The sequence below is a fragment of the Manis pentadactyla genome, chromosome 5 (assembly GCF_030020395.1).
Source record: "Manis pentadactyla isolate mManPen7 chromosome 5, mManPen7.hap1, whole genome shotgun sequence".
NCBI lineage: Eukaryota > Metazoa > Chordata > Mammalia > Pholidota > Manidae > Manis > Manis pentadactyla.
Genome location: NC_080023.1, coordinates 65,735,212 through 66,023,569, shown reverse-complemented (window position 1 = coordinate 66,023,569; position 288,358 = coordinate 65,735,212). Strand labels below are relative to the sequence as shown.

General features: G+C 36.3%; 1 protein-coding gene across 3 annotated transcripts; it reads left to right on the top strand.

Annotated features, from left to right (window-relative positions):
• Positions 1-112,662: 112,662 nt before the first annotated feature.
• Positions 112,663-256,741, top strand: ANTXR2 (ANTXR cell adhesion molecule 2). Of its 3 annotated transcripts, none has more exons than XM_057502365.1 (17): positions 112,663-113,554; positions 114,173-114,244; positions 116,293-116,364; positions 129,327-129,408; positions 129,868-129,972; positions 130,119-130,187; positions 130,966-131,046; positions 147,628-147,688; positions 149,654-149,752; positions 151,489-151,558; positions 162,669-162,747; positions 172,702-172,797; positions 190,930-190,974; positions 191,839-191,934; positions 196,784-196,951; positions 197,251-197,331; positions 200,783-203,410. In XM_057502365.1, exons 1-17 carry the CDS (start codon positions 113,403-113,405, stop codon positions 200,837-200,839), a joined length of 1,485 nt encoding a protein of 494 aa, XP_057358348.1. In that variant the 5' UTR covers positions 112,663-113,402; the 3' UTR covers positions 200,840-203,410. The 3 variants fall into 3 exon arrangements, with proteins under 3 accessions (XP_057358348.1, XP_057358349.1, XP_036762333.2); XM_057502366.1 differs by having other exon boundaries at positions 112,667-113,554; positions 191,842-191,934; XM_036906438.2 differs by lacking the exon at positions 200,783-203,410 and adding an exon at positions 254,761-256,741 and having other exon boundaries at positions 112,670-113,554.
• The last annotated feature ends 31,617 nt before the right edge of the window (positions 256,742-288,358 follow it).

Below are 288,358 nucleotides of genomic sequence, written 5' to 3'. Positions count from 1 at the left end.
CTAGAATAGCATAATTTGTGCACATAAGTTACAAAGGAAAAACTGATAAAAGGCTAATATCCAAAAGGAGCAGTTGACAGCCCCATGCACTTCCTCCCTATGGGCAAAACTTTCATATTCTTCCAGCTATTTCTTATGATTATGATATTACCTCCATGTTTTTATGGTAATATGTTTATGCTGCTATTTTTGGTTTCCAAATCTAGGACATAATATATTGACTTCTTCTTATGGAAGATAAGAATTTAGCTCTCTTCTGCTGCCTCCACTTACTTGTCCCAATCTTGCTTTTCCAAAATTCAATTAAATCTATAGTTAATGCTTAAATCTCCAGGAACACATACATATGTTCATGGGTGAGCCACAATGGCTGCATTGGCACTATGATTACCTTTTTTTTTTCCTTCTCTTTCTTGAGTTACTACTAGGCTTATTTTTTAATTGGCAATAGTTTCCTATGAATCCATTCTTATGTTTTTCAAATGTTCCATCATATCTGTTTTAAAACAACAAATACTAGTTTTCAAATGATCAAATATATTAGATGTGCTATGAATTCCATTTTTTTGAGAGAATTCTTTCCTAAAGATTTTAATCAAATAATTTTCTATAATGCTTGGAATTTTTTATCATGTGCTTATATTACATTAAAAATACTAAATAAGGGTTTAAAGCAATTTTGTTAAGTATAATTTAAATAAAATAAACAATATATTTAAAGCATACAATTTGATACATTTGGTCTATATATACATCTGTGAAACAATCACCACAACCAGAATATCCATCACCCCAAAAAGTTTCCTTGGGCTCCTTTGTAATGTGCATCCACCTTGCCTCTCTCCGCAGCCCACATCCCCAAGCAACCACTTATCTATTTTCTACAGATTAGTTCATATTTTCTACAGTCTATATAAATGGAAACATACAGTATGCAGTCGGTTTTGGCTTCTTTCATTTAGCATAATTATTTTGAAATTCAAGTTATTGCAGATATCAATTATTAATTCTTTTTATTACTTAGCAGTTTTCTATTGTATCTATATACCACAATTTGTTTACCTATTCATCTGCTGATGGACACTTCAGTTATTTTCAGTTTTGGGCTATTACAAATAAAGCTTATTATGAACATTTACATATAATGGACACATACTTCCTTTCCTCTGGGCTAAATATCTGGAATAGCTAGGTCATATGCTAGGTGCATGTTTGATTTTTTAAATAACTGCGAACTGTTTTCCAAAATAGCTGTACTGTCTTACATTCCCATAAGGAGAATATGAGAGTTCCATTTCCTCCATGTCTTCACCAACTGCAATGTTTAATTTTACATGTCAGCTTGACTGGGCACAGGGATGTCCAGATAGCTGGCAAAACATCATTTCTGGGTATGTCTGTGAAGGTGTTTCCAGAAGAGATTAGCATTTGATTCAGTACACTGAGTGGAGAGATCTGCTCTTACCATGTGGACAGGCATCATCTAACTCACTGAGGGTGGGGATAGAACAAAGAAGGTAGAAAAAAGGTAAATTATTGAGTTGGGACATCTATCTTCTCCTGCCCTCAGACATTAGAGCTCCTGGTTCTCAGGCCTTTGGACCTGTACTGAAGCAGAGAACCAACTTCTCTGGTTCTCCAGCTTGCTGGCAGCAGATTGTGGGACTGCTCAGCCTCAATAACAGCCTCAATAACAGCAGGAGCCCATTCCTATAACAAATAAATACATGATAAGTAACCTATTGACCTTGTTTCTTTGGAAAGACCTGACCAATACACCAACATACTTATTATGGTCACTCACTAATTTTAGTCATTTTAATAGGTATATAATGAATGATATTTCACTGTGGTTTAGTTTGCATTTCCTTAATGACTAATAATAATATTGTATCCATTTATGTGCTTGTTTCTTATCCAGAGACCTTTGGTGAAGAGTCTGTTCAAACTTTTGTACGTTTTTAAATTGAGTGTTTTCTTTACTCATTGTTAGGTTTTGAGGGTATTTTATATATACATACATTTATTTTGGTATCATTAATCTGCAATTACCTGAGCAACATTATGGTTACTAGACTCCCCCCATTATCAAGTCCCCACCACATACCCCATTACAGTCACTGTCCATCAGCATAGTAAGATGCTATAGAATCACTACTTGTCTTCTCTGTGTTGTACACCTTCCCCGTGCCCCCCTCGACATTTTGTCTGCTAATAGTAATGCCACATTTTCCCCCTTATCCCTCCCTTCCCACCCATCCTCCACAGTCCCTTTCTGTTTGGTAACTGTTAGTCCATTCTTGGGTTCTGTGATTCTGCTGCTGTTTTGTTCCTGCAGTTTTTCCTTTGTTCTTATACTCCACAGATGAGTGAAATCATTTGATACTTTTCTTTCTCCACCTGGCTTATTTCACTGATCATAATACCTCTAGCTCCATCCATATTGTTGCAAATGGTAGGATTTATTTTCTTCTTAGGGCTGAATAATATTCCATTGTATATATGAACCACATCTTCTTTATCCATTCATCTAATGATGGACACTTACATTGCTTCCATTTATTGGCTATTGTAAACAGTGCTGTGATAAACATAGGGATGCATATGTATTTTTCAAACTGGGCTGCTGCATTCTTAGGGTAAATTCCTAGGAGAGGAATTCCTGGGTCAAATGGTATTTCTATTTTTAGTTTTTTGAGGAACCTCCATACTGCTTTCCTCAATCATTGAACTAATTTACATTCCCACCAGCAGTGTAGGAGGGTTCCCCTTTCTCCACATTCTTGCCAACATTTGTTGTTGTTTGTCTTTTGGATGGTGGCCATCCTGACTTGTGTCAGGTGATATCTCATTGTGGTTTTAATTTGCATTTCTCTGATGATTAGCGATGTGGAGCACCTTTTCATGTGCCTGTTGGCCGTCTGAATTTCTTCTTTGGAGAACTGTCTGTTCAGATCCTCTGCCCTTTTTAAAATTGGATTATTTGCTTTTTGTTTGTTGAGGTGTGTGAGCTCTTTGTATATCTTGGATGTCAACCCTTTATCAGATATGTCATTTATGAATATATTCTCCCATACTGTAGGATGTCTTTTTGTTCTATTGATGGTGTCCTTTGTTGTAAAGAAGCTTTTCAGCTTGGTATAGTCCCACTTGTTCTTTTTTGCTTTTGTTTTCCTTGCCCAGGGAGATATGTTCATGAAGAAGTTGCTCATGTTTATGTCCAAGAGATTTTTGCCTCTGTTTTTTTCTAAGAGTTTTATGGTTTCATGACTTACATTCAGGTCTTTGATCCATTTCGAATTTACTTGTGTGTATGGGGTTAGACAATAATCCAGTTTCATTTTCTTACATGTAGCTGTCCAGTTTTGCCAACACCATTTGTTGAAGAGGCTGTCATTTCCCCATTGTATGTCCATGGCTCCTTTATTTTATATTAATTGACCATATATGTTTGGGTTAAAATCTGGACTTTCTATTCTGTTCCACTGGTCTGTGGGTCTGTTCTTGTGCCTGTACCAAATTGTCTTGATTACTGTGGCTTTGTAGTAGAGCTTGAAGTTGGGAAGCGAGATCTGCCTTGCTTTATTCTTCCTTCTCAGGATTGCTTTGGCTATCAGGGTCTTTTGTGGTTCCATATGAATTTTAGAACTATTTGTTCCAGTTCATTGAAGAATGCTGTTGGTATTTTGACAGAGATTGCATTGAATCTGTAGATTGCTTTAGGCAGGATGGCCATTTTGACAATATTAATTCTTCCCAGCCAAGCGCATGAGGTAAGTTTCCAATTGTTAGTGTCCTCTTTAATTTCTCTTAAGAGTGTCTTGTAGTTTTCAGGGTAGAGGTCTTTCACTTTCTTGGTTAGGTTTATTCCTAGGTATTTTATTCTTTTTGATGCAATTGTGAATGGAATTGTTTTCCTGATTTCTCTTTCAGCTAGTTCATCATTAGTGTATAGTAAAGCAACAAATTTCTGTATATTAATTTTGTATCCTGCAACTTTGCTGAATTTAGAGGGTTCTTTATATTTTATTACTACAAATCCTTTATCAAACATGCAGTTTGCAAATATTTTTCTCTCAGATGTTGCTTCTTTCTTCATTCTTTTAAGGGTTAAAAAAGGGAAAAACAATAAAGAGAGATCATTTGGTCATCTCAGAAGCAAAGATAGCATTTGGAACAATACAATATCAATTACTGGTAAAAACCCTTAAAAATTTTGAAATATAAAGGGTTTCTTTAACCTGATAGAAAGCATCTCAGAAAATTCTAAATTAAATATCATATTTAATGCTAAATGTCTGAATGCTTTCCTACTAACATAAGGAATAAGGCAAGTGTGTCTGTCCTCACCACTTCTATCCAATGCTCTATTAGAAATTCTAGCCATTTACTAAAGCAAGAAGAAAAATAAAAGGAATCTCATTTGGAAAGGGGAAAGTAATACTCTCTTTATTCACAAACAATATGGTCAGAGCAAATCCAATGGTAACTACACAAATATTACTAGAACTAAAACATGAATTTGGCAAGGGTGCAGAATACAAGATGAACATGCCAGTAAATTTCTATATGCTACTCATAATCCATTAATCAGTAATTTTAACAGTAAGTAATTCTTTTGAAATTATACAACAGGCAATAGCACATAAGTATCAAATTCATACAGCTATAAGTCTTAAAGGAGTTGTATGAAACAGACTAAAAGCTATAAAATGTTATTAAGAGAATTAAGACCTAAGTAAGTAGAGAGGTATGCAATGGCCATGACTCAGAAAAACTCAGTTATTATTTCTTCATAAATTCTTAAATTTGATCTATATATTTAGTACAGTCTCAATCAAAATTTATTAGCTGTTTCTAAAACTTATACAGAAATGTAAAGGACCTAGAATAGCCAAAAGGACTTGAAAAGAAAAACAGAATTGGAGGACTTACATACTACCTGACTTTGTCACATTCTAAAGTTACAGTAACCAAGACATTGCAGTATTTGCAAATTAGCAAAGTGCTTGGTCAGATTTCTTGCTCATTTTATTATTGAGTTTTGAGAGTCCTTTATATACTCTGGACACAAGTCCTTTATCAGAGATGTGATGCCCAAACATGTTTTTCCTAGTATATAACTTATCTTTTCATTCTTTTGAGAGTGTCTTTTGATGAACACAATTTTGATGAAGACAAATTTATTATTTTTCTTTTATAGACAGTGCTTTTGGTGTCATACCTAAAAAGTGTTTGTGAAACCCAAGGTCACAAAGATTGTGATCTATGTTTTTTTCTAGAAGTCTCCTAGCTTTAAGATTTTGAATTAAAGACTGTAATCCTTTTGGAGAAATTGAGAAGGCTAAATTCCTTTCAAAGGATCCTGATCTCACACTCAAAGGAATTTTTAAGGTGAATGAACTTGAGTGATTGTCGATAGTGGGCACAGACTACACTCTTCTTAGTTGCAAGTATCAGAACACCCATCTTAAACTGGTTTAGACAATAAGGGGAATAATAGCCCATCAACTGCAAGTTTGAAGTAAGGGTGAGCTACAGTTTAGTTTAGTTCAACAGCTCAGTGTTGCCACTAAAGTTCAGTTCCTCTACTGTCAGTTAAATACTGATTTAGATCCACCCTGGGTCATGGAAGGTTGCGTACACTTCCTCACAGCTCAGAGAGAGGGAGAGACTCATGGCTGGAAGCCCCCATCCCATCATAAATTAAACTACATATCTGAATGTGTGGCTGTGGCCAGAAGTAGGGATAGGATTATTGTGATTATTCTAGATATGAATCAAATGCCCCACCACCACAGACAACAGCAAGAGACAATAGCTTTCCTAAAAGCACATAAACTGTGCTGGCAAGATGGAGTGGTGAAATTTAAATTGAGGTAACACTTAGAAGAGAGGATAGATGTTGAAGAAGCAGCCTCAATATCCATTACAGGTGGATTTGGGGGCAGGAGAAAGGACAGTTTTAGTGATGCTTTATATCTGAAACAATTAAAATTTTCCATAGAAATTACTCTTATTTATAGATTCATTTTTATATACCTGGAAGACTCAAAAGAATAAAATGAAATAATAAAAACATTAAGAAAATTCAGTAAGGAGGCGGTTAGCAAAGTCAACATGCAACCATAGGTTTCCTTATATAAACAACCATAAACTAGAAAATATAATAAATATAATATAAGAAAATAGCTCATTCATACTGCAAATGATGAGATGAAATACCTAGGAAAAAATGTAAAAAAAAGAATGCTAATGTTGTATGAAGAACACTTTGAAATTTTACTGACGTACATTTTTAAGAGACTTGAATAAGTGCCTTGGATAAAAGTCAATGTGATAGTAATGCCAGTTGTCCCTAAATGCATCTATAAATCTAAGGCAAGCTCAATAAAATTACTAACAGGACTTTTTTAAGAGCAGGGAATTAGAAAAATTCCTTCAAAGTTTATGTATAAAATAAACATTCAAAAATAGCCAGCATAGTACAGCATGGGGAAGACAAGGAATGACTCCACGGCATCTTACTACACTGATAGACAGTGACTGCAATGGGTGGGTGAGGACTTGATAATATGGGTGAATGTTGAAAACAATGTTGTTCATGTGAAACTTTCATAAGATTGTATATCAATGATACTTTAATTAAAAAATAGTCAGAAAAGTGAAAATTAAGAGTTATGAGGGAGGAAAAATCTTACCAGATATCTCAAAGAATTATGTAGGTGCAGTATTTGAGTTTGTCCTGTCTACTTATGACTAGGCAATAGCAATGAAAGAGAAGAGAGAGTCCACAAATATTGGAAATACATATTGAAATTCAGGGTACAAAAAGGAGTCCATCTCACTAGAAAAGACAAGATGGACTATTTGACAAATTATGGTGAGACAACTGGTTAGCAATTTCTTACTAAAAATTAAATACTGATGAATCAGTGATATAAGTGTAAAAAATTAACAAAACTGACAGTAACAGAAGGGAGTGATCTGTTTTAATATAAACTTAACATTTTTGCAGTCGGGAATAAGTTCCCAAGGCAAACTAAAACATAGGAGCTATAAGTTTGATCACATAAAAGTTATAATTAGGTATAAGGGGAGAAAATACTGTAAGAAAGTCTTTCATTATAAAAGGCTAAGCCAAGAAAAATATTTAAAACACATTTCCCAAAGGGCTACTTACTTGAATATATAAAGAGTCTTCAAAAAAATAAGTAAATAATGCTAATAGAAGAATGGTCAAATCACATGAACCAGCAGTTTATATTGAAAATTAGTCATAAAGAAATGATAATGCAACTCATATTTCTATGTTTTTAATGTCAGATTGGAAAGTACAGTAAAGCCCTGCTGTAGTCCAGTGTTTTTGAAATATTGACCAATGTTATTTCCTTTCTTGCTAGATCTTTTTCTTTTCTTTCTTTTCCTTTTTCTCTCCTCTGCCCCTGGCCATTAATGTGAGCCTAAAGGCCCAGGCTTGTTAGAGATGCTTGTACTGCTTCAGGGTAGTGATGGTGCAGATAGCCTACAGCAAAGTCATTTCTCAGCTTTGACATCTGGACCTTTTAAGGTTCAGAGTGAAGCCATGATCTTGAAAGTCAATCATTTCCTGAAATAGAAAAGGGACTTATAACTCTGAGGGGAGAATATTTTCCCAGCCTGGGGCAAATTACCTTTGAAACTGAAATCAGTCAAAGGGAGAAATAAAGTGGGAGAAATCAGTTTATTGCCTATAAGCAGTTGTCCACTTCTGCTTGCTTGTGTCTCTCATGACCAGGCTGCAAAAAAGGACCCAACCAACCTCTCTGGTCCAGATATGCTCTTGCTCCCCCATGTAATCACCTATTGATATGAGGATGGAATACTTCTCTCCACCCCTTGGAAACACCTATTGATATGGAGATGCATTAAGGCCAGGCAAGACATTCTGGAAATATTGCAATTTTACCCACAGCCCACCCCTCCAGAAATTTCACCTCATAATCTACTTGTTCCTCATCTTCTGCAATGGCCCCTTTGCAAGAAAACTGAAGCACTATAACTAGACTAATAACATACAATAGCAGCAGTAATAAAATCATGATAATCCTTAAGCCAGAGGATTCAAATTCCTTAAGCAAGGTTCAAAGTCCTATGCAAGTTAAGACCATAGCTTGCTCATTCCACAGTTTCCAGTAGCTGAATGGGCAGGAAGTTCAGAGCAATCTTCGTGTGACAGCTGCAGCCAAGGGGTAGGTCCAGGCCACAGGGAATGTAAAAGAAAATAACCTTAAGGGTGATAAGATCTATGTTTTAATAACACCAGTATAGGCAAATCTTGTCTATCAGGTAGGATGCATGCAAGAGAGTGATCCTGTGACAGGACAGTGGCTGGAATGGGATCTCATCTTGGTCTAGTATACCAGATCTTCACACCCCTTCCTTTGGGAGTTACAGATGGGTCAATATATAGGGCTACAGGAGGTACATGCACTGGCCATGAAGATAAAATAAAACTTTCCCAGAAGATGCTCTTACCTCCTGTAAGTTTTAGGTACAATACTGTGATTTTTGGGATTCACTCTGCTGTTACTCTAGGAACACACAGGAGGCCTTTTCCCCACGGTGCCAGAAGGGGCAGCCATCCCTGGACAATGTATCAAAATGTCCAGGGGCACATCCACTCAACAGAGTCCCCAGGGTTTAACACAGCTGGGGCTGGCAGCATGATATTGCTCTGCTGGCCATATCCTGGCTTCAGTAACTCTTTGGTTTGCACATATAGTTGTCTAGGAGAGACAGCAATGTGTGTTAGCATGTCCACAGGGCTCAAAGCTCCTTTTTGGGGCTCTTCATTCAAACGCGGTAGCACTGTCCATAAGCAAACTGACCAGCCCCATAGACTTTTGGTGTCTGACTTCAGGCCATATTTCAATGACCCATTGTACCTCTCTATCATTCCTGTCCCAGTAGGGTTATATGGTACATGAAACTTCTACTTTATTCCTAATTGCTGCACCCATTTTTGTAACACATGTCCAGTAAAGTGGGTGCCTTGATTGCCCTCAATCACCTGCAGCCAGACATAGGCTGCAACGAGATGCTCTAGGCCCCTTTTGGTCATTTGCTGATCTGTATGACATGCAGGAAAAGCAACCAACAGTCTAGTAACTGTGTCCACATAAGTCATAGCATACTGATATCCTTCTGATATGGGCAGAGGCCCAATATAGGCTGTCTGCCACCTGACAAGGGTTATGGGTCCCTTTACTATTGTCCCATGTAGCTGTTGACTTGGTGTAAGTCCCTCTTAGAGTGCACAAGGCACTCCTTCCAGGCCCTGCTGACTTCTTCAAAGGTTTACAGCCCACACTGTTTTTTTGCCCCGCATGCAACAAATGCTGATGTAACCATTGGTCCACATCAGAGGCAGGCTCTCCTTCTAGCCAATGCACCTGGGCCAATGTGTCTGCTTCATCATTCCTTGGGGATGCCAAAGGCAAATGGCCAGTCACATGATATACAGTAACAGTCTTAGATGAGCCAGAGGCCCATAATTCTTGCCACAACTCTTGCCCCCAAAGGGACTGGTGACCAACCACACAGTTGGCATGGTACCATGTTGGTAGCTACAGGGTCAAGCCCTGATAGATGGCCCAGATGTCAGTGCAGACAATTATAGGGGAGGCTCCTGGGTGATCATGAACCATACTGCCCACAACTCAGCCCATTGGCTGCCCTTCTCCTCCTCATCCTCCATCTCTATTGTCTCAGTTTTAGAATAGAAAGCCACAGCTCTTCACTTCTGGAACTGCCCATGACTGGAGCTATCTGTATACCAAGCATCTTCAGGTATAGAGAGGCCTTTCCTTCCTGATAAGGGGTCTTGGCTACCAATGGCTCAACAGCAAGTTCTTCCTGATATCCACTGGTATATGTCACTGGCCCCAAAAAGTGTTGGAGCTCTCCACGTAAGGGGCTCATGGAAAGGGTGATACACTGCTGCAAGTATGCGCCCTCCCCCCATTTGGCCAGTGTAGGTGTCTGTGCCATGCCACTCCACGGCCTTTGAGTCCAGTCTCACACCCACCCCCTGATGGGATGGGTGATTATTACCTTGGTTGGAGCTGTTTCAGTGATGGGCTCCATAGCAAGCAAAGCATGGTACACAGCAGCCAGCTGCTTCTCTATCAAGGTGTACTGAACCTCTAGTCTTTTCCATAGTTGTGACCAGAATCCAATAATTTGGCACATCTGTTTCAAGCTGCCAAAGGCCCCATCCATAACCATCTTTGATTACATGAACATCTAACTCACAGGACCTTGAAGAGTGCCTTACACTCAAGGCCTATTCAGCCTTGACTGCTCACTTAGCAGCAGTAAAAGCAGCTGCACATGTCTCATCTCAGTCCCACCTGATGTCCTTTCATACCAACTGGTATAGGGCTTCAGAATTGTGCCAAGTGTGGGATAAACAATCTCCAGTAGGCCAAAACACCCAAAACTCTTGTAAGACTCCACAGTGGTAGGGCTGGGGAAAGCCTGGACCTTGTTTATGACTGCTTCTTGGATAACTTTAGTTTTACCTGATCAGACAACCCCCAAGTAGTTTACTGACAAACCAGATATCTGAAACTTGGTGCTTTTCACAGACCATCCTTTCTCCTGTCGATGTTGCAGCAGTCTAGGAACTGCCCATTCTAAATCTGTGAGAGAATAAGATGTGAGCATAATATTATCAGTGCAGTGATACAGCTGCACCGTTTTTGGTTTCTTCCATGTGGCTAAGTCCTGGCCTACAAGTCTGTGACAAATGGTTGGTCTGTGGAGGTATCCCTGTGGAAGGACAGTGAATGTCCACTGCCAGCCTTCCCACATGAAAGCAAACTCTTCCTGACTTTCCTGTACTACGTCAGTAGAGAAGAAAGCATTAGGAAGGTCCACAATATAACGATACATCCCTCTTTCATGACTGAGGGTGTCCATAATGGCTGCTATAGAGGGGACAGCAGCATGCAAAGGGGGTGTGACTTTGTTTAATTCCCTGTAATCCATGGTCATATGCCAGGAACTGTCTGGATTTTTCACTGGCCACACTAGAGAATTAAAAGGACTGAGTGAACTTTAAGATGCCCACCTTCTCCAACTCCTATAGAGTTTCTTCAGTTTCCTTGTATCCCCCAGGAAATTTATACTGCTTAGTATTTGTCACCCACTGAAGTACAGGCAGAGCTACAGGTGGGTGCTTAGCATGTCCCCTCAGAACTGCCTTTACCACATTACCCTCAGTCTGAACTCGCCTGCAGTGGTCTGTAACCACAGGCCCTGCAGGATATCCACCCCCAAAATATATTCAGGGATGGGAAAAATGTACAAAGTATACTCCTTTGGGGTAAACACCCTATCCCCAGTGGGATTTGGGCTTTCTTCACTCTAATTGCCTTACCCCCATAGCCATCTTCCACAGCAGGGGTCTCAGGAAAACACTCAGCATTGCCATAAATCAGAGAACATTCAGCTCCTGTGTCTACCAGTGCCAGGACACATTGTACATTCACAGGGGACCAATGAATTGCTGATTCTCCATGTGGCCTCCAGTCCCCACCACATCCCTCAAGGTGGGGGCCTTGACCCCCTCCCCCCAGTTAAACCACAATGTCCAATTGTTCTCCTGTGGGGGGTGAGGGCCCAGGCAGAACCTGAGTACTGTGCCCCAGGAAGTCTTGCAGGGACAAAGGCTGGACATGAAGCTTTGCCTCTAGCTTGTGTGTCCTGGACCCCAGCAGCTGGAACTGCTGCTCTGCCTTTAACTGGTGCCACAGTTCAAAAGATCCTATTGGTCTGTCCATCAAGTTTTTCTTTCACGACCCCCACCTTTATCAAATAAACCCACATCTGTGTCCTTAAGACCTTCATGGGGCCCTTTCACCTCTCCTTTCAGTCATAGCTCATACTTCCTTCCATACTCTTACTGTTTCCACTTCCCCCAGATCTGCTAAAGTACAGGTAGCTTCGCTTATGAGTTGCCCTATGTGGGAGGCAAGAATGGTCATTAGGGACCCAAAGAGAGATGGGGGAACTGTATGCAGCACCAGATTTTTCATTCCTATGTTGAACAACTCCTCATTGGAGCCATGGGGGTCCATATTATAGATATTTTTCATGTCCAACTCTTGTAACACCTACTGGAGCTCTGTATACATTTTACAGCTAGTGGGAAAGTATGGTAAATCACCCTTATTAGGCAAGACTGCCCTGATGGCTGCTGTCAGCCAATCCAGAAGCATCTGATTCTATGAGGTGTGACAGGCACTTTGCCATTGCTGGTGGAGGGAAGAGTGAGTCACCAGGGAAGCCAGGCTACCCATTTCAGAACCCAGTATAATAAGGTTTTCCATCTCCATATCCCAAATCTGCAAAAGCCATGTAGGCAGAAGTTCCAATAGCTCCTGCTGAAACTGGATGCTCCTGTCCACCAGCTCATCCTGGGTATAGGGGTGGAGCATGGTGTGCTCCACATACTGGGGAGGGAGCTGCTTCTCCCGGAGGAGCCTGCGGTTGTTGCGTTTTTATTTTCTTAATTACAACTGGGTGGGCCTTTAATACAGGAAGTGTTGGTGCCTTGGGCTGTGGTCTAGGCAACAGTTCCACCCTCGGCCCCACCCCCTAGTCCTCCCCTGATATCTCCTCTACCATCTCGGGGGCTGAAGGCACTGCTTCTTCCTCCCCTCCCCACTGGCCTCCTACAGTGTGGATCCTCCTGCTGCCTCCTCCCTTGCTGCTAATGTATCTTTCAGGAGCTTGACCCATCTTCTCAATAACTGTCTCTCTTCCTTAAGGGCACCCCATAGTTCATTGCCCAGCTTCTCCAAGTGATTCTGAAATGTGTCTTTCTTCTTGATAGCCCTTTCCACTATCTGGAGAAACAAGCATCGCCTCCACCTCCCCCACAATCCTGGCTGCTACACAGCCACTCAGGGCCTCTTAGCAATCTTCTGTCTCATGGAGGGCTAATTCCACAGCTTAAGGTGTCTCCACCCTTCCCCAGTTCTGGCAAAGGGCCCACCCATCTAGGAGGTGCTTTACCCTAGACCAATTTCGAACTCAGGGCTCCCCAAGTGGAAGCCCCCCAGAAAGGGTTCCTGGATGAAGCCACACCCTCCACCACTGCTGGAGGTAAGGGTGAGTTGTCACCCCCCCCCCACTGCAGCAGCCACTGGGGCCTCCCCACCATCTGCAGGGGGGCTTCTGGGTATCTCCCCACCATCTCTAGGGGTAGCCCACCCAAGCATCGCACCCATGAAGACAGATTTCATGTTCAGAAGCCTGCCAACTACTTCCAGGTGCAACTCCAGGGGGGAAATATGTTCCCAGCCTGTTTCAAAATTACCTTTGAAACCATAATCAGTCACAGGGAGAAATAAAGTGGGTGAAACCTGTTTACTGCTTACAAGCAATTACCCACTTCTGCTTACCCATGTCTCTTACAACCTGGCTGCAAAAAAGGGAAACCACCAAACCTCTCCAGTCCAGATATACCCTCTCTCCCTGCACCCTTGTAATCGCCTGTGAATATGGAAATGGACTACTTCTTTCCACCCCTTGGAAAGACCTATTTATATGGAGATGCACTAAGGCCAGGTGATAGATTCTGGAAATACTGCAATTTTATCCACAGAAGTGTTCTCCCTTAGAGCCTTCAGGGAGAGCAAACAACTTGATTTTGGGCCTCTGGAACTATGATAGAACTCATTTATGTTGTTGTGAGGTACAGAGTTTGTAGTGATTTGTATGGAAGCCCTAGGTACAAACATACTTTACTATGTTTTCAGATTTAGAACTCTGTCAAGGAAGGATTACATTAGCATTATAGAAGACCCCTCATATACATTTGGTTTCTTTGTATAAGCTTGGGAGCCTGTGATTCTTGGTTCTGGAATGATTAGGACATGGAAAATGTAGCCCTAAGTTTACACAGACCTCTTCATAGGCCCTATGCAGAGTAAACTCTTAGGAAAAACTTAGGATTCCATGTAACATACAAATTTGCATCTTATTGGGCAATATGCAGTTCCTATGTAAAAGGTATCTTGTTTTCAATCTCCTTCCAGTTGTGGTAGGACTGTTAGGCTAGAAGACAGATATGAGCCACATGAAAAGAGGGTGGGGCCCACCAAGAAGTCAGGTAATCAAATAAAGCCAGAGAGCCAGCAAGGCCTTATAAGAGTTAATGTTCTTTGCAATGTATGTGAGTTCATTCCTCATGCTCTGAATCTGGGCTGACCTTGGGATTTGCTCTAACTAATGCAGGTGAGATAGGGCAGAGACATGGGATAAGCATCATGATGAACTTTCCTAAAAATGCCAAGATATGAACAGCATAGTACAAACAGGAAGGACTTATCTTGAGGCTAAGATTCCATTTTTAAAAGCAGAGAGTTGGGAAGTTAGAATCCTAACATATTCTTTGGCAATCAGCTGACAACCTATCTTAAGGCAAGTCAGGCAGTCTTAACTGCTATGTTCCCAGTGCTTGGGGGTAGCCAGGATCTTGGAGAACAGGAGTTTATCCTACAGAATTATCTGGAAGACTGACTATGAATAATGACATTGTTTCTCACTAGAGATAGACATCATGAAACTGCATGACAATCCTACTCCCCTCCCTGTCCCCACTGTATAGCCCTTTACCTTAATCCAATTCTTGAAAGCCTTAAAAGACAGAATCCTAAGCCCTTAAGTGTGCGTCGTCTCTGAGGTTGCCTGCACTCCCCTTCCTTGGAATGTTTATTTTTAAAAGACTTCTTACTGCTCAACTTACTATATTTTGTTTCTGTGCTCTTCCAGTGGTGTCTTTGTAACTTTGCCATTTCATTCTATTTTCCGGATTTTAAGCACAACTCTTCATTCTTTCTATTCTACTTCAGGTAAGTTGGGAGGGGCTACTGAGAGCTCTGATTTGAAGTTGAAAGTTCCCATTATTAGGCTGGAGAAAGGAAAAACAAGGACATGCAAACAGAACAGAGAGATGCCATAGGGGGAGAACAGACCAGACCCCAAAGTCCGTGCTGTATATGGAAAGGGGACAGCTCTCCCTGAATTCCATCCTGATGTGCCAACTAAGACCCGGATGTCAGCCTCCTCCCTCTTGGAAAGAAAAAAGTTTCTAGTTGACTACTATGTCACCTTTAGCCAATCATACCTCTCAACAGCCCTTAGGATAGCTTGCCCACTCCTCCCCCTCCTAATCCCTTATAAGTGCCCCACCTCCCTAACCGTGTGTGACTTCTCCAGCTTGTAGTACCCAGGCCACGAGAACATCACCCGGGGGTATTTAAATAAATTACCTGGCCCTTTGTTGCCTCTCTGCCTGCTTATTCCAGCTAGAATTTATCTTACACCCATCAATGAGCTTCCCCTTCCTCTCTGCTTTATTCAAGTAAATGTGCCTTTGTCTACCTTGACTCTAGCCAATTCCTCCCTTAGAGTATATTCAAGTAAAACTTCTGTTCCGCTTCACTACTGTGTTTCTCTCTGCCCTTCAATTCTTTGTTGCAGTGGGGGCAAGAACCAAGGAGAATGAACTCAACCCCCTAACAGGATTACTTCTAGAATAGTATGCAATTTCAATACATAGTTAAGACATAAGGACAAGAGGACATTTTTTTGCATAGAGAATATGAATGTGCTTTTAAAGCTATAAAGCAGCACTTGGGAATGTTAACTTTATGTGTCAAATTGACTGGGCCATAGGGTGTCCAGATCAAACACTATTTCTGGGTGCATCTGTGAGGATGTTTCTGGATGAGATTAGCATTTGAATTTGTGGGCACAGTAAAGTAGATTGCCCTGCCCAATGTGAGTGGGCAGCATCCAATCTGTTAAGGTTCTGAATGGAACAAAAGCAGAGGAAGGGAGGATTCATTCCATTCCTACCTGCTTACTTCTGCTGAGACATTGGTCATCTCCTGCCCTTAGAGTAGGATTTATACCATTGGCTCCTCTGGTTCTTAGGCCTTCAGACTAGGACTGGATTTACATCACCAATTTTCCTGATCTCCAGCTTACAGATGGCAGACTGTGGGACTTCTCAACTTCCATAATCGTGTGAGCCAATTCCTCATAATAAATCTATCTTACCTATCTATCCATCCATTATCTATTTTTTTTACCCATTTAGGTTCTAAACACTTCTGTGTTTGTTCTGTTTCTCTGGGGAACCCTAACTAATTGCTACACAAATCTACTTTAAAGCTATTAATATTATTAGATGACTGTAAGCCAAAATATTATAACTTTTTTTTTTGAGAGGGCATCTCTCATATTTATTGATCAAATGATTGTTACCAACAATAAAATTTTGTATAGGGGACTCAATGTACAATCATTAATCAACCCCAAGCCTAATTCTCAATAGTCTCCAATCTTCTGAAGCATAATGAACAAGTTCTTACATGGTGAACAAGTTCTTACATGGTGAACAGTGCAAGGGCAGTCATATCACAGAAACTTTCGGTTTTGATCACACATCATGAACTATAAACAATCAAGTCAGATATGATTATTCATTTGATTTTTATACTTGATTTATATGTGAATCCCACATTTCTCCCTTATTATTATTTTTTTTAATAAAATGCTGAAGTGGTAGGTAGATGCAAGATAAAGGTAGAAAACATAATTTAGTGCTGTAAGAGGGCAAATGTAGATGATCAGGTCTGTGCCTATAGACTAAGTATTAATCCAAGCTAGACAAGGGCAACAAAACATACACGGATGCAGAAGATTTCTCTCAGAATAGGGGGGGTGAGGTTCTAAGCCTCACCTCTGTTGATCCCCAATTTCTCACCTGATGGCCCCCCTGCAACTGTGCCTGTCTTAGGTTGTTCCTCCCTTGAGGAATCTTGCCCGTCTCTGGCTAACCAGCCATCTTCTGGGGCAATACAGGGAAATGTAAAGTTGGTAAGTGAGAGAGAAGCAATATTGTTTGAAAAGGTTAGCTTTTTACTTCTTTGCAGATTTATGCCCTGTGGCTTCTATGCCCAGCATTTGTCTTGAGGTATCTTTACCACTTGGAAGAATTAAGATTCTTGGTAATTTTCAATATGAGGCACGAATTCTACTAAAGGTTTGTAATTAGGAAGAAAGAAGAAAAGCTTTAGAAGTAGCAGATGGAAGAAAACATGGGAAGATTGATTATTTCTTTGACATAACTTCTTGTAGAGTAACATAAGCATGTATAGGTTTTAACAAACTACTAATTAAATTGCGTACACACATTAACAGAATAGGAATACAGATACATAACAAAAGCAGACCTACAATTACCAGCCATCTCCAGTGAAACCAAGAAAACCAGTTAGGTACCCTAGGCCTTTGTGCAAACTTATCAATGATATGATGGATATTGTCTAACTGAATTTGAATAGTTTGAGAAAAATCAGACAAATTAAAACAACACATTCCTGGGAACTGTTCACATCCCATAAGTTCTTTTAACAGTAGATAGTCTATAGTTGCACGATTTTGAAGCACTGCAACTTGCACTTCTCCTAATTCTTGGTTGAGTTCTGACAATATAGATCCAGTCAAATTTGTTGTTTTACTGTATGCACAGGCCAGCTTAGATATCTCCTTCTTCATTCCAATGGCAAGTCCAGGAACCAGCGGGATGAATACAGCTACAACTGCAACAGCGCCAGGATCTTTGTTGAAGTCAAAATATTATAACTTTTATGCTTTACATTGTCAAGTTTTGTTTGTTTTTCCTCATTCCTTTCTCCACTAAGCTCACTTATTCAGCCACTGAGTCAGGTAGCCTAACTTCTTATCAGTTCCCACAATTTTGGATGACTTTTCTATTCCAGGTCAAATTCCTACTAAGAATTCTGTGCCCAGTTTTGAGATTAGTAAAAATATATAAATTGCCTTCCAATAATTGTGAAAAAGCAGTTTTCTCCGGGGATTAATGTATTAATCAAGTCATTCCCTATGTCCTATCACTTCCCTGTTATATATTAGAGCTATCCAATTACTGGAATGTTTTCTTTTTAGGTAAATGTTGGCCTGTTAGATTCCTGGACCCATTTCCAACATAGACTTCCCACACCAACAAGCAGTTCTTGGACACCAGTAGGGTGTCTGAGAAGTCAGCTCAATTCTGAGACTCTTCTACCTGGAGATAGCATCAGATTCCACAAGTAAAGGGCTCAGTCCCACAAGAACATCCTCTGTTTCAGATGCCAGTTGCAAGCCCAGGCCAGCACCTGTATTTCTGACTGACTGACTGTAAATCAGAGGTTCCTGTAACCCCACCCCAGAGTTTGATAGTTTGCTAGAATGGCCCACAGAAGTCAGAGAAACGTTTTACTTACTAGGTTACTGATTTATTACAAAGGATATTAAAGGATCCAATTCACAGCCAGATGAAGAGATACATATGGCGAGGTACTAAATGAAGGAGCTTCGATCCTCATGGAGCTTTGGCACCTAGCACAGTGGCATGTGGAAGTGTTCTGGATCCCCAGCCTGGAAGCTCTTTGAACCCCCTCCTTTTGGGTTTTTATGGAGGCATCATTGCATAGGCATGATTGATTAACTCATTGGCCATTGGTGACTGATTCAACCTCCAACCCCTCTCCCTTCCCTGGAAATCAGAAGGTGAGACTCAGTTCCAATTCTCTATTCATGATTGGTTCCTTTGGCAACCAGTCTCCATCCTTAGGGTCTTTCCAAAAGTTGTCATCAGGAACATAAACCCAGTTATGGTAAAAAAGTGCTTATGATGAATAATAAGACACTCAGATCACCTTTTTTTATTTTTCTCAGGGAGGCAATACCCATGAGTCCCTTTTAGTGCCCTGGACTAAGACTGGTCTGAGGTGGTTTGAGGCTTTTAGTGGGTTAGGGTGCCAAACTCAAGAGGCATGAGACTTAGTTTATAGGTGCCATGTTGCCATCTGTGGCTTTAACCCTGTCGTTTCACCTCTTTGGGCTTTAGTTTCTCATCTGTAAAATGGAGACCAGACTACCTTATTTCCCAAAGGACTGGAGGATTTCTGAAACCCCTTTATTGTAGATCTAATGTGACTAACAGATAAAGTGACCTAAAGTGGCTGCCAGAAGTGGGGTTTTGGGCATCAATCAATTGTGAGTTTAAATCCCGACACAGCCACATCCTAGCTGGGTGGGTTTGGGAATATTAAATAACCTCTCTGAGCTTCAGTTTTCTCATCTACAACACATGGTTAAGAACAATGGTACCTACTTCAGGGGGTTGTTATGCATATAAATGACCTTGTGCCATACAGTGTTGGGTAAATGCTTGATATATGGGAGGTTGTTATTTGTTTTTACTTCAAGAAAAATGCATTGACCTGACAAAGATCACATTAGAGGTAAGTTTGGGGGCATATGTACTTATCTATTTTGTGATGTACTGGAAAAAGAACGGGTTTTGGATTTCAACAGTCTTGAGTGTGTGTCTAGGCTGCACAGTTTGCTGTGTGACCCTGGGCAAGCTCCTTTACCTTTTTTTTTATTAAGGTACCATTGATATACAATCTTATGAAGGTTTCACAAGAAAAACAATGTGGTTATTACATTCATCCATATTATCAAGTCCCTCCTCATACCCCATTGCAGTCACTGTCCATCAGTGTAGTAAGATGCCTCAGAGTCACTACTTGTCTTCTCTGTGCTACACTGTCTTCCCCGTGACCCCACACACAGCATGTGCACTAATCATTATACCCCTCAATCCCCTTCTCCCTCCCTCCCCACCTGCCCTCCCACACCCCTCCCCTTTGATAACCACTAGTCCCTTCTTGGAGTCTGTGAGTCTGCTGCTGTTTTGTTCATTCAGTTTTGCTTTGTTGAAATACTCCACAAATGAAGGAAGTCTTTCTCTGCCCGGCTTATTTCACTGAGCATAATATCCTGTACCTCCATCCATGTTGTTGCAAATGGTAAGATTTGTTTCTTTCTTCTGGCTGAATAGTATTCCGTTGTGTATATGTACCGCACCTTCTTTATCCATTCATCTACTGATGGACCCTTAGGTTGCTTCCATATCTTGGCTATTGTAAATTGCACTGCAATAAACATAGCGGTATATATGTCTTTTTGAATCTGAGAACTTGTTTTCTTTGTGTTAATTCCTAGGAGTGGAATTCCCAGGTCAAATGGTATTTCTAATTTCAGCTTTTTGAGGAACCTCCATATTACTTTCCACAATGGTTGAACTAGTTTACATTCCCACCAGCAGTGTAGGAGGGTTCCCCTTTCTCCGCATCTTTGCCAGCATTTGTTGTTCCTAGTCTTTTCGATGTTGGCCTTCCTAACTGGTGTGAGGTGATATCTCATTGTGGTTTTAATTTGCAATTCCCTAATAATTAGCGATGTGGAGCACCTTTTCATGTGCCTGTTGGTGGTATGAATTTCTTCTTTGGAGAATTGTCTGTTCATATCCTCCGCCCTTTTTTAATTGGGTTATTTGCTTTTTGGGTGTTGAGGCGTGTGAGTTCTTTATATATTTTGGATGTTAACCCCTTGTCGGATATGTCATTTACAAATATATTCTCCCATACTGTAGGATGCCTTTTTGTTCTACTGATGGTGTCCTTTGCTGTACAGAAGCTTTTTAGCTTGATTTGTTCATTTTTGCTTTTGTTTCCCTTGGCTGAGGAGGTGCGTTCAGGAAATGTTGCTGATGTTTATATCTAAGAGATTTTTGCCTATGTTGTCCTCTAAGAGTTTTATGGTTTCATGACTTACATTCAGGTCTTTGATCCATTTCGAGTTTATTTCTGTGTATGGGGTTAGACAATGATCCAGTTTCATTCTCTTACATGTAGCTGCTCAGTTTGCCAACACCAGCTGTTGAAGAGGCTGTCATTTCCCCATTGTATATCCATGGCTCCTTTATCATGTATTAATTGACCATATATGTTTGGGTTCCACTGGTCTGTGAGTCTGTTCTTGTGCCAGTACCAAATTGTCTTGATTACTGTGACTTTGTAGTAGAGCTTGAAGTTGGGAAGTGAGATCCGCCTTGCTTTATTCTTCCTTCTCAGGATTGCTTTGGCTATTCGGGGTCTTTTGTGGTTTCATATGGGCATTCAGTTCGCCTGTGTGTGTTTGAAGTATTTTCAGGAATTGAGGACAAGAGACCAAATATTATAACATTATTTAAGAGCTCCCATTGCCCTTATCACACAGGAAATTCCAAGGGATTTTGAAACTGTGAACTGGAAACTATAGATGAAGAACAAGTGTGTATGATCAATATATTTTGGTAATCTAAATGGCCAAAAATATGTATTTCTTAAAAATCACCATATTGCAGGTGGTCATGAGATTTTTGCTTGTTTCTGTGTTTTAAGAGAGCTCAGTATTCAATTATGTTTATTTTAACTTTAGAGCCTTCCTGTGTCTAAGAACAAAAATTTAAAAACATAGATGCTAGCTGAAAAATCTCAAAAATCTAAATAAATTATTGCAAAATAATTCTTAATATTTGAATTTTTGTTTTAACTTGGATTTTAAAAGCCACTGACTATATAGCCTTCATGTTGATTAACTTTGATCAAATGAAACTATGATTTTAGCAAGAAATGTCAGAAAGCATAAGATAAGAAAAATATGTCAACCCTCACTCTGCGTGTTGTAGCCTTTACTTCCAAAATAATAGAATGAAAGGCTCTCTAAATTTATTCATGCAAAACAATTACTTCCCATATCTGATTCATTACTATTGAGCCATGTTAACTCATGCTAGATTCATTTCCTTTATTTGCTTTCTCTGAAGGCATTTTTTTCACTTCACTGTTTACTGCTTGTCCAATATTTTGTTTTTTCTACTATTCTTTGTTCAAACTGCAAAAATCTGAAATAAAAATATAATATAGAAGTATAGGCATCAGCTAACATTTTCTATGGCATATGGTACTTCAGATGCCATATGTACCAGTGTTTAGTGATTCTGGCAAAGAGGCATAGAATGGTGAAATCCAACTGCCAGGATTGCTGAAAACAAATATGTAAATGCTCCAGGGCTTTTGTTATTCATAACATACCTCTAACACAGCACATACAATATGCTGTTCATTCTGTAACTAGTATAACTAATAAACCACATTTTTCTCTCTTATTTTTTTAAGGCTTCTCCAAGTTTGTGTGGTCTTCTGCCTCTAACCTTGAATCTCACTATTGAACTCTGCATTTCATGAAGCTCATTTTAATGAAAGTGGCCTAGGGGAATATAGTCACCCTCTTTCAAGGGCATTTATTTATTTTTCAAATTAAAATCCAAAGTCTTCTGCAGGCCTCTTCTGTGAAACAAAGAAAATGCACTGGGCATGTTCTCTAGATAGCACAAAGCCATTAGGGAAAAGCAGCTAACATCATGAAAGGCAAATCTGGGCAGAAGAACAGAAGTTTCTTTACTGTAAGGCTGTTCAGTGGTCTATCCAATAGTGAAGTTCTTTAGGATGTAATGTGAGAGGAAGTCTGTAGATACAATTACCTTGAAAAATGGAAATGCTGATAATTTTAATAACTTTCAAGATGCTGCAGCATTCAGACCCACATAAAATGATCACAGTTTAGAGAATAAAAGTTGACCTTGTCTTGTTTTGTTGTTTTTCTGCTGATTTAGATATAACTAGTAGGGAGGCCTACCTAATCTCCTCCTTTCTGTTTCATAGATAGGCAATCCACCCAAAGTGGAAAGAATAGCCGACTGTCAGCTAGAGTATTTGGAGGTCGTTACTTTTTCCATTTGTTATCACACAAGCCATTTAACCTTTCTGACCCTGTTTCCATATGTACCATGAGGATATTATATTCCCTGGGGATATTACTGTGAGAATAATATGATATAATCTTTGTGGAAGTGTACTTATCTAGCATTATTATTATTAAAAAGAAGGCATCTGTACATGTGCTGGTAGTTTAAAGACCTAAGGAGGCTTGCACTACTTACTACTGAGTATTTTTTTCATACACACACAAACCTAGAAGGAATGTTGGAAAAAGGAACTTGTGAATGTGCCAATAAAATGGGCAGCAATAAAAGTGATTCCTTCTGGGTTTAATTCTTTTGGGTTGAATCAATTGAATTGCTATTTTTACGGGTCAAAAATGGTCTAATGTAAGATATTTCATTTGGTTCTCCTTAGCTGTTTTGATGGATTCCCCATAACACACACACACACACACACACACTTTCCTTTCAAGCAGTAGCTAGTACCTAGCAGTCTGAGTTCCATTTCTGCTTAATAGGTTCTTCACTTTCTGTCACCCCCCGAATTATTTTGATTGCAATACTGAAGTGCCTTTCAAATATGAACCTCTCATTTCCACTACTATGCCCCTGCCCAGGTCTTCATTTCTTGTTTAGGTTATTGAAATATTCTTCAGTCTAATATCAACCTAATGACTGTGTGGCAGCAAAAATGATAATTAGAGGCCATTGAGAGGGGAGTGGAAGTGTAGTCTGCTTGATCAGGAAGCTTTCTCCAGGCTTAGTCTGAGGTCTAACATATAATTAAGAAGAGATGTTAAGGACTTTAACAGAAGATTGGGAGGGGCAACCTAATGTTTAGGTGTAAAAGCTATTCCGAGGAGGAAGATAAGATGTAGAATGAGGAAGCTCTAGGATAAGGTAACAGACCCTGCATCAGAACAGTTACTAACACTGCCCATCCCGGGGAATATAGTCAATAATGTTGTGATTTTGTATGGGGGCAGTTGGTAGCTACATTTACTGTGGTGAGCAAAAATGTATGCATACATTTTATAATATATAAAATTGTTCAATCACTGTGTTGTACACCAGAAACTGGCATAATATATGTTAAATATACTTTAATTAGAAAAGAAGAATCCTCTAAAAAAAGTTGCCCATCCTGTGGTCTCATCCTCAACCATTGTGACTGGGGGATAAACCTTTTCTTACCTATAGGTGAAAATTGTCTGGAAGGAGTGTTTCATTGAGAAACTCAAGACCTTAACCTTGTTGCAGAAAAAGTTGATGGAATTATGTTACAGGGGATCATATAGAAAAATTCCCAAGTGGGGTCTGAGGTCCATGGAATGCTACCATGTAATAACTGTCCTTCGCATGGGTACAGAGAAGGCTGGTAAATTCTATTTTTCTTAAACAAGGTAGCTCAAGTTTGCTGAGTCCTCCTCTGAGAAATTGCATCATTGAATTAAAAAAAAGAAAGAATAAATTCCATTTTTGAAAGCTCCTTTTGTTTGGGAATTATATTTGATTACCATTTTGATATGTATATATCCACATATAAAATAGGGAAAGTTCTGTCTCTGATTTTGAAGAAAGACAGAGGGAAGTTATAATTGAGTTTCACCACAGGTGAAATGGTTCCAAATTTCTGCCTGGAAAAAATAATTAAAAATGCTAAGTGTAAGGACACCATCTCTCCTTCCAGGTATGGAATATTAGACAAACATGCAGAAAATCAGCCATTAGGAACAAGTAATCCTCTGTCATTGGGCTTTAGTTAATGAGGAAATAATGCCAATATAATGGGGTCATGAACCATGAAAATTTTTATTCTTCAGGCAGAGATGTCTGGCTGAGAGAAAATCATCCTCAAACTCAGCAGACACTGTGACAAATTGTTATCCTGATTTTACCATTGACCTAGGGCTTGTTGGATAGATCTGCTCTATTCGAGAAGTCCTTTAATCAGAAAGAAAAGGTAATAGTGGTGATGAAAGCTTTCAGAATAACTTGTCTCAGATCACTAGAAGGAACTAAAGTAATGCAGGTAGACTCCAGAGAACGGTACCATCCACCATCAGGGATAGGAACTCTCAAGTAAGACTAGATCATGATGCTTGCTTAGATCTTAGGTAAAGAAGACAGACTTCAAAAGAAGTATGAACTACCCTCATTAACTTTTAATAAATACATTGGAAAACTCAGAAAGGACAGAGAAAACTGGGGCTCGCAAGAACAGTAGAAAACTCAGGACAGACATGTTAATCAATGGATCAAACAGTTATCAAATCAATGCCCTAGAACCATATTCTTTAAGAGTCACTAAGATAGAATATAAATGCAAAACAGTTTCAACTCCTAAGGAGCTTATAGTTGAATATAAGAGGAAGAAGAGAAAGAGCAAAAGACTTATGCATGACTTGTTATAGCCATGTGATGAGGCAGGGAGTGATTTATTTTGCTTGGGGATCAGAGAAGGATTCACAGGAGAATTATCTGAACTTGATCTTGAGAGATGATTAGTGACCTGCCAGAGAGGGAGGAAAGACCTTACAGTCAGAGGGAACAGCATGTAGTAGACTTGGAAGGCTTGAGAGAGTTATATTAGAAAGAGTGGGAAATAAAGATCGGGATTTGCGGAAAATAATGGGTTACAGAAGAGATGAACTAAAGAGATGAAGGGGAAAAAAAGATTTGGGAACTTGGAAAATGCAGTAACTAGATTTTATTAGTAATTTAGAGAATAAGAAAATGATTGATGATCTAGGTATTGTGCTCAACCAGCAAGTAGGTACATAAATTGGCTTAAAATGGGCATAAAGTGGGCACTCGTGAATAATAACAGTAGTCATATGTTATTAACTCCAGATTTCCCCCACCTTCTTATCCCTTTATTCCATTCAAACTCCCCATCCCCCTACCCCCCGACCAATGCTTACTTCACTACATTTCTCTGTAGGTGATCTGCATGGCACTGTGGCATCGTCAAATAGCTGGAGGTTTGAGAGCAACTGATTTTATCACAGATTGCTGTGCATGACTCCAGAGGTTACACCAGGAATATTCTTTGGATGCCTGTAAGTTGCTGGTCATGGTTTTACTTCAGCTTGATTTTGCCCAGTTTTGAACTGACCAAGGTTAGCAAATGTGCAGGTGAATTCTGGTCAAGAAAATTTGAGAAGGGCAATGGTGTCTTTTCTCCTTCAGATGTAAAGATAGAAATGAATTGATTAAACCTTTTGTTCATCTACTTGAACAATAGATGCTTATTAATATTCTTGTAGTACACATTTTCTGTTTATACTATAACTGTATATTTTTGTGGATCTCCTTCTTCTAAGACATGCAAAGTAGATGCTGTAAAGTGCATGTTAATTAAAGATAATTATGATAGTGAGAAGTTAGAATCTCAGCATTATTCCATCAACATGATGCATTTTCTAAGTAAATAATTATTTATCATCATAATGACACTGTAAAAACTCAGGCACAAAATGTTGCCATTAAAGAACTAAGAAAATTATCCATTTTTCTCTATGTATTTTATAAAATATACATACATATATGTGCACATGCATGCTCCCACAGACACAACACAATGTACTTTAAAAAGAGCCAAACCCCTTTATGACAAATTTGCCAACAGAATAAACAATCTTGAATATAATGCAAAGCTTGCCAAGTCCTGTCAGAAAACTCTTGTGGCTCAGTGCAATTCTCTGATGGCGAAGGACCACGAAAATAACCCCTTCACTCAGATGCCTGTAATTCCTTGCAGGGAGCTTTCATTGCAGTTGTCACTGTGAAAAAGCAATCAAATTTAACATGTAGATGCAGGGAGGAAAGGAATGTGAGAATGCATGTATGTGTGTGCTCTCGTGCATATTTGTATGTGTTTATACATAGAAGGACAGCTGAGGTTTTTGCTCTAATGTGTATGAATAATTGGGGAAAGGGTCTGTTAGGATTTTAATGTCTTTTTTTCATTCAGTAGAATTCAAACTTTATTAGAGCTATTGGAGTTTTTCATTCAGGTTATATTAATGGATTTTTCAAGCCCATACCTCATAGGACAAAATAGTCACATAGCACAGTATTTTTCAAATGATAGATTTTGAACCATTAGGAGGTTATGAAATCAATTAAGAGGTTGTGACCAGCATTTTACAAAATGATGTTGAATAGAACAGAAAACCACAAGAGAGTACATATATCATATAGTAAGTGTTAGTGTTGTTTTTTGTGAAACGTGTGTGTGTATGTGTGTGTGTGTGTGTGTGTGTGTGTGTGTGTGTGTGTGTGTGTGTGTACGTATGCTAGGTTATAATCTCCACCTTAAAATGTGGGTTATAATAAAAATGATTGAAACTTGCTAACTGTAATAGTCTTCCCACACTACCATAACTAAATACATTGACTGGGTGGCTTAAACAACAGAAATTTATTGTCTCAGTCCTGGAAACTGTTAGCTCAAGACCACAATGCCAGCACGGTTGTGTTCCGGTGAGAGCTCCCTTCTTGGCTTGAAGTCAGTTGTCTTCCTCACATGGAGACAGAGAGAGAGAGAGAGAGCAAACAAGCAAACTTTCTGATGTTTTTTTTAAAGGTATGAATCCTGTCATGAGAGCCCTACCCACATGACCTCATCTAAACCTAATTATCCTCCCAAAGGCCTCATCTCCAAATACCATCATATTGTGGGTTAGGGCTTCAACATGTGAATTTTGAGGGGGGCACAGTACATATAGCTCTGACATGGAGTTCATATCTTAATTTTATGTTCAGTTTATAATATTCTCATGCTGGAGACTGTGAACTCCCTATGGGCCAAGTGTCAGATATATTTCATCTTTATACCCTCCACAGCCCCAGGAGTGTAATGAATTTACTGGAAGATCACAAAATAGTTACCAAAAACATGTTGAGAGCTCCAGATGCTCATATTTAAAAGGATAATAAAGATAAGGGTTTGCATTGATATGACACTGCTTTCAGAGTGCTTTCCATCAATGATCTCATTGATAATTCAGAAGTATTCTGTTAGAAGGAAGCACACAGAATATTGTATTAATAAGTTTAATTATCTCCTAGTGTACTCCACATTACAGTGGTATACAATAAGACATTATTTAAGAAGGTCCTAAAATTTGTGTTAAGGAAGCACCCAGGTTTTATAGGGCCTGAAACTTGCACAATTTTGGAGAACTTAATTAAAAACAATAATACAAAATGATGAATAAAAAATTAGGTACAATAGTGAATATTTATTTAGAAAGAAAAAGAAATTGTAAAAATTATGAAAGTTGAAAAATACCACAAATATCCCAAATTCAGAAAAGATAATGTGAGATTTTATCAATGGCTGACATCTCTATTCTTTCTTCCTACTTTTTTTGTTGCATACACTGTAGTTGCCTCTCATGATATAAAGAGACTAGAATATTTTCTCTAGCATAACTAATTGAAATTTCTTCTTCATTATTGACAATTTCTTTTTTATTATTGCAAAAAATGTTTGATTTCACACACTGTCGTACTATTTGAAGTACTGCTACAGATTTCTGCCCTTCACATACATAGTCTTTCATGTTTTATGAAGAATAATTCCATTAAAAAAGACAAGAAGAGTTGTGGTATGTTTATAATTGTATAAATAGTCCTAGTGAATATATATTTCTGAATGGAGATAACTTCTATTTTGATTAAGTATTGATAAGAACTAAATCCTTTGTTTACCATTTTACATGTTTGATGTTTAGTAGAGTTTTCTATAGACTAGTGTCTTGCTCAACACATTTTAAACTTGATTTGTTTTACATTATCCTCTTACTCATGATACCAAATACCATAGTACATTCTCATTTCATGCTACAAACTCTGGCTGTGTGCTTTCATGTCACAACTCAGGTAAGTCAGCACATTGATCAATTGTATTATGAGAAGATACTCCTACAATGGGATGTCTAGTAACAAGTTAAACTAAATATAGAAGTCACTGTGAACATAAATACATTTCACTGAAGTCCAACTAAATGTGCCCCTACTCACCTTTCTTTTAACCATACCCCAAAAATATCGTAGCCAATATCAACCAGGAAAGTGTGATCGAAAGGAAGGGAGAAAGGAAGGAAAGGATGGAAAGAAAGTGGAAAGATGCAGAAATTGCAATCAATTGCATTAAAAAATCTTTTTGTCTACTGACATTAAGGAAGACAAATAGACAGATGGAACAGAATAGGGAGACCAGAAATAAACTCAAGCATATACAATCAAATGATCTTTGACAAGGGTGCCAAGAATACACAATAGGGAAAGAATAGTCTCTTCAACAAATTATGTTGGGGAAACTGGATATCCACATGCAAAAGAATAAAATTGGATCCTTATCTTACACTGTAAACTAAAATCAACTCAAAATGGATTAAGAACTTAAATGTAAACCCTGAAGCCATAAAGCACCTAGAAGAAAAGAGAGAAAACTTCTTGACTGTGTCCTCAGCAGTGATTTCTTGGATATGATGCCAAAAACACAGGTGACAAAAGAAAAAAATAGATAAGTGGAAATCTGTCCAGCTAAAAGCTTCTGCAGAGCAAAGCAAACAATGGAATGAAAGGCAACATTGGAAGTGAGAGAAAATATTTGCAAACTATCAGCTAAGAGGTTGATATCGAAAATAAATAAGGGACTTCTATAATTCAACAGCAAAAAACCCAACTAACCTGATTACAAATGGTCACGGGATTTGAATATAAATTTCTTCAGAGAAGACATACCAATGGTCAACAGGTATGTGAAAAAGTACTTAAAATCACTAATCATCAGGGAAATGCAAATCAAAACCACAATGTGATATCAGCTCACATCTGTTAAGATGCCTATTATCAAGAAAAACAAAAGATAAGTGTTGGTGAGGATGTGGAGAAATTGAAATTCTTGTACATTGTTGGTGCAAATGTACAATGGTGTAGGTGTTATGCAAAAATGCATGGAGGTTCCTCAGGAATTAAAAACAAAAGTACTGTATGATCCAGCCATCCTACTTCTGGATATATATCCAAAAGAACTGAAATCAGGATCTCGAAAAAATATCAGCACTCCCACGTTCACTACAATATTATTGACATTAGCCAAGCTATGGAAGCAACCTACATGTCCATTGACAAAAGAATGGATGGGAAATGTGGTATATGCATACAATGGGATATCATTCAGCCTTAAAAAGGAAGAAAATCCTGCCATATGTGACAAAATCGATGAACCTGCTTGAGGACTCTATGCTAAGTGATGTAAGCCAGTCACTGAAGGACAATTGGCTGCATGATTCCACTTATAAAAGGTATCTAAATTAGTCAAATAAGAGAAACAGAGTAGATAGTCATTGTCAGGGGATAAAGGGGGGGGGGAAATTGGTAGTTGAAGGAAGGAAATGAGTAAGAAGTTATTTGATTCTAGAGATCTACTGTACAGTTAGTTAACAATTCAGTATTGTACACTCACTTTCTTAAGATGGTAGATCTCATGTTATTACTATGAAACAGACAGATAAACAAAAAATAAAGAGACAGGAGGAAACTGTTGGAGGTGATGTTTATTTGTTACCTTGATTGTAGTGATGGTTTCTTAAATGTCTGCATATCTCCAAACTCATCAAATTGTATCCAGTTTTTTATATATTAATTATATCTCAATAAATCTGTTTTAAAAATATTTCACAAATTTTACAAAAATATGCAACCATATGAATATATTTGTAAAGCTCTTCCCAGGATGTTGTAAAGGGCTCATGCCAATGAAGATTCTTGAAGCTTAAAATTCATTAGCTTTAAGGTAAATCCACTTCAGCTTTTGTTAGACTTTGAAAAGGACCATTCACTCTTTTAATGTATTTGGTGTAATTTGTTATGAGACAGTTCAAGTGTGTTATCCTTTTCTTATTATAGCAGCATAGAGTCTCTGTTCACTAAGATCTACATAATCATCTATTTTATTTATCTTATATAAGACGTGGCTGAGATGGCTAACTGTCCACCAAAGATCCACGCTCCCTTTAGTGCCAATCATTTGCCTGTTTGTTGTTCCATGCTCTGGTCTATAATGTGTGTGGGGGTCTATTCCTTACCAACTAAGAAATGCACACTTTATAACATCTCATTTTAGTCCTCTCAACTGCTCTGTAACATAAATGTCATCATATTTCCCATTTTACATAAGAGGAAACAAAGTATGTTAGTGAGTAACTTGACAAAAGTAAAGATAATTTGTCCTGGTAAATAATGCAATTCAAATTTAATCACAGAAAATTTCACTCTAGAGCTTGTTCTTTAAACTGTAATGCTCTGTACTAAATATTAATTCTCTTGTAATAAAATATCATTTAAAAATTATATGTAAATGTCAAGATTATGTTTGCCCCTCTGACAGAATGCACAAACTGAGCATTAGTTTCAAGTCTTGACATTTCTAATAAAGCCAGTGTCAGTGATCAGCTGTGCATTTTTTGGAGTTGGATGCCTTATGATGACTAACCACTGAAAAGAACTCAGACATTTTCAGAAGATTCCTACACAGGTTCTTACCAAATCTTACGGACACACTTTCTCTCTGCTATGGAGATATTTTCAAAATTGTTTTGAAAATATTTGAAATTATCCTAGTTCCTTTGCATGAACACATAAATTCTATTAGAATTAGAAATTGTCAATTTAACTAGAGAAGACTGCTAAGATATTAATTGGGATTCAGTTGAATATTTAGATCAATTTTAGTAAAATTAACATCTGAACAATATCAAATCTTCAAGTCTATGAATATGGTATATCTTTCTAATTGTTTGGGTTTTAAAAAAATTATCTCAGCAGTGTTCTATAGTTTTCTGTGTACTAGCCTAGCACATTTTTTTTTGTCAGATATATTCCTAAGTATTTCCTATTTCTGGATACTATTGTAAGTGTATTATTTTCCTGATTTCAATTTCCAAATGTGTCCTGCTAGAATATAGAAACAAAATTGATATTTGTAGATTGACTTTGTATCCTGTTACTTTGTAGAGCTCTCTTATTATAACTAAGTTTTTTGAATATTCCTTAGGATTTTCTACATAGACTGTGTGTTTTCAATGAAAAAATAAACTTTTTAAAATTTCTTCTTTCCAACATGGGTGACTTTTATTTATTTTTAACTGCCTATTTCACTGGCCAGGATCTAAAAGGCAATATTGAATAAAAATGCCAAGAACAATCATTCTTGCCTTATTCCAAATCTTACAGGGAAGTAACCAGTCATTCACCACTAACTATGATACTGGTAATAGATTTTTCATAGATATCTTTTAGGTGAGGAAGTTCCTTTCTATCTATAGTTTATGGAGAGTTTTATCATAAATGGGGGATAAATTTAGTCAACCATTTTTTTTACATCTATTGAAATGATTGTTTCAGTAATTTGATTGTTTTGGCATGTTTTTCTTCAAGTTTGTCCTACTTAGGGTTCATTGGCTTTGTTAAATTTGTGGGTTCAGTATTTTCACCAAATTTGAAAAGTTTTCATCTATCATTTTTCGAATACTGTTTTCTGTCTCCATTTCTTTCTCTCCTTGTGCGGCTCTAATCACTTGTGTGTTTGATCAGATTACTAATACTTTGCCCACTTCTTTTGGTACTTTTTTCCTTTTCTCTTTCATTTTGGAAAGTTAATGTTACGTCTTCAAATTCACTGATATTTCCTTCTCCAGTGTCTAGTCAGCTGTTGATCTCATTCTGTGTATTTCTATTTTTTCAAATATTGTATTTTTACACCTCTAGAAGTACAATATTTTAAATATGTGCCTTCCATTTTTTTCCTCATCATGACCATGTTTTCCTTTACCTACTTAAATATATGAAGCTTATTCTTATTAACTGTTTCAATATTCCTGTCTGTTCATTCCATCATTTATATCATTTCTGTGTGTTTCTATAGTTTGGTTTTTATTCTGGTTATATGTCATATTTTCTTGTTTATGTATATGTCTTGTAAATTTTGATTAGATACCAGACATTGTAATTTTATGTTGTTGGTTGGTGGATTTTGATTTATTCTTTTAAGTAATGTTTAGATATTTTAATTGAAATATAATTGATGTACAATATTATACTGGTCTCAGATATACAACATAGTAATTTGACACATACATTAGTGAATACTTCCCACGATAAGTGTGGTTACCATCTGTCAGCATTTAAAGAAATTAGAAGATCGTTGGCTATATTCCCTATTCTGTACTCCCATCCCCATGACTAATTTATTTTATAATTTAAAGTTTCTACTTTTTTATCCCCTTCATACTATTTCACCCATGCCTCCAATCTCCTCCCTTATGGCAATCATCAGTCCTAACCAAGTTGATGAAAGACCTGTACTCTGAAAACTGTAAGGCATTGATGAAAGAAATTGAAGGTGACAAAAATAAATAGTCCATGCTCACAGATAGGAAGAATTAATTTTGTTAAAATGACCATACTACCAAAAGCGATCTGCAGATTCGGGGCAATCCCTATCAAAATACCAATGGTATTTTTCAATGAACTAGAGAAAATAATCCTAACATTTGTATGGAACCACAAAAGATCCCACATAGCCAAAGCATTAAGAAAGAAGAAAAAAGCTGCAACTCTCATGCTCCCTGATTTCAAGCTTTACTATAAAGCTATACTAATCAAAGCAGTAGAGTGCTGGGACAAAACAGACATTCAGATCAGTGGGACAGAATAGAGAGCCCAACAGTAAGCCCATGTTTATTTGGTCAATTCATATATGACAAAGGGGGCAAAAATATACAATGGGAAAGGTAGACTCTTCAATAAATTGTGTTGGTAGAACAACAGCTACAGGCAAAAGAAATCTAACTGGATCATTGTTTTACATCATATACAAAAATAAACTCAAAATGGATTAAAGACCTGAATATAAGACTTGAAACCATAAATAATTAGTTCACTTGTTAGACTTTGTCCAGGTGCAGTGTTAGTCAGTTGTATCTTCTCAAGTTTTAATCTATCTAAGTACAAAGAACACTTTAGTCTAGGATTAATTTCACCCCACTAAGGTGATGCCCTTCCGAAGATTTCATCTGATGACCATGTCTTATGAGATCTTTCCACTATGACGAGTGAGAAGACAAACTATTTCTAGCTTTCTGTAAGCTCTAGAATTGTTTTGCTATTCCTCTTCAGTATTTTTCCCCCTGACATTGTGTAGTTTCCTCTTAAACATGTGTAAGTCAGTACTCAGTCAGAGGCTCTGTGCGATCCATCTGCAGATCTCTGTAACTCTTCTGTATGTAGGTCCCTCCTCTTCATTACTTTACCCTGAAAATTAACAAGTACCTTGAATTTTATCTCTGTCTCCTCAGTGAGGCAATGCCAATAATCTTTGTTTGGGTTCTGCTTTTTTGTTCTGTGGACTAGAAACTGTTTCTAAGCTGTAAGCTGGTGAAAATGTAGGTCTCGACTTATTTACTTCCCATCTCTCAGTCCTGTGATGCTTTCCCCATGTCTAAAAATTTTTTCTTTATGTACTTGTCCATATTTTTAGTTGTTTAAAGTGGAAGAGTAAATCTTGTCTCTCTTATTTTATCTGGTCAGAATTTGAAGTCTACAATTTTTGATGTCTTCAAAATTTTCTGTTTTATGGATGTACCACAGTTTAGTTACTTGCTACTGGGTATTTACATTTTTCCAATCATTAAAAGTCTTATACATACATATAAAAATCATGATGCACACATATTTATGTACTTGTTTATAAATTTTTTAGATAAAATTTCTGGGTCAAAGAATGTAAAAACCATGACTTTTTTAGTAAGTTATATGCATTTACTTATCCCATTGATTGTATATTACTCATCTCATTTAAAATAAGTACTGGGATTCCTTAGGAACTCACTAAATAGCAGTCCTGTGCACTACCCTATTTTTGAACAAACACGTAGTACCAAGGATTGCAGGTGTAGGCCACAGTAATGCCTTTGTTCCTAGAGAAGATAACTTTGATCAGGTGAAGGCTAAATAAGCCTGCTTAATGAGCCCAGGCTGAGTAGAATTGCCAGAGTATGATAATGGTGGACCATGGGAGCTTCACTATATGGACAGAGTTTGTCTCTTGGGGAGTCATGAAAAGAGTGTTCCCAGCAGAAGGCCACCAGCAACAGGATTCCAGGAGGAAACAGGAAGGAACTGAACCAAAAACACTCCAGTTTATTCTTCCAAATCCACCAATCAGGTAAGTCATTCCACTTCTCAGGATAGAAGGAATGACGTTGTGTAAAAGAAACCAGCAGTTACACTAATTCAGGTCTCTCAATACACAGAAAATGTCAGGAGGGAGTCAGAAATATTTCTCTGTTAATAACTAGTGATAGTTATTAATAATTTATTATACACCAAGTAGCAAGTCTTATTTTATTAAATCCTTACCTTAACTGCATGAAGTAGGTATTATTTTACAGGAGAACTGAAGCTCTGTACTGAGGAAGACCTAGAATTCCTCAGTACAGTTCACAGTATTTCTCAGAGTTGTGGTTTGTAGGTTTCTCGCATCAAAAGTACATAGTGGCTTTTTAAACTGTAATAGGTAGTAAAATTTTCAAAGTGTATGGAAAAGTATAACTTGTATAAAATTCTTGTATAACTGAATTTAATTTCTGCTTAGGATCACTATTAGGGCCCGATTGACAGAAATACTCACCTACTGCCATTCAGTTAAATCCAGTAATTCATGGATTATTCTGTCATGGTAGGTTTAAATTTACTCACATTCAGAGTTCTGCTTTACCCTTTTCCAGAGGTGGGAGCAAAATTATTTTTAATGATTCCATGGCATCAGAGGTTTGGTCTTAACTGTACTCTGAGTTTCTTGATCTTTTCTGCCAGGAATTTCATGTTCACACTTTTCTATTTGCCCTGCAAGATTCCTTTTTCTCTAATTGAGCAAGGTCTATCTATTCTTGGGCTGAGGATAAGTGGTGAATTGGAATGTTATCTGACTCTTCCCCTAACCCTTGGATTTTGCTGTTCAAAATAAGCCTTTTTTTTCCCTTTTAAAGTTGGGAGCTCTGTGGAATTAATATTTCTATTGAAAACTAATAATTAGGTTCTTGTTATTTTTTTTTGTCCCAAGATAATGCTGCTTTGACTGAATATGACAAGAACAAAAAGAAAATTTAGTAATGGTGATAAATGGGGAAAGAAACCTCAGATGTTAATCCAAAACATTAGCATCTTCTGTGAAAATGCCGAAGGATATTTTGAATCAGAACTCTGGGCAGAAGCCTGGGAATCCCCACTTTTGTAGGCTCCCCAGTATGTACGCTGATCTCAGATGGACTCCAGAGATGTAGAGGAGGTTGGAAATGACTTAGTATGTGTTATAATGATGTCAATATTTGGCTGCTCAGACTAGGCATAAAAATTTACTCAGATTTATCAGAATACATGTGCTAGAAAATCAAGGAGCTTTCACTAAAGTACCTCATCTTTCACTCCTCTTTCTACACTTTCCCCCAGATCTCTGCTTTCTTCCTGTGTATATTCAGTGTTATTTATCCAAGATTGCACTTCTTCACTCTCCTATATGTAGGGAGTGGGTTTGAATGGGGTGGAAGATTAATAATATTGGGCATCTATGTTCCTGAAACTCTGTATGATCTCAGTTAATCTGCACAAAATTCAGTTAATTCTCCAAAAGGTTAAATAATTGCTCAAGATTGCACAGGTAGCAGGTGGCAGAGCTGGGATTAAAATCCAAGCCCATCTGGTGTCCAAGCTGAGCTTTAATTACTTTACATTGCTGCTTTCCTCTACAGAGGCTATATTGTTACCCCTGTTTCTCTCATCGTCAACATTTTCCATACTTTCCGGCCATATGGAAGGCCAAACCCTCACTTTTCCTTTTTCCCCACACTGATTATCAGATTGAATGTGTAAAAAATTTTATATATTGTATTGTCTTTTATGTTGCACATTTCCAATAATAGTGCTCTTGCTTATATGCCACTTTACAAAGTACTCCGTAGAGTTGTGATTTAAGGCATCTCGTTTAATACTGACATGGGTTGGAAGCTCAGGCTAATAGCTGTGTGGACAAATTAACTTCTAAGATTCTCATATTTCTCTTTTTTGGATTTCCCTATTAGGATTCATTTCATAGAGTGTATATATATATATATATACATATATATAAATTCTATACATCTATCTGTCTGCTTCTTCCTCTGAATGAGCTTCTTCAGAAATTAAGTATCTAAAGATTCCCTTTGTGTGGGGTTATCCTTCTCAATAGTATTTTGGTATAGAGTGGTTGAATTATGGATTGTTAAGAGAGACATAGGGCAGCTACAGGGCTGTAGGAGGATCAGAGTTTCCAGTGAGAGGGACAGAAACAGGGACAGTTGTGCTTTTCGGCCTCTTGGCCCTCTCAGGTTCCCTGAGGTCTAGCATCTTCCTGTGCACAGCCTCATTTGTTGCCTGGCTGCCGGTGGCTGGGGCTGCTGCCTCCACGGCCTCCCCCGTCTGTGCATCCTGCTGTGCTGGGGCAGTTGTCTTTCTCTTTCTCTGCATCTCTGGAAACTGTAAGCATATTCATATACTTTCTGATATATTCCAAGGCTGAATATATTTAAAATTACATATCAAAAGCACTTTTCCTTAAAAAATGAGGGAAAATGGATTCAGTTTCTCTTCAAAGGCATTAAATCTATATATAGTGTGGGTGACATTAACATAAAAGTCTTCCTCTTGAGCTCCCCATTGCTGGATAGTGTGGGTGGTGCCATGGCAGAATTTAAACCAGACACTAGGTTATCTCAGTCTCTTGGTTTAAAACAGTCTCATTTTATATAAATATTCAGACATTCTGAAGTTTGGCTTTCTAGGAGGACTTCTCCTCTCTTCTCCTACAGGAAATATGATGTCTGGATTCGAGAGTGATTTTGTGTTTTCATGGTCATGGGAAAAGAGGTGATCGATCGGTGTGGGGCTTTGGGTTTTCCTTGGGTTCTGGGCAATGCCCTTTATCTCTCTTCATCAAGGCACCCTCATGGAATCACCTGCAGAAGTCTGAGGCTATTAAAATTTGTGGTCTGCTCCTTTGCTATTCCCAGGGCACAGTGGGCTACACATACAGAAGTGGCATTGCTTAACTCTTGGTGGAATTGCTGATCCTCAGAAGTTTCAACAATGGTGCTGCCTCATTTCTCATCTATCCCAGTAGCCTTTCTGGCTCTCAAATTACTTCCCATTGGAGTTCCTAAATCTCTTACAAACCTCACAGAAAAAGACTCAGAATGAGTTATTCCTTGCCCTTTTTTTTTGTGCCTAAGTATTGCACCACAGTTTCTAGACCCCCTTCAGATACCCTGTGTTGATGATGGGCAATTTGGGTGATGAGCTGCTAGAATTCCAAATGAGAGAGAGGAGGAAACATTTTAACTTCCCATTCTGCTTATTTGTATATCTTAACATGCATTCCTCCCCAGAAGCAACCCCAGAAACAAATATTTGAGTTCATGTATTTGGGAGAGGATCTGTGGAAACACCAGTAGGGGAATGGGGAAGTGAGACTGGGAAGGGGGGAAAGTCATTGAAGAGTGCATTACCCAGCAACTTACAATGTGGTTTGAATCAGAATAGAACATAAGCTTCAGAGTTACTCCTCCCAAGGTAGTGAGAGTTGAGGTATTTATAAACTTGTCCACCAGTCATTGGTTGAGAGTTGATCTTGTGGGACATGTATTTTCAAGAACTCTCTGTTTGCTGGTATATGGAGAAAAAGCAGGCTTTGATGGCTAAAGAAAGCCATCAGGCAAAGGGATGTACGTGTAAGCAATAAATGGGTTTCTCCCATTTTATTTCTTCCTTAGACTGATTTTAGCTTCAAAGGTAATTTGTCCCTGTCTGGAAACATATTTCCCCTACCACAGTGACACTTTGATATTGGATATGTTATTGAACTGGTTATTGCTATGGGTGACTGTTTATTTTTCACAACAATAGTAGTACAACTCCTTTCTGGTTCCTGGACGCAATTCCAATGTGTGTGTGTGTGTGTGTGTGTGTGTGTGTGTGTGTGTGTGTGTGTGTGTGGTGGGAGAGGAGAAAGTCTTCCCTCACACAACACCAAGCAGTTCTTGAACACCAGCGGGATGTCCAAGAACTCAATTCTGATGCTCTCTGCCTGCAGACAGCACCAGGTTCTCCAAGTCAAGGGCACCTTCCAAATGACTGCCCTCTAACCTCCACCTCCAGATGACAGTCACAAGCCCCAGGTAGTTACTTGTGCTTCTGACCAACTGGTTACAGATTGGAAGTTCCCATGACCCCCTCCATAGGTTCTATTAATTTGCTAGAGCTGCTCACAGAACTCAAGAAAACACTTAATGTTTACCAGTTTAATAAAGAATACCATAAAGGATACAAATTAACAGGTAGATGAAGAGATACATAGGGCAAGGTCCCAAATACAGGAGCTTCTATCTTTGTGGAGCTTGGGGCCCAGCTGGGTGGCACATGGAAGCTTTCTGGTTCCCCAAGCATGGAAGTTCTCTCCCACAAACAAGCTGGATCCAGCCCATATGTACTTCTTGTGGATTTTTGGGAAGGCTTCATTTCATAGTCGTGATTGACTATATCATTGGCCATTGGCAGATTCAACCTCCGGCCCCTGCCCTTGGGTGGGGTCTAAAGGTTTCTAATTAACATGACAAGACACCCATTTCAGCTTTAAGGCTCTGAGGTGTTTTCAGGAACTGTAGATGAAGGCCAGATATACCTGGGAAATATATATTTGATCATCTATATGACCAAACATGTATTTCTTATAACTCATATCACAGCAACTAAAACCCAGTTCTACTGGAGAGCATCTAAAGAATCATGTAGCATATACAAACTATCCTCTGCAAAGAACAGGAAGCCAAGGTTTTTAATCCAATGACTGTCCCCATTTTGCTGAGGGAAACCCTTGAGCTCTGGGTGCTCAGGAACTCCAATTCAAATGAATTCAAGGAACTCTAATTCATAATAACTCATTCTTGAGTGATTTTTTAGGTAAATAATCATGGCCTGTATTTACTTTGTAATCTCTCATGTTATATTCAAATTCATTTTAACAAGTAAATCCTTTTTTTTCTCATGGAATATAGAACTGACAGTAACAAAGAGATTGTGTGAGATTGTAGGAGACTGTGTGATATTTTAGATAGTGACATCCAATGGAGCTTTTTCCTAATCTGTTGGTGGTGTATATTTTTCATTTTCCCCATTCCTTAAGTCTCATTCTACATGGAAGGTGTTTAATTAGTGTGGCATTTATGGCCCCTGCCCATGCCTTTATTCCTCTCTTGAAAAGGAAAGAGTGGCTTATCTGATAGTTGAGTTTGAAAGGATAACCTTGGCAAGCACAGTTTATTCCTCTCACCTCCCATTTCTCCTGGGGGATCCAACTGTGCAAAGAAAACACATACACAGTTTGATATCCCATGCCTTAAGTTTTATAGGGGCAGACCCCTCCACTGAGGATGCCTATGGTGGTGAACTGTTTCCTGTGATTGAATGAGTTCCCTGTGATTGATGGAGGAAAGTCTCTGGCCTGTAAGCTGGTCTAAGTAATAAAAGTGATATTTTGATTTCTGTCTGCTTGTTTTCTCTTAATTAGTCCAAAATATGTTATGAAAAGAAGGGTGTCATCTACCCTAATTTTCCTACCTTCATAGAAACGTAGTTTGAAATTTCTTGACAGACTTTCCCTTTTTATATACATGTACAAATGACAACAATTTTGATGCTATGTAATGAATGTAGTTCTTCCTCCTCAAATCCTACGTCTACAGTCAGATATGCATTTTTTCCCCAAATCAGGCATATATATCTGTGGTAGATATATAGAATTTTGGTATAACTGAAATACACTTTCAGTCATTCTTTTATGATTGTACTTCTTCATAAAATCATTCTTACTATATGAAAGTTATTTTGCTTTTATTTGTTCATAACATTTGTTCTGCCTACAGTTAACATTGCTAACTGTCATTACGACAAATTGCCTTTTGTTTCAGGTATTAAAATGGACTGTTCAATGACAAGTGTGTTGATAAATCTGTTATACAGATACTATGCTATTTTGGTTCCCTTAAAGCAGAGACAGAGACAAGCCGTTGGGTGTCCCCAGTTTATTTGGTTTGTGGGAGGGAGGGAGTTGTGGTTAGATTTAGGAGAGTAAGGCAGGGAAGAAGTCTTATTGAGTCAGTTTCTGCTGTGTGCAACTGGAGCTCAGACCTACTGGGGATCCTCTGAGGAATCATGTAGAATACACTCAAAATTGTCCCTCCAGGCCAAGACATTTTCTATTGAAATCTCCTCCTCAATTTACTAAAGGTTGCCCTTGGGAGAATTAATTTCCCCCAACTTCTGGGCTGCCCCTTGTGCAAGCAGAATAAAGAAACCTAGGGAGGCACAGCGAAGATTAGAGGGAGGTATACTGGCATACTGTCAGCCTGCACTGGATCTGCCGATCACAGCCACAGCTGAAGCCCAGGATGAATTGAGAGGATGCAGCACAGGACTCTAAAAACTTCTGCTTCAGGTATTGTTCAGAAACTACTTGAAAGAGAGTTATCAATTCTTACATTTATCCCATCAATAACTATCTTAACTGTTGACTGTGTATGGCTAAACAATTGTTTGCTTTTTCACTAATTAAAGTTAAGTTGCTTGAGTCCTTCCAAATTACAGAACAGTCAAATCTACCAGTATTTTTATTTATATATCTATCTCTCTACTGATCCAGACAAGGTTTCCTTTATGTCTTATTGACCTGGAGTTAATGTATACTACCTGATAATAACTGTGTATTGATATTAATTCTTAAATGACATTAATTGACAGTTAATTAATTGATCCTTATAAGGAAATTGTTCCTCCTCAGTCTTGCATGTGTGTATCTCTGGTGCAAAAGTAGGGATTGCATTGTGATTCATGATGATGATTATCCTGTTGTGACTTACTTTACAAGAATGAAGTCAGGGTTTCACAGGTCACAAAGTACACTGTCTCTTGAATAACGCTATTGACAGAAAAATAGGGCAGTCCTCAGGAAGGGCACTGAACTTGAAAGCTTAGGTTATAGTGGTGGGTGCTGAAGAGAATCTTTCTCTTGGAAGCCAGCCAGAATCTGGATGGATGAGCAACTTAAGCTCCAGGAAAAGAAAATCATAACTTAATAGTCCAGATTCTCTAGATTTAAGTTCTTTCTGTGCATATTTTTCCTTTGTTGTTCTCTGACATTAAATAAAATCTTGTTGAAATGAGTTAGTCCATTCTCCATCATGGTCATGAATGTTCAATAAAAGATATGGTGTCCACAATTGACCTTAGTGTTCAGGGACAAAAACATCCATATCTTGTATACTGGTGGTGGTTTTTGAAAAAGGTAATGTCCAAGAGGAATCTCCAGTCCATCCCCACACTGTGGGGATGTTCACTTCTTTGTCTTTTGTTGAAGAAGGTAGTAGTTTTCTATGGGGTCTCATTATGAACAGTTGATCTCCTTTACTTTTGTTTTAACTTATGCACTGAAAGAACAAATGTAGGATTTAATCCTCCATAAATTGTCTTGGTTTAGTGATCTATTCAACTACTTCATGTTAGGGATTGGTTCAGAGTCTGGTCTTATTAACATCTTTATAAAAGATATGGAAAAGGAAGTTTTCACAATGAAATTTCCAAGTTTGCCAATGACCCTAAACTCTTCTGGTTAATGAAATGCCAAGTTGATGGGGACAAACTGCAGGGATATCTTATGAAGCTGTAGCAGTGGACAGAAAATGGACATTCGAACCTGAGAGAGGACAAAGATAAGATAATGAGCCAATGCATTTAGGAAGAAAATAATCCAAACTATACTTGCAGAGTAATGGGCTTAGAGCTATCTATTACAATTCAGGGATCATTGTAGACTCTTCTCTGAAAACAGTGATGAGTCTACTAAAGTCTTACATCCTAACAATCACCAGGAAGGGAGCAGAAAACATAAAACATAGTATCCTCCTTGTACAGAGAACCATGGCGCAATGTGCCTGTTATTTACAGTTCTGATCACTATAGTCAAAATATGAGAACAAAGCACTAAAGGATAAGAAGCTGAAACAACCCAGAAGCACGGCAGTGCTGAAAAGATGCAAACTCCAACAGGATGGCACAGCTTGAGAGGAAGAGCCAGAACTTCAGAATGCTTATGGATTCTGTTTTGTATGTGAAAATGAGGTAATTTCCTTAAATAAAGGAAAACAAGGACAAAAATTAAGGAATTTTTAATCAATAGATTCAGCAGACAGTAGATTTATGAAACTCACTTCCTGGAGAAATAGTTCCTGATGAAAGCAGATTTCCAAAAATAATCTTAAAACCTCTTGTAGTATGCATTTTAAGTTCTGATTTAAGGGAGGAATAATAATTGTAGATTTACTTCTAGCTTTTTATGCTGAATATCAGTATACACCCACACATTCCTATTACCTATATCCTTTGGTGTCCAACAAAGACAGAAAAAAAAAACCCCAGCTCCTATGGATCAAGAGTTTCATGAGTTGAGAAGTTAAAAATGGAGATGTATAATTAGTACATGAGTTTCTCAAACATCTGTCACATCGTATTGTTTAGTTACTACTGAGACAAAGCAGTGAACATCTAACAGATTTAATCTTTGTGAAACAAACATTTCTCAACATTTTTCTTTCTTAAACAAATCAGTGAATGATCATCTGGGGGAGACAATCCAATATTAAGCAAAGTTCCTGCTGGAACAACTTGAAAACTCAGTTTTTCTTTATGATATGAGTTTATGTGTTTAAAATAACTGGACCACAACTTTAGTTGTTTTGGTAGCATTGATTTTCAATATCTAATTAAGAATACCCTGGGGAAGATGCATTCAACTATAGTGTGATTGGCACTTGATGTTGTTTTTTTTTGGTATCATTAATTTACAGTTACATGAACAACATTATGGTTGCTAGACTCCCCTCATTATCAAGTCTGCACCACATACCCCATTACAGTCAGTGTCCATCAGCATAGTAAGATGCTGTAGAATCACTACTTGTCTTCTCTGTGTTGTACAGCCTTCCCCGTGCCTCCCCTCTACATTATGTCGCTAATAGTAATGCCCCTTTTTCCCCCTTATCCCTCCCTTCCCACACATCCTCCCCAGTCCCATTCCCTTTGGTAACTGTTAGTCCATTCTTGGGTTCTATGAGTCTGCTGTTTTTTTTGTTTCTTCAGTTTTTCCTTTGTTCTTATACTCCACAGATGAGTGAGGTCATTTGATACCCGTCTTTCTCCACCTGGCTTATTTCACTGAGCGTAATACCTTCTAGCTCCATCCATGTTGTTGCAAATGATATGATTTGTTTTCTTCTTATGGCTGAATAATATTCCATTGTGTATATGTACCATATCTTCTTTATCCATTCATCTACTGATGAACACTTAGGTTGATTCCATTTCTTGGCTATTGTAAATAGTGCTACGATAAACATAGGGGTGCATATGTCTTTTTCAAACTGGGCTGCTGCATTCTTAGGGTAAATTCCAAGGAGTGGAATTCCTGGGTCAAATGGTATTACTATTTCTAGTTTTTTGAGGAACCTCCATACTGCTTTCCTCAATGGTTGAACTAATTTACATTTCCACCAGCAGTGTAGGAGGGTTCCCCTTTCTCCACATTCTTGCCAACATTTGTTGTTGTTGTCTTTTGGGTGATGGCCATCCCGACTGGTGTCAGATGATATCTCATTGTGGTTTTAATTTGCATTTCTCTGATGATTAGTGAAGTGGACCATCTTTTCATGTGCCTGTTGGCCATCTGAATTTCTTCTTTGGAGAACTGTCTGTTCAGCTCCTCTGCCCATTTTTTAATTGGATTATTTGCTTTTTGTTTGTTGAGGTTCATGAGCTCTTTATATATTTTGGATGCCAACACTTTATTGTATATCTCATTTATGAATATATTCTCCTATACTGTAACATGCCTTTTTGTTCTATTGATGGTGTCCTTTGCTGTACAGAAGCTTTTCAGCATGATGTAGTCCCACTTGTTCATTTTTGCTTTTGTTTCCCTTGCTCAGGGAGATGTGTTCATGAAGAATTTGCTCATATTTATGTCCAGGAGATTTTTGCCCATGTTTTTTTCTAAGAGTTTTATGGTTTCATGACTTACATTCAAGTCTTTGATCCATTTAGAATTTACTTTTGTGTGTAGGGTTAGACAATGATCCAGTTTCTTTCTCTTATATGTAGTGTACAGTTTTGTCAACACCATTTGTTGAAGAGGCTGTCATTTCCCCATTGTATATCCATGGCTCCTTTATCATGTATTAATTGACCATATATGCTTGGGTTAATATCTGGACTCTCTATTCTGTTACACTGCTCTGTGGGTCTGTTCTTGTGCCAGTACCAAATTGTCTTGATTACTGTGGCTTTGTAGTAGAGCTTGAAGTTGGGAAGCGAGATGCCCCCTGCTTTATTTTTCCTTCTCAGGATTGCTTTGGCTATTCAGGGTTTTTTGTGGTTCCATATGAATTTTAGAACTATTTGTTCCAGTTCATTGAAGAATGCTGTTGGTATTTCGATAGTGATTGCATTGAATCTGTAGATTGCTTTAGGCAGGATGGTCATTTTGGCAATATTAATTCTTCCTAGCCAAGAGCATGGGTTGAATTTCCATTTATCAGTGTCCTCTTTAATTTCTCTTAAGAGTGTCTTGTAGTTTTCAGGGTATAGGTCTTTCACTTCCTTGGTTAGGTTTATTCCTAGGTATTTTATTCTTTTTGATGCAATTGTTAATGGAATTGTTTTCGTGATTTCTCTTTCTGCCAGTTCATTGTTAGTGTATAGGAATGCAACAGATTTCTGTGTATTGATTTTGTATCCTGCAACCTTGCTGAATTCTGATATTAGTTCTATTAGTTTTGGAGTGGATTCTTTAGGGTTTTTGTATACAATATCATGTCATCTGCAAATAGTGACAGTTTAACTTCTTCTTTACCAATCTGGATTCCTTGTATTTCTTTGTTTTGTCTGATTGCCATGGCTAGGACCTCCAGTACTATGTTAAATAAAAGCAGGGAAAGTGGGCATCCCTGTCTTGTTCCTGATCATAGGTGAAGAGCTTTCAGCTTCTTGCTGTTAAGTATGATATTGGCTGTGGGTTTGTCATATATGGCCTTTATTATGTTGAGCTACTTGCCCTCTATACCCATTTTGTTGAGAGTTTTTATCATGAATGGATGTTGAATTTTGTCAAATGCTTTTCCAGCATCTATGGAGATGATCATGTGGTTTTTGTCCTTCTATTTGTTGATGTGGTGGATGATGTTGATGGATTTTCGAATGTTGTACCATCTTTGTATCCCTGAGATGAATCCCATTTGTGCATGTCTTTGGGTTAGAGGTGAGTCTCTTGTAAGAGCAGCATATGGATGGGTCTTGCTTTTTTATCCATTCTATTACTCTGTGTCTTTTGATTGGTGCATTCAGTCCATTTACATTTAGGGTGATTATTGAAAGGTATGAATTTATTGCCAGTGCAGGCTTTAAGTTTGTGGTTACCAAAGGTTCAAGGTTAGCTTCTTTACTATCTTATGGTCTAACTTAACTTGCTTATTGAGCTATTATAAACACTGTCTGATGATTCTTTATTTCTCTCCCTTCTTATTCCTCCTCCTCCCTTCTTCATATGTTGGGTGTTTTGTTCTGTGCTCTTTTTAGGAGTGCTCCCATCTAGAGCAGTCCCTGTAAGTTGCCCTGTAGAGGTGGTTTGTGGGAGGCAAATTCCCTCAACTTTTGCTTGTCTGGGAATTGTTTAATCCCTCTTTCATATTTAAATGATAATCGTGCTGGACACAGTATTCTTGGTTCGAGGCCCTTCTGTTTCATTGCATTAAGTATATCATGCCATTCTCTTCTGGCCTGTAAGGTTTCTGTTGAGAAGTCTGATTAGAGCCTGATGAGTTTTCCTTTGTAGGTGACCTTTTTTTCTCTCTGGCTGCCTTTAATACTCTGTTCTTGTCTTTGATCTTTGCCATTTTAATTATTATGTGTCTTGGTGTTGCCCTCCTTGGATCCCTTGTCATGGGAGTTCTGTATACTTCTGTGGTCTGAGAGGGCATTTCCTCCCCTAGTTTGGGGAAGTTTTCAGCAATTATTTCTTCAAAGACACTTTCCCTCCCTTTTTCTCTCTCTTCTTCCTCTGGTACCCCTATAATGCAGATATTGTTCTGTTTCATTGGTCACACAGTTCTCTTAATATTCTTTCATTCCTGGAGATCCTTTTATCTCTCTCTGCATCAGCTTCTCTGCGTTCCTGTTCTCTGTTTTCTAGTCCATTAATGGTCTCTTGCATCTCATCCATTCTGCTTTGAAGTTCTTCCAGAGATTGTTTTATTTCTGTATTCTCCCTCCTTAGTTCTTGCATATTTCTCTGCAAGTCCGTCAGCATGGTTATGACTTTTGTTTTGAATTCTTTTTCAGGAAATTGGTTAAATCTATGTCCCCAGGTTCCTTCTCAGGGAAAGATGTAGAAGATGTCGAAGACGTCTGGGTTAGTCTTGTCTGGATCAAATTTTTTTGCCTTTTCATGTTGATAGGTGCAGTGGTATGCTATTGACTCGTCTGTCAGCTGGGAGAGTCAAGACTCTTTCCACTTGCTCCTGGCCTTTCTTTACTGGGACAACTGCGACCCCTATTGGCTTGTGTTGGGCAATTGCATGTAGACTGGGTCTCTGTATCTTGTCTGGCGGGTATGGAGGAAGCTCCCTTGCTGTGGGTGTGGCCAGCCTCAGGCTGCTGCTCTGCTATGGTGGTGCCCCAGAGGGGTAATGGACATAGGGCTGTTTGGCTGTTTACCTCCATGAGGGGTCTCAGAGCTGTTGCCCAGAGGGTTAGTGTGCCTGGAGTTCCCTGGAATTTCCAGTTGCTGGACTGTGACCTGGGATGCTTCCATCCAGCTGTGGGGTCCCTGTCCCTTTAAGACTTTCAAAAAGCACTCACTTTTCTTTGTCCCAGAGGTGCCAGTTTTGGGACCCACTCACAGGTCTTACTGTCCTGCTTCCCTAGTTTCCAGCACCCCACACATGCACTGTGTGTCTGCGCTCTGGTGCGGATGGCTAGGGCTGGGTGTTTAGCAGTCCTGGGCTCCCTCTCCCTCCCCACTCTGACTCCTCTCCTCCTGCTGGGAGCTGGGGTGAGGGGCCTCAGTTCCTGCTGGGCTGCAGCTTGTATCTTACCCCTTTCTTCAGGCGCTGGGTTCTCGCAGGTGTGGATGTAGTCTAGCTGTTGTCCTGTGTCTTCTGGTCTCTCTTTAGGGATAGTTGTATTTGTTGTATTTTCAAAAATATATATGTTTTTGGGAGGAGATTCCCACTGTGCTACTCACGCTGCCATCTTGGCTCCGCCTCCCCAAGATGAATCCCATTTGATCATGTTGTATGATCCTCTTGATGTTTTTCTGAATTCAGTTTGCTAACATTTTTTGAGTATTTTTGCATGTATGTTCATCAGGGATATTGGTCTGTAATTTTCTTTTTTGGTGGGGTATTTGCCTGGTTTTGGTAATAGAGTGATGCTGGCTTCATAGAATGAATTTGGAAGTATTCCCTCCTCTTCTAGTTTTCTGGAAAACTTTAAGGAGAATGGATATTATGTCTTCTCTATATGTCTGATAAAATTCAGCAGTGAATCCATCTAGACTGGAGGTTTATTCTTGGGTAGTTTTTCAGTTACTGATTCAATTTTGTTGCTGGTAATTGGTCTGTTTCGATTTTCTGTTTCTTCCTTGGTCAGTCTTGGAAGGTTGTATTTTTCTAGAAAGTTGTCCATTTCTTCTAGGTTATCCAGCTTGTTAGCATATAGATTTTTGTAGTATTCTCTAATAATTCTTTGCTTTTCTGTGGTGTCCATAGTGATTTTTCCTTTCTCATTTCTCATTCTGTTTATGTGTGTATATTCTCTTTTTCTTTTAATAAATCTTGCTATGGGTTTATCTATTTTGTTTATTTTCTCAAAGAACCAGCTCTTGGTTTCACTGATTTTTTTCTATTGTTTTATTCTTCTCAATTTTATTTATTTCTTCTCTGATCTTTATTATGTCCCTCCTTCTGCTGACCTTAGGCCTCATTTGTTCTTCTTTTTCCAATTTCGATAATTGTAACATTAGACTATTCATTTGGGATTGTTCTTCCTTCTTTAAATATGCCTAGATTGCTATATACTTTCCTCTTAACACTGCTTTTGCTGCGTCCCACAGAATTTGGGGCATTGTGCTGTTGTTATCATTTTTATCCATATATTGCTTCATCTTTTTATTTGGTCATAGATCCATTGATTATTTAAGACCATGTTATTAAGCCTCCATGTGTTTATTAGCCTTTTTTTTATTTGTATAATTTATTTCTAGTTTTATACCTTTGTGATCTGAGAAGTTGGTTGGTACAATTTCAATCTTTTTAAATTTACTGAGGCTCTTTTTGTGGCCTAGTTTGTGGTCTATTCTGGAAAATGTTCCATTTGCAGTTGAGAAGAATGTGTATCCTGCTGCTTTTGGGTGTAGAGTTCTGTAGATGTCTGTTAGGTCCATCTGTTAAAGTGTGTTGTTCAGTGCATCTGTCCTTACTTATTTTCTGTCTGGTTGATCTGCCCTTTGGAGTGGGTGGTGTGCTGAAGTCTCCTCAGATGAATGCATTGATTGTATTTCCTCCTTTAATTGTGTTACTATTTGTTTCACATATGTCAGTGCTCCCGTGTTGGGTGCATAGATATTTATAATGGTTATATGCTCTTGTTGGACCGACCCCTTTATCGTTATGTAATGTCCTTCTTTGTCTCCTGTTACTTTCTTTGTTTTGAAGTCTATTTTGTCTGATACAAGTACTGTAATACCAGCTTTTTTCTCCCTATTGTTTGCATGAAATATCTTTTTCCATCCCTTCACTTTTAGTCTGTGTATGTCTTTGGGTTTGAGATGAGTCTCTTGTAAGCAGCATATAGATGGGTCATGCTTTTTTATCCATTCTATCACTCTGTGTCTTTTGATTGGTGCATTCAGTCCATTCACATTTAGGGTGATTTTCAATTGATATGTACTTATTGCCATTGCAGGCTTTGGATTCGTAGTTACCAAAGGTTCAAGGGAGCTTCTTTACTATCTAATCATCTAACTTTAACTCTCTTATTATGCTATTATAAACACAGTCTGATGATTCTTTTTTTCTCTCCCTTCTTATTCTTCCTCCTCCATTCTTTATATATTAGGTGTTTTGTTCTGTACTCTTTTGTGTTTCCTTTGACTGCTTTTGTGGATAGTTGATTTTATTTTTTGCCTTTAGTTAGTATTTGGTTTGTCTGCTTCCTTTGCTGTTATTTTATTTTTTCTGGTGACATCCATTTAGACTTAGGAGTACTTCATCTAAAGCAGTCCCTTTAAAATATCCTTTAGAGGTAGTTTGTGGGAGGCAAATTCCCTCAACTTTTGCTTATCTGGAAATTTTTAAATCCCTCCTTCAAATTTAAATGATAATCATGCTGGATACAGTATTATTGGTTCAAGGCCCTTGTGTTTCATTGCATTAAATATATCATGCCATTCTCTTCTGGCCTGTAAGGTTTCTGTTGAGAAATCTTATGATAGCCTGATGGGTTTTCCTTTGTAGGTGATCTGTTTCCTCTCTCTAGCTGCCTTTAAAACTCTGTCCTTGTCCTTGATCTTTGCCATTTTAATTATTATGTGTCTTGGTGTTGTCTGCCTTGGGTCCCTTCTGTTGGGAGATCTGTGGGCTTCCATGGTCTGGGAGACTATTTCCCTCCCCAGACTGGGGAAGTTTTCACCAATTATTTCTTCAAAGACACTTTCTATCCCTTTTTCTCTCTCTTCTGGTATGTCTATCATGTGAATATTGTTCCATTTGCATTGGTCCCACAGTTCTCTCAATATTCTTTCATTCCTAGAGATCTTTTAATCTCTCTCTGCCTCAGTATACCTGTTCTCTGGTTTCTATTCCATTAACAGTCTCTTGTAACTCATCCCATCTCCTCTTAAATCCTTCTATTGATTGTTTCATTTCTGTTATCTTAAACATATAAGCCTTCATCCCTTAGCTCTTGCATATTTCTCTGCAGGTCCATCAGCATGGTTATGACTTGTATTTTGAATTCTTTTTCAGGAATATTGGTTATATCTATCTCACCAAGCCCTCTCTTTGGGGTTGTCTGATTGACTTCTGACTCTACTAGATTCTTCTGCCTTTTCATGGCAATAGAAGTGGTCACTGGCAGGTAGCATGTGTGTCAACTGGGAGAACAAAGTCCCTTCCTGCTTGCTGGTCGCTTTGCCCTTCTCCACTGTCTGTGCCAGTTACCTGCAGACTGGGACCAGTCTCTGGGATAATTTCCTGAGCTCCCATGATGGGGCAGCCCTCAGCATTGCCTAGAGCATTGTGGGGCATCACAGACATACCTGGTATGTTCTCCTGTGAGAACAGTGCCCCGTCGTGTCTTCTGGACCTTGCTCCAGCTTCCTCTGTGTGTGCTGAGCAGCTACTCACTGGCAGCAGCCTCTGGGTCTGTCCCAGTTAGTTGCATGCTGGGAGAAGACTCTGTGTGGTTGCTGTGGGCGGGGCTGCTCCCCGGCTGCTCCACAGCTGTGGTTGTTCAGCTGGTTTGCTTGTGGTGCCAGCTGGGGGGATTGAATGGCAGGCTGCTTATTGCTGTGAGGGGCTTTGGAGCTGCATTGCCACCCAAAGGATTAGGGTGCTTGAAGTTCCTTAAGATTCCCAGCCTGCTGCGCTGAGTGTGCCAGGACGATTTTGTCCAGCTGTTAAGCCCTTGTCTCTTTAAGACTTTTAAAAGTTCCCACTTTTCTTTTGTCCCAGGGCAGCCAGCTGTGGGGACCTGCTCGCAGTCTCCATCTCAGATTTTACTTTTCTGTTTCTCTAATATCCAGTACACCATGCAATGTGTGTCTGTGCTCCCAGGGCAGATTACTATGGCTGGTTATTTAGCAGTCCTTTGCTTCCACTCCCTCCCCACTCTGATTCTTTTCCTCCCACCAGTGAGCTGGGTAGGGGGAGTGCTCGGGTCCCACTGGGTCACGGCTTTGTATCTTACCCTTTTTGTGAGATGCTGAGTTCTCACAAATGTAGATATAGCCTGGCTGTTGTACTGTATCTTCTGGTCTCTCTTTTAGGAATAGTTGTATTTGTTGTATTTTCAAAAATATGTATGGTTATGGGAGAAGATTTCTGCAGCCTACTTATGCTGCCATCTAGAGCCATATCCACAATTGATGTTATTAAAAAACAATCTGAGAGTAATTAGTTTGATGACCATGCATAGGCATTGTCTACTTCTAAGGAAATTATGCTTTGCTGACTATGATCTATTCTCATTTGTCTACTAGATTTTTTTAAGCAATATTGTCTTTATTTGAATATATGATTTTTTTGGTATCATTAATATAAATCACATGAGGAACACTTTGATAACTAGTTTCCCCCCATTATCAAGTCCCCACCACACACCCCATTACAGTCACTGTCCATCAACGTAGTAAGATGCTATAGAGTCACTACTTGTCTTCTCTGTGTTATACTGCCTTCCCCGTCTCCCCCCCATGTTATGTATGCTAATCGTAATGCCTTTTACTCCCCTTCTCCCTCCCTTCCCATCCACCCTGCCCAGTCCCTTTCCCTTTGGTAACTGTTAGTACATTCTTGGGTTCTGTGAGTCTGCTGCTGTTTTGTTCCTTCAATTTTTCCTTTGTTCTTATGCTCCACAGATGAGTGAAATCATTTGGTACTTGTCTTTCTCTGCCTGGCTTATTTCACTGAGCATAATACCCTCTAGCTCCATCCATGTTGTTGCAAATGGTAGAATTTGTTTTCTTCTTATGGCTGAATAATATTCCATTGTGTCTATGTACCACATCTTCTTTATCCATTCATCTACTGATGGACACTTAGGTTGCTTCCATATCTTGGCTATTGTAAATAGTGGTGCGATAAACATAGGGGTGCATGTCTTTTTTAAACTGGAATCCTACATTCTTAGGTTAAATTCCTAGCAGTGGAATTCCTGGGTCAAATGGTATTTCTATTTTTAGTTTTTTGAGGAAACTCCATACTGTTTTCCACAAATGTCTACTAGATTTTTAAGGATGAAGAATAATAAAAAAATGTATCTAAGTCAGGGATCAACAAACATTCTTTGAAAAGTCCAGGTAATAAACATTTTAGCCTTTCTGATCCATATGGACCCTTTTGCAGTTATTCAACTCTGCTGTGGTAGTGTAAAGACAACACTAGACAATACATAGACTTGTTTCAATAAAACTTTCTTACCAAAAACAGATAATAGGCCTGATTTGACTTGTTGATCAGCTGACATCTAAATTAAAGGAAAGCTGATGTTATTAAAACTTAATTATGTAAGATTTTCAAAGGAAAGACACTAAATTAAAGGATATATTTCATAGAAGTCTCCATTAGCTTAACTTGTTAATAGGGAAGGCCTTTACGTTTAAGACCTGTTCTGCTCTGCCCAGGGTTTTATGTAAGAGAGTGTGGGATTTTCAGACATACAGACTGGGCTCAGGTCCTGTTCTACTTGTTATTCATGTGACTTTGAACAATGGGTTTACCTTTTCTAAGTCTTGGGTCTTTATTCAAAAAATGGACTATAATAATGCTTGGTTGTGAGAATCAAATAAGGCAATATTAATGAGAAGGATTTTTAAAAAATCACCTATACATACCTAAATACAGTAACAGATAGTTACCTCTATCACCATCCTGAGTTGTTGGTTAACAAGAGCCACCTTCCTCTTTGTGAATGCCTTCATAGGCTAATCAACTGCATGTACTATGGTACATGCTAGGCTAAGCCAAGGAGGTTCTTGAAATATAATATACTTCACTAAAATAATTAAATTACCAATTAGTTATAAGGTTTTTAAGAAATACACATTTGTAGAGAAGAAGAAACCCTAGTTTGTAAAATGAAAAAAATAAGAGATGTTGTACTAGCTGACATAAATGATAATAGGAATTTAAGAAAAGAAAGTTAAAAAAAAGAATGTTAGAGGGTAAGAAATTAGAGAAAATAAGCAAAGTGGAAGATGAAAGATAAGTCAAGGGGCACAATCAAAATAGGGCCAACAATGGGAGTTTAAGAGGGAATAAGAATTAAAAAGGCAAAGTTAATGAAAGTAAGTCTTTCTAGTTTGAGGTATGTATTAGAGTCTTCCAGTGAAGCCCTGAATAGGAAGTCTGCAGCTCCAGGTTTATCTGCCGCATTACCAGTGTGACCATTTTACCTCTACACTTTGCTTTGGTTATTACTCTTCAGACTTCCCTTTTGTATCGGTATGTTGACAGGCATCCAAAGATAAGGACCAGGAAATCATTTAACATAATAGCCCACAGTTCTATTGGCTCTGCATTTCTAATCAGACAAAGCTTCCTTGAGAAAATTGACGCCCATGTGCCCTGACTACAAAATGAGTTAAGATAAATGAAGATTAAATAACAGACTTGTTAATCAGGATTTGGGATAGACTTAAATTTTCACAGTCCATTTTCTCACTCTCACTTTCTCGCTCTCTCAAGCCTGTATTCCTGCTTATATATTCTCACAACACACATCCACACCCACGCACGCCTGTCATGCTTTCTCTACCCATATGGATAAAATGGACTGAAGTTGGGTGCACCAAAGTGTCTCTTATAATCAGTATTCACTGTCTCAGAGTCAGACAAATGAGGAGAAAATAAAAAGCATACTTTTTTTGAAAACAGAGAGAAATGGCATTCCTATTTTTCCTTCTGTTATGTCTCAAAGTAACTTAATGTAGGTACCATGTTCATGTGAAGTAGATATTCAGTTCCATCATCTGGTAAACAGAAGGTTAAAAGTATGACTGTTTAAGGGGAAACAAACATTCAGAGGGGTTTATTTCATTTCAAAAAAGAAACACTTGAAATATGTCTCCTCCTCATAGTTATTTTCAGTCACTGGATTATATGTGGAATTGACTATACCAGCAAAAATATAAAAGCATACTGAAGAATTGCATCTTTTGCTAATTTGGAGTTTTAGTGGATTTGGAAGTTTGAGTTTGCTGGGAAAGGAGTAATTAGATTATTGAGAACAAGAAAAATGGTGGTGGTTTGATATGTGAGAGAAAGGAACTGATTGCTTTGAGGAGAGACACTGAAAATTCTATGAAATACTACTTAGGGTTTCGAAAGATAGAAAAGCTCAGAAAAAAATTTAAGATAAAAATATTAATGAAATTTTCATATTTTTTTCTGAGTTTAAGATTGGAAGATAATGTATCTTGGATACTTCCTAAAAATCCATGGGAATAATATCCATGTTCTCTCTTTTTCTGTTTTCAGCAGTTTGGGTATTATATTCTATATGAAAAGGAAAATTTAATAGGACTTTCCTCCAGGCCCCAAATCACTACTAAGTTGTATCATTCTTCTTTTACAAAACTTCCTTTTTCTGATTCCAAACTTATTTATGCCCCTTCCAGGAAAAGGAAATAAGATTCAAAGGATTATGCTTTTGGTATATGTTTTTCCAAGGAGACTGAAATGGTCCATCTGAATTTATTTTATTTTTAATCCATATGACAGAGAAAGCAAGAAGACAACTGTTACAGGTTTCCCCCAGAACTCCATGTACTCCAGACCAGTTGTAGTTACTACCACCAAAAAGAAGTGGATAACACAGGCAGGTACTCTGATTTTTAACTTTATTTTTACCATAGGTTTTCATCTTATCTTTATCATACCAACTCACTCACAGGACAGTAGTTCCTAAACAAAACAACACCATTATTTTAAGCAGTAACTAAAGGCATGAAGACTTGAAGGAACCATCTGAATTGGACTGAAGCTCCTTATTTTTAGATTGCTTTACAGGTAACTATAGATACCTGAAGTAATAACATCATGCATTTAAGCTTTGCAGAGCAGCTTGAAAAAGTCTGTTTGCTTATGAATACCCTGCTTTTGCTCTTTTTTTAATGGATTACAGAAGAAACACTCCACTATGGTAACATATGATTAAAGTGACACTGATTTGAAATGTAAATGTATGCAGGGTGTTTTAAACCAACAGCATTTTGTATGTAAAAATACTTTAAGGATATATGCTATATTTGAAATTCAGTTAACAGAAAATGAAACAATAATGATCATTCTATTCTAATTTTTAAAGTGTACTTTAGAAAAGGATATTCAGTCAAGGATAAAATATTTTATTGTGCAAGAAAAGAGTGAATATGTAGTTACTTTTAAATATTTGGCTGTGAAGTGGAGCTGGTTGAAAAACTGGTTTTCCATTAGGTAGTATCATATGAAATTCCTGACACTCAAATTTTTTAAAACCTATGCAGAGGGTAATTTCACATGGCTCAGCTTAAAATATAGGGCTTTCTCAAAGGAACAGTATCTCTTCAAAAAAAGGGATACTTCTTAAAACAACTCTTTTATGCTTTTTATATTTTGAGTAACACCCTAAGTTTTATAGTTATTCCACTTGTAATATATCATTTAAATATTTGTCCCTGTCATTTCCCAGGTTAATTTTCTGGAAATCAAGGGGAGACATTTAGAATCCACATGGATTTAAGGCTCTAATACATACTCCATGCTTTTAAAGTCTTGAATATAGCCATTGGTTTGCCAGGACAATTTAATGAGTTTTGTTATGTTTACACACCTGAGTATCTACCATCCCAATCAAAATATAAAACATTTCCTTCAACCCATTTTATGCTCCTTTACAGGCAGAGCCCCCACATGCCTAGGCAACCACTGATCTGATTTCTATCATAACAGATTAGCTTTATCTTTATAGAATTTATAAAAGTAGAATTATTTGGTATGCAGTTTTTCATTCCTGATGTCTGCTAGAATAACGTTTTAGAGATTCATCCATACTGTGTATCTGTACTTCATTTCTTTTTATTGCTGTATCATAGTATTCTATTGTATGACTATATCACAATATCATTTACACACTCATCCATTAATTGGCTGCTATGGGTTTTTGGCTATTATGAATGAAGATGCTATGTGTACCAGTGTACAAGACTATATATTTTCATTACTTTTGGGCAAGTACTTAGGAGTGGACTTGTTGGGTCCTATAATAAATGTATGTTTAATATTAATAAATTATCAAATTGGTAATACCTTGATTTTTGTTTCATAGCCTGTTCATTAATTTTCTTGTTGCTGCTACAATAATTTATGTAGATTAAAACAACACATACCTGTTATCTTACAGTCCTGGAGTCAGAAGTACACAGAAGTAAAGAATGGGTTTTCTGGAGCTAAAGTCAAGGTGTTGGTAGGGCCGATTCCTGATGGAAGCTCCCAGAAGAGAATCCCATGTTTACCTGAATAATCCAGGATAATTTCTTTAATCAAGATCCTTAACTTAATCATATATGCAAGATCTCTTTTGATGTATAAGGTAACAGTCACAGGTTCTGGAGATTAGGGCTGGGACATATTGGTGGGCCATTATAACCTACCACACTCTCTAACCTTCTGATCAAGTAATTTCAACTAAAATTATTCATTTAGTCAAAACTCAGATGCATAAAATTTTTTTGCATAGCTTCCTTAGGTTTAGGAGTTCTTTGAAGTTCATTTCCTTTTCTAGAATTTCATATATATTGTCTTCCATTCCCTGTGTTTTCCTTCCCTGCCCTTAGTACTGTACGACAGTATCACATGATGGTGAAAAGGAAAGTGCTCAATTCCTTCAGTCTTCAAGTCACACAAAGCAAGACAGCATCAGGTGTCTGGCTAGTTGTTAAAAGCTTGAGAGTGTGTCACTGGGCTGTGTGTATATTCTGAAGTTCACCATTTTGGCGACTTAATATTTTATTTTATAGCGGAGGGACACGTCGGAGAAAATGCAAATTTAGCTTCCATTTCCTGTTGATTATAATCCTGTTTGTCACTCACCTGCTCGAACTGCTAAAACTCTTTAAGAGCCTGACTGCAGAAACCTCCTGTTATGTGGGAAAAAGTCTCCCTTCCTCTTAGCAAATCATGGTAAACATGTCAACACATTATGGGATTTGGTAAACTTTTGAATATGTGAACATCTAATGAGGAGATCTTTTTGATCAGAACTTTTATGTTGGTTCAATAGGCAGGACTAGTTATCCACTTTGTTTATTTTCAGGTATCTGAGACAGCTTTTACACACATGCTGGACTTTGGGGTCAGCTCTCTGTGAAATGTACAGAAACACATTTCACACATGGGCTTTTGACTTTTCCTCCACCTCTCTGAGTATTTTAAAATGGGAGGGCCTGCCTCTAGGATAGTGCCTAGATATTCTAAAATAGACACACTAAATACAGTGTAAAAGGCAGTCAGGTTTTTTTTTTCTGGGTGTTTGCAGCACATTTGTACAAGTTGCTAAAAGACTTGTTTTGCTGAATTTTCATTCGCACATTCTTAGTGAGATAGTAACATTCAATATCACTGACAAATATATTGGGCATCTCTAGTACCAGTTTTTCTAATTATTGGATTTGTAGATATTCAGGAGTTGGCAGAAATTCTAAATACTAATAATTTAAGGAATCCAGCAATTACTCTGATGACCCTAATATTCCAATTAATAAAACCACAGCTACACTTATTGAACACTTATTATGTTGCAGGCATTGTTCACAGTGTTTTCCATATGTTACCTCATTAATTTTAACAACCATATGAGGTAGGTACTACTATTATTCCCATTTTAGAGATGAGAAAACAGAAGCACTTAGGGGTTAACTACTTTGCTCTATGTTACACAGCTGTAATGTGAATGGAGTAGGTCCAGCTCTATGACCAGTATTCTTAATGATCATGCTAATTATATTCCACTTTCCTTAGTCTTCTATTTTGTACATTTTATTATTTATTTATAGACAAGTTTACAGCAAAATTGAACGGAAGGTGCAGAAGTTTCCCAAATAACCCTGCTCCTATGTATGCATAGCCTCCTGCCTTATCAGTATTCCTCACCAGAGTGGTACATTTGTTAGAATTGATGGACCTACATGACATATCATAATCACACAAAGCCTCTGATTTATATTAGGGCTCACTCTTGATATTGTACATTCTGTGGGTTTGGACAAATGTATAATGACAGTATCCATCATAATGGTATCATTTAGAGTATGATCCCCTAGAAATCCTCTGTAATCCACCTATTCATCCTTTTCCTTCCATTTCCTGGTAATCACTGATCTTATTATTATCTCTGTAGTTTTGCTTTCTCCAAAATTCATTTGTTAAAAATCATACATTATGTAGTCTTTCTAGACTGGCCTCTTTCACTTAGTAATATGCATTTAAGGTTCCTATTGATGCACCTCTTTTCATGGTGGGATCACTCATTTCTCTTTAGTGCTGAATAATATTCTATCATCTGGATGTACCACACTTTATTTGCCCATTTACCTACCAAAGGAAAACTTGGTTGCTTCCAAGTTTTGGCAATTATGAATAAAGCCCCTTTAAACACCCATGTGAAGATTTTTATGTGGACATAGTTTTCTACTCCCTTAAGTAAATTCCAAGAAGCACTATTGCTGAATTTTATAATAACACAGTGTTTAGTTTTGTAAAAAATCACCAAACTGTCTTCCAAAGTGGCTGTACCATTTTCCATTCCCACCATGAATGATTTCCTTTTGCTCCACATCCTTGTCAACATTTGGTATTCTCAGTGTTCTGGAATTTGGCCATTTTGATAGGTGTATAGTGGTATCTTGTCATTTTAATTTGCATTTCCCTGATGACATATGATGTGGGGCATTTTTTTGTATGCTTCTTTGCCATCTGTATGTCTTCACTGGTGAGGTGTCTGTTAAGATCTTTGGCCCATGATTTAAGTAGGTTTGTTTCCTTATTTTTGAATTTTAAGGGTCCTTTGTATATTTTGGATAAGAGTCCTTTACCATATGTGTCTTTTGAAATTATTTCTCTCACTCAGTGGCTTGCCATCTCATTCCCTTGACATTGTCTTTTGCAGAGCAGAAGTTTTTAATTTTGATGAAGTCCAGCTTATCAATTATTTCTTTCATGAATGATGCCTTTGGTGTTATATCTAAAAAGTCTGTGCCATACCCAAAGTCGTCTAGATTTTTCCCTATGTTGTCTTCCAGGATTTTTACATTTTGCATTTTAATTTTACATTTAGGTCCATGATTCATTTTGAGTTAATTTTTGTGAAGGGTGTAAGTGCTGTGCCTAATTTTTTTTTCACCTGAATGTTCAGTTGTTTCAGCAGCATTTGTTGAAGAGACTGTCTTTCATACATTGTATTGTACTTTTTCCTTTTTTAAAGATAAGTTGACTCTTTTTATATGGGTCTACTTCTGGGTTCTGGGTTCTGTCCCATTGATCTACTTATCTATTCTTTCACTAGCACCACAGTCTTGATTATTGGGTTTATACTAAGTCATTTCCCCACCTCTATAGTGCTATAATAACGGGAAATTTGAGCTTGAGAAAGGTTGGAATGTGAAACTAATATGGCACTCCTTCTTTCTTCCTTTTTTTAATTTTTAAAATTTTTTTGCTGTATCCCTAAGTCTTCTGCTTGAAGGGTCTTTAGAACACTCTGGATATCTAATGAGAAAACTATCTCAGGCTTTCCTATTGAAAACTGTCTTGAGGCTACTTTGCCAAATTGGCCCACATCCTTGGTAAGTAGTTTCTTTGCCAGTGTCTTCCCTTTAGGTTGTGAATCCCAGTCAGTGGCTGGTCCATTGATGTCCCAGAGATCCAACCAGTCTTTCCATGAAATGTAAACAGAGTTGAATATGGGATTAATCTTCATTCGGTTTTTACCACCTCATATAAAATTAACATCTTGGTGATACTCTGGTTTTCACCTGATGCTGAGAACTGATGTTATCTAGAATTTATATGTGTCCAAATAGCTTATGAATTTTCTTATCTCAGTACCTAACATTCATTTTACTTGCTTATCTCTTCATCTTAGCTCTGAGTTCTTTGAGGACATAAGTAGTGTCTTCTTTATTATTATGGCTAGAGGACATAGTAGTATTGGTTGACTAAATGAAAGCCTGTATCAGGTAAGATCCTTTCAGTTGCTAATGACAGAAAACCTAACTCAAACTAGCTTAAGCAAAAAACAAAACACAAACAAATGAACCCCAGCACAGTAATTCATGTAACTACAAAGTCCAAAGCTCAAACAATATTATAAGGAGCTTGTCTTTTTCCATTTTTTGCTCTCCTCTCTACTGTGTTTGGTTCCACTCTTAGGCAGGCCTTCTTTGGTAGGGCAAATGTTGAGAGATTACAGAGAATGAGTATCATTTTTCCTTACAGACCCAATAGAAGTCCCGCAGTGTAAGTCCTCCAATTTTGTCCTTCTCTTTCAAAATTGTGTTAGTTTTTCTGGGACTTTTCCCTCTCATATAAACTTTAGAATTAGTTTGTTGATGTATTCAAAATAACTTTCTGGGATTTTGTTTGGGATTTTATTAAGTATGGATTAAATTGGGAAGAACTGAATCTTGAAAATATTGAGACTTCCTATCCTTTAACATGGAATAGTTCTCCATTTGTTTAGTTCTTTCATGTCATTCATCAGAGTTTCCTATTTTCTTCATATTGATTTTGTGTATATTTTATAAGAGGAGCACCATAATTTCATGTTTTGGGGTGCTAATGTAAATGTTTCTGGGTTTCTAATTTCAAATTCCACTTGTTTATTGCTGGCATATAGGAAAGCAATTTACTTTAACCTTATATTCTGCAACCTTGCTATAATCATGTATTAGTTCCAGCAGGGTTCTTTTTCTTTTTTGTAGTTGATTTGTTCACGTTATCTATATAGACCACCATGTCATTTGTGAACAAAGACAGTTTTGTCTTCCTTCTCAGTCTGTACTCCTTTTCTTTTCTTTCTTGTCTTTTTGCATTAGCTGACACTTCCAGTATGATATTGAAAAGAGTGGTGAGAAGTGACATCCTTGCCTTGAACCTAATCTTAGTGGGAAAGCTTCAAGTTTCTCACCATTAAGTATGTTGTTAGCTGTAGGTTTTGTAGATGTTCTTTAGCAAGTTGAGAAAGTTTCCCTCCATTCCTAGTTTACTGAGAGTTCTTAATCATGATTCAGTGCTGGACTTTGTTAAATGCTTTTTCTGCACCTATTATCATGTGATTTTTCTCTTTTAGCCTGTTGAAGTGATGTATTACATATATTGATTTTAGAATGTAGAACCAGTCTTGCAAACCTTGGATGAATCCTACTTGGTCATACTGTATAATTCTTTATATACATTGTTGTATTTGATTGGCTAATATTTTGTTGAGGATTTTTCTATTTATGTTCATGAGAGATATTAGCCTAGTTTCCTGGTCATGTCTTTGCCTAGTTTTAGTATTAGGGTAATCCTGGCTTTATAGAATGAATTAGGAAGTATTCCCTCTGTTTCTATCCTTTGAAAGAGATAATAGAGAATTGGTATCATTTCTTGCTTATAGGTTTGGTAGAATTTACCAGGGAGCCCATCTGGACCTGGTTCTTTTGTTTTTTAAGGCTAAGGTTATTAATTATTATTTATTTAATAGATATAGGTCTGTTCATATTGTCTATTTCTTCTTGTGTCAGTTTTGGCAAATTATGTCTTCAAAAAGTAGTCTGTTTCAACTAGTTTATCAAATTTATGGGCCACAGTATTCCTTTATTATCCTTTGTCCACAGGATGTGTAGTGGTATCCCCTCTTTCATTTTAGATATTAATAATTTCTGTCTGCTCTCTTTTTTTTGCTTAATTAGTCTTGCTGGAGGCTTCTTGATTTTACTGATCTTTTCATAGAACCAGCTTTTGGTTTTGTTGATTTTCTCTATTGATTTATGTTAATCAGTAACATTAATTTCTGCTGTAATTCTTATATTTCTTTTCTTCTGCTTACTTTGGATTTAACTTGCTCATCTTTTTCTAGTTTCCTAGGTGGAAATTTAGATGATTGATTTTAGGTTTTTCTTCTTTTTAATACATTAATTCAATGCCATACATTTTCATCTAAGCATTGGTTTTATTGCATACAATTTTTTCCCTTTTTAATTAATGTTTCATTTATATACAATCTTGTATTGGTTTCAAGTATAAAGAACAGTGGTTCAAAAGTTACCCATATTATTAAATCCTCACCCTCACTAATGCAGTTACTTCTGTCAACATAGGAAGAGGTTACAGAATCATTGGTTATACTCTCCATGCTGTACTACCATTCCTGTGACCAACTTATATTATGACTGAGAATTTTTGTGCCCTTGTATCCCCATCACCCTCTCCACACACCCACCCTAACCCTTTCCAATGGTAACCACCAGTCACTTCTCAATGTCTGTGAGTCTACCACTGTTTTGTTCAGTCTGTTTTGCTTTGTTTTTATATTCCACAAATAAATGAAATCACATGGTATTTTTCTTTCTCTGCTTAGCTTGTTTTACTTAGCGTAATACTCTCTATATCCATCCATGTTGTTGCATATGGCAGGATTTCTTTCTTTTTCATGGCCAATTAATATTCCATTATGTATATGTACCACCTCTTCTTTATCCATTCATCTATCGATGGGCACTTTGGTTCCTTCCATAGCTTGCCTATTGTAAATGATGTGGTAATAAACATAGGGATGCATATATCTTTGCAGACCATGGATTTTGTTTTCTTTGGATAAATTCCTAGAAGTAGGATTACTGGGTCATACAGTTATTTCTATATTGAGTTTGTTTATTTGTTTTTTTTTTTAGCTCTCAGCCCTGTAGATTTTTTTTTTTAAGAATACAGCTTTTTTAATGCAGTTTTTTTAAACAAGTTACAAAGGAAACACATACAGTTTAAGAGGCTGAGATTTGAAATAATGTTTTTGCAATAAAGTTTTATAGATTTTTCTCATAAAGGTCTGGTTCATTTCTGTTGGTTCTACTTCTAGAATATGTATGGATCGATTATGAAAATTTTATTTTTTTAATTGTATTTTCTAGTTAGCTATTGCTGGTATGTAGAGAAGGTATTGGTTTTAGTGTTAACCTTGTGTGTTTAATCACCATGCTGAACTCTCAAATTGGTTCAAATAGCACCAGTCGATTCTCTTGGACTTTCTAGTCATATACATTTCCCAGAGAAATTTCCTCTGTGTTCAGTTTACTAAGAATGTGTATACATGTTGTATGTGTATGTTTTAAAGTCAAGAATAGGAGTTGAAAATTTATTAAATGCTTTCTGTGCACAATAAAACCACATGCTTTTATTCTTTGTTAATAAAATATTGCTAGATTTTCCTAATGTTGAAGCTTCTCCCTTTCCTGGTATAACTTCATCTTGATCATGAGGTATTGCTTTTTTAAAAATCATACTTAAGATTTTTGCTTCCTTGATTATAGTGATACTGAATTACAGCTATTTTTCTTTGTGCTTTCCTTAGATAATGTTGGTATCAGCCTTGTGATAGCCTCATAAAATGACCTGCCATCTTTTTTTTTGTTCCCATTGAACGGTAGATGGGAATTATCTATTCTTTGATAGTTTAATTGAATACTAGTACAACTTTTTGATCCTCGTATATCTTTGAAGGGTGGGGTTGACCTTTGATTACTCTTTCAATATTTTGTATGATTATTAGTTTTTTCAGGTTTCCTATTTTTTTGTCCACCAATTTTGGTAATTTACAACTTTATAGGGAGTTATTTATGTCTCCACGCATACTGGTATAAAATCTTGGTGACAGTGTGAAGCAACTAGAACTTTCATATATTACTGGTGCGATAATTGCATGACAGTGTCTTACAAAGTTAAACATATACATATCATAGGACCAAAAATTCCACTCATTTAGGATAAATGGAAATATATACCTACACAGATATTTACATGAATTTTCATAGCAGCTCTATTTATGTTCATTAACAGATGAATTGATAACCAAATTGTGGTATATCCATAGTAGGTAGAGTGGTACACAGGAATGAAATGAAATGAACCATTGATATTCACCATGAATGGATTTCAAGATAACTTTGTGGGTGAAAAAAGGCATACATACTATATGATTCGAATTATTCAAAAGTCAAGAAAAAGTAAAAGTTTCATTATAGAGTTCACATCAGCCATGACTGGGGGGCCAAGAGCTAGGGGGAAGAGACTGAGAACTAACATAGGGAATCTTCCTGGTTGGCAGAAATATTCTCTACCTTGACTGTGGTCGTGGTGCCATATCTCTAGGTTTCTTATTTTTCCTTTTTCTGGTTTAGTTGTATTAGTATTTTCTGCCTTTTTTCATCCGATTGTTTCAAATTATGTTCTATTTTGCTTCATTCTGTGGCTTCCCAAAGTTTTTTCACCATCTCCTTGGGCTGCTTGAAATTGCCCACAGTTCATTGATGCTCTGTTCATTTTTTCCTTCAGTCTTTTTCGTTTTACAGTTTCATTTTGCAGTTCCTATTGCTGTTTCTTCATGTTTACCACTCTTCTGTAATGTCTAATCTGCTATTAGTCCTGTTCTCAGCACTTACGGACCCCTGTCCTCCACAGGGGGGACTCATCCACGTGAGCAATGGGGCCAGTCCCCGGGAGGGCGCCCTGCACGCCGCCAAGTGTGGGCCTGCACGCGTACGCCTGTTGCCAGGGGCGGGCAGCGACCAGCGGGGCACCTAGGAGCGCCGCGTCCGTTACTTCAGTCCAGCCCCACGCATTCCCCGCTCGGAGGGCTGGGTGTCCTCTTTCTGCCTTGGAACGTTTCCACCTGAGGAAGTTGGGACGCGGGACTCCGGCCGCCTCCCCAGGTCCGCGGGCCCGCGGCTCGCGCGCCGTCAGGAAGGAACCCAGACGGAGGGGCGGGGGCGCTGCCCGAGCAGAGGCACTGCCCGCGGGGGTTATATTGAGTTTTTTGAGGAATATCCATACTGCTTTCCACAGTGGCCACACCAATTGACATTCCCACCAACAGTGTAGGAGGGTTCCCTTTTCTCCACATCCTCACTAAAACTTGTTTCTTCTTTTTTGGATAGTGGCCATTCTATCTGGTGTGGAGTGATATCTCACTGTGGTTTTGATTAGCATTTTGCTGATGATTAACAATATGGAGCATCTTTTCATGTGCCTGCTGGCTATCTGTATTTCTTCTTTGGAAAAATATCTGTTCAGGTCCTCTGCCCATTTTTTAATTGTTTTTCTTTTGGTGTTGAAGCATATGTTATTTTTATATTTTGGATGTTAACCTCTTATCAGATAAATCATTTATGAATATATCCCGCAATATTGTTGGTTGCCTTTTTGTTCTGTAAATGTTATCCTTTGCTGTTCAGAAGCTTTTTAGTTTGATGTAGCCACTTATTCATTTTTTATTTTATTTCCCTTGCCAAAGGAGATGTGTCCAGGGAAAAACTGCTCATGCTCATTTTCAAAAGACTTTTGCCTAAGTTTTCTTCCAAGAGTTTTATGGTTTCATATATTACATTTAGTTCTTTGATCCAGTTCAAGTTTACTTTTGTATATGGAGTTAGACAGTAATCCAATTTCATATTCTTGTATGTAGTGGTCCAGTTTTTCCAAAAACCAGTTACTGAAGAGGCTATCTTTTCCCCATTGTATATTCATGGCTCCTTTGTTGTATACAAATTGACGATATACATGTGGGTTTATATCTGGTCTCTCGAATCTGTTCCACTGGTCTATGGATCTGATCTTGTGCCAGTACCAAACTGTTTTGATTTGTAGCTTTGTAGCTAGCTTGAAGTCAGGGAGTAATACCCTCAGCTTTGTTCTTCTTTCTCAGGATTGCTTTGGCTATTTGAGGTCTTTTGTGGTTCCATATGAATTTTAGGATTATTTGATCTAGTTCATTGAAAAATGCTGTTGGTATTTTGATAGGGATTGCATTGAATCTGTAAATTGCTTTGGGCAGGATGGCCATTTTGACAATATTAATTCTTCCTATCCATGAGGATGGGATAGATTTCTATTTATTAGTGTCTTCTTTAATTTCTCTCATGAGTGTCTTACAGTTTCCAGAGTACAGGTCTTTCACCTGTTGGTTAGATTTATTCCTAGGTATTCTATTCTTTTTGATGCAGTTGTAAATGGAATTGTTTTCCTGATTTCTCTTTCTGCTAGTTCATTGTTAGTATATAGGAATGCAACAGAATTTCTATGTATTAATTTTGTATCCTACAATTTTGCTGAATTCAGTTATTCTAATAGTTTTTTGATGGAGTCTTTAGGGTTTTCTATGTATAATATCATGACATCTGCAAATAATGAGAGTTTTTTTCCTTGCCAATTTGGATAGCATTTATCTCTTTGTATTCTCTGATTGCCATGGCTAGGACCTCCAGTACTATGTTGAATTAAAGTGGCAAGAGTGGACATCCTTGTTCCTGTACTTATTCCTGATTTTAAAGGAAAAGCAGTCAGCTTTTCTTGATGTTAGCTGTGGGCTTATATATGGTCTTTATTATGTTGATGTATATACCTTCTATACTCATTTTGTTGAGAGTTTTTATCATGAGTGGATGTTGAATTTTGTCAGATGCTTTTTCTGCATATATTGAGATGATCATGTGGTTTTTATCCTTTTTGTTAATGTGGTGTATGACATTGATTTATGGCTATTGTACCATCCATGAATCCCTGGAATAAATCCCACTTGGTGGTGATATATGATCCTTCCGATGTATTTTTGAATTCAATTTTCTAATATTTTGTTGAATATTTTTGCATCTCTGTTCAGGTATATTGGTCTAAAATTTCCTTGTTTTGTACTGTGTTTGTTTTGTTACTAGAGGATCCTGGCCTCATAGAATGAATTTGTAAGTATTCTTTCCTCTTCTACTTTTTGGAATGCTTTAAGAAGGATGGATACTAACTCTTCTTTCTATGTTTGGGAAAATTCAGCTGTGAGGCCATCTGGTTCTGGTTTTTGTTTGTTGGGAGTTTTTTATTACCAATTCAGTTTTGTTGCTGGTAATTGTTCTGTTCAGATTCTTCCTGGGTCAGTATTGGAAGTTTGTATTTTTCTAGGATTTTTCCATTTCTTCTAGGTTGTCCAATTTATTGGCATATAATTTTTCATAGAATTCTCTAATAATTCTTTGTATTTCTGTGGTAGCCATTGTAACTATTCCTTTTCACTTCTGATTTTGTTTATTTGTGTACTCTCTCTTTTTTTCTTGATAAGTCTGCTAGGGTTTGTCTATTTTGTTTATTTTCCAAAGAACCGGATCTTGGCTTCATTGATCTTTTTTAAATTGTTTTATTCCTCTCTATTTTATTTATTTATGCTCTGATCTTTATTATGTCCTTACTTCTACTAATTTTGGGTTTCATTTGTTCTCTCTTTTCTAGTTTCTTTAATTGTGATTTTAGACTGTTCAGTTGGGATTGTTCTTATTTCTTGAGATAGGCCTATATTTCTATGTACTTCTCTCTTAGAACTGCCTTTGTAGTGTCCCACAAATACTGGACTGTTGTATTTTTGTTTTCATTTGTCTCCATGTATTGCATAATTTCTGTTTTAATTTGTTCATTGATCCATTAATTGTTTAGAAGCATATAGTTTATTCTCCATGTGTTTGTCAACTTTTTAATTTTCTTTGTGTATTTCTAGTTTTAACCTCTGTGGTCTGAGAAGGTGCTTGATAAAATTTCAATCTTTTTGAATTTACTGAGGCTCTTTTTGTGGCTTATTATATGATCTATTCTGGAGAAATGTTACATATGCACTTGAAAAAAATGTGTATCCTGCTGCTTTCGAGTGGAGTGTTCTGTAGATGTCTGTTAGGTACATCTCATCTAATGTGTTGTTCAGTGCCTCCATTTCCTTTATTTTCTGTCTGGTTCATCTGTCTCTTGATGTGAGTGGTGTGTTAATGTATCGTAAAATGAATGAGCTCCAATCTATTTCCCCCTTTAAATCTGTTAGTGTCTGTTTTACATATTTAGGTGGTCCTATGTTGGGTGCATAGATATTTTTAATGGTTATATCATCTTGTTGGACTGATCCCTTTATTATCAATATCCTTTGTCTCTTGTTACTTTCTTTGTTTTGAAGTCTATTTTGTCTAATATTAGTACTGGTACTCCTGCTTTTTTCTTCCTATTATTTGCATGAAATATCTTTTTCCATTCCTTCACTTTCAATGTGTGTATGTCTTTAGGTTTGAATTGAGTCTCTTTCGGGCAGCATATAGTTGGGTCTTATTTTTTTATCCATTCAGCCACTCTATGTCTTTTAATTGGTGCATTCATTCCATTTACATTTAAGGTAATTATTGATAGGTATATATTTATTGCCATTTATTAATTGTTTTCTGGTTGTTTTTGTAGCTCTTCTTTGTTCCTTTCTTCCTCTCTTATACTGTTCTCTTGTTGTTTGATGTTTTTCTTTGGTGTTATGATTGGATTTTTCTTCTTTAATTCTTTGTGTTTCTGTTATAGGCTTTTGGCTTGTGGTTAACCTAAGATTCATGGGTAGCTTCCTAAGTATATAATTGTCTATATTAAGTTGATGAGCCCTCTATTTAAAACATAATCTAAAAGTACTTCTTTCTTATTCTTCCTCTTCCACACTTTATGTATTAGATGTCGGTGAGCATATTTGTGACTGTTACTTTGAAATCTCTATCAAGAAAATTGATGATCTCTGTTTCATTTAGCCCTCTTTCTAGTGTCTTACCCTGTACATTTGTTTGGAGCATATTCCTCTGCTTCTTCATTTTGTCAGGGTTTCTGTATTTCTTCCTTTATGTTAGATAGATATGTTATGCTTCTTGGTCTAGAGAGTAATGGCTTTATGAAGATGGTGTCCTGTGGTACCCAGAAGCTCCAGACTTTTTACTCTCCGGTTCCTGGTTTTCCTTTGCAATGGAGTCCCGGTTACTGTTGGTGGGCTATGGACAGGGTCACCTTTCTGTCTGCTAGCAGTGGTCTATCTCAGTCCCCCACTGATGGCAATTAGCCTCAGCTGGCCCTTTGTGCATAGCAGCAGCATTTCTGGGATTGTTGTGGGCAGGCTACCCTCTTGTCTTCCCTGCAGCTATGGCAGCACTGCTGGGCTAATGTGGTAGGCAGGGCCACCATTCAGCTGTGCAGAGGTTAGTCACATGTGCAGCAGGGTGGGGCTGAGGGTGGCAAAGTGCACAGGCATAGCTGCAGCAAGTCAGTGTTGGGTGCTCAGGTGCACAGTATGTGGCCCCAGAGGGGTGTATGGATCAGAGTGGGCCGCCTGTAAGGAGAAAGGAGTGCCTTGGAGCTGGCTCCTTCAGGCACTTCCCCAGTTAGTCTGAGACAGGGCCAAGAAAGCTGGGAAAGCCTCCCTCTGTCCACCAGGTAGCTAAGCTTCCCTCTGACCACTGGCAGCAAAGTCTCCTTCCTCCTGCCAGGCAACAAAGTACCCCTCCACCTGCCATAGGATGAAGTCTGATACTGCTGGGCTGTGCAGGAGGGTACACAGGGAAGCACCTCAGGGGGATGGTATGTTTGGGGTCCCCATGACTGCCAGACTTCTTTGGCTGAGGGAGGGCTAGGAAAATATTGTCACCTGCCCTTTCTGCCCTTTCTGCAGAGGGAGCTCTGTCCTACCCTTGCTCCTCTGGCACTCCTCACATTGCTGGCAAATCTTTTAAACTGCTACCTCTGTTTTGGGTCTCAGCAGAACCACTGGGGTGTACCTGTCCTCCATAAGAGACTTGAGTCTCCACCTCCTGGAGAGTTCCAACTTGTACTGGTGTCCAGCCCCATTAATCACCAGAACCCAGTACAATGTGGATTTGTAATCACAGAGGAGATCTCCAGGGCCAGGTGTGCAGAGTTCCTGCATGCTTATCCTCTCCTGGTTCCATTCTTCTTCCTCCCATCTGTGAGCTGGAATGGGGGAAGGGCTTGGGTCCTGCTCGATTGCAGCTCTGCCACTTTGCTTTTCTCTGTGTGGGCTTCTCTTTTTCACCAGGTGTAGGTGGTCTGTTCTGCAGTCTTCAGGTCGGTTTCAGGGTTAGCTGTATTTGCAGCAGTTGTTCCCTTGTGTATGTGTGGGAGGAAGTTTCCACTTTTCTTTCCTATTCTGCTACTTTTTTTTCAAGAATCCTGCATACCACAAATTTTAAGTTCTTTTTCATTTTCCTTTAGTTCAAAATATAATAATTTTCTTGACATTTCTTCTTTGACCCATGTGCTATTTAGAAGTGTGCTGTTTAATTTCCATGTATTTTGGATTTTCCAGTTATCTTTATGTTATTGATTTCTAGCTTAATTTCACTGTAGGCTGAGAGGAGACATTATATTATTTCTATTGTTTAAAATGTTTTAAGTTTACTTTGTCACCCAGAATGGGCTCTATCTTGATGACTATTCCATGTAAGCTTGAAAACAATGTGTATTTAGCTGTTGCTGGTTGAACTAGTCTGTAGATGTCTATTGATGGATGGTATTGTAGAGATCAGCTATGTCCTTACTAATTTTCTGCCTGAGGGATCTATTTCTGATAGAAGAATGTTGAAATTTCTCTTCTCTTTCTCTGTCAGTTTTTGCCTCACATAGTTTGATGCTCTGCTGTTGGGTACTTACATGTTATGGAATGGTATGTTTTGGAGAACTGTCTCTCTTATCACTATGTAGTGCCCTTCTATATCCCTGATAGCTTTCCTCAGTTTGACATCTGCTATGTCTGAAATTAATATAGCTACTCCTGCTTTCTTTTGATTAGTGTTAGTATGGCAGATTTTTGTCCATCCATTTACTTTTAATCTATGTCTTTATATCTAAAGTAGGCTTCTTGTAGACAACATATAGTCACGTTGTATTTTTTTTAATCTAATCTGACAATCCCTGTCTTTTAATTGAGTCATTTAGACCATTGATGTTCAAAGTGATTATGGGTATAATTGAATTAATAACTACCTTGTTTGTTATAGTTTTATTTTTGTTACTCTTGTTCTCTTTTCTTGTTTTTGTCTTCCACCTCTTTTCTACCTTTTGGTGTCTTAATTGAACATTTTGTATGATTGAATTTCTCTCCCTTCTCAGCATATTAATTATACTTCTTTTACTACTTTTCTTTTTAAAGGTTGCTAATCCAAGTCCACTTTCAAGTAACACTATACCTCTTCACAGGCAGTATGAATACCTTATAATAACAAAATAATCCTCATTCATCCTTTGTATTATTGCTGTCATTTATTTCATTCATATGTAAGTATCTATAAGTATAAGGTACATACACAGGGTATACATATAAGCATACATAACCAAATACATTGTTGGTATCATTTTGAACAGACTGTTATCTGTTAGATCAATTAAGATTAAGAAAAATCAAAGTTTTTATTTTACTTTCACTTATCCCTTCTTTTATGCTTTTTCTTACTTTATGTAGATCTGGGTTTCTGATTTATGTTATTATTTTTTCTTTCTAAAGGACTTCTTTTAATATTTCTTACAAGACAAGTCTACTGGCAACAGATTCCCTCAATTTTTGTCTGAGAATGTCTGTGTTTTTCATTTACTTTTGAAGAATAATTTCACAAGGTATTGAATTCTAAATGCTTATTTTTTTTTCTCTATCAACACTTTAAATATTTTGTGCCACTCTCCTTGCTTTCATGGTTTCTGAGAAGTTTGCTATAGCTTTTATCTTTGCTTCTCTATAGGTAGGGTGTTTTTTTCCTCTGGCTTTTTCAGAATTTCTTCTTTATCTTTGATTTTCATTTTTTTTTTTTAATATTTTTTATTAAAGGGGAGTTGACACACAGTATTACATTACATTAGTTTCAAGTGTACAACACAGTGATAAAACATTTATATACATAATTCTAGGTTCCAGCTATCACCCTACCAAGCTGTTACAATATCTTGACTATATTCCTTATGCTATACATTACATCCCGGTTACTTATTTATTTTACCATTGGAAGTCTGTCCTTTTTTTTTTTTTTTTTTTGTGAGGGCATCTCTCATATTTATTGATCAAATGGTTGTTAACGACAATAAAATTCTGTATAGGGGAGTCAATGCTCAATGCACAATCATTAATCCACCCCAAGCCTAATTTTCGTCAGTCTCCAATCTTCTGAGGCATAACAAACAAGTTCTTACATGGAGAACAAATTTTTACATAATGAATAAGTTACATAGTGAACAGTACAAGGGCAGTCATCACAGAAACTTTCGGTTTTGCTCATGCATTATGAACTATAAACAGTCAGTTCAAATATGGATACTCATTTGGTTTTTATACTTGATTTATATGTGGATACCACATTTCTCTCTTTATTATTATTATTTTTAATAAAATGCTGAAGTGGTAGGTAGATACAAGATAAAGGTAGAAAACATAGTTTAGTGTTGTAAGAGAGCAAATGTAGATGATCAGGTGTGTGCCCGCAGACCATGTGTTAATCCAAGCTAGACAAGGGCAATAAAACATCTACGGATGCAGAAGATTTCTCTCAGAACGGGGGGGGTGAGGTTCTAAGCCTCGCCTCTGCTGATCCCCAATCTCTCACCTGATGGCCCCCCTGCGACTGTGCCTGTCTTAGGTTGTTCCTCCCTTGAGGAATCTTACCCGTCTCTGGCTAACCAGTCATCTTCCGGGGCCATACAGGGAAATGTGAAGTTGGTAAGTGAGAGGAAAGCCTTATTGTTTGAAAAGGTTAGCTTTTTACTTCTTTGCATATTTATGCCCTGTGGCTTCTATGCCCAGCATTTGTCTTGAGGTATCTTTACAACTTGGAAGAATTATGATACTCGATAAATTTGATATGAGGCACGAATTCTATTTAAGGGTTGTAATTAGGAAGGAAGAAGAAAAGCTATAGAAGTAGCAGGCGGAAGAAAACATGGGAAGATTAATTATTTCTTTGACATATCTTCTTGTAGAGTACTTCAGCATGAATAGGTTTTAAGCTACTACTTAAATTGCGCACACACATTAACATAATAGGAGTATAGTTACATAACCAAAGCATATCTGTAATTACCAGCTATCTCCAGTGAAACCAAGAAAACCAGTTAGGCACCTTAGGCATTTGTGAAAACTTATCTATGATATGGTGGATATTGTCCAACTGAACTTGAACAGTCTGAGAGAAATCAGACAAATTAAAACAACCCATTCCTGGGGACTGTTCACATGCCATATGTTCTTTTAACAGTAAATAGTCTGTAGTTGTAAGACTTTGGAGCGCTACAATTTGCACTTCTCCAAATTCTTGGTTGAGTTCCAACAGTATAGATCCAGTCAAATTTGTTGTTTTACTGTATGCACAGGCCAGCTTAGATATCTCCTTCCTCATTCCCATGGCAAGTCCAGGAACTGGTGGGATGAGTGCATCTACAGCTGTAGCAGTGCGTGGATCTTTGTTGGGGTTTTTTGATGATCATCTTCTGGCATGAGTCTTCCAGAGAGTGCAGATGTTGGAAGTTCTTTTTCATATCGTATCTTAGTTCATTTTCGGGGTAGTCCAATTAGGCTTTGATCCTCTGTATAAACACAAACAGACCCTTTGCCTACACTTTTATATGCCCTTTATACCCTTGTGTAGAACTCGTTGGAGGTTACCACACAGGAACTGCCCTTTTTTTTTTTTTGCTTTGTTTTTGGTATCACTAATCTACACTTACATGACGAATATTATGTTTACTAGGCTCTCCCCTATAAACCCCTTTACAGTCACTGTCCATCAGCATAGCAAAATGTTGTAGAGTCACTACTTGCCTTCTCTGTGTTGTACAGCCCTCCCTTTTCTCCTACTCCCCATGCATGTTAATCTTAATACCCCCCTACTTCTCCCCCCCTTATCCCTCCCTACCCACCCATCCTCCCCAGTCCCTTTCCCTTTGGTACCTGTTAGTCCATTCTTGAGTTCTGTGATTCTGCTGCTGTTTTGTTCCTTCAGTTTTTCCTTTGTTCTTATATTCGACAGATAAGTGAAATCATTTGGTATTTCTCTTTCTCCGCTTGGCTTGTTTCACTGAGCATAATACCCTCCAGCTCCATCCATGTTGCTGCCAATGATTGGATTTGCCCTTTTCTTATGGCTGAGTAGTATTCCATTGTGTATATGTACCTCATCTTCTTTATCCATTCATCTATCGATGGACATTTAGGTTGCTTCCAATTCTTGGCTATTGTAAATAGTGCTGCAATAAACATAGGGGTGCATCTGTCTTTCTCAAACTTGATTGCTGCGTTCTTAGGGTAAATACCTAGGAGTGGAATTCCTGGGTAAAATGGTAAGTCTGTTTTGAGCATTTTGATGTACCTCCATACTGCTTTCCACAATGGTTGAACTAACTTACATTCCCACCAGCAATGTAGGAGGGTTCCCCTTTCTCCACAGCCTCGCCAACATTTGTTGTTGTTTGTCTTTTGGATGGCAGCCATCCTTACTGGTGTGAGGTGATACCTCATTGTAGTTTTAATTTGCATTTCTCTGATAATTAGTGATGTGGAGCATCTTTTCATGTGTCTGTTGGCCACCTGTATTTCTTTTTTGGAGAACTGTCTGTTCAGTTCCTCTGCCCATTTTTTAATTGGGTTATTTGTTTTTTGTTTGTTGAGGCGTGTGAGCTCTTTATGTATTCTAGACGTCAAGCCTTTATCGGATCTGTCATTTTCAAATATATTCTCCCATACTGTAGGGTTCCGTTTTGTTCTATTGATGGTGTATTTTGCTGTAAAGAAGCTATTCAGCTTAATATAGTCCCACTTGTTCATTTTTGCTGTTGTTTTCCTTGCCCAGGGAGATATGTTCAAGAAGAGGTCACTCATGTTTATGTCTAAGAGGTTTTTGCCTATGTGTTCTTCCAAGAGTTTAATGGTTTCATGACTTACATTCAGGCCTTTGATCCATTTGGAGTTTACTTTTGTATATGGGGTTAGACAATGGTCCAGTTTCATTCTCCTACATGTAGCTGTCCAGTTTTGCCAGCACCATCTGTTGAAGAGACTGTCATTTCGCCATTGTATGTCCATGGCTCCTTTATCAAATATTAATTGACCATATATGTCTGGGTTAATGTCTGGATTCTCTAGTCTGTTCCATTGGTCTGTGGCTCTGCTCTTGTGCCAGTACCAAATTGTCTTGGTTACTACGGCTTTATAGTAGAGCTTGAAACTGGGGAGTGAGATCCCCCCTACTTTATTGTTCTTTCTCAGGATTGCTTTGGCTATTCAAGGTCTTTATTACGTTGAGGTACTTGCCCTCTATTCCCATTTTGCTGAGAGTTTTTAACATGAATGGATGTTGAACTTTGTCAAATGCTTTTTCAGCATCTATGGAGATGATCGTGTGGTTTTTGTCTTTCATTTTGTTGATGTGGTGGATGATGTTGATTGACTTTCGAATGTTGTACCATCCTAGCATCCCTTGGATGAATCCCACTTGGTCATGGTGTATGATCCTTTTGATGTATTTTTGAATTCGTTTTGCTAATATTTTGTTGAGTATTTTTGCATCTACGTTCATCAGGGATATTGGTCTGTAGTTTTCTTTTTTGGTGGGGTCTTTTCCTGGTTTTGGTATTAGGGTGATGTTAGCTTCATAGAATGAGTTTGGGAGTATTCCCTCCTCCTCTATTTTTTGGAAAACTTTAAGGAGAATGGGTATTATGTCTTCCCTGTATGTCTGATAAAATTCCGAGGTAAATCCATCTGGCCCGGGGGTTTTGTTCTTTGGCAGTTTTTTGATTACCGCTTCAATTTCGTTGCTGGTAATTGGTCTGTTTAGATTTTCAGTTTCTTTCTGGGTCAATCTTGGAAGGTTGTATTTTTCTAGGCAGTTGTCCATTTTTCCTAGGTTTCCCAGCGTGTTAGCATAAAGGTTTTCATAGTATTCTCCAATAATTCTTTGTATTTCTGTGTGGTCCGTCGTGATTTTTCCTTTCTCGTTTCTGATACTGTTGAGTTGTGTTGACTCTCTTTTCTTCTTAATAAGTCTGGCTAGAGGCTTATCTATTTTGTTTATTTTCTCGAAGAACCAGCTCTTGGTTTCATTGATTTTTGCTATTGTTTTATTCTTCTCAATTTTATTTATTTCTTCTCTGTTCTTTATTATGTCCCTCCTTCTGCTGACCTTAGGCCTCATCTGTTCTTCTTTTTCCAATTTCGATAATTGTGACATTAGACCATTCATTTGGGTTTGCTCTTCCTTTTTTAAATATGCTTGGATTGCTATATACTTTCCTCTTAAGACTGCTTTTGCTGTGTCTCACAGAAGTTGGGGCTTAGTGTTGTTGTCATTTGTTTCCATATATTGCTGGATGTCCATTTTGATTTGGTCATTGATCCATTGATTATTTAGGAGCGTGTTGTTAAGCCTCCATGTGTTTGTGAGCCTCTTTGCTTTCTTTGTACAGTTTATTTCTAGTTTTATGCTTTTGTGGTCTGAAAAGTTGGTTGGTAGGATTTCAATCTTTTGGAATTTTCTGAGGCTCTTTTTGTGGCCTAGTATGTGGTCTATTCTGGAGAATGTTTCATGTGCACTTGAGAAGAATGTATATCCTATTGCTTTTGGATGTAGAGTTCTATAGATGTCTATCAGGTCCATCTGCTCTACTGTGTTGTTCAGTGCTTCCGTGTCCTTACTTATTTTCTGCCCGGTGGATCTATCCTTTGGGGTGAGTGGTGTGTTGAAGTCTCCTAGAATGAATGCATTGCAGTCTATATCCCCCTTTAGTTCTGTTAGTATTTGTTTCACATATGCTGGTGCTCCTGTGTTGGGTGCATATACATTTAGAATGGTTATATCCTCTTGTTTGACTGAGCCCTTTATCATTATGCAGTGTCCTTCTTTATCTCTTGTTACTTTCTTTGTTTTGAAGTCTATTTTGTCTGATATTAGTACTGCAACCCCTGATTTCTTCTCACTGTTGTTTGCTTGAAATATGTTTTTCCATCCCTTGACTTTTAGTCTGTACATGTCTTTGGGTTTGAGGTGAGTTTCTTTTAAGCAGCATATAGATGGGTCTTGCTTTTTTATCCATTCTGTTACTCTGTGTCTTTTGATTGGTGCATTCAACCCATTAACATTTAGGGTGACTATTGAAAGATATGTACTTATTGCCATTGCAGGCTTTAAATTCGTGGTTACCAAAGGTTCAAGGTTAGCCTCTTTAGTATCTTACTGCCTAACTTAGCTCGCTTATTGAGCTGTTATATACACTGTCTGGAGTTTCTTTTCTTCTCTCCCTTCTTGTTCCTCCTCCTCCATTCTTCATATTTTGGGTGTTTTGTGCTGTGCTCTTTCTAGGAGTGCTCCCATCTAGAGCAGTCCCTGTAAGATGTTCTGTAGAGGTGGTTTGTGGAAAGCAAATTCCCTCAGCTTTTGTTTGTCTGGGAATTGTTTAATCCCACTGTCATATTTGAATGATAGTCATTCTGGATACAGTATCCTTGGTTCAAGGCCCTTCTGTTTCATTGTATTAAATATATCATGCCATTCTCTTCTGGTCTGTAGGGTTTCTGTTGAGAAATCTGATGTTAGCCTGATGGGTTTCCCTTTATAGGTGACCTTTTTCTCTCTAGCTGCCTTAAAACTCTTTCCTTGTCCTTGATCTTTGCCATTTTTATTATTATGTGTCTTGGTGTTGTCCTTCTTGGATCCTTTCTGTTGGGGGTTCTGTGTATTTCCGTGGTCTGTTCGATTATTTCCTCCCCCAGTTTGGGGAAGTTTTCAGCAATTATTTCTTCTAAGATACTTTCCATCTCTTTTCTTCTCTCTTCTTCTTCTGGGACCCCTGTAATACAGATATTGTTCCTTTAGGATTGGTCATACAGTTCTCTTAATATTGTTTCATTCCTGGCGATCCTTTTTTCTCTCTCTATGTCAGCTTCTATGCGTTCCTGTTCTCTGGTTTCAATTCCATCAATGGCCTCTTGCATCCTATCCATTCTGCTTATAAACCCTTCCAGAGTTTGCTTCATTTCTGTGATCTCCTTTCTGGCATCTGTGATCTCCCTCCGGACTTCATCCCATTTCTCTTGCGTATTTCTCTGCATCTCCATCAGCATGTTTATGATTCTTATTTTGAATTCTTTGTCAGGAAGACTGGTTAGGTCTGTCTCCTTCTCTGGTGTTGTCTCTGTGATCTTTGTCTGCCTGTAGCTTTGCCTTTTCATGGTGATAGGAATAGTCTGCAGAGCTGGGACGAGTGATGGCTGGAAGGACTTCCTTTCTTGTTGGTTTGTGGCCCTCCTCTCCTGGGAGAACAGCGACCTCTAGTGGCTTGTGCTGGGCAGCTGCGCGCAGACAGGGTTTCTGCTTCCTGCCCGGCTGCTATGGAGTTAATCTCCGCTGTTGCTGTGGGCGTGGCCTGGCTCGGGCCTCTGCTCCAAAGTGGTGGAGTCGCGTTGGAGCAGGAGCTGCTGGGAGGCTATTTATCTCCGTAAGGGGCCTCCCTGCTCCCTGCAGCCCAGGGGTTAGGGTGCCCAGAGATCCCCGGATTCCCTACCTGTGGATTAAGTGTCCCACCCTGCCCCTTTAAGACTTTGAAAAAGCACCCGCCAAAACAAAACAACCACCACCAAAAAAAAAAATTTTAAATAAAAAAAAAAAAAATTTTTTTAAATTTAAAATAAAGGTGGTCGCTCGTTTTTCTTTATTCTCTGGTGCCAGCCTCAGGCCTCTGCTCACCGGTCTTGCTGCCCTGTTTCCCTAGTATTAGGGTCCCTATCCCTTTAAGACTACCAAAAAGCGCTTGCCAAAACAAAACAGCAAAAAAAAAAAAAAAAAAATGGTCGCTCGCTTTTCTGCTGTCCTCCTGTGCCAGGCCACCAGTTCCCGCTCACTGTTCTTGCTACCCTGTTTCCCTAGTATTGGGTTCCCTATCCCTTTAAGACTTCCAAAAAGCGCTGGCCAAAACAAAACAGCAAAAATGCAAAAAAAAAAATGGTCGCGTTTTTTTTATGTCCTCCTGCACCCAGCCTCCAGTGCCCGCTCACTGTTCTTGCTGCCCTGTTTCCCTAGCATCCAGGGCCCCCTGGGCACGTACTGTGTCTGCGCTCTGGCCCGGATGGCGTGGGCTGGGTGTTCGGCAACCCTGTGCCCCGTCTCCCTCCCGCTCTGCCTATTCTTCTCCCGCCGGGAGCTGGGGGGAGGGGTGCTCGGCTCCCGCCTGGCCGGGGCTTGTATCTTACCCCCTTCTTGAGGCGCTGGGTTCTCGCAGGTGTGGATGTGGTCTGGATGTTGTCCTGTGTCCTCTGGTCTTTATTCTAGGAAGGGTTGTCTTTGTTATATTTTCATAGATATATGTGGTTTTGGGAGGAGATTTCCGCTGCTCTACTCACGCCGCCATCTTTCGCCCCTCCCCTATAGTCTTATAATTAGGTCTCAGTCTTTTGGTGAGCTTATGCCTCTGGTCTCTGAAGTTTACAAGTGTTTCTCAAATGTTTTTCCCCCATTGTTTCTCCAGGATGACTAGAGTGGACTGGGTATTTCCCTCTTTGCATGTGGAATGCTAGAGCTGGCTGGAGTTGGGTATTTCCCTTCCCCAGTCACGTAAGATTTTGATAATACCCCAACAGGTTAGGCTCTGTTTAGTTAGTTCCCCTTGAATGAACAGAGTGCTCTGGTGTATTTCAAAGTGGTTATTTTCACCCCCTTTTCCAGAAGAGGCTTTTTCTTCCATATTTGCTATGAGAACCTGGCCAAGTTTCTATAGGTAAATCTCACAATATTTTGGGGGCTCTCCCTAGGACTGGGTCCCCTTAGAGGTTTTTAACTCTCAGACTGGTTCTCACTGAGGCTTCAGCAATTCATCAATTATGTGTTCAGGATTTCCTACCCCCATGCTTATTCCCATGATGGTTTCTGCTTATGAATTTCTGCTCTGGTAAGTCATGATTCCCTGTATTCACCTGTCTGCTTATCTGGTCTGGGGTGCAGTGGTTTTCCCTGCTGTTCAGCTTTTTACTTGTTAAACAGTGTGGTAATTTCCAATCTCTTTATATATGGAACCAGAAACCAGAGGTCTTGTCTTTAATTTTGTTTTCATTTTTTCACTAATCTCCCCTAGTTATCTTTCTTCCTCTCTCTTTGCCTATGCTCTCACATCCTCTTTCCTCCTTTTTATTGTTCCCTTCCTTTTCATCCTCCTTTTCTCTTTCTTTCTTCTTTCTCTTCACCTTACCTGAAAATGTCCAAGTTTACATTTTCCAAAGTGTTCTTGATGTAGAAAATGTACCACTAAACAGACATAAATGTTTGTACCCAAGGTTTTAATTAGAGACTTTGAAGAAGAGAGCAGGTTGGATGTGAATTATAACATTGGGAGAAGTGAATGAGGAGATATTTTACAATTTGAGTTAAGGTTTCATTCAAAGGTATTTAAGGCTTTGTATTTTTATGGGCACATGACATTCTGGTTCCACATGTCTTTTCTATTTATTTTGTTTCTTTAGGGGAATTATGAGGGAAAAAGGCAAACAATAAGGCAAGATACAGAGATGATTCATTAGCCATAGGCTGGTTTCAAATGTGAACAAGACTGGGAGTGGAAAATGACTCACTGAGACGCAGCTCAGGGAAAATCTCCCATGAGAGAAGGAAAAAATTAGTCGAAATATAGGTGGCCTTTGGGAAATTTGTTAAAATAAGGTCTTCTATAGACAGAATACCTGGGAGGTTTGATTAATAGCTCTCTTGTTCATACCTGAGTTTCTTTACTAGTAATTCTCTTCCCTATTGCAAAATACAAAAGTAAAGTATAAGAAATGAACATGTAATACTCATCCAGAATGTCTCATGTACTTTCTATGAATTATTTTACCTTCATAGTAACCCCCTGAATGAGACACAAATATCTGCATTTTCAGATAAGAAATTTAGGAAGTTAAATATCTTGTCCAAGAACATACAGTAAAGATGTGACACAGCCAACATTAATCATCTTTTGGGGTCTGTTATTACTGACAGTTTAATAATTATAGTCTAAATGATCTGTTATTGAGAATCATGAGGTCAAGCATATATTAGGAAGCCAATACAGAGACAGCTATATTAAAATTTTAACAGTGGGTGTGAATTTGTAATATTTTGATAGCCTTAATGACCATTATCCTTTCACCCTGGCCCATAAACATGTAGTTATAAGTGAATAAATGAGGACTGTGATGTCAAAATTCAGGGGGAATGCTTACTGGAGAGTAGACTTATGACCCAGTATAACAATAGAAGGACTTTTTAGAAACAAGAGATGATGGAAACGTAAAGTTTTCAAAGCCTAGAGAGAGGAAAACCTGGACTTTAGGGGCAGGAAACAGCAGCTTTTAGTGGAGGTAGTTATGGCATCACTGTAGCCTCTACCTCAACCAGCTCCATAGTTTTATATAGTGCCAAAGATGAGAGCATCTTGCTCTTCCAAAGACCCAGAGAACTAGAGGCCAAAAACAATGTGTTAAAACTGAGCTGGAAGTGGAAACAAAATGTGTCAGAGCATTAGAGTCTGAGATCAAACTTCAGGGTCTATAATAAGGCCTATGTGTTGAATAGAACAGTAACCTCTGGTGGGAACTGCAGAATTCTCTGAATCCTTGAAGAAGTGTGGGTCATGTGAAATAATTAAATACTCAGGATCCCAATTACAAATACACTCAGGAGAAGTTACTCTCATGTCAGCAAGTTTAATTTGTTTGCTCAGCAAACATTTGTATTATCACACTGGCAATAAGTAGATGGAGAGATAAAGTAAAGGAGTTTAGACAAGAAGCAAGATGACCAAATAATCAAGATTAAAAATGTGATAATAGAGATCTTTGTTTTTGTTATCATTGTAAGTCATCCAAACATAAGCATTTATCCCCAATTTCTAACTTTTGCTGTTTGCCAAATGTGGGCCTTATTTTGAAAAAATCAACTTTGGACTTTGCTGATCCTCTTAATTGTATGTTTGTTTTTACTTCATTAATTTTTTTCTTATGTTTCCTTCCTCTTTTTTTCTTTCTTTAAGGCTGTTCTTTTTTTATATTGAAATGGAAAGGGATACTTACATAATTGAATTTCAGTCTTGCTTTCCTTTGTATTTTCATCTAAGGTCATAATCTCAGCTTTAGCTCCATCCCACAAATTATGATCAGTAGTATTTCCACTATTATTCATTGAAATTATTTTCTAACTTCTAGACTGTGATTTCTTCTTTTGGCCCTCTGATTATTTAGAAGTTTATTTGTTAACTTTCAGAATTAATCTTAATCTTTTTTATTAGTGGTTTTAGGTGATTTCTGCTGTGGTCATACTTTGTGCATACTTTGTATAGTTTCAGTTTTTTGGCCCAGCATATGGTCAGCTTTTCTCAGGGTTGTGTGGCACCCAAAAAAAATGTGTATTTGCAATGTTGGATGCAATGTCTGTTACATGACAATAGATTACATTTTTTAACCATGTTGGTAAAATCTTCCATACCTTTGCTCATTTTTTGTCAGCTTATTCTATCAGTTTCCCAGACAAAAATGTTATAATATCATACCATGGCTGTAGACTTATTTATTTCTTCTTTTGGTTCTGTTTTTGTGTTTCATGTTTAGGATTATATTTTCCTGGGCACTGAGTCTTTTATCATTATGAAATATCCTCTTGAGCGCTACTAATGCTTTTTGCCTTAAAGTCTACTTGGTTTCATATTAATATGACTCTACCAGCTTTCTTTCAGTTAATATTTATGTATATGTCATTTTTATTTTATCCATTTACTTTCAAACTTTTTGTATTCTTATATTTGTTTGTTACTCACAGGCAGCAAATAGTGGAGTTTTGTTTTTGTACTTCCACTCTGACAATCTTTTAATTGGGACATTTAAGTCAATTGCATTTAATGCATTTACTGATATATTTGGATTTAAATCTACCATATTTCTGTGTGCTTTTAACTTATCCCAACTCACCTACTTTTTTTCTTTTCATATCTTCTTTCTTTCTTTGTATTAATTCAGCATTTTTTCTATTTTTCTAATTTCCCTTTCCATTGTCTTAGTAGTCATATATTCTTTTACTATTCTTTTAGTGGTAGGTTACACTAGAGATTAAGGCATACATCCTTAAATTATCAAAGTTATGTAAATGGATGCTTATTTTTCTTTTTTCTGAATAAGACAAGGTCCTTAGAACACTTTAACTCCATTTTTATTTCCCTCATGATTTGTGTACTATTGTTGCCTCATATTGTAATTCTTGAAAAATTTTTGAATTCATAAAATAATATTGTTATGTTTAAACAGTTAATATTTATTTAGACTTACCCACATAATTACCTATTTTTTTCTTTTATTTCCTTCTTGAATCTGAAATTCTATCCGGGGCAATATTGCTGTAGCTTTTAGAATACTCTTTAGGATGTCCTTCAGTGTGGGTCTGAAATCAATAATTCTTTGTTTATAGTTCTCTTAAAATAATTTATTTTGTCGTAGTTTTTGGAAGATGATTTTCCTCAGTGGCAAATTTCAAATTGGCAGTTACTTTCCTTCAGCAGTTTGAAGCTATTCCATGGTCTTCTGGCTTCCATAATTTCTATTCATCCTTCCCAATTTTCTGTGTTCTTGCCTTCTTGTTTTTTCAGTTATTGTACATAAGTTAGTTTTCTTCAGTAACTCTTTTATGTCTGTAACATGTTTTTCTTTATTTTCCGTACTTTAATATCTCTATTCTTTGAATATTTTTCTCTAATTTACTTTCAAGTTCATTAATTATCTCTTTACCTTACCTAATCTTCTCATAAACCTCTACATTGAGTTTCTAATTTTGGTTATTGCATTTTTCCTTTTTAAAATATAGTTTATTTAATTCTCTGCTTTTAAAATGTCCTTTAACATATCACACATAGTATTTCTAAAGTTAATGTGACATGTCTGACATTGTATATAGATTATTGTAGAAATAATTTGATTCCTAAGAGATAGTGTGTTTCTTCAGAGAGATTTCATATTGTCTTGTTGGTTTTATTTATTTATTTATTTATTATTTTGGTATCATTAATATACAATTACATGAGCAACATTATGGTTACTAGACTCCCCCCATTATCAAGTTTCCACCACATACCCCGTTGTAATACAGTCACTGTACATCCATGTAGTAAGACACTATAGAATCACTACTTGTCTTCTCTGCGTTATTCTACCTTCCCTGTATCCTCGCCCTGCTACACTATGTGTGCTTATCATAATGCCCCTTTTTCCCCTTATCCTTCCCTTCCCACCCATCCTACCCAGTTCCTTTCCCTTTGGTAACTGTTACTCCATTCTTGGGTTCTGTGAGTCTGCTGCTGTTTTGTTTCTTCAGTTTTTTCTTTATTCTTATACTCCATAGATGAGTGAAGTCATTTGATACTTGTCTTTCTCTGCCTGGCTTATTTTCACTGAGCATAATACCCTCTAGCTCCATCCATATTGTTGCAAATGGTAGGATTTGTTTTCTTCTTATGGCTGAATAATATTCCATTGTGTCTATGTAACACATCCTCCTTATCCATTCATCTACTGATGGACACTTAGGTTGCTTCCATTTCTTGGCTATTATAAATAGTGCTGTGATAAACATAGGGGTGCATATGTCTCTTTCAAACAGGGCTCCTGTGTTCTTAGGGTAAATTCCTAGGAGTGGAATTCCTGGATCAAATGGTATTTCTAGTTTGAGTTTTTTGAGGAATCTCCATACTGCTTTCCACAATAGTTGAACTAATTTACATTCCCACCAGCAGTGTAGGAGGGTTCCCCTTTCGCCACATCCTCACCAATATTTGTTGTTGTTTGTCTTTTGGATGGTGGCCATCCTAACTGGTATGAGGTAATATCTCATTGTGGTTTTAATTTTTATTTCTCTGATGACTAGCAGTGTGGAGCATCTTTTCATGTGCCTGTTGGCCATCTGAATTTCTTCTTTGGAGAAGTGTCTGTTCAGATCCTCTGCCCATATTTTAAATGGATTATGTGCTTTTTGTTTGGTGAGGTGCATGAGCTCTTTATATATTTTGGATGTCAACCCCTTAACAGATATGTCATTTATGAATATATTCTCCCATACTGTAGGATGCCTTTTTGTTCTGTTGATGGTGTCCTTTGCTGTACAGAAGTTTTTACTTTGATATCGTCTCACTTGTTCATTTTTGTTTTTGTTTCCCTTGCCCAGGGAGATAAGTTCATGAAGAAGTTGCTCATGTTTATGTCCAAGAGATTTTTGCCTATATTTTTTTCTAAGATTTTTATGGTTTCATAACTTACATTCAGGTTTTTTATCCATTTTGAGCTTACCTTTGTGTATGGGGTTAGACAGTAATCCAGTTTCATTCACTTACATGTAGGTGTCCAGTTTTGCCAACACCAGCTGTTGAAGAGGCTGTCATTTCCCCCATCGTATAACCATGGCTCCTTTATCATATATTAATTGACCATATATGCTTGGGTTAATATCTGGATTCTCTATTCTGTTCCACTGGTTGTGGGTCTGTTGTTGTGCCAATAGCAAATTGTCTTGATTACTGTGGCTTTGTAGTAGAACTTGGAGTTGGAAAGCGAGATGCCCCCTGCTTTATTTTTCCTCCTCAGGATTGCTTTGGCTATTTGAGGTCTTTTGTGGTTCCATATGCATTTTAGAACTATCTGGTCCAGTTCGTTGAAGAATACTGTCAGTATATTGATAGGGATTTCATAGAATCTGTAGATTGCTTTAGGAAGGATGGCCATTTTAACAATATTAATTCTACCTATCCAAGAGCATGGGATGAATTTCCATTTATTAGTGTCCTCTCTAGTTTCTCTCATGAGTGTCTTATAGTTTTCAGGGCATAGGTCTTTCACTTCCTTGGTTAGGTTTATTCCTAGGTATTTTACTCTTTTTGATGCAATTGTGAATGGAATTGTTTTCCTGATTTCTCATTCTGCTAGTTCATCATTAGTGTGTAGGAATGCAACAGATTTCTGTGTATTAATTTTGTATCCTGCAACTTTGCTGAATTCAGATATTAGTTCTAGTAGTTTTGGAGTGGATTCTTTAGGGTTGTTTATATACAATATCATGTCATCCGCAAATAGTGACAGTTTGGCTTCTTCCTTACCAATCTGGATGCCTTTTATTTCTTTGTGTTGTCTGATTGCCGTGGCCAGGACCTTCCGTTCTATGTTGAGTAAAAGTGGGGAGAGTGGGCATCCTTATCTTGGTCCTGATCTTAGAGGAAAATCTTTCAGCTTCTTGCTGTTAAGTATGATATTGGCTGTGGGTTTGTCATATATGGCCTTTATTATGTTGAGGTACTTGCCCTCTATATCCATTTTGTTGAGAGTTTTTATCATGATTGGATGATGAATTTTGTCAAATGCTTTTTCAGCATCTATAGAGATGATCATGTGACTTTTTGTGTGTCATTTTGTTGATGCAGTGGATGATATTGATGGATTTTCAAATATTGTACCATCCTTGCATCCCTGGGATGAATCCCACTTGATCATGGTGTATGATCCTCTTGATGTATTTTTGAATTCAGTTTGTTAATATTTTGTTGACTATTTTTACATCTATGTTCATCAACAATGTTGGTCTGTAGTTTTCTTTTTTTCATGGTGTCTTTGCCTGGTTTTGATATTAGACTGATGCTGGCTTCATAGAATGATTTTGAAGTATTTTCCGCTCTTTTATTTTTTGGAAAACTTTAAAGAGAATGGCTATTGTCTTCTCTAAATGTCTGATAAAATTCAGTGGTGAATCCATCTTGTCTGGGGGTTTTGTTCTTGGGTAGTTTTTTTGTTACTGATTCAATTTCATTGCTGGTAATTGGTCTATTTAAATTTTCTGTTTCTTCCTTCGTCAGCCTTGGAAGGTTGTATTTTTCTAGCAAGTTGCCCATTTCTTCTAGGTTATCCAGTTTGTTTGCTTATTGATTTTCATAGTATTCTCTAATAATTCTTTGTATTTTTGTGGTGTCAGTTGTGATTTTTCCTTTCTCATTTCTGATTTTGTTTATGTGTATAGATTCTCTTTTTCTTTTAATAAGTTTGGCTAGGGGTTTATCTATTTTGTTTATTTTCTCAAAGAACCAGCTCTTGGTTTCATTGATTTTTTCTATTGTTTTATTCTTCTCAATTTTATGTATTTCTTCTCTGATCTTTATTATGTCCCTCCTCCTGCTGACTTTGGGCCTCCTTTGTTCTTCTTTTTCCAGTTTTCAATAGTTGTGAATTTAGACTATTCATTTAGGATTTTTCTTCCTTCTTTAAATAGGCCTGGATTGCTATATATTTTCCTCTTAGAACTGCCTTCACTGTGTCCCACAGAAGTTTGGGCATTGTGCTGTTGTTGTCATTTGTCTCCATATATTGCTTGATCTCTGTTTTAACTTGGTCATTGGTCCATTGATTATTTAGGAGCATATTGTTAAGCCTCCATGTGTTTGTAGACTTTTTATTTTCTTTATGTAATTTATTTCTAGTTTCATATGCTTGTGGTACAATTTCAATCTTTTTAAATTTACTGAGGCTCTTTTTGTGGACTAGTATGTGGTCTATTCTGGAAAATGTTCCATGTGCACATGAGAAGAACATGTATTCTGCTGCTTTTGGGTGTAGAGTTCTGTAGATGTCTGTTAGGTCCATCTGTCCAAATGTGTTGTTCAGTGCCTCTGTGTCCTTACTTATATTCTGTCTGGTTGATCTGTTCTTCAGAGTGAGTGGAGTGTTGAAGTCTCCTAGAATGAATACATTATGTTCTATTTCCCCTTTTAATTCTGTTAGTATTTGTTTCACATATGTAGGTGCTCCTGTGTTGGGTGCCTAAATATTTATAATGGTTATATCTTCTTGTTGGATTGACCCCTTTATTATTGTGTAATGTCCTTCTTTATCTCTTATGACTTTCTTTGTTTTGAAGTCTATTTTGTCTGATACAAGTACTTTTTTGTCTGATACAACTCCTGCTTTTTTCTTCCTACTAGTTGCATGAAATATCTTTTCCCCTCCCTTCACTTTCTGCCTGTGTATGTCTTTGGGTTTGAAGTGAGTCTCTTATAGACAGCATATAGTTGTGTCTAGTGTTTTTATCCACTCAGTGACTCTATGTCTTTTTATTGGTGCATACAGACCATTTACATTTAAGATGATTATCGATAGGTATGTACTTATTGCCATTGCAGGCTTTAGATTCGTGGTTACCAAAGGTTCAACATTAACTTTCTTACTATCTAAGAGTCTAACTTAACTCACTTAGTATGCTATTATAAACACAATTTAAAGGTTCTTTTTTCTCCTCCTCCATTCTTTATATATTAGGTATCATATTCTGTACTCTGTCTATCCCTTGACTGACTTTGGGCGTAGTTGATTTAATTTTGCATTTGCTTAGTAATTAACTGTTCTACTTTCGTTACTGTGGTTTTATTACTTCTGTTGCCAGCTATTAATCCTTAGGAACACTTCCATCTATAGCAGTCCCTCGAAAATAGACTGTAGAGGTGGTTTGTGGGATGTAAATTCTCTCAGTTTTTGCTTATCTGGTAATTGTTTAATCCCTCCTTCAAATTTAAATGATATCTTGCCGGATAAAGTATTCCTGCTTTGAGGCCCTTCTGCTTCATTGCATCAAATATATCATGCCACTCCCTTCTGGCCTGTAAGGTTTCTGCTGAGAAGTCTGATGATAGCCTGGTGGGCTTTCCTTTGTATGTGATCTTATTTCTCTCTCTGGCTGTTTTTAATAGTCTGTCCTTATCCTTGATCTTTTCCATTTTAATTACTATATGTTCTTGTGTCACTTGTGTTGGGAGATCTGTGCACTTCCATGGCCGGAGAGACTATCTCCTTCCACAGATTGGGGAAGTTTTCAGCAGTTACCTCTTCAAAGACACTTTCTATCTCTTTTTCTCTTTCTTCTTCTTCTTCTGGTACTCCTATAATAAGAATATTGTTCCGTTTGGATTGGTCACACAGTTCTCTCAGTATTCTTTGATTCTTAGAGATCCTTTTTTCTCTGCACCTCAGTTTCTTTGTATTCCTCTTCTCTAATTTGTGTTTCATTCATTGTCCCCTCCACCATATCTAATTTGCTTTTAAAACCTTCCATTGTATGTTTAATTTCTGATACTGTATTCCATAATGGTTGGATCTTCAACCAGAATTCATTCCTGAGTTCTTGTATATTTTTCTGTACCTCCATGAGCATGTTTATGATTTTTATTTTGAAATTTTTTTCAGGAAGATTCATGAGATTGTTTTTATTTTTGACTCTTTTTCTGGTGTATGTATGATTTTGCTTTGAACCAGGTTCCTTTGATGTTTCATATTCATATGTGGTGCCCTCCAGTGCCCAGAAGCTCTAATCTCTGGAGCTGCTCATCCCCTGGAGCAACCCCCTGGGGTTGCAGGGGACCCGTGTTGGTGCCTGGGAGGATGAAAGAGCTGTTTCCTGCTTCCCGGCTGCTTTGCCTGTCTCCATTGCCAGAACCAGTGGGTTGAGCACACAGGTATAAGCCTGTATGCTTTATGTTTGTAGTTTCTGTAGGTGGGGCTTCCCTCTGGCTGGCCTGACACCAGGGCAGGGATTGCCTGTTTGTGAGCCAGATGTAGCCTGGCCAGGAGGAAGATGCAGCAGGCTGCGTATCACAGTGGAGGGCCGTGAAGCTGTGTAGCCAGCCAGGGGGCTGGAGTGCCTGAAGATTTTGAAAGTTCCCAGCCTCCTGGAGAGAGTGTACCCAGAAAATTTTGTCTACCTATACCTTCTCCTGAGCAGTAAGCTCTGTGCAATCCTTGCCCCTTTATCAGCCCTTTTGCTGATAAGAAGTCTTTCAGACTGCCTGCCTCTCTTTTGTCCCAGAGGAGCCGATATGGATCCCTGTTTTCCAGAAGCAGCTGGAATCTCAGTCTCTCCATGTATTCTGCCTGTCTTAGTTTTCCAACCCCCCAATCATCAGAGCACCATGCAATGTAGATTTGTGCTCCCAGAGCAGATCTCCAGAGCTAGGTGTTCAGTAGTCCCAAGCCTCCACTCCCTCCCTGCTCTGTTTCTTTTCCTCACACCAGTGAGCTGGGGTGTGGGAAGTGCTTGGGTCCTGTCAGGTTGCAGCTTTGGTACATTACTCTGTTCCATGAGTTCTGTTCTTTTCTCCAGGTGCATGCAATTTGGTGCAGTCTTCTTTCCTGTTGCTCTTTCAGGATTAGTTGTATTAATTATATTTTCATATTATATGTGGTTCTTGGAGGAGACCTCTGTCTCACTTCTCACGCTGCTCTCTTTAATCCTATGTGTATGTCAATATAAATGTATTTTTAAGGCTGAATGATTTTCTTTATATCTGGTAGAGCCTTTGGTCCTGGGTGTATATTACAGCTTGATTCAACGTCTCCTAAGAGTAATGTGATGATTCTCTCTAATATGGCTCTTATGGACCCTGAAAGAAGAGTTAAATTATTTTATTATAATGATTCTTAACTAATATGTTGGGAATAAATTGTCTATGCTTATGGCTCATATTAATAAAATAAATGTTTTTCATATAATATGAACAAAATGAGAAAACCAATAATATTAACAGATGAGGTTGTTTTGCTAACACTGAATCACTCTGTGGTACTGATTTCTGAGGATCAAGTTTTTCAGAGCTCAAAATGCTTATACTACAGCATATCTGGGATGCTAAATTTCCTACCACTTTTCTCTATTCAAACACCACAGGCACTTTGGAGCATACCATGACATAATATAACTCACTTGTCAAAAATACTAAGATGCACTGTTTTCTTTTCCTTTTAGCCTAATACTTAATCATTCAACTAGGATTCATGCAAAGTCAGTTTTAAATATGAAAAGAAATTGTGTTTTGGACACTTCTATCATAAAGTGGTCATCAGGATGATCTAGAATTTACTTTATATATATTATGCATATGTGTGATTGTGTATATATATATATATTTATAACCTGTGAATTCCCAAAAAGCATGTAATCAGACTTTGAAAAGGTAAGTCTACAGATTCAGCCTGAGAAACACTTGGTTACTTACTCCTTTAGTATCAAAATGTCACACATTCTCAGTCCTTCATAAAAAGCTCTGCCTGATCACATACCCACAAAGACTATGTCAGAATTCCAGACATTCTTTTGGTTTCATTCTGGAAAAGCAGAATGAAGAAGACAAAAAAAGTCTCTCTTCATCGAATCTATATTTCAGTGTAAATCACAGTCAAGTCCTCTAAGTGTTTCCATAGTGAGTGAATCTGGATTAGACTTGTAAAGAGACAAAATAGGTATGAGTTGGGAGATGACTGGAGAGAAAGATCCAGAACCTGAGGTAGAGGAGCTATTGTTGGTTTCTCATAACAGAGAGAAGCAGGAAGCCACTAGATTCCTAGAGGGCAAGAGACAGTTAAAATTTGTTGAAAGTTTTTAGATGAGAAGGGGCCAAACTGAAGCTTTGTGGCTGTCACTATTTTTCATGAGGATCAAGCTTAGTTAGTAAATAGGCACTTAATAAATAATTGTTGACGTATGTTCAAATTGGAGTTCAATTCTTGGTTCTACTGCTTATTTTGAACATGTAATTTAACTTCTCTGTACTTATTTCTATATCTATCAATTAGAATAATAACACTATTGACCTCATCGGATTGTTGTGCAATGTAGATAAAGGATTACAAGTGAAAAGCACATTTTAGATTGTCAAGCAAATATGAATATCAGCTGTGGTGTCAGAAGGGCAAAGAATGAATTTATAAAAGTCAACTTAGCAAATGTTCCTTTAGGTGTGCCAGAGAAATTCGAGGCATATATGGAAGGTTCTATGACTTGTAAATCAGTCATAGTCTACTTTTTCTCCTCCAGCTGTCATACAGTTAGGTTTAAGCACAATAGTGGTCAAGCTATTTGTGAATTTTGACATCTGATGTAGGTATTATCAGTTTTCTGTGACTTATCATCCATTCCTAATCATAAATGGTGTTGAGTTTTTGTTGATAATGACACTGTAAGTGTAAACATAAGTAAAACAAGAAAACTGCCCTTTCAAGAACAACTGTCTAACAGTGTTCTTTTCATTTGTGGACCGCAGCAGAAGAGTCTTAGCCTCACCAATGTTAAGCAGCATGGCTCTAAGACTGTGCCTTTTTTTTCTTTTATGCCCCCTGTGCTTGAGAATGCTAAATTAAAGAAGAAAACAGCATCCATGTGAGCCATTGTCCTCACAACGATTAGGCAAATCAATGAGTATTTCATAGACTTAACGTGCAATGAATTACACCTCCAAAACAGGTTGTGTGTGTGGTTTAGCAAAACAAAATTAAGAGTCATTCTAGGGAAGGACATTGCCACAGCTTTGGCATAATTAGGAATCATCATAATCAAATACAGGAAATTGGCACATCTGCTTTTCAGGCTGTTGATCCAACTGCGAGGCTGCCTGTGTGCACTGGCACAAGCGGTTCCATGCATCTCGATGTGTTCTGCAAAGCTGTCTTTGCATAAATATTTACATAATTTTCCCCAAACACCACTATAAGCAGTTGTTTTTTATCACTTATTCTCCCTTGGGTTATTATTTCTTCCCATCCCTACTCCTGGTGAAGGAGAGATCACTTTAGGATGTTACCAAATATCTGTTGCAATTTAGGTGGTATTAATAAAACTTACAACAACAAAAATAGGATACTTGTGCATACTGGTAAGCAAAAACAAAAAAATGCTTGGAAAATAGAGAAGATGGTAGATTTTTTAAATTGGATTTTGAAAAGTATAAAATATATGTCATTATAAAATATATGTCATTTCACAATGTATAAAAAAAAAGTTCTAAGGATTTCTCCTTCAAGATAAGTTTAGAGGAGAATCTTAGAACTTGAATTTTATAAAATGACAGTGAGATGGGAGTATGTTTAACTTGGTATACTTTTCTGAGAACATAAAAAGAAACATGATAAAACTCAGATGCAGAGAATATAAAGCAGAGAGAGAGGAGAGAACTTGGAGAGAGAATCCACTTGGAGTTTGAGATGGACAAAGAACAGAAAGTCAATTAGGTGAGGTGGAATAGCATGGTTTAAAGAAGTGATAGGTGCAACCCTCTTCTCCTGTCATTATTGAAGGTTAAAATACTCTTCCACAGGAACTTTAGTTGAGGAATTCTTGAACTTTTAGTCACTTAATAATTCTTATACTTTCCTTTTTCTTAAAATGAGCTAAAGGATCTGTCTCCTCTAGTTTTGATATTCTGTTTTACATTGTGAAACTACATATATTCTAGAATGACACATATTTTATACTTTTCAAAATCCAATTTAAAACATCTACCATCTTCTCTATTTTCGAGGCATTTTTTTTGCTTACCAGTATGCACAAATACCCTATTTTTGTTGTTGAAAGTTTTAATAAACCACCTAAATTACAACAGATATTTGGTAGCATCCTAAATATTTATAAGGAATATCCATTGTGAAAGCCGTATTTGTTCTGTGTTACTATGAACCCTTTGCCTTTGATGCAGACTTTTGCTGACATAGCCTAGTGAGCATGGAATTTGTACATTTGGTGGTAGTGTAGGACACATTTTCATAATAAAATAATGGGAAGCTTTACAAGGGGAAAGTATGTTCATTTTTCCTTCCAAAAGCATTAAAAAGAGCTAACTTTTCAATAACTTGTGATTAAGAAAAGAGAGTAGATTCTAAATAGAAAAAGGCTAGAAATCTCCCTGAATCATATCCCCCTCTCTGACTTGCATTAATACACAAATTTGGAGTATAGTCAGTTATCAGTTATCTGGTTAGTTATGTATATATATATGAATACTAGACTGTGAGTGAGGTGTTTATGTGAGGCCTTTTAAAAAAACTTTCAGTGAGCTTGGCATAGATTGATCACAAAGTTTGAATCCCTTTTTTTCAATCAATTCTTCTATTACATTAAACCATATCAAACCATAAGAATCTCTTCAGTGATATTAATAAGGCTTTTCCTCTTTTCAATCTATCATCCTTTGAACATTATTTTTCGTTTAATGCTGCTTCCTCGTGGACATCAAGTAACTGCAGCAGCATCAAAAAATGCAAGTTACATACATACATAAAGGATGACAGGAGGACTCTTTGATGGCCTTCTGCTTCTGACTATTTCTGCTCTTTTACTCATTCTTTTCCTGGTGTCTGTCTTGAAGGTCTTACCCCCCCAATCCTAGATTTCTCCCTTCAGTTTTCCAGATGAGCTGATGACAGCTCCATGTCAATGAGACCGCTGGGTGCTTTCATTTTGCCGTGGAAGACTCTGGGAGCACAAGTATTCAAAATGATCCAGTGAGTCAGTCAGGAATAAAATCATGTGTCCAATGTTTGATTTAGTCATCTGGTCTGATAACTTATTCAATCTTTTGTAACTTAGAATTTATCTAGACAGAATGTTCTTGTATGATGCACATGTACACCTATAGATATTTTAAAAATCATAAAATTATTGCATACGTTTGGCAGTGGTGGTGGTGATTGTATTTACAAATCATTCTTGTCCATCTAGTAATGAGATATTACAAACTCAAACTTTCTCTTTCCTTCTAAGTCTGATAACTTCCTGGATTTTTCCTCATTTCTTTTTTTGCCAGGTACTGAGAATCAACACTTACATCTTTAACTGTCATGGTTGTGATCTGACTTAAAAGCTGAGAAATTGTCAGAAACTTATTTCATTGTATCTGTATCTCACAATCAGCTAGAAGTTTAAAATTTTTCTGCTTGTATTTATGTAGGGCAAGATTTTTTTAACTCCACATATGTCTTAGCATATTTACATTTTACAACATAGTGATTATCATTCCTATCTCTACTTACAGTTACCCTGAAAATATACAATACACACTACAGAGTTTGAGAGAGAGCTGTGTGGTGTAAAGAGCTCTCTGCTGAGAGTTTGGAGATTTTGTTCAGAGCTCCAGTTTCTCATCTGTAAAGAGAAAACTTCAGTCAACGTTTATAGAGCAACTACCATGTGCCAGCAACTGTTGTAGGTGCTGGTGAGAATGAGAGACAGTTTCTCAGTTGGAGCTTATAATATTGGGCATGATCTGTAATGATAGATCCTTAATGATTTTTAATTTCTTGTTATATTTTTCTTCTTTAAGAGCTCTCTCTGGACCTGCTAGTTTAGAAGAGGAATACTTGTAACTTGAGCTACATAACTGAAATAATAGAATGTTCAAGCTGGAAAGAACCTGCAGGGTTATTCAGGCCATCCATCTGACTTTGTGAAATGTTTCTTTAAGGCATGTAGCTGAAGCAACGTGGCCACTAAGTTCTCACAGCTGGTTAGTGGTTGGGTTTGCACTAACTGTAGTTTCTGATTCCTGGTTTAGTGATGTTTCAGCTATCCCAAGCTGTCTCTTCATAACACGAGGAGAAATAAATGTATATTTCTATAGTATTTTATATCCAGGTACCAGGAGGGGAGATTTATAAAAAGGAACAGAGGGAGAAATGGAATGGGATATTTGTTTATTTGTTCTGTTCTGTTTTTTGTTCTCTGGTTACTGGTTTCACTATTGTATAGCTGTGAATGTATTTCTGAAATTTTTAAAAGTGGACCTATTTACTATTTCTTTCTTTAGAATACATGTTGGTGTTAAATTTGTTAATACTGTGCTGGTATTTAAGTGAGAAATAAATAAGTGTTTAAACCTAGAACAGCTAATCTGAGCCTGAATTTTTCTTTTTCCTAATGACATCTAATTTTCTGATACTGTCTTTTAAGTTACAGATTCCTTTATAAATTCCTATATCAATTTGGCTGGCCAAATATGTTAGTGGTAGAGTTCAGGTTCTGGTATAATTCTTGATTAATTCTGGACTCAGTATTTACAAGTTTGTGACTTTAGGCATGTAATATAACTACTCTCTATGATCCTATTTCTTTGTCTGCAAAATGGAGATGAGATTGTGATGAGAATTTAGTGAGATTGTTTATGCAAAACATTTAGCTGAAGCCTAGGAAAGGGTTTACTGTATGTCAGTTGTTATTATTGTTATGATTCATGAACATCAAATTTTCAGTAAAAATAATGGGTGGAGGTGGTCTCCAGAAACAGTGCTTGCAGGAATATTTGTCAAAGCAAATAAATTTTTTATATTTGTGGAATGGACCAAACCAGTTTTGATATTGATGTGACCCCTGCTATTGCTGGAAACCAGATTTAGTTTATGGGTCTTGGCTGCCAAATGAATGAAGCAGCGAGCCAGTTTTGTATAAGTGGGCTCTGCATGATTCCTGGGAGTGTCCGGACTGTGAGGAAGGCACAAATGTATTTTACTGTTGCAGGCCTCTCTTCCTGCCATGAGTGACATTATCTAGATAGCTTGGCTAAGCCCAGACATTTCACCCGACTGGCAGCAGGACAACTGTGAAACAGAAATAGACAGCCTCAGTCAGGTGAAATAAACCACTAGGGAATGAGGGAAGGGGGTGCAAGAGCTTGTAGAAACACAATAATCAAGGAGAAGTTTGGGCAAGGTTGTGATAAAATAAAAACTTAAGTATATAAACCCCATAGCATTACAATTAGAAAGGGTAGGATAATATTTTTGAGATCATCATCAAGTTTTTCTTGGCATTTTCCATTCCCACTGTCCCTTCTGCTAAGCTCATCCTCCACTCCCTTTCCCTTTGCAGACTGAAGCAGATTGGCACCTGCCATGTGGACAGATGACACTGAGGACCAGGTTCAACCTGTCCTTCCTCCACTCGTTCTGCATATATAAATGCCATGGTACTGATGGAACCCCTCTACTTGTAGATGTATCCTGAACAAGAGAGTGGAGAGTCACTGGGATTAACTGAGATTGTCTAATTACTTCAAGAACTTTCTATCCCAGTAAAAATTTAGTAGTTAAAACAAAGGAAATAATGTTAAATTCTTGAATATCTGGGTTTAAAGATGAGGATCAAATTCATTATATATTTTTTCCCCTTCAATTTCTAGTTTCGATGCAATAACATTTTAAGAAAGATTCATATTCTTGTAATACATGTGAAAAAGGAAGTATGAGGAAATTTCTCATGAAGATTTCACTGATGTTTTCTATAATCATGAAGCCAATATATCAATGCAGTATAGCTCCATTTGTAGGCAACAATGACAATAACCCTAAAGCTTTCTTGGTGAATTGAAATAAACCTCTACCTGAAGGATAGGTCTTTGTGTTCATTATTTTCACAAACATTTATTGAGCACCAATTATAGGTCACACAGCATGCTTAGCACCGTGGGTATACTGATAACAAGTGTGTATGGTCCATGGAGAGGGATGGTTGGCAAGCGGACAAGCTAAGAGTCTATGTGAAATCGTAGGGATGGGAGTATAGATCTTAAAGTAATTTTCACATAAGATTATGTAATCATAGACATAAATGGAAATTGGATAATCTGTAATTTGCCCTCTCATCTAACATTCTCATGCCCTAAATAGCTTTGGAGAAGGTCAGGATACTGGGAACACTGTGGGCTAGTGTGTTCTCATTGGTTGACTTGGCTTGCTAATTCAAAGTATAGGATTTTACCTCTCAATTACTCATTTTAACATTCCAGTGCATTTTTAGAACAACATAATTTTGGAAGCTGCCAAGAAGATGAGTGAATGTTAACTGACTTAGCAGATCTACGAAAGCTGAAACCAAAGACCATCAATATGCTAGTTGAAATTGCTGAGGCTGGAAATATTCCCAAATAGAAACCACCAGGTGCTTCTGAAGGGCAGAATGTAGGTTGGGGCTGAAAGCAGGAAATAGGTGAGCAGTGTTGTAATGAAGAGTTCCCATTCCTCCTTATTCCTCCTTATTCCTCCTCCTTCCCACGTAGAAGCCTGGAGGTTAACCAGGTGAACCAAAGGTGTTCTGCTCTTGAAGATGCCAGATACTGTTAAGAGTGGATATATTGGGGAAATACCATAATAAAAGTGAGGAAAATGTGAAAATCTACATTCTGAAAAATAAGACCTCAGAACCCCTCTTCATGGGTGTGGATAAAATGAAAGTTCCTGTGGCCAGGATTCTCACCTGGCCATGGTTGACTAGCTCACTGCACACCTGTGGGCAATACATGGCTGTTGACTCTATAAAAAGAGCTCCACCCAGTACTCTGGGAGCAACATGGTGGCGGGGCTGCAAGGCTTCAGGAGAGCAGAGCAGAGGCTGGAGTGGTGGCAGCGCTGAGGACAGAGGGGCTTGGAGGATGGCTGTGCGGACGGAGGGGCCCAGAGGCAGAGACTGGCTTGCTGCCTGCAGACTCGCTCTGAGTGAATGGGATTTTAGTGACTGACCTGCCACTCAGAAATAAAGTTGGGTATAACCCTTTCACACTGAGAACGTTCTGCTGTCATTTTCTTTGGCCACATTGAATACATAGCGAACTTGCCCAGGGCTGAAACCCAGTGGCAAGACAACAGGATTCTTAACTTCCAGAATGCTGAAGGTCAAATGTACATTTCCTTAGGCAGGCAAGTGTAGGATTCTTCTCTGGGAAAACAGCCCATGCAGAGAGACCCACAGATATTGTCGGTAATACAGCTTTTCTGGAAAGATGGGGAAAGTGAAATGTCTGGTATAAGGGAGTTAAATCCTACCTTTTATAGCTTGTAGTCCTTAGTGAAAAATCAGGATATGTCACAATAAGCATGTTATTTGTTTTTATATAACATTGGAAATGCAATATCAAAAAATGCTGCAGAAGTATTTGAAAATGGATCTATTCATTTTCCTCCTCCTATCAAGGATTCGGAGTGGGGTAAGAAAATGAGAAATGTGTTACTTTATAAAAAATAAAAATATAAAGACAATCAGTAGAGGGTCATGGAGTCAAATATATCTGGATTCAAATTTCACCTTCTCCACCTATGAACTCTGTGACCTTGATCATATTACTTAAATTTTCTGAACATGAGTTCTCACCTTGGTATATGGAAAAATAGGATCAACTGCACAGTAAGCATTCAATAAGTATTAAATGAGATAATGTACTGAAATGCTTAGTATAGTACTCAATAAGGCTTAACTAATACTATTACGAAAATGCTTTGTGAAAGATAGGAAGAAAAGTAAACTCAGAATAAGGAAAGGAATAAATATTTGACACACACACACACTCACAGTAAATACAGAGAAGGGGAGCTAGTAAGGGGTGCATGTAGTAAAATTTATAAATTTATAAGGGACAGTTACATTGGTCCTTTATGTTTCCATTAAAAGAACCAGATTAAAAGAAACAATGCAATTCTGGTAAGAAAGAAGAAGAGAGGAATTTCCTAAATAATCTTTTGTTGACTCATCTAACTCCTCTGTGGAACAAGGTGGTATATAAATAAATTTAAAGGATTTACTGAGTACCTACAATAAACAAGGCACCGATTTCAAGGAAAAGGTTACATAGTTGTTATATTTAATAAAAGTACTTTCACTTATATTGTTTCCCTTTATTTTCATAATTGCCTTGTAAAATAGGTAGGATAACACTTCACAGTTGGTTTTGTTAGGGGTAGAAATGAGAAAGGGTGGTAAAAAGAAAAAGAAACTATAGAAGTTGCCTGAACATTAGCATAGCTGTGGAAACAAGATACAGATAATAATTTTGTTATAGGTACCTTTTTTTTATAACTTAGTGTGACAACTTGTGTATTAGGTTTGAGTATGAAATACAACTGCCAAATGAACTAGAATACTGATGTTACCTCGTTTACACTATCTCTCCCCAGTAAAAAAATGTTTCCATGAGAATTCAAATTGATTGACAGGAAAGCCATCAGAGCACAGTTATGGGATGCTCTTGATGACTGATATCATCAAATTAGGACACATGATGCCCCCCAACATGCCCTAAGACTGTATTTGCCAAGCAACCAGAATGTCCATGTCAGCTGGCCAAGTCACCGTCATATCTGGGTGGTGGCAAAATTACATTGACAGAACTGCATTCATTGACTTCATGTAGACCATCTGTTGACACTTATTCTTCATCTGTATTTCAGTACAGTAGGTTAGGTTAAAACCTTCTCTTACATCGAATCAAGTTCTAGGCATGCCTTTTTGATGAGTATTACATATTATTTTAAGTGATAATTGAAGAACTCAGTTTCTGCAGAGATTCAAGATGAGTAATACATCCATATGATTTTCCAGTACATTAAAAGGAAACCCAATTAACTAAAATGAACTTGAGTTCATTTTGATAAGAATGAAGCAAAGATGATTAATCTATTGGATTAAACAAATATGGCATTAGAAGCATTTGTGCTAGTGTCAGAATATAGACTGCACAGTCTGTTATACTCTTTATATTGTGTGTACATTTAAGATACTATCAAACTCTTAATCACTACCCTTATGTTGAAGCTTTGTTTGTCTTAGCTAGTGAAATGTCACTTCAACAAAACCAAAAGAATTTTTAAAAATACCCACATGCTTAGAAAGCAGAAAATAGCAAAATGTGGGAAAGAAGTCATCTTTGCAAGGAAAGGTCGTCAGAAACATATGGATCCCAAGTGAAATTAAAATAAGGTTTCTGTACAGACCAGATACTGTGGTAGATAACGATGCCACAGGCCAGACAGAAGGTTCCCAAGGCCCCAGGCTGCTTTCTTACTTCTGCTCGGCTGAAGATTTTATCCAACATTACTTTGGTGATGACACTTGTTATACATCCTCTGGATCTTCAGATGCTAAATCATCCTGTAATAGACTTTATCCAGGAAACCTAAAGGCCAGCCATATTTCATCATTTCTTAAGTTTCAGTGATTATAAAACAGCCATCTGTACATGTCTGGAAGCATATTTGTATTTGGGCTATTACTTCATAATGTACTAACAATCCAATCTCCAATAATCTCTAATTCTCTATTTAAAAAACAAGTCCATAGAAAATTTTTAAATGGTTATATTTTTTTAATTCATATTTTATTTAGTTGAAATGCATGTAAGACTTCTTTCATCCATACTAAATAGGAAGAGAATAAGTAATTACATGGAATAACAAGGAATATGTTCATTGAAAACTTTTTGACTTTATCTCATTGAGGTTTTTTTTCTAATTAAGCAAACTGCCCATGTGCTTAGAGTTGGAGACCATACATCCCATATAGAAAGCCCACCTGGAATTTTCCATCAAAAATAAACTCTTCTACTCTGGTTTAGTGTTAATGTATTACCTTTCAATTTTGATTTATTAGATGCTTTTATTACCAACCAGATTCAAAGTAGGGAGAGGGTGAGTTGCATGCTATAAAAGTAGCTTTGAAATTCAGCCCTAGCAAACAACTCTCCCTTTAAGACCTTTGAGCCTATGTGGTCAAAAACATCTGACACTAATCCACGCACAACTGATGTCTGGCATTCTGCCATCAGATGTTTATTCTTTGAGGTTAAAGCAAATATACAGATCTTGTTGATCAGTTGGAGATGGGCTGGAGAGGTAATAATATATTACGTATTTATTAGTGATGCATATATTAGTGTGAATGTGGCTTTTTTTAAAATAGGATTGTTTTCTCTTATGAGGAAAGCTTGAAGAGCTTGTTTGTCTAGAGCAGAAAGTGCAGGATTGGGTGCTTTAATGAGTGCAAGAGAGAAAGGAGTAGAGATGGAACATGGTAGAAATGGAAAGTGGAATAGTAGAGAGTTGGAAAAGCTGGTTAGGGGTGGGCCATACCAATCAGGTTCCCAGCAGAAAACATAGAGTATTCAAATTGGATAATATAATAGGTGATTTATAAAGGATGGGGTAGGAATACATCAGGATGGAGGAGTAGATTCTAGAAGCAGAAAGCTGTGCAGATAAGGCTGCCTGATAAAAGTTGTACCCTTTGGTGGGAAGATCCTGTGGAGCAAGTATCAAGGTACAGTGGGAAGATAGCCACATACAGCATCCATCAAAAGACTTGAACTTCAGTCTCTGCTCTGCCGGGTACATAGGTAAGTCTTGATTCTCTGTGCCTCAGTTTTCTCATTCAAAAAAGATAATTTCTTTCAGAAAGTAATTTTGAGGGTTAGATGACCTCATTTATATAAAAGTTCCAAATACAGATCCCTACAGAGAAGGAAGATTGGAAGAAATGAATGTTTAATCTCAAAAGTTTAGAGGCACATGTGAAAGGAGAAGAAAACCTCCTTTAGCTGAAGGCTAATACATGGGGGGTAATCTACATAAATGTGTTCACAGACTTATGTTTCAAAGACATGTGTATATAAACATGGCATCAATTAGCAAATTTAGGAAGAGAGGAGGACAGAGAGGGAGAGGAAAAATATATATTAAAACCCAAACTTTTTCCCAAGTTATTAGGATAAAGAATATTAAATACCTGTTTTGCTACTGGAGGTCTGACTAAACAATGCATACATAATCACAGGGCCTGTGCCCCTACACAGTGGAAACGGAATTGCTCATAGTCTTTAGCAAAGGGTTGGTTGCAAACATTTTTTCATATTTCTTCATAAATGTATGCCTTAGTCACATACATATTTTTAGTCTGCATTATTAAATTTCTCAGTAAGCCACTGGAGGAGACTTGAAAACTTTTTTTTCTCTGTTTCCCTTTGGAGCTAGCTTTCACTACATCTCAGCATATAGTAATGTAGGATGAATGTCAATGCACTTTATTGCCCATGAGATACTCTCGTAAGAAAAATTACTAGTTCAAAGGGATGATACACTTCTTAAGTCTGCATCAGGGAAAAGAGAAATTACCTGTTTAATCTTCTGAATTTGGTACTGTGCTGTGATATCATCTAACATGAATTCAGTTTAAAATTCTATGTGAAGTCCCTCTGTTTTGACTGTCAATTCAAGGCGGAAAACTATTTTGTTAAAAGTGTCAAGGATATGATGAATGGTGAAGATATCAAGTAGGTTAGCTTATTTTTTTGACTGCCACATGATTCTTCTTGTACTGTATCATGTATGAACAAAAAAGGCATTAATTTAAAGACTGGAAATTCAATGAGTTTTAATCTAATCACCTCAAGGTGCAGCAATATCCTTAACATATTGATGTTTGTGCCTACTTAGCGCCTTTGGTTTATATTCATTATTTGTACCACAGAAGGGGAATCACTAATGAATGCTTTTAAAATGCAAATTTTTCAAGGTCAGAGTTTCAAAAACAGAAGCTTGTTGGCTGAACAATGCACAGCATTTTATTTCTCTATAATAGTTGATTAATCAATCAAAAGGTTGACGAAAATTATTGAAAATTAACTTATAAAAGTAGTTTTTCAGATTCTTCTTTATCTAATTGAGCTTCATATGAGAGAAAGATCTTCCAGAGAGAGAGGAGATGGGAATAGGATAGGTATAAATAATACAGATATTGTACTGTATGGAACGATGTACCCCAAGTAACTTGGCTACATTACAAAAAGCAGAGTTTTTGTAATGCAAATATTACCTCCTCAATGACTCCTTTTAGATAAAAGGTGCTAAACTTGTGGAAGACACTTTTTGAAGTATTCTCCTAGTCTCCATCTCTAGGAAATGTCCTCTTACAGGGAGCCCTGCCTGCCATGTTTAGGTTACATGTCCACACCTGTGCACTTGAGCTGCAACAAGGTGGACACCTGATCCAAACTACATCAGTACAATTAAACCTCTTGCCTGGAAATTTGAAACTGGGACCAGGATTTTCCAGCTAGACTGTAGTCCCATACCAAAGTGCCATTACAGTCCTCCCCTTAGTTTCCACAAGGCACCCTGTAGTTTGATAATGTTTCCTTTTTTCTTTACCTAGTTCACATTGATATCTGGTACTATAACCAAATTTACTTCTTCCGTGGGGTGAACCCTATGGATTGAATTGAAGACTTTGGTTTAGGAATGGCAGGTGTATTATTTACTGTCAAGACATTCTGGGACCCTGTTTCAACAATGAGATCTCCCATGTGCTGTTTCCTCTGAGCCTTCCCACCACAGCTGCTCAGTCTCCAGCTGTTCTCCAGACATATCTTACCTCCAGAATACAGGGATTTCTCTGAGGTATAGAAATCCCCTCACCTTCTCTTAAGAGTGTCATTCTTCTGATCTTAGTGTTAAATCAACAATTTTGAATCAATCTGGGCTTTAGTGTTTCCTTGGACACAAGGTAAAAGCAATAAAATAATACTAAACTTCTATTTTGAAAACAGTTTTAAGTGTTCTTAGCTCCTCAGTGTCTTTCCTCTAATGGGTCTTGCTAAGCAAGCTGATTATCCTTCTAAAAGCACGTTTCTGTTCAAACTCCTCTGGTGTTTAAAACCTATTATTATCTTTGCTTTGTCTACATGAAAATTTACACACACACTAAAATACACTTTTTTATCTAAGAGGTTGGCAAACTTTTTGATTAAAGGACACAGAATATATTTTAGGTCTGTGAGACATAGGGTTTTTGTCTCAACTCTCAGCTCTGCTCTTGCAGCACAGCAGTAGCCATGAACAATATGTAAGCAAATGAGCATTGCTGTCTCTAATAAAACTTTATTTACAAAACAAGTGGTAGGTACGATTGATCTAAACCCAATTCTGTCAGCTTTACTTTCTAACCTATCTCTTCACACACTCAGGGCTCTACTGAAATTAAATTTCTTTCTGTGCCCGTTAGGTACTCTTTACATTCACAGCTCAATGACTCTGTTCCCTAGCTGAGTTGGGGCACAGGGACACTTTCATTTCTCCAAGCACATTTTCCAGAAGAGGTGCTCTCCACATCAATTTTAAGGTAATATGTAGTCATACTGCTCGTTAAGAGTATGATGGCAACATTTCAGAGAAAGCACAAAGAAATACATGATTAAAACACAATGCTAATTCTATGATACAGGTCATTCTATGAAACAGGTAAAGAAAGTGGTGTAAGAGTTATGTCTATTTTTAAAACTATGCTTGCTCCCCTACCCATCTCAGTCAATGATGCTTTCCTTCCACCAACCCCATCCTCCAACAGTCTGGTTATTTCTTTTCTTTCTGCAGAGTTTTCTTTCCTTCATCTGTACTAATCTTAAAAGTACTACCCATCTCTCAAGTTGCAGATTAAATGTTCTATCCTTTATCAATCCTGATCTCTCCAGTTCAGAGTAATTTTGCATTCTTTGGAATTCCTATTGCATTCCATCACATCATATGATCTTGGCATTATGGTTATTTGCTTGTGTTTAGTTCAATAACTAGAATATATAACCAGAGTATCTCTCTTAATATACTGTGTAAATCCCAAAGATCAGTGCTTTGCAGAGAATAGGCATCAAATAGTTATTTGGTTAATACATTTTTAAAATATGTAAAAAATGGATTCCTTCAACTGGTGCTCCCTGTATTTGATGAAGAAGTGTTAACTCTGTATGAAGATCAGTGTCAAAAGCAACCTCTGGTTTACTTATCTTTAAAAAATATCCTCAGGCACCAGTAACCCAGTGTTATTGAACTTAAGTTGGTATTTTTGCTAGCCAAATTTGCTACATATGAAACCCATTGGCCATTTGGGGATTGACAACTTTCCTACTGCTCCTTTCAAAGAACTTCCCAAGAAAACTGGGATGGATAATCTATGTGCCATATGTGCTGTTAAAATAAAGTTGGATATGCACTAATCAAGCGGTTTCCATGAGAAACACAAGGATTCAAAAATATGAAAAATCTTTTTAATTGTAGTTCTTATGGTAGACACTCCAAATAGCAAAATTACATTTCAAACTTTTTTATCTAAAAAAAATATAGTTTATACCAAAGCTTAAATATCTTGGAGCAGAAGCACTGTGGCTGTTTAAAATGTTATATGAAAAAGTTTGAAAAAACAAAGTTTTCTCTTTCATGTTGCCTACAAAGTCTCTAAATTAGTCCTTAGTTTAAAAGAGAGATTTTTTTTTTCTTTTTGAAAGTGGTGGAGACATACGTATAAGGTGCCCCTTTCCCATAGCAGGCTGCATGCAGGTAAGAGAACACGACAGCCAAACTTGAATTCTCTCAGCCGAATGGATTGGCTAAGAACATCCTCATTTTGGTATCATCCCTAGGTACCATCCCCAGGATAATCTAATCTTTTTTATTTCTTTGTTTCTTCAGAAGGAAGGTGAAAGATAAGGAAGAAGTAAGATTGGATACACTTATTTTTAGTGTAGCTAGTGTCAAAAGCCAGCTGGTCTAGCTGATTGTCTTTTTGATAAACATTTCTAATTTTCAATGTAGATGGAAACACCTTAAAATAAACTGTTAAAAAAACTATAAATTGTTATCCAAAGGTGTTTCTATTATTCTTTTCCAAGTTTTATATTAGTATTACAACATGTAGTAAAATAAATTTTACAATGATAATTGAAATTCTTGTAAGTTATTCTATCTTGTAACTTCTTGGAAGTAGATAAACATGTAATTTGTTTGCTTCAAGCATTCTGGAAGAAGCAGATTGAAAGAATACTATGTCCCTTGCAATTCGAATAATTCTTAGTTGTAACTTGTTTCATCTCCCTTCTGAGTTGTCTGTTTCTATCTACAATCACTGTCATTCTTTGAATTTTCTTGTTCAAAATTCCTACCTCTATATCCACAAGTAGCTAAAAAATTTGTACTTATCTTGCAATATTCCTAAAGAAGTTGATTTGATCTTCTTTTTTATGAAATCTAATTTCTCTTTTTCTTCCAGGGTATCTCAGTTTACCAAGGAGAGGAATAATATCAAATGAGAGCAATAGACAATTTAAAAATTCATGATTTCTTAGTTCTTTTCTTCCATTTATAGCCTTTTAACATAGTTATACATGCCAGCAAGATGATTAGTTTAGGGTTCACAAAGATTATAGAATGTTAGGACTTGTCAATGTCTTTGAAAATGGAAACTGCTCTAGCTACTTTAAATGAAGCGATTTATTAAGGAGCATAAATAGCTCACAGAGTCATGTGGATTGCTGAGGTAGGAGAGTGCAGGCTGAACACTGAGGAACAACTCCCGAAGTACCCTCCAGCTCCGGGCTGTTCTGCCCAAGTCAGGGATAAGGCGGCCCCCCGAGCCACGGAATGAGCCCCAGAGGCTGCCTCCTGCACAGCCTCTGTCCTGACCTGCACCAGCAGAAGGGCACTCCTCGCCCTGTCTCTCTCCTCGTGTGACTGGGTCTGACTCAAAGTCCAGCATGATCAGGTAAGGGTAGATTCTAAACCATGAGGAACCTACCTGTGGGGAAGTTTAGGAAATGTCCATTTTTTTTCTTTTATGCAGAAAAACACGGTAGAGGGAGACTGGATCAGAATGGAGTTCATTCATTCATGGTGTCCACCATTTCAGGAACTTTTATTTTCTATGTTCTTTGATTTCCACCTCTCCTTCAGCTGGGATGCTGATACACAGCAAAATGACCAGAATTTAAAAATTGACATATGAATCAGGTTGTGCCAAGATTGATTAAGAACTTATGAGAATAACTTTTTTCCCATTTTTCCCTTCTCTGGTGGGGGAGAAAACATGGCTCCTGTTACCGCATTTACTTAGTCTGTCGGTCTCTCTGTATGTAACCACTTTCCCACCACCACTGTCACCCTCCACCCAGCGCTGCTTCCCTCCTCCTGCAGGAGCTCTGACACTATCACCACCCCGCAGCCCCACTCAGACCGATGCTCTGCACTTGGCTGACACCCTGTTGGGATGCTTTTTACCACCCATCTGAGCTATGACATCCAATAGGGATGGTACCCCTTTAAAAACAGCCCTCCATACATTGCTTGGTTCTCAATAGCCCATGCCAAGTTGCTCCCTGCTCTGAAGCTCTCCTTACCCTGCGTGGGTGCAGCCCCACGCCAGGCCAGCTGCCCTGTGCAGACTTCCTCCTCCTCCTGCTCAGGCTGCCATACCCTGCACTGTGCTACCAGCCTGCTACTCACCCCACTCCTGCTCCCACATTCTGAACAGCTTGTCTTCCAGTGCAGATTCTCTTCTCTTCCTGTTCTGCTCTGACATCCTGCACCGCAGTGACGCCCCTGCATGTAAGTCCACACCTGGGTTCAACTACTCCACAAGCCTCACATTGGACACTGCCACCTACACACACACACACACACACACACACACACACACACACACACACACACAGGTAACCTCCAAACCTGCCTTGTTCTTTGACTCTTCGTGCTGGTTCACTGCCCTCTGCTGTGGACGTCTCCCTTCTCCTTGGGCTCCAGCACCCCATGCCAGCCTGCCCCTCCCTGCATGAGGAAGACACTCTTCAGTCCACTTGGTCTCGGCGACACCCTGATCTGGACTATTATAACACCTCTTTCCCTGACATGGCTTTTGGCCTGAATTCAGTAAGAGAATGAAAAGGAAGTAAAAAAGAGAATTTAAGACCTGGAACATGGTCAGGGAAATGGGGGTCTGCAGTGTGGTAAGATCCAAAGTTATGATTGTGTATGAGTGACATCTCATTGGTAGTTATTACGTAGGTGATTAATGGGACTGGCTTTACATTCCAGAAAATAAGTCACAATTAAGTGTGTAGAGGGGGGCAAAGACAAGATACTAGTAGAATAATTCCTCTGAGAAATGAGAAACTGACCTGGACAAGATCTGTGATAGAGGCCCTGAGAGGCAGGGATGCAGTTACTTGACATTATCATTCCAGAATGCCAGTCCCAGCCTGACCTGCTTTGTGAAGATGCAATATTAAAAGGAAGACAAAACTTTTATCAAACAAGCTGCCAGGTGTCTTAGCTTTTTGTAGATGACATTCTGGATGCTTTTGGTTGCATCACCTACATTCCTGCTGCAAGACTGGGGCACTCATTCCACACAGCCAGGCATTTAGTTAGCTTGCAGCTGAGTTCCTCCTTATAACTGCCCTAAGCTGAAGGAAGCTGCCTTGCTCAACAACGTTATGCTCCCTGTAAAGGTGCAACTCACATTTAATGACTGGCTCATGAGGGAACACAAAACCCTGGTCCCACTGCCTCCTGAGTGAGAAACCAGTCCAGCTCCAGAGCTACCACGTGGGTCAGCTGAGGCCTCCTTGGCAATTGTATTCAACTTTTCCTCTGACCAGTGTTGCTTCCCTTACCCCTTGCAGGTTTTGCTTCTGAGAGCATCTCCAATATACCTCCTGCATGCCAATCTCAGAGTCTCAGGTCTGTTTCTGGGAAACTGGATTTAAAATATTCTCAGTCCCGAGCAGATGTTGGTAATCATTCTCTGTCATTGGTTGACATCCCCTGAAGTCATACCTAGAGATGCTAATTTAGAAGCAATTGTACCTTCCAAAAGCATTTCATTCCTTCTCAGGAACTAGTTCAGACATTAGAGAAATCTAGTTCTTCAATGACTATACCTGATAAAAGTTTAAATAAGCTTCGTCACCTATAGGTATTGAAGATTTATTTTCCTCCTCTGAGTCACTGTAGGTATCATATAATGAATCACTCCACATGCAATATGGATATGAATCATTTCCACATAGTGTTTAACTTCCCAAGAGCCATATTTGTCATTGTGGCTGTCATACAAAGGTATCTACTTGTAAATACTACAGATCATATGGTTTATACACATAAAGGATACATTTATTTCATTTTATTTTTCTATGTTTATTGTTGTTGCTTATTTGCCCCTCTGTTTGTTGTTTGTTGGGGTGGGAGGAGATTGAAATTAATTAGTGATAGGATATTAGAAAGGTGAACTCCTAAGAGCAGGGGGATAAGATTTGTATTTAGAACATTAATAGACACATAGTAGGTATCAATAAACGTTTGTTAAGTACAAGTCTATAAAAAATAACTAAATCCAATGTAACATGAAGCCCATAGTCTCTGTGCCAGTAGAAAAGACAGAGAATGAGAGGGGCCTGTCAAGCACTTTCAGGCATCAGGTGCGACCTCAAGCTGCTTGAACAATGCTAGACGGAGTTTAAGATGGCTTTGGATTTATTAGCATATTTTATGTGATGTTAGATTCTATGCAGTGATAAATTCTAACACTGAATTAGAACTTTGGTTTGATACAAAGAATAATTTTCAGAAGAGTAGAGGCTTGCGTGGATTGTGAACCAAAATACTAGAACAGAAATCTAGCCAATTTGATAAAAGAGAGATATTTTAGATTTATTTATCTCAATAATTCAGTCTAATTTCTGTCTCTCTTTCTCTCTCTCTCCCCTTAAAAATCTGCATTCCCTATCCCATTTCCAATTTAAAATTCAAAGCTAAACATGCATGGTTCCAGCATATCTGTCATGGAGCAAAAGTCCGTTTGAAATCTTACCTGGCTAGTGTCCTGCTGACACAATGCCCAGGTGCTCTCACCTCTTAAGGAGAGACTTAGGAGGCCAAGGGTGTGACAATGCCCTAAGCAGTCGCTACTATTTAAGTGTTTAGCACTTAGCATTTTGCATAAGCTCTGACCTGCTTTAGTTCATATAATGCTTGTGACTCCCCTACAAGGTATAGGATATTATTTTTTATTATCCCTGTGGCACCCCGGGCAGGGAAAGAGCAGGGCAAACCCCAGAGGGGAGCTGGGGTGGGGAGGAGGATGGCACAGTAAGTGGTGCATGCAAAGAGGTCAGCAGAGCCAGGCCAGGGGTTTATAGGAGGAGGCGGGAAGGAGCCAAGGTCCTTATTGGAGGGGCAGAAGGGACACAAAAGCAGACCAGCTACGTACATCCACAAACAGCAGTCCCACAAATTTTTAGCACGGGGCACTTGTGTTCCTTGGGAGAGAAAGTGTTGCTGATGTTACCTCTTCTTGTTCATTGCTTGGTGAGATTCCCAAGCCTGCCCTTGCTTTCACCACCTGTCATTATTGCTTAGGAATAGGGGGACAACAGTTTCATTTGCCAGGGACCATCCCAGGAAATGCCCTAGTTTTAGCACTGAAAGTCCTGTGTTCCTAAATACCTCTCAGTCTGGAGGAAATCTAGACAGTAGGTTGGCCTAGTAATTAATGATCCTCCCATTGAATTTTATTAGATAAAAATGATTTGATTAGTTATTGGTCTGTGCTTGGAGAGGCCACTTCCCTGCATTTTTGCAGATCTTACATGAGCAAATGAATAAAGGAAAAAAAGTTTCAGAACTGGACTGAATTTATTACCGAAACAAATAAATAAAAGAATGGTAATATGCTTCAGTATGGCCATCACCTCTGCTGGACTTACAGTCAGGAAAGAACTGAGTGGGGGAGTGTGAGGAGGGCCTGGGGATTTTGAGGAAGAACAAGTTTTAAGTTCAAGGTATTTAGTTTTAGTTTGGGCCTAGGACAAGATGGATTCTTTGCTCAGTTTGTGGGGTTCGAAAAGATGAGCTGGCAATGGGTCAAGAACCTAGGGGAAAAGGAAGTCAATAAATGTGAGTTTAAAACACTTCCTCATGAGAGTGAAGTACAAGGTTAGCATCATGTCTCATATTTCCTGACCTCTGTCCCCTTCAAACTTGAAACCAGTTGTCATTACTTCTTGGCAAGTTTCTTTCCCCCAGATTTCATTCGTCATATACTGATGTGGTACTAGTTGCTAAAGGTATATGTACCTTTGATTCTGCCTTTTCTTGGCTTGGTGAGATGAAACTACAAAGTAGGTTTATAAAAAAAAGGAACTTTTGCCTTCCTTAGGTAGCAGGCAGGGCAGCTAGTGAAAAAGTGTGTGCTGTGTTAGTGGGGGTGGGGAGGGTGCGGAGTGAGGAGGCCGCCACCTCTCTCGGAATTGCTAGTATTTGGTCTCCCAGCCACCCTGAGGTCTGTTCTGCGCAGCTGCTGAAATAGGCCAGGCCTGCAGGATATATGCGTATGTTTGGTTTCTAGAGGACACTTGTTTTTCTAAACTCCTTTTCCCCTTTCCAAAATCTGGCAGCCGTTAGTCATCTGTACTGAGCACGAACCCACAAGTGTGCGTGTGTGGCTCCGCGGCCTCACATCAGGCCCCGCCCTCGCCCTCGCCCTCAGACACACACTGACACACGGAGGCAAGACCTGGCCTCGGCTGGAGAGGCTCCGCTCCAGCCACTAGCCCCAGGGCCCGTTTAGCCTCCTCCCCTAAAGGGGGCCCCCCGGCTGCGCCGTGCCAGCGCCGAGAGTCGGGAAGAAAGTTCGCAGCGCCTGGGGAGTCGGGCCGCCGCGGAAGGGGGCCAGAAGGGAGGGATCTCCCCGCCAAGCTGGTGCGGAGCGCCGCGTCCCAGGGGCTCTCGCGCCGCAGCCGGACCTCAGCCCTCCGGGCCGAATGGGACTCCCGATCTGTGTCCGAGGCGGGCGCTAGGAGCCCGGCCCGAGGCGGGGAGGAACTTCTGCGAGCTGTCGCCGCGGGCCCTCGTCGTCTGCAGGAACTCTCCGGAATCCTCGGGGAGGACTGGATCGCGCTTCCACTAGGATTCGTCAGGAGTTCCGGCGGCCGCTGCGGCGGGTGCAGAGTCTCCCTTTGTCCTCCTAGGACCTCCCTCCCTCTGTCAGTTAGTGGGTCCCGCGGCCCCAGGCGCCGGCGCCCTAATTGTCGGCAGTCCCCCACTCCAGGGTGCGTCCCTGGTATCTGCTACCACCTTAGCGTCCCCACCAAGTGGAGCCGAGGGGGCTGCGAGCAGAAGGGCGTTACAGGCCCTTGGCCGCGCGATGGTGGCGGGGCTGTCCCTGGCCCGCAGCCCCGGGAGCTGGCTGGTCCCCGGGCTGTGGCTGCTGGCGCTCATCGGTCCTGGGGGGCTGGTGGGCGCCCAGGAAGAGCGTTCCTGCAAAGGAGCCTTTGATCTCTACTTCGTCCTGGACAAGTGAGTGCCGGAGGGAGATCCAGGGGTGCTGGTGAGAGTGGCACTGGATGATCTGCTGATCTGTGGCTGGGGAGGCTGAGATGTGTGGCCCTGGGAGGGGTGTAAGAAACCCCGTGACGGGTGCTCCTTTGCTCTCTCTTTCTGGAGGGCAGGCTCTTTCGGATGTGTGCGGGTCGGGGGGTGATCGGAGGAGCCCTGAACTGCCTGCCAGTCTTGGGCCTCTTGGGAAATGGGAATGGGGGCGCTTGGGGTGGCCTTTGGCGCTCTGGAGCCCAGAAAGGGTTCTTTCTCTGCCCCTCTGTCCTTACCCGCTCAACGCTTGCTGAAGTTTGCCTGTTTTTATCATGATCACAGCACTTTCCTTGTAGCCAGGAATAGCCTAGGGTGAACATACCCAGTGTGTTTTGCATTTCCTGAGAAAGAAGTCTGTGTTTATTTTGAAGAGCCAGGGTTCTACCCAAACAATTAGCAGGCAGGTGATCTCCGAAGATGAGTTGACTTCCTTGATTCTTGCAGCAACTAAATTACAGATACTGATACTGTTACTTTGCTTGAAGAGGCAGGGTTACCCCCATGTAAATGTTTTGTTTCTCTGATTAGTTCAATTTCATTTCTCAGGTCTGGGAGTGTGGCGAATAATTGGATTGAAATTTACAATTTCGTCCAGCAACTTACGGAGAGATTTGTGAGGTATTTATTCCACTTCACTTTTCTATGCCAGGAGCACCAGGTGGAGGGAACTAGAGTAAACCATAGGGTATCCCTTTTTTTGGAAGTCTTTAGCAGGGAAAGCCTTTATTGAAATGTTGATTTTTAAGTGCCTGAAGGTCGTTATCACACGCAAGCTGTTATCAGGACAGCCTTTCAGCTGTTGAGGGCTTATTTCACCTGAAGCCCAACAACTTGGCCCAGATTCTGGGGAAACATCTTCAAATATGATTCCAAATGTCTTTTCATTTCTGAATTTTCATCCGTTTTGAATTTCAGTTATGCTTTCTCATAATTTATCACATTAAAGAAATTTTGTGCTAATAGTATCCATAATATATTTTCCTTTCCACACAATTGTAGAGGTTCTCATTAAAAAAAAAAAGTGTCGGTAAACTTCAAATGAACATGTGTTAATAATCCACTACCAGAAAAGCCACTTGTGTGTGTTTAAAGAAATGACTTGTGTTTCAGTGTGTGGGTGTGTGACTGGTTTAAAATTTAACTGTTCTATATATGCAATAGGACTTACTAGCAAAGGCTGGTTTTCTCTCCTATAAAAAGCATAACTGCTATGAAATCCAGCTTACTCTCTACTTAGAGGTAACCAGGAATTAGTGGCATCCTTATTTAAAAATAACCCAGGACACCAGCCTTTTGAACCTTTTTTCCTCCTTTTTTTTTAAAAAAAAAAGAAAAAGAAAAATATGCAATGAGCAAATGCAAGTTTATCAAGATAATGGAAAGGACACAAAAAGGAGCTGTATCATTAAATATTGCTTCTTTCAGTCTTGTTAGCCCAAATGTTTTCTGTAAAACAGGCTTGGATGATCAAAACATTTTGAAAGTCATGTTGCAAGTAACTTCAAACAATCTGTAGAGGCCTAGGCAATCCTTGCTTTCAGTTATTGGCAGCGGTAAACTTATTCCTATAAAAATGTATGCTTGTCCATGTTCAATCATCAGGCTCCTGCTTAAGAAGCCAAGTATGACACTCTCATTTCTGGACGGGGTCTGAAGTAAAACTGTCTAAGAGAGAAAAATAAACAAGGTCCTATATCCTTAAATGTCAAAGGCAGGAGACAGTTGTTTATAAATTTTCTGATTTAATCCAAGAGTGTACAGAGATTATCACATAGATTTTGATTGAAAGCAACAGATCATTTCAATACAACCTTTTCAAAGTGGGCTCTTATTTATCTGGTCTGGTTTGCAAGTTGGAATTCGGTAATACACAGTTGTCTGACTTCAGTGTAGTTGCTCAGTTACTAACAATGTATTGTGGGAATTGACTACTTAAGAGGATGACTTTTAAAATATGTACAAGCCTTTGAGATCATTCTGATTGTCAGTTTCTAGATCTTAGTTTTGTATCTTCAGTTGCACAGAGTATCTTAGAAACAAGAACCATTCTGTGAGATAAATGCCTAAAGCTTGAAAGATGTTGCTAACTGGGGCACTTGTTGCCCCTGCTAACTGGGGCACTTGTTGCCCGTTGAAAGTATGATGTTACTTGGAAAATTGAAACTGTCTTGTCGAATGTGATTTGTTATTCTCTTTCACACTGCCTGTGACACTCCTTCAGGATTCTTACTTCAGGAGAACTTTTGTATGATTCCTGTCACATTTTTTGTATGATTAAATCAAACTGGCAGCTCTTAAGCCCTAAATATTGCTAACAATACCACTCCGAAGGTCTTGGCCTCCTTTAAGCATATGAGGGAGGACACCAAGGGAAGGAATGTTTTCTACAAAAGAATTTTACATTGACCTAGAATTTATCTTTCTAGTTAAGCGCCTTCCTAAATGGCCCTGTGGGTCATGGAGGAGTACTGAGAAGCACTGACTAAATCCAAAATGACTTACGCAGTAATGTTAAGCAGAGTTAGTGTATCTGCTTGGGAGTTCCATTTAAAAGAAGCCTGCACTCACTCAGTGAAACCACTTTTAAATGAGACTCCCTAGTAATATATCTGTATTTTATCAATATTTCTTTTAGTGTTTTAACTGCCTCTTTTCTTATTTTGCAGCCCTCAAATGAGATTATCTTTCATTGTGTTTTCTTCTCAAGCAACCATTATTTTGCCATTAACTGGAGACAGGTTAGTGCATTATCATTTCATTGCAGGCTTTTAGCAGGGACTAATCTTAAAGGAATGATTGATATTTTCAAGTGGTGATTCAGGCCTCTCAGTGGAATCAAGCAAATGCAGACAATTCAGTTCTCTTCACTAATAGAGAGGAAAGGAGGTAATCTGAAAATCAATACCATTCATATTGGCTGTGGAATGTGCAGTGAAATCCAGATCTCTGATGTAGTTATATATTTACTACCTCCCTCCTTTCCCCTTGTCTGTTACTGTAAGAAGTTCCACATCATTCTTGTTTAGATGTAATATATTAAGCAACTAGGGATCTGAAGAATATGAAAGGGGCAAAAGATAAGAATCTGTCTGGCTGATTTACTAGATTCAGCAGACATCCTGCACCTCCAGTCTTAATCTGAAATCCACTGATGCTAAACATATTTACCTTTACAAAGAAACTTACTTTCTATTATATGTACAAACTTCTAACTTATTTGTGTTTTAAGTTTTGCTTTTTCTGGAGAGTATTTCTTCGTAGGTGGAGAGTCCATCTTATAATCTCAGTCTTTTCACTGATACTTCCCTTCCATACTTGTGCGCTTTTGGGTCTTATTAAGGGCCAGCGCAGTAGTAGTCCCTTACAACACACCTGCAACAGCTTTCTATACCCAGTGACACAACAGGCCTGTCTTTATGAAAATAAATTGTCTTCATTGCCTAGATTACTTTCCAAACAGCTTTGGATACAATCTCTCCATTATGAGAAAAAAAGAGCAATGCTACCATTTATGGAGTACACATATAGAGAAAGCACTTAGCATAATGCCAGACACATGATAGGCTCTCTGTAATTGTTACCTGCATACATGTGCCAGGTTCTCTATTTGCCATTCTACATGTGGTTCCTCCAGCACTTCAAAGATGAAGTATTTTCACTGGTCAGCAAGACTGATATTGCTTAAACTTGCATGAAGAGCACTTAAATCATTAACCTAAACTTAGAGATTCTTCCCTTATTGGTTAAACCTTACAGAGGAGAAGATGGAGTGGAATAAAGAGGCTTCTATTTCAAGAGGCTGCATAATGTTGCAGTGAAGAGTCACTGAACCAATTTACTAGCTAAATGGTCAGGGACAAGTTACTCAACCTCTTTATGCCTCAGTTTTTTCCTCCTGTGTAATCATGACAACAATGATGATGATAACAGTAACTCCTTCATAAGACCGTTATGAGAAGTGAAGGCAGGAAATGTGGAGAATGGACGTCAGAGTCCCATATGTGTGTATTCAAGAGATGAAAGCTTTGTTGTTGTGTGGATCTAGGGAATATACTTATATATAAAAGGAGTATCTTCCTGCTTGAAAGGGCTTGTGCTATTCTAGAGGCATCTGAATAATGCTACTTACAACTTATTTTGTATATAGGTGGCTCCTCTGTCTCTTTTTAAATAGAAATGCTTCCATTTTTAACAATTGCATTATTTGTGACATGTTGAATTAGTTTGGGGTGGCCAAAAGTACACTATGAAGGCCTAGGTTAGATTTCCAGTTTTGCCATTTATTGATTTAGAGACTTGGGACAAATCATCTACTCAGTATGTCAGTTTTTACATCTATAAACTGCAGACATAATCTGCCATGTTTTTGAGAGAGAGTTGTCATGAAGATCAAAATAAGGCAATGCATAGAAAAATGCTTTTGTATATCATGAACATTTTCCACTAAGGGATATTATTTTCTACTCCTAGTTGTTCTTTAACTAATTTTATTTAATTAAATAGGATCTCAAATAGGATTCTCAAATAGGATCATTTTTTCATCCATTACACACTTTCAAGTATGTAGGAACAATTCACATATATTTACGCAAGATCACTGAACAAGTGTTTCCATAAATACTGTGGGTCTTTGTTTCAAAGCTTAGAAATTTGAATTATACACACAAACTTGCTTGATGTCATTTGTCACACTCAAATAGATCTGAGTGCATGAGAGATGTGAAGGTTAAGTCAGTAGGTTTCATAATTTTGGTTCTCTTACTCATAATTCTTCAGTACCTTGGTTAACATGAGAAGTGCTTCTTTCATGTTTCTCTGAGTGTTGCTAAATATTTGCAGTAGAGATGAAGCAAGATTGGAAGTTAGTAAGTCCTTGTGATAGAGCTGTGTCTTCTGTTAGGGTTCCAGCATGCTGTCTGGTTACTATGTAAATGCAAACAGAATAGTAAACATGATCCGTTATACATTTTACATTGTCATCATTTAGACACTTTATTCTTTTAAATATTTCACATTGAAACACTACCTTCTTTTCTCTTGCCCCCATGATTTTTATCCTCCATTTATCTGTTAGTCTATCTATCCATCCACTTAGCTATCTGCTTGCCTGCCTTCTGTGCAATATATTGAGCATTGTGGGCTCTGGTAGTAACACAAGGATGAATAATCTAGTGTGTGTGAGAATAGGGGCATGCACATACACATAAATAGCTCAGGACTGTGTTACAGGATCAGATAAGAGGAAAGTGCCAGTGTGGATTCAACACAGAAATATCCAGCCTCTCAATATTAGGGAATTTGAATCTGGACTAATTTTAAAAGATATTTTTAGTTACTATGTTCCATAATTGGGAATAGTGAATATGCTCAGTTCTATTCAATATGATCTTAATGAGGTAAAAGTGATTTAGTTGAAAACATTTAATGAACAATTATTATGTGCTTGCAGTGTGCAAAATCTTTTCCATTCATTACCTCATTTAGTCCTCATATTACCTCCATGTAATACATACTATTATTATCTCTATATAACTTTACAATGAGGAAACAGGCTAAGAAAAGTACTGTAGCTTGTCCAGGGACACAGAGTTAATCAGATTATTAACCAGAATGGTCTCTTAAAGTGTAAAGTAGATCATGCCACTCTCATGCTTAAGATATTCTAATGGCTGAGAAAAGAAAGCCCATGTCCCCCAGAGACCTAAAGCCCTACCTAGCTGCCTCCTCTGATCCTCTCCTACAACATCGTGTGCCTCAGTCTAGCCCACTGAGGGGTTATTTCCATTCTCCGAACAGACCAATCTTGTTTCCACACTTGAAATTCTGCTTTTTCTCTGCCCCAGGACTTCCCCTGGCTGGCTCATTTGTCATTTAGGCCTCAACCTAAGTGTCACCTCCTCTGAGAGGCCTTGCCTGGCCATCAAGTCTAGAGTAATCCTGCCCCTCTTTACAGTAATTTCTGTGAAATTGTTCTGTTTTTTGAGATTGTTATTAATTAATAAATTTATTTTTATCTCCACAACCATAATGTAAAGTGCATGAGATCAGAAGGGTCTTCTTTGTCTGTTCACCCATATACACAATACCTATAACAGAGCTTAGCACATTTACAGGGAAATGTGTTCATTCATTTACAGGGAAATCTGGCAGTATCTTTAAACTTTAGAATGTTCCTATCAGCAATTCTACTTTTTAAAACTATGTCCTTTTGAAATATTAGTACCCATGTGCAAAATCAGACATTGCAGCATTGTTCATAATAGTGAAAACTGTATTCAACTTAAATACTCAATTGATACTATAATTGAATTAGAGTATATACATAATTTTATGTACTATGTAGTCATTAAAATAATTGGAAAATCCATATATATCTACATGAAAATATATCTAAGATATAGTGAGAAAAGCAAGTTGCAGAACACTCTGTTAAGTATAATTTTATTTTTGTAAAATAAAAAATCTTTCACTGTTTTTACGATGTGTGTGTGTAGATAAAATGTGTCAACTATACTTAAAAACAAATTGAAAAAAAAAGAAATTTGCTCAAAGTGGCACAGCTAAGCAGTTAGAACCAGGATTCACACCCAGGTCTGACTCCTGAGCATGTGCACTTAACTATGGTGCTGCCTCAGACTATGTTCCTCCTTCTGCAGTTTTCACAATTAGTCAGAATTCATCATAATTCAAAGACATAACATCCTCTAAATTTATTCTATTCTCTTACAAACCAGTGACGTATAAGAGGAAGTGAGTATTTTTTTTTCAACTCTATTAGGGAAGTAATTACCCCTGTTTAGAAAAGTCAGTTTTGGTCCCATTAATCCTAAGAGGTGTGGGCATGGCATTAGCTCAGATTCTAGTCATGGATATATTAATAGTTACTTTCAGTGAATTCCCCCATCTGCTTTATGAGTATGTTCTAGAAAATTAAGTTACTCATGCCTAAGAGACAGTCCTGGCACACTGAAGTGGTAAAAGGCAGAGGTCGATTTCTCATGGCTCAGTAAGGCATTGAATGGGGAAATGGAGTAACGATATATAAAATGCAGTAGGGATGGACTTCAGGTATGATCCATGTGCCACACAAAGTGTAGACTAAATTGGAAAAATTTTTTGCACAAAACCCAGATTGTGTGGAGCATTTTATATGCAGGTACTTTTGAATCTAGGACCTGTACCTTGGATTCATTAGTCTGAACTCTGAACCACAGAGACCTTGGCATATGTTGGCCTTAGAGTAACATGTTATATAAACAATACATATGATTTCATGGAAAGTATAATAAGAGATAGCTGAGTCTGTTGTTTGTAAGGTAATAGAATGTATTAGCAATGTTTTTGTCTAGAAAATAATCTTCCACTCTTTGAAACCTTTAAATAATGTTTAGATTGGGGATCTAGTAGAAGACAGTTACTTTTTTGCAATTTATCCTTCATGCAGTATTAGTATAGCAGTATATATAGTACCACAATTAAATAGATAGAGTGAATATATTTGATGAATGGATTTCTGCTCGTACTTTTTTCTGATTTTGTCAGTCTGGTTAGTATTGTGGTTTATTAATAGGAGACAAGAAAAGTAGTAGATAAAGTTTATTGTACACTTAGTGTGTATCAAACATTTTGCTAAGTGCTCTTACATGAAGTGGCTCAGGTAAAGTACTAAAATGCTAAGTGTACTATATAAATCATTAGTAATGTTGTACAGATATGAATAGCATCTTGAAAACAGTGGTTTGTTTCATATTCTTCTCAATCTACTAAATTTTCCTTCTGAAAGAAACATTTATTTATCTTATATAACTGGCTAATCATTATAAAATTCTTACATATTGCTACATTTTGTCTGAAGTTACTGTTTATTTCAAGGACTAAATGTCCCTGGCTAATAATCTGTTGAGAGTAAAGAACAGAATTGACCTATGATAGAAACACCTATAACATTTATGCTTATGTAGTCATCTAAATTCGACTCTCATAGCATGGATGTATGAAGCCTTTAGCTTTTGTGGTAGATTGTTTTTCTGTGGCCTCCTGTGACCTGCAGAATACATATGTACAGACATATATGCATACATATGTATGTATAATTATATACATGTAATATGTGTAACAAAGTATATGAATATGTAAGGTAAATGTATTTATTTAATATATAATTTTAAAATCTGGGCTGGACCTATGGCTTACTTTAACCAACAGAATACAGCAGATATAAATGTGAAACTCTACCAGTTCTGGGCCTAAGCCTTAATAAGGCATGAGAGTTTCTTTTTTTAGTGCTCTCTGTGGCCAGTTGCCATATGAAAACTTTGACTACCCTGAGAGCACCATAATAGGAGGAGACCCAACGTAGCCACATAGAGAAGGCACATGGAGAAGAATGAAGATGCTGCTCAACTGTCCCGGCTGAGCTCCTGGGCGATAGCCAGCACCAGCGCAAGCTCCAGTGCCAATTTAAGAAATGGCCTCAGGTTAATGATGAAACCCATATTACTGCCTGCAGAATGTGGCATCAGAAGATAAATAAGGTTAAGGGTGCAGTTGAAAAGCTGAACTTGATAAAGATTTATGATGAGTCTGGTAGACCCCCTCATTGAGACAAAAATTCTTATAAAAATCTAAAAAGTGTGTCTTACAGACACTCTAGGTAAACACAGGGCTTCTTAGAATATTTGGGGTGTGTTTCATCTAATTTACTGCCTAAAGTAGAGAGGAGTCTCTTTTAAAGAAATTTGTGCATGTAGCTTTTGTCTAATTGAGTAGATCATGGGAATGATAGAGTTGATGTCATAGAGTTGATACATAGGACCACAGTATCATAGAGTAAATAAATAGGAGTTTTATCAACTTGGATTAAAAGAGATAGACATATTTCAAGATGAAAAAGACTTCTGGGCCTTCAGCTTCCTATGGGCAGAGGAATCACACATAGGGCTATTGCTTGGGAAAAAAAAAGGATGCCTCAGAAAGTGGAGCCAAAGGCCAGACAGTGGAGCCAAGTGCCATAAAGATAGGTTCCCAGGAAGCAATACTGAGCCCTAATCAAAGAATTGGGACCATAGGCAGCAATGAAATATTAGATACATTTTGGTTATTCAGTGATACATGAGAAAGCACCCCAAAACTTAGTGCTTGACAAGTTTTCTCTCTCATAAGCCTGTAGGTTGATGGCTCGAATGGGAAGTTTCTATCCCTCATGTGATGTTACCTAGAAGTATAGTCATGGTGGCAGGTTACTGATTCTGGAGTTCAGCTAGAGCTGTTTACTGGAACAGCGTGGTTCTCCTCCATGTGACCTCTGCACGTGGCATAGGCTTCTCACAGCATGATGACTGGGTTCCAAGGGGGCGCTTTCCAAGAGCAAGTTTTGTGAGATGAAGGAAGCAAGCAAGCTCCAGGTCTCATGGTTGGATTCAGATGTCCAAGAAGGTCTCTCCTACCTTATTCTATTGCCAAGCAGTAGTAGGGCTAAGCCAGATTCAAGGGGAGAAGGGATAAATTCCACCTCTTGAGAGGGTGGGCACATAATGAGTAGGAAGGAATTGATAGAAGTTATATTTAGAGGTTATCTACCAACATTTATATGTTAAGTAATAATGAATTCCAAGATTTGAAGCCCTTTCTTAAATATATCAGCTTTGAGAAAAAAATATAAACCTGTGTATAACCAAAATAACAAATTAGATTGATAATTTTGGTCCTACTCTTTAGATTCTAGGGCAACCCTTTATCTATCTCAGTAAATTTTGAATTACGAGTGTCCTTTATGATTTATTATTAACTTTTCCCTCTCATTACTCTTATTATTTTGTGTTAATTAAAAGTATTTGTTTATTATCAGCATTAATATATTCTTTACTTTTATTATTTTAATATTACCAATTCTTTCTTGTGTTAGGTGAAAATAGATTGGGACATTTTCCATTACTTCCATGATTTTGAATAGTATTATTAAATTCAAACCCTCAAGGAATTAAGAATGAACAATATTTAGGAATATTTTGCTAGTACACTATGAGGCTGGCAGTTTTATTAGAAAGTAGTATATTTTGAGACTGTTGGTATTGAACTGTTCAAAAGCAACTGTTCAGTTGGTATTCAACTGAATGCTAACTCATAAGATTTGTAGTTTGACTTAATATAGTTGTAAAATTCTGTGCATTTTATGAAGGACTAGGAAAGAGTTTTCAAATGAGGCATACAAAATATGACAACAAAGCTAATAATTTATGCTTAAGTTCTCTTCTGTGGATAAGGAGACAGAGTACAATGGATATAAAGAGTTGGTATTGATTACTGAATGCTTATGTTCCATGCAGTATGCCAAGTGTTTTACATTAATAGTCCCCTTAATTTTTATGTCAAATCCACTATGTAAGTATTATCATTATTTCCATTTTTGAGATGGGAGAAACGGAGGACCAGAGAAGCTATGTAATTTACCCAAGGTCACAAGACTAGAAAGTGGTAGAGGTGGGAACTGAGATTGATCTATATGTTGCATTCATTAGTTGGTACAACGGGACATAATGACAGAATTGAGGGTTGGCTGGCACATGATCTTACTCAATGTGACACGTCAGGTGATAAAAGAATAACAACAACTATCTGTGTTGTACTATCACTTTGTACCAAACACTTTGTATGTATCAACTCATTTGATTTTTCACAGAAGCCCTGTGGAGTTTGTATTAGGGTCGCCTCTATTTATGCACAAAGTAACTGAAGGATGCAAAGGTTAAATAACTTGCCCAGGCTCACATGCTCAGAAGGTGGAGGAGCGTCTGGCTCCAGAGTTTGGCATCTTATCCATTATGCTGTCTCACCTCAAATCCAGTCTGCCACCATTTATAGGTTTTCTACAAGAGCAACATAGTGAGGAGGAGAAGCTATAATGAAAATTTTTGTGTTAGGTGCTACTCACTTCCTTTTCCTGTTTCTCCTAATATCCCTTCTGTCCAGGTGCCCACTACCTTCTGAACTCTCAAAGCTGCCCAATAACATTACATTATAAATATAGTAATGGGTACTTAATAAATATCTGTAGAACAAATGAGTAAAAACCCCATTGGGATGAGCATTATTATATTTACATTTTATGGATACAGAAACTGAACTCCAGGAAATGAAATAATTGCTGGCTCTTACTCAGTTCATCACTTGCAGAACCAGAGTTTCAGTTCATCTCTAATTTACTCCAATTTTTGAGTCTTCCCACCTTATTATTATAAATTTCCATATAATTCCTTCCCAGGACCTTCTCCTCATCAAAGCTTCAATTTAACACTTTCTTTCTTCTCTTCTCTTTCCTTTTCCCATCTCCTTTCTGATCCCTGTATCAAAATTTTCAACCCTCAGCTTGCTGAATGAGCTCTTCTTGGAATCAAGGAGAAAGTAAACTGGGTGAACAACATCCTAAGAGGGGAATGACTAATATCAACGACAACAACAGCAGTCGTACACCTTACTCGGTACTTATGTACCATTGGATCCTCAAGGGGGTTCTCACGGGCTAGGTCTTCTCACCCTACTGTATAGATGAGGAAACAAGATAGGTCTTGGATAGTCCTTGTTCTCTCTGGCTATAAGCCATACCATCCCAGAAACTGTTGTTTTACAGTTTAAAATGTTATCCTAGTCACCTAAAAACCCCTTCAATAGGAAAGACTGGAAAAATGAGTGAGGAAAAGAGCATTCTGACAACATGGAAAGGTTTTTAAATTAGATCAGAGTTTCTTGATTCTGGCTGCACATAAGAATACTCTGGAGAGTTTTCAAGAAGTATCTTAACCTCATCACAAACCAAGCAAATTAAAATCTCTTCAGTTAGAGCCCATAAGTGATTTTTTTAAAAAGCCCTCCAGGTGATTCCAGTGTACAGCCAGGGTGGAGAACTACTCTACATCTGAAAAGATGTGTGTGAGAGGAGCCGTGTTCCACGTGTGAGTCATTCTCATGTCACCATATAGAATCATGGTGTTCACATGTGGGTGCTCAACACATGTGTAGATTGACTGACAGATCTTTGTTATCTGGAAAGATAAGATGTACATTGGAAAGCACAAGTACTATATAGGTATATTATATGAAAAGACATCCTTAGTAGTAGTCCCAAGTAGGAGGTACTTGAAATTATGCCTTAATTGTGTAAGTTGGGCAAGTCAGAATTCTCTGCTAACCATTTTATTGTTCCATTATTTATAAAATATATCTTTAGTTATGTTATCATGCACACCTTCTACATTCAAAAATGTTCTATGGTTGGAGAAAAGCCACTGGTGTGGCATAGTGCATAGCATTTGTAGTTGTTATGTTTCCCCCCACTCCCCTTCTCTTCTCTAACCTTCTTATACTTTCCCTGCCCTTTTTATCTCTTCCTTTCCCTACTCAACAGAAATCTGAGAAATACTAATAGAGCTGAAAGTGTTAATTTTATAGCCTGAAAAAAATTGAGAGTGTGTTTTTACTTTTTCTGTTTCTCTGTCTCTCTGCTTTCTCTTCAATCAATAAAATTGTAAAGTAAGGAAGAAAGCATTGTTTAAGAGTTTGGTCCCCTGATTCTCAGAAAGTAAAAATCAGAAGTTTATTATCCCATTTTATGTGTTTACATTTGACCTCTTTTCAAAAAGTGTTTTAAGTTGCACTGAATATAACAACATTGCAAAAAATTAATAATATATAAAAAGCAAAGTTAAAATCTTGGAAAAGAGGATGTAGCAATATAACTATAGAAGCTTAGAAGAATTTTGTGAACGAGTAAGAAATTTCCTGTGGGCTTCCCAATAATGAAGGCAAGAAATACATGGTTGCAGGTAGCAGAAAGGAGGAAGTCTATAGCGATTACTCAGGGATAACAAGAAACTTCTGCTGTGAGACCTTATAGGGGACATTGTGTGTCATGACAGCAGCATCCTTGACTACAGTTTCACAACAAATACCAGAGTAGTTTCAGTATTTCTGTTCCTTGTAGTTGAAGACGTAGCATTAAAACCAAACTCAGGGAGGCGATCTTCAAAGCTGATACAGGATTTGAGCTGATCTTTATTACATATACATTGTTTCTTCTTTTATTTTTGTCATTTTCCCCCTTGCTTTTCTGTAGAATTTTCTTTAAGTCACAAAATAAATGAATGGGCTTTGTTTTTAACCTTACTACATGATTTTGTTTCCCCCCAGTTAACTACTTACTGATAGAGAAATTTAGAACTTATTTTTAGTTGCTTAGGGTCCTTCAGAGGCCTGAGGTCTGCCCTGTCTAGTTTGGCTTCTAGTTTTCCTTAATTGACACTTATTGATGGAGGAGAGGCTGACAGACTGTGTAGTTGTGCTGGAAGGAGGTAAGACCAAGACTCCCGTGTGTTGATGTTACTGGCCATGGGCAAGGCACACTTTTCCTCCTGTGATTGTGCAGCTGCAAAAGTAATGGTGGAGTTCAGTGCAGCTTAGAATATTAAAGTGGCAGGTATGGGTATGATAGAAAAACAATAGGTGCTCTGCTTCGTCCGGTGAAATAAGCTAGCAGAGACTCACATTCTGAAAAGCCTGCTGCCTGCATTTGGCAAGTTGTTTTAGCTGCATGTTCTGCTGCTTTTGCCTCATCCTCCACACACCAGTTGGGTTCTGAATCTGGACTGAAAGTAGAAGGCGATTTTTACTATGCAAAATCAGCTTGTGTAAACTTGGATTTCAGTTGTCTTTCTCATTTCCCTTTTGGCAGCAAACATTAATGCTTGAGGACACGCTGCCACTCATTTCTGGAAAACACCAAATATTTGGTTTTATCTGCATTCAGACAGAATCGGTTTCAAGTTGTTTCTGTAGATACTAAACATAAATATTTAGATAAAACAAGCTTCTAAATTGTGTAATTTACTCCATCATCTGGAATTATGATTTTCTCCCTATGGGAGTCTGAAAAATTTATTGAACACCTACTTTTTAAAAGGCATTATAATAAATAGTAAGTGCAGAGTAGGGGGATACATTATAAATAATACACATGGTGGTAGCCCACTGTAAACTTCCAGTAGAGTTGAGAAGTGAAAATATTAAATTAAATCAGTTAAATTATTTTAAAATAGAATGTTTTTAAAAGGCAAAATTATTCATTGTAATAAAAGTTGGACATGGATATTTTGGGGGTACCATAGAAAAAGAGTGTAATCAAGTTAAAGCAGATATTAAAAGAGATAATATGGATTGGTAGAAATGACTCAAGCAGGAAGGAGATAAGTTAGAATCATGCTTTGAAAGTTGTCTTGCGTTTTCTGGAAACCTCTTTAGATGAAGAACTTAGGAGATAATTTTCATTACAATATTAAACAATCAGTAAGTTAGTTTTAAAACATGAAACTCTAGCAAATGACTCATTTACTTCAAATATTTGAAGCATGGCAAAATGATTTTTTTGCTATTTTTGACTAAAACTATTTTTTACTGTTTCAAACATGTTTTAATAGTGTATGATATATACCTATGTACATATGCATAATGTCTATAAAAATATAAAATTTTGTTTATGACCCCAGTAAGTTTTTTGATGTTCACATAATGCACTTTTTAATAATTAATCTCCTTTCAACTACCATCCTCAAAAGTGTGGGTGCTCTTCATGTTTTATTTAAAGCATTATATTTCAACTTTACATTGTCAGACTTTTTTTATTTAGAAAAGGATTTTTGTCTATTTAAAAACTAAAATTCTGAAAGCAATGTATTAAGAAAATCTCTCTTCTGATCTTTTATGTTTAAACATTTAAAAAGAAATTTTGAGTTTATTTTGGATTGTCTTTCCAACACTATTGTATTTATCTCTTAAGGCTTATGGTTTATTTTTAAAGGGATCTCTGGAACCTATATAAAAAAAACTTGAAAAATGAGTCATCTCTTGTGCACACAAAATAGCTCTTAATATTGTTGTCATACTTCATTGAGATGTACTTCATGTTTAGATGAATGAGACATTGTGTGAGAATATTCTCTTATGATTTTTCATCTTTTTCATTCATATCACTTCTCTCAAGAATTCATTTGTCATCCGTCTGTCCGTCCAACCAATCATTCTTTCTTCTTTCTTTTTTTCAAGTATGTATTAGACACCCACAGTATTAAAGAGAGTAAGGTGGTGTCTGGGTGGGTGAAAAGGTGCTCCACAAGTGAACAGGTCATGAGACATGACTCTGGGAGACAAAAAGTAGGAAATGTTAATGTTAATTTCCATAAGGGTAAAGTAATGCACTTTAGGGATTTGCAGATAACAAAGAAAATTTCCAGCCTGTAGGAGGTGGAATGAATGCTTCAGAAATACTTTTTTCATTTAAGCTTTCCCATTCAATCCTGTTTGTTTGTTTTTTGTTTGTTTTGACGAAGGAAAATGTTTTACTCCTTCACATTTAGTAAAATGTGATAGAAGGTGTCTGTTCTCAGCTCAAAATGCCTAGGATATGCTTAGGTTTTTCAAGACATTTCACATTGTTAATACTTTTCTTTTGTGTAGTTAAAATATACATGTTGTTAAATACTCATTAAAATGACAAAAAGTTTGAGAAACTGTCTGCCCTCAAAGCCCATGTTCTTTCCTTTCCTTCTTAGTGAAGAAACCCTATTAGTTGTAATACTGTCATGTTTTTTAAAAAGTGTTTATTGTGATCTTAGCTCATTTTCTTTCACTTAATTTTATAACACATTATTTTCAGAGCCAAAATCAGTAAAGGCTTGGAGGATTTAAAACGTGTTACTCCAGTAGGAGAGACATACATCCATGAAGGACTAAAGCAAGTAAGTTCTTTTATGAGTATGGGAGAGAATATCTTGTAATGAAATAAATTATAACTCTAGTTAAGCTCAAAGACTCCATTACTTATTTATCTTAAAAAGCATTAACAAAAATGCTTTTAGTTGTTCTAAGGATGAGACTGATAGAAAACATTATTCACTGTGGAGATAAGAAAAGTTTGGATGGCATTTTGCCTTTTAAGGAATTTTCCATTTTTGTCTGTGGTTACGTTCAGATTAGCCAACCAAAGCTAAAAATCTTTATCATTTAAACCCAATAGTAACTACTCTTAATGTGAATATATGCATATTCAAATAACATAGTTAATACAAAATAATCCTTTTTTAAAAGCCAGTCCATAATATTTTGATTTTGTCAGACTTAAAAATTCAGCTTGATGGAACATACTGATTAAAAGTTAAGATTAAATTGTGAACTGGATAATTATTCTTCATTTTCAGGCAAATGAACAAATTCAGAAAGCAGGCTTAAAAACCTCCAGTATTATAATTGCTCTGACAGATGGTAAGTTGGACGGTCTGGTGCCATCATATGCAGAGAAAGAGGTGAGTATTGAACTGAAACTGTTCTTTACACCCCAGTGTGCTTTGCTATGTGTCTCTGCATGTATAGCTTGATATCTGAATAATTCATCTTTCTCCCTCTCTCCTTCTCCACTGCCCCTAACCCCACCCCCACCCCGCCACCATAGGCTAAGATATCCAGGTCACTTGGGGCTAGAGTTTATTGTGTTGGTGTCCTTGACTTTGAACAAACTCAGGTGAGTACAGCAGATCTGCAAACTATAATCTAAATCGCTTAATTGTCTTAAGGATAGTTTATCAATTTTTTTTCACAGATGACTTACTATAACAGTAATCAATTGTTAAAGATTTTCTGTAAAAATGGCTGTATGTTTTGATCTCTGTTTTAATAATGCCTGGTGTTGGTAGATTTCCTTACTGAAAAATGAAACTGTCAATTTCTTGAACACTTATTTGGTTTGGAGGAACTAATATAGGACAAACATTTGGATTAAAGTAATATGAATACTCCTTTAATTCAATTGACAAGACTATTATGACAATCTTATTTAGGTGTTTTAATTCCATTTAAAACTAGACTCAGGAGTACAGGGATTTGGGAGTCTTTTTAGGAGGACTAACAATTTTCCTTACAAAAAACAATTTTTTCATGAGGTTTTGAACGTATAGGTATGAATTATTTTTTCCACTCATAAAATGATTTTACATTTAAATTTTGGGTTGAATATGATTATGATTCCTGTGTCTCCTGACATTTTTAACTAGTAGAGCTTTGTACTGTTTTGGAATTGAAACTTGAGTCCAGTGTACAGGGGCTGAGGCTGATCTCAGCTCATTTCATTGTGCTTCATTTAGGGTAACACTAGTACTGTCACCTCCAGTTACTTTCAAGCTACACTGGTGAATTAATCCTGTGGTATAATTTTTCAGCTGAACATAACTGAAATGTAGTGAAGTGTATAAAGTGTCTTATGTCTCAAGCCCCCTTAATTAAATTTCCTCCTTTTTCTAAAGCTTGAAAAAATTGCTGATTCCAAGGAACAAGTATTCCCTGTCACAGGTGGATTTCAAGCTCTTAAAGGAATAATTAATTCTGTGAGTATTTATTTTTTTGGGGGGTGGGAAAGGCTCATAATTTTAGATGTATTTTAAAATGTAAGCAGTTAATCTTGATATCCTGTTTAGGTGGTCCTTATCTTGAAGAAAGAGATTAAGAAGGAAATTTGTGTGTTATTACAAGCACAGTGTAGTTCTAAAGACCTGGATTTTGGTATTGATTCTTACAAATTGAATGCTGTGAGCCTGGGTTTGTGATTTCAAGTTTAAGATTTTCATAAACAGTCTTAGACACTTCTACCCTTTGAGTGTGGAGTTCCTCACTCTCTTGATATCTTGAAAGTTTTATAGGCTTCATAGAAGTGTAAAATAAAAATTTGGATTGCAATGTATGATTGCTCCCTCTAAATACGGTATTTCTTAGCTATCCGTGAGGCAACTTGATCCGGAGGCTGAGGAGTTGACTGCTCTTGTTGTTCTTTCCATTTTAATGATTAATAGTTTCACTGAAGCTCATAACATTTCTGTTTGGAATTCAGTTGAGTTGTCTCTGGTGATCGTTAGAATCCGGGCTATCCTAAACAGGGTATGGGGAAGTGGAGTGATGAAATGCAAAGCAGAACCCCTGGGCTTTCACAGCTGAGGTTTATGTTTCATTTTACTGCCTTTTGCTAGAAGCACTAGGAACAGTTGCTATTAAGTATTTATGATATTTTGGTAAACACCATCCTAAAATGGAAGTGAATAATATATATTCTCTAAGCCAAAGCTTTTCCTTTAATCTTTAGGTATTTATTGAAGAAAAAAAATCTCTCAGGTTCTGACATTTGGTTCTTGCATTTAAAATTTCTCTTTAAAGATCATGTTTTTTAGAGACACAGAATGAGAGTTACTGAATTTGTTTTTAGTAACAGGCAAGCCTTCCCAACCCCAGTTAATGGAGCTTTTCAGAGAAAAATGTACATTTTGTTTCTATCACGTATCAGTACTTTTGAGTGGACAGGTCAAATGTAAATGCAGAACGGAGATTCAATTATTTTAGAGGTTTACATATATTACTGTGTTTAGTTTTTAGGAAAAAAATTACAATACAAAAAATTATATACATTTTTATATCAGAATTCAAGATAAATACTCCATAACTGTGATTTGTTTTAAAATATAGGAAAATGGATGGATAGAGCAAAACGGATGAAAATTTGACCCTATGAGGAACAAATCAGTGGGGTTGTATTTTAAATAGAATTTTATTGTGCTTGGGAATTTGTGATTATTTTTATAATTATACTGGGAAAGAGAAAAGACTTCTCTAGGTTATTACCTTCGAAAAATTTTTTTTTGTATATATAAAAGGTTTAAATCAAAGTTCTCCATATGACTAATCAGGTTTTCAGAAGTCTCTTTTTATGAGTTGTGATCACAGATTTCTCATTTAAAAACTTAGTAGGTGACCAGAGGAGGTGAGGTTATTGTTTTATTTTGTTTATTTCTTAAATTTTACTTACTTTACTTATATTAGGGAAATTTTAGATTAAAATTTCTAACTAGTCTTTCTTACCTGAAATTCCTGATGGGCTTAAGTTTGAGTAAGTTACGTTGAAAGAGCGTGAAATTAAATTTCTGTTAACAGCCACAGATTGCAAATGCAGCCTCTTGCGTTTCATCTTGAGTACTGATGGGTGTAGCTTTCATCTCAATATAGTTAAACTTCAGCTAATTTGTCACAAAAGGAGGAGTAAGTAATCTTCAGGGAAGCCCACCTCTGGGAAGACTCAGCCAGTAACATGGCAGAGTTGACAGGCAGACCATGGAGCCGTTACAACCACAGTTGATCTGACTGATGTTTGAGAATTTTATCAACATGATGATAGCTTGGGATTTTTTGCCCACTTTGTAGAAATCAAGGCAATTCAAGGAGTTTATTTCTCTTTTAAGCAGAGATTGCTCCATCCCAGAAAATATACAAAAGCTATAATTCTGCCTCAAATTTGAAATGTACTTACAAAATAAATACCATCTTTATCTTAAAAAATTATATTTGGTATTTAAAATTAGCACAGTGTATCTATTTCAGGGTAGGGGCAGAGAGAAGAGAATATCCCTCTATCCTTTATGATTTACCAAACTAATGATAAATTTACTGTGATAAATGAAATGATAAATGAAAAATTACACTGTGGAATGTATGTACAAAAAGCTAAGCAAATGGAAGAAATCAGAAAATTGAAGTCTTTCATATGTTTGGTATTTTGAAGACAAAATTTTGCTAAATTGATAGATAATTTATTTTTCCCTCTAGAAGTTATTTAAATACATCTGTGCTTATTAATTATCAGTATATTAATTTATCTGAAGTTAATCTTTAATTGAGAAAACTTGATAGCATAGTTTTATTGTTTTCTTTGTCCTTCCTCCTTTACCTACTAAAATCTAGTGACCTAGATGGTCTGGTCCCTTTAATTATATAAGATTTCACATTTTGTTAAGACATTGTTTGTCTAGAATCAATGTCTTAATCAGTAAGGATTTAGCAATGTCATTGTAGTTAAAGAAACTGTAGTAAGGGACTGAAAAAGGCCTTTGTTATGAACATTTTGCATGTTAAACTTAATACTTTTTCTAAAATTGATATAAGAAAATAATTTTAATGTTCTATTTTAATTTGGAGAGAAATTATCAAAATTTTAAAATTTTTATTCAGGCAAACATGTTATGTAACCATTTTTGCAATACTGGTTTACTCTCCAGTATTAATTAGCATATATGAAGGTTCAGAATGCATTATTATCTGAAGTATGTACTTGTGAAAAGCATTACCTCTTTTTCACCCTCTTTTCCCATTCCTTAATTTATTCTTTCACTTATTTGTTGAGCTTAGGGCATTTGTTAAACTTGGGAGATGGGATACAAACTTAAATTAGACAAATTTCCTTTTCTGAGGATTCTTGCAAATATTGATGATTCAAGGTTTGGAATATGATGGTCCCCTGCAAGAATTACAAAGTGTGGGGATTTAGAGGAGGGAAATTTCAGTGAGTCACTCTATGTGTAAAAAGGAATCCTATAATACAATTTGTGTTAAAATGACAATATGGCTATAGTTTTAAGTTGCAGATGGATGGGATAAATAAATTTGTTTACGTGAAGTCGTGGAAGGCTTTTTGTGGTGGAATTTGAATTATTTTCTGGCAACTGGAGTAGATTTCATTAAAAACAAGGGACACAGAACTTCAGAAACATCCTGACTGTGTGCCTGAGTGCCTCAGGCACAATAGCTTGGCTTGGATTATTGAAGGATATGGGGATAAACATTGACAGGTAGACTGGATCCAGATTATGGAGATACTCAAATGTTTGGATGGGGAATTGGCATTTATTTCATAAATAATCAGGGAACAATGGAAGGTTAATTTAGAGTTTGAGATATGTAAGATGACAGTGAATGTTTAGGAAGAATACCCTTATGGTAATATGTAGGATGATTTGGAAGATGGGAAGTTGTGTTATAAATCTCTTCTAATGGACCTTGTGAGGCATGGTAAAAGGAAACCTAATATAGTGGAGACAATATGAGATTGGGAATAGGAAGACCTGAGTGTAAATTCCCACTCTACCACTGCCTAGCCATGTCATTTTGTGTATGTCCTATAGTGTAATCCCCCTGAGTTTTAAAATTCTTATGAGTCAAATGAGGATAATGATATCTTTCACCTGGTTGTTTTGTGAATTAATGAGATAATGATTAAGAATGATCTAAGTCAGAAAAGCTGGGCTTTAAAATGTTTGGTAGGAAGCTAGGACCATGTAGGATGGGGTCATTGATCTGTATGTAGGGCAATCCACCGAAAGAGATGGCTAACATCCTAAACGATATATGACTTAGACCTAAAAGTGCATGGCATTGATACGTGAGAGGATCAGTCTATCAAATGGGTCATAACAAGGATTTGTGGATGGTTTAGCTACCCTAAGTCAAATATTTGGCTGTGCGCGAGTTCCAAATCCTCAGGACACTGGACTAGGGCCCAGCCAACAACTGGGAAAGGAGACTCAATATTCTTATGACAAAGCTAAGTATAATTTTAGGATACTGCGTTCAGAAAAGAGCCACAGTTCCTGTGGGGGAACCAGTAGTGCTAATTTGTAATCCAGAGTAGAACCCTAGTTGTTAAGGTGGAAACAGCATCCCCAGTAAACCATAGTTTCTTCAGGCTTCTTTCAGCTGCTGGGATTCTAGGTATTCCACAATCTAACTAGGTCAAGAGCCATGAGGAAAGGACCTAATAAACTCTCTGCCCTGGTCAGAATCACGTCAGGAGCAGGGTGGGGCTGAACCTCCAGGTCTAAAACTCTTCTCTTGCTGAGCCGGCCTCTGAAGGCCCTGGCAAATATTAGCTAGAAAGCACTAGTTGCTGTTATGATTGTGATGGCAGTGAAACTCAAAATGAAAGGTGAATTGGGAAGCCTTAAAAAGTTAGTAGAATCTGAGCGCTGCTGAATATGGGATGAAAAGGACAGAGAGGGGAGTCACGTGTAACCTGGGCGTTCAGTCCTGACTAATATGAAGAATGGGACGAAGGGATAATGAGAGCCGTTTTTACGGAGGGGCCCGGGGTGTCAGAGGACAAAGTGGAATCGGGCAGAAGTACAGAGAGAGAAGATGACTTCAGCATGGGAAGGAATCCCGGTGGGGGCGCCCCTCAGGGAAGAGGATGTCCAGTAAGTGTTCGATTCAGGGAACTTGAGAATTGAGTCATTGTTCCTCTTGGTTTTCTTTTTTCCCTCCTGTCGCCCACAAGCACAAGGATATATTTCATCTATTTTCCACTTTAGATCATCTTTAATCTTTTAGAATGTTAAACAACTATTTTTGGTTTCTGCAAAAGGTGATTGCAGGACTATTATTTAAAAATGAAATTTTATTTGTACTGATATCAGACTGACATGTGAGTACCATGTGGGTTCCAGGTCAATGTTTTATAATGCAGTGCTATGCAAGAAAACATTAAAAATAAAACAAAACTACAGACTGGTGAATAATATGGAAAGAATAAAAATAAAAATGCTCTGTGGGAAACCCCCACTCCCTCCTTTTATTCTAAAAATTAAAACATGGGATGTTTTACTCCTTGCATTTATTTCCAAAGTTTTATTTTTTGATAGAGTACCTCAGAAAGTATTAAGCAGAAGAGATGAATCAGTTGTGAATCTGGCTTTATAAATAACTGATTCAAAGGAATTTAGAACACTACTTCCAAGGTGTCGGCAGCTAACGTCGGAGGTCCTAAGTACCTAATGGGGAAGTATAGGAGCATAAATAGGAAAGGAGAGATAACCTGTATGTGTAAGACATTTAAATAAAACTAATAGATTGTTTATGAAGGGAAAAATTGTAATCTACATTTCAAAAAGTAACTTCATTCATAGTGCTGGGCTTAGAAACTTCATTTGACCTTTGGAGCCAAACTGTTTTTCTCAGTAATGTCTATTATTATTATGGTTTTTTTTGAAACGTATCTAAGGAAAGTGTCTAAACGATGTTTTAATGGAATGAGAGGACACTGTAAAATCATTTTCTTCGTAGGCAAATCATTTTCATAGAAGAGGGTATCTAATAAACGTTCTGATAAGACCTTAACTTAAGTGATGTTTGCAGGTTCTTCTATGAATGTTGACTGCTTAGTTGTAGAAATCTCTATTTATAAACTCATAGTTTAATGAAAAACCTTAAGTCTGAGCTAACTATAAAGATATATTCACAGTAAAAAAACCCAAACTGCTCAGGCTTACTCAAAATTGGAAATCAGTTTCTAGGACTCCTTTTTTAAAAAGGACTGGCTATAATGTGAGGCTCACAATAACTCAGATTCTTCTGGGCTTCTATTTATCTAAGGATCTTTAGTGCTGAATGTACATGATGTATCTCATTAGAACATCTTACACATTAATGGTAGAAAGGGTGGGTCTGTATTTCCCCTATCCTTTTTTTGCCTTGTTTCTAATATAATGTCAGGTAAGTAGTCATTGCTTAATTCATATTTATCAATGAATGAATAAGTAAAATCCATGCTTCTTGAAAATACTGTATTTTTAAAATATAGTTATGGTATATTTAAGCATGAAAATGATCATCTCCCCCTTTTTTTGGCCAGAAACACTTTATATTTTGAATTGACTTCTGATTCCATATAACTTTGATTTCATCCTCTTATTTATATCCTACTATATTAAGACTTGGGTACAAGTGACAAAAACCAAATTCACATTAGCTTAAGAAAAAAGAAAAAGAAATTTACTGGCTTATGTAACTGAGTGGTCCAGAGGAGGAAATGGCCTCAGATAAGTTGAATCCTGGGAATCAATCCATGTTTTTAGGAACTTCTCTCTTCAAATTTTGCCTATGATTCTGTTTATCTGACTGTCTGCTTGTTAAGATGAGTGTCAGATGAAGGTGACTGCCAAAGGTTTCAGGCTTACCTGGGTCTCAATGAACAAGCCCATTGGAAAGAGTGGGTTATTGTTTCTAGGCATCAGGGTACTTAGCTCCGGATAAGGACTCTGATTCAGTTGGGTCAAGTGTTCATTCCTGTGACAACTATGTTGTCAACATATTTGGACCACCTGATAACATGTCCATTACAAGAGGCTGGAGCAAGATGGAAGGAAGAAGGCATTGTGATCAATAGCCTTGCTAGGACCACATGGAATGGAGAACAATTTTCCCAATAGAAAAGGAAAAATGTTCATATACATGTAAATGTGAAAAAGTGCTCTGGATAGGAAAAAATCAATAACTATTACAATCCACTATATTCAAATGCATTTAAAATATTTTGACATATATTTTAATAAGGCACTGGAGCATTCCAATTAACTCAAAAATACAAATAGAAAATTTGCTTTAAATTATTCTTTTTGTTTACTGAAATTTTATTATCTTATCTTGACACCTGTTGTCCAATACTCTATTTGCATTTGCTTGATAATTTTACTTCCTAATAACATTATTCTTTTCTTTTTTCTAGTTTAAGGAAATCAAATCTGCTTTGAATAAATAATTATGGCTTTGTGATATTTTGTGAGAAAACTACACTAGTCGCATTGGGTTATATAGCCAAAATTAAGTGCCATATATTTATTTCATTAATCTCTTGAGCTATAAAAGGAGATGACCTGTAGAGGCTTACCTGTTTTTGAAAACAAATTCAATTGATTAGAAGGATATTGAAAAGGAGGATAAAATGGTTATTATGGCTAAATGTAGCATTAGTGTAAATTATAATGGGTAAATGCATGATTTCTCATTTATATCTCATTTTCCCCCCAAATATAATAATTTCTCATTAATTAGGGAACCTTTTTTAAAATACGTACTGTGTTCAAGAGAATTTTCTGGTTTTGGGTTACAAGATGGATATGACCCTTCTGAGCATCAGAGTGAAAACATGTTGGCACTCGATTTCTTTAGCTTCTGAAGTGTGTTTATTATTACTTTATTCCATAATTTCAATGTACTTTTCATGGAAAGTCTATTTGTCCTGTAAGAAAACATTAAATGACTATTCTGAATTTGCTCTGACCAAAGAAAAGAAAGGCAGATAAATGTTTATTTCAAATAACAGTCCATTTTTGGTATGTTTCTAAGTTGCAGTGAGAAAAAGAAGACCTGCTAATTTAATTTGCTATGAAAATTGAATTGTGAGATGTGGAGGAACTTCAACATCATTTGTTTTTTGTTTTTTTTTTCTTGATTTGTGGTATGGGCATATTTTCATCAACAGTATCAATCAGAATTATTTATCTGCTATGTTTGGATTTGACAAGAGTAAAAGGCAATGATTATAACTTACATTTTTCCCTAGATTTGTTAGATTAAGAGTTTGTTTGGAAATGTGTCATTTGTGCTTACACTGCTCGCTTACTTCCAAAGGAAGAGAGAATCCATATTTAGAAATGGGTCAGTACAGCACACACTGTATTGAGCAACTGATATCTTGACGCTCCAAACATTTTTAATGAACTCAACCAAACCACATAGTTAGAAATTACAATTGTTTTTCATTGAAGTATTACCTCTTAAAGAAAAATATATTTGATAGGGATGTTAGCCAAGCGAGAAAGAAAATAAAAACTATGTATCTGAATATTGAAAGGTAAAAAGCAAATGAGATAGTGAGAAACACCTTTCTAATTGTTTTAACTTATTTTATTTACATGTATGGCTAATTAAAGGTTTTGTTGAGACCTTTAGAACTAATGCTATTCAGTGATTTTCCTTATGAGATTTAAACTTGGAATCCTTCATATTTGGGATGAACTCCTGTAGTGCTTAAATCTGCTCAGTGAGTCAGAAAAAAAAAAGCTTGCTTTTTTAGATTTTATTATTACCTTTATGATATTTTCTGACATGCTATATGTCATAGAAATTAGAAGTTTCTGTTAAGGATACACAGGTGCTTGTAAATTATCTTGTAATATTCTGTTGTAGGTGATGTTATATACCTAAAATCAGTATTAAAAATCATCACTAGAATGAATGTTTTGAATTTTTAATTAAGTTTTAAAAAGTATTCAAGGAGTTTGGGTAGCATATTGAATTTAAGTATAAGCAAATAATCTATTTTGGGAGAAAATCTTTATTATTTAGAACTGACCTTTAAAATGAGATCACAAAGGAAACCATTCAATGGGATTCAATGCATTTAAAATATTTTTGTATTTAAAATATCAATGCATTTGAAATATCCTTTTTCTCTTTTCATATATCCTGTCTAAAATTAACCCTCTTTTAAAAAAGATGCATATCTTAACTTTTAGTTTCTTTTTGTATTTTTTAAATTGTTATTTTCTTTAAAAGAAATTTTTTTTTTTTGCATCTGGTTCAATGCCTTATGGGTGCCATTGATTATTAAAATTTGAACTGTGCAAATAAGTTTACCTTTCATTGTGTGTGACTGAAGATGTCATTTGATTAACTCAAACAGCCTCTCATCAAGCTCTATTTTTATATACGATTAACTTTTGTTATCCCATTTATTTGTCATATAGTCAAAATGCTCATGCTTTTCATTAGAAAGTTTTACATTTACTTTTTAACTAATTCAATAATTAATTGAGCAGTTAATATTATATCTTATTGTGCTCTATACTTTTGATAAAAGATATATGTGATATTACTATTCATTAAAAAGTATTTATCTAAGTTTCTTCTGAATGGGCTGTATTCTATTTTCCAAATAATGTCATTCCTATTGTCATTTAGAAAAAAGTAACGGGTTTTAAAATCTGTGTTGGTGTAGATTAGTTGTAGGGAGTTTTTGTTGTCGTTAAACTGGATGCTTGATCTTCAAATTATAAGACCTAGATATTTTTCTCAAACTCAACATTAACTTCAAAGACACTGTAGGTCCTAAGTAATATTTTGACTTCATCTCCCTATCTTAACTAATTCCATGCTAAATCTTATCTTGGATATATACCAACTACAATTCTCTGCTAATTAATCCCATTTTATCTTATTTCCCAGAAGAAAAAAGCCACAGCTTTATCCATTGTATGCATTTTTAAGACCATAATGTGGCTTCTGCTATTTCATGCATGTCCCATATTTGTTTTATAACATGTGTCCAATAAGTAATCATGTTCAGGAACTCATAAAATCCCAATCAAAATGTGGTTTCATATGTATCTTAAAATACAAGAAAGAAGAAATCAAGTCTCATGCTGGTTATTCTGCTCTAGATGGTTCCTTGATAATATTGGCACCTTACCTGGTTATTATTTAATAATGATAAAGATCTGATTATAACCCTATTGACAAGCAAGATAAGAAATTGCTTTTTACTCAAAGGGATTTTTGCAAGAGTTGTGTGTCTGACTTGGCTTCTCCACAGACCTTAAGAGCTGCAGCTGCAGCATAAGCATCTGCTACTTGCCACCTTGTTGGCAGATTTGGCCCATAGTGAAGTCCTGCAACCTGACGACATTAAACTGTACATATACTCAATCCAAATTAATTTGGAACAAGCCTGGAGTATCTGAGGTGAAACACTGTTCTGATACTTCATTCAAATTGGACTTCAAAGAAGGGACAGCACAGTGGGGCCGACTGTCATCTCCTGCCAGACATCTGTATCTCAGAGAGAGGCCAGCAGCAGTAGGGTCAAAGCTCACTCCTGAGGATGCAGCCCATCTTACTGCTAAACAAACGCTAACCCAGAGAGAGACAAACAACTTTGTCATTTCCTATCTCTCCTCCCTTGCCAACAGAGAAATCCCACGAAATTAGTGTTTGCAGTGTTCACCAAACTAATGAGGGTATTCTGATTATCTGAATTATACAGATAATTTGTCAAAATTTTATACACCAGTTAGAAGCAACAGAAAATAAGTAATTATAATTTGTAAGGGTGAAAGTTATTGTTTTGTCTGTAGTTTTATCCTAAACTCTCAAGATGGAAAAACTTGGATTTTTTATTTTCATATGATAACATAGCAGGCTTATCATACATTTTAAAGGAAGAAAGTGACTGTTATCATAGAGATTAAATATATAAAATTATCTTTAGGAATTTAATTTATGGTTTGGGACAACATGGTGGAATATAGATTTTTTTACACAAAGTACTAGAATTTAGAATTGTATGTATTTGAACCTCTTTTTTAGTTTGATTTTTACTGGTTTACAAACATAACTCTCACAGATGGTCTTGTGTATATACGAGCTACTCTGCCTTCTGAAAGTTCACACCATATCTCCTGCTGTCCTGTGCCCTGTGGTTGCAACTGTCGGTTAAAAAAGTTGTAATGGCCCATGGTTCACGAATACAGCTGGGAAAGAAACTAAGAGAAAGAACAGCAGAGGAACAGACCCCCCTCAGGCAGACACGCAGGCAGGCCTCGTTTTCCATATTGTATCCCATTGTGGAAAACATTTTTCGTCATGCTGCTTGCATTTCTTGCTTTACTAATGGTTATGCTGCCTGCATTTCCATGTAGAGGGATTTTTATGGCCTAAAGAAGTATCTGCTTGAGGTGCTAATCCTATCTAGGCTGTTGGAAGGGTCCTCAATTCACATACTTACATTCACACATTAGTATGAATGAGTTCATTAAAGGAGAACAACTACACTGAAGTGTAATGTTTTTGGGAGGTAGGGCAAACCTGGGTAGTGGTTGTGTTTAGAAAAGGAATATCTGTGTGTGTCTAGCAACCTAGGTGAGATAAAAAGGGCAGGGCAGGGGCAAAGACTAACTTATTCTATGTAACACATTTACCTAAAGTCAGCTTCACATCCAGAAAAAATAGAGAAAAACAACAAAATCCCCTAAACAAAATCTCCTGGCTCTGAAAGTCTTTCTGTTGTAAGGACTGACAGAAGTTCCAGGGTTTCTGAATTATGGAAATGAAATGTCATTGACATGATTACTTTTATGAAAAAAATGTGTTCTGAAGTTGAATAACAAATTAATTTTTCAGTACACAGTTTGATTTTTAGTTTTCCAAGTGCTTGCTGTGTCCCCAAGCCAGAGTTAGGATCTCTGGTAGCTTGTTTCTAGTAGGGTCTCCCTTGTCTTTTAGGTTCTGGATTATGCTGAGAAGTAAAAACTACAAGTGTTTTATCTGTACAAAACAAATTTGATATAGAAAGCAGTAATTGAGACAACAGAGAATAAAAATAAGTAAAAAGAGGGCCATAAGCATTTGGGTATCCTGTGTATTACTAATTCATGGAAGGAGCTAAAATTTTAATTTATTTAAAGTCAGTGGTGTTGGGAATTTTAAAAGAAACCTATGAAAACTTTAACAACAGTGAAAGTTTGGTGACATACTTTTGAAGATATAGAACTAAGCAGGGATTTAGATTGTTTTTGAGAATATAAAAGGAATACAGGCAAAACAGTCAGGTAAATTTCACTAGTTTGTTAGATGTTAGGTTTTATAATGTTGAGACTGTCTATCACAAGCCTGGAGGATTGCAGTGTGCACTGGTTAGAAGATCCAGCTTTGGACTCAGTCATACCTGGGTAGATCTGGCTCTCCTACTTAAGCACTAGTTCTAGTGTTGGCTGGCAGTCCCATCTGGGGAGGTCTCACTGCTCTTTAAGTAAGACTTCAACCCTGGAGAAGGTTCTTGACCTTGATTGAGAAAGAATTCTTGAGCAGGTGGAGCAGGTACAAGCAAAGGGTAGTTTATTAAAGTGAAAGTATACATTCAAGGAGGGAGTCTAGGCATGCTCTGGAGGGGAGTAGTGCTGGGGTGTCTCTTCTTAAACTCTTATAAAAGGGTTAGCTCACTGTTGGGCAGAGGTTCAGTGGAATATGCATCAGGGTAAGGGGGTTTTCTCGGAATGGGTAGGCTTGGGGCAATCTTTTTGCCCTGATACTCTCAGCCTGGGAACTGTCAGGGCACCAAGGGGTGTGATTTTTGACATGTTAGTGAGTGTATCATGAACTTTGAGGTAACTGGGTTACCTTTGTTGCCCATGTAGAATCTAGCTGGTTTGTTTTCGCTTAATCTGTTTTACTAACTGGCCTCAGGACCTGGCCACGAGCTACTAATATGTGGTTTCTTGACTCTCCCAGGGCCTGGCTCTCTTCCTGAACTGTACTGCCTATATCACTAGGACAACCTTTAAAAATCTTTCTAAGTCCCATTTTCCTCATCTAAAAAATGGGGATAAAAATAGTATGTAATCATAAGGTTGGGAAAATTAACTGAAGAAATTCAGATAAAGTGCTTAGTACACAGTTTCTGGATTTTTTTAAGGTCCCAACAAATGATAGTTATTATTACCATTGTTAGAAATTCCTTTGATTTTTCTGACTACTAATACTTGAATTAAATTTAGAAAGTTTGGCTTTTGTCATCTATATTAATATTTGAGGATTTAAAATGTAATATACATGTTACTTTCATTTGTAAATGCACCTAATGCAAATATTGCTTTTTGACCAAACAGATGCTTCAGTAGTGTACTTTTTTCATGGTGAGCATCAAAATCTTTGCCTATATGTGTATATATATATATATATACATATATATATATATATATGTATATATATACATATATATATATATATATGTATATATATATATATAATTGGACTCCAAAATCTCAAATGACATAATTTTGCATCTAGTGTGTGCGTGACTTAAAGTGCCCTGGTTTTATTAATAGCATTTGGCTTGTCTTTAAATTTGGTCTATGAAGCTATTATCTCTCTCTGATATTAACTAAGGCCAACCTTTAGTGGAAACTATTTTCTATTTCTATTGAGATATAGTGAAGACAGATGGCAACACAAATTTGAAGAAACATCCTTACAAGAGTCTCTGTTGTATAAATGATGGAAGTGCAGAGTATGAAAGATAATGTATCAATTAACATAGATGGGACACCTGATCCAATGTTGAGTCAATCAATAACAGTTTTTAATTTGGTAAAATTAACTAGAGTGTTCAAAATAGTTGTCCTCTCCATCAGTTGTCATTTAGTGATGACAGTTTTAATATAATAGATTCATTTTGATATCTTGAGCATTTGAGCTTGTGCATTTACTTGGTAAGAATAGATTATGAACTGATTTGTATTTATGAACTAATTGTTTTAAAAATATAATAATGTAAACTATTTGCATACAAAGTATTTTGACTTCTAGTTTTCTTAATATTGAAATATGGTAAACTCTAGATGGAAAAACAAATTTAGAACAAATTTTATTTTTTAAGAATGCATACATTTTCTTCTCTGTCTTCTCTCACCACCACATTCTCTTTCTCTGAGATCATTTTCATTTGGAAATGGTTTTGGTGAATTTAGTTTCAAATTACAGGTTTCTAGAACATTCAAAATTTGAGGGGCTACATGCTTTTTCACTAAATTAACTTTATTCTGCCTTATCTTAGTCCTAATATGATTGTTGATTTGCTTTCTGGATAGGTATTTTAAACAGTCTCATTAATTCATACATTCAGTCTTTATTCTTTAAGCTTTTATTGGTTGTACTGCATGTACAAAACAATGTGCTAGCCTGGAAAGGGTTGTATAGTATAATATCCTATTTCTGTGCTCAAAGAGTTTGTCTTTTATCAAAGGAGGTGATTCATACACTCAGATAATACAATAAAAGTCCAAACAAGTTTTTTACAAATCAAAGTGAAACTTTAGAGAATGGCAGGTAATTTTCTGTGGGGAATTCAACTGAATCATATCAGATGGTGATGCCAGTTTTATGACTCAGGGACTGAACTTCTTGCCTTTTAATAAGTGTGTTACCTGAGTCAATTATCCATCCAATGATATTTCTATAAAATTCACCTTACTCAATAATTAAGTACAAATGTTAAACTAATATAATTATATTCGTATATATAAATGTATATTATTCAGTTTATTGCAAGATATAAACAGCCTTTAGCTATTCTATATAAACAGCCTTTAGCTATTCTTAATTTCTGCTTCATGTAATTTGATTTATTTAGTCTCAGACTTGAACAAAACATAAATTTCTAAATCATCCTGAACCTTTTCTTTAAAATCAAAATACCTTACCAGGGTTAAATAGGGTCTGGCTTCAGGGATGTAGATTGTCAGTGGTCGTTGAAGGTATTTATTCTCCAGTCTTAAGAATTGATCATTTGATCTTACTATTAGGACTATCACTTTAAAAATGTTTTGATAGATTATATCAAATTAAATGTACACACATTTGTCTTAAATATTTTGAGATCTGATTTAATTGTGGTCAGTATCTGTAGGAGAGGAAAACTAACATAATTTCAGAAGTTCTCACAGGTCATTCTGGGTTGCATATCCTTTGACATGGCCTGTGGAAATCTCTTTTGTAAGTTCTTGATTTACCTCCTTCTAAGGAATTTTTTTTAATGGTTTTGATCTCCAATAAATTCTGTCTTTACAACTCATAATTTTTCTTGATGCTTGAAACATTTTTTCAGTAATATTGATAGAGGTGTGCCTAAAATAACTAATAAAGAGATGGTAAACTGAAAAATGTACTCAGTCTCCTTAATGGGATCTGTTTTAAAGCAAATTCCTTCAGAATTGCTGGCAGGTACAACAGATTTGGGGACTTTGTGTTATCCTGTGGCCTTCCATTTTCCTGGTCACCGACCTGTTCTAGTTTATTTCATATCAGCTAAAGTGATAATACCTTTTTGTTAGTTGGAAACTTTTTATCTCTTTATGCCTTTAAGCAGAACTTTTCTGTTCCTTCAGAGTCTTATTATCTAAATTATGTTAAAATATTTGAAGTTGTTAGTGATCTGAGATTCCTCCCCTCCAAGAGGGCACATAAACCTTTGACAATGTGAATTCTTAATTTTTATCTCAATCCTTAATTGAACACTGATTCACACTCCTAAGAGAAATGAGTGTTGATTACAGAAGATAAAATAGCAGGCCAATAGGAGGTATTTGGGTGCTGAAAGATCTTTGGGTGACTATGGAGGCTCTTTGGACATTTCTGAGTTTGAATAGACTTCATCTGAAGTTGGTCAGGCATTAAATTTTACTATATTTGTGTCCTACTAACCACAAATGCCTCCATTGTTGCATGAAAGTGGATTCATTGGAAAATGGTCTTAAAACATAGAGACGATGCTCCCTTTCAGAGAAGCATATTCAGCAAGAAAAATTCCATGATTGACTCAGCTAATTTTTAGAGTCTGAAAATTTATATTTCCACTATTATGAAAGCACGGAAAGTATTGTATTTCTGTTTCCTGCTCTAATCCTTCTTTCCTGTTCTAGTTATGAGCAGGAGATGCTAGAAACTGCTGTACATCATCTGTCTTCAACTTCCATCAAAAAAGGAATGTTGTACAAAGATCATCTGCAACTTGTCTGACTGATAATGTAGTGCAGAGCAGTTCTAAAAATAAAGACGGTATTGTTGTGTCCATTAGGAGCAGCTTATTTCATCACTGTTGTTTTTCACTTGTAGCCTTGTGCCTTGTAGGGTAGTTTCTGTTTCTCAAAACAAGCTAAGAAGAACTCTTCTGTTTCTGTGCTCTGGGAATGCTGGAGAACATAGTGTGTTTTTGAGAATAATATTTGGCTCACACAAGGAGCTGTGTTGTGCAAGTATAACATTTGATGCATATAAGGAAGATAAGCATTCTTGGGAATTGAGGCTGAGAAATCAAGTAGAAATGCCAGTCAAATAAGAAGTGTTTATTTATTGATATTATATGAACCTCTTAATAGAAAACATATTAAATTGGCATAATTAAACAGGAGGTCTGATGTGCTGTCTTGTTTTTGCTTGATGGGGAAAGTCAGCATTAACTATCAGGAAATTTTAATTATCTTGTTGTATCTAAGACTACCAGACTTTGAGACAACACCCACATTTCTGTGCTTATTTGTATTTACTCTAATCAAATAAGGATTTCTACAGAATACAATCTTAGAATATATAGTGAAAGACCACACAGAAATTTCCTAAGAGCTTGGTATTTGAATATGTGATAGTTAAAAGATTTTCTCTCTCATCTATTAAAGTTAAGGACAGGACCCAAGATTATTAATAAACTATAATTCTCTTTACATGTTAACACTTAGTTCTATATCTTAGTTTTCTTTTTTCTTTTTTAGATACTAGCTCGGTCATGCACTGAAATTCTGGAATTGTCACCCTCAAGTGTCTGTGTGGGGGGTAAGTGGTTAGAATTTAAAAATAACATGTAAGAACTTGTATATTTTTCCTAGTTAAAATATATGTTTGAAACTCATGTTGGAAAGAGAATTGCAAATTCAACTTTTTTTGGCATCTTTTTCTGTAAGAATTTTTAAATAATTCCTTGAAATATTTCTATTTTAAATTCAAATTTTTAAGATTGGAGTGTTATTTTAAATAATGAACATATTGTGTGACAGGCTTTTAGAATCTTCTGTATATTTAGTTCATGTTTGAGACCTTTCTTATGGCAAGTAAAATAAAACATGAAATTTTTTCTTTTATCTGATTGTTTAAACAGTCATGTATCTGTAGACGCTGAGCTCCATGCTTTAATGGCCTGGCCAAAATACAGTGTCTGCCAGCTCAGATCACATAAGGAAGTGATTTATGGGTGGATGGCTTGGAAGAAGCAGGTGGCTTCATCAGCTGGTGCTAAGAACAGACTCAGGTTTTAGTACTTCCAAGCCATCCTTAACCAAAGAGTATAATTCTCTCTGGCCTCTTCTATTTCTTCTTCAAGTCTGACATGGAGTTCATTTTAACCTGTCTTAGAAAAGGAAAAATACTGGGTCTCGTAGGGGAGGAAATGTTCTGTGCTGTTCACCACAGAGCCTCCCAACTGCTGGACGTGGTATCAAGCTCTTCATTCTTTAGACTCCCTCGTCAATGTCTATTGAAATGTTTAAGAGGAATAGTATATTCAAACACCTCAAAGCATGGGGTCCTTTACATTTATAATTTTACTTTGTCCTCATAACAACACTATTTGACAGTTTTATAATTCCTGGTTCACAGGAAGAAACTGAGGCAGAGAGAGGTTCGGTTGATATTATTTATTGTCCTGTTAGACTTCTGTCTGTCTGACTCTAAAGCCATGCTCTTTTTTACTGAGTTCCATTTTAAGTTTCACCTGCAATTTATTTTAAGTTACAAATAAAAATCCATTCATAACACACTTAATGGAGAGTGGCATGGCATCACTTTCTTCCACAGTCAATTACTACAAATGTATTAAATTATGTTAGATAGTAGGTATTTTAGAGAATTGAGAATTGATCACTGTCAAAACAGTTAATGTATAATCTTGCAGTTAAGCAGCATTTAGTTGCCAATTGAGATAGTTAACTTTTCTTCTGGCATATTACTTCACTCTCTAAAATTTGGTGACTCCTATATGGAGTATAATAAGCTAAATCAACTTCCTTTAATGGCTGGCCATAGATGAGTAGTAATTCAAAATGTGTGACCTCTGATTAGGTATAAATTTATATGCAACAGAAAATGAAACTGAGTTTAGTAATGTGAAGAAGCTGTTAAAGAACTCTATATGGAGTGTCATAGGTAAAGAAAAACCACACGTGACTGTTCAACGAACATGAATAATTATTCTTCTTTACATTCCTGTACCTCAATACCCAAGAGCAGAAAAAAAAACAAAACATATTTCTTTCCTGATGACATTTTCCTAAGGATAGAATTTGGGGAAGTTTGCATGGCATCTGTCTGGGGTTGACTTTCATGCTTCAATTCTAACATCTTGGTCACTGTTGGAAAATATTTTATTTACAAATATTTGTAAATAAAATATTTGCCTCCTAATGGTGACAAATATACACTAGTTGTTTCATTGCATCTTTTCTTGATGTACAGATGTACATGAAAGAGTGAGCCCTAGGCTAATCACTCTGGTTAGAACTTTAACAGTCATCTTAGTAAGTTGAAAATGGTTGCCTTCTTTATCTGGCAGTGAATCGTATCTACACTGTATTTCCCTAGAGATTCTAAGAAAGCAAGTAGAGTTGACAATAGAGCCATGTCTTCATTGTTATTCATTGGCTGAATAGTATTAAGAAATTCTTTTTATGCATCTTGATACTTTGAAGTTATGTCTTTTTTTGGTAAAGCAGTAATTAAAATGTTTATTTTGCATTTTATTTCTAGACAAATTTCAAATTGTGTTGACGGGAAATGGATTCATCTTGGGAAATCGGAATGCCAATGTTCTCTGTACTTACACTGTAAACGAAACATATGTGAAGAGTAAGTTCCCCATAATTCCAATGTTGCTTTAATGTCTACACAGCATATCAGCATCAAGTGTTTCCCTCTTTTCCCTGACTTGAAATGAATTATGCTATACTTTTAATCAAAGAAGAAAGAAGTGACGTCCAATGATAGCATGAATAATAATAACTATTATTTATTATTTGATGATGGCAATATTTGTTCATAACTTAATAAATGCTGGACCATATCCTAACTAGCCTCATTGTCCAGATGATGGTTTTGTGGCTGGAAGAGTCAAACAATTTGCCTATGGTGACCCAGCTAATATTGGGCAAAGCTGAGAGTTGAACCCAATTTTCAAGACCACATTCTGTATGGCTACATCAACTGCCTAATTTGACTGCCTCTTTTTCACATTTATTTCTTGTCACTCTTGCCTGAAAACCTAACTATCTTGGACTGCTATACTACTTACTGTCTTATTTTATTGCCACTTGTTTTTTATCTGATTTCCCAATAATTTTTCAGTCAGTTTCCTGAGACAAGCTTTTTGCCTTATAGATAACTGATATCTCCAGTGAGTACCCAGCCCTGTATTTGCTGAAAATTATCATATTTATGGGATTAGGCTTTATTTTCCCTAGCTTTGCTTTCAAAAAAGCAGACGAAAGTATTGTTTCTTATCTTCATTCTAAGAAAAACTTCCCCTCTTAAATGGATCTTAGAATTCTGAGAATTTGGGGTCTGCATTAAAGACATTTTTCCCTCACTGACTTCTAAATTTTAATCTATGTGTCAGATGCTCTAACTCTGGTAGAACTATTTTTTGAGAAATCACCTACAGTTTTGCTGTATTTATCTGAAGATACCAAACACTCCACTTAATACAGCTTTGGCTACATACACAGTAACTATTCAATATATGTTTGTTGAATTAAAGTGGTGAGGATCTCAGCATGGTATATGTCATAGTTATTTCCTTTCTTTCCTAATAAGATCATCATTTTGGTAAAACAAGACAATAATATTTGTAAAAAACTCTCTTCATAGTAGGTTCCACAATTGAAGAGGACAAAATAATAATTTTTTTATTCAGTTGCCATGTGTACCTAAGAGTTAGCATTACCTAATTCCTTTTGATTACATATGTGAGTTGATTATAATATAAACATTTTATACTTAGCTACAAAAGATTGTTTATTAAAGTAAATCCTCATACAAATAGATGGAGTCAGATTATATTTCCATCATTATTTTATTATGAAACTCTTCTGAATATGTCAAGATCATTTTTTTCATATTAAAATTACAGGAGCAATTTAAGTGTTTGGTTTTATAAAATATATTTATTGTAGACACAAATATTTTATTAAACTCTTGAAATAAATTCATTCTCCTTTGGACATTCTTTCCTCCATTGTTTTTAAATTCTTTTAAAATGTATAGTTTATCCTTAAAAATCTTAGATACTTGAAAAATGGAGGAAGAAGGTGATAATTTTATAGTATCTACAAATGTCATGAACTTAATCTAAGTCCAAAAATCATTTATCAAAAATTTACTAATACCGTATATCAATGAGTCATATAGAGATTTTTCTTTCTCTTTTCCTTCTCCTCTTTTTTCAGATGACAATCTTTTTGGTTTTTCATGCTAATATATCTAATGTTCCAAACTTCAACTCTTACTGCTGTGTGCTCTTTCTACTATTAATGAATCTGTGTGAAATACAAAGCCTTTTATTGATTCAGTGGCATTTTATTTTCTAGGTGTAAACCCAGTAAGTGTGGAGATTAATTCTATGCTTTGTCCTGCACCTACCCTGAATAAAGCTGGAGAGTAAGTGCTTGATTAAAAACATTTTAAAAATGTGTTTTAGCTACAAATTATTAGGAAATGGTGACAAATATACATTAGTTGTTTCATTGCATCTTTTCTTATGTACAGATATATATGAAACAGTGAGCCCTAGGCTAGTCACTCTGGTTGAAATTCAATGATAGTTAAGTTGAAAATAGTAAAGTTTTACTTATCCTGTTCCTTAAATATTGATTAAAAGAGTCTGTATCTGGATGGGATTGAGAACTGTTGTTACACTCTTTAGATAATCAAAACCACAGTCATTATTTTGAACTTTAGAATATTGAATTTACACATGTGCACGTGTATACACACACACATACATATATATATACACACATGCACAAGTTCCAAAGTGAAATTTTGACTAATTATTACAGTATTTAAATATTATGATTAGAGGGCAAAAGGAACATGTCTCAATGAAGCACACTGTGGACTAGGAAATATTTGTGCTTTAATTTGTGACCTAGTTCTGTTAAGGTCTATCTTCTCATGTTCTTTGGTATGATAATAAACCATAATGATAGCTGGCTAAAATAAGGGATATGTAGTTTGGAAGAAGAGCTTTTATTTGAATCACCTATATACAAATAATTTCACTAGTAATTTAGTATTTTCATTTGTGATTCTTTCTATCCTCTCTATTATGAAGAAAATGATTACAAATAGTTCAGATGTTCTCTAGCTCAGCAGCAGTGGATACAATACGTTTAGGATAATGGATAGGATACAGTTTTACAAATCATTTTATACCGATTTTGCACCTATAGCAAAGGAAAATAAACTATACAAGGCCCCAGTCCAAAATCTGGACTAGTGTTAAGAGAGTGAAAACTATATTTTTCTCCACGAAAGTAGCTTGAAATTGACTTGAGCACTTAACTTCTGTGGATGCTGAGATATGCAAGATATCTGTTAGATATCACTTCTGGTCATCTAAGTAAATTGGAGCAGTATCAGCTTTTTATTTTTAATTGATTGAAAGGAGCTGCATAATATAACATAAAAGCAAGACTATCGGAATCTGTTTTCTTTCTATAAAAACATGCTCATTTTCTGTAATGTAATAAGGTAGTGTCATTGGCAACATGCTTTTGGCTAAATTAGGCTGGCCTTGGAATTTGAGGCAAGTCCATTTTGCATGGAGCCATATTAACCCCAAGGACATAGTGGAACTTGGTGGCTTTCTGGGTAATCATGTCTTGTATTAGCCATGATAAAACTGTCGACTTGAAGCTCGGTCCTATTTCATTGAATCTATAATTCCACATTGGTTCCCTTGATTGTTCCCCCTAATCTGCACCCTGATCTGTCTTTTCTATTTTAGTCACTGGAAGCTCCATCATTTCTGTTGTTCAGTTCAAAAACCTTTTGAGTCATTATTGATTTCTCTTAAATGCAGTCCATTGGCAAGTCAGCTCTAATCCCAAAATACGTTCAAAATCCAGTCGTACCCCACTACCTCCACCGATACCATCCTAGACCAAGCTACTATCATCTCTTTTTTGGTTTACTAAGTTCTCAACTGGCTTTTGTGCCTTTCTCCTTGACAGGAACAATCCTGTTCAAACTGATTGGTCTATGTCCCCTCTACTTGATAAAAGTCCTTGATAATTGAGTTCTCCATGTCCACCCAGAGTGAAATCTGATCTCTGTAATCTTCTATGAGGTTCTACAGGATCTGGCTCCTTACATTACATCTCAGTCTTCATCTCCCTTTTGCTCTTTCTGTTATGGCCCTGCTGGCCTCTTAACCATATCCTGCTCCTTAACCACATCAGCATACTCTCATGTCGGCCAATTATGCCCTGTACATCCCATGCCTGCTCTTCCCCTCGTGGCTCACTCTCTCGCCTTCTCCAAGTCTTGTCCAAAGGCCACCTTCTCAGTAAGCCCTTCTGGCCACCCCATTTAATCAGTCTTCCCCCTCCCATCAGTTAGTACTCTCTCTTCACTTTAAATGGTTTTATTTTTTCTCTAAAGCATTTATTGATTTGTGTGTTTCATTTCTGCTAAGATGAGTTTTGTCTTGTTTCTTGCTATATCTTAAGCACCTAACACAATGCCTGACACATAACAAATTAGCTAAATGTGTGTTAGATGAAAGGATGAATACATTTTTCTCAAAATTTTGATTTACTAGTTATATGAAAAGCTAAAAAAGTACATTTGATTGCTGGGGGCAGGGATCTATATAAGGAGAAAAATAATCAGAATCCTATTTTGGGGAGGGGTGCCATTTAAGAGAGGAAAGGTCTTCCTTTTCTTTTTAAATGTAGTAATTACTTAAAGAAGACAGCTTACTTTCTTCAACACAGTTGTTATAAAATGTAATATGCCTGTGCTGTTCCAGGCACTGAACTGTTTTCTCTAGAATTTGCCTTTGTGCCTGGTCTTCTTATAAGTCTACCATAGAGACTGCTGACATTCTTTAGTGATTTGTAGACTGGCTAAATACTCAGGAGATACGATTTAAAAAAATCATGTAAAGAATAATAAAAATCGGACACACAAGAAATCATTTGTTTGGCTTTTGATATTCATATTTATTTACAAGAAAACTGGGAAATTTGGGGGGAGATCTGTCTAAAATACTTTTGCCTCCCCCCCTGTTTTTGGTATTGAGTACATGATATTACTGAGGCAAAGCTGGACAAGATTTTATTTTGTTAATGTACTGAGTATTTAAGACATTTGTTCTACTAAGTATGTTGCAAGTAATTTGGACCTTTCCTGTGCCTTGAATTTTCTTCTGATACTTTTGTAGGTGATGAGCTCTCTTATGAGTTTGAATTAACATCAACACAGCTGAAACAGTTTAGCCTTGTAAGGTGGCCGATGCTTAATTAGCTTTTGGCTACGGATTCAAACCCATTAAGTAGCTAGTTAGACTATGTTTCAAATAAACACATCTGGCCTAACAATGAATGAAGGTTTTTCCTGTGTCAGGGTGACAGATGTGGTGATGGTTCCCCCTGTTCTCTCAGTTAAATAATTAACAACACGCTGGTGAAGTAACCCTGGACAGACAGCCTCAAAGCCAGATGCAGAGTCTCAGAGCTGGATCCGTGGACATGTGCCTCATCTCATTAGCCTGTTCTGTTTGTTCCTTTCTCATCTTTATGTTACTTCCAGAATTACATTTGTTTGAGGATTATTCTTTTAAAAATCTAGACTTGTGAATTTTGATTTGAAAGAGGGCTAACATGAAGATATTTACTTTGAGATGGGAACTAAGAATGTAGCAGAACCACTAGGGCCTAGGTTTGCATTTGGAAATTAATGTCATGTAGTAAACAAAAGTTGAAATATCTGGCCAAATCTTCTCCAGGTATATTACTGTTTTGCATGGTTGGAATGGGTCTTTGATGTATTTTGTTTGAGAGAGCTCTACATACTACATCTCTTTGATACAGATTTTTAGACTAAGATGAATAAATTCTTAGTTTGTAAACAGAAGGTTAAGGTGTTGGTAGTTAGGCTATTTTTTTCTATTTCTTTCACTGGATACAAGTTAGTTTTAAAATGTCATATGATTACTGATTTGCTTACCAAGAAAAATCTATAGATTGTCTGGGAGTTTATTTCTGCCAGTGGTTCGTTTGTACCAAAAATCTTAAGTTTGAGTAGGAAGGACTGTGAAGTTATTTGAATCCTCCCCATTCCAGGGAGATTGCCTCCTAGTATAGTATGTCGGTGTCGCCAGTACTTTCAGTGTTCAAAGTGTCACCAGGCTTCTTCCCTGACCTTGGTTTCATGTGACATCAACAATAGCACAGCTGCTCTGCAGTAGTTGAAATCTCAAACCTGTAATTTGGCAAGAAGAACAGAGTAAATTGGGCAAATATACATAAACACATTGTGAAGAAAAAAAAGCAGAACAGAATGAACCAGAGCCTTAATTCTACAGCTTGTTTGATAGAGATGATTTAAGGAGGCATATGGTGTAGTTAAATGTGCTTTCAAAAACATTGGCCAGAATCTTTAGGCAAATATGAAATAAATATCTAAATCAGATGAAACCGATAGTACTAAATCTCTTAAAAGGCAGTGTGGGAAGACGCTTGACAGTGTGTTTTGAGTATGAAGTAGAGGGACATCAGTGTATGCGGAAAATTTTAATGTTTGATACTGAAGGCTCACTGAGGTGAATGGTGTGGCAGACATGTAGTGGAAGCCTGACTTAGTAATAGAATCCTTTTATTTTCATCAAAATTATTATTTTTGCAATATAACCCATTTTGTCTGGGATGAAATTAATTAATTCCATTTATCTTTCTTGGTTGCACAAACTCTGCCTTTACACAGTTTCTCACACTAACACTTCTTTTCAAAACACACCTATATATGGATGTGTGTGTATAGCTATACAATCTCCAACTCGGTTTCTTAGTAGCAGGTGATACACCCAAAACTTTATTCTTTTTTCTGCTCCTTATGAAGAATGAGACTTGATTTATTCTGTTCTTTATCATAGACAGTAGGACATTAGTTATGTCTTAATTTTCAGTGCAAACATTAGAATCTTGGTGAGCTAGGTTAAGGCTAAGGACCTCTATTTCACTATACTCTGTGTCCCACTCCAGTAGTGGAACACGAACTGTACATTCGTATTGTGCATTGCTTTCTCATTATACCTATAAATCTGATAAATTCACCTAATCTGTATTGTATCTCCATCCTAAGTATTATATTCAATTCTGGAAATTATCTTTTAAGAGAACCAGTACTTAATTTGAGTACATCTAGGGAAAGGCCAACAAGATGTTGCCAAGTATGGAAGTGCTAAATACGGTGCAATTTAAAATACAGAAAAAGATGTGATTCAGGTGTGACACATCAGCTGTATAGAAACATCAGGTTTATCATGCGAAAGATAGATTTGACTTATTCTTTATTCTCCAAGGAAAGGAGAAGAAAAGAGGAAATAAGCACATTTCAATAGAAGAAGCTCTTTCTAATAATTAGAATTACTGGGTGTTTTGGTAACTACAAGTGTTCAAAGAGAGGCAGCTATATGATAAGATAGAGAATTATCCTTAAATATGTATTTAAATCCTCTTATATATCTTCTAAATTTTATATTATCAAAAATTTTAATAGTACTAAGGTATTTGACATTTTTAGATGAAAGGTACTAAAATTGATTATTTTCAAATGCCTTTTCAGTATTTTATTGAAATACACAAAACAGTTCAAAAGGGGTTATTTTCAGTGTAATACTAAAAACATTTATAATGTGTGATATCCAGTACTTCTCTGAATGTAGTTTTTTCTTTTACAACCTAGCTGTCTTCCCGACTGCAGTGTTTGTTTCAGTTGCACACACATATATGGAGGTATCTCAAGAAGAAATTATTTTATTCCAGAATCCTTTAACCACTTTGAAGAAAATATCCTTAGACAAGATGTTAATTTACATATATACTCATAAGTATAAATGGAATCTTTAGAATACTTACAAATATGAAATCTAATTTTTCAACTCATAATCTTTATTATTCATAAGGCTAACTTTAAAAAAGCTCTGCAGAGTATTAAATGGTAGCCCTTGATTTCAAAATATCTTAAGTCACCATAATTTTAATAACTTTTTGAGTAGTTGCCAGTTTAATTTCCAGTATGTGCAAATTGGAAGTAAATTATTTATTACTTCCAGCAAATGTCTTTCAGAATTTTATTTAATTTTTTCATCTTTTTTAATGGATCATAAAATGGTAATCTTTTATTGGATAGGCATAAAATCAGTAGCAAATGAATACTTTGCAAATAGGTTACTGTGGATTGAAATGTCAACCATATTTCATGAAGTATGAAATTTCTCAGATGAGAGTAGCTCTATCACATGGCACTGAGTCACTCTCCTGTTTGGAAGTGTCATACATATTCAAACATTAAATAAGAGCGCTGTGATCATTAGGAAATAGTGAATTTTATTTACTTAATTACATATCATAATATTATTTAATAATTTCTCATATGGAATGAATTTAGCTTTATCACTATTAATTACCAATTGACATTGAAATGCATCAAACAATCTTTCTGTTATACGACTTTTTTAGGATTCTTCTATTCTTCTACTTTGGAAAAAATATTCTAAGGATGGAGCAAAAAAGGGTATTAAGATATTTGTAAGCGATTCTAAACAATGTAGAACCAACTTACAGAAAAGGACGTTGAAGTCGTTGTCTCTTCTCAGCCTTATGTTCCCTGACTGCCCTGCATTATCTGCGCCATGGGCTAGTCCTGTCTCAGAAGGTCCTCCCTGGTCTCTCATGACTTCATATTCTCACCTCCCTCCCTGGTTGTTTCTTCTCAGATGTCACCTGTCTCCAGTTCTTACAACACTTAAAGCTCAGTTTTTATCATGGTTAGATTCCTGACCCATAAACACATCTTCCCTCAGGCTTCCTTTTCTTGTTGATGAGCTCCAAATATGTAGACAAGATCTTTTCCTTAGCCCTAAACCTGCTTTCCAAATGTCTACTAACTCACTCAGATTTCCCATAGGCACCTTAAATTTTAAGCTCCCAAATTAAACTCATGTACTTCTGTTCAAACCTACTTCTTCTCCTGTGTTTCTACACAAGACTACCTACTTAACCTCTGCACTACAGGAACTTTGAAGTCATCTTAATTATTCCTTCTTCCTCACCTCCTACATCCAATGAATGTCCAAGTCGTTTTTATTCTAACTCTCCCATGGCTCCCAGTTTTCATTTTCACAGTGACCCCATTGCCATTGCTTCAGCTCAGCTGTCCTTTGGTTCCTGGGTGTACACTGAGACTTTCTGAACTAGTCCATCTTCTGTGGAAATTTACTCTTTCAACCCATGCTCTATACTGCAACAAAGTGATATCTGTAAAACACAATCCTGACCGTATTTCTATCCAGTTTAAAAACTCTTAATACTACTTCCAGATCTCTAAGGATGGCGCCCTGGGTTCTTCCTGATCCTTCCCTACCACTCTCAGCAGCCCCAAGCCATACACTCACGCTCTCACACTCTTGTATTGCAGCTGCATTGAATGGTTTTTAGTTCCTTTTTGCCTTCTAGACTGTCAGACTGTGCTCCTTCTCCCTTTCTAATCTCCTCTCCTAACTACCTTCTTATTATACTGTAGGATTCATCTTAGAAGTGATCCCACAGGAGACGTGGTTGATGTCCCTGTGGCAAGGCTGAGTTGGTTGTGTCTCCCATTAGGTCCTCCAGGACCCTTGTGCTTGTATTTGTTTCAGTTGATACCACGCTCTATTGTAATTGTTTGTATGGCTTCCTTTCAGTTACATCACAATGCTGTGTTTTGTTATTGCAGCCTCATTACCAAGCACAGCCTAGCTTGGCCTATTGTAGGCAATTCATAAATACTTGTTGAATTAACGAATAAGAGAATGATCAATTGAATGAATTTATTGGAGAACACTCGTAAAGCAATTAGGAGTGCAGTTTTAGGTTGGAGGTTTAAGCACATAACTCAACATAGCTATAAGGTTAGGTTTAATCAAGATAATGTTTTGTAGTAGGAAGGAAATAGCTTTGAAAAAATTTTTTATACAAACCTGCATGACGTTCTATACTAGACATTTTTTAAAACATTTTAGCTTACTATATTCTTATATGGCAGTATGTAGAATAGAAATTCTTTAACTTAGACAAAAAGTATTAGGTAATTTTTTCATTACATTATTTTATTTTATTAAAACTACTATACATTTTTTGTATTATCTGTATTATTTTGGATCTAAAAGGTTTATGTAAAAGCACCTTTATATTCTGAGCAAAGCATTAGAAAAATAGATGTTACAGTAATTTAAAAGTACTGCTGTGTTCCAGGCACTGTGTTGGGTATTTTGTGTATATTATTTTATCCAGCTCCACAAAACAATTCTGAAGTAGATACAATTTCCCCCATTTTATAAATTTAGAAATGCAAAATTGAGAGTATAGTAGCTAGGGTTCAAACCCAGGACTTCTTATTCCCCAATATGTGGGCTGAATCTGTCTCATTTCTCAATTTTAATTGATTTTGAGGGTAAATAAAGATGAATTCTCCCTTTACCTCTCACATATGAGATTAAGTAATAAAACCAGCATGGCTTTAATATATTTTGTCCATGAGAAAGTCTCTATAAACTTAGAGTGTGGATTCTACTGGCAGAAATTCACTAACCAGAAGTAGAAATCCTATAGGAATAGGAATGAGCCATCTGAAGACACTAGCAGAAATAACATAAGATATGAAAGAAACATTAAGTACATATCTCAGAGCTTTGGGGCAAAGAAAGGCCAAGGTATTTGGGTTTGAGTTCGAGGGTGAGGTGGTTTTATCAATCTCTGTGTCAGCAAGCAAGTAGCATAGCTTTGGACAAAGGTATCAGCTTCATGACAGTGCCAATTTTATACCAATAATTTTAAAAATGTTTTTATAAAGAAACTACTACAATATGTAAAAGCAGAAGTAACTTTTAGTGTGTGTTTTTCCTGTTATCTTAGCATTAGTAAATGCCTTTCTAGTTAACCATGAACAATATGTGAATATAGTAAAAACTTGAGGAGTGACACCAAGCTCTTTTCAGTGAGAGAAATTTAAATGTGAGGTCCTAAATTATTTGTCAAGGATTAAGGAAGTATGAGGTAGAAGCACTTTGATTACAGAGTCAGAGAAGTCCAGCATTTGGAAAAATCACCTTTCTAAGCTTCAGTTTGCTCATTTGGGAAATGTACAAAATACTACTGTCCATCTCGGTGGCTCACTGTGAGAAGAAGAGTGTAATATGTCTGGCTCATGATGAGTAATCAGTAAATGCCATCATCATTGGTGCTGTTGTTGATGGAAATGTTTTGAACATGTTATTACTACTCTTAGGAAGGTGGAGGTGATGTTGTTTCAATTGAATCCATATGTCAAAAGAATCGTCAGGTGGCTTTCCATATGTGGAGACTTAACTCTTTTTTTTGATACCAGCCACATTATACTAAATACGTTATATATGATCTGGGGGCAATGCAGTTATTTTGGTTGCCTATAAGATCTCATCATCATGCATATTTACTATAGAAAATAATGAACTTTGATGTAAAAACTTTCTTCTGTTCTTATTCCATTTTTGTAAGTATTAAAAGTTTTGAGTGTTTTATGAATTAGAGAACTGGTTTATTTGTCGTGAATTCTAAGTACCTTATTATAAACAACTTCACTCAATATTTATTGATCTGTTAAAAGTTGAATCAATAAGATTACTTGCAACACTACATTATTATGAATCAAATAATCATCTGCCAAACTAAACCGTGCCTACCACATCATGTGCTTTCTGGTACATGCTTTAAAGTAGAGAAATTAGGAACTGGGAAGGATTATTTTTTAATTCAACTATGCTTAGTCTTCAAAAAAATAAGTAAATAAAGCAAAGCAAAACAAGGCACTCAGTTCTGCAGAATAAGCAGTCAGGTTTAAATTTTTTTTCTTAAATAAGCCACCTGGCATTCTATGTTGGACAAGTTCAGAAGTTCAGTTAAGTTGATATAAACTTCCCAAGTTCTCATTCTTTTCTTGATATAGCTAAACTTTTTTTTTATAAACAAAATGTTATTATGAAGGGAATATTTTACAGGAAATATTTTTTAAAGTATTCCTGAATTTTGAAGAAGAGCTTAGCTAGAAGTTTACTAGTAGTATCTTTCCTCGTGGCTGTGTTCCTGTCTGAATCCAAAGTCAATAATACCTTGAGAAAAGAAACACTGAAGACTTTCATTTCATTAAGCTTCTGTGGTCTGATGGAAAGACTTCAAAATTAGAGTCCTAGCTTTACAACATTGAACAAAGTAATTAGCATTTCTGAGCCTTATGTGTTCCCTCTGTAAAACTGAAACTACTGTTTACTTTAAGGGCTATTGTGGTGATTAAATGAGATAATGTCCATAAAATGCCTAGGACCATGTCTGGCACATAGCAGGGAGTAAATACTATTTCTCATCTCTGCTCTCTCTGGCATCGTTACTGAAAATTTTACCGGTGGCTTGAGATTGCTTCTGCTTTATCCTAACTCTATAAGACTAGTAGTACTTGGCACTCAACTCAAGACATAGGGAAGCAATCATCTGAATGGAACAAAAATTTTACTAATTGAGAGTAATTAAGGCAAAGTTCCTAGCTATTAATTCTTGGAATTTAGAATATTTTATGAGAATTGGAGCATGGCATTGTATAGAAGCCAAATTAACAAAATGTTACCTACTTCTTGATGCTTTAATGAATGGATAGCTTTGAAATGTTGGCATACCAATTATTATATGATAATATACTCTGTAAACTATTTTGGAAAATAGCTGTTTCCTTAATACTTTAAAATCTCCTTACCATATTTTTCCCTTTGTTATCTTGTTAGACCTAGTTTAAAAAAAGTGAAAACTGCCGACTTCTGACTGGTCCCAAATAATGAATTACTAGAATCTGAATTAATGAAATTTTATTTATTATTTTATAATTTGAAATCATATTTATAAGATAAGAGCTGTATTTTAACTCTGATATTTCTAAGCCATGATTAAAAATTATATTCTCTTTTCATAACTTTTTTCAAGATATTTTAATATCCAGGGACCATATACAACAAATACCTTCAAATAAATCATATTCTCTTTTTTTTCTTCAGCACATCTCCCCCTTCATTATCACTTCCTCCATATTTTATCCCTGAGTGGTTTATTGTTTACAATTTATATTCTTAAACAATGATCTTTTGATGATAGTAATGTCTAGGACAGGGAAAATAAGCTAAATGGGATTGAGGGAATTTTTTTGCTCTTCTTAGGTTTTTGTGAACCTGGAACAATCTCAGCATTTCTTTGGCTTGAGGAATTTCTTAATGTTCCTAGTTTTGTTAATGCTTCTTTTAGGAATAATTAGATCATTTAAGAAATTGGCCTCTGGCCATTGAGTCAGGCCTGGAACTAAGAAAAAAGCTGGGATAACTGATCAAAGTAGACTTTCTAGATGATTTTGAGTTATATGAGGAAATAAAAATACCTCACAATCCTCTAATCTTTATCTTTAATACAGTTTCTTCATTTTCTTTCAGAACTCTTGATGTTTCAGTGAGCTTTAATGGAGGAAAATCTGTCATCTCAAGCTCATTAATAGTCACAGCCACAGAATGTGTAAGTAAAAAAGTTTGCATGAAGTTGCCTTTTAAAAATTGTTCTATGTAGAAATAATTTATGGTTCCTTGGTGTTGTTGCATACTACAATAATGAAGGTATAAACAATGACCTGGAGAGCATTGCAAGGAAAACTATAGAATTAATTTTGGTTGTTTTGCTTTTTCCTTTTAGCCACATTAAAAAGGATTTTAAAATAGCATACATTTTACTTTGACATTTATAAAATTCAAAAGTTATCTTTAAAATCAAAATAAGGTATGAGAATGATTTCCAAATGAAGCATTTTTTTCTTAAGACATTAAATATGTAAATGAATAATGTTTTTCTCTTATGAAGGTTGGATTATAGTATTCAAGACATTTAACATATTTTTGAAATTATTAGTGCATCTTAATGGGTGACCTCATTTTTTTGTTCATCTTAAGTATTGGTGCTTTCTAATATGAGTAAGGAATTTTATAGCTTGATATACCTTAGATTGAAGCTGTGTTTTATAGATGATTAATTTTCATTACCTAATATACAATATTTTGAAATGCAGACTTCATTGAGAAAACAGTGTTTTCTTTGTGGTTAATTTTTTGGGTTGATGGCAAGTTTTGATATTAGGTTTTTGAGCATGAAAACAGAAGGAGAAGGGACTGATCACATGACTACTATTTTATATATTATTTGTAAAAAATATAAATCAAGGCAAAGAAAAATAATCCCTGTCCTTCAAAAGACCAAAATCCCAAACCTAAGTATTTCTCAGCTCTCATGGTTTCATGGTTTTGTATTTTTCATCTTTTAATTTAAGAGCTATCCTTCCTCCAGAAAACAAACAAACAATATTATCTATGTAGAGATAGTTGTGTTTCTCTTGTAAGAAAATGTTGCAGGAGAAACAAGGATCCTATGGACCCTTGGGTTACTATTGAATTCCCTGGATAATAACCCTTATATTAACACCTAGTTATATATTGAAAATAGCTAGTTTTTTTTCACCTTTTCTTCTGTAATTCATGTTGAAATCTACAGGTTTTGTGGATGTTGCAATTTGTAGGTTTTCTGGTCCCTCAGGAAGCGGTTGACTTTACAAACATTTGTGGTTATATGGTTTCTCTATTCAGCTCACTGAAATGGCATTCTTTCTCCATCCTTCTTCCTATTCTGCACCTCCAGCTGTCTTTTTTCATCTCTCTTCCATGCAAGCAGAAAAACAAGTCTTTGTATCCTGTTAACCACACATGATTTTGATGTGCAGGGATGCTGAGGTTAAATGAGTCATTTGGAATTTGCAGACTGTGTACTTTAATGAAGTCTTCCTAAGTCTTGCTAGTTCTCAGGAGAGGGCAATGTAACTCAGGGTGGTTCAAGAGAAAGGTGATTTCAGAATAAGTGACTTTAGTTGTGTCAGAGACAGAGGGAGAGTGAAGGAGCAGGTTATTAAATAAGGGAACAAAGTAATTTTCATTGGGGTGATATTTGAGCAAGGACCTGAGGAAGGTGAGGGAGTGAGCTCAGAAAGAAGACTTCCCAAGGGAAGACTGTTTCTTGCAGCAGGAGCAGCTGAAACAAAGCCTAAGGAGGGGACTGTAACTGACAGGCTTCAAGTAGAGCAAGGCAGCCAGAGTGCTGGAGTGGAGATCGCTGGGGAAGGCAGGAGCCTGGAGATGGGGAGGACAGAGTGGAAGGAGGAGGGCAGATCGGGGGGGGGGTTGTAAGTCATTGCAAGGACTTGAGTTTTTCTTCTGAGTGAAACATGGAGCCATTGGAAGGTGACATAATCTGACTTGATGAATTAAAAAGGATCATTCCAGCTGCTATGTGAAAGCAGACTTTAGAGGTAAGGGCAAATGTGGAAACCTGGAGACCAATTCAGGGGGCTGTTCCAGTAATCTAGAAGAGAGGAGGAGGACTCCAGTAAGGAGATGGCATTGGAGATGTAAGAAGGGGCTGGATTCAAATATGTTTTAAAGGTGGAGCGCATGGGAAGCCTAGACAGATTAGATGTTGGTGTGAGACAAGGACATGAGGGAGAGCTCCAAGCTTTTACACCTGAGCAACTAGAAGGATGAGTTGTCATCCTGTAGAGCAGTTTTGGGAGAAGATGAGGAATTCTGTTTTAGAAGTATGGAGTGAAAGATGCCCATTTAATCATCTCAGCGGAAACATCAGAAGGAGTTGAAAATATAAGCCTGGGGTTCTAGAGAGAGGTCTGGTTGGACATACACATTTGGAAGTCATTGTATGAAATGAGGTAGTTAACCAAATTCCACATTTTCACTAGAAAAAAAGAGCAAGTTTCAGGAGGTTAGAGCAAGAAGAGAAAGAGGACCAGAGAAAAGCTGTCTTTATGGAGGAACCGAGATAATCAGGGTCTTGAAAGGAGAGCAGGACTTAGGCAAAGAGAGGGGAAGGGGAAGTAGATTACAGATAAACAGAAGGCCCAAACTGAGTAAATATATTTGGTTGAAATGAAAATTATGGAAGGAGAGTTTGGGAATAGAATATTTAGATGAGATTATCAAGCACCTATAAATACAAAACCAAATGAGACAAAACACAGTTGAGTTTATCTTACAAGTCTGTGGTTCCAAAACTCCAGTACAGAGAGATGTCAGTGTTGAAATGAAAAAAAGGAAAGAAAATGGATTACATTTTTCATAATGCTAGACTTACTCAATTTGAAAGAATTGTTTTATTTCTGAAATTGCTCTTTCTGCCATTCTAATTTTAAAATATCCTTTGATTGAGGAAAGGATAAGCATCATAATCTGTCGAGTCTGTCCTTCCCTCCTTCCTTCCTTATTTTTCTCTCTCCCTCCTTCTATCTTCCTTCCCTTTCTTCTGTCCTTCCCTCCTTTTTTCCTTGAAGTGGGAGGAATACATAGTGATAAAGAAAAATTGTATCAGACAAACAAGTAAAGAAGACTTTATTCCAGTCTATTTTGACAAGGGAGAGATCCGACTCAACTCTGCTGATAAAAAGAGGTGGAGAGTTTTTAAGAGCTAGAGTGGAGGGAATTGCAGGCCAACTGTATCTGCTAATTGGCGCTTTCCAAGGAGAAGAAAGCTTGTCTTCTATTTTTCTGACAGGAGATAGTGCTAAAACTGGGAGCAGGGCACCCATGGAAGATAGGCTCTTATCCCTCCACAGAGACAGGGAGGTAGGGGTGCCATCTTCTTTGATGATTATGTTTCAAAGGAATGGCTCTCAGGTTGAGAAAATCATTCCCCCTGGGATCTGCAAAACTGGAAAGAGATGTTAGTGTAGATTTATATACATTTCAAAGAGGCAGAGAAAGATTTTGCAATTATAAGTTTTATAAAGTAGATTCTCTAAAAAACAAAACAAAACCAAAAAAAAGGTCAGAGACCTATAGCCAGGAGGGAACCTGGTTAAAGTTTAACCAATCTGAAGTAAAAGTGTAAGGTTGTCTTGGTCAATAGAATAAGTGAAGTAAGAGAAGGAATAGCTCAAGAAATGGGAAAACCTGGACACTTACCATATAAGAAGCCAAAGGAAGATGGAATTCCAATATGAAAAGCAAGCAGCATTAGGTGAAGAGAGAAAGGTCAAAGGGTGAGGGAGAAAGGTCAGAGGGGTTACAGTGACCTTGATACTTTAGGTTAATGATTCATTGTCTTGTGTGAATTTTATTATTCCGCTAATAATTACAGGATAACAAATGTGATAAATCACTTTATCATATTGATAATAATCAAAGCATAATTCCTTTTTTCTTATTAGATTAGTAGTAATTATACCATTTTATAGGTCTAAGAAGTGAGATGGACGCTGATGAGATATATATCTGCTCACATGTGCATTAGATCTTTATTCCAAATTGAGATAGGGTAATATGGTAAATAGCCAGGCATTGTGTTTAAGTGATGTTCAGTCTTATAGCATATTTAGATATGATGAGATGCAGTTAGTAAGATTAGTCATTATCAGATGATACTTTTGGCTTTCATGGGCATTTGAAAGCCAGACAAAACAAGGCACCATTACTTTAGCAATTGATTAATCCTTTTGGAAATCCCACAGATAAAGCTCCTCTCTGTGCTCCAAGGGCATCCAGGCTTAGGCCTGTTAAGACACTTGTGTCACTGAGCTGTAATTTCCTGTTTACTTCTGGGCCTGTCTCAGCAGCCTTGAGATGTTGACAGCAGAGCCTGTCACTTGCTCACTGCCCTCTCCCAGTGCCCTCATCACACAGGGCACGGGCTCCAAAATTAGTGGTAAGTGAATGAATGAAAGTAGCTGTATATCTAGTTTAAAACTGAGGAAACGAAGGTTTAGATTTAAGTGATTTAAAATTAAAGCCTAAGGAGGGTTTGTATTTAGGAAGTCATTTCTCTTAATCTATTTCATATCTCCTAAATGTGTCTCTGTATTAAAAAAATACAATGAAACATGTCTTTTTTTACATGGAACTGCTGCTCTTCTTCTGACTCTTTGGGATAGTAATACCAAGAACGTGTTTTCTGAGCATGTACTAAGGGATAGACACTGCTAAGCACTATACGTGGGCTAAGCACTTTATGACCTCATCTAATACACTTCAAAAGGAGGCTTTACCATTGCATTAATTTTACAGAAGAGAAAACTGAGGAGTAGAGAGCCACCTTCAATCTTTAGTGCATGTTATGCAAACACAGTAGCAGGTGCGTCTTTTAATAGATGGACTCAGCCCTCAGCAGGGCACATGGCTTGATGAGTAGAACATCAGCTGATTTCAGCTCTCACTGCCCTTGAGAAAGGGGAGGCTTGGAGCCGTGTGGCTGTGGCAGTACATTACTTGCTCAGTTTCACAGTCAAGTAAATGCTAGAATTGTGAATTGAATCCAAGTCTGTTGGAATCCCCCTAGCCTGAATACTTAAACAGTCTGCCATTTTTAACTGGGTCCTAATTTGATTTATATAACACAGAAGTTGGCAGAATTTTTCGTAAAAGATCAGGTAGTAAATATTTCAGGGTTTGGGGGCTATACAGTTTCTATCACCCCCCAACTCTGCTGTTATAGCTCAAAAGCAACTATAGATATTGTGTAAACAAATGGGTGCCACTATGTTCAACAAAGCTGTATACAGAGAAACTTGAATTTCAGGTAACATATTCTTCTTTTGTTTTTTTTTCAGCTGTATAATAATGTAAAAAAAATTCACAGTTTGCCAGGGTCTTAACAAAGTAGTTGAGCTACTTTCACCTTTGGGCCACAGTTTGCCTGAAACCTAATAAGGGATATTCCACAAGAATCCAGTACATGAAACCATCATCTATTCTATGACTATTTTTTCTTCCCTTAACTCTAAATTCATGGGAACAGAGTTGTGGAGACCCATTTCTCATTTTGCCTGTTTTGTTCTAATGTGGTTGCTGTGATTAATTATTTTCTAGATAGATTACAACACATTATTCATGCAGTTTTGAAATTGTTGAGTGATTCCTCTTTCCCAAAGTTATTTTGCAAGAACAGTAGGGATTCTGATTTGTTTTTGTATTTCTTTGATTCTTTTAGCTAGAATTTCAATTATGTCAGTCAGAGTGAAGTTTTTGATTGTATAACTAGCTCTTAAATTGATGCAGATGAAGTTCAAAAACTTAATGTGCCCAGGATGACTAGAAAATATATTGCTTCTACCTTAACATCAAGCTCAAGATTCTAGTATGTCCCCAGTTAGCCCTCAAAGAGTTTTGGCTTCACAGTCGTGACCGACATCTGGGTACTGTCTCTTTAGTTCATTTGTACAACCTAGCCTTCGTGGACATCTGAGAATGCTACTTGCTACTTGTTCAGGGCTACAGTTAGGAAGAATTGATCCAGCAAATGCCAACTGAAAGGTCATCCAACAAATGGGCATTAATATAACAGATGGGCAATTCTCTCTGTATTAAAGAGAATTACTGCTTTTCAGAAATGCATGTTTCAGAACTTTCTTCAGCTACTTCCAGTGCTACCAAATGCCCTGGAACTCTTTGTACCAAAGTTGTCTTTCTCTTGTTCTTGTAAGATTGTACTAGTTCTGCTCTATTCTCCAATAGGCTTTCTTGTCTTCCCTCAAGGAGGTCCTCTCAGAACCCCAGAGCACTTTAGTTCCCACTTTTCCATGTTGCTGTTGTACTTTCTTTCCCTGCATCTCACATTTGTATTGATTTGTTCAAGGTTTGTTTCCTCAGCATGGGCTTCATGCAGGCTTGTCCAACGTGGTATCTTTGGGACCTGCTTAACTGCCTTGTATTCAGAGAGCAAGAGTTTCTGCTATGATACAGATCTATGTGTAATCATATCTAGTTTTAAGTGACTCTTAAGTCTGCAGTTTGTGGCATGGTATCTGCTTATAGGATTGAAGTTCATGTGTTTGCCTTTCCTTAATTTGTTTATAAAGTTATGTGAACAATGAAATTATTTCCCTTTCAAGACTTAAGTCTTTCTTGCTCTGAAATGGCTCTGGCAAATCAAAACAAAGGAACTGGGGAATCCTGAATTTGTATCCAGTTAACTGTGCTAGTGGGACTGGGGCATCCAGGGGCAGTGTTTCATTCATTTATGGCCAGGTTGGGTTGCATAACATTTTTTGCTTCCTCTGACCTGTTTTCCACCATGCTTAGCTTAGATATGATAAAGATTAGGCCTTTAGGTCTTTAGAAAATGTCAATTTTCTTTTTAATTTTACGGAAGATGAATCTTTGTAATCAGTTGAGGTGATAATATTGTCACAACAAATACATATTTGCATCTGTATGTGCATAGTGTTTTGTCAATGTTCCTAACACAGGCATTTTTGTTATAGGGAAAAATCAAGAATTTTAACTGTCTGTCATGGCCAGCCCATCTACTTTACATTTTGGCAATACAATTTTCTGAATTTCCTGTCATGACACATTCATAGAAGGAAAAAACTAACCATGAAACTTTCAGCAGATTCATACATATCCTCTAGTTGCATGTACTCATTTCTGAACATAGGGTTTCAATTCTAAGAAAATGGGAAATCAATTGTTGATAGAACCCTTTTGAAAATTGTGTAGCACAGACCAATGATGAGCCATTTCTGTAAGAGTGCTATAGCTAGATCCTCATTGGAAAAGGTCTGATGGGGAATGCTATAGATAAATAGTCATAGGATGAGGGTATCTTATGTAAGACCTTATATTTGAAGTTGGGATCATGAATTTGTATATTTTACATTTCTCCCATAGAACATCACAGTTTTGTATGTATTTCTTTGACATTATTTTCCTGGTATACTCTTGTTTGCCTACATTTTAAAGCTTAGCATAATCAGTCTTGTGGAGAATCAAACGATTTGTTCGTGAATGTTTATAATTCTGTGTAGAAGGACACTCTTTTTGAGTATGTTCCTAAGTAGCTTGATGTATGCTCTGAATTATTTCTTTGGTTTTAAGAACAGACAACTTAGATGTTTGCCTGGAAATTTCCTATAATTCTCTATTTCTCATGCACACACACTCACACACACACATACCTTTCCTCATATAACACACTGATTTAGATGTCTAAGATACATTAATAACCAAGTGTTGAGCTTATATTTTCTTTCTACCAAACTCTACATTCAGAAGTTACATGAGTACATATCTTTTTATTTCTTATATTTTAAATTAATTCTGTGTGGTAAATATCATGTAATAGCATCTTCCAGTGCCTTAAGAATGGTTGAATAGTGAATGGTAGAACTCTATGATGATAGTGTGTGTGTGTGTGTGTGTGTGTGTGTGTGTATGTGTGTATGTGTGTGTATTTTCTGTAGTTATTTTTGTTGTCTCATAAATGAAATGTAATGAGCAAAGATTCTAAGTAATATTTTGGTGGTGTTAGTTTTGGTTAATTTGTAACCTAACATCAGCTACTTAAATAGCTGGTAAAGTCATTTCCTCTTACATTCAGATGCAAAATTAAAAATCAGTGGATGGATAGCTCTAATTGTTAATGTACAGTAGATTCTGAATCTCCTCCTGAAAATTGAAATTAATGAATGTTTTATAGTCTATGCTGCTCTGAAAATTATTTTAAGTCATTGTAAAAATAGATTTATTAAAACTGAAAGGCTGCTAGTACTCAGTATCTTTGAAAATTGATTTATTTTTGGTGGTGTTTCCAAGTCACTATCTGGTAATCTCTTTTTCTTCTTCTGTTGTGGTAATAACAGATGATGCAGGAAAATGACACACATGTCAAGATTTTTTCTGTAGCTAAACCAAGTATAATTTGCTAACACTTCTTGCCAGTAGTTTTGAAACTACCTTCTCTTCTCTTTTCAGTTATTTACAAATCATTTTTCATAAAAATTATCTCTTTTTGTGCATAGGTCACTATGTATTACATTTCAACTTTTGTTGTAACTTGTTCTAACTGAATGCTACTACCGTAGTAGCTTAAACATCAGAAAGGCTTGGAGCTTTGATTACTCCCAACATTTCCCGATATGGATTCTAGGGAATTCTAAATCTATAGGATATTGAAAATGTTGTGAGAAAAAAATGGTACTGTGGTGGTATAAGTTAGACTTTTTTTACTGCAAAGCCATTCAGAGCTTTATAAATATGTTAGTATGCATAGTGATTTTCTGAGAGAGATGTAATGGTAATGTTTTTTCCACACAGAGTTTCATGTTTTGGTAACAACTGGCTTTCTTATTTTGTGGATAAGAAAAAGGAGGCCCAGACAAATTAAACAGCTTGCTGAAAATTAGACCTGTAGACTAATACCTCTAATACTATGCCATTCTAAGAGAGGTACTTCTATGTTTCCCCCCCACCCCACGCCTACTTCTTATCAGCTCCTGGAATGCATGTGGCTCTTGCTCGCCTCTCTGAGCTTGTACTTACTTGTTTTGAATGGCAGGAAATGTATCTCTGACAAACTGCCTGTAAGTCCCCAATTCCCTCCAAAACAGTCTGTTTATTTATAGTTTTTGTCTTCCCTGAATTCTTTCCCTTAAAACACACACACACACAAACACACACACACATACACACACATACACACCCCAAAACATTATTACCGGGGAGCTCAGAGAGTGGGGGTTTGGGGAAGATACCTTGTTCCTTGGGAAACTTTATCTCTACACTAAACATTTGGTGCACATTCTTCTTTGTGCTTGTGACTTTTACAGTGTTATTTCCTTGGAGTTCATGATCTTAGTAAATAACTTCAGGTGCTAAGCCTGGAGTATACACTGGTCAGTAGGTTGGACATAGCCCCTGCTTTCCTAGAGTTCACAATGAATAGTGGCAGGAAAGAGAAATTAAATTAAAAAATCACAGTTTGCCTAAAATAAACAAACAAAAAATTGTGATAATTGCTGAAGATTAAAATATAGAACATAATGAGTTTTTAGTAAATTGGGGCATCTTCTCACCAGAGAGAAGTGTGTTCAGCTGAGGCTCGGAGGAGGACTAGGTGGTTATGAAGGGACTGGAGGCAGAGCCCGGGCCATGTGCCTTCTGGCTGGAGGACTTGGTGCCAGGAAGTGAAGGAACCCCAGTGTGGTTCCTTTGAGGAGAGCTCTTGAGCTGCCGTGAGGTCAGATAGGTGGATGCATGAGATATCTTTGATGCCTCAATGCGTCTGTACCATTTGTCAACAAGAGCCATTGCTGTTGGTTTGCCACCTGTGTGGTGATTTTTGACATTCATCTTGTCCTATCATTTAAACATGTATATATATAAATGGACCATGTAGACCATTTGTATAACTCAAAATAGTGATTTTTTCTTGTATCCTTTTAAGGCATAATTTAGGACAGTCTGTAGCACTTTGGAAGATTTTATATTTATTATCGCCTGTCTTAACACATATGAAATAGAATATAAAGTAATTTTTAGAATTTAAAGCAATATAATAGAAATCTGGTTTGACATTATTATTCTTTCTATATTATTTTCTGTTGTTTCCTTTGCTGACCACTTTGTTTTTGTCTTCAACCTCCTCTAGTCTAATGGGATTGCAGCCATCATTGCTATTCTGGTGTTACTGCTACTCTTGGGCATCGGTTTGATGTGGTGGTTTTGGCCTCTTTGCTGCAAAGTGGTGAGTAAGAAGGATGGAACTCTACTGTTTTTATTTATTTTTTTAATATATGAGATGTAAAGAAAGGCCTGAAATGTGAATATGTGCCATATTGTTCAACAACAGCAAAGTCTCAGTTAGCAAATTCTAGAAAACGTGCATGCCAATAAATGTTTATTATAAAAGTTCATCTAAAAACCATTTCAAAATCAGCTTTGGAGGAAGAAGGAGAGGTAGCAGGAGTGAAGGGTTTTCCACTCAAGAACAAAAGAATTTCACATAAATTGAATGATATTTTATCCTGGATTCATTGGGAGAAGTTAATAATCTGTCAGGATTTTTTTTTCAGTGTTTATTGAATCTTTCATTACCTCTTTGAAAGATCAACTATTTCAGGACTTTCTTTGTTTGCCTCTCAGAAAAACATTTTAGCAGTAAGTCATATATAGATATTAGGGTATCTGTTAAATAGCCCATTTTGAAATTATGGGTTGATCCCAGTTTGTGTCATTTTTTTGTGTTTGAGTAAAACTTCTGAGAAAATGTGAGTTGATATTAGTTTCCCAATACTGCTTTAACAAATTGCCACACATTTGGTTTAAAGCAGCACAAATTTATTATCTAACAGTAATTTAATCAGAGATCCAAGATGGGTCTCACTGGGATAACTGGGCTAGAAGGTACTGGCTTCCTCTGTTAATGTTCTAGAAGAGAGTCTGTTCCCTTGCCTTTTCCAGCCTCTAGAGGCCACCCACATTCCTTGCCTCAGGGGCCCCTTCCTCCACCTTCAAAGCCAGCAGCATTGCATCTCTGACTACGTTTCTGTAGTCACATCTCCCTCTGAATCTGAACCCACCTGGAAAGGGCCTCCAATGTTAGGGAATCACAGAAGATTGCATCCACTTGGACCATCCAGGATAATCTCCCATTTTTAAGGTCCTTAACTTTTTCACATCTGCAAAGTCCCTTTGCCATATAAGGCAACTTATTCACAGTTCCAGAGAATGAGGGCGAGAATATCATTGTAGGGCCGTTATTCTGCCTACAAAGCCGGAATGCTGAGTTTTAAATTTCAGCACATTTCAGGCAATCCAATTTGGATTGTTCATGTTTCATAGCAAAGCTTATCCTGAAGAAGTGCTCACATATTCTGTAGATGACAGCAGTACTTTACACACTTTACATAATACTGGTCGATTGCTTTTTTCCTCTCACATTTGCTGCCTGATTTCAGCTTCCTTGCAACTTCAAGCAGTGCTTTGTATTACTCCTGCATTTATTATTAATCGTACTTCAGTCTGTTTTCATGACATAACTTTACAAGCCTTTATATCAGAGCAGTTGCCCCATGGAGGAGGCACAGAATTAACTTAGACAACAGTAAAGACAAGAAGCATCCTGTCTCATTGCTGAACCAATCGGTTTCCTGCCACAGCAGTTTCTGCTCAAACGGTTTCCTGTTATAATCTTGATTATGCTAGATAGGGCTGTTTTAGGGTAGCTAGCTTTCTTTAGTCTTAAATTAATAGGCAAAAAGGTGCCCTAATGTGATTTTTACTCCTTGTTTTTTTTAAATTTAAACTTTGCATTAGTGGATTTCCTTCCTTCATTATTTTCCAATTTCATTATTATTGACCAGAAGGCTCAAAAATGTCCAAGTTTATGTTTTTTTTTTAAAGCATATGTGAAAACTGAAATGGGCTTCTTCAGGAGGTTGCTAGATGTGCTCAAATACAGCTCTGGACCACCATTTTGCGTATTATGGAGAAGATTCAGTCATCAGGTAGTGAGAATAGATCTGTTCCAACCCTGAGACTGCGCAGATCATGAATCCTGGAGTATATTTCTTTACTCAGGCACAGAGGGGCGCCTTTAAGTTGTACATTCAGGATGTCAGGAGGGTTTCCTATCCTCACAAACATCATGAACGTTTACTAATTTCTGGAACTTACTTACTGGAGATAACCACCTTTATTTTACAGTTAGAGCTGTAGATTAAAGAGCAGTATGAACTTATATTTACACCTAGGTATAAACAAATAACAGCAAATGTTTCCTAAAGTAGGGATAAGGTAGAAGCAACATTCTGCATTCAGCCCTTGGCAATCTAATATGAGCCAGTCCTGTGCTGGGAACAAGGGAACACAAAAATGACCATAACAGGATACAGCAACTCACATTTTTAATACAGAAATGCAGGAATGTGAGCAGAGTGTAAATGGAGGGTCATGAGTACCCCGACAGCAACATGTGTAAAGAATAATAAGAACACAAATAGGAGGAATTTGCCAGAGTTAGGGATTGTTTCAGAGAAACCTGACTGAGCTGATGACTCCAAACTGAGTTTTGAATAGCGAGTAAGATGTTTACAGTCGCAGTCGATGAGGGGCACTGCAGATCAAGTGTGTGTGGGATCTACAAGTGATGCTGGCAAGCTCTGGAAAGTGCCAGGCTGTGGCTCGCCCAGTGAGCGGCAGTGAAAAGAGCAGTGAAAGACGGTTTGGGATATAGGCGGGAAGGCCTCCTCCTCCGTCTTTTCGGAAGTTTGAGTTCACCCCGGGATAATGAGAAGCCACTGGAGAGATCTGATGGGTACAAGTCCCTGAAAGCAGCTTTGTTTGCTCTGTGGCGTGCAGAGGTCTGGGCTGGGGGGATTAGGTCTGTATCTGACCGAGATCCACCAACAATTGAAATGGAAAGCCGGGGCAGATAGTGCGCCGCAGATACGGCCGAAGCAAAGCACCTCTAACAACGTTGAGGTAGCTGGAATACAAAGCAGAAGCTAAGTGAGCTAGAGAAAAACGAAGAGGTAATGTGAAAGGAAGGGGCCAGGAGACCGTGACCTTGTGGACAGAATGATCTTGAGCATATTGGAGGGTGTCGTAGTACAATTGCAGGATACTTACTGTATTTTGTTCCTTTTAGATAATGTATTTCTGCAATGCCGGAAGAAGAATGTGGTTGGCTAGATAAGTTGTAGCAGCATTAAATTATTTGGAATCAATTTAACTTTGACTATCTATTGTTACCAGTAATATTGCTTTTTAAGGGGAAATGAAATGCATTTTTTCCAGCTGGATGTTGTACAAATGTCTTGTTTTTCTGTGTTTTAAGTACTAGCGGCAAATATTTGAATTTAATCTTTCAACTAAAATGTGACTAAGCAGCTTAAAATGTCATTTCTCAGGCACATTTGGATTATGTGAGCAATCTACCTTCTTGGGAATCATATGCTCAGGAGCTTTTATCAAGACAAAAAGCCTGGAAATAAAGCCCTGAACAGAGGCAATGATATCTGTCACATTCTTCATCCAATCATTTCATATTTTATGAACATGAAATGATTTAACCATTCACTGTTCTGAGGTTAAAATTTTACAGACACCTAATCAATGACTCAGAGGTGACAAAGTTACTTACATCTTAGACAGTGGTTCTCGGGGTTTGCTTTGGTTTTTTTTTTTTGGCCTGTCCCCGGTAAGTGGAAGCTCTCAGAGGAGTGGCTCTCAGATCTGCAATGGTGACAGTTCTTCCTGAGGGGAAAGGGCAGGGTGGAGGAGGCATCTTCAGGGCTCAGTGCAGTTTGGAAAAGCCCCCTGTGATAGGCTGAATAGCAGTCCCTGAAGATATCCAGGTCTTAGTTCTTGGAAACTGAATATGATCTTATATGGCAAAAGGGACTTTGAGATATGATTAAATTTAGGATATTGAAATAGGGAGATTCTCCATGATGACCTAGGTGAGCTCTAAATGCAATCATAAGCATCCTTGTAAGAGGGAGACAGAGGTAAATAAGGCTACAGAAGGATGTCGGACAGTGTGACCATGGAGGCAGAGACTGCAGTGCTGCAGCTGTTAGCCAGGAAATGCTGGTTCCTTTAAATCCTGTGTATTTTAATTTAGCTTAAGTATCTGGAGAGGGATCCATGGGTCCACCAGATTGCCAAAGAGGGACATAGAATTAGAAAGATTAAGGAAAAACCCCACAATAGAAAATCTGGCTACTCATGATGCTTTTAATATGAGACTATTTAAAAATTTTTAAATCTTTCAGTTCATTTTAATGAGTATTTTCAAGGATAAAAGAGAGAGACAGTACAATTTTAAATGTTGCAGAATAGTATCCTCTGTGTGCCTGGGCTTTCCATGATAAATAGAAATTTAAACCAATGATATTTGGAGAACTTTATCTAGTAATAATCATAATAAGAGATCCCTTATGCAAAGCTAAAATTTTTAGGCACTACCATTAGTGAATTATAGAGTATGTTGAGTTTGCAAACTATTCCAGAAGGGGAAGAGTTCTAATTTTTGTGTGAAGTTATTTCTTACCATCTGTTTAAGAGCCTCTATCCTGCTCACTGAATATCTTCACATCCTTTACATCTGCTTTTCTTTAACAAAGACATCAACAGCAGTCTTTCTTTTTCCTTAAATTAAAAATGGGGTAGGAGAGGTTAAAAAAAATGTATCGTGTATTAAATCATCTATGAGATATCAGAAAATATAGATGTTTTCATCATTATTTAGCTTATAAGATGTGTTGATTTTATGGCAGATTTGTTTTACTATCAGGATGGTAGAAATAACATTCCTGTAGTGGCATCATTTGGAATAACCAGACACTCTGAAGAATTACAGATGTAAGGCTAATGAGGTGGCAAACAAAGGAGTTCTGGATTGTTGTCAAGTAGAGTGTGTTATACAGCTGCAAATAAATATCTGAATATGCTGAAAATGATAAATGTTCACTTTGCTCTAGTGTCCTTGGCTAAAGTTCTCCATCCTCAAGAGAAAATTGTAAGCTCATTTTTCCTTGGTGCATTTAAGACATTACATGAAGATCTCATAAATCTTAATTTAAAAAACCACTTTAAAAGTTATCTTTTTAAAGCCTAACTTGCTTATAAATAAGTTGAGCTTTCCTGATGAGGATATATCTAACTGGAACTCTATGGAATCATTTTCTTAGCCAGCAACAGCTGTGCTGTTCTTTCTAAATAGTAATAATGCTTCTATACTGCACTTGTTTTTTATTGTTGAGGAGGTCTCTTGGTGCCTTTATTGAGTTACTTTGAGAGCAGCCTGATTTTTTTTTTTTTGGACTGCACAATAAAACAGAAGTAATTTAAATTTTAATATGCCTTCCTTGCACCATTAATTAAAATGATTTATGTTTGGTTGCCTCCTTGAAATAGAGTGCACTGTTAGTACTTATTGCTTCCATGGTGATGTTTGCAACAGAAACATCATTTACAAAACAGGGTATCACACTCTTCCTGGTCTTTATTTATTTGCTTTGACAGCAGCACCTTTACTTAACTCATGGCAGAAAACACTCTCATATTGTTCTTCTCATGTCCCCATTTGGCATTTCAAATTATATTTATTGTCCAGTTCTCCCACCAGTTATTTATGTGTTCGAACTGAGAATCTTTGATCATCAGTAAGTCTGTCAAGGAGGAAAGGAAAGGGAAGATGAGATACCCCAGACCATATTTTTACTGTAGATGTTGAAAGAATCTTAAATTTGTGAGATTCGGAAGAGGACTTCCCAAATACTAATGTGAGAGAACTTTGTGTTTATGCAGTTCGAGGAAAGGCACTACACTTGCTCTCTGATCTTATCAAAAAGGAAAGGGAGACCGGGAGGAATAATCACATGCATTTTAAACAAATTTTTGTAAACACTGAGAGTGAGGTCTCTATTGTCTGTGGGATTATAGGCACTTAGATGACATTGCTGATAAATTTTTGTCACTGGCGAGAATCAGTTCTGAAACACTTGGTCTGCAGTCATGTACAATTTCTTTTTTTTTTTTTTTGTAATCCAAGGCAGTTCACTGTTGACAGTTCTTTTCACTCTTCTCTGAATATCAGAACATATGATCACATCAAGCTGGCTGCAAGCTCCAGTGCTGACATTTTCTCGCGCAAAGAATGCCCACATCACTCGAACGTTTGAAAAGTGTTAATGAGCAGATCAAAAGGACTGTTGCCTGAAGCAACTAACTTTTTTTTTTTATAAGAAATCGGCTCTCCTCCAAACTGAGATCTTCATTCTAGCAGCTAAGTAGATGAGATGTAATCCTCCCTGATGATGATAATAACAAATGAAAAAAAACTGGAGAAGAATCAAACTCTACATATGGTTCATGAAGTGGTGGAAGTGTTTTCCAGAATCTCCAATACAGGCTGAGGGATGCTAAGTGGGAAAAATCCTGGCGACCAGGCAATATTATGCCTTTTTAAATCTGCAAATTCTCATAAAATATGGTGCAGATGAATACATCCTCTTTGGAAATAAATGTGTTCTTGCACTATTTAGCACAAGAATGGGATTCTCATGAATGTTATTTTTAATGTATTTAGACTCACAGTAAGGTTTCCTTTCCCCCTGCAGTAGTTTTGCTGAAATGTAGGAATATCAGTTGGACACAGATTTTTGCCTTTTATTCACTTCTGAGCCAAATAGCTTTAGATGATTTTCACCCTCCTTTGTCACTTTATGAGGCTGTTTGTAGAGTGGAGAGAGGGAACATTTTGAAACATCATACGAAAAAACACTTTACATTCTGGTCCAACATTTCTAGGTCAGTGATATTGGGCATATTAATTAACATGTTATGTCTCTAAAAATGGGAGTGTTAAACTCTATCTTTTACAGTTACTATAAGGTTTAAATTACACTATATGCATCCATCCATATATTCTAACAAGAAACAACTACTTAACAAATCTTAGGCTTTTTCTTTTACATTCTTTCCCTCTGCAGTCCAAACCTTACGTTAAAAGGATGTCTTATGGCAGAACATGAACTCAGAGTTTGGAAGTAAACAGTCCTGAGTCCTGGGTTTGAATCTTCATTCTAATGTTTTTCTCTTTGTATATCCTCAGTCAAGTTATTGAAGTCAGAGCCTCCTTCTCCTTATAGTGGGGATAAGTACAGTAATTGCTCAGGGTTATTATGAAAATAAGAGAATTACAGTGTGTGGCATATGTCATACCAAAAAAGGGTGCTTTATTGTTAACTGTTAATAGTAATAAGAGCACAGAGATGAGACTTAGCTCTGGTTCAGGGTATGAAGTTGCTGTTATTTGTTATGGTGCTGATTGTGTCCCTTAATTTACTGGATCAAACTTCGATTTTGGTAGTTTTAAGGACTTTGTTTTCATTGCCAGCAGTGTAGAAAACATACTTGCCAGGATTTTAATATCAATTTAATTTTATAATAAGTCATACATTTAGCCATACATAAGATTAATTACACATTATTGGAAAAACAAATTTTTTTTAAATTTATTTTTTATTTTTTTTATTTTGGTATCATTAATCTACAATTACATGAGGAACATTATGTTTACTAGACACCCCCCTTCACCTAGTCCCCCCCACATACCCCATTAGTCACTGTCCATCAGCAGAGTAAGATGCTGTAAAATCACTACTTGTCTTCTCTGTGTTGCACAGCCCTCCCCGTGCCCCCGCCTTCTCCCTCTCTTCCCACCCATCCTGCCCAGACCCTTTCCCTTTGGTAACTGTTAGTCCATTCTTGGGTTCTGTGATTCTGCTGCTGTTTTGTTTCTTCAGTTTTTCCTTTGTTCTTATATTCCACATATGAGTGAAATCATTTGGTACTTGTCTTTCTCCGACTGGCTTATTTCACTGAGCATAATACCCTCTAGCTCCATCTATGTTGTTGCAAATGGTAGGATTTGTTTTCTTCTTATGGCTGAATAATATTCCATTGTGTATATGTACCACATCTTCTTTATCCATTCATCTACTGATGGACACTTAGGTTGCTTCCATTTCTTAGCTACTGTAAATAGTGCTGCAATAAACATAGGGGTGCATCTGTCTTTTTCAAACTGGGCTGCTGCATTCTTAGGGTAAATTCCTAGAAGTGGGATTCTTGAGTCAAAAGATATTTATATTTTGAGCTTTTTGAGGAACCTCCATGCTGCTTTCCACAATGGTTGAACTAATTTACATTCCCACCAGCAGTGTAGGAGGGTTCCCCTTACTCCACAGTCTCACCAACATTTGTTGTTGTTTGTCTTTTGGATGGTGGTGATCCTTACTGGTATGAGGTGATATCTCATTATGGTTTTAATTTGTATTTCTCTGATGATTAGCAATGTGGAGCATCTTATCATGTGTCTGTTGGCCATCTGAATTTCTTCATTGGAGAACTGTCTGTTCAGCTCCTCTGCCCATTTTTTAATTGGATTATTCACTTTTTGTTGTTTGAGGTGTGTGAGCTCTTTATATATTTTGGATGTCAACTCTTTATCAGATCTGTCATTTACAAATATATTCTCCCATACTGTAGGGTACTTTTTGTTCTGTTGATGGTGTCTTTTGCTCTACAGAAGCTTTTCAGCTTGATATAGTCCCACTTGTTCTTTTTTGCTTTTATTTCCCTTGCCCAGGGAGATATATTCATGAAGAAGTCAGTCATGTTTATGTCCAAGAGATTTTTGCCTATGTTTTTTTCTCAGAGTCTTATGGTTTCATGACTTACATTCAGGTCTTTGATCCATTTCGAATTTACTTTTGTGTATGGGGTTAGACAGTGATCCAGTTTCATTCTCTTACATGTAGCTGTCCAGTTTTGCCAACACCAGCTGTTGAAGAGGCTGTCATTTCCCCATTGTATGCCATGGCTCTTTTATTGTATATTAATTGACCGTATATGTTTTGGTTAATGTCTGGAGGCTGTGTTCTGTTCCACTGGTCTGTGGCTCTGTTCTTGTGCCAGTACCAAATTGTCTTGATTACTGTGGCTTTGTAGTAGAGCTTGAAGTTGGGGAGTGAGATCTCCCCCACTTTATTCTTCCTTCTCAGGATTGCTTTCGCTATTAGGGGTATTTGGTGGTTCCATACGAATTTTAGAACTATTTGTTCCAGTTCTTTAAGAATAGTATTGGTAATTTGATAGTGATTGCATTGAATCTGTAGATTGCTTTGGGCAGGATGGCCATTTTGACAATATTAATTCTTCCTAGTCAAGAGCATGGGATGAGTTTCCATTTGTTAGTGTCCTCTTTAATTTTTCCTAAGGGTGTCTTATAGTTTTCAGGGTATAGGTCTTTCACTTCCTTGGTTAGGTTTATTCCTAGGTATTTTATTCTTTTTGATGCCATTGTGAATGGAATTGTTTTCCTGATTTCTCTTTCTATTAGCTCATTGTTAGTGTATAAGAAAGCCTCAGATTTCTGTGTATTAATTTTGTATCCTGCGACTTTGCTGTATTCCGACATTAGTTCTAGTAGTTTGGGAATGGAGTCTTTAGGGTTTTTTATGTACAATATCATGTCATCTGGAAATAGTGACAGTTTGACTTCTTCTTTACCAATCTGGATTCCTTGTATTTCTTTGTTTTGTCTAATTGCCATGGCTAGGACCTCCAGTACTATGTTGAATAACAGTGGGGAGAGTGGGCATCCCTGTCTTGTTCCCGATCTCAGAGGAAAAGCTTTCAGCTTCTCACTGTTCAGTATGATGTTAGCTGTGGGTTTTTCATATATGGCCTTTATTATGTTGAGGTACTTCCCCTCTATACCCATTTTATTGAGAGTTTTTATCATGAATGAATGTTAAATTTTGTCAAATGCTATTTCGGCATCCATGGATATGATCATGTGGTTTTTGTCCTTCTTTTTGTTTATGTAGTGGATGATGTTGATGGATTTTCGAATGTTGTACCATCCTTGCATCCCTGTGATGAATCCCAGTTGATCACTGTGTATGATCCTCTTGATGTTTTTTCGAATTCAGTTTGCTGTCATTTTTTGATTATTTTTGCATGTATGTTTATCAGGGTTATTGGTCTGTAATTTTCTTTTTGGTGGGGTATTTGCCTGGTTTGGTATTAGAGTGATGCTGGTTTCATAGAATGAATTTGGAAGTATTCCCTCCTCTTCTGTTTTTTGGAAAACTTTAAGGAGAATGGGTATTATGTCTTCTCTGTATGTCTGATAAAATTCAGTGGTGAATCCATCTGGACCGGGGTTTTTGTTCTTTGCTAGTTTTTCAGTTACTGATTTAATTTCATTGCTGGTAATTTGTCTGTTTAGATTTTCTGTTTCTTCCTTTGTCAGCCTTGGAAGGTTGTATTTTTCCAGAAAGTTGTCCATTTCTTCTAGGTTATTCAGCTTGTTAGCATATAGATTTTCATAGTATTTTATAATAGTTCTTTGTATTTCTGTGGTGTCTGTAGTGATTTTTCCTTTCTCATTTCTGATTCTGTTTATTTGTGTACATTCTCTTTTTCTTTTAATAAGTCTGGCTAGGGGGGCTTATCTATTTTGTTTATTTTCTCAAAGAACCAGCTCTTGATTTCATTGATTTTTTTCTATTGTTTTATTCTTCTCAATTTTATTTATTTCTTCTCTGATCTTTTTATGTCCCTCCTTCTGCTGACATTAGGCCTTATTTGTTCTTTTTTTTCCAATTTTGGTAATTGTGTCTTTAGACTATTGATTTGGAATTGCTCTTCCTTCTTTAAGTATGCCTGGTTTGCTATATACTTTCCTTTTAAAACTGCTTTCGCTGTGTCCCACAGATGTTGGGCTTTGTGTTGTTGTTGTCATTTGTTTCCATATAATGCTTGATCTCTATTTTGATTTGTTCGTTGATCCATTGATTATTTAGGATCATGTTGTTAAGCCTCCATGTGTTTGTGAGCCTTTTTGCTTTCTTTGTGCAATTTATTTCTAGTTTTATAACTTTGTGGTCTGAGAAGTTGGTTGGTAGAATTTCAATCTTTTTGAATTTACTGAGTCTCTTTTTGTGGCTTAGAATGTGGTCTATTTTGGAGAATGTTCCATGAGCACATGAGAAGAATGTGTATCCTGTTGTTTTTGGATGTAGAGTTCTATAGATGTCTGTTAGGTCCATCTGTTCTAGTGTGTTGTTCAGTGCCTCTGTGTCCTTACTTATTTTCTGTCTGGTGGATCTGTCCTTTGGAGTGAGTGGTGTGTTGAAGTCTCCTAAAATAAATGCATTGCATTCTATTTCCTCCTTTAATTCTGTTAGTATTTGTTTTCCATACGTTGGTGCTCCTGTGTTGGGTGCATATATATTTATAATGGTTATATCCTCTTGTTGGATTGACCCCTTCATCATTATATAATGTCCTTCTTTATCTCTTGTTACTTTCTTTATTTTGAAGTCTATTTTGTCTGATACTAGTACTGCAACACCTGCTTTTTTCTCCCTGTTGTTTGCACTAAATATCTTTTTCCATCCCTTGACTTTTAGTCTGTGCATGTCTTTGAGTTTGAGGTGAGTCTCTTATAAGCAGCATATAGATGGTTCTTACTTTTTTATCCATTATATTACTCTGTGTCTTTTGATTAGTGCATTCAGTCCATTTACATTTAGGGTGATTATTGAAAGATATGTACTTATTGCCATTGCAGGCTTTAGGTTCGTGGTTACCAAAGGTTCAAGGTTAGCTTCTTTACTATCTTACTGTCTAACTTAATTTGCTTATTGAGCTATTATATACAAAGTCTGATGATTCTTTATTTCTCTCCCTTCTTATTCCTCCTCCTCCATTCTTTATATGTTAGGTGTTTTATTTTGTGCTCTTTTGTGTTTCCTTTGACTGCTTTCCTGAGTAGTTGATTTTATTTTTTGCCTTTAGTTAGTATTTGATTGTTCTGCTTTCTTTACTGTGATTTTATTTTTTCTGGTGACATCTATTAGGCCTTAGGAGTGCTTCCACCTAGAGAAGTCCCTCAAAAATACCCTGTAGAGGTGGTTTGTGGGAGGCAAATTCTCTCAACTTTTGCTTTTCTGGGAATTGTTCAGTCCCTCCATATTTAAATGATAATTGTGCTGGATACAGTATTCTTAGTTCACTGCCCTTGTGTTTCATTGCATTAAATATATCATGCCATTCTCTTCTGGCCTGTAAGGTTTCTGTTGAGAAGTCTGATGATAGCCTGATGGATTTTCCTTTGTAGGTGACCTTTTTTCTCTCTCTGGCTGCCTTTAATACTCTGTCCTTGTCCTTGATCTTTGCTATTTTAATTATTATGTGTCTTGGTGTTGTCCTTCTTGGGTCCCTTGTGTTGGGAGTTCTGTGTGCTTCCATGGTTTGAACGACTATTTCCTTCCTCAGTTTGGGGAAGTTTTCAGCAATTATTTCTTCAAATACACTTTCTATCCCTTTTTCTCTCTCTTCTTCTTCTGGTACCCCTGTAATGCAAATATTGTTCCATTTTGATTGGTCACACAGTTCTCTTAATATTCTTTCATTCCTGGAGATCCTTTAATCTCTCTCTGCATCAGCTTCTCTGTGTTCCTTTTGTCTGATTTCTATTCCATTAGCAGCCTCTTGCACCTCATCCATTCTGCTTTTAAGTCCTTCCAGAGATTGTTTTATTTCTGTATTCTCCCTCCTTAGCTCTTGCATATTTCTCTGCAAGTCCATCAGCCAGGCCACGGCTTTATTTTGAATTCTTTTTCAAGAAGGTTGGTTAAGTCTATCTCCCCAGGTCCCCTCTCAGGAGAGGATGTCTGTGTGATTCTGGTCTGGGTCAAATTCTTCTGCCTTTTCATGGCAGTAGAGGTAGTCGTGGGCAGTTGGCACATGTGTCAGCTGGTAGAACAAAGTCCCTTCCCGCTTGCTCCTTGCCTTCCTCTCCTGGGAGAACAGAGACCCCTAGCAGCTTGTGCTGGGCCGCTGTGTGCAGATAGGGTCTCTGATTCTTGCCTGGACCTGCTGTGGAGGAAGCTCAGTGTGGCTGCTGTCAGCGTGGCCAGTCTCAGGCTGCTGCTCTGCTATGGGGGGCTGCACCAGAGTGGGAAGGGGCGGGAGGCTGTTTATCGCCGTGAGGGGCCTCAGAGCTGTGCTGCCGCCCAGAGGATTAGGGCGCCTGGAGTTCCCCGGGATTCCTAGCTGCTAGGCTGAGTGTGCCGGGATGCTTCCGTCTAGCTGTGAGGCTCCTGTCGCTTTAAGACTTTCAAAAAGCACTCGCTTTTCTTTTGTCCCAGGGGCGCTGGCTGTGGGAACCCGCTTGCAGGTTTTACTGTTCTGTTTCCTTAGTATCCAGCACACCACACACTGTGTGTCTATGCTCCTGGTGTGGATGCCTTGGGCTGGGTACTTAGCAGTCCTGGGCTCCCTCTCCCTTCCTGCTCCGACTCCTCTCCTCCCGCCGGGAGCTGGGGTGAGGGGCGCTCGTGTCCCGCCGGGCCGGGGCTTGCATCTTACCCCCTTCATGAGGTGCTGGGTTCTCGCAGATGTAGATGTAGCCTGGCTGTTGTCTTGAGTCTTCTGGTCTCTCTTTTAAGAATAGTTGTATTTGTTGTATTTTCAAAAATATATATGGTTTTGGGAGGAGATTTTCACTGCCCTACTCATGCCGCCATCTTGGCTCCACCCCCTTGTGTTCTTTTCTGGAATAAGATGAACACAAATGCACATAGACATGTGGCCTACTTAATTATAGAAAAGGCATAGAAGCAAAAGACCTGGTAGAAATAGTGTGATATGGTTTTTTTTAACATTCTATTAGAATTTTCATGTTGGAAAGGACCTACAATTAATCAAATTTATCTCCCAGATGAAGAAACTTAGGATGGTCTCACAGCTTCCCATCTGCCATCAAGGTCATTCGTTCTCTGATTTTATTGGTTGAAAGAGAAATTTGATGCTTCCTATTCTTTGGAAATAGCATTGTTTTAGTTTCATGGATATCTATCGCTGCCTGTTTGACATTTTTTTTCCTCAGTTTTTTTCTTATAAATTTAGAGATTGGCTATGAGCCTTTGTGAACATTTTCAGCAAGTTTCTTCAGGTCGTTTTCAATCATATTTTTAGTATCTGCTATTTACAGAGTGTTTTATTAGGTACTGGTGATATTATAAAGAAGGAGAAATGGTTATTGGCTTGGGAAATTTATACTCTTAAGGAGTAATTGAAAAATTCCAAAATAAACATATAAAGCCAAGCCAATGGAGCATGACTGGTTCAGCTGAGCAGGAATATATATGTTTAGAAGCTTTCAAGCTTCTAGATAAAGCAATAGAAAGTTGGTGAAACGGTCTGTGAAGTCTGCATGGAACTTAACATGGAAACCGTCATTTTATTTGGGGGAAGCAAAGGCATCTTCAGCCTGCCTGTCATAGAGATACTTACCAAGGGGTGCTTGTAGTTGGGATGTTAGAGCAGAGGCATTTGAACAATGAGAACAGAAGAGCTGCCCCATGTAAATATACTGAAAACATGTAAATGTCAGTTTTCTAGGTTATGGCTTTTGATACCTGATAAAGGGTCTTCAGTAAAGAAAGAATGCAAAGATGTCTCCCATCGTGTTGTGAGTTTGTCAGCAGTGGTCATATGAGGATTTTAGATTAAAACTCAGTTTGCCCATATCAATGCTGAAACTAGATGGTGTGCAGGATAATGAGTGTGAAAAGTATGACATAAAAAAAAGAGAGTCATGGATGTAGATGTCCAGTACATCCTGGAGGATACAGTGTATCATCCTCACAGGAAAATGAAAATGAGTTCAGATACATTAAACTTGGTGGAATGAAATGTGCCCTTGGTCTTTTTCTAGTGAGAGACCTCTAGAGAACAACTTGTGGTGATTTGAAAAACTAAGAGTGGGAGCATGATTGTAAGGTTCTTCCAATAAAATGCAGTAATTCATTGATTTCAGTAAAATTCAGTAATTCATTGGTTCATTGTGGTCATTGGAACCATTATTTTGACCAAAGAAATGATCAATTAAGCTTCTGTATAGGTTGGAATGAGGAATGGGTTAGAGATAGAAAAACAAGCTGGATGTCTACTTTATGTAAATCGAGCATGCCGACATTGATGTATAACCCCCCCACCCCTCAAGCTATGGTAATTGTAAACTATCGATCAGTGTTATCAATATCTTATCAATTAAACTGCATAGAATGGGAGTGAGGACTAGTGGAGATGCATATTTTGTGAGTACCATTCATTTAGTTATAATGGCTTGGCCACAGTTAAAATGCTATTAACATCTCTGAAAACCACACTTTGATATATTGATCAAATGCATGTATACTAAAGAAACTGACCACAGTGACCAAATAACTCAGAAACATTACCTGAGGAGTGGCTGTGGTGTTTAGCTTCCAGAGGAGCAGGCTGAGTACATAGATGGTTGTTATTCTAGTATTCAAAATAGGAACTGCTCTCTTCTGGAAGAAAAATTAGTTGTGCATTTGTGTGTGCTTCTACATCCGAGTCCCAGGATCAGGACTAAAGAGAGGAAACTCAGGGAAGGAAGGCTTTGGCTTCTTGAGGGAAAACTTTCAAATGATGTGAGTTCCTTGCCAGTGAAATAAATTGCCTTGTGAGGTAGTGAATTTCTTTTTATTACAGGAATTCAAACATATTTTGATTACAGCTTGGTGGGAATTTTTCAGGTTATTGAAATTTTGATTGAATGTGCATTGGAGAAGTTGAAAAGTGATGTACTAGATATTTTTAAGGTTCAGGGAACCATAAGTTTATGATTGTAGGTAGTGGTAGTGGGAATAGAATGCAAAGAGTCATCCTCCTTACCTTGTTCTTCCTCTCATTCCTTCCTTCCTTTTTCCCTCTCTTCTGTATCCTGTTCTCCCTCCCTTTATCCCCCTTTCCCACTTTCCCTCCTTTTCCTCTTCTCCTAATTTCCCTTTCTCCCATCTTTCCTACTTCCTTAAAATATAGAAAATCTATTCTGTGCCAGACATTTTACTAAGTCCTGGGAAAACAGTGAGGAGCAAAGAAGGTGTAAAACCTATCCTCATGTAGGTTAGTTTTTGGAGCTAGAGAAAATTATCAACTCTTAGAAACACTAAGGAAGAGAAAATAGTCATCTGTGGAAGTGAAGCCATTCTTATCTGCTTTAGGAAGATGAGAGAAAGTCATAGGGTGGGGAAGGAAAAGAGAGAGAGAGAGGCAGAAATATTTCAAAGAACCTATTGGACATGATAAGTGATTTGGTGAAGTCATTTAGAAGTGAGGAAGACATAGATTATATGAAAATTTTGAGGCTACAACTAGAGAGTGATTTACTTGAAAGAAATGGGGAAATAGGAAAAGAAATGGCTTTTAAATGAAAATGATCAGTTGGTTTTGATACTATTGAGTGTGATAGATCTTATCCTGGATTCATTTTGGACATGCAGGTTGATAATGTTATGAGATGCTTCCTTTTTATAAAGGAAATGCATCTGTAGCTTGATAATCCTTATTTAACTTCAGTATTATGTTAAATCTTAATTTTCCATCGGCATTTATTTTTGGGCCAACTAAAAATTCACAGATTTTTATCCTTCAAAATTACTAAAATAAGCTGGAACATTACTGATAAAGTAAATTGAATTAAGTTAAAGGGTTCTGTACATAGAGCATTTCTTGTAGCATTCAAAAGTTTGAATGCTACAAAAATGAGTTTGAGATTCAGTCAAACTAAATCACTGCCCAGTTATATCTTTGTGGATATAATTATTGTCTGTGTATATTTTCCTGAGATTTAGATCTAAACTAAAATTTGAATGATAATACACATAAAGAAAATTATGAATCAATTCTCTAAATGTTATCAGTAACATTACATTTTTAAAAAGCATTCATTATGGAAAATTTCAAACATACACAATGACTAAAATAATGAATCCCCCATGTCTCCTTCACTCATCTTCAATGATTCTCAATTTATGGCTAACCTTATTTCATCTATGATCCCATCCAATTCCCCACCCCAAATTATTTTGGCAAAAATATCATAATCATATCATTTAACCGGGAAATTTTTCAGTATTTATCTTTTAAAAGATAAGTAGTCTTTAAAAAACATATGCATGATAATAGTAATATAAGTAAATAGTAATAATAATTCCTTGATGATACTCATTTTCGAAGTTACTATTGTTTTAAATTTTTGTAAATTTAATAACATAATTGAAATGTTTAACATTAAGTAAAGTGAAGCAGTTATATTTTCAAGTGGTCTTTCTTAGTATAAACATTTGGGTATGTACCTAATTATTAGAAGCCATTAGCACTTGGTTAATCATTTTCTTTCATGATGGTAGAAAGTCACTACCCTAGTACCACTAAAGGTCATTTATATTAGCTCTCAGGCCATTCTTCTCAACTAAAGAATTTACCATACAAAATTTGATGAAAGAATATATTGAGTAATGAGGAATTGGCAAAAGTTTATTTGTTTCTAGGTTAAAGGGTGGGGAAAGAGTATGCTAATTTCCCTATCATCGCATCCAAAGCAAGGAACTTTTGTCAGTTTATGAAAAAGTCAATGAGTTATATAATAGGAAGATTTTGCTGGTAAATTCCTACTCTTTTGAAGGGACATACTGTAATTTAAGGAAAACTGTTTGCATTTTGGCATTAGAAGAACCCCTTAGTGGAACTTTGTGCAGGTTATCCACCTGACAAGTGAGGTTAATACTATATATAATAAAGATAAAATGAATGAATGTGTGTGGAGGAGCTTTATGAATTGTCAGGTGCTTGTTATCTAGTGCTGCTTAACAAGTCTACAACCTGGATCGTCAAACAGCATTTAGAGTCCTCACAGTCCTGTGGAGTCTAGCTCAGCTAGGAGATTCTCCTTCCGGGGTTCTCCCCTGCCTTTGCAGTCTGGTGGCAGCTGGGCACCAGCCATCCGAAAGCTCAACAGGCCTCAAGGTCCAGGAGAGATTCCTCTCTCACCTGCCTGGCACCTCAGCCGGGTGACATGGCTGTGTGCTGGCCAGCTGTCTCTCTCTCTCATCACCCAGCCTTTCCGTAAGGCTGTCCCGGGCCTCCTCACAGCTTGATGGTCTCAGGGTAGACTTCTGACAGGACAGAGAGCTTCCCTCAGGGTGAGCATTCCAAGAGTGTCAGGGGAAGTGGAAAAGCTTCTTTTGATCTAGCCTCAGATGTCATGTGGTACCACTTCTACCCTCTGCTAGTTAAAAGCTAGTTACAGGCAAGGCTAGATTCAAAGTGGGGGTTGGGGCACACATACACCTGGAGGCAAGTTTCACTGAGCACATCTTTGGCACTACCACACGATTTTACTAATCTAATTATTTGTACACATCCTTACTGTCTCCTCATGCCACAAAATTTTACATTTTATTTATTTTTTTGGTAGGTTATCAAGGATCCTCCTCCACCACCACCTCCTGCACCAAAAGAGGTAAATGAGTGCCTAATAGGTCATGTGGATGTTTTGTCTGGACTTAGATATTATTCCCAATTTGATCAATTACATTGTTGTTAGATGACTATGATACCTATGTATTAACTTTTGAATTTATGAAAACCAATTGTTATTTTTCATCCTCTTCTGATTTCTTTCACATGCTAGAAGGACAGGACCTTCACACACTGGTGAGCATAGACTGGCCTTCGGTACCAACACTACACAGAGATTTAATTTAATTCCTATAACAGTATATCAACAGTTCTGATGTCACTTATTTTATTTACAAAAAGGTGGAGAATTTAAGCTGGCAGTTTAAAAATGTTTTAACTCTTCAAAATGATTATTACTTTTATATCACTCCTTTAGCCAAAATTGTGTTAGTGACAGGAAATATGGAATGTACTACTGCAGTACATTTTCAAAGCTTTTCAGTTGCCTTTTTAGTACAAATTTTGCAGAATTTAAGATTAACACATATATTGATGCTTTACATAATTATTGAAATGCTGTCTTAATTTTAATGTTTTATCTTCGTAAATATTAAATGCTGAATAGATTTAGAGAAAACGAGTGATGCTTATAGTTAAGGAGCAACTTCTGATAACCTAGTGAAATAAGGAAGATTCCAAAAATTACTGGAAGGAGTCCTCATATTCCATAGAACTCCACATGAAATGTATGCATATAAACATAAACACATCCTCATGCCTTACATATATAATTTTTACTACACTTCTTCCTTGGCAATGTCATTAGTTAGAAAAATGAAAAATGTTTAAATGTGACCCAGTTCTGACTAAAAAATATTTTAAGAAATTAATTAAACCCATTTTTGTAAAACTTGTATCCACACAGGAGGAAGAAGAAGAACCTCTCCCTACCAAAAAATGGCCAACTGTGGATGCTTCCTATTATGGCGGTCGAGGGGTTGGAGGCATTAAAAGAATGGAGGTTGGTATCTTTGAAAAAAAATAGAGGCTGCTAATCTAGAATGTGTATTTCTGGAACTATTAAGCCATGGAAACTTTACTTTTCAGAACTCAATATCATAATATCACCCAGTTTTACTTAACATTGGGTCTTTTTTGGATATTTTTTTCTATGGAATCATTCTGGCCATTTCAAAACTGGTGAAGAAATGACTTCTTCAGTCAAAGAACTGCATTGATAAAGCATTTGAATTCTAAAGGGAAAAACAGAGTCAGAGTTTTTCTCTCTATTTTGGAAAAAATTACTGCAGAGAACATCAACTTTGAAGAAGCCAGGCACTTAAAGTTGCAACAATGCTTGTCTTTGAAAAGACCCAAATAATTATGTCCTAGTTGAGGATAAAAATGTTAAAATATTCAATGTTATGGATATGACCTTATCACAAACACAGAGGAATCACATTTGAGGCTTTTTTTTTAGCTTTTAGACTTTAGATTTTTATACTTATGAACAATCATAATTAAATATCACTTACAGAATGTACTGAACTTTTAGACTGGCTCAAAGTGTGGGTTAAAATTGAACTATATTATTTTCTTAAATATCAAGTGAGGTCTTCTTACCACCACAGTAATATTTTTCAGAGTGATGGCTTAATTAATAATAAGCAACCATTGCCAACACTGGGCCCTTAACAACAGTGTGTACAGGGCAGCATCCCACCCCAACGAGCAATTGGAGGACTTTTCTCATTGATATATTGGCTTTTTTATTAAACACAGATCCTGGCACATCCTCCTTATTAGTTATCCTTTAATTTTACTTCTTGATAAGATAGAGTTTTTATGTGTCTGCAGTCATTGAACAGGTTTCCTACTGTCATATTGCTTTGTTTTATTACTGCCAGCAAAAATGAATAAGCTCATTAACAACTTCAGAACTGTTGCAATTTTCTCTTTTTACACATTTTAATAAAATTCAGATTCCCAAAGAGTTTTCCCTTTTCAGAATAAAATTTTCAATATTCCTCAAAAGAAGCCCAGACTACTTAACATGGTGTCATTACCAAAGTGGTTTTTCAAGTCATCTGAGAGACTTTCTTGACCATATAAGATCTTAAAATAATGCACATTATCCCTTAAAACTTGTCCCTCTATTGCTGAAATATCCTCAGAGACAGGTGCTTCACTGCCAAAAAGCCATGGGAAAGGCAGGTGCTAGAAGCTATTAAATTTGTTTTTTGGAGAAGGTTATTGCCTATGTGTTTGTGTGTGGGTAATTGGGATTATCAGATAGTACAAGAGAACATGGCTAGGCTAACTGTTGTTCCTTGAGAGGAAGGTCATTTCCTTCTGCTTGCCTTTGTTGTTTGATTCTAGGCTTGGAGGGGTGGGAAAGAGTAGAGTAGATATTCCTATGTATATAAAAGTATACTTGTAAATAAAATAGTCACATATGGATATCCAAATATGATCTATCACAACTTATTTTCAGTTTAATTAACCTCATGCCAAAATGTGTGTGTAAAAAGATGTATGCAAGGGGAAAACGGTTTGTCAGGATATACCATAAAAAGTTAGTAGCTTTCTCTGGATAGAGTGATTTTCAATTTGTGCGATAATAATATCCTCTGTTTTCCTAATTCATTTGACAGTGAGCATGCACTAGTTTATATTCAGACTAATAAATTTAATTCCATTTGAAATCCACACATTTAAAATACCACATGACAGTGAGATAAAGATATATTAGTAAGTGAGCCTTAAGTGAATAAATAATGTTCTTGCTGAAAACACTAGGAATTATGCCATATTTTTTTAGTCCAGTATTCAGAGTGCTGAAGATAGAGATCTCTTTGTAATGAAAAGCATACACATGAGCCTCTGAATGGGTCCTGAGTTAAAAGAAATATCATGCTTTTATGTTCACGAAAGCTGAGATCATGTACATTCTTGAGAACTCACATTTCAAGTTTTCAGAGTTTTAAACTCTTCAAATATGAAATCATATCACCTATGCTTTTCAGTTGAAGAAAATTTATGGAAAGGATTCAGCTACTTTTAATAGACTGAGGTCCATTTTAGCCTTGTATAATTTGGGCTACATTGTATGGAGTATTGCATCAATGAAATGGAAATGGGACTGAGAAAGAGAAAAAGAGAAAGTAAATGAGAGCATTACAAAGAGGAAACACAATACATAAGAATACATAATAAAAATTGAATTGAGAATTAAGCGTCCTCAAACTTTCTCAAACCTGAACTTATTTAAACTTGGAGAGGGAAAGTAGAAAATATGATCTGTTTTAAAACCAGGTCTACTCAAACCTGGAGAGTAGCTCCCTCTGAAAAATTACTATAACTGGGAAAAGTAAATGGAAGTGCAGAAATTATGAACACATCTGAATTACAGAACAAATCTTAATAAGTAATGTTATTTTAAGCCAATGTAGGGATTTTACCTAGAATTTTTTTCTTACTCTTCCCTTAAATTCAATATTTAAACACCATGGTAATGGCAATGTGCAGAAATCTAGAACTGAGTTGATGTTAGTAACAGCTGTTAGCACAACTGATCCACAGTACCTTATGATTGCAGATGTGTGTTTCTGCCAGTTCACTGTGAGTGTTTTTGTTTCTTTATGATACAACCTCCTTGTCATTCAAACATGTTCTGGAAGTTATGGAATTTCATTGTTAATCATGAAAGCCAAGTATAATTGGGAGAATTTAGCTATCAAGCTTGCACTTCTTATCTTTTTTTCATAGTGAAAAAGCCAGGTATATTAATTCTTCTAAGACTCCCTTTAGCAATCTATTCTTGTTATTCTTTTATCCTTTTTGACTATCTCAATATGATCAAACTAAGATATTAAAATTTACACTTATATATGTATATCTATATTTAATTGCTTTAAAGAGTTTTAGGAAAACTCTACAAAGTATTTCCCAATTTTAGGCTTTGAGGTTGAGTGAGAATCATGTGTTGTGCTATTTGGGTTAATGGTGAGGATGAAACAGCTATTTTATGAATTAACACAAATAGATTCATTTAATAAATTTCCTTAGATCTTAGCAACTATATATCATAAGTATAGTCCTTTGATAGTTGAGTTCCAGAAATGTCACATTGGGTCAGAGCTGTAGCTCAGCTAACTTTGTGTTATTTTCCTGAGAATGATGCCTGTGTTCCCTGGAGGACAAATATGATTACCATTACCTCTACAATATCAATTCTCAAGGCTAGGCTAGGGGCCTATATAATCTGTAATTTCTGAATAGATCTAAAATGTATCAATTGATATTTCTATTCTGAATTACTTCTTGAAATTACGAAATTCATTTGTTTACTTAACTGTGTTTCTTTTGTTTGTTGTTTTTCTCTTAAAACGGAGACTTTACAACTTCAAGGGTATGTACCCTGCTTTTAGAGTTTTTTAGTTTAATTTAGCTATGTCTGAAGATTTTATAAGTTTTAGTTTATCTATGTGAAGACACTGTGATTTGAAAGAGAAGGTCATTTCTCTGGAAAGAAAGCAACTATCTCCTCTAAAGGTTTAATGGTGTTTAAAACAATTTAACAACCTCATAAAGAACATTCTAGTACCGCTGAGCACACTAGAAGGTACAGATACATTTTAATGGCTCAACAGGGTCCACTTGAAATTGAAAGCCTATTCTAAAATTGTAGTAGGAAAAGGTAAAAACATCTAAGTAAGACTATTAAAAAGCTGTGAATAATTTCTTTGTGAACAGCATTCAGTGTATATACCTAGCCACTAACTTAGGTCACTTACATGTTCTAAAAACTAAATTTTTTTTCTTTGAAATCACTTAACTGGTGAGTCTCAGGGTACCTGGACAAGCCTTTACATTTCTTTTTGGAGTTTCACTTACCTTATCTTTGTCATCTTTGCTAATGTCTTTGGTTTCTGTAGGACTTCTCCACTGTTCCTGGTTGGACTGTCTTTCAGAGCCATGTCCTGATCACATGCCCATAGGTGAAGAAGGGTGGTGGCTCAGATTAAACTCTTAGTTTCTGCTCATTGAATAACAAATAAAACAATCAATTGACCTTGTGGTTTTTCAATGTAAATGAGTTTTCAGAGAAGGAAATACCCCATACAATTTGTGGAATTCTCTGGTGTCCCTGAGTTTTTCTCATGGAGGCAGAGTCTTCAGATTTGCCTTTCTCAATGAAATTGAGATGTCAAATAAGCATACTCAGATGAGCATCAGAACTAAAGACTAAAAGCTACTTTATAAAAAGCAAGCTTTTAAATGTAAAGAAAAATCATATGTAGTTATTTTGCTTCCAGAGTTTAAAAAAATTAAATCATATTTTTTAACTTATTCAAGTTTGATCAAAAGTATGGAAGGAACAGTTAACTCTGTTGTGTAAAATATATTCATAAAATTCAGACCTACTTGAAACTTATTAACCCATTCCAGTCTGCCTGTGTTGAAATCCCTGCACTGCTGCTTCCTAGCTATCTGGCTTTGGACATGTCACTTGACCTTTCTGGCCCTCAGTTCCCTCATCTGGAAGAAAAAACGTAGTATTTATAGTATCTATCTCATTGCATTTTTGTATGGATGAAATGCAGATCAGCACATAGTAGTCATTCAGTAAATGCTAAATGTCATCATTGCTATTGTCATCTGTTTCTGTGGTGCCATCAGTACATGTGGGATGTGTTTAGCTACAAGAACATACCTAATTATATCTCAGAAGAAGAGGAATTTAGAGTTAATACATCTACTCATCTTTTTACTCTAAGATGGTGAACCAAAAGATAATCAGCTAAACACAAGCTTGTTCCTCTAGGACACTGTAGGTCTGGTACAAGTATTTCCCCTTTGTTTTAAAGGTTCGTTGGGGTGATAAAGGATCTACTGAGGAAGGGGCCAGGCTGGAGAAAGCCAAAAATGCTGTGGTGACGATTCCTGAAGAAGCAGAGGAACCAGTCAGACCTAGACCACCTCGACCCAAACCCACATACCAGCCTCCTCAGACAAAATGGTACACACCAATCAAGGTAATTCTTAAGGTTTTGTGTGACTCAGCTGAAACTTCCTAGAGAAACTGTCACTTCTTTAGCTCCTCCACCCCCATCCTCTCTGAAGAATGACTAAGGGACATCAAATAGCAGACATTCATTATATATTCTAACAACTGAATACTTTCTCAGCAACAAGAACTTCTGATTTTTGTCATTTGTTCAATTTATGAAAGAAGAGAGAGTAGACCCTACCTTCTTCATTTTAACTCTTCTCTTATTCAATTAGTAGAGGTTGGGTGTGTTCCCTGGAAGCTCACATACATGTTTCCCTGCAGGGTCGTCTCGACGCGCTCTGGGCTTTGTTGCGACGGCAGTACCACCGGGTGTCCTTGATGCGACCTCAGGAGGGGGACGAGGTTTGTATGTGGGGCCTTGCTGGGAAAGGGCTGATCCCTGGGGTCGGAATAAGGAAGGTGATGAAATAACACTTGAGGAAGGAATTTTTGTCTTGTGCGTATTCCTGTTACATAAGGTGCTTACCAAATTATTACATATTGGTAGAATATCTTCATGCTACAGTGTAACACAATTCTCTTTTCAAATAATACATTAAAATTATGGTCCATTATACACATACTTTTAATATGCACACTGATTGCCTCAGCCTTTGACTTGGACAACATCATATTCTGAGGTCTTACCCAGTGGAAAGCCCAGACTGGGGATTCGTAGTTGAAGTCTTTCTCTAGCATTTATCAGACATGACGCCTGGAGAACATACCTCAGAGTTTCTGTTTCTTTGTGTGTCATTTATTTCCCTGTCTCCAGCTGTTGATGTAATATAACTTTTTGAATATACAAACATGTTTTTAAAGTTATATAGTCGTCCCCCCTTCTCCACGGTTTCAGTTACCCGTGGTCCCGAAGCAGATGATCCTCCTGCTGACTCCTGTCAGAGGTCAGTAGCTCCCCACGCTGTCACAGTGCCTTTGTCACTCAGTGCACTTCATCCCACTTAGGCATTTTATCATCTCACATCATCATAAGAGTAAGTCCAGTACAATAAGATACTTTGAGAGAGAAAGAGACCACATACACTTAGCCTTTATTACAGTATATTGTTATAATTGTTCTATTTATTTGTTTTGTTGTTTATCTCTCACTGTGCCTAAATTACAAATTAAACTTTATCATAGATCTGTGTATAGAAAAAAACATAGCTACATAGGGTTCAGTACTCTCTGCAGTTTCAGGCAACCCCTCGGTCTTGAAATGTATCCCCAGGGATAAGAGGAACAATTGTAAAGCATTACACAAATCTGCACTGGTGATATGTACACACATATGTATTAAAAAACATACAAACATATACATGTATGCATGTATGCATTTTCCCAACCAAGAAAGCTTTTTTTGTTTTTGGAAATTTGGCTAGGCTTAGTTTTATAATTTATTTAATATATAAGCTCTACTTTCTATTGTATCAGTGGAAGAAAGAAATTTACATATTTTCATAAGTAACAGTGGATAGATTCAGAGACGCAATACTCTTAGTGCTAACAGCATCATTTCATTGTGTGTCCACATGATCATCATTCTGTTTTAACTAGTGTGTGAACTTCATTTATGTTAGCTTCAGAAGACTTTAAGTTTATTCAGATTTGATACGCTGTATTTTTAAAGATGAAATAATTGATGAAATTAATATTCAGTTTACAGTGCCAAGCTAATGCTAAAAGATTTTAGGTTGTTGTGTCAAATTCAAAAGCATCTAAATCTTCAAATTTGCTTTGGTGAGATGGGGGTAATTTAAAAACATCTGAGTTAACTATTTAGGAAATCCAATTTGAGGAAATATAACCAGAATATTCCTGACACATCATTTACCCTATGCTGGGACTATAGGTAGAGAGAACCACATGGCTTTTAAAGCAGCCTCTTTCGCTACCAGACCAATGTGGTTAATAGAAATGTCTTACAGTTAACGAAATTTTATCTGTGTATGAATTCATGCATGATCTAGAGTTTTGCTTCTGGGACAACATTTAACAACTCTACTTACTCTTCAATGTGCTAGACTTGCATTTAGCATGTTTTAAAATTTTCATGCATCATTTTAGTTTTCTCTCCCCTAGCTTAGCCATTAGTTCATTTGTTCAATAAATTTGTTTGTTTCAATAATTTGTTCCATAACTTAAGAGCATTGGGTATTGTGCTAGCCCTGAAGATGTAGTAGCTGGCAAAAAGCAGTGGCTTCAGCACTTTTGCCAATACTGTATTTTTTTTTTTAACTCTCATAATAAAAATTTAGTTTTTAGTATTTCATCACTCCTACTAATTTGGATTTAATTCAGTAATTTTCAGATTATAAATATGCACAAGTATTCTCATAGGTAATACTGAGAGGTGGGTACAAACTATAGCCTTTGCCCTTAAGAAACCTGAAACTTGTTTGGGAGACATACAAAAATAACATTTACTCCAAAATGTGATCTGGGCCATATTATTGGTAAGTATTAAATACTTGTGAATACATAGAAGAAAAGAGAATACTCTCCCTGGAGAAATTTGGAAATGCTTCTTCAAAAAATGTAGGTCTTATAAATTTGAAAATAAGTAGGATTTCCACTACCTTCTACTTATTGTGGCTAGTTAGATAAGCCCTCAAAAATTAAACTGCCTGAATTCTATGGTTTTGACCAATTTAGTTTATGTAGACTTGGGGTCTCATAGGATTACATAGAGTAAAGAAAATTTTAAACCTAGGAGGCTAAGATGTCCAAGTGGCAGCATCCTCTATTTCTCTGGCTATTCTTTGTGTTAAATTTTCTAGATAAGCCAGGGCATATCACTGAATGAGAAAATTAGTCTTGGAGTTCTCTTCCAGCTTTAGATAACCACACTTACCTGTGATTGGGCTTAATAGCATAAGGAACAATAAAATCCTGTCTTCAGTTTTCCTCCCCTGAAAACAACCAGTACTTGATTAAGCTAAACACTAAACTCAGACTACTCATGAAATATTTCACATATATATGTGTACTGTGTAAATATATATGTATATATATATATCATTTTCCTTTGATGCTATTTATCACTTTTATATCACAATTTTTTCCATTAATCTTCCTTATTAAATATTAGTATATTTATAAATACTATTGTATCACCTAGATTATACATTGATTCCTCTAAAACAGTTGGTGCATATCGAATAACTCATTGGAACAGACATTATTAGCTATTCAAGGACAATTCTTTTGAAAACTCTTACCAACATATAAATTGGTGAATAAATTTTGCAACTAGTTTTATTTTCCTGTGCTTGTAAAGGCTTGTATGTGTTTACTTTTGATTATGCTTTGTACGAAGCATTTGTATAATGGTATAGGAGGAGTGTGTGGGGATGTGCATATGTGTGCAAAAAGTAGTTTGTACACTGTATTTACTAGAAAGGCTTCCAGAAAATTTTTCTAGTCCTTGGAAATGGATACAGTTGGTTTCATATTGTCAAGAAAGGAACAAGAATGCTTTCCCATTTCTGAATTTTAAAAGAAGTAATAGTCACTCTTAAAAAAATAGGCAAAACAAACGTTAATGCTTCCTAAGAGACAATAAAACCGTTTTTCTCAGGTTGTGGTTGACGGTGCCAAAATAACAGAACCTGTGCCTCGTCAACGGCATGTTTCTACCTTGGAAAACAATCTTGTCATTTATTTATAAATTGTTTACTGTAGATTCTTCCTCTTGAGAGGTTAGTTTAATAAATCAGCGTATGTAGAACTAAGCCCGGAGCCACGTACGTTTCCAATGCAAGGCCCGTCACGCTGAATTTCAAGCCAAATGCTCTCCTTGTACTGCTTACAGGCCTCACCGGGCCCACTGGCAGAACTCACTGCTGAACTGAAGTCCTTGATCAAGTAATTGAAGTTCAGGCATAAAGTATCAAAGCGGCGCGAGCCGTCTGCGGCGCTGTGGCGCGCTCCCACTCCCTGCGCGCCGCAGCTCCCGCCGAGGGGGCGGCCTCCGCGGCTGCACGCGGGCCGGGCGCGGGCTTTGATTGCGGCCACAACTCCTCCGAGTCATGAATGTTTCAGCGCGCGGCGCGCGAGGTTAGGGCCGCGCGTGCAGGTGTAAGCTAGCAGGTCTTCGCCGACATCTGTTCGCCGCAGCGGCACGGCCTCGCCAGCCCGCAGCGAGCGGCCGGACTGTCAGCCGACGTAGTTGAGAGCGGCAGAACCATTTTGGTCTCACGCTCGCTGCCTGGAGGCCCGAAACACCAAAGGTAGGAGCGGGGGTGGACACAGCTGCGCTCCCAAACTTGCCTTAGGCACAAATAAAGAGATCTAATGCACTCTGACTCCGTTGCGGTGGGGAGACGAGGACAGAAAGCCACTTCAGAGACAACTTAACGCTGCAACATCTGCCGCCAAGTTTCTAGGGAGTGACGGGGGACAGCAGGTACAGATTGAAGTCTGCACACAAACAGCCTCCATTAAGCCATGGACTCTTTTGAAGGTCCTCCATCAAACATGCTGGAGTCCGCAGCAGGAGTTTGTTTGGTTTTCAAAGCAGTTTTGTTTTTGCAATAACAAGGTAATTTATAAATGATGCATTACCATGCGTTCTCCTTTTTTTTTTTTAATTTGAAAAGAGAGAAGCAGAAAGGGAAAGAAAGGAGCAAGCACCGCGCTGGTTTTGGAGTTGTTCCCCAAACCAGTCAAGTCTCCAAGGAACTTCTTGGCGGTGATCGAGGTTATGTTAACCTTCAGACCGCAATCCCTCATTCTCCAATAAGCAGATGTAAATTTAGGTACTGCAAAACAAGAACCCTAGTCATAGGAACACCGGTGAAGTGCGTCCACCGTTTGTTTTTAAACTTGTGGAGCTTATTACATGAAGAGGAACTGGAATTCGGTGTTTTTCAGATGCATGTCATTTTCAGTAAAACAAAATTTAGAAAATTGCACTGACTTAAGTTTTCTTACTGTTTATAAAAGCTCAATACCTGTAGTTGGATATTAAAATTTTAAGTCAGAAATAAGAATTACATATTAAAGGAAGCACTTTTCTCTTCTTGAGGCGTTTCCCCTCTAACACCTAAATTGAGCCAGAAAAAATATCAAGAATGTGTATCATTTTCTCCGGGAATACTGCAAAAACTCGTAATTGTGCACACACGTATATAACAAAATTAGCATATTAACGTATTAACCTGACAAGTAAAGCTCCAGGGAATGGTAAGTAAAATAAGATTCTGTAGTAATTTCAACTATTATGTTTAATAAAATTTAGGTTTCCTTACCTGAGGTAGTCCCTGTTCTGCGGGAAAATCGTGAGGTAAAGGAAAGGTGCTGACTCAGAGGCTTCTTGGGCTTGGGAGTAGCCGGGGAGCAGTGACCTGGGGACTGAAGCTATAGTATGTGGTGAAGTTTTCATCTGTCGGTGGGGAAATAAGCAACCCAAATGCATAGTAACTTTCCAGTGAAACTAAATTTATTATGATGAGAGGACTTCCGCTAAATTGCACAGGTATCATTTTCATTTTTAAAAAAATGATTGTTGGTAGCTGCTTTAAAACAAAAAACGTCCATTCTGACTGAACCCAATGGCAGTCCTCTGATTTAAAAAAAAAAATCTACAGAAAAAAAGTACTAATCTATAGGTAGCGTAGCTTCATTTCAAAGGCACCAGAGGAGCCTGCTAAACTCAGTGGCAAATGGTACAGGCCAGACCTCCTGTTTACAGCTCCGCATCTGTCTGTTTTTGTATTAACTTACAAGTTTAAGTAGAGATATTTCTTGGTTAAAATTGATAAGCAAGCTTTTGATAATCAAAGAACAAAAATTGCTATATTAGTGTAAATCTCTGTATGCAACTTTTTTCTTAGGGAGCTTTAGCATACTAAAAGAATACTTTTACAGTATCAAGAGTTAATGTTGGTTGTTCAGGGTTAAACACATTTCCATAGGTTTTGCAGTAGAGCATTTTGACATCAATTAAATTATCCATTTGGGAGCAGAAATATCAGCATAGACACAATTTCTAACCTTTTTAAACTTTCTGAGCAATTTATGTATAGCCTATAAATTTAATTACAGAGGATTAAACATATTTAAATCATTTTATAATTTCTAATAATTTACAAAAATCTGTATTACTCCACATACATTAAACATCCAATTTTCAGTTGAGAGTTCAGAGGACACAGGACAAAGGGGAGGAAAGTGCATTTTTTTGCAGACAGTTTATTTTACCATAGTGCATTATGATGGTGCCTTTATGTCTACCAGACTTCCATTCATAAGCGTTGTTAAAGGGTAGCTTCATAACTCAGTTAAGGAAATTGGCTTGAGTAGGAGGCTTTTATTGTCTCCTTATTCTTAGAAATGAATTTATATTAACAATATACAAATATATACTTTGAAGAAAAAATAAATGTCTTTTATTTGCTAAATATCTTTCATTTACTTATTTCTAAATAAGACAAGATTTTAAAAATATGTAAAATATTTATCATCTCTAAGATTACTTTACATAATCTTTATATTTCCCACCACTTCTACTCTGGATTAAATCACAACCTTTTAACATTTGAGAAATTTGAAACTGAAATAACTGAGGCATAAAATAAAAATGATTTTCAAACTTTGCAAGAAGTTATGTTTAGGAATACCAGCAGACTTTAACTTGCTTACCATTTTATCTGACTTTGTATTAAAAATTGTTTTTTTCCTCCTATGCGTTTTTTAAAAAATTAATGGAGTTGGGATAGTTTTCACTAACTCCTATTTCAGAATCATTTTATTCTGTAATATACCTCATATCTCCTTAGCTTTTTTCACTTGGAAAATGTGGAAAAAAAGATGCTTCTAATTTACTAAAATTTAGAGCCCTGTAATGTTTCTTAACAACAGGTTAGAGTGCTGAAAATGATATGTGTTATATGTATTTTTTAAATAATTCTGTCCAGTACTAAGCACATTTTTATTTTGAATCAAAATTAGAAATTTCAAATAGTGTTTTTAAAAATCACTGTTTTCTGCTTAGAGCAAATTTTTCTACTAGAGTTACTTTCTGACAGTAATTATTTAACAAAGTGTTTATTATGAATTCAGTGTATTTTTCTGAAATAGCATTAAGCTTTAGCCTAGTGAAAATTGCCTATACATACACACACAGGGTTATATGGATTTGCAGTTATGCACACTCATCTATCATACATCTTAGTTGCCTAACAGAGTAAGTACATCCGTAAACATTTCAATAAAGAATTCAAATAGCACATTTATATACATAGCATACAGATAAAAGCTCTGAAGAGTGATTACTGTCTGATTATCTTAACTCTTTCATTTCTCTCCCTTCTTGTACCTCCTCACTGGTTGATTCCTAAGGTGTAATCCTTTTTTTTTTTAATCCATCTCACCTTTCCCTAGAGAGCACACAGACTCGCACTGTTTTGCAGTCATCATCAGGGACAACATTTTTAGACAATTTTAGCTTCCTACCCAAATTCTACTTGCATGTCTGTGAGAGCTTATGTGAATTTTCCTCTTGGATGACCTATTGTCACCACATTATCTGTGTTTAGCTGTACTTACACTATATTCTGTATGTATGACTTTCAGATTTTAGTTTCACAACTTTTCTGTCAGTTATACCCTTTACCCTTCACCTGATGTATCTAAGCTGAGCCCAGCAGATCTCATGGGCCTCACGCACGTCTCAGTGAACAGGGTTAAGATTTTAACTTTCTAATTCTGGGCACAATGTCCTATGCTAACACATCGCAGTATTTCCTGTAATGTGCACAAGATAGTGATTCAGTGAACAAATTGTGTATATTAATGTCACTCTTAGTTGTATAATAACTGATTAGAATGAGCTATTGAGGGATATATGCACTAAGGTGTACTGATTCTTAAAGAAATACATTATTTTGACTTTGTACAATTTAAAAGTTTTTGTTATCATGACTTATGATTTTACCTTCATGATTCTTCCATGAAACTAAGCCACTGAGAAAATTAAGACATCAGAGCAATTCTGAAATTTGACAAATTTGAATTATTTCTTATAAAGATATGGCTAGAGATGCTGACACATAAAAATGTTATTTATATGGAGCTGAGATTTATCATTTTGGGGTGATGATTAATTTTTAATTTATAATTAAACCTATTAAACATTTTCTGAGTTATAAAAGCACGACACAATCATTCTCCCTTAGGTTGAGTTCTGAATAAATGAAGGCTTGTAATTTTTATTAATTCTCTTTATCAGGATACAGTTATTACTTTGTTACTTGCAGTTGCATTCTTATATTTTTTCAAAAACAGATTTAATCTTTGTTTCGTATTTGATCCAAGGAGAGTTTTTAGTGATTTGAGTTCTTATGAGATCTGTGTTGTCCCAGTGAAACCATATATTAATGTCAGTCTCCTTCATAATCATTTTCTGTGCAGACCTATGTATGGCTTATGTTAGCTCTGGGTGCCTTACTAGTCCAGACAGAAATGCTGGCTCTTCCCAACAAACAGGTTAAGAGAGCTGATGGTTGAACTCAGTTACTATTCCACGGAAGTATGATGGCTTTGTCTGTATTCTGAATCCAGATTTTTGAACTAGTCCTATGTTCTTAACTTGATTAGTCCCTTTTCCATTAACTGTGTAAAGTAGGACAGCTGTCTGAGCTGTTGGTTGTAAATTTGCTAAAGTCTACTTTGTTAATCTCAGATACAAAAGGCAGCAGATAAAAAGATCAAAGTTTCAGGACCTCTAGTTTTCACAGCCTGAAATGAGCTTGGAAGGGTTGGTGGAGTGGGGCAGTGAAGAGATGGGAGGAAGTGTTACATGGGGGAAAAGGAGATGACTTCTGTCATTAATCTTAATTAATTGCCAAGAGTTTTAAGTCTAAGTTATTAATACTGAAGCTAAGCCCTTAATACACTGTTCATGCTTTCGTATCAGATGCTCTTTAATAAGATAAGAGGTTTAAGAGGGAGAGCAGAGTTTTGTGGGTGTATGTGTCTGTCTGTCTTACATAAATATTTTCATTTACGTCTTTCTAACATTTCCCTGGGTTAATATTCAGGCCTTCACCTTTTGGCAGTTACTGTAGGGCTGTTAGGGATTACAGACAAGTAACAATAAATCCAAATAAAATTCCTGGGTATTGCAACAGCAGTAAATCTGAATAATAGTACTTTCATGTTCACCAGCATACAAAATACTTCTCTGAAGGGGAAAGACAGATTATGGGCTGAAATAGAAGGAGGGATGATCAGCAGCAGAAAGGGGAAAAGAAGGGGGAAAAAAAGGAGAAAGAAGAGTGGGGAAGAGACATTCCCCTAAAAATGTTGTAGGTACTTGGAGATTGAAGTGTTTGTTTAAATAATAAGCTACAGATTTATGTTTGTAAATTTGCATATTCCACGATTGCAGCCTTAATCATTTGAAATGAAACAAATTGAATCTTGAAATGACTAAGCAGTCTTTTCTTAAAATATCTTTTTTTCTCCCCCTGTGGCTGTTCCACTCACATTTGTCAGTTAATCTCCCTTCATTATTAAATCTGTGATACTTTTCAATGTGAAATTGCAACTGTATTAATTATGAGTATTTTGGCTTTGGAATAATGGCTTGCAATTCTTTTGGAAAAATCTTTAAAAACCATATAAAGCTTGGAATCTCAGAAATAATGATTTCTAGATTATATCTTATGTTCTCCATGTATTTGGACAGAATAAAAAGAGAATGTCTAAATAAAATATACAATACACTAAAATGATTTAGTTTTTACCTGTATATTTTCTGAGGACTGTGAACTGAATTTCTGTCAGTGGTTTGAATATTATTGTCTATAAATTTAAAATCACAGATTTGGCTTTGATACATATATTTCTTCTTTACAGTGTGTTTTATGATTAGCTCTAAATGTGACTAAGTATGACAATGAAATAGTATTTATTTCTTTTATTTATCAACCTATTTTTTTTCACATAGTAACTAATTATTGGAGAGACAATCCAATAAATTTGTGGGTGCCAAGAGTTCAGATTTTAATTTATAGTTAGTGGAGAGCCAGTAAAGGTTTGGAACTGGGATTAATATAATCAAATGGAAGTAGAATTAGGGTCTTGGAAGGTTCTCAAATAAATTTGGGACAGGCATGGAGATAATTTGTGTTCTGTATAAATGTTCTCTGTATATGTTTTTATCTATGTATATAGTCTTTCATCATGAGTCACAAAAAGAATCATAAAAATTATGATACAGCAGTTCTGATGGAGGGTCAAGTGGTCATGTAATTTCTTGAATACAGTAACTATTTTTTCTAAGAGCAATCTCAACTTTTAGGGTATCAGCTTAGGTTTATTAGCTAAAGAAAGTCAGAGAGTCATGGTTTCAGATATTTTTCTTGACTTGTCAATGGTCTTCTTCCTCTCATTTTAGGGATATTTAGATAGGTAGTTAAAGCTCAGGCTGCAATATAGTGCCTGTGAGTACATGTGTGTGTTTATATGTCTAATGGGTGTGATAGTGCATGCACTTTTTGAGGGCTCTCATTATTTCAGGAAAGAGGAAATATTTCTTAGGAAAATTTATAACTCAGATTCACCTAACAGTTGCTGGGCACCTACTTTGTCTTAGGTATGTTCAGTTAGGTATTTACAGCTCTAACCAGTGCTAAGAGTTAGGTGTCATCATTTCCATTTTACAGATGAAGAATATGAGACCCAGAGATATGTAGTAAGTTTCCCAAGCTTACATTGCTGGAAAATAACAGAACTTAGATTGTAACCCAGGCTTTTTGATTTCTAGTTCAGTGAGTGCTCCGTGATGCCGTGCTGTCATTTTACAATGCAACACTTTATTCTTCTCCCTATTCAGTCAACAACTGACTGAATTAGGGCTATTATACAGGTAGAGAAGTATTTTTAAAATTTCAATTTTGAATTTGATTATTTTGGTATAAAAAGTATCAATTTTTTATCCATATCAATACATTGCTTTAGTATGTTCAGAATGCATGCATACTACTCTCTATATGATGTCTGTCTATACATAATTTAATGTTGCATGCATCTATAAATAAAAGATAATATTTTTAAAAAGTGGCAAAAAATTCCATAAAATGTTAATAAGCTGCATAGAATAAGGATCTTTTGCATTACAAAGGACCTTAGAATTTGTGTAATTCAGCCTCTCCCTACATAGTATATTCCACCTCTACTTCAATTCTGTGCCCCAGGAGGAAGAACATGTTCAAAGGCACAAGAGGGGTGAAATAGCTTGTATATTCCAGGAATTACAGTTCTCGGCTGAAGTAAGCTACTAGAAACTGGGGAGGTAAATTATGGGAAGAAGGCAGAACTACGGCAGTTCCTAAAGCCCGTGGTAAGATTACAGTATTGAGAGTCAGGAAATTCAGGATTTCTTTATTGTCATTGATTACCTTGAAACCTGGCACAAATATCCTCCTCGCTTGGTCCTAATTTCTCATTTGTTTATAGAGAAACAACCACAAAGATACATTTGGATTTTAGCAATCTTTTCATTTTATCTAATTCCATCCAAGCCAGCTCTTTGAAGATAAGATTTTTCCTGTTATGTTCACTGGGGTATCCTCAGAACAGTGTGCATTACCTCTCAGACAGTAGGATTTAATAATCTTTGATGAATGAATTTATGTTAAGTAGAAAGTTTGGTGCATTGTTTACAAATCTGTTTAAATTAATTTGTACTTCTTAAGTAACTAGGCATTTCGTGAGCCCATCTATAATTATATAAACATTTTATAACAATTTAAAAATGGCACATATTTCTTATAATATTCTGCAACATGTTTGAATAATAAAACAATACTATGATTCTGGATCCATAATGGATATTTTTCTATTATTATTATGCTTTACATAAACTGAAAATAACTGCACATGGAGGAAAGTAGAAAGGATATAGGTTTACGAGACCGTATATTTAAATTTCATGCCAGTTTTTGTCTTTACAAGACTTGTCTGTTTCTCACTGCTTTTCTTTTCAAAAAAAAGATATTAATGTGTAATACTGGATTATCTCCATTGTCATTTTGATATGTTCCAGTTTGCCGCCTTGTGTTGTAACTGCAAAATAATTAAACCACAAAGTTAATTTTATTTAGTGCCATTCTAAGCAGTGAAGTAATGTATTCCTGTAATTAAAAATATATAATTATAGGAAACTCTTCTTCCGTTGAGTTACTCTGAAATTGATTTTACAACTTGAGCTGTCAATAGTGAACAAAAATCAATCATTTGGACTTGAATCACCTAAACACCCTTCTTTTATTGAGTGATCTTTTCCCCTACAGCTAACTAGATGACAAATAACACTTGTCACCCTGGTGGTGGTGGCACCCTGGCCTTTGAATGGTCTTAACATAAACCTCTGAGGACAAAGAGTTGACCATAACTTTATTTGTATATTTAGAATTACCTTACACTGATCAGTTAGATAAAAGTGTATTTTAGATATTGTTTAGAAATAGAAAAATCTTCAAATAATATTATTTTAATCATAAATTCTTAGACCTTAAATAATTCAAATGTATATCAAAAATATTTTGTTAAGATTACAGTGTGGGAAGAAATAGCAACATGCATTTGAGAAATACAAGAATCTAGGAAGAATGGGAAACACAGCAACTTTTAGCTTCATTTTTAAAACAACAAAAGAATAAAGAAAAGTCAGAATAGACCCCAGTGTAAAATATGCCTTAGATAACTGTAGTGCTGTTGGGGCAGCATCAGGATCCAAAACCGATGGCCACCATAAATGTCAGCAGTTGGAAAATACACTTAACAAAAAAATTGTTTAAGAAAATAGTTCTATGGAACTCAGCACACATTATTGTCATTATTATTAATAACCAGCTTAATCTATAGAGCAGCAGCTGTGTGTCAGACACTGTATCAGTGACCTTACATCTGTTGTTCCAATTCTCAGAACAACCCACTGCAAAGTATTTTTACCCCCATTTCATGGATAAGGAGATGGAGGCTCATAAAGTCCCAGTCAGTTGCCAGGGACATACACATAGGTAGTGAGTGAGTGGTATTACTCTCTTTGAACTTTAAATAGGTTATTGGAAAACATGGTTTACCATTTAAACTCTGCTTTCACTTATGTTTCAAAATTAATTGGCCAATTATACAGAAAAGGCAACAGTTTAGAATTCATTGTTTAGGTTATAATTTATAGGCCTTTGAGTTGAACTGAGAAAATTATAAAAATGAAATTAAATTTAAAGGCCAACATGGGAAATACTAGTAAACTAAGTAACATGGGAATCACTAGTAAAAATATAAAATATCCAAGTCATAAATATTAACTATTTTAATCAATCACACTGTTGTAAATACTGTGGTCAGAAAATTATTTGTAGATTGATTTTTGGGCACCTACAGATACTATGCAGGTGTCTGTCAAGGCCTAGGAGCAATTATAAAACAATTTTCCTTAAAAAAGGGAATGAAATATAATTAGTGGTAGAAAATAAATCAGGTTACTCTTAATTTTAATCTTTTAAAATTTATTTTTCTTTATAACCTATAAACTCAAACTAAAAAAGATGAGTTTCATCTGGAGACTAAGATTATGCCACAATCCCAAATTATATTTTCCAAACATGCTTCATACTAAAGCTCATATTCACTATAGAAAAGCTGTGATTTTTAGTCTAGAATATTGTTGGCACCATTATATAATTTATTGTTTATAATCTCTCTTAAAATCCAGTTTTCAGAGTATTTCATCATCAGTTTAGACTTCTGTTAAATTTATATTAAATTTACTGTTTATTTCTTCAATCATTCTCTCTTGCTTCAGCTCTCATTTTGATCTATGGAGCAGTGGATTCCACTTGTCAAATTTATTTCTTGATCTAGCTGAAAATAAAAATGGTGTGCCCAAAATCATCCCAAAACATCCTCCTGACAGGGTTTTTAAAGTGTCTCTTCAGGTACATTAGTGAAAATTGAGGCAAACAGGCTGCCAGCCATTCCTCTGAAGAAAATTTGCTAGCATGTAAGTAGTGGGAGCTGAAGGTTGAACAGCTGAAGGTCGGCTTCCCTGTCAGTCTGTCTGCCATCAGTACTGTGGTCTCAGTGTATGTGGTCCTTCTGTTCCTTACACTTCCTATGGGGAGGCCAGGTTTTCCTAATGATAAAGCTGTCTTTGATCTTGTTTTTGATGAGGCATCTTGAAAGAATTTTATGTCATGGCATGCTGACATTATTATTATTGTTGTTATTTTGCTGAGAAAATACCTTTTTGCCAAATTGTAAGAAATAATGTCTCCCTTATCCCCAGGATATTATCTTGTGTACTCTCTTCATGTAAAGATACTAATAATAGTGATCAGTTTATGTGATTGAAGACATATGAACAATGTTCACATAAACTGTATTTTAAAGCACAAGGTATATTTATAGTAAACAGCTTTCCTAATCATTTGTAAACATTTACTGCTTTGTTTCTGAAATCTTTAGGAATAAGAAACAGGGCAAACACTGAAATAATTAAGAGTATTAATTAAATTATATGGTTAAAAGACTACAGGTGAATATTTGAATTTTTAAATTATTAATGCTAGAACTTTTGGTGTGTTGGAAAACAACAAGCATTTAAACACATTTCTGACTTTTTCTAACTTTTTGGTTAAGATGTTTTTCAATAAAATTACACTGAGTGGAAACTGAATTATAATCTTGTCAATAGATCTTAATTCAGAGAAATAAACTTTTAAAAAAATGTAATGATGACTAGATAGTTCCTACCTGCTGGAGTTTGTAATCTAGTTGGAACAGGGAATAAAGTAAGCCCTCAAAAATGTAACTTAAGCAGAGCAAGCAAAATTCAGTTAAGTAAAAAAAGAAACAAAAAATAAAGCCAGTTGTATAATTTAGATGGATTCTAATTCCTAATCCAATTTTCTACTATTGTATGCCATTGAAATCTATAATGTTGCTATTGAAATATACTGTTTTGAAGAATTAAAATATTTTTGCATTATATTCTTAGTGATACATACATGAATGCATTACAGATAATCTATAATACATATTATATAGCAAAGAGTGGTATAATGTTTATATGTATGTATCTTAACGATTATAAATCTACAATTGGAGGTTTAAAAAAATGCTAGAATTTGGATGTAAAAGGCATAAAAATAAAATGAATCATTTCTTCGTGAGCACCCACTATTTTTAAGCAGTTTTTAAGACTCCAAAATAATTAGTACATAGTCTTCAATAAGTTTATAATCTACTCAAAGGACCAAGAATACACACATAAAAATAAAGAAGTATTTAAATACTAATTCAAGGCAGTAGCAAAAGAGATGTCACAGAAGTGTTGTCTAATTACTTTTCAAATGAATGGCCTGGATATTTGCCTTGCCTGAGGGTTTCAACCCTGAGCAAGTTCACTATGGATTTGGTGAGACCAAGAAATGACAACGGAACATTCTAGGGGTATGTACCTTTTGGGGGAAGTGTGTTCCCCAGCCCAGGGCAAATCCCCCTGTGAAACCGGTAAAACTGAAATAAGGGTAAAGGTAGGTTGGGAGAAACCATTTTTATTGCTCACAGCTTGCTCAAATTTGCTGGCCAGGCTCAGCACCATCAGTCTCACCCAGCTTTTGTTTGCACTCTGCTGCCACGAGGCACTCTCAACTTCCCACCCATCCCTTCCAGGAGAAACTCCATTGGTGGGTCCTTGGTGACTGGCAGACGCCAGACCGATTATGTACCAGGATCAGAGAGGAAAAGAGAATGGCTGTTTTCTCTCCACCCCTTGCTCCAGAGCTTTGGTAAGCTCTGCAGTGATAAACACCTATTGATGTGTAAATGAACTAAGTCTACATGGAAAATTCTGGAAATTCTATCATTTACCCCACAGGATAAAATGATTTATATCCAACTTGATTCTCAACAGTGGTAGGTCGAGCACTAGAATCACTTCTGCAAGTCTGCAGGTCCGTAATCCACCTCCATCTCTGCCTCTGCCCAGAGCTCTTTATATAGTGTCTCAGTCAAAACTAGTTCATTGCTAATGGGTGTGGGCCAATTACATCATCAAGTAGTTTAGGGTCAGGTGAGGATCCTGCCATAGGAACTTCCATTTTCCCAACAATATTAATTGCTCTTTGAATTATCAAGGACAAGCACCTCAATCTAGGAGATAAGATGACATTTTATAGAGGAAGAAAGATTTGAGTACACCCTGAAGAATTTGTATGGGTAGAGAAGATAGGAAAGTTCACATCTGTCCCAGGACAGTGGTTCAACTATTTTCTTTTTTTTTTTTTTGAGAGGGCACCTCTCTTATTTATTGATCAGATGGTTGTTAACAACAATAAAATTCTGTATAGGGGACTCAATGCTCAATGCACAATCATTATTCCACCCCAAGCCTAATTCTCGTCAGTCTCCAATCTTCTGAAGCATAACGAACAAGTTCTTACATGGTGAACAAATTCTTACATAGTGAATAAGTTCTTACATGGTGAACAGTACAAGGGCAGTCATCACAGAAACTTTCGGTTTTGATCATGCATTATGAACTATAGACAATCAGGTCAAAAATGAATATTCGTTTTATTTTTATACTTGATTTATATGTGAATCCCACATTTCTCCCTTATTATTATTATTATTATTACTTTTAATAAAATGCTGAAGTGGTAGGTAGATGCAAGATAAAGGTAGAAAACATAGTTTAGTGCTGTAAGAGAGCAAATGTAGATGATTAGGTGTGTGCCTGAAGACTAAGTGTTAATCCAAGCTAGACAAGGGCAATAAAACATCCACAGATGCAGAAGATTTCTCTCAAAACAGGGGGGGTGAGGTTCTAAGCCTCACCTCTGTTGATCCCCAATTTCTCACCTGATGGCCCCCTTGTGACTGTGCCTGTCTTAGGTTGTTCCTCCCTTGAGGAATCTTACCCATCTCTGGCTAACCAGTCATCTTCCAGGGCCATACAGGGAAATGTAAAGTTGGTAAGTGAGAGAGGAAATAATGTTTGAAAAGGTTAGCTTTTTACTTCTTTGCAGATTTATGTCCTGTGGCTTTTATGCTCAGTATTTGTCTTGAGGTGTCTTTATCACTTGAAAGAATGATGATACTTGGTAAATTTGATTTGAGGCACGAATTCTATTTAAGGGTTGTAATTAGGAAGGAAGAAGAAAAGCTATAGGAGTAGCAGATGGAAGAAAACATGGGAAGATTGATTATTTCTTTGACATATCTTCTTGTAGAGTAACTTAAGCATGTATAGGTTTTAAACTGCTAATTAAATTGCACACACACGTTAACATAATAGGAATACAGCTACATAACTAAAGCAGACCTATAATTACCAGCCATCTCCAGTGAAAGCAAGAAAACCAGTTAGGCACCCTAGGCACTTGTGAAAACTTATCTATGATATGGTGGATATTGTCCAACTGAACTTGAACAGTCTGAGAGAAATCAAATTAAAACAACCCATTCTTGGGGACTGTTCACATCCCATATGTTCTTTTAGCAGTAGATAGTCTGTAGTCGTAAGATTTTGGAGCGCACTTCTCCTAATTCTTGGTTGAGTTCCAACAGTATAGATCCAGTCAAATTTGTTGTTTTACTGTATGCACAGGCCATCATAGATAACTCCTTCTTCATTCCAATGGCAAATCCAGGAACCAGTGGGATGAATGCAGCTACAACGGCAGCATCGCCTGGATCTTTATTGAGGATTTTTGATGATCATCTTCTGGTATGACTCTTCCAGAGAGTGCTGAGGTTGGAAGTTCTTCTTTATATTGTATCTTAGTTCATTTTCTGGGTAGCCAAATTAGGCTTTGATCCTCTGTATAAACACAAACAGACCCTTTGCCCACACTTTGATATGCCCTTTATACCATTGTGTAGAACTCATTGGAGGTCACCACACAGGAACTGCTTTTTTTTTTTTTAAGAGAAAGGAATATTATCAGAAAAGTGTACCTCCACAGCCAATCATCTGACACCCTATAAGTGATCAAAATTAAGGATATTTAAAGCATGCATTAATCGTTGATTTAGTTAGTTTTATCCTATCAGGGAGTAATCCCTCTTTTCTTTCTTTCTTTTTTTTCTTTTGTTATCTTTAATCTACACTTACATGAAGAATACTATGTTTACTAGGCTCTCCCCTATACCAGGTCCCCCCTATAAACCCCTTTACAGTCACTGTCCATCAGCCTAGCAAAATGCTGTAGAATCACTACTTGTCTTCTCTGTGTTGTACAGCCCTCCCCTTTCTCCCACCCCCCCTATGCATGCTGATCTTAATACCCCACTTCTTCCTCCCCCACCCTTATCCCTCCCTACCCACCCATCCAACCCGGTCCCTTTCCCTTTGGTAACTGTTAGTCCATTCTTGGGCTCTGTGATTCTGCTGCTGTTTTGTTCCTTCAGTTTTTCCTTTGTTCTTATACTCCAGAGATGAGTGAAATCATTTGGTATTTCTCTTTCTATGCTTGGCTTATTTCACTGAGCATGATACCCTCCAGCTCCATCCATGTTGCTGCAAATGGTAGGATTTTCCCTCTTCTTATGGCTGAGTAGTATTCCATTGTGTATATGTACCACATCTTCTTTATCCATTCATCTACCGATGGACATTTAGGTTGCTTCCAATTCTTGGCTATTGTAAATAGTGCTGCGATAAACATAGGGGTGCATCTGTCTTTCTCAAACTTGATTGCTGCGTTCTTAGGGTAAATTCCTAGGAGTGGAATTCCTGGGTCAAATGGTAAGTCTGTTTTGAGCATTTTGATGAACCTCCATACTGCTTTCCACAATGGTTGAACTAATTTACATTCCCACCAGCAGTGTAGGAGGGTTCCCCTTTCTCCACAGCCTCGCCAACATTTGTTGTTGTTTGTCTTTTGGATGGCAGCCATCCTTACTTGTGTGAGGTGATACGTCATTGTAGTTTTAATTTGCATTTCTCTGATAATTAGTGATGTGGAGCATCTTTTCATGTGTCTGTTGGCCATCTGTATTTCTTTTTTGGAGAACTGTCTGTTCAGTTCCTCTGCCCATTTTTTAAATGGATTATTTGTTTTTTGTTTGTTGAGGCGTGTGAGCTCTTTATATATTTTGGACATCCAGCCTTTATCGGATCTGTCATTTACAAATATATTCTCCCATACTGTAGGGTTCCTTTTTGTTCTAGTGATGGTGTCTTTTGCTGTACAGAAGCTTTTCAGCTTAATATAGTCCCACTTATTCATTTTTGCTGTTGTTTTCCTTGCCCGGGTAGATATGTTCAAGAAGAGGTCACTCATATTTATGTCTAAGAGGTTTTTGCCTGTTTTTTTCCGTGAGTTTAATGATTTCATGACTTACATTCAGGTCTTTGATCCATTTTGAATTTACTTTTGTATATGGGGTTAGACAATGGTCCAGTTTCATTCTCCTACATGTAGCTGTCCAGTTTTGCCAGCACCATCTGTTGAAGAGACTGTTATTTCGCCATTGTATGTCCATGGCTCTTTTATCAAATATTAATTGACCATATATGTTTGGTTAATGTCTGGAGTCTCTAGTCTGTTCACTGGTCTGTGGCTTTGTTCTTGTGCCAGTACCAAATTGTCTTGATTACTATGGCATTATAGTAAAGCTTGAAGTTGGGGAGTGAGATTCCCCCTACTTTATTCTTCTTTCTCAGGATCGCTTTGGCTATTCGGGGTCTTTGGTGTTTCCATATGAATTTTTGAATTATTTGTTCCAGTTCATTGAAGAATGCTGCTGGTAATTTGATAGGGATTGCATCAAATCTGTATATTGCTTTGGGCAGGATGGCCATTTTAACGATATTAATTCTTCCTAGCCATGAGCATGGGATGAGTTTCCATTTTTTAGTGTCCCCTTTAATTCTCTTAAGAGTGACTTGTAGTTTTCAGAGTATAAGACTTTCACTTCTTTGGTTAGATTTATTCCTTGGTATTTTATTTTTTTTGATGCAATTGTGAATGGAATTGTTTTCCTGATTTCTCTTTCTATTGGTTCATTGTTAGTGTATAGGAAAGCTACAGATTTCTGTGTGTGTATTTTGTATCCTGCAACTTTGCTGTATTCCGATATCAGTTCTAGTAGTTTGGGGTGGAGTCTTTAGGGTTTTTTACATACAATATCATGTCATCTGCAAATAGTGACAGTTTAACTTCTTCTTTACCAATCTGGATTCCTTGTATTTCTTTGTTTTGTCTGACTGCTGTGGCTAGGACCTCCAGTACTATGTTAAATAGCAGTGGGGAGAGTGGGCATCCCTGTCTATTTCCTGATCTCAGAGGAAAAGCTCTCAGTTTCTCACCGTGCAGTATAATGTTGGCTGTGGGTTTATGATATATGGCCTTTATTATGTTGAGGTACTTGCCCTCTCTTCCCATTTTGCTGAGAGTTTTTTATCGTGACTGGATGTTGAATTTTGTCAAATGCTTTTTCAGCATCTGTGGAGATGATCATGTGGTTTTTGTCTTTATTTTTTTTGATGTGGTGGATGATGTTGATGGATTTTTGAATGTTGTACCATCCTTGCATCCCTGGGATGAATCCCACTTGGTCATGGTGTATGATCCTTTTGATATGCTTTTGTATTTGGTTTGCTAATATTTTATTAAGTATTTTTGCATCTACATTCCTCAGGGATATTGGTCTTTGATTTTCTTTTTTCGGTGGTGTCTTTGCCTGGTTTTGGTATTAGGGTGATGTTGGCTTCATAGAATGAGTTTGGGAGTATTCCCTCCTCTTCTATTTTTTGGAAAACTTCAAGGAGAATGGTTATTATGTCTTCTCTGTGTGTCTGATAAAATTCCGAGGTAAATCCGTCCGACCCAGGTGTTTTGTTCTTGGGTAGTTTTTTGATTACCGTTTCAATTTCTTTGCTCGTAATTGGTTTGTTTAACTTTTGTGTTTCTTCCTTGGTCAGTCTTGGAAGGTTGTATTTTTATAGGAAGTTGTCCATTTCTTCTAGGTTTTCCAGCTTGTTGGCATGTAGGTTTTCATAGTAGTCTTTAATAATTCTTTGTATTTCTGTGGTGTCTGTCGTGATTTTTCCGTTCTCATTTCTGATTCTGTTGATTTGTGTTGATTCTCTTTTTCTCTTAATAAGTTTGGCTAGAGGCTTATCTATTTTGTTTATTTTCTCAGAGAACCAGCTCTTGTTTTCATTGATTTTTGATATTGTTTTATTCTTCTCAATTTTGTTTATTTCTTCTCTGATCTTTATTATGTCCCTCCTTCTGCTGACTTTAGGCCTCATTTGTTCTTCTTCTTCCAGTTTCGATAATTGTGATGTTAGACTATTCATTTGGGATTGTTCTTCCTTCTTCAAGTGGGCCTGGATCGCTATATACTTTCCTCTTAAGACTGCTTTTGGTGCATCCCACAGAAGTTGGGGTTTTGTGTTCTTGTCATTTGTTTCTATATATTCCTTGATCTCTATTTAAATTTGTTCGTTGATCCAGATTATTTAGGAGCATGTTGTTAAGCCTCCATGTGTTTGTGAGCCTTTTTGTTTTCTTTGTAGAATTTATTTCTAGTTTTATACCTTTGTGGTCTGAAAAATTGGTTGGTAGAATTTCAATATTTTGGATTTTGCTGAGGCTTTTTGTGGGCTAGTATGTGGTCTATTCTGGAGAATGTTCCATGTGCACTTGAGAAGAATGTATATCCTGTTGCTTTTGGATGTAGAGTTCTATAGATGTCTATCAGGTCCATCTGCTCTACTGTGTTGTTCAGTGCTTCCGTGTCCTTACTTATTTTCTGCCCGGTGGATCTATCCTTTGGGGTGAGTGGTGTGTTGAAGTCTCCTAGAATGAATGCATTGCAGTCTATATCCCCCTTTAGTTCTGTTAGTATTTGTTTCACATATGCTGGTGCTCCTGTGTTGGGTGCATATATATTTAGAATGGTTATATCCTCTTGTTGGACTGAGCCCTTTATCATTATGTAGTGTCCTTCTTTATCTCTTGTTACTTTCTTTGTTTTGAAGTCTATTTTGTCTGATATTAGTACTGCAACCCCTGTTTTCTTCTCGCTGTTGTTTGCTTGAAATATGTTTTTCCATCCCTTGACTTTTAGTCTGTACATGTCTTTGGGTTTGAGGTGAGTTTCTTTTAAGCAGCATATAGATGGGTCTTGCTTTTTTATCCATTCTATTACTCTGTGTCTTTTGATTAGTGCATTCAGTCCATTTACATTTAGGGTGACTATTGAAAGATATGTACTTATTTCCATTGCAGGCTTTAAATTCGTGGTTACCAAAGGTTCAACGTTAGCCTCTTTAGTACCTTACTGCCTAACTTAGCTCGCTTATTGAGCTGTTATATGCACTGTCTGGAGATTCTTTTCTTCTCTCCCTTCTTATTCCTCCTCCTCCATTCTTCATATGTTGGGTGTTTTGTTCTGTGCTCTTTTTAGGAGTGCTCCCATCTAGAGCAGTCCCTGTAAGATGCCCTGTAGAGGTGGTTGATGGGAAGCAAATTCCCTCAGCTTTTGTTTGTCTGGGAATTGTTTAATCCCACTGTCATATTTAAATGATAGTCATGCTGGATACAGTATCCTTGGTTCAAGGCCCTTCTGTTTCATTGCATTAAATATATCATGCCATTCTCTTCTGGCCTGTAGGGTTTCTGTTGAGAAGTCTGATGTTAGCCTGATGGGTTTTCCTTTATAGGTGACCTTTTTCTCTCTAGCTGCCTTTAACACTCTTTCCTTGTCCTTGATCTTTGCCATTTTTATTATTATGTGTCTTGGTGTTGTCCTCCTTGGATCCTTTCTGTTGGGGGTTCTGTGTATTTCCGTGGTCTGTTCAATTATTTCCTCCCCCAGTTTGTGGATGTTTTCAGCAATTATTTCTTCCAAGATACTTTCTGTCCCTTTTCCTCTCTCTTCTTCTTCTGGTACCCTATAATATGGATATTGTTCCTTTTGGATTGGTCACACAGTTCTCTTAATATTGTTTCATTCCTGGAGATCCTTTTGTCTCTCTCTATGTCAGCTTCTATGCGTTCCTGTTCTCTGATTTCTATTCCCTCAATGGCCTCTTGCATCTTATCCATTCTGCTTATAAATCCTTCCAGAGTTTGTTTAATTTCTGTAATCTCCTTTCTGGCATCTGTGATCTCCCTCCGAACTTCATCCCATTTGTCTTGCATATTTCTCTGCATCTCTGTCAGCATGTTTATGATTTTTATTTTGAATTCTTTGTCAGGAAGACTGGTTAGGTCTGTCTCCTTCTCTAGTGTCTCTGTGATCTTGGTTTGCCTGTAATTTTGTCTTTTCATGGTGATAGGAGTAGCTTTCAGAGCTGGGTCGAGTGACGCCTGGAAGAACTTCCCTTCTTGTTGGTTTGTGGCCCTCCTCTCCTGGGAGAACAGCGACCTCTAGTGACTGGTCCTGGGTAGCTGTGCGCAGAGAGGGCTTCTGCTTCCTGCCCGGCTACTATGGAGTTTATCTCCGCTGTTGCTGTGGGCGTGGCCAGGCTTGGGCTGCCCCTTCACGAGGCGCTGGGTTCTCGCAGGTGTGGATGTGGTCTGGATGTTGTCCTGTGTCCTCTGGTCTTTATTCTAGGAAGAGTTGTCATTGTTATATTTTCATAGATATATGTAGTTTTGGGAGGAGATTTACGCTGCTCTACTCACACCGCCATCTTGGCTCTGCCCTCTCAACTATTTTCTTTAGCAACTTCCAAACTACCTGTGGGGAAATAATAGGGAATAAATCGAGATTATATCCAGTTCTGGAGGGTCTAGTATATTAGATTAACACTTAGCAATCAATACCCGTCAATATTTATTGCAGTGTCTCCCAAGATTTTTGAATTTTTGCCCCATAAGACAAAAATATTTCATTGAATTTTGTTTTATAGTTTTGTGTTAGGACATCATGAAAATGTTTTGTTTTTAGAGTATAAGCTTGGTAACAGACAGTATATCTTGAATAAACTGAAGGAAAGAATGGAAGAAGTTTGGGCTAATGCAGGAACCACCTAGTGAGGGCCCAGTGAAGACAAGGGGTAATGGATTACAGGAGAATGGGAATGTAAGTTGGACAGGGACCTCTAACAGCACTTGATTACTAAGTGAAGCTAGGTGTGTGTCAGGAGGAAAGGGAGAGAAGGAGCAGCTGAGGATGGTCCCATGGAATTGACTTTTAAAAAAACGTTGGAAGTGCTCAGTAGAAAGTTATGCTGGATTTTGCAGAAAAATAATACCTGGAAATGGAGATTGGAGAGTTGAATAATTGAAACTGGAAGTGTTTCAGGGACTGAAGATCAGTTTTTTCCCACTTTAACATCAGATATTTTTTCTCTTGTGGGTCAAAACTAGCATGTTTTTAAGTTTTTTTTTAATTAGAAATAGCCAACTGAACTCTCCTTAATATACATTCTTATTTTCCAACTTGCCATTTTTGATAGAATGAAATATTCAAAAATTGAGGTGTTTGAAAAATATATAATGTAGGATGGATGGGTAGAAAGAATGGGGGAAGGAGGGAGAAGGAAAAAGAAATAATAGCTCCGGTTTATAAAATTCTGAAGTCCTTAACTTGTTGCAGTTATTTTCAATAACTTCGTTCTTTCAAAAGATGCAGATGTCTGGCTACTGGAGATGTGACCTTTTTTCTTCCAAAGCCATTTTTCTAAGCTCATAAATTGATAAGGCAATAACTGAGAGATGAGAGCCTGCAGGTTCTTGTGAACCATTTCATCTGAAAGTGAAGTGTTAAAAGAATGAGGTGAATGATACTTAATGTTTTGAAAGGAATGGTACAAATACTTAACTATTGAAGTCTTAAATGGGCTGGGGAAAGAGTATGAATGACAATATAAAGGAATTTTTTGCTGTTTTCTCTAATTGTTTCTAAGATTGGTGATTAACAAAGAGTCTTAGGATGATAGTTAAAAATGTAAACAGATACTGAATAAAATAATGAGTATTGAGTGGGAATTTTTTAAGGCTGGAAGTTTTATTATAATTTTATAGACTTAGTTGGGACCATTCACATTCAAAAAGGACAGTGCTGGTATGACAGCTGTGGCAGAGCTTTTCTAATATAAAATTGTGAACATAGTCATCAGTTGTGTGCCTTGGTTTTTAAATATTGGACCATAATTCATAAATTATAGTATTTCTGAATTGTATTTTTAGCAAAGCTTTTTAAGAATGTCACATGTTCACAAACCTCTAACTTCTATGTGCCAGCTATATTACATTCATTTTTTAATGTAATCATAAACACTAGGGTTCTCTGTTATAATTGTGGGAGGGTAACAAAGGTCAAACAGCTGGTAAGTGATAAAGTGTAAACTGAATTTGGTAATATCAAAGCTTTTACTTACATTGCACTGGAGTTAGTGACTTTGTAAAGATATAAGCTACCAAGAAGTAAATTCTTGGGACCTTGAGAACACTGAAGTTTTTTTTTGTTTTTTGTCACTTTTCAAAAACAACTTTATTGAGATATGATTCCACATACCATACAATTCATCCATTTGAAGTAGACAATTCAGTAGTTTTTAGTATATTCACAGTTACACAACAATACAAAATGTTTTATAACATTTTCATCGTCACATAAAGAAGCCCCGTACTCATTAACAGTCCAATGACCCCAGCCCTGGGCAACTACCAATGTAATTTCTACCTGTATAGATTTGCCTATTCTGGAAATTTCATATAAATGAATCATATAATATGTAGTCTTTTGTAACTGGATTCTTTCAGCATGTTTTCAAGGTTTATCCATGTTGCAGTATGTATCAATACTTCATGCCTTTTTGTTGCTCTATAATATTCCATTATATGGATATATCACATTTTATCCATTCATCTGTTGATGGACCTTTAGGTGTTTATCCTTTTGGGCTATTATGAATAATATTAGTATGAACATATGTATACAAGTTTTGTGTTTTTTTTTACTTAGTATAGTTTATTCGTATGTGGAAAAAGTATAATAGGAAATTCATTAAAAGGAAAAACATGCCTTCCAAAAAGTAGGTTGCTTTCTCCAGGTAATGAAAATACTGATACATTTGTACTGGATTACCTTAGCCTCCTTAACTGTTAGGGAAATATTTTTAAATAGGCAAATAAAATCCTGGAGGTAACAAACAATGCAGAAGATGGAGGGCATTAACGTACATCGCACATGAGAACACTGAAGTTTTATGTACGTGTTTCTGTATATGTTATTACTCATGTTTTTAAACCTGCTCTACTGACTATCCAGGCAGGACCTCTGTAGAGATCAGGATTAAGGCAGTGTGGTTACCCACCTGGGACAATGACAACTGCTGCAGCTGAATCCAGCCCTTGTCATCACTAATGACCTGCATTTGATACTTTATCTCAGCCATCGTTGCTTAGTGTACAAGGTACTGCATTTGAATAATTACTACCTGTCATCCTCTATTTAACAGACAGCTCATAGTCATCTGAAACATGTGTCATGTGGTAGTGTACCAGACCCATGTTAGCTCCTGTGTCTACCTCCTGTGTCCTCTGTCTTTCCTTTTATCTCATGATACCCAAATACATTTTTATATCTAAATTGAAGCATTTTCATTGTGTCGTTCATACTGGAAGGATTCATCTCCTTAGTTTTTACATAAGAGCCAGACATTTATTAAGGATAATATTTTTCTGAACATAAAGTATGACCAAAAGATTTAGAGTATCTATTTGTTCTGCTAAAAGTACTGACAAGCCAAAGTAGAAATTAGAGAAAGGAATAGTAGTGCTGACTCAAAGAAAAGATGCTGACCAAATCCAAAAGGAATAAATCATGCATAGAGGGTCTTAGAATGCCTATAATGAAAAACTTTGTTTTAAAGATCTAAGTTATGTCCAAGGGCAGTTTTCTTTCCTTCTTTCCTTCCTTTTTTCCTTCTTTTCCTTCTTTTATCTTCTGCATTTAGTGTGAGGGACACAGGGATTCACTGAATCACTGAAATGGAAAGGACTTCCATCAGGATTTTAGGTTACATATTTATTGTTACATATTTATTGAATGGTTTTAGCAATTCCTTTGTCCCAGAGATTGAAGATTGTGACTTTATTTTTAGATTTGTATTATCTTTGTTTTGCTTAAGATCTTACTCATAGGCATCTGTTATGGTTTATTTTACTTTGTAGAGTTTAGTCTAAAATGTGCTTCTGAATGTCTGTGTATCTTAATCTGACACTTCAAGAAAACAAAGTATTATGCGGAAATTTGGAATAACACATGCGGTATGTTCATTATGTGATTTACCACAGCTTTATTGTCAAAATTGTCAAAAGTCCAGGTTCAAGTATCAGATTTGAACGTGCCAACTGGTTGGCCTGAGAAAGTTAGATAACCTCTCTGATCCCTTTTTTTTTTAAGTGCAATTTTTCAATTGAGTCTGTCAGAATCACAGAACAGAGATAATTTAAGGGACTATTTTCTCATTTCCCCAAGGATGCTACACATCTAGCATTAAGTCTTGGGTGAGAAGTTAGTCTATCATATGCAATAGATGCCTTCAAAGGTCTTAATGCACTCATGGAACACTGATTGAGAAAGTCTAATAAAGAGAAGTTTTTCCACTTATTTTGGGGTCTATTTTTCCCATTAACTGGGAAAAAGCTTTGATTTTGCAAGCTGAATATAGTCAACTAGCAATTTATTTTCTTTAGTTCCCAGATTGTTACTCAATGCAAAGGAGATTTCTCTGAAGCTAAAATTAATTTCTCAAATATGTACCTTCTGGATAAAGTATAATTTTGTAACAATGAATAGAGAGCACAGAGAACTGTTTTTAGATGGGCTTATTCAAGTCTTTATTTGTGATACTAAGTTTATACATAAGTTTGGAAAGCAACCTTTTTTAGAGTTTTGTAGTATTTACTGAAAAGATACTTAGCAGTAGATAATAATCATTATGCATGCCTATATGTTTTTGCAATAAGTGTATCATCACTCAAATGTGGCCTTGTAAGGTGAGGGCAAGGCAAGAGAGATATCCAGTGCCTCTTGAGAGCAAGTGAAGTGATGCGTATCAGGAGAAGACACTGAAGATTTATTATCTGTGGCAAAGGAAACACAGATCTCTGTTTGTGCAAAGTGTTTTTGACATCACCTACAGTAAAGGATGATTGGAAACTGTAGGTTAGAAAATATTCTGCTGGAGAGCAAAATAATGAACATTTTATGTTGTTTTTATTTTTGAGCTTATCTTGCTTTTTAGTCATTGTAGCACTTAAAACATAAATGATGGTCATACCAAGCCAGTCCTTGTTGTAAATAGGACCTTGCTACCCATTCGATCAGATTTACCTAATCGAACTGCTATCCAAGAGTACACTGGGATGTGAGAGGAGGTAGCAGTGCAAAGCAGTATAATTACTATTTTTTTCTTTCACTTTTATATTTTGCTTATGAGAACTTTCTTCTCTGTTGGCATATGCACACAGAAGAGATTCATAACAATTTGAAATATTGTCTATGTGGGTATATAAATCTTCACTTTAGTAGGAGAAGAGATAAAACTTTGTGCCCTTTTTATTTTGTATGGCATCTAGATCCTTAGATCTTAAGATTAGGACTTTAGCTTATAGGATATAAACTATCTGGCATATATGTTTAGATAGCATTAACCATCCTAAAAATTAAATGCCTTCAATTAAAAATAAAAACAAAGGGAAGGCTGTGGCTCATCATCTATTCTTACTTTTTTTTAAGTTGGGCAGTTCATGAGAACTATAAAAAACTGTAGTTCCTTTGATGATTCAACAGGAACAGTAAGGCAGTCCACATTCAATGACTGATGGATGTGGGGATGCAAAGGCTTGGCCCTCTGCCGTGATTTAGAGCAACTGGAAGGGCCATTCCAGCTTCAGAGATCCCCATGAAATTGGTCGATGCCTCTTTTGAAACTACAGCACAGCACAGATTTTCATTTTGCCCAATCCTACTTTCTTCACAGAAACAGGGGTTGTTCTGAAAGCACTTCCCAGGCCCCCATAAATGTTTGCACACAAGTTTTCATCTTAGAGCGCATTCCCAGTGGTACGTGACCTAACTTAGGAACCCTTTACTGTCTGAATCATACCTGGATTCCACTCCTGAGTGTACTATTTATTAACTCCATGCACTTTAGAATCTCTGAAACTTATTTTTTTTTAATATTTAAAATGGAAATTGTTATGTAATAGCATAACATGGGGTTGTTTGAAAATTAAATGAGATAGTAAAGGACATAGCCCAGTGCCTGAAACTTAGAATGTTTACCACAATAATTATGATTATATTTCCAAAATTGTCAGTCTCTAGTTCTCAATTTTATTCTCACTCTGTGTCTACCACCTTATATACTCTGCATAAGAACTTACTTTTCCTGCTTTCAGTTTTTTTAGTCTTATTTTTTTAAGATTTTAGGTCATTACTTAGTGGCAAAATCTGGGGTATGTATTTATCTGTCAGAACAAATATATTAAAATAAGGCCTACTCGTGCTGACCAAAATAAATTCAATTTGGTGTAATTCCGACCTTTTTGACGGCATGGGACGCCTTCGTCCATCTTGTTCAATCAGGAGTGGGATGGCTAAATCTGGAGGGAGAATGAACAGAAATGAACACAAACACAAAATGAGTCTGAATGTTCTGATGCAGAGGTATCTAGTGAAAACTGGGTGTTTTAGTTTCAACTTGTATAGAGGATCTCAAATCAGTAAATAGTAGGTTTATCAAGGCAGAAAACATAAAATTGCCTCCTGGCTTTATTTTATGTCATATATATATATATATGCCTTGCTTCATTTCTGTGATTGTGTCAGTTAATACATATGGCACAGTTAGAACATTGTCTGACATAGAGTAAATACTCAGTGAATGTTAACTAATATTTTGGCCATTAATAATAATACATAGGAAATCGGTACATTTCTTTCCATAATATCACATAAGACAGATGATGATTGACATGAAAATCTTCAAAATAGTTTGAAGAATATTATTTCATACTTAGTTTATCTACTGCTATCTAAAGAAACTGAGACATATTCCTAAAAAAGAGATTTCTATACTGAACTTTTTGTGCACATGGCTTAATATACTACACTGTCTTCTGCGGGGCAGTAAATCTCCACTGGTGTGCTTTCTCATGGCCTTGGGTGGGCAGTTCTCTGCATGAGGCATGTGGCAGGAAGGCAAGCAAACCGGTGCTCATCACTCAGGTAGATCTGGCGTGGATGACTCTATCTCCAGGGAAGCTGCTTGAAGCTATGCCTAGATTCATGAGTTAAATTATTCAGGTAATGTTTTCAAAACCGAGAATTTTCTTCTTGAAAGCATTTATGCTTGATTTTAGAAAGCTTAAGAATAGAAACTTGTGTTATCAGGCAATTACAAAACAACTCTAATTTCAGTTGGATTTCTTCATCGTCCTATTGGCCGGAGTCAGCCTCTAACACCTCGGTCTTCAGGGAGAAAACACCGGACTACAGGGAAAGAGAGTTAAAGGAGCAGGAGCGTCTGGCAGCAGTGCTGGACATGCTTAACGTATTTAAAAGATTAAGAGGCTATTGAAATTAAAATTGCCAACACAAAGCATGTTATACCAAACTCAGAAATGTATGTGTAACAACCATATGGACTACAGCTTACGCCACTGGCTTGCTCTTATATAGTGACAGGCAGAGCAGGCCTTTTTTTAGTGCGAAGGCTAAAAAAAAAATACCTTTTATTTGTCATACAAATTAGAAATACACGCTTCAAGATGAGAACTCAGGTTCACATTCTCCCCCCACAAGTAGTGCAGTACAATTTTTTTGGTCTAGTGCCAGAATGCGACACTGTAAAACTCTGAACATTTTTCTCCTACTGCAGCAGTTTAAAATGGTCTTGTGATTTAGTGGCTTTTAATGAGTATAGCAGTAGTAATTATTCTTATATATAATACAATATATTAACCACCATGGATAACAAAGCAGCAATGCTTAAGGTAATGTACTTCTTTTTCAGCATTATTTAAATTTTTCTGTAGGGACCAAATTGGTTATAGAGAGCCTGGCATGAAAATGAAGAAGCATTTTGGATATATTTAGTGGACTTGGGTTCTGGAGCTCTCTTCGTTTTCCTGCTTTTCTATCACCATTCTATGGTTCACAAAGATATTCTCTAGAATGAAATATTTTGTGTAATTTGTATGAATAGCGCTACCAACATTGTTAGGCTTTTGCAAAGCCTCTGGCAGGTTTTAGTTAGCTTAATTCAAACTTGGAAATGAATGACATGTTGTCTTCAGACTTACCAGAGAACTTCTTGTTCAGTGTTTTTTCCTTCTGACCATTCATATCTAAATGGGCAATAGAAATCTTTAAAATCAACCTTGCAGAGAGTTGAAACAACAAATTCCTAAAAATGAGGAATGAGTAAGGCAGTCATTTATGAGTAATAACTAGTATAAAAAATAATTAAATGTCAAAATATCATTTCTTATTTTTACTGAAAAGCAATGAATTATTCAATGCTATTAGTGGGTTTTAAAACCACCATCACAGTGCTAGGTACACAGTTGATGCTTGATAAAAAATTTGGCTCATTAGATATGTAACTACTCAGGTTGTACCTTGTTCAGGACATAGCATTTTATGATTTCCTCATTTCTAGTTTAGATAATGAGACAAAAATCTGTTGTTTGAGAATGGCATGATCCAGGTGATATCTCTACTGGGATAGATGTAAATTGCAAATTAGAGTCAGGAAAAAGTAGCTCAAGTGAATGGCAGGAAAAGTCACTTGCAGATGGATAGTTTCTGTGGATTCACTACAGTGAGAATGTCAGTGCAGACACGTCCAAATGTAGGTGATCAGAAACCAGCCACACTAGTCAAAGCTTTTATGGGTATTGCAAACAATTTTCCAGAGAATTTCTTCTTTTGCTCTGTTTTGTGCTGTTTTAGATGGTTAAATAAGATTGGTTTTAAAGGAATTTAATTGAGCCAAATCTGAATCTTTTGAGGTTTTCCTATTACTGGTAATTGCCTCATTAAGAAACTGAAATGGGCACCTTGTTTTCTTAATGCTACTGTTGAGACTATAATGATTGATTCGTATTCTCTCTAACTGAATTAACGGCTTAATTAAGTTTATGGGTGTTTTTAAACTGTATAAAATCAGGATGATTCATTTATTAATTTCTTAAGAATAAAGCAAAAAACTGATCATCACTACATTTTCTTTGTGACAAAGATTATGATGAAAAATGCCTTCAGATGATTGAATGAATGCATTGCCAAATATTCATTGCTCGATAACTTTGTGTCTAGAATTGTGCAAGAGCTAGAAAAAAATAGAGAAGTATAGCTCTTACCCCTGGATAGTACTCTTGTATGTACAAGTATAGTATACTTAGCTATAAGCATACTTTAGATAAGGATAGTAACTTAGCCTTGGGTAGTACAATCGCATCTTGATTCTAAGTGCAAAGGTCACTATAATCCATAGTGCATTAAATAACCAGAGCTTAGAGTGAATTATTTTAAATATTGTGCAGTAATTTTTTAAATTAATTGCCTTCTAATTATTTCACGTGTTTTTTTTCTTCTCTATTAGTTTTAATAGACGATTTTCATTTCTTTAGCCTCATTGTCCAATCCCTGAGAACAACTTGAATACTGTTTACTGTTAAAATATTTCACTATTTCCTTACATCAGCAATTATACTGGAACTTTTATAAGTAAATAAATTATCTTGAAAAGAAACTTTGATAGAATTAGAAAGATGTGAGAATATTTTGGCTGTTCATTTCGATCTTGAATGTGAGATTAAGGGGAAAACTTCCTGTGTGGGATGTCTGAAGTAGGGTTCTAAAGAGATTAAAGTTGATATAATTCTACCAATTACAATGCTATTTCAAGAAAGAGAGTAGTAATAGTTCTTGGAGTAGCCAAGTTCTGATGGCAGAAGCTCTGAAAATAGCAGTGTTAAATAGCATTGTTGCTTTAAAATTTATCTGAATAAAGATTGATTAAAAATCTAGCAAAAAAGAATGTACCTATGATTAATTATGTTTGTAGTACTTATTTAAGATTAATGATTTGAAAATTAACTCCTTTAAAAAGTAACATCATGGTAATACTGGAAATGATGTGTAGTTACTCCCTACATTTAAAATTATGTATAATATCTTAGTATTAGAATATGTGATCGGTAATCAAGTTGTACACATGTCAAATTCTGGTAAATCCCATTTTCTTACAACAATGGGATTATAGTTCTTGGTGCTTTTTCTTGGAAGAGATATTATAGTTTACAAAGATAGATTCTGATGGAAGCTGAGTTTTCTCCTGAGAGTATATTAACTAAAGTGTCACTCTTTAATATTGCTGCTAGACCACAGTAGAAATACACTACATATCATCGTGGTGATTGTGAAATAGCAGATGTTCCTTCCAAAAACAAGTAGCCAACCTCTATGCAAATGGGCATAGCATACTCATCTCTAATTCCACAAAGATTTCCAGAAACTTGGATTGAATTATAAACATGTCTGACAATCTCTTTATATTATGATTTCTGTATCCAAAAGAAATAAGACTTTCTTCCTACTTTGTGTCACATACCTTAGGTATGTAAGTATAAATGCCAGTGCATTGTCTGGCACGTTGGTTTTGACCATGCTTCCTCCTGTTAGTGTTCTGACCTAGCCTTCACCCTAGTGACTGCTCCTTCTGGCATTTCCCAGTTTCAGGTCCTCTTTATTCCAGCCCAGCTGGCCTTCGAGTTTCTCTTTTTATAATGGATACTTTTCCCTCAACATCTGCCCCCAACTCTTTGTCACTACTTCCTTTTCACATCTGTGATCTGTGATGTACCAGCACAGGTTATATATAATTTCAGGGATGCGGTTTCTATTTGAGCAAGTTATGTGTGCATAAAGGTGGAAACTGAGAGAGCCAACGGGTAGCCCCTGAAATCCAGCCCACTCTGTGCTGGCCAGTCTGTCAGCCTGGAGGAAAGGCTTCTTGTTGTAATTGGCTGAGTGTTTTCTGTTTTTAAATATATAATTTTTAAACTCTCCACATTGGTAGAGGGCATGAACTTTAATTTTAGGAGCTTGTTACAAACTTACCTATTTTTAACAATGGCCAGTACTATTATTCAGTTGTTTTCTTAATAGAAGTCACAGGGTCAGTCATGAGGAAGTATACAAGATCTCTCTTCAGTGACTAGTGTATCCTTCATGAAAGAACTGCTAAGTAGATTTTACTAATAATTATACTAGGAAATCCTCTCTGAATTGCTGCCACTACCCTCCTAGAATGCCTTCCTGCTCCCTCTAGACTGAATCACATATTACATTTTTAACCATTTTCTTTTCTTGGAAGCATTCTTTGTGAAACAAACTTAACTATGGGGTAGGCACAGTTAAACTTACTAGCCAAAAGTAATTTCATTAATTTTTGCTTGTATTTAGACTTTAACTAAATATGAAAATTAAAGGTCTTAATTTACCTGTATAATGGGTATTTTTGAGTGTTGTTTCAAATTTAGAATATGGTGATATGACTTAGTCTTACCAAAAACAAAAAAGAGAGAGAGAAAATATTAACTCATCAAGGTAGCATGTTAGCAGTTTGCAATAAATTTCTACATCGGAATACTGTTATTTAACATGTAAGCATATGCTAATGAGTGCCTTTATTCATTCCTTCATTTTTCTTTAATATTCATTCAATCAGCAATGTGTTACTATGCACTAAGAGACATCAGTGAACAAGATAGATCAAGTTTCTCATGGAGTTTGCCTCTAACTCAGGAGACAGAAAACAAATATGTAAAATAACTATAGAATATATGAAGTCCTATGAAGAGTGATAGGAATGAGAGTAACTGGGAAGGTATATTTTGGCATATTAATAGGCAAATAATTTCAGGTAATAAGAGCTATAAGAGAACAGGATGAAGTAAGGAAATAGAGGAAAGAGTCTACTCAGACACACATGAACATGCGAAGAATGTGTTCAGATGATTGCACAAACTAGACTATCCTCATTTAGTATTACTGCTAAGGATATACCATTTATCTAAATACCACCTAAATTAATACTTTTGTGGCAAATAAATGAAATATGCTCGTTTGCTCAAGAATCTCTATTGTTGATCTGGGAACAGTGAGCTCTCAGAGCTGCGGCTTTAACCTTGCCAATCCCAGGCTTCCTGTCAGTGCGCTGCAGTTATTTGGAACCTTTTCTGGGTCGGCGTTGGCATTCTTTTACTAGATTACATTTATGCATTAGTGCCATCTGTGCCTGCTGTACCTTCTGTGAGTTAGCCCTGGCCAAATGACTGGCATTTATCTGGAAGTGGAGAGAGAGGAGAAAGAAGAGAGAGAAGAGAGGGGGTGGGGGAGGAGAGGCAGGGGAGAGAGAGATGGATCCTAGGGCATTTATTTTACTATCTGTTGGCACAAGTGGCATTTAGGAAAGGAGATACATCAGTAAGCATAAAATGTTTGCAGCTGGTGTCCCTGACTTCAACCCTTATAAAGCTAACTCCATTTATTTTCTCTTAAAAAAATAAAATATAATAGCTGTTTCCTTTTAGCCTGTGATCTGCAAAAGAAGTTAAAGCCAAGCATTTAAATAAGGGAATACAACAAAGCACACTTGCAAAATTTTCAAGTTGAGAAAAATGATGTGCAATTTGGATATGCGTACACTTACATGAGAGAGTGTGTACATAATGTGACTTTGGTTTCATTTAGATTTCATAGACCATTTGAATTGGACTCATTTTGGTAATGTATTGAAGTGTAGGCTTAAGAATATTACAGTCATATGTAGAAAAAATATGGTTCTATATTTAACATCTAATCAGAGTACTGACTTTATTTTGTAGAATCTTTATGAGGTCATATTATTTTAAATTGTATGGTATTACAACATAGATCAGTAACTCCCATAACCTAAAACACACTCTAGAGCTGTAAATGGAAATAAATAGATAAACAACTCTCTGGTCAGTAAAAATAGATGTCAAAGAGTTCCAGTTTATTTACACTATTATCTGTTTTTAGCTTATACCTATTTTTAATGGGTTTGGTTATCTGGTTTTCATACTGGTGCCAAATTAGGAGCAGGACAATAGCCTTGGGGCAGTGGGACTGCAAAAGGTGATACAACCCAGTAATGAGTGAGAAGAGTTGCAAGGGAGGGAATGAGAGAACCAAGACACATGAGTCAGACACATGCTGCAGTCGGGGGCCGTTTAGTGGAAGAAGGAACAGCTTCTCATTTCCCAGTGTGCTCTGAGGACCCTGCTGGACTACATCTGGGTATAATAATCAAATTCATCATTATGAAGTTTTCTCTTCATTTGAGAGTATGTGCAGACAATTCAGTTCAGGAAGATGGAAGCATGAATACAGTCATAAAGAGAGTCCCATCCAAAATGGAAAATACATAGTTGGGGAGCTTCATGAAGTTAATCTACACCTGTCCTTATGTTCTAGCTTGTATTGTGCTTTCAGTTCTAGAGGTCCGAGTTCACTTTCTGTGGTTTCAAGTAGCAAAAGTCTGTTTCACATAAATTCTTCTGATACTTTATTTTCCTTTTCATAATGCTTTTTGGGCTTAATCTGTAATGTATTTAGTTTCTGTTTTCCCACTGGATTAAAGTTTCATGAAGGTAGGCATTTTTTCCTGTATTCCTATCCACAAGTATTTCATTATCTAATGTAGGTTTAAAAGATCTATACAAATATCCAGGGTAGAGAATTTTAGTAGTGCTGTAGTGGTTATGATTATAGGTGTTAGAAGTTGACTCTTCTGGATCCAAATCCTGGAGCTGCTATTTACTTGTGATGGAATTTTAAGTAAATTGCTTGCCTCCACCAAGCATCAATTTCCTTATCTATGCATATGGCATATGAGTACCTGCTGCTAGGACTATCATAATGACTAAAATTCCCTGTACTTACTAAGCACTTTGAAAAGCACTTGGTATGTAATAAGGACTGAATTGTGCAGTGGTTGATCATTGTTATTGCTGTTATTTTCAGAAACTAGTGATTATATACATGTGGAATATAGTTGGTTCAAATTATATTTTCAAAAAATGACTGTAAGTGGTTTCTTTGCTTTGTCTTTTTATGTATATTTAGCTATGTATCAGTATGAAAAGGTCTTCAGAATCACAGTCGTATTGCAATATCAGCACAAGAAGAATTTGCTCCTGTCCTAGGCATGGAGGTCTGTCTCAGTTGAAAAAACTAGTGGTAGCCCCAACATTAAGAATAGCTGAAGAGAACCTTATTTTTTCATTAACAGCAGTTAGGATTTTTCCATTTTATTCTCTGGTGACTGAGTCTATGGCCCAGTAGTGGTCAGCACCTGCACCAGGGGACAAGACACCCAAGTAGAGCCAGCTCCAATGACTGAGGGACCGAACAATGGCTGGGGGAAAACCAGCAGCTCTTTTGCCTCCGACTCTCAGTTATCAGGGTAATTGTTCCACCCTGAACTACTTATTCCCCAGCCATTACATATGCTTAGGATATTGCTTGACTCTGTAAGCATCCTGTTGTGGTTGGGAAAGTAATATATCTGAAATAGAATTTTGAGTTAACTTCTGAAACGGCAATCATTTTCTTGACTATAGGTCTTACAAAAATATATATTAAGCAATAATTATTTCATTTTCATTTCTTTATTCTTTTTATTATGTTAAAATAAATTGACCAGGTTGGTAAGTAAAATAATCATGATAAATAATGTGAATAGATAACCACAATAGTAATTTATGATGAAATTTGTAATATATTTAAAAATAAATTAATAAATTTTTTATTTAAACTAAATCTGTAATATTCCCTAAAACTTAATTATTACTGATGTATGGGGACATTTTGGTTTTGTATATCTTGAATTCACCTTATCACTGAATTATATGAAGTATAATATTTCAGCTAACTTAAAAAATCCTATAAATAATAATTGTTATTGTGGTAAAACATACGTAAGTTTTACGATTTTAAGCATTTTAAAGTATAGAATTCAGCAGTATTAAGTGCATTGACACTATTGTGCAACAACCATCACTGCTGTTCTTCTCCAGCACTTTTTCAATACCCCAAACAAGAACTGTATACCCATGAAACAATAATTCCTGATTTCACATCCCTCTAGCTCCCAGTAACCATTATTTTTTCTGTCTCTGTGAATTTGGCTATTCTAGCTACCACATGCATGTGGAATTGTTTGAACTTTTTTGCTTGGCATATTTAACTTAGCATAATGTTTTCAAGGTTCATCCATACTGTAGCATGTACCAAAATTTCATTCTTCCAAAGCCTGAATAATCTTCCACTGTCTGTATATGCTGCATTCTATTTAGCCATTCATCTGTTGGTGGACTTGTGGATTGTTTCCATCTTTTGCTGTTGTGAGCAATGCTGCCATCAACTTGGGTGTACAGACACCCATGTGAGTACCTACTCTCAGTTCTCCTGGATATTCACCCACAAGTGGAGCTGCTGGATCACATAATAATTCTGTGTTTAGTTTTTTGAGGAACCGTGATACTTTTTTTCACAGTGCATCATTTTTATATCCCCCAACAATGTATGAGCAATTTACAATTTCTCCACATCTTCCCTAGCATGTTGTTTTGTTTATTTATTTATTTATTTGCTTTTTTAAAATAATAGCTATCCTAAAAGGGGTGAAGAGGTATAATGACAATTTTTTGGCTTCTACTTTTCTACTTATTTTTTTTCCCATTTATGAACAGGTAGTATGTACTTCAACTCAGGCATTTTGCTTGGCATAGGAATACAAATATAAAAGACTTACATGATAAATTATGGTAACCTCATAGCAGCTTTCTCACATATAAAATATAGTGAGACTTCTTAGTTCACTTAAAAATATCTACAGACATGTTCAGCTGTCTCCACATTTGATGAAATTAATTTATTTTTAAAATAAAATAGTTACTTTCACATGTAAGTCTTTACAGATACATACAGATCACTTACAGATCTTTATAAATTCTCATTTTCTTTTCCAATCTTAAAATCAAATCTTTCTTTGCTTCAGCATGGCAACCATCTCACTCCTCTTTCCCATGATGTAAGAACCTTCAAGACAGGAAGTTGACAAGTGGTTTGTAAAATTGTAAGATTAGAACTAGAATCCTCTGACATCACTTTAGACACATTTCCTATCTCACTGATAACATGCTGTAATAAACTTTTCTTTATAGACATGATTGGAATTGCTCTGTTTTCATAAATTAAATGTTCTGGTTAACTAAATTCTCTCAAAAACATACTCAAAAATGTTTGAATCTTAAATAGATGATTAATTCTTAAAGAGATTGGATTGAAATTCTCATTAAAAATATTGGTTGATTTATTCAACACATATTAATCATTATTAATTCAGCAGAACCCCTGGCAATTTTGAAAGTTTTCCAAAGCAATCATTTTGAATCAATTTTTAGTATACAGTTTGCCCAAGGTAAAGAGCATAAGGCATTCAATTGAGTGTATAAAAACATACTGGTGGTAGATAATTTCTAAGGTCATTTATTAGGTATAATTTGTGAAAAAAGTGAAAAGCAACAAAAGAAAAATACTTGAAAAATTTTCCTTGTCTAGAGAACATCTGAATGATACTAAATTTTTCTGTCAGAGTTTGGTTGCTCAATACTTTCCCATTGTTACCACATCTTTAATAATGCAGTTAAGTGGGTAGATGGAAGTTGTCACACTAAGGGTACTGACTGGCTGCTGCTAGTTAATTCATTCATGGGCTGGTTTGTGAAGGTGTTACTTTTAATATTGCTCAATAAGGAATGACCCTAAGTCTGCAAAGAGAAGGACACTCTTGATATAATCCTTTTAAAATCTGGGAATGATTTTGTAGAACCTGGAAAATGAAATATGAACTATTATTAAGTCCTAAAGGTTAGAATGATTACAGCAAAGAGGTTATGTTTCTATTAGTTCTGAAATTACTGTAAAGTAGCTTTTGAACTAATATTTGTGCCTGGATTCAGATTTGCTAAATCTTATTTCCGTATGCTCTAATTTAAATGTATGTTAACTTGTATATTTAAAGTTAGAAGTACCAAAAATCCCACATAAAAATATGTTTTTTTCATTATCAAAGGCTTCAATACCATCATCATTTGGATAAAAAGAAACCATGAATATAATTTAAGTCTTGTAAAATAGACTTTTAATAGCACCACATAAAATGAACATCTGGCTTTCTTTTTGCAAGGTGCATTGATGTCAGGAGAATGAATAAAAATGCTGATAACAATTGTCCAGATTTGGAGTTTTCCAATACAAGAATACTTTATTCATTTAATCTTCTCTACATTCTAAATATAGGTGTGAACTTTGATGAAAAAATACAATATATATTTAGAATGACCATTCTTTCGCATTTAAATCTAAAATGTGCTGCTGCAGTTGGATTTTTTTCATGGATGCCATTCAAACAACACATTATGTTGTCATCACACATAGCCTTTCTATCTGTGATAATAGGATGCTAGGTCAGAGTATGACAGCTTGGCACAGCTTTTATTATGGCATTGTACTGATGCATGACTATGAGCACCTCTCTTTTGTTTCAGTTAAAGAGATAGTTTCAAGTAGCATGATTTTAAAATTGAATTTTCATTGTTCTGTCTTAAAAATGTACCAGAGACAATTTAAAGAAAGCAAGGTTTTTGAACAGTTAATGTTTACAATTGTAGAAGGCAGTTTCTTGCCTGCTTCTTTCATTTTCCTGATTCTGAAAAATGTCCTGTGCTACAGTTCTGCTACAGAATTAATAATTTTTCTAGTAATCTCTCAAGGAAGAACAGCTCTACCAATATATTGTAAGTTAAGGACTCTCTCAGTTATTTTAAAGAAGATGTAGTCATTGAAACTGATTTATCAAGTTATGTTTTATTCTTTTTAAGAATATTTCATTCATCTTAATCACAAATCTTTGTTGACAAATCGTCCAGTGTTAACTAAATCTTAAACCTTCACATTTGTCAACAAATGGTATTAATTTTGAGAGCATTTTAAAAATACATGAATTGTGCTTTATTTTTCAAATTCAATGATGTGACTAACTAATACATGTAGGATAATTCCTCCTTGGTGCATTACTTGGTCTCTGGAATTTTATTAACCCATGTAAGGATAGCAAGTGATATGCCACTTGTGTGAAGAAACATGTTTCTTCAAATATTGATTTATTTTATAGGGGATAATAGAGGCATAAAGGAAATTAAAAGTCAAAAAATTCAGTTCATTAACTGGTACTGATTTAATGTTTCACTACTTTATATGTTTCATAGGTGGTTAGGTTGCCCATGACCTAACCATGAATTGACCTCTTTCAGTTTGTCAAAGTGTATTGCATTTAGATCTAAGAATCATAGTGGCTGTAAAATATATACTTTTCTCACTGTCTTCTCTGTCAGTAGTTTCCAGCATGAAACAGAACTCACTTCCTACCATCAGTTCTCTATTTAAAATTGACATCAAGTTCAGCTCCTCTCTGATGTCTGCTTGTTTCCCAGCACAGAACAATTCTATCCTGCAGTTCAGTCATTTCCCTAAGATGCCTAGCCACTGGACTGACATATAGAAAACAGAACATTTAGAACTGCTTGAATATTCATGTCATGAAATAAGCTAGGCAGGCTTTTACTCATGATTGCCTCTATTGCTTAGTTACAATATTATACTTGTTATCAGTAACAAAGTAAAATTTCATTGTTTTGTGTTTGTGTATTTAGGTAAGCTATTTTGTAGCTTAGTAATCATTGTGTTGTTAGAGTGAACTATCTCAATATTCATGTGATTATTGATATCAATATCAATTATATATTGCAGAGAGATATTAGCAGCATAGATCACATTTAATATTTCAAACCCAGTAGTTCTCATTAATTCAGCAAATATTTTTAAGCACTTAAACTGTAGAGCAAACACTGTCCTGCAAAATGGTAATGGAAAAAGCCATCATGGAGCTTAACAGTGTAAGAAAGACCTTAAACAAATATGTAGATTTGTTTGTTAAAAAATATTAGAAGAGTTCTAATGATGAATTTTACTATCATCTAGAGCCTAATTATAGTTAGATAAGATATTAGGCAAATTATATTATTTTTGGTTTAGAAAATCCCTTTGGCTTAGTCTATCAGAATTTGTTTCTCTAAGCTAACTGGAATTTGACTCTCTTAGCCACATCTGTTTATCTGTGTGTCTTCCTGTCTCTCTGTCAATCAATCATTTATTTTGCACTAACAGTAGACCCAGTACTTGACTTGCAGATAGACCTAAACTCCAGTTTCTGGTTTTGGGATTTATGTTTAATATTATATATAGACAATCAAAGAGAGTTTAAATAATCAAAGCCAGTCACTTTTTGTTATTTGACTCTTAAATGTACATGATGTTAGCATTTTTGGGTTCTGTGGACCAACAAGCAAACTGTCCTTTGTTTGACTTAGAGGAAACTTATCACACACACACATATCATGTGTTTTTACTTATTTGAATGTATCTGTAAGCTTTTATGTGTGTAAATGTTTAAACTTTAAAATTTGTTCTTTCCATTTGGGAAAATTAATTGTATCTCTAGAGATGGTTTAATATTTCCACTGCAATTTTAAGAATCAGTCTTGTTAGTTGATATGTTATTTAGACTATGAATGTAGGTATGATTAAGGGACAAAATGAATGCATGTTTAGTTACTTTTCAAACTGGCAAGAGATCCCCATTAAATGCCATTTTATACTCATTGATCAGTGAAATGACATCTGGGTCACAGTGGCACCTACCTTTGCAATATAAATCCCAGAGGCTGTGTATGAAAGGTGTGTTCATACCTGCATCTGCACATAAAAGCAGGGATAATCTTCACACTGTTATCAGCCTAATTTTAGTGTATATGATTTAAGTTGCTGCTTGAACTTTTGTTCTCTATAGTATAAATTTAGCAATAAGTGTAGTCATTCAGCTCCTGCTCTAGCAGTTTAGAATGTAGAAGTATAACATGAATAATTTTAATCCACAATTCTTACTTACATGCTATAGAAAAGCCGATATCATTTCAATCATATATCTCAAGTTAATCTGTAATGAATTTTCAGCATGAAATCCTGACTTTGGGATTTGTATATTTTTTATTAGATATAAAAATGACTCCCATAATTGTTTAAAAGTGTTTTTCCCAAATGTGATAAAAATATATCTGAAGCATAAATTTGTTGTCCAAAAATCAAATACATACATATGTCTTCTGTTAGGACTAAATGCATGGAACGTGTTCACTAAATACTTGATTTGCTGAAAGAAAGCAGCATCGCAATAACTAATATCCCAGCTAAAGCTTTAGGCAGATCTTTCATAAAAATTTTTCTTATTTGCAATCTTCTAGAAAGTAATCCATAATTGCCATTCAAAGTGAAGCTTTAAAAACTGTGTGTTTCTGTAGAGTACTTTGGTGATATTGTCCATAAATTATCAGTTTAAAAACTTAAAGTTTTTTATATTTGTTTTTCTTTTAAAGATCCAGTTAAGTACTTACTATTAGTCTGAAATTAGCTGGGAATTTAGCTGTCTGACAAATGATTCAAAATTCAATAGATACTTTAAGGAGAGAATGCTAATGAAAATCTGCAAATCAGGTGCAGACTGAATTTATCAACATATTTTTAGTTATTCATTTTTTTTTACTGGGACAGCATATACTCTTTTAGGGTCCCAAAAGTGAGGATTTAATTATTAGAAATTTAACTTAGCTAGGAATAATTCATTGCATCCCTAAGGTCATACACATTAGGGAACTATCCAATAAATATTTTCAAGGCTAATGATGTAATTCAGGATTTCTCTTTAAATGTGCCAAATGCAGTTTGACAAGGCAAATGAGTTTTCTCAATGCCTAATTTTCAAGGAAAAAAAATACATGAATTGCTTGTAAAACTTTTTCTCTGTGATGTTAACAACTAAGGTTAAAATTTTAAGTCTAAAAATAGTCTAGTGAAAATTAGTTTTTCATGCAGCATCCTTCCACACTGAGTAAATTAATTTATTCTGTTTCCCACCTGATTAAACAGTAGTGGTCTAATAGTCCTTTCATTTGGATTTTCTAACATTTTCCTAAATGCTTAATTCAATATGGATTGAGTTTTTAATTAGCTATTATTTGACATAATGGTTGAAGTTTGAATTCTTTGTTCTCATGTTGTGTGTTGTGTGTGCGTGTGTATGTGTGTAGGGGGAGGGGTGAGAGTGTGTGTATGTAGGTGGGTATGTATGTGTGCATGTTTTGGTATATGTCAATCTTAAGAACTTTGAAAAGTAAATCATTTAACATCTTTGCTCTTTAGATGTGAATCTGCTGTAGATGAGAAGGCATTCAGATGTTAACTTTGTATAATCAGAGCTTTGCTTTTGAAAAAGCGGATTTATAACATTTATCAGTATAAGGCTTTGCATGATAGGATCTCTACTTCTTCTCTGACCTCATCCACTGCTCAATCTGCTCCTGCCACACTATTTGTATTAATTTTCTGTAGATATGCAAAAGACAATTTCACCCAGGGCCTTTGCACTTGCTTTCTCTACCAGAATTATCTTCCCCAGATAGTCATAGTTTGGTTGACTTCCTTTGAATCTCTGTCAGGTGCTACCTGAACTACAATTCCTCTAGCACTGATCTCTAAACACACATATAGATAATTGTAGTGGTCAAAGCTAGACCCATCATATTGATTATTATACATTTTTGACATGGCCTATACTAGTATTTGATAAATTTCTTTCATTTTGGCACAGTATGTTCCAGACCAATTTCTTAAATTTTCTGTTTTAAAACTGAAATAAATCAACTACTAAGATATTTTTAGTAGATAATGGTATTAGAGAAGATATTTTGGATACTGGAGGTGCTAATTACTATTGGGTTGTCATTGCTTTTAAGCATTTCAACAGGGGGAGCTAGGAAATTTGATAGTTTGGGGAAAAAATCATGGGTTTATGGTTTATTTTCAATTCTAATTTAACATTAAGATCTCACACTGAATATTTTTGAGTTCATACTTTCACCACTTTTTCTTACATGAAAAATCTTACCTTTAACAATATTAAAGTGCTCGCTTGTGTACTATATCCTGTAATGTATAGAGCTACAAATTAATTATAAAAGTATTAATAAAATTAATATTAATGAATGAAATAAAACATTTCTTTGCTACTCTATTTATCCTTAGGTTATATTGTGTTGTTAGTATACAGACAAAATACTGTTTTAGTAACTCAAAAGAGTTATTTCATAGATGTGGTTATATAGCCAATTAATTTGTTTCACTTAATTTCCAGTTATTATTTCTACTATTTGATTTCTATTTCTCCTATCCTCTGTTCTTTTGCTTCTCCTTTTCTGCCATCTTTTGGGTTAATACAGTATTTTTTGGCATCCTTTCCATCTCCTCTGTTATCATTTTTAGTTATATCTTTGTGCTGTTTTAATCAATAGTGTCTAAAGAAATTTATTTCTTATATATTTATATTTATTGTTTATTCACATATTTACTCTTCTGTTTTCCTTTATTTCTTCCAATCTGTGCTTCCATGTAGTGTTTTTTCCTTCAGTGTCAGGAACTTCTTTTAGTACTCAATGAAATCTATTGTAGAAAATTATGTCAGGTTTTGATTGTATTAAGTGTCTTTATTTTGACCAAATTTTTGAAGGGCATTTTCTCTGAATATGGAAATGTAGGTTGAATTCCCCTCACTCACCCATCATCATCCCCCCAGTTAGCATTTTTTAAAACGTTCCATTGTCTTATATCTCACTTATTTCTAATAGAAAATTGATTATAATGCTTATGCATGTTTCTCTAATGGACGTTTCTCAAAGATATGTAGTATCGTTGGGAGTGGTGTTGATGAGGGCCTGACAGGTATGATTTTACAATATTTTTTGGTTTTCATAAGTTTTACTTCATATTACCTGATATGGTTTTCAACGTTTTTATCCTTCTTGAGAGTCATTAAGTTTCTTTTATTTGTAGATTTATGCCTTTCATCAATTCTAGGAAGTTCTCACCTATATTTTTTTTTCAATTTTTTTCTTCTGTCCATTCTTTCTCTTTTTCTGGACCACCAATCTCTCATTGGTCAGTTAGATATTGACCTATAAGTCTCAGATTTTCTTTGGTCCTTTTGTATTCTCTTTTTCAGTTTGAACAATTTCTGTTTTCCTACCTTGAAGTTCAGTGAACTTTTCTTCTGTTATGTCCAGTCTACTTTTACATGAATCAAAAACATTCTTTGTTTCTGATACTGCATTTTTCCTCTTTTGCTTTTCCACTTCATTCTTATTTGTAGTTTCCATATTTCTGCTGAAATTCACCATATTTTTATGCACCTTACCCACCTTACTCAGTAGAAATTCAAATATTTTTATCATAGCTCATTTTAAAGTCCTTATCTTTTAACTGTGGATTTGCCTGTTTTGACTGTTTTCCACTATGGGAAATATGACTGTGGGTCATATTTTCCTGCTTCTTTGTGTGTACTACAGTTTGTGATATTATGCTTAGGATTATACATTAAAAAAATAGAAATTAATCTAGATAATTTTTGCCTCTAGAAATGTATATACCACTTCCTCTGTCATGTTGCTGATCTGTAGTTGAGCTGGGTCTCAGTTTGTTGTGGTCATAGTTATTTTCAGTTTACTCCTGGTTTCAAAAATTTTAAGGGTAGGATCAGGGATTTCCCTTCAATGGAGCATTCTCTCTCTCTCTCTCTCTCTCTCTCTCTCTCTCTCTCTCTCTCTCTCTCTCTCTCTCTCTCTCTCCCTTATAGCTTGGGTTGCGGGGAATTCTCTACACTCCAGCCTGCCAGGATCCTGTCCTCCTTCCCCCATCCCACACCACTTTCTGTAGCTTGAGAGACCTGTTTAAATATTGATTCCTGGCCTACAGCCTTTGGCTGGTCAATGCTTTGCACTCAGAAGCCACATGAGTCTTGGAAGTATCTTTCTCAGTTCTTCTCTCGGGTTTCAGCAGGCTGCTGCCTTGTGCTGTAAGAGGGCCCTAGATCCTTCAGAGTTGTTTCTCATTCCTTTTTCCATGTCCCAAACCTTCAGTGAGTTGCTGCTTCCTTTCCATTGGGGAAGGCCCTGTGTGACTTTGGAGAAAGAAATATTCTGACTTAATGTTTATGAGGCCGTTTCAGCTTGTACAGATTTCTTTTTTATTAAATTTTTCTTTTGGCAAATGTAAAATTTTTACAATTACATTTGATAGCATAAAATAAAATATATTCAAAGATACCTCATTTACATTCTTATCCACTCCATTCTGTGCACTCCCTCCATCTACTGGTAGCCAATTTTGTTTTCAAAGCAAATAATGTGTTTTTTCCCTTAGATAATATATATACTTATGTATATATGAATATATATATTATGTGGGTATACTTGTGTAGCTTCATTTTTTTTCCCATTAATAAATGCTGGTCATCATTCTAAAAGATTAGAGACCTTCCTAGTTCTTTCTAATAACTCAATATTCTTTATAATATTCCATTATCTGTATTTTATAGTTTATTCATTTGTCTTTTCCTAATGGATATTTGGGTTATTTTCAATCTTTTGTTAATAATAATTCTACAGTATACATGTTCAAAACTTATTTTCTGTTTTTCTATAGCCTTAAGTTACATTGTTAAGTAGTTAATTTTTTATTATTGGTTTAAGATTAAGACATAATCAGTACTCTAGTTGGGATTAGAAAAAGGAAAATTATTCCTACACTACCTATTATGTGTCTAATGAAAAAATGTTAACCAACTGAAAAGATATATGGAATTCTATTCTGATTTTACTTATGTACCCTTTGGACATCTTCTACTTTCCATTACAACTGAGCATGAGGTCCCAGAGAAGGTATTGCCAACAATGATTTCTGGAGATAAATAGCATGCAAGTGAAAACTTCGAGATGGTCAATTTCATATCATATTATGAGGTATGGGTTAGATGTTTCATTACTCTCCTTATTACTACATTCCTGAATCTTAAGAAAAATTAAGAGATTTTTGCAAAGTAAATGTTAATAGTATGTATAAAGCCCTTAAAATTTTGCAGGTGGCATTAAAGAATGAAGACAAAAAAAACATTTTTAAGTGAATTTGTCAGGCAAACTCAGCACTTCCCTTATGACATCTACTGAATATCCATATGGTGTGTGGTGACTGTAAAATGGGACATTTATGGGTTAAGCTTCCATTAAAAAAGAGCATGTGAAATTTATATTTCAGCTCAAAATCTTGCAGTTTTATTTTGAGCAAAGGATAGTACAGATTTTCTCATATATTATAATATTACATATTATGTATTTATATATAAATCATTCTCTGTATCTCATATATGTGTGTGTGTGTGTGTGTGTGTGTGTATATATACACATACAGAGAGAGAGAGAGGATGATAGTATGGTAGTCTGTGCCTTCTCTTCAGTCTTGTACTTCCAGTTGCTACAGAAAATATCCACTCAAAATGCCTGTTGTGTTCTCAAGTTGACATTCTTTCCTGACATTCATGATTTCCTGGACTTCTTGTCTTGTGTCTGTTTCTGTGTATATCTGTGCTTTGTATACAATTTTAAATTTGAATCACTGTTTGCTGTTGCACAAAGCATGAAGGTTTAGTAAATTCTTTTTTGAAGTGGAGATATAAATAAGTCAGTTATCTGTGTTTGAAAAGTTCTAAACTAAAGTGCAGTTGTATGCTTCAGCTTGTCAATGGATATTTATGAGGTGAGCATAATACTATAAAGGTTATAGCAGTGAAATATATCTTGTGCAGATAGCTAGTAAAGGAGCTCACAAGCATTAATGCCAGCAGAATTTTAATGTTCAAGTGGTAAGGAACATGGCACTTGCTATGGTTAATGCTACTCTTACTGGCTACAGTGAAAATGAATGGATGATACCAGTTTTCAAATATTGCATCAGAGTTACTTAACCAAAAACAAATGACAATTCCTGGTGTTATCTTCTTTTCATCTCTCGGTTAGTTAAGTGCAGAGTAGTTACATAGCTCTAGTTTTATTTTGGGCATCAATTTCCCATTCCTACTTACTATGAGACCCAAGAGAGGGTATTGCCATCAAGGATTTTGGAAGAAATGCCAATGAAGTTACTACAATAAGAGTTTCTTGTTATTACCTGAAAGTCACTTAGGTGAAGTTTAAACTGGCAGATTCTAATTGTGAATTTGGCCTTGTTATGACCAAAGTTTTATTTGTGATTTATCCTTGGTGCTTTCTGTTTCTTCCTATGCTGAAGGAAAGTGGATAATGGAGTAAAGCTTCTGTACATCTCTTCTGCCCTAAGAGATGAATTGGGATATTAGTACACTTCTAGTTTATAAAGAACCATATTGTGCTTATTTGCCTAGCAGCCAAATAAAATGAAGTTAAGCTTTAAGTCTTTAGACCTGTGGGATTTATTCTTATAGAAAAACCTTTGAGATTTTATGAAGAATAGTATAGTTTCAACACACTTGCATGTATAAACTTCAAGTTCATATTAATTATCTTAGTTAGGTTAACTTAGTTTAGGTTTCAAATTCCTCATCATTTGATATCAGCTATCTGCAGAGTATTTTATTAAGTTCTACCCAAATAAGAAAATAAGAAAAGGCAACAAAGAAAGGAGGTAGGTATGATATGATCTTTTTGTATGAATTAGAGCCTGAGGAGGGTTTTAAAGGTTTAGATGAGTGTGGAATCTTTATGGTTAAGAAGGTTGAGAATTAAAAAAGAAGTATGTATTAGTTTACATTTACTTATACCTAGTCTACTTCTAAACAAGTATTGAGGAAAAAATATACAATAAACCTTTAGAAAGAAAATTGAAAAAACGGTCATAGTCCAAAGTCAAGATATAGCTAAACCAGAAAATGTACACTAAGGGTAGCAATTGCTTTTAGAACCTCATCTAAATCTGAGCTTTTTGAAACCCAAGGGCACATGAAGGGAATGGTTGCGTTATGTAGTTGCCATTATATAATAAAAGGGAAGCAGATAATCTTCCAAGAAGTGATAGCCTTTTTCCTAGTTACCTCTGAACTCCAAGGATTGATCCTTTAGTGTCAATGTCCTCAATAGCAATTTTCCAAAATGCAAAATTATCTTTATGTAACAAAAAGTCATATAGCTTCTTCATATGACCAAAGTTGAAGGAATAATGGTGTAATGATATCATAAACCTAGGAAGGTATTTCTAAGGAGAAGTAAAGAAACTGAGTCCAAGGATATAAAGTTTACTGATGATCTGGTTTAGCATAGGCATGAGTATCTTGAATAAGAGTTACTGAACTACATTTTTAGTGCAAAAACAAAATCTTATACTGAATATCAATTTTAAAGGATAGAGGAAATTGGAGCTCCCTAGGCTGAATAAGGATTTGGAGGGTTGCCTGCATGCCTGCTCATTCCCTTCTTGTGCACCACCAGCTATGGGGGTCCCTGAGGCACCTTTTGAACCCATAGGACTTCATAGACTATAGTATTAAAAAAAACGCTGACTTAGAGAAATAGATGGCTAGCATTTCACTTAGAACTTCCCTCTCACAGGTAGTTTTGACAACTGATCCAGAGACAAAGGATTCCAAAGTTATCACTACTAGTGTCTGAGGTATAAATATTCTGTGATGTTGGTTGAATGGAGAACTATATACCCTAGATCCTGAGCAGGTGGCTGGAAAGTTTGATATGGTATAAAAATTGAAAAGCTTTTCTTATATTCTTATTTAAGTATAATCAACTCCAGTATGCACAGTGCTCAAGGCAGGCGGTGTGTGCTTATGTGTGTGCTCACACACACGTTTAAAAAATTAGAGTGCTGATTGTAACTTGAAGAAATGCTTGAATGGGCAATACATGGAAACTCTTATAACTGTGTACCATAGAATGAAAATGCTGACTGTTGAATATAAGATTTATTAATCATTGGCTTCTGCCATACCCATATACTCTTGAGTAGAACTGCATTCAGATGGGTTCAACCAGCATATTAACTGTAAAACACAACCCACAGATGAGCAAACAAGTTGACTATGGGAATTGAGTGCTGAAAAACATTGCCATAGTTAGTTAGCAGTGATCCTGAAAGTGAGTGATCAACAAGTTTCTGGGCTGGGCTGGCTTTTAAAAACATACAAATGCAGATGTTTAAAAAGAATTGCATTTTTGCTGATTGAATTTACTCTTTGAAAACTAATTTTTAATGTATCAAATATGAATATACAGAAAAGGTATAAAGTAGAATGTAAATACAGAATCCTACTAGAGCATGTTGGTATGTTGTCTTTTAGTCTTGTCTTTTACTCTTTAGACATACATTGCACAGTGATAATTATGTATATAATCAATTTGGTATTTTTTCACTTACTATTTCCCTATGTCTTTAAAACTTAAAAATTTCCTATTTTAATGGCTACAAAAATTTACATAGCTGAATCATAATGTATTTATGGTTATTTTACTTAATAATTAATTCATAATTATTCTCTGCTGGACAGAAATAAATATAAGTTGACCGATTATATTTTTCATTATAAAAATTCTATGGAAGCATTTTGAAACCTTTGTCTAAATATTTTATTGGGCTGAAATCATAACATGAAATTTATGAAACTAATTTTTAAACTGTCAAACATAGGAATGTACAGAAAATGTATAGAATAGAATGTGAGAAATATGCAGTTCCACTACTATAGCAAATTGGTACATTGTCTGTTAGCCTTATAACTAACATTATATACTAGAGTAATGTGCATTAATGTATTTGGCTATAATATAAAGTGGATCATTAGATTCCGCTTGTTCTACCTAACCTTAGTTTCTTTAAATATTTAAGAAATTTTACTCCTAATCTCTTATGTCATGCAAAATGAATAAATACCACAGTTACTGCATCCAATGAATGCTGTATTCCCATGGCAAAAAGAATGGAATACATTCATAGTTCATGTTTAAATGAATGTAGTCCTAAGATATTAATTTAAATCTATTTTATATTGACTTTGTGTTGTTATTGTTGAAATTTATGGTCTAGCGATTTGTAAGGCATGAAATCAAATTCAAATTTTGTTGCATTGATTGCTTAGTTGAATAAATAGTATGGATATTGCCTAAAGCATCTCAACAACACTATACTTATTATTTAAATGCATGATTAGAGCATGATTCTAAGTCAAGAAAATAATTTAAATAAAATGTTGAACTAAAAATTCAAAAAATAGAGAAAATTAATGTTATTTCTTCATATTAATAATTGTCATTTATAATACAATATCACATTATGTTATTCCCTAAACACTTGTATGTCACCTGAGTTCAAATTTCTCAGATCATTTGGTATAACATAGGTATAATGTATTATATATATATTTTAACACTTTTAGCAGAAATCTTGTGCTCATCTATTTTAGCTTATTACAATTCTAGTACTTTATTTCAGAGGCTATGTAGTTCGGTTACCTGATAAAGAATAAAGTATCAAAATTGTAATGTATATATATGTCTCTATGTATATTTCTGTACATTTAGGTTACATTGAATAGCTTCTTATTAGGTCATCTTAAAAGTTAATTATAGCTTCTAATTAACTTTTTAATTTTCAGCACTTGCATTATTTGTCATTAAAGTAAAAAATGTTCTCAGAAAAATAAATACTATTAACTAATACTATTTTTCATTCTGTACTATTCTCTGATGAGTTGTATGTTCAAGCTATTTTATATTCCTCTGCTTGTTACCTTGATAACGCCTTTATTGTGTAGGCATTATTATTATTATTTTTTTGATTATTCATTTGATTTTTATACTTGATTTATATGTGAATCCCACATTTCTCCTTAATTTTTTTTTTAATAAAATGCTGAAGTGGTAGGTAAATGCAAAATAAAGGTAGAAAACATAATTTAGTGCTCTAAGAGGGCAAATGTAGATGATCAGGTCTGTGCCTATAGACTTAAGTATTAATCCAAGCTAGACAAGGGCAACAAAACATCCACGGATGCAGAAGATTTCTCTCAAAACAGGGGGGGTGAGGTTCTAAGCCTCACCTCTGTTGATCCCCAATTTCTCACCTGATGGCCCCCTGCGACTGTGCCTGTCTTAGGTTGTTCCTCCATTGAGGAATCTTACCCATCTCTGGCTAACCAGCTGTCTTCCGGGGCCATACAGGGAAATGTAAAGTTGGTAAGTGAGAGAGAAGCAATATCGTTTGAAAAGGTTAGCTTTTTACTTCTTTGCAGATTTATGCCCTGTAGCTTCTATGCCCAGCATTTGTCTTGAGGTATCTTTACCACTTGGAAGAATTATGATACTCGGTAATTTTCGATATGAGGCATGAATTCTACTAAAGGGCTGTAATTAGGAAGGAAGAAGAAAAGCTATAAAAGTAGAAGATGGAAGAAAACATGGGAAGATTGATTATTTCTTTGACATAACTTCTTGTAGAGTAACATAAGCATTTATAGGTTTTAACAAACTACTAATTAAATTGCGTACACACATTAACAGAATAGGAATACAGATACATAACAAAAGCAGACCTACAATTACCAGCCATATCCAGTGGTACCAAGAAAACCAGTTAGGTACCCTAGGCATTTGTGAAAACTTACCAATGATATGATGGATATTGTCTAACTGAATTTGAATAGTTTGAGAAAAATCAGACAAATTAAAACAACACATTCCTGGGAACTGTTCACATCCCATAAGTTCTTTTAACAGTAGATAGTCTATAGTTGCACGATTTTGAAGCACTGCAACTTGCACTTCTCCTAATTCTTGGTTGAGTTCTGACAATATAGATCCAGTCAAATTTGTTGTTTTACTGTATGCACAGGCCAGCTTAGATATCTCCTTCTTCATTCCAATGGCAAGTCCAGGAACCGGCGGGATGAATGCAGCTTGTGTAGGCATTATTAACATGAGAATGTGATAAACCTTAAACCTTGTCATATCCCATTTCCTGCAAATAAAAATCACTCTGCAGTGTTCTGGCACAGACCGCTTGCCATGATATAAGTGGCAGCCCAAACATTCTTGACCTTAAACATAATTAGCATTATCACAGTGGGTTTGTAAGACAGTTTTGAGTAGTATTCAGAGGGCCACAGACACCTAATCTCAGCCACTTACAACCAAGTGTGTTGCCTTGATTTTATAATATTCCAATAAGTGGATGGTAGTAGCTAGCATGAAATAATCCCCTGGGAGCCTGATGAAATACTGAATAAAAATTTCTTTCTGACCAATAGTTTCTTTTTTTCTTCATTATTTCTTTTCTATCTTTTCTTCTTTATAGCTACTGTCTCCCATTTCTTCCATATTGTTTTCTCTCTTTTCCACTGTATTTTTCTCTTTTGTAATCCCCTAATCTCTCAAATTCATACTTACTGTTTTCCCATTTTTTAAAGTCTATCTCTTCCAACAGTAGAAATCTAGTCACTATGTATTCATTCATTTATGCATTCACCATCCATTCCATTTGTTCCAAGTAGTCGTTGTAAGTCTACTCCATGTGAGACACTGTGCAATGACATTGTAGAGGGGAGATGGATAATAGCTGCCTATTTTTTAACTGAGAGTTTACTATATGCCAGTACTGTTCTATGTGCTTTATATATAATAACAGATTTAATCTTTATAACAGTCTTAAGAATAGGTCTAATTTTTAATCCTAATTTTACTGATGAAGAAACTAAGTTACACTGTAGTTAACTAAGTTGTCCATGGTCAGACAGTCAGTGGCAGAGCTGGGATACATACTCAGGCTTTGAAGCCCTCAGACTTAACTGCCGTTATCTTTCTTTTTAGATATTTGAGCAAACAATTATAGTATAATGTGGTTTTGCTGTAGTGCAGATGCAGTGGGACCTTTGGGAGAAGATGTGCATGACTGGGAGAACTGGACAATGCTTAACAGAGGAAGTAATTCTTGAATATAACTCCTCCAAGTTACCAACTTTTAAGTTTCTGTAAAATAAAAACGCACCTAGACAATATCAGCTGTTAGAAGTGGTAAACACTGAGTCTTGAATTAGAGGGAAGAAGATATTTGGTTTTTTTGTTTAATGAGTGTGTGCTCATTAACACAGGGACATATATTGTATTTAGCAGGATTTTTGGTACTTGAACAACAGACATTTGACAGCTGTTGATCAATACTTAACCACAAGCTTTAGAAGAGTTGAAGTAAAGACCTCAGGGTCAAAGTCAATAGGGTTTTCTTCATTCGAGTTTCTGTGATTTTAATTAAACCATACCAAATGAAATGGAAAATAATTTGGATCTGAAATAATTTTTAACTGTGGAAGTGTTTTTGAGTATGCAGGTGAACTATGAATCTCTCTTTTTAAAATATCCAGTTGCTTAGAGTAAATAAATCAGTCACCAAGATAAACCTGGAGTATAGGACAGAAGTAGTCAGAGAAGGAGTCCTATATCTATATCTAGTTAATTAGTGATGAAACTCAAGTAAAAATAGAGGTTCATGATAACTTCTTTACAAAGTTATGCAGAAGAGACAGAATTTTTATTTTTTTTGATCAATGAGTACACAAAAGATGTCATTAATTCATATTTTTGCTGCCATAATATCAGTCCTCATGTGTTTGATTCTGAAAAATAGCCAGGTAATAATATTTTTAATGTTCATCACTTTTAATGTGCATAGTTTGTCATTACATGTATAACTAACACTATTGTGGCTTAGAAGCACTGTTTTATGGTTTTCCTCAAATATTTGGAGGTTTTCCTCAAATCTTTCATTTTCCCACCATCTCCTGATGAAAAAATGTTTAGGAAAAGGATACATCACCAAAATAATATTTTAAATGCTTTATTTGCTTTTGGCATCATAGTTAATCTGGAGAAGAGCTCCTTCACTTAATATTCATTCTAAATATCTTGTTTGAAGGTTCTAGATATTACAAAAATACAGTCTGAGTACATGAAAGACTATGACCATTGCATTACCATGGAATTTTGACCTCATTCTAAGGTGGTCTTCTCTCTGCTTTTCTCCCAATTCCTTTTGCACAGATATAATTTGTAGAGATTAGGTACAAGTAGTAAAACTGACCATTGTAATAATGTTGCCTCCCAAATTATGTGGAAGATACATAATTTGATGAATGTTTTCCTTTTAGGCAAAAGCTAATGGAAAAGAATTTGCTTTTCTTCCTTTTTGTTTCTTCATTAATTTCTGAAATTTCCTAATTTATTGAGAATACTTTTAAGAGGAAAATGGACCAAAATCCTGTTTTTATGTTCCAGGCTTTCTTCTACAAAAATATTTGTTGTTCCTTTTGAATATCCATGTATTGGATATTTTTTAAATTTATTTTTCACATTTGGAGGGATTTGAAAGTTCCAAATTCTGAAATTAGAAAGCAGATATTATGAGAAAGAGAAAAATCTCAATAGCATGATGATCCTGACCCTAAACAGAAAGCGGTATAATAGCTTTCAGCTTAGTAAGGAATCTGGGCATGACTTACGTAGTACAGGGTATCAGTAGAGTCATACAAAGGAGAGGGTAGGGGGGGATCTTTTATCACTCATTGGAAACTTTGTTTCCAAATAATTATTGGATTATTTACAATACATATGAAACAAAGTATCTCTGCAACTTTAATTGAACTGCTATGGAATTGGAATGGCAAATTCTCTTTGGAAATGTGGAATGCAAGTAAATAGTCACCATTTAGAGAGAACACATAATGGTGTGCAGTTGTGAGATGTGGTCAACAGCAGTGTTTGCTAAGTCTCTTGCAAAAGCCTGTTAAAAAATGGAATCACAGAGACAGTACCTCTTCCCTTTCCCCTTGACTCTTTATTCTCAGTCTCATTACTTCTTTTTTTTTTTTTCATTTTTTTATTTTTTATTTTTATTCATTTATTTATTTTTATTTTTTTTGTGAGGGCATCTCTCATATTTATTGATCAAATGGTTGTTAACAACAATAAAATTCTGTATAGGGGAGTCAATGCTCAATGCACAATCATTAATCCACCCCAAGCCTAATTTTCGTCAGTCTCCAATCTTTTGAAGCATAACAAACAAGTTCTTACATGGAGAACAAATTCTTACATAGTGAATAAGTTACATGGTGAACAGTACAAGGGCAGTCATCACAGAAACTTTCAGTTTTGCTCATGCATTATGAACTATAAACAGTCAGTTCAAATATGAATACTCATTTGATTTTTATACTTGATTTATATGTGGATACCACATTTCTCCCTTTATTCTTAAATGCATTCTTCATATATACATTTTAGAAGTACCAGTTCCATGTCAATTTAAAAAGCACCAGATTGCATAAAAGGATACTTTCATTTAAATTCATTATGAAAAGAAACACAAGGTTGTAGCTCTGATGTTTATTACTAGGACAGTAATGCTATACTTTAAATAGCAATAACATAGTTCTATTTTCCATAGAGTTTTTTTCGACTCTAATTTTACCATGCCATTGTGTAGGTGAACTTACTTTGGAAAAGATCTGAATGAACTATCATTCTTTGCCCAAGGGAGAAACCTTATGACTTCAAGTCTCATCTTAGCATTGCCCTTTCCTTGGGTAATTGTTTATCATACCATGGTAGGAAAACTTGGTCTTCTTTATGCTTTTTTGTTTTAATAAGAACTTTTTTTCTTTCCTAGGGCCGGTGCATTAATTTCTCCCGAGTTCCATCTCAATAAAAGGAAAGCAGGAAGACCAAGAAGGTATGAAGATGGTTCATATTCACACTGCTGATTTCCAACCAAATGAAAAAAATTAGTGCATTTCAGAAGTTTTTGGAAAAGCAGCTTTATTCCTCACAGTCAGGAAATATTTTCTCTGCCTTCTGCTTTGCCTGAACCCAACACTTTCAAACATTTGTTCTGCCCTCTACATGGTGAAACCCAGTGGTAACCCATGATACCTGACATTGAAAATAGAGAAGAACATTAATCTGCATTCTGTGGTTTATTATACAAGAAAGTTTGTTTGAATGTCTAGAAGAGGAGAAAGCAAAAACAATAGAAAATGGAGAAGAAAATTAATCTGCATTCTGTGGTTTATTATACAAGAAAGTTTGTTTGAATGTAAGGAAGCGGAGAAAGCAAAAACAGCACGAAGATGATATCAAAACAGGGACCATAAAACAACTTGCCATCTTTAGTGGAAAGAGGAGTGTTTTACATGGGAACATGGCACTTGTGTTTTTGCATGGAAAGATTGTTAGCCACAGGCAGGGTATGAAATTTCCCACCAGGCTAAGCAAATACAGAAGTCCATTGCTTTTTAGCTGTGTCAGATCACAAAATCCTTCCAAGTCCCCCATCACAATGTGCCTTACGAGAAGCTTTGACTGGAAAATCTTGTCATTTTAACACTGTAAAGTGCACTTGCATGACAAAATGTAGACAGGATGCCTCAAGGTATTGGTGGCAAGCAAGATTTTACCCTTTAGTTTCTCAAGACACCTTTATTTCATTTTACACATGGAAAAAGAAGAAAATTAATAGAGCGTTATTCCACAAGCAGACAGCCTCTAACCAGAGATCTTGAGTGAAGTTTAAGGTACTCATGATTTGAGAACTTATCCTTGTGAGTGGTAGATTTACCCCTCTTTCTATGTTTAAGGTTTAGTAGTGCATAAAACATTGAAATCTGTAAACACACCTAGGAGTTTGTTTTGCTTTTTATTTAAAGGAAGCAGTAACCACAAAGCTTCCGCTCAGGGTTTTTTCTTCCTCCAAGTCTCCAAGGGCTCTTCAGCGTCACAAGCCAGCAACTCTCTTTGCATGAAAATTTCAAAGTTTAATTAATATAATTAAAGGCAACAGCAAGCAGCAGCCTGTGAAGATTTTGCTCATCTTTTTTATGCCTTTTGACATTGAATGACCTATTACTGTATGCGCATTACTTGGATTTTGAGGGGCACTCTACCTTGGTTATGTTTCAGTCGAGAAAAAAAGACCTTTCACCAATTTACAAATCAGGAGGGTCAGCCAGCACAAAACATTGAAAATGTACCTATTACAATTTTCTAGAAAAACCACCATCGTGTCACGTCGACAATGCCAAATTATGTTAGTGTGAGCGGAAACACTGTGGGGGAGGAGGAAGGCGGCAGCTGAAGGAAAAAGCTCAAATGATCTAGTCACTTTCGATACTGTACTTCAGATGCGAAATGGATATTCGACTCGAAACCTGACAAAGTGCGCCTGCTTTGATGTGAACTGGTATAGACAATGACCAGTGGCTGGGTCAGTGGGATGTCTCTCTGCGAGCACACAGGCTTATCAAATGACACTAAAAATAAGTTCAACAACCATCACATTGGAAGGGAGGAAGCGAACATTTCATGTTTGGCGGGCATATCAGTGCACAAGATGGAAGGAGCGATTCGGAGTATCCCAATGTAATTACCCGCATTGTGCTCTTAATGGAAATTTCAAAGGATGCGGAGTGATTCTGTTGGTTGGTGTCCAGATTGTGGCACTGGTCCAAGAAGCCTTACTCACACAAATATGTATTTATATATATACATGTATATCCTCTAGCTTGAATCTTTTGCTTGAGTTTATTTATGTCACTGGCTGGCTGGATCCAAAGTCATGTGTCTACATACTCACAAATAAAATTTTACCTGTGCCTCTGCTACCATTTTCTTCAAGCCCACATAAACTCAAGCTTTGTCTGGTTAAATATATAATTGTCCTAGTTAGTTTCAGAGACAAAACTATATTCAATTCCAGAATATCCCTTATGTTCACAAATGATACAGTTGGCAGCAATTATCCATGTGTTCAAGTGTGATTTGGAAGCCTGTTGTACACCCAGGGAATTCTTGTAGACCTTTGTTATACATTTGTATCTGGGACAGGGCCTATTTCTATTTTCTTAAATTGGCACTTAATTTCTGATCACTGTACACCCACAGGTAGTATTTAAGAGCATTCAAGGTACTGTAGAAGCTAAGGCTGTTTCTTTGGTAGTTACTTTGAATTTGTCCAATATCATATGGTACTTGTGTTTTGCTACATGCATAGTGTGAGAAGGCCTCTGCTCTTAAATGGAAAAATAGCTTTCTGTAGATTGTAATGCAAATGATTTCCAGTTCTAATCCAACTATGGAGAGTTCTCAGTGAAGAGGGAGAGGCAGTAGTCTATATGTAGATTAAAAAGGTAATATTCATAAAGTTCGTTCAAGGACAGATAGAGTTTCATTGCACTTAAAGATATGAACCAGATCTATATTATGGTTTTCTTCAATTATGGTAATTAGCAAATGAGAAGAATTTTCTTTAGAGAGTACTGTTTTCTCACAGAAGGACTAAATTGAAAACCTTTACACCTTTTAACCAGGAGAGTAAACATTTAGAATAAAGTTATTTCCATAAGTTTAATGACGTTTTATATTTTATAGAGAGAAAGTTCCTGTTTAACTTTCTGGAGGACATAACATCAGTCAAGATCTACCTTCTGTGTTTAAACGAGTAAATCCTTATCCATAATCCGTTTGTGTTGCATAAGATTGCAACAACAATTAAGTGGGAAATGACTCCTAACTTATGTGTCTGCTCTGCCTGGAAAGAAAGTTTTGAAGGCATCTATATATATTTCATAACAATGTCTGTTCTTTATGGATTTGATCCATAAATATTTATCTATCTGAAAACTTTGATACTTGGAATGTTTTCCTGAAAGCATTTGGTGCTCCAAGAAAAAACATTTGGTGCTAAGAGTTGCAGCATTGATGCCTTTCCCCAAGTTAATTCTATTTTAAAAATTTGTATTTCCTTCCCAATGAGATGCAGAGTAAAATTTGAGACCCTCCATTAAGTAGAGAGCAGCATCTGTCATCCATGGATAATTATTATTTTGACAAAAATATGTAAGGTTTAAACCTCCTGTATTTCAAATTGTTAGAGAAATGATTTGCTCATATTTCCCCTGAACTTTATTCTAATAATTTTAAATCATAAATTATTCAACATTTATTTTTCAAATAAATCCTATTGAATATATAATTAGATATCTCTGTGAACTTAATAACTTTATTATCTAAATACAACCATTGTTTACTGCTCAGAGGCAATTTTTAGAAAATTGAAACCCAACCTATACTATGGCCAACAAGGTCTCTAAAATGTTTTTTAATTGATTAGCTTGGCAAAGTATAATTAAACCACATTTACCAGTGTTGTAAAGCATTATAACTTCCTCCTCTAACACAAAGCTTCATGATTAACTGTTACTAGGTTTTGTACAGCATCACTTTACTGTGGGAAGTTTATTAGTATTTTATTACTACTGGAAAATTTGGTGGATGTATGTGCACAGGAGAGAAATATACACATTCATTATTTTAATATGAAAGGGAATACATAATCTAAAGTCATAGAATAACTGGTACATTTGTTGTATGTTTAAGGAAGGACACATGTGAGGACAGAGAATGGTGTCTACTTGTAGGCAATGAAGTATGTGCAGCCATGTAGTCTTATCTTGGAGTTAGGTTAATATTTTGCTTAGTGAATTTCTATGACATATTTCTGAGAACACTTTAATTTTCATAAATTAGTACACTTACTAGAAGCTAGTTCAGTCAATCTGACAAAAGGACACAATTTTTTAAAACTCATAATGCAGCAAACACTTGCTGGTTTTTTATGTACTTTATTTTTGTGCTCTTCTGCCAAAGAAAATTCTGGTAAGAAATTACACAGCATAACATGCAAATTTATGTTGAAATGTGCTTGTTCAGATTGCTTTAAAGCACTATATTAAGGTAAAGTGTGTGTGTGTGTGTGTGTGTGTGTGTGTGTGTGTGTGCATGTGTACATATGTGAGGAAGTCTGTGTGCTGTGCTACAAATTGTCTTGGCTTAGGAGTCAGGCGATGGGATTCCTAGCCCATAGATGTAGCCACTACTGGCTTGCTGAAATTGAGCCTGTCAGCCTCTCAAATATATGGAGATGTACTGGAGATTAGATATGAAGTTCTTTCCAGCTGACAACATGTCTGTGCATGTAGTCGTATTGGAGGTTTTTGTATTTATCTCGTATTTTTAATGATTGGCTTTACTTGTAGAGTTTTTGTAATATTAACTCTGTAAACTGCCATTTAGTTACAAAAAAAGACATTGAACCATAGTAAATAATTTGATAATTAGCCATGAAAAGTAATGTCTCAGTTAATGTCTTACAACTAGAATTTGTCAAAGATGCAACTGATAATAAAGTTTATATCTGATGAAATCTCTCAAAAATTGAGTAAAATATTGGGAAATATATCCATGTATTTCACTCTGACTTTACAGTTCTAGCAAGTGTCTCAAAGGCATATATAAAGATGGATAGAAATTGTTACAAGAGAGTTTTAATGATTAAGGCCCTTTGTACACTGCAGAAAGGTAAACTATTAAAGTCCACTTTCCTTAGTCAAAATTGGAAAAAAGTCTTAACTGACAATAACTGCTTATGTTTCCCATAACAAGTAATCAATGGAAAGCATTCTATTAAGTAATTTGAATTCAGTTTAGGATATATAGTATGTTAGAATCACTAACCTTTCACAAATTCACCACAGTCTTATTGTAGAAGAAAACTATGAAAGTAAGAAATTAAAAAAAAAATGGACCCTTAATATTGTCTCCTAACTACTGTAAAGTTGTTTATATCTTAGGTGAATTATATTTGCAAGATTGTGCATGTCAATAGATAGTCCCAAATTAATTGTAAAATATACATTTATATAGATTTTAATTTTATTAGAAACATCAAGAGTTAATCTTCTAGAATGTAGACTACCAAAAAGTTATGCCAAGTCTTTATACACTAAAAGGCAAGGTGATTTTAAGCAATTTAGATGCAAAACAAAAGAACTGAGAGCTTCCAAAGTTGTAGATGATAGAAAAAGGAAGTTGTTACATCACATGCTAAATTAGAAGCAAATCTAAACCTCTCGCCATGCTGTTGTACTCCACCATCTGATTCGTATATGTAATTGGGAAAGAAAAACTCACAATGTAAAATAAGATTGACTAGTTGTAGCAGATGACACCTGTAAATAGAATTTTTACCAGTTGAAATTCTGATGTGAAATGAGATGATTATCATTAACACACTAAAGTTTTCTTTTGAGTTCTTTTTTTAAACATCCTCTAATTCTAAAAGTCTCTGTTAATTACACAGAGCAATGACAGACCTTCATCTTCTTTAAATACTTTGTTTGTGTGAGGCTGTCACATGGGAAGAAAGATTATATTTTAAACAATATGTTCAAGTGTAAAAAATCTTCAACAAATTCTTAATGTTTAAAAAAAAAATGAGAGAAAGTTCCAAGACTTCTGTAATTAACATCTTGGGATTCTTCCTAGGGGAGAAGGATATCTCAAAAAGCTTGAAAGGATTTTAAATAATTTTTAATAAAATGTCAAAGACTAAATTATGCCCTGTAATATTTAGTGTACTTTTTTCATTTTAAGGGAATATTGATATGATTAGAATGAGATGGCACGACACTGAAAAGACAATTGCGATGACATTATGGTTGTTCAGCATCTCTGTATTCCTGCCACCACCCAGAAAGCATTGAAATGATGTATTAAAAAACTCTAATTAAAAATAATATAGGACAGTGACTGTGAAGGGGTATGTGGGGGAGACTTGGTGAAGGGGGGAGCCTAGTAAACATAATGTTCCTCATGTAATTATAGATTAATGATATCAAAATAATAATAATAATAATATAGGTCTATTCACAAGTGATTTCAAAATTATTAGGTCTACTGTGCTAATAGAGTAAAAATAGTATACTCATCAAATTACTCCTTTGAAATCATGGATAAAATGGAAGCAATCACTTTGCTTTAAAAAAACAGTTCCCTAATTGTTTCAGAAACCAGTCCAATAAATCTCAACCAGAGGTCATTACTGTTTTTATGTGTTTATATTATGTTTATAATTTCTAACTTTTATGCTTTTATATGTTTTAAATTTCTAACTTTGAAAAAATACGCTTCTCAATTAAATAGAGAAGAGAGGGCTTATAGTACTTTTCTATTGCTTTTTAACAAACTACCACAACAAGTGCCTTAAAAACAACACAGATGATTCTTTTGCAGGTCTGGGGGTCTGAAGTCAAAATCAGTTCCATTGAGCTGAAAAGTTGAGGTTTCGGCGAGGCTCTGAGGAGAGCTGTCTCCTCACCTTTTTCAGCTTCTAGAGGCTGCCGGGGTTCCCTGACTTGCAGCCCCTTCTTCTTCTTCTCTGCTCCCATCGCTGCCTCCATGGTGCCTCCTCTTATTTCTGTGGTCTCCTTCCTCCCTCTTATAAGGACCATGGTGATTATATACTGGGCCCACCTGGATAATCCCAGATGACCAGATAATCTCAAAACCCTGGACATCATCACATCTGCAGAGTCCCTTTGCCATGTGAGTAACATTCACAGGTTCTGGGGTTAGGACACATGGGGGCCATTATTTAGCCTGCCACTTTGTGTCTGACACCATAAGAAAATATACAAGTTGAGTTCAACTTTCTTCATTAAATCCTTGTCTGCACAAATTATTTACATTTTGTCATTACACAAGTGGTTTTGTTTTGGAGGAATTCCATTTGTTCACATTCTACTGCTTCATATTTCACTTGAGATTTTTCTCAGGAAAGGAAAAATGCCAGGGGATAAATTCTTGGAAGATTTTTGCCAGATTATAAACCTCACACCAGGCTGAGAAGCATATGGGCAGTTTTTTTCAGCCTCTGGAGCATTTACCTGGCCTATCTTCATAAGCCCAGAAGTTAACAGATTTAGTCCTTGCAGGACTTCCTGCTATCCTGAAAACTTACTTAGAAGGTATTGATATGTCACCAGAGACAAAGGACAAAAACAAGTTGAGGTTGCTAGCATAAGCAATGAACACAGAAACTTGAATAAAGATTTCTTAAATTATTGTATTAACTATTGTGTCCTAAATGATGTGGCATTTATACATGGCACACCTTATGTTTACACAGTTCATTGACACTAATCTGATTGTATATATTGTCTTAATCATATTGTTTGGTTCTGTGTATGATGCCATCACTCCAGAAAAATACATTCCATAACAGAAAATTCAACTGATAATATTGGATGCCTGCTAAGGATGAAGCATTAGATCATGAGGGACTGGTGATGAATAAATTGAGCTTACATTCTAGTGGAAAAAGAAATACCTTAAGTACATAGATAACAAGTGGGCTGAGTATTCTGAACATGTAAGTTGGCATATAACAAGAGGATTTAACGGCGTATATGGTTTCAGGAAAAAACTGAAAGAATCTAGAACTTTGAAGGATAAGGACCCAAAGGGAGGAGGAAAGAAAAATGTTGTAAACAGTGGAAAAGCATGCCCTAGAGTTAATAGAAACTGAGGCTATCTTTGAGGACTGGAAGATAGGAATTACAGAAAAGAGAACCAGGCGAGTAGAAAAGATAGACAGAATGGTAAGGAAGGGATCAGAAAATGTAAGTATGGGTTCACTATTTGTATCTTCAGGATGAAAAAAAGCCCTTCAACAGGCATCTGAAGGTCTAAAACAGGAAAGTAGTATCAGGTTGATATTCTAAAGCAATCACAGATTTGAGAGGAGACCATAAAGGAAAGGGTGTGTCGCAGATAGTGCAGCATCCCTCCTCCAATCTCACGTCACTGTGCATCGTCTGGGTTTGATATTTCTGAGCTGCTCATACCCCTTTGAATTAGGGCCCTGATTAAAGTATATCCCCCTCAGTTTTAAACAGATGCCATGTGTTGATAGTTGAAACTAGGCATTCTTGCTTCACACTTTTATTTTCTCTTGTTACTTTTAAAGACTCAAAAGGAGAACTATTTTGAATAATTTGGCCCACATACTACCTTTCCTCCATCTTTATGGGACTTCCCACCTCTGTGCCTAGATCTCTGAGGTCGGAGCTCCACCCAGGTCTCTTGCTGCTGTAAATTATTCAACCTGACCCTCATTAGCAAGAGGTGACCTGCTAATACCAGTGTAACTGGTTCCACAACATCAGCATGTTCTGCACAGAAGACCAGAATAATGCACATTAGGATGTCACCCCTGTTAAATTATTCTTGACTCAGGGCTGTTGCAACTGAGATAAAGAAAGAGTCCCATTATAACATTATGTTATAATTTATAAAAAAGGCCCCATCCTAGGTGCTGGGAAAACAGTATTGAAGAAAAAGATTTCTGATTTTGTGGATTTAACATTCAAGTTGGGAAACAGCAAATACACAATGGAACCTCCAGAGATATACTCTCATAAGGTGTCAAATGTAATATATACATCATGTGTGCTAGGAAGAAAGTAAAGCAAGAATGAGGTAAAAACTGAATAGAAAAGGATTTATAGCTGAAGTGGTCAGGAAGGGTCTCTCTCTGAAGACATGAGAATTCCAGGTAGAGGGAAGAGTACATTCCTAGATTCTGAGACAGAAATAAACTTGGTAAGAAGAAGTTGAATGGACAAGGGGAGAGGGGAGAGGGGTGGAAGAGAGAGTGTAATAGGCTCAGAAGGTAGGGTAGCAGGAGCCAGAGCAGGTAGGGCTTTGGAAGCCAAGTAAGGAGATAAGATTATATATTTTATCTGGGATAGGAAACTAGCTCTTAGAAGATTTGAGCAGGATAGTGATATATTCTGCTTTATACTTGGAAAAAGAAAATGACTAGCTTCTGAGTGGAGGATGAGCATTAGACAGCAAAAATGGAGGTAAGTGATGTACTGAAAGATCCTCTCCTTTAAAATTTGGTGTAAGATCATTTATATATTTTACCAAAGAAGAGTGATTAATAATATAGAGGAACTCTACTTCAAGCTGATCCTAAGATTATTAAAGGAAATCCAAAGAAATTTAAATTATCTTGCTTATATACTTGGATAATTGGAAAACTAAGCTGCCTTTTCTCTCTTTGTGGTGAACAAAAGAGCATGGACGGCCTTTGTATACAGACAATGAAGAGGGGCCCTGGCAAGTCATACATTAAAATGTTCAAATGAATCCTTACATGTGAAGCGAATCACAGATCTGAGTTCTGCCATAGAGGCCGAACAAAACAATTTCTTTGTCTAAAGCAAATCTTAAAGGGATTTCCTTCCCCTGAAGTAAAACAGAAATAAAATAGAGCAAAACAGGAGAGCAGAGGGCTGAGCAACATCACTGGAAGTTAGAGCATAAAATGAGAAAATGGCAGAGGATGTTTTTGTGTTTTTTAACAATGGAGATACCGGATATCCCATTTTAAATTGCATACATTCCTCACTGTAAATCCTTCCATCTCATAATTTCAGTTGTCAGCTAACTCCACTTCTGTGTCACTTAAGAAAGTGTTGAGCTCAGGAAAAGCACTCAAAGGATGGTAAAATGATCCTTCAAAAAATAAGCCTCTGAAAATTTGCAGGAATATTGAGGATTGGCTAATCCAAAACTGATGAATGAGTTTAAAGTGATATTATATGGATCTTATACAGCGAGTTGCCTCCACCTACTGATTTTCTTCCCAGAACAAAAAGAAAATTTTTTTAATTAACTGTGACTTTAAAAGTCATTAAAACTAACACATCTACTTCACTGTTCAAGTACTAATACTGAACAAGGTATCAAAATTGATAAATTCTAAAATAAGGATCAGATTCTTCAGCTAGATTTCCCCTAAAATATTGCCTCATGTGCCAATAGACCTTGAGTTCTTAGGAATAATAAATTCTATACATGTGTGGATAAAGTGAAGGTTCCCATGGCCAGGATCCTCACCTGAACCTAAACTACTTGATGATGTAACTGGCCTGCTGCTAGGCTATTGCTTCCACACCCTTAGGCAATAAGCTATTATTGACTGAGTCACTATATGAAGAGCTCTGCCCAGTGCTCTGGGTGGAGGCAGAGATGAAGGAGGATTACAGACCTGCAGACTCTGGGATGCAGACCTAATGCTAGTTCTCTACCTATTGCCAGGAGAACAAGCCAGGTAATAAACCCTTTCACCCCAAGAATGTACCATTATCATTCCTCGGTCTCACTGAATCCATAGTGAACCTGCCCAGGGCTGAAATGCATTGGCAAGACAACATGCACTAGATATAGTGTTTACAGCTCTCATGTTTTCTGTTACTTTATATAGCTCTACACATATGCGTGTGCACACACATGCACACACACACACACATACTCTCTCTCCCTAGGAGGAACATTCATATTATGCTATGAATGATTCACAATATGGACTTTTATGTGCTTCACAATCCTGAGGATATCCCTGATTATTCATGTGAAGCAATTTGACATCTAAAAATAATCATTTCTTAGCATGTTTTAAAGAAAGCCAGGCAAATCACCTGATAATATTAAAAACTTGCATTTATATATCATTTTATAATTTTCCAAAGTACTCCCACAGGTATTATTGTTTTTATTTAATGAGAACATACTGACTGTATACTATGCATACAATTCTAATTTGCAAAGTTAGTGTGAACTTGTGGTGTAAGGGTGTGTGTGCAAGGTAGAAGACATGGCCTTCCCATGATACTCAATACAAAAAAAGTCAGCATCAGTCTTGAGTGGCCCATTTAAAAATAAACCCTGATCACATAAAATGGGATTTAATGCTAAATGAGGCCTGTTTTATATGGTCAACCCTAGATAAACTCTGTGCCTCTGAGACTCTCTCATTTTGCTATCACAAAATTTCCATGCATATTTACAGCCTTCCTGAGGAAGAAAATACTTTTAAGTTATTTAATGTACTTTAAAAGATTACTTTGGTCTAATTCACAAATAAGTTAAGCCACATAAAAATTTAATATCCCCTAAGAATAAACAAAACAAAACAAAATACCATGAAGTGAGGTTTTCTAAGAAGGTTGACAAGATTCCTGCAAAAAAGAGACATTTCTGTAGGAAATTATTTTCAGGGCCAGCTGAAGGACATCGGGATAGAGATCATTGCTTTAACATAATTTCAGAGGCAGTTAATGTTGAGCAAAAGAGAGAAGAAAACCCAAGACGGTGAAAGGGTAATTAATTCAGAGTTTTAACTTTAATTTCCAAGGTTCATATGGTTAAGTGATCCTTTGCAGTGGAAAACAACTAGATTGATACTTGCATTTTTACCTTGTGATAATTAACTGTTTCACATATTTATTGTATAGTGACATCTGTGTTTCCCCTTCATGTTACCAACTGACCTACACAAAGCAGGTAAAGAATAATATGCTGAGGGTGAAGCCGTGCACCACAATCTTTCAGCTTTCTGCAGCACCCAGCCTTCTCCAGCCCCTGGAGAATGATGGCAATGATGTGTCTGGGGTGGAGTCCTGGGGGTAGAGGAGGTTGGTTGTGCTTAGTAGCCAGAAGTATACAGGCCCCCTAGATGAGTTCAAATCATGCCAAAGTTCAGGGAGTTGATTCTCTTGCCAAGAAAAAGGAGCCAAATTTGATCCAGAAGGTCAGAAGCCATGAAGCAATTGTGTAAGGGTTCTAATTTCTACACATTCTCATTGACTTATTCTTTTCTGTTTTTCTTTTTTAAATAGTAGCTATCCTAATGGTGGAAAGTGGTTACTCATTAAAGTTTTGATTTTCAGTCCCCTAATTATTAGTGATGTAGAGCATCTTTTTTTACATGCTTATTGTTATTGGCCATTTGTGTATCTTTGGAGAAATGACTACTCAAGTCCTTTAGTAATTTTTGAATATGGTGGGGTGCTTTGTTGTTGCTTTAGGGCTTCTTTATATATTCTGGATATAAATACTTTATCAGATATATGATTTGCAAATATTTTCTCCCATTCTGTGGGTTGCCTTTTTATGCTATTCATAGTGCTTTTTGATGAAAAAGTTTAAAATTTTCATGAAGTCCACTTTGTCTATTTTTCTTTTGCTGCCAGTGTTTTTGATGTCATATCCAAGAATCACTGCTGAATCTAATGTAGTGAAAATTTTAATCTGTGATTTCTTCTGAGAGTTTTCTATTTTTAGTTTTTATATTTCAGTCTTTGATCCATTGTTAATTTTTATATATGATGTAAGGTAAGGACCCAACTTAATTCTTTTGCATGCAGATATCCAGTTTTTCCATTTGTTGAGAAGACTGCCCTTTCCCCATGGAATGGGTTTGACCCCCTTGTCAATTATCATTTGACCCTATACTGTAGGGTTTATTTCTAGGCTTTTCTATTCTATCCTATTGGTCTACATGTCTGTCTCTATGTCAGTACCAACACTGTTTTATTACTGAAGCTTTGTAGTAAGAATTGAAATCAGTGGTGTTAATTCTCAGCTTTATTCATCTTTTTCATGATTGTTTTGATTATTCAAGGTCCTTTAAGATTCCATATGAATTTTAGGATGGATTATACTACTTCTACAAAAAATATCATTGGCAATTTTGATATGGATTGTGTTGAATCTGTGGACAGCTTTGGGTTGTATTGACATCTTAGCAATATTGCTTTCCAATCCATGCATATGGGAGCATGGGATGCACTTCCATTTATGTATGTGTTCTTTAATTTCTTTCAGCAATGTTTTGTAGCTTTCATTATATGAGTCTTTCACCTCCTTTGTTAAATTCATTCCTAAATATTTTATTCTTCTTCTAAAAAAATTTTATTGAAGTATAGTTATACAATATTAGTTTCAGGTGTACAACATAGTGATTTGACAATTAGATAATTATGAAATGCTCCCCATGGTAAGTGTAATTACCATTTCTTTTTGATGCTATTGAAAACAGACTTGCTTTCTTAATTTCTTTTTCAGATTGTTCATCCGTTAGTTTATAGAAATGCAACTAATTTTTGTGTTGACTGTATCCTGTAACTTTGCTGAATTAATTTAATCTAATGGTTTTGTGTGTTGGAATTGGTAGGGTTTTCTGCATATAAAATCATATCACCTGCAGAGACAATTTTACTACTTTTCCAATTTGGCTGCCTCCTCATTTTTTTTTCTTGGCTAATTGTTCTCACTAGAATTCCCAGTACTATGTTGTATAGAGGTGGTGAAAGCAGGCATCCTTGCCTTATTCCTGATCTTAAAGTAAAAGCTTTCACTCTTTTACCATTGAGTCTGATATTTGCTGTAGGTTTCATATACACCTTTTATTATGTTGAAGTGGTTTTCTTCTGTTCTTAAGTTTTTGAGTGCTTTTATCATGAAAGTTTGTCCAATTTTGTCAAATGCTTTTTATGCATCAATGGAGAGGATAGTGTGATTTTTTTTCTTTATCATCTTAAACATTGTTTTATTAATAAGTTTTAAAGATGTTTTACTTAGCAAGAAGATAAACTTCATAAAGTGACTTTTATTTTCAATTTTATATCTTTCTCTTATTTTAAAAACTTTTGTTTTAAAATGTATGACAGTAATTTTTTGACATTTTTGGTGAGTGTGTGTGTGTACGTAGTTCTATGAATTTTAATATTTATATTTTAATATATATATATATATGTATGTAACCACTACTACACTACTACAATCAGGATACCTAACAGTTCCATCACATCAAAAGACTCCTTCAAATTACGCCTTTGTAGTCCCACCATCTCCTACCCTAACTCCAACAAGCACATATTTGTTCTCTATCATTATAGTCTTATTTTTGAAAATAAATGGAAACATACAGTATGTAACCCTTTAAAACTACCTTTATTCACTCAGCCTAATGCACTCAAAGTCCATCCATGTTGCAGCATATATAAATAATTAATTCCTTTTTATTGCTGTACAGTATTCTATTATATGGATATACCACCATTTGTTTATCCATTCATGTGTGGATAGACATTTGGGTTGTTTCCAGTTTCTGACAATTATGAACAAGTTACTATGGGTGTTTGTAAGCAAGTATTTCAGTGTTTATGTTATGTGAACCTATACATCTTTCTTGGGTTAAAAAACTCTTAGTAGTGAGTCATATGATAAATATGTTTCATGTTTTAAGAACTTCTATACTGTCCTCCAAAAGAGTTGTAGCATTTTATATTTCCAATATTTATTTCTAACTTGAAGTCTTTGAATGATCCCCATTTTTCCATAGGTTAAGAAGTTTGAAACTTTAGCATGGCAGATGTGTCAGTAAAGTTCTTAGAGAAAAACAAGGAAAATGGATTCATTGTATTTGGAAGAAAGATATGAGTAACTAAAAAATCACTGTTCCCTGGGCCTGTTTTTCTGACTTGGATGATGGGGTGTCTATCAAAGACACATGAAAGGACATGAAGAGTACAAACATGGAGGAAAGGTCACTGTGTAAGGTATAAACAACCAGGTTGAGAAAGCAGACATATACATAGGGACGATAGAGCCAGAACTACAACCAAAAGTCCTGTAAGAGGGCCAGTCTAGTGTAGACAGCTGTTGCCATGACCAAACATGTGAACTGTGCCTTGTATCTTGACTTGTAAAGAGGTGAATTTCCCAAACTTATTACTGGGGCTCAGATGTTGTGCCCAAAATTTGACAAAATGTCCATTGGAACACAGTATTTTTCATGAGCTAGAACTTGACAATCTGCCAACTTGGACACCTACGCTCTATACGCAAGTGAAACAATTAAGCATTTTTGGAATTGCTGCAATATGCAGGTGGCCTGGCTACTTTTATCATTTTTACAAACTGACTGATGTGCCACTTCCTTCTTTTTTCCTGATTGTAGCACAAGGGTCAAACTTTCCTCTGCAAAAGAATATAATTAACACATTTGTTTGTATGTGTGTGTGAACATTCTTCTGAAATACTTTAACATGTTCATTCAGATTCAGCATTAAAAGACCTCAAGGCCACAGCTCTAATGAGATTCACATTTTTGAGCTACATTAATATAGTAATGCATTTCACGCTGTTGCTCTGTAATTTGCCTAATCAAATAACATGAGATCAAGCATACATTGGAGGGGTCCAACCCTCCCATTCATACAAAGTTGTATTTAGTTAATCACATAAGAAATTACTCTTTTCAGTATTTGTTTGCATGTTTAAGCTAGTTAGAAGTCAGAATTTAATCAGTGTATTCTATTCTCTCCAACCTGGTTGCCTATAGCCAATTGGCCACATCCACCATACAAATTCCTAAAATTCTGAGTTATTGTTTTCAGTTTTACTGTTATGGGGCTAAAGAATGCTGCTAGAGGATATTGAGTCAATCACTAATGGACACCATTTAAATATATATATATGTGTGTGTGTGTGTGTGTGTGTGTGTGTGTGTGTGTGTGTGTTTGTGTTGTGTGCATATACAGATTCCCAGTATCATAGAGCTCTACTGCAACTGAGAATAAATAACTCTTCTGGAAGGCAATTTTGAAATCTGACATAAAATCCTTAATATGTGTATTCTCTAGAATCAAATAGAATAGATTCACTTTATGTTTCTTACAAAAGAAAAAAATCTGAGACATGAACAATATATAGCTATATGATTGAATATTACAACACCATCAATGATAATAAAATATTGGAACCCATGTAAATAATAATAATAGAGTATTTGTAAAATAAATTCTGGTACATATGATATATCAAAGAATATTTGGTCATATGGGAAATGTGCATGCCATATATATTTGTTTAAACATATATATAAGTATATATATATTAAAAATAGTAGGTTAAAAATGTAGATACTTATGATTTTCATCTTAATTAAAATCATATAATAGAAATAAATGCAGATAAAGATTTAGAAATGTAAAATTTAGATATAGTAGTACATGTACACAAAAACATTGAGTAATAATACTAATGATGGCATCTCAGGTAATTTTATTTTTTGAAGGTATAATTTTATTTTTTGAAGGTATAATTTCATTCAAAAGCAGATATAGTTCCACTTTAAAAACCATTTGGAATGCAATCTCTGATGCAGCCATTTGTATAAATACCCATAGTAAAAGAAAAGAATAAATGAAAAGTTAACAATGTGAAATGCAAAGAATACAATCATAAGATGATGAGTGAATTAAGTTAGTGTAAAATTGGGAAAGAAACTAAAATTTTAACAGCTAGATCAATAAAAATCAACATTATCAGAATAGAATATGTAGTCCCATGTAGTAAAAACATGGAGAAGCTTTTTTAAAATAAAAGGGACAAAAAGCAGCAACAATGATGATGAACTTGAAAGACCGTGCACTCCAGTTCCTTCCCCTCCCTTAATCTGGTAACTATGTGAAAAGAAAAATTTCCACAATTTACTGATCCAATAGGCTTTTATTCAGCAATTTGTGAATTGGGCAGCATCCAATCTAACAGAGAGAAAAGGCGTGTGAAGCGCTGTGCAAGGCAAGAGATTTTTTTTTTAGATCAAAGTGAGCAAGAAGTTGTACTGGGTATTTCCTGATTGGTTAAAACAGGGTGACTTTCCTCAGAACTAAGGGAAGCCTTGGAGCCAGGGGAGGCAACTTTTGCAGAGCAGGTGTGTGCTTACTGGTTGACCTAGGCTTTTCTTCCTAAGCAGAAAAGTTTAGTTAAGGTTTTGTTTGCTGATGTGAAGCTTAGCATCAGTGACTCCATCTTAGTCCTCCTTTAGGTATTTCAACATTTATTTTCATCACCAGACAGGTCTTGTCTTGATTATCATTTTCTCTTTGTAACTGTGCCTGCTCCTTTAAGTTTGGGTTTCTGTGCCCCTCTCATGCGTTCCCAAGTGCACGCTACTTCTTCTTTCATAAATCCACACTGTATTTAAAATAAAATTCTTGTCTATTGTCCTCTGCAAAACAATCTCAGGGTTTGTGTCGTTCTTAATTCTCCACATACAACACAAACTCCCAAAAAGTATTGTTGACTGAATTAAAGATATAAAAAGGACTGAGACAATGCATGGGACTCCTGAAAAGTAACAATAAAAATTAGAACAAATGGAACAAAAGTAGCAATCTAAGACATATTTGAAAAGAACTTTTTGGCTCCAAAACAAGACTTGAGTATGCAGATGGAATGACCTTATCATATTCTTGGTAAAATAAATAGTGAATAAAGAAATAACTGAAGAAATAAAAGATATACAGTTGTACAGGTTTTAAATTATGACGTTAAGAAAAAATTTTGCTTGTGTCTAGGCAGAAAAAATCCAGTTAGAATATAAGAAAAAAATCATGTAAATTTCATAATGGCTGCAGAGTTTGAGGGGAAATATTTAGTAACCTCATGTTTTATACATAGGCATGCTGTCTTGAATGTGAAGAAAATAGTAAGCTATGAAAGGTCCCAAAAACTATAGCATCCACATTCCCTTCTTAAAAATTCCTTGAGATACAAAGAAAAATTAAGTGCTCAGGAAATTGGAAAGTCAGGGAGTTAAGGAACTGGTGATAATCAATGAATTCAGCTAAGTTTTAAAGCTGAATTATTGTAGATATAATGATAAAACTTCATGTAAGTGTACAATTACTTAATGTAGTACAGAATGTACAAATTTAGAGGAAGCTGGAAAACATAGGAAGACAAAATATTATACTTTTTAATAATCTGGTTATACACTAGAATTGCAAAATTAATATAAACTTATTTCTTTAAAGGGATAATAATTTAAACATAATTATTTAAATAAATAAATATGTATATAAACATAAACTCATGATTCATACTCAAACTTTCGAACATAGTGTGAAGAATTATGAAGTGGAAGAAATAAAAATATGTTCTGTCCTTCATTTTACATGTGGATGAATAAGAGTATGTAAATTATTTCTTCAGTTTGATATTTAGAGGCACTGATGTAGAAAATTCTAAAAAATCATTTCAAAAGTAAACAGTTACAGAATTAAAAGCAAATCATTTGTTTCCAAATAAACAAGAAGACAAAATAACAAAGTGAAACAAAATTGTTCACATAGAAGATGATAAAAAGTAAGGATGAAATAGATGAAAACCAGAATAAAATATCAAAATGACAGAAGTTAGATCAAATATATTATTTACAATCACAAATAAAAATGGTTTAAACTGTTTTTGTATAATTCAGTAGTTTTCATTTTATCATAAAAAGATAAAAACAGAAATAAAAGTAAAATTTAAGAAATCTAATTAAATGACACAGAATTAAACAGAGAAAATAAACAAATCAAAATAAAACAACAAATCTAATACAATAAGTTGATAAGTTAATTCAATAATAGACTAATAAAAAAGTTGATAAGTTAATGAAAGATAAAATGTAGAAATCAAAAATTCAAACCAAACTTATATGTTATAACTGCTATTGGAAAAGTTTAGACTTCTTAAAAAATTCAATGGCTCATGCTGAGTAAATGAAGAGAAAACAGTCATTCCTCTTATACCATGTCCAAAGACAGAGAAAACTAACTTACGGTGAGAAGAACCAAGAAGTGGTTAGAATGGGGGACTTGTGGAGTGTTGGATTTACTGGAAAAGAGAAGAAAAGAATATGTCGGAGTAATGAAAATGTAATTGGTATTACCTGAGAATATGGTGAACATGCAAATTCTTGGGCCCCACTCCAGAACCTATTCAAACAGAAATAGAAATTTGGAAGGTGGGATGCAGCAGTCTATATTTTAAAAAGCCCTTCCTGGAAGTTGGGATATATGCAAATGTTCATCAAGAATCAGCAACTTTTTCTGAGTAGTAATTACACAGACGTAATAAATTATCAATAGAACTAAATGTTTAGAAACTTTAATTCTATGTAAGTGTGTTTTTAAAAAAGTCAAATACAAAAGTTCAAAAAAAAAAAACCAGTGGGATGAAACTTGGGGATGAAAAGAGAAGTAACATAAAAATAAAACCCACCAAACAACATAAATGCTACAAAAACATAAATAATTACCGAAGAATAAAGTTTTGTAAGAAAAAACAAGTGAAAATAGATTGCCAGAAGGCACCTGAAATTAAGGGCATAAAATTTCCTGTGGCTAGTTTAAGTACTCAAACATGAAGAAAAGTTAAATCAATTATTTCAGAAATATCAGTTGATTAGTATGTGATATGAAGTTAACAAGTCAAAAGGAAAAATGCAAGTCATTTAGTTGCACAGAATTCTGTGCAATATTTAATGCTCTTTCAAGAACGTGAAATATCAAAGATCTCTTAAAGCAGAGGTTTCTTCGGTATCCTGCTCAAGGATTTGACTTTAGTGTAACACTTAATTGTTGGAATAGAAAAAGTCTTTATATTCAAATAACCAATCAGTTACTGAGCACATGCTAACAGCAGTACTTCATTTTAGACAAAATAGGAACTCTAAATGTATACTTAACATATGTTTGTATAAGTCCCTGAAAGCCTATGTACAGGATAAAGTATAGTAGACTCAAAAGCATGTACTGAGAGATCTAAGGAGCATCTAAGAAGTTATTAAGGTGTGTAAGAGTTGTTAAAGTGGGAGCTAGTGTCATAGCAGTCTAGGAGGAAATTTGAATGTTCTTTTGATGTCCTTATGGACAATTTTTTAAAAATTCAAATGCATAGTAATTTTCTATACATTTTCTTGTTTGATACCATTATGAGTTTCTCCTCCTAGTAATTTAATCCACAGGAAAAATAAATCCTTTTGAATGGGGAACATGAATCAATGGAAACAAATAATTTTCAAAAAATTCATTTATTCCGCATAAGAGAGCCTAGACAATGAGAGTCCAACACTCTTTGGAGGGTAGTTTTCTAAACTAAACAGTTGGAGAGATAGGGAAAGTTTTGAAGAAATATCTCCTGATATAAAGACAGTGTATGGAATACAGTTTTTGAAATTAACTTTGGGCAGTGACTTAGGAAAAAAATCGCTAGAATGTACCATGTCATCTCACACTCAACAACAGCAATAACAAAAGTTAATAATCTCTCTTCTTGACCCCTACATAGCTTGGCATTCCCTACATCCATCAATTCATTATCCAATCTTGAGATCTAAAAATCATAATCACCATTTTTTCTCCTCTTTATTCTATTTCTTACTAGTACTGGTTTTCCCTATCTCTTGTTCATTATTCCAATTCCAATCAATTTAGTCTTAAGCCGTGCTGCCCAGTAGAACTCTCTGAGGTCATGAGAACTTCTATAAACCTGCATTGTCCAGTATGGTAGTTAGTAATCACATGTGGCTGTTGAGTGGTTGAAATATAGTTAGAGAGACTAAGAGACTAAATGACTTTATTTAATTTTAATTTAAATCTATGTGCATGCTATGACTAGGGTCTATTGTATTGGACAGAACAAGTAGAGTGCTACATAAACTCACTTCAATATATGCTTTAAGTAGTTTAAAAACATCTTTTTTGGAAAACCTACTATGCACTCCAAGCATAGTGAAGATTCAAATTCCCAAAGGGTCTAGTGGCAAAAAAGAAAGTGATAGAGGTGTGTGCACAGTGTATTATGGGAAAACAAATACCAACTAGGTGCCAAGAAAAGACTTCTCAAGGAAGGTGGTGACTGAAAGGAGACTCGATTGGTGAAGAGTAAAGATGAGAGAAGAGCAGATAGAGAGGTACATGTTATGTTAATGGGGCAAAGAGAGCATGGTCCCCTTGAAGGGAAATTATAGGTCAGAGGGGCTGAAACCCAAAATCAGAAGTAAATGGCATGGGATGAGCTTAGGGTTTTAATCAAAAACTTCAGTGTCATCTCTAACCTTTTTGTTTGTATTTTAAGGTGTTTAGAACATATTTATTAGGTAATAGACTACTCAAGCTTAATTTATTTTTGATTTGTTTATTTTTAAGCAGAAGAGATATAATGAGATATGCATGTCAGAAAGGTTATAAGATACAAGATAAGAATGGTTTGGAGGGTGCAAAATTTGTGGGGTATCAGCTGGGAAATTATTCCATGATCTCAGCCTGCACTGGCAGTAGAAAGAGAAAGTAAAATGTACTGGTAAAAATATATTATGGAATTAGAATCAGTAAGATTTGGTAGTTGATTACATATATGAGGTGAAGAAAATCAGGGAATCCAGAAACACTGTAGGTGTCTGACTGGCAAATTTGGCTCACAAGAGACTGGTGATGTCATTCATTCAAGTGGGACAGTTTGATGTGGGCTAAAAATCATTTCTAAGTGAACTCACTCACAGGGCTGTTGGCAGAAGACCTCAGTTTCTTGACATATGAAACAACTGATAGATCCTTGAGAGTCTCCGTGACATAGAAGGTTTCTTCCCCTTGAACAAGGGATGAGAAAGAGGGGCAGGGGGGAGCACAATGCTTTTTATGATCTAATCTTGGAAGTCCTGCATCCTTACTTTATCCATTATCATATTTGTTAGAAGGGAGCCACTAAGTCCAGCTCACATTCAATGGAAGCGAATTAGGCTCCAACTTTTGAAGGGAGGTGTATCAAAGAATTTGTGAACATGAACATGTTTAAAAACTACTACCAATACAGGGGAAAGATAAGTTCATCTATTATAACAATTAACTTTGCTCTAACTAATATAGGGAAACTATGAGCTTAGTTCTGGTCCTACTAGTTTCCCTCTGTGAAAGATAAAAATGGCAATTTTCAATAGATTGTCAAATAGATGGCTTTATATGTCAGGAGAGATGTTGGTTAAAGCTATGGAAATGGATGAAAATAACTCCAAGGAAGTTTGGAGAGTGGAAACAGAAGAGGGTCAAAAGGGCCTAGGGAATCGTTTCTAGGGAACATCCTGAAGGGAGTACCTATAGGAGGAGGATATTGATGAAAGTGGAGCTCGAAAATGATTCTAAAAACTAATAGTCAAACTGTGGGAGAACTGAGAACGATGCATATGTCAGTGATCACAGTGTTTTCTAAAGGGAGGAGTGGATACAATGCACATTGACTTTAGGTGATAAGTTCCTCCTGGAGAGGAAGAAACAAGGAAAGGATGGGGATTTTTAGGTATCTGTTATGTTTTGTTTATTTTTTAATAAAATAAGAAATTTAATAAAATGTAGCAAAGTGTTTCATCTGAATGGTAATGAGTATTTTATATTTATTTGCAAGTCTGAAACATTTATATATTTGAAGTGCTTATGAATAAAATTCAAAGGATGTGATTAGCTTTGCCAAATCCTACAGAAGGTCAAGTAGGGCAAGGGCTGAAAAATGTTCACTGGATTTAGTAATAAAGCGGCCACTAGGGACCTTAATAAACATAATTTCAGTGAAACTACTAAGCCAGATTCCAGTGGGATAAGAAGTTAATAGAAGGTTGGCTGGGAAGGTCAAAAGTAAGACTTTGTAGAATCAAAAGAAGTTATTATAGAAGTTATTATACTTTTGTTACTGCTTCCTTCTAAAACAAGGTGACTTAAATTCACTTACACTGTAAGGGCAAAAGAGCCAGCAAAAGGGAGGGCATGCAAACGCCTAAGCAGCAGAACAAGATTCAAAATGCAGATAGAAGCCTTGTCATGGAAGGCACACAGGCCTTCTCTTTCTTTTGTGCAGTGAGGGGAAAAAATGTGAGAGGGTGAAAATAGAAGATAGAGGGGATAAGAATGGGTAGGGGCTTGATAGGAGTGATAAAAATCTAGATACCTGTTTCAGCAATCAGAAATTAACCTGTGGTAGAACTATTCCTAGTGACTGGGAGTAACTGCCTGAGTTACACAGGCTGGTTTTCCAGAAGCAGATGGTGAGGTGGAGTTTGGTGTCCATATTTATTGTGGATTAATACCTATGAAAGAGTGGAAATCATCTAATGGTTTTTTGTGGACCACTGGATAAAAACTGAGGATCATTCACATTGTTAGAATGAATATATCAGTATGGATAAATCCCAAGAATATAACATTGAGTGAAAAAAGCAATCTGCCAAAAGATATCTGTCATGTGATAAAATTTAAGTAAAATTTTAAAGTAAACCCATAATACATGTTATGTTATGGGTAAATATAGGGAGAATAAGAATACAAAAACATCCATGAGGATGATACAAATCCATGTGGTTACCTCTGGAAGGCATGAAATGGGACAGAATGGGAGGTTCTGCAAGGCAAATATGACAAGTCTCATGCTTGACATGTGATAAACACTATAGGTGTTAGCTAATACGACAAAACATGTTAACATTTGTTTATTTTCATTGATGTATATACAGGTGTCTGTTATATTATTTTATTTTCTTGTCTGTTTGAAAGCATTCATGGTTACTGATTAAAAAAAACAAGCAAACACCATCAGGGGCCCTTTTCTAATTATATAAGGCCAATAATACTAATTTCCAACACGATATGTGACTTCAATCTCAATTTTCTGAGGGCCAGACCTCTAGGAATTGGTGACCAAGGGAAACAGTCAAGATAGTCACATAATATTTGGTTGAACACACATATGCACACATGAGCATCTTCTTGGGGGTAACATAAGCACCAATAACATCACTTAAGGATAAGGCCAAGTGCATTTGTCTTTTCTCTTTATTTGATGAATTCTTCAAGGGCAGGACTGTGTCCCTTTAAGCCCTGCCAGCTGTCCCTGAGTGTAAGCACTCAATAAATAATAATTAATTTAGTCCCTTAATAAATAATCAAGCATTTACTCAATAAATAATAATTAATGATAATGAAAGGAATGAAGGGAATGACAAAACTTAAAAAAAGTTATAAATGAGATTTTGAATCTAATTAAATTTAATATTTTGGAAGATGTACTTAGAACTTGAGCTCTGTGAATTATATATATATATATATATATATATATATATATATATATATATATATATATATATTCTACTCTGTATTTTAGGGCACTCATGTTATTTTAGTTCAGATTGTCACCAGTGTCTCAGCTGTATTAACAAACAATTATGTAAACCTGTATTGTGCATATGTGTGTGTATATATATATATACATATATATGTATATGTATATACACACACTTTTTTTTCAACTCAATCTATGTATCACTGACCCTTGGCAAGTCTGTGAGGTATTACACTTATCTTTTTGGGTGTATGCATGTGAAGAATCCTCTCCATTTTGTAACATGACTGACACTGTGGTGACCTCTTTGCACCCCAGATCTTCTATGTCCCATGTCCTCAACTATCATAGGTGTTAGCTAATATTATTGCTATCAGATTACTGTTTAGTTAATCTTATAAACTAATTTGTAATGAGATATTACTAGCTCAATGAATTACTTCCTTACTTTAATAAAGACTACTGATGCTTCTGAAAAAGTGTGAATTCTAGACATGTGTTGGAAATACAATTAAACATGGATCATTTGGGTGCCACTCAAATTACAGCATATTTATACACTCTTGCTACTTGATTCAAAGGGCAACTGAAAAAAAATTCACCATTATTTGTTTGTGGATACCTAGTTTTTTCATCAAACAGATGGAACAAAGTGAAATATTGATTTTGCAATATTTTATTTTACTTTTAGGTTATACAGACGTAGTTACCAACTCCAGGTGTCCCTTTGGCAGACAGAGTAGCACATTAAAAATCATAGGATATGTTGTGAGGCAATCTAAACTGATATGACCACAGTCATCTACCCAATTCCAGTTTGTTTTTCACTTGGATGTCTTATCTGAGATGCTCCTTTCTCTTTCATAATTGCAACTGGAATTAAATAGTGTTCATCTCATTCCGGATCCAGAATGTGCCTCTCAGAAAAACGAATGAATGTCTGTCCTTTCTGAGTTGGTTCCATAAAGCAGCTACACTGAATGAACACCACTTTGGAAGAACCATGTAATTCAGACACCGCTTGTACTGATGAGAACAATTTTGTTAAAGCGTGAAAGCTTTTTAAAAAGGGGATAACATAAGAAATAGACATAATAAAAAGAATGAGCTCTTTAGATGACTATGGGATGATAATAAGCACTTGATGCGGTGTTTATGATTTATTTTGTTATTTTAGTCTAGCAGCCTGAGAGGGCCTTTAAAAATCATCTAGGTGTGTATATATTATATGGAGATAATAGTGTAGATGGTTGTTTCCATTTGACTTTAAAATAAACTTCAAAGTCAGAGAACTTTCTGTATTGTTAGTCAAATTATGTGCTTTTGAAAGGCATGTTTTTCATACTCAAAATGTTTTCCCAACATGTACATTTTAAGAGAATTCTTTGCTCAAAATGTAAAAACACAAAAAATAAATTTCTTAATTCAACCAGGGAAATTGGTTGATGAGTTTTGCAATGGATTAACAAGTCAACTCTGCCCCTTTAAAAAGCACCTCTGTCTCTAATGCCTGAGCCATCACTGAAGATTAAACACAGGATTTAAGGAGGGTTATTCTTCATATTTCACCTGGTCATTAAATACCATGATAGTTTTTTACTCAATTATATATCTGCCAATGAAAATGGTGAGCAAAGACAACGTCAAGGCCATGTTTTCGTTTCGATCATTGTTCCCTAGTGAATTACAAGGTTGTGAGCTTTCCTACAACAATTTATATTGACCCAGGCTTCATAAATCTGGTACAGTAGACTGAGTTGCTGAGCTATATGTTGTGATCATGTCTTTCTGCTAACAACATTAATCACTTGCTCAAGAGGAAGTAGCAGTTCAAGTGTTCTGTCTCTGCTGTCGTCGGAAAGGACATCCTCCCAGAAGGCCTTATGTGGCCCCTTTACCCTCAGGGCTTTCTATACTCACTCTCCTCCACAGGTTTTCAGGCTGTAACCTATCCTGTACTCCTTTTTAGGCAATGTCAAAATAAACAAAAAATATATAAAGAATTATATACTCATGATAAAAATACATTTGTTAGCCACGATTTCTACAGATGGGAGATAGAATTAAAAGGACACGAGATGCATTTGTATATGAAAAAAATTAATCTTCCATGTCTAGATTCACTCGAAGTTGGACATGTATTTGAGATGAAATGATTTTATTTTTGCCCTTCTGATGGAATGCTTCTAACTTATTCTTAAAACAGATCATTTTCTTCTTAAGGAAATACTAAACCGGAAACCAGCCAACACATCTGTCTCGGAAATGTTCCAGGGCAAAGATATTAACAATGAGTCCAATAGGTTATGCATCTGGCCACCAACACTTGATGCGGAAAAAAAGAGGGCTATGACTAATACACAGGAAATTATGCTATTTGACACTATATTACATTAGAGAACAAAACAAAAGAAAAAATTAGGCTAGTGTCAATGAAATGAAATAAATGAGATTGTTTTAGTTACCACATACTGTAATATACCATTTCTTCCCACTGTTTTAGTGCATAATCAGAGTGTCACCATATATTGTTTATCAAAGAATTACTAAAAGTAAACATATTCTATGTTCTTTTACAATCTGATCTTCATTTGCTCTTCTGTGACTATTATTAGGTAACTCATGGGAGATTTAATTTATGTCCAAAATAATTTGTAATCAAGTAGCTGATTATTTTAAAACGATAACATTTTGATGAACACTGTTCTCCCTGACCCTACTGGCTAGACCACAGAACATTTCTTTCTTTCCTTTATTCTCCTATTTCTTTAAAAACTGCATGAAGTACAAAGTACTTAGGGGCCACTTAGTTGAGTTCTTTAGGAAAATATGGCAGCATTTTATTGAAGAGAGACAAGAAGAGTTCTCAGATAATTTTTTCTTACCAGTATAGAGCACATGTTACACTTTCAGCAAATATTGTTCATATTTACATTCCATCATTTGTGATAATTTTAGAAAACCATTTAAATAAGAGTTTAATTGTATACAATTTAGCCAACTGATTTCTTTCATATTGCTGGCAGTTTTAATTACTGTTGCTAATATTGATTTGCCAGTTATGCTGAGTCTGAAATAGGAAGGTCAATTGAGTTGACTTTTTAAAATATATAAAATGGTAATAATTTTCCCCAGCCCTTTTTGCTAATGACTAAAGTTTTAATCTGATTTTTGCCACTAACTGGCAGCTTGTAAACCTGTGCATTCTCTCAGCTTTATCTGTATGTTAAAGACCATTTTTAATACTATGATCTGATGATGGATATAGAACCAGATTGCTGAAAGATTCGTTCACTGCTTATTAAGTGATCTTAAACCATCTGTACCTGGACTACTTTTCACTTACAATAAACTAAAATGAGTCCGTGGGTAATAAAGACATTTAAAGAAATGTTGGATAATACAATTCAAAGCACTAAAAACAATGCCAACACTAATATTATTTTGTGTAAATAAAATGTAATATAATGAAACCACTCTATCAATAATATTTATTTTTTATGACATAAATAATGCTTACAAATCATAAAAGCACAGAAAAAGCAAACAAGGAAAAAGCCCCTCATAATCTTAGAGGCATTAAAGTTATTTTAGAATGTTTACTCCCACTTTTTTCTATTCATACACTACTTTCTATCAAATACAAATTTACAAATTAGGATGTCTATGGAATCTTAATCTATATTGAAGCAAAAACATTTTTCCATGATAAAAAAAAGCTCTTCTTGCACACATGAAAATAATTTAAATCACAAAACATAATATTTTAAAAGGTTATTTCAATGAATAGGCCTTTGACAATATCTTCCCTTTCCAACTGTAAGCCTGATTATTTCACAAAACTAAGATCAAGGTCCTTCATGTTGAAATATCAGCAGGTTCCTATGAATATCCCAAGAGAAATTAAAGTTAAATGAAGGATTGAAATCATGACAGGCGTTTTGAGATTTTCTTGTAGAAGATTATTTTACACATTTTTCTATGTAGAGGAGTTAAATGACAAGAAATGAAAGCAACTGTCTCAAACAATGGCATGGCAATTACCATAATATCAAGAAAATTGAGTAGATCCTTCTTTAAAAAGCTAATCTAATTAGAGAGTACGGAAGAAAAAACTAATTAAAATCTTGAGCTGCATTCTTTCTGGAAGCTCTTACAATAACATCCATGTGCTAAAGAGTGTTATATGTTTACTTCCAGTGTGGTCTTTCCTTTCACTCCACATTCATGCACCCAACTGCCCCATACCAACAATTTGGATGGTTTAGGATCAGTTTATATTCAGCAGGGCTAAAACTGACCCTAACACATTTTGCCCAAGCCAGAAAACAAAGGGGAAAATCACCTTCCCTTCAAACTCCACATTCAGTCAATAGTCAAGTCTTGCTGCTGTCGTATTTAAACCCTGTCTCTTGCCTCTGTTTTACTTCTAGCCCATGATGACGCTGCATTCCGACCGCCACTGCCTCTCATCCAATAGGCTCCAGTAGCCGCCTCGCCGGCTTCCTGAACTCCTCCTTCCTCTCCCGTTCACACTGCAGGGAAGGAGAGCGATAGTGGAGGCGGGGGCGTGGATGGAGGGGACAGGGCACTAAGCGAAACTCTGATTTAGACTCATCCTTGATAAAAATATTTCAATACTGTCTGAGTCTGAACAACTGAAAGTAGATTAGAGTGACTCTTATGACACGGTTCTTGCTTTCTCCAGCATATTTCTCAAAACCTCCTGCTTTAATGTCAGAGTCCCAAAGTAACTGAAATGCAATGCTTCAGTGAAACATGTCTCTCTCCTTGAATCTCTGCATGTTTTTGCCTTTGCTAGAAAATTATGTTCATACCTTTTACCTGTCTAATCTTACTTATCCTTCTGTTATCATCCCTCGGCTTTATAAATCCAGCCTTCCCTGGCCTCCCAGATGTGGCTGGATTCCTCTTCCAGTATGTTTCCAAAGCACTTTTCCTTCTTTATCAGGAGACTTACCTGCATTGAGATTCCTGGCTACTTGTAAGGTATAAGGGTAGGAATTGTACCTTTTTAATGACTGTATGCCCAGCCCTGTATTTTCCAGATTTCTCCCAGTTCTCCCTTTTATGAGCTTTGGCTCCATCCATTTGGACCACCCATAGGTTGATGAACCTGCTTCTACCATCCTTTCTCTCTCCATTATTTTCCCTTGAAATCAACCACACTTACCCAAATCTTACTTGTTCTTCAAAGACTCGCTCATTTGATACCCTATCCATGAATAATTCTTTGGTTACAAAGTGCAGGACTCCTCAGAGCCATTGTAACAATTATGCACCTCTTGAGTGGCCTTGTATGTTAAGTGCCTTTTTGCCTGTTTTCTTCTTTTCTATATAGTACATAGGTAGAGATTATATATATATGTGTACTCTTAACTCCTACCAGTCAACACCAGTACCAGGAAATAAGTGTTCGATATCTTAATAAATGCCCACTAATCTCCAGGTTTAAAAACTCACATGCCAGGTATACTAACCTCTGTGTTGATGTCTCACTTCCTGGCATGCCTTCTTTTTCCCTTTGGAAACCCATCTGTCTTTTTCCTAATTCACCTTCTTACAATGACATTTCAGACATCATAACCTCTAGAAAGCCTCCTTGAACTCACCTGTCTCATCATACTCAGACATCCCCCCACTCTCCTTTTCCTGTGTGTTTCCTTCATATATTATTTTATTTTTTAGAATATTTCTTTGTAGATAATAACATATCATGTTGGTCATTCTCAGGTTATTTCAAGGATATTTATTTTGTCTCCTAAAATTATGTGTAAGTTCTAGAGAGGTGCTTTCCAACAGGACTGTGCTATTTTATATGTGTGCCACCCAACAGAATACTCACTAGACATAATTAGCTATTGAGTATTTGAAAAGTAGCTAGTATAACTTAGGAACTGAAATTTTAATTTTATTTCATTTTAATTAGTTTAAATATAAATAGCTACATGTGGCTAGAAGCTATGATTTGGGGCAATGCAGTTTCCAATGCCAAAGACAGCATATTTTAAGTCATTACTCTTCCCTGTGGTGTCTGGCACCTGAGAGGAAGCAATGCATATTTCTGAGGTGCTTTACAATAAATATACAAAATACAATTGAATACAGAACGCTTCTCAAGCTTCAGAATTACTCTTTGATGCAGGCAGGATAAATATCATCACATTTATATTTAAAATATGGTAGCGAGGAGGCTACCTGACTTCTTCAAGATTTCAAGGAAGCCAATGACAAACTAGTATCTGCCTTTTAAAAAAGTTACCTGGGTCCTTTTGCTATTATCCTTTCCTTTTTAATGTGACATTGACAATAAAGTCTATCAAGAAACTGAAGTCTTAAAGTAAGACTCTTTCTTATTTGGATAACAGAATCTTCATTAACTAGTCATTTATTTATGCATTCAAAAAATATTTATTGAACCCTGGTAGTGAGCCAGGCATGCTAGCAACTAGCAATAAAGTAATGAGAATATGGATCCTTTCTCAGAAGGGGCAGGTGGAGGGTGGTGAAAGGCAGACTGTAAAACAGGTAAAGAAGCAAATGGCTACAGGTGCTAAAAAGTGCTGTGAAAAACACCAACTGAGTGGTGAGCTAGAGAGTAACTGCAGAAGTCTTTTTCAGGTAAGGTTACTGGGGCAGAGTTCTCTGGGAAATGAGCTGTGAGTTGAAGAGCTAGAAGAGAGAACAACAAGTTCTGAGGCTGAGAAGGCTTTCACAAGCTTGAGGAGCAAAAAGGAAGTTAACGTGGGTGGAGCACGGTGAATAGGGCAGGGGGCTGTCTTAGTCTGCTCAGGCTACCCGAACAAAATACATAGACAGGGTGGCTTAAGCCGCAGAAACTATTTCCTCACAGTTTTGGAGGCTGAAGGTCTAAGATCAGGGTGCTAGCCTGGTCAAATTCTGGTGAGAGCTCTCTTTCTGGCTTGCAGGCAGCCACCTTGCTGGCTTCCCATGGTCTTTCCTTGCTATGTGTGCATGAAGAGAGAGAGGGAGTAAGAGCAACCTCCCTCTTCCTCTTCTTATAAAAACCTTAGTCTTACTGGATTAGGATTCTACCTTTACGACCTCATTTAAAATCAATTATCTCCTAAGAGTCCTGCCTCCAAATGTGGTCACGCTGGGGGTTCGGGTTTCAGTTTTTCAGTTTTGGGAGCATACAGTAGAATCTGTGGCCAGGGTATATTATACAGTAAGATTAGAAAGAAAAGTGGATAGTAGTATGCAGTGCCCGGTAAGGAATTTTAATTTTATTTAGAGAGCAAAAGAAAAACACACACAAAAAGGGAAAATCTTGAGTATAAACTCAGCTTTCAGTTTCTAGAAAATGTATTCATCCAGAGGATATTTATTAAGCTCCTGTATAAGGGAGACCCACTGTATCAAGCTCTAAGTTTACAGGATAAATCCCATCATAGACTGCTACTGATGAGCTCACAGTTAAGGAGGCACACAGGTTAAACAAAAAAAACTCTTGGGAAAGTAACGTCTTGTCAACAAAGGGTTTGGGAACAACTTTGCTACACATAGAAAAATTATTTGGAGCTAGATCATAGACCTCAATGTAAAAGCTAAAGCTATAAACTTTTAGAAGTAAACAGGAGAATATATTCATGACCTTGGGGTCGGCAAAAAGTTCTTAGGACAAACATGTAGTTTAATGCAACAATTGTTAATCGATTATAATATACAATGTAATACAATGTGCATTACATTACAGTAGAATATAATCCAATAATCCAATATAAAAATTAAAAATGAGACTCTCAAAATTAATAAAAACTCATTTGTGAAAAAACTGAAATGAAAAGGCGAGTGACAAATCTGAGTAAACACCACAATACAGTAATCTGATAGAGGACTTGTATCCAACATATATTAGAAAGACTCCAATTGAGTATTAAAAAGACACCATACAAAATGGGCAAACATCATTAAAAAAAGATTTATGAGTGGTCAATAAGCACATGAGAAGATATTCAAAATCATCAGTCATCAGGGAAATGCAGTTTAAAACCAGAAAGGGATGCCACTGTGCCCACTAGAATTGCTAACACAAAAAGGACAGGCAATACCACATGTTGGTGATTATGTGGAGGAATCAACTCTCACATTTCTAGTGGAATTGTAAAAGATTATAACCATTTAGACAAATAGTTTAGTAGATCCTAATAAAGTTAAGCATATACCTACCCTATAATCCAGCGATTATACTTCTTTATATTTACTCAAGATATATGAAAACACATATCCAATAAAAACCTTACAAGTATGTCCATAGGAGCCTTATTCACAGCAGCCAATAACTGGAGACAATCACATATCCATTAACAGAAGAATAGATACCAACTCATGTTTATTTGATGGAAAAATACTCAGTAACAAAATACTGATATATTCAACATCATGGACAAATCAGAAAAATATACTGAGCAGAAAAAAAAGCACACAAAAGTACATAGAGCTCTGATTCTATTTTATAGGAAGTTAAGCACAAGCAAAACTCATCTATAGTGATAAACACTTTAAAACAAAGTTCCGGGGAGAGGTGAGGATGGTAGGTAGGTATTCACTAGAAAGGAAGCTTTCAGGGGGTAGAGGAAGTCTTCTATATCTCAACTGGGTGATGGTTACTGTAACTACAGGGGAAAATTGGTTACGAGCCTGGGGCAAATAAACTGTTGAAGCTGAAATCAGTCAAAGGGAGAAATAAAGTGCGAGAAACCCGTTTATTGCCTACAGGCAGTTGTCCACTTCTGCTTGCCCATGTCTCTCTTGACCTGGCTACAGAAAGACCCCACTCAGCCTCTCCTGTCCAGATGCTGCTCATGCCCCACTGCCCTTGTAATCACCTGTTGATATGGAGAAGACTACTCTCCACCCATTGGAAACACCTGTTGATATGCAGAGGCACTAAGGCCAGGCAAGAGATTCTGGAAATACTGAAATTTTACCTATAGTGACACAGATGTGTCATTTATCAAAATTATTCCAACTCTACAATAAGCTCTACACAGTCTACTACATGTGAAACATAGAAAATAAAAGCAAAAATAAATATACTAGTAATATGTGATTAGTAATAAAAGGGAAATGCAAAGTGTCTTGTCAATGGGTTTCAGTCCCTGGCAACTTTGCTATGGATTCAGTGTGACCAAAGAAATGACAGTAGAACGTTTCTTTGGGCTGAAAGGGTTTATTACCTGGCTTGTTCTCCTGGCGGTAGATCGAGCACTAGTGTCTCTGCCTCTGCCAAGAGCACTGGGCTGAGCTCTTTATATAGTGCAATGATAGCTTATGGCCCATGGGTGCAGAAGCAGTAGCCTAGCAACAGGCCAGTTACATCATCAGGTGTTTAAGTTCAGTGAGGATCCTGGCCATAGAAAACCCAACTTTCCCACACTCCACCCCTCCAGGATTCTTGCCTTACAATCTACACACTCTCAATCTTCCACAATGGTCCCTGTGTGAGAAAGCTGGAGCACTGTAACCAGATTCCACAACAGCAACAGAGGATAATGACAAATTAGAGATAATAAGAAAAATTAAAATACAAGATTTTT

What these genes read in the sequence shown, in the direction of transcription:
- ANTXR2 (XM_057502365.1), top strand. Translation starts at nt 113,403, where the DNA reads ATGGTGGCGGGGCTGTCCCTGGCCCGCAGCCCCGGGAGCTGGCTGGTC. An exon ending in CTTACGGAGAGATTTGTGAG is followed by an intron (nt 114,245 to 116,292) that starts GTATTTATTCCA and finishes CTTATTTTGCAG; the next exon opens with CCCTCAAATGAGATTATCTT. An exon ending in CACCTCCTGCACCAAAAGAG is followed by an intron (nt 190,975 to 191,838) that starts GTAAATGAGTGC and finishes GTATCCACACAG; the next exon opens with GAGGAAGAAGAAGAACCTCT.